At 49.8% G+C, this 274,273-nt stretch overlaps 1 protein-coding gene across 3 annotated transcripts; it reads right to left on the bottom strand.

The window, feature by feature from the left end:
- Window positions 1-119,659: 119,659 nt before the first annotated feature.
- On the bottom strand, window positions 119,660-243,322 carry AJAP1 (adherens junctions associated protein 1). Of its 3 annotated transcripts, none has more exons than XR_007478902.1 (6): window positions 242,437-243,322; window positions 188,346-189,145; window positions 138,963-139,050; window positions 136,476-136,718; window positions 134,574-134,705; window positions 119,660-127,498 (listed from the first exon to the last, which is right to left on the bottom strand). XR_007478902.1 is itself a non-coding variant. In XM_033432768.2 (5 exons), the coding sequence occupies exons 1-5, from the start codon at window positions 242,463-242,465 to the stop codon at window positions 134,633-134,635; spliced, it is 1,233 nt and encodes a 410-aa protein (XP_033288659.2). In that variant the 5' UTR covers window positions 242,466-242,589; the 3' UTR covers window positions 134,573-134,632. The 3 variants fall into 3 exon arrangements, 1 of the variants encoding a protein (XP_033288659.2); XR_007478906.1 differs by lacking the exon at window positions 242,437-243,322 and adding an exon at window positions 191,331-191,572; XM_033432768.2 differs by lacking the exon at window positions 119,660-127,498 and having other exon boundaries at window positions 134,573-134,705; window positions 242,437-242,589.
- Window positions 243,323-274,273: the final 30,951 nt, after the last annotated feature.

Below are 274,273 nucleotides of genomic sequence, written 5' to 3' on the forward strand. Positions count from 1 at the left end.
AAGGGGGTGAGGGGAGGAAAATACTTTTTATCTACCCATCTTAGGTTCTCCAGCTGGGGACCCATAATGAGATGGACCAAAGACAGGTTAACCAAGAGAAAAACAAACATGTGCCTTTGGCATGCGCACATGGGAGCACCCAGCGATAAGTGACCCAAAGGGATGGATAGAACTTGGGCTTAAAACCAACAAAATAAAAGGAGTTTGGGGTTTCTGGGTGGGGGAGTCAAGTTATGGGAGGGTGACTGGAAAAAGCATGGTAAACAAGGGTTGTTTAGTGAGGTGTGTTTTGCAGATGAAGCTGGTGCCTTCTTCATAGATAAGGGTTGTGAAGAGCCCTCCTCTTCCTGGTGTGGGAGAGTGACACATCTCCACAAATGGGAATTTCCTTTATAAAAGAAAATTTCCTTTACAAAAGGGGAATCTGTGACCTGTTTTTAGTGCGTGCTGGTTCTCAGTGGCTTTTAGCTCAAAATAATCCATGTGCCAAGAGGCATATTTGGGAGTGGCAAATTTTGGTACCTCTTAAACACTTGGGGGCTTTGTGGCTGCTTCTGCATTTATTCTGTACCTGTTCCCTGGAGGCTCTGTCCAACTGTACTGTAAACTTCTCAGGGTTAGGGTTAGGATTAGGGTTAGGGTTAGCAAATTTCCTTTACAATAGGGGAATCTATGCCCGCCTGTGTCCCTTCCAACTGGTGCCCCAGCGCCCCTCCACGATTTAGCACGGACAGATGCTCCTGTTACATAAAGAGGGTGCTATTATGGGGTGCTGGTGGAAGAGAAAGTCAGGGACCACTGGGGGCAACAGCTGGTAGGGCACGTCCTGAAAGTAGCAATACTGCCCTGAGACAAGCGAAGGAGGCGTGAGTGTCTGAAATGGAACCACTAGCCCCTTGACACTGTGGAAACAATGATGGGCTCCCAGAAGATGCCTGTTGAAGAGGAGACCCTGAGCTTGGAAGCTCCCCACATCTGAGTCTGAGTCTAGGCTGCATCCCTCCTAGTAGCACTGTCTGTAAGATGGGGATACCTTCGCACCCTCTGCAACAACCAGGCATCGTGGGAACCCCGGAAACGTGAACCGGGGCTGATGGCCAGGATGCAAGAACATCTTCTTTAAAAAAATTGAAGTACAATTTATTTGTAATATTATATTAGTTTCAGGTATAGAGCGTAGTGATTCAGTATTCGTATAGCGTATAATGGCTGTATTCCCTGTGCTATACAATATATCCTTGCTGCTTATCTATTTTATACATAGTAATTTGTATCTCGAGAACATCTGCTTGGGGTCTAACTTCTTATAACTGTCAGCCGTTCATCCTTGAAAGGATAATTGGTTAGGTGAAGAGGATTCTCAGGCACCATCTTCCGAGACTGCGCTCCACTGGATAAAATCATTTACACAGGGGTGTCAGAGTCTTAACAGCCCACCTCTCCACGAAGTGCAGGCAGTTAAGAGAGAGAACTCTTGACTCAAGGCACAGAGAGCTAGTGGTGGGATTCCAGGCATCAGCAGGAGAGTGATTTTTGATAGAAAGACCCTCTACTCACGTGCCCTGGGCTCCTCCAGTCTTCCTGAGGGTGAGGCTGCAGGGGGAAAACTGCGAGGAGGTTAAGGGTGGTTTTCCCAGGTTGTCAAAGGAGGCAAAGGGAGTGGTCAGTGTACTGCGAGTGTCTGGTGAGGGGACTTCTCCTTGGTGGGCAGGCAGGTGTCCCCAGGGCGGAGTCCCTTCGGGCACAGTGTGGGTAGCATCGGTCTGTTTCCCCATAGATGCCTTCCCACTGGCCCTGCTCTCCTCGGGCTTGTCTTCCTGGCCTTGGATATTTAAGGTTGACCATGGCCTGACCTTGGCTAAGCAACCCTGTCCCTGTCATATATTTGCGGAGTGATGCCAGGTAGCAGCTGTCTTGTTACCTGCACGGCTGTGCAGCTCACATTAAAAAGCTGTTTATTATTATGCGTGACCTATGCAGAGGTAATAAAAGTCCATCTCGGAGCATGAGGTGGTGTTCAATGTGAAGAATTTAGTGCAGAGCAGGAGAGAGGAGGGACAGAATTACAAATGTGCTGCTGGCGTGACCTGCGGCCGAATCCCCGGCCTTGCCGAATCCCCGGCCTTGCCGGCAGGGCCTCTGTGTACCAGAATTGCAAAGTTTCACCCACCGAAACTCAATTTGTATTCCATCTCTCACGCCCTTACTTTCTCTTGGGCCTTAATTTTATGAGCGATTGCTTTGAAAAGGAGGGATGATCACCCATTCAGCGAGAGGCCATGCAATTCCTAATTGCCTTTCCAGAGAGTTCCTCCCGGCACACATGGCCTCGCTTCTGTATCTTCATTATCTCCTCCCTCTGGCTGGTGGCGCCTGCTCTTCAACGATGGTCAGCACTCCCTCCCGCCAAGGCAGTCTTAGGCCCAGATCCACCCTCCTCACTGGTAACCAGGGGGCCTGCCTCTCCCCCATCCTCATCCCTCCTCCTCACCAACTTCTTATCTGTCCTCCAATCCCACTGGCTGTCTGAAATGTGGAGCTTTTTAGCTTTATTGGAGTACCATTGATATACAAACAATTGCATGCATCTTGATGTGTTTGGACACATGCAAACACCTGTGATACCATCTCCACAGTCAAGGTACCAAACCTCCAAAAACTTCCTCTTGTTTTTTATTTCCAGTTTGCTGTGTGTGTGTTTTGTTTTGTTTTTTGTAAGAACACTTAATATGAGATCTAAACTTCTAATCTGTTTTGAAGTGCACAATACCTTACTGCTCACTCTAGACATGATGTTAGAAATCTCTAGGACTTTTCATCTCACATAACTAGAACTCGGTACTTGACCATCACCTCCTCCCAGCCCCTGGCAACCACCATTCTACTCTCTGCTCCTATGGGTTTGACTGTTTTACATTCTAACTATAAGTGGGATCACACGGTGTTTTTCTTTCTGTGTCTGGCTTATTTCCTTTAGCATAATGTCCTTCAGGTCCATCCATGTTATCACAAATGGCAGGATTTCCTAATTTTTTAAAAGGCTGAATAATTTTTCATTATATATATCACAAATCCTTTATCCATGCATCTATCAATGGACATTGGGGTTGTTTCCATATCTTGGCTATTATGAATAATGATGCAATGAACATGGGAGGGTAGCTATCTCTTTGAGATCCTGATTTCAATCATTTTAGATATATTCCTAAAGGGGAAATTGCTGGATCCTATGGTAGTTCTATTTTAAAATTTTTGAGGAACCCCCCATGCTGTTTTCCATAGCAGCTGCACCAATTTCCATGCCCACCAACAGCGCACAAGGGCTCCCTTTTCTCTACATCCTCCCCAGCACTTGTTATCTTTTGTTTTTGATAATAGCCATCCTAACAGGTGTGAGGTGATATCTCACTGTGGTCTTGATTTTCATTTCCCTGATGATTAGTGACACTGAGCACATTTTCATGTGCCTGATGGCCATTCGTATGTCTTCTCTGGAGAGATACCTATTCAAGTCCTTTGCCCATTTTCCTTCCATCTTAACAGCACACCTTCCTCTGCCCCAGGGCCTTAGCACCTCCTGTCGCCTCTTTCTGAAAGGTTCTTGCCTAGATCTTCCCCTGACTGACTTCTTATTTTGGGGTTTCATCTCAAACGTCACTCCTGACCACCTACTCTGGAACCATCCCCCCCCCAAGTACTTCCTGTCACATTATCTTCCTTTATTCTTCATGACACTTGTCACAAAGCTGACATCGTCCCTACCATGTATTTGGGAGTGGTCTGTTGCTGCTCCCTGGAAAAGGAGCTCCGAGTGCTCACAGAGCAGCCTGTCTTGCTGTGCTGTCTCCACATGCATGGAAGGGAAGATCTTATTAATATTTGTTGTGATAATAAATGGATCTCTTTTTTTATGGCAACTCTTTTGCTTACCTTTCCCTCTATCTACTTCCCGGCCTCTCTCTGTTCAGAATCACCTTTTAAGATGAATGGTCTAAAGCAGAGCCATCTAACGGGCCTGTCAGTCTCCCGAGGCCCTTACCGAAATCAGTTCTGATTTGCAGGTCTGGGGGAAGAGCCTCTGCACTTCAGAAGAGCCCCAGTGAACTTGAGGCTGCATCTCTGACCCCACCCAGCCCCCAGTGAGACAGCTCATGCCAACGAGCTCCCCGGATGCTGACTCTGCTCTTAATCATAGAACCGCTGGTGTCAATCTTCACCGCCTTTCCTCACCCCCTCTCTGTGCACCCCTGGCCTTCCCAACCCTAACCCCTGCTCCATGTAAACAAAAGGGGTCCAACCAGCACCCACGTGAGGCAGCACAGCAGGCTAAGTGCATGCGAATCCCACCGCCTTGCTACCTCTCCTTCTTCCCCGTTTTTGCGAGGTTGTTACAGGCCCTTTTTTGGAAACCCAGGGCCCCAGGAGACAGCAGCAGCCGCGTCCCATGGGAGCCCAGCCTGGGCACTTCTCTCTCTTCTTCTGCAGTGGCACCTTCAAGGTAACCCTTGGTGAAGGTGTCCAAGAGACAGGCACCCACAGCACCCGCTCCTTCCTGGGTCCCAGCCTGATCTCTGGACGTTTCTGCTCGTGGGCTCACCCTTTCCTTTACCAGCACCATTGGCAGCTCCAACTCCTATTCTAAATCTAAAGAAAAAGAAGAAGGAAGTGGAGAAGGAAGGAAGGTGGGGGTGGAGGAAGTCTTGGGATGCTTCCTTTGACCCCTCTTTCTTGTCCATGCCCAGTGTTTCCAGGATTGTCAACTTCAGAGGCTGGTTATGGGCTGCGAAGCCATATTCTGGGGTCTCCTGTTTGCTAGTATAGCCATAATAAATTGCTCTGGTGGAAGTGGGTTCTACCACTTCTGTTCACTGGATTCCTATCCCTGGACCAGCCTCTGATCTCTGGTCAGAATGTTTTCCTGCATTTTTTTTTTTAAACTTTTATAGGCAACAGCTCTGCTTTTTTTTTTTTTTTTTTGAGGGAAATGTTCTTTATGTAAGTGCAAATCTAATGAATAAGCAAGTAAATCTCTGCCATAAAGCATCTACTGTTTTGATTCAAAACACAAATCAGTTCCTACACTTCTGGGTTTGATGGAAGTGTGGCTGGGAGTCAGATGAAATGCAGCCCACAATTTGGAAAGGAGTCGGTGCTCGTTCTTACCTCCACCCTCCCTCTTTGTCTTATTTCCATAATGATCTGGTCCTAGCTCACCTTTAAATGTCATCGGAAAGAGATTGGCTTGTTCCCTTTCCGTCCCAAGCTGACTGTGCCATTGGGTGGGTCCAAAGAGGCACCGTCTCCTGGCTGAGGTAGAGGGAATTTGCTAGTGGGAGCTCTCCTTCTGTGTACGAGGCAGTGCAGAGGTAATGCATGGACTCAGTCAGTGATTGCATTGGGAGGGAGGCGACGCTCAGGACATTACTCAGATTTATTGTTATTAATACAGGAGAAGCCACATAATCACTGTTCCCTTAATAAAGAGCACGTTTGCTTAACTGGGACAACGGCCAGGGGACTTTGTGCTTCACACCAACTCATTTTAATGGGTCCAAACCCTTCTCTAGGCTTGGCCGGCACCTGTCTCTTGCACTCAAACCTCTGATATGGCTCGAAACCTCAATCATATTGGCCTCTTAGCTCTGCCCGAGTGTCTTAAAGGTTAAATATAATAATATCAACAACAACAAGAAAAACAACTTGCTCTGTTCCAAGTACTTTCATAAATGTGGTCTCAGCAGCCTTGACAGGCTGGTCCAAGCACCCAGCCCATTTCATCTGCGATAAACAGAATCCTGGGGAGAAATTAAGCTCCTAGCTGAGGTCCCACAGATGGAAGCAACAGATGGAGGATTTCCACCAGGTCTGCCTGTTTTGCAGCTGTATGTCCCCCATCCCGACGTGCCATGGTCATTAGGATTCCAGTCAGCATCCTACCCACGGCTTTTCCAGAGCAAGGCGAGTGCATCGCCAAGCAGAGGACCTTTCTTCATTTGGGTATCAACCTCACAAAACGGGGGGTGGGTGGGTGTAATGAATGAGCTGTCAAGTGTTGGGTGTGATTTTTACTTTTTAAGGCAAATGCAAAACAGATCAAAACATCCTTTATCCTACCACTGTTTCCCCAAAGAAATAACCTTAGCCTGAAGGTAGAAATCAATGTTCAAAGCCTTTACCCATTTTTTTTCTTTTTTTTTTCTTTTTTAAAAAGATAAGTGCTGCGTTTAATACAGAACAGAATGCTGTCCAAGAATCCACCGCTGCTAGAAGCCAGGCAGCGGTCAGACGCTGTTGAAGCCTGCTGATAGATTATTAGCCAAAAAGAAGAATTAAGTATGGATCAGAAGCCCCAGGAACAGGCAAGGGATTCAGAGCTGCTGGGGACCCCCACCCTGATATTCTGAAACCAGAGTTCTCTCCACCCCTGACTCATGGAGCTCCCAGTGTCGGGGTCCCTTGGTGACACTGATGAACACTGGAAAAAGTTTTCATTCAATTTAATCATGCACGTGGTAGTAATTGGCCTACTACGTGCGGGGAAATGAGCTAGATGCTAGGCAGGCACTGAAAATGAACAGAACACAGGTTCTCATCCACTTAACCAGTAAGGAAAGCAAATGTAGCTATAACTCTATAACTCGTATAGATCACACCTGACACTCATTAGAGCATGACCTGTGACAACAGGGCAATTGGACTCAGCATCGGGAAAGAACCCGGTTTGGAAGATTGTGGTTTGGAAGGGGCAACATGGAGTGTGTGTGTGTGTGTGTGTGTGTGTGCGTGCGCTGTGCCCTGTGAGCCAGGGGTGGCAGGAAAAGGGGACAGCCCTCTGTTTTGCCTAGAGGGCACTTTTCTGGTTCCCTCTAGCCCAGCACAGCTAATGAAGTCAGAGATGCAGCCCTTCCCTGGCCTTTGCGGTCTCTGCGACAGCCTCAGCTGTTCTTCCAAGTCAGCAATGCGCAGCTGATAACTCAGAGCTGGGGAAGAGCACGGCCTTCCTTCCCTCCTTTCTCCCTCCTGGCCTGGTTCTCGCTGGCTGGATGGCTCTGGATGCAGCATTCTCTGTGTGCCGGCACCTTCCTCTCCCAGCCCCACACAGACCTGCTGAGGGACGCTCCACGAGCACTCCGGGTGCCAGCTCCCTTCCTGTAAAATGAGAGCGAAGGCCCCTTTGTCTCCCAGGCAGTGTCCTAAGATTAAATGGTAGGGACAGGACTAGAGAAAGTTAGACGGCACTTTGCCGTAGGCCATGGGAAATTTGCTGCAAAGAGCAGTGATGAAGCCACTGTAAGGTAAACAATTCCTATCCACAGTTAGGAGGTCAGAGCACTCCACATGTCCTCTCCGCTCACTCTCCACCAAATCTTAGTTGCCCCTGGGCAGGCCACTCCTGACCTTGATGAAGGGACTGGATGGCTCGTTGCAGGGAAACCGATGGGAACCAGTGCCCGCGTGGAACTCACCGTATTCATCTTCTGGAGCTGCCGTAGCGAGTACCATAGTCGGGGTGGCAGAGACAACAGACATCTGTTTTCTCAGAATCCTGGAGGCTGGAGGTTGGAGATCAAGGTGTGGGCACTGCTGTCCCTCCGAGGTCTCTCTCCTTGGCTTGCAGACAGCCGTCTTCAGGAGTAAGGACCACCTTCTGAGCGTGTTGGGCACAGCTTCTCTCCCCTGCTGAGGTGTAAATCCATGCACAGCCTTGATGGCAGACCTGCCCTGGGTGGTGGCTGCCTGCGTTCTATGCCCAGAGCTTGGTGAGGAAGCATGGGGCAGGGAGTCCTCAGCCCCATTCCTCCCCTACAGCCCCACTCCAGGCCAAGTCCACCCAGGGTCAATGTCTCATAGGTCAAGTGCGAGGGGCTGAGAGGAAGTTCAGAGCATGCCCATTAAGGAGCATCTTTTCACCCACTAGGATGGCAAAAATCATCATTAAAGGTTCATTAAATAACATGTGCTGGTCAAACTGAAACATTCCTACATTAAACACAGCTGGCAGTAAAAAGTTAAACAGTTAAACAGTCCTTAAAAAGTTAAACATAGAATTACCACCTGACCCAGAAATCCCATTCCTAGGTATATACTCAAGATTTTTAAACATATTTTTAAAACAGACACTTGTCCACAAGTGTTCACAGCAGCATTGTTCACAACAACAAAGATGTAGACACACCTCAAGTGTCCATCAAGGTGTGAATGAACAGTCAAAATGTGGTGGGTCCATGCGTAAGAAAAGATGAGGTGCTGATACGCGACACACGAAAGCATGGATGGATCTGGACGACGTGAGGCTGATGGAGAGGAGCCAGACACACAGGGCCACATGGTGTGTGATTCTATTTGTATGAAATGTCCAGAATAGACACATTCCAGACAGAAGGTGAGCTGCTGCAGGAGTTGGGGGCACAGAAGACGGGGGTGGGACTGCCAATGGAATGGGGCTTCTTTGGCTGGGATTGAACAAGTTCTGGAACCAGATAGTGGGAATGGTTCCACAACCTTGTGAGTGCAATAAAACCACTGAACTGTGCACTTCAAGTTGATTAAAATGGTGAATACTGTGTTATGTGAATTTTACCCCCAAAAAAGGTTAGCTCTTTGATGGATTATGGACAGAAATTTCAGAAGGAAAAAAGGAAAAGAATCTCTGGGATGCTCTTGCAGCTCTTTCCACACTCTGCTCTGTGCTGGGTGCTCTGCCCTTTGCTGGGTGCTCTGCCCTGAGCTGGGTACTCTGTCCTTTGCTGGGTATTCTGCTTGTGCTGGTGCTTAGCCCTGTGCTGGGTACTCTGTCCTGTGCAGTACTCTGCTCTGTGCTGGGTACTCTGTCCTGTGCAGTACTCTGCTCTGTGCTGGGTACTGTGCTCTGTGTTTGGTATTGAAGAGTCTGTGTTATGGCTCCCTCCCAGCTGGAAGCTTCCTGAGGACAGGATCTACAACACGTGCATTTTTGTTTCCCCTACAGAACCAAGGACACCTGCCTGCAGAGGAAGAGCTCACAGGCTGTCTGTGGAATGATCTTGAGCCCACAAAGGTCCTACTATGCCCCGAACCATGGTACATGAGGTGGATGAGGGTCATCCAAGGACACAACGCCTGGGAGATTTGGGGAGCACACTATCTCATTGTAGAGCTGGTTTTTCTAAAGCAAGATCTTAGCAAACACACAAGACCCAATAAAGAGTGTGCAGCTTGATAGAGTCAGTCAACGGAATCTAGACTCAGGCCCAGCTGGGCTTTGGGGAAGGGGCAGAGAGTCAGCAGAATCCAAATAACTGTCAACTCACCCCCCTTCACCTGTCACCTGCCCCTGTTCTCCTTCCACTTGTAAACTGTGACCACTAGGAGAGGATGGATTCCTTCTGAAACCTGCAGATGCCAACTGCGTCCTCGAGAAAGGCAGGGAAGGTTCGAACAGGGAGGCGGGTTGGGGAGTGCATCGGCACACACAGACCCAGTCCTGAGGTTCTAGAAATTTAATTAGTTTCCTCCCCTTCTATGTGACCTGAGAAGAATCTGGCCATGGTCCACGGGGAACAGCGCCCACTGCATTCCTGTCTGCATCAGGCCTAATTTAATTTTGAAATTACATTTGAAAAAAGTGTGAAAATACCAATTGCGTGGCATAATTTAGAAAGCCCATTATCTGCGGGTTGCTTGCCAATGCAGCGATCTGGCCACAAAGACTTCATATCACAAGCTCCAAACGACAGCACAACCGTTCGTCCCGCCCGTCCTGGTCACGGTGGTTAGTGGAAAGGATGTGCCCACGAACAGATGCTGGGCAGCATCGATCTGGGCCCCCAGAAGACAGAGCCTTTGTTCCCGGGAAGTCAGTTCAACATTAGAAACAAAGGTGTGGGACTTTGTTCGTGGTCCAGGAGACGCCCTGCCAACCATCACTTGTCATGTGCGTGCATCCCCGCAGCCATGGTTCGGAAGAGTAAAGAAATTATTCTGGGATTGGATGAGGTGATGTTCCAGAGTCACTATTTTCTCCTCCTAGAATTTATTGCAAAAGAGTTGTCAGACTTCAGGGAGCTTAAATTTTGCACCATCAACTTTCGGCATAAAATATTAGGAGGAAATGGTTTATATCCTGTCATCAGACTCTTTGAGGGCTGTAATTCTCCTGGTGCCAATTAGCATTGGACAAGTCGACCTGGGAGAGACACCAACTAACCCCATACTCCCCCAGAGTCTCCAATCCAATCCCAAACCTTTCACAATGGCTGATGAAGCCCAATTATACAAACGTTCTTATCTGTACATTGCTGAGCTGTGATTAGAGCGATCCCCCCATCAAGAGAAAAATATAACCATCAACGTGCATCTAAGCAAGTACAAGACCACCCGCAGAATTCTAAGTATTCTCAGAAATCCCATTCAGCCACTAAAATGTGATGTGATGCAAGTTAATTTACCGAACAGAAATATTCCAATAAAGTTGGCTATAAACTGAGCATCTGTATTTAAAAATCATATTTTCCAACTCACCTATGCGATGAAAATCAGAATATATTTCTTCAAGGGAAAAACAACGTCTCCAGTAGGCCTGGCAGACGAGAGTTCCCTCACAGAGACTGCCAGCATCTGCATCCTCCGTTATACCCGCGGCATCTCTCTATTTGCCTCTCTTTACTGGTTCTTTCATCCCTTCCCAGGGATTAATGGATGCCCACCCTGTGCCAGGCACTGTTCCAGGGACACAGCTGTGGGGAATCTAGACAAAACTCCCTGCTTTCCTTCGCTTACATTCTAGTGGGGCAGATGGATATGTTAAAAAAGGTAAGGGTACCAAATATATAGGAGGTTAAATATTGATGTACGCTAAGGAGGAAACCAAAGCAGGAAAGCAGGGAGGTGCCATGGGCCGGAAGGTTGCAAGTTTGCATGCAGGGCCCAGGGACGCCCCACTGCTGGAGGAAACATGGAGGGTGGATATCTCGCTGCAGCCCAGAGAGGTGTGCAGGAAAGAGCTCAGATTCCAACGGGGACTAAGAAGAAAGAGCTAATGGAGTCTTGGAGGCCTGGACACGTGAGTCAATGGTGTGAACTGGCTTTTATTGTGAGCTGGCTAATTTACATTGTAAAGGTCACTCTGTTCCCCGACTCAGGTGGCAGCTGGGGCTGTGGGCAATCCCACGGTTCCTTTTCCTCCAGAGCAGAGGAGCCCCTATTTCCAGCACCCCTGTGTTTTCAGAGCATCTCCTCATCCCCTGTGTGTGAGCATTTACAGTGGGACCTGGGAGAAGCACACCTGCGGACAGCTTCTGTGACAGCACGCATCCTCCATGGACCTCTGTGAACCCTGAGCTTCCGAGCACCCGGGTTTCTCTTTATCCTCCTTTAAGGTTGAGAATATGAAAATCATGGATTTCATGGCCTGCAGAACACTTGTGTTAACAGATAAAACCCAAAACAGTCAAGGAGCTGCGTCAACCACGTAAAGAGATATCACCACGTGGCTTGTTTTTGATGAAAAAAAAAACCCATCGTGAGCTTTCTTGCCTGGCAGGTCTTGCTCTGAGAAAGGGTTCCTGGCAGGCTAGGTTTGACGTCTCACGTCTTTCCCATGGTGGACACCTTCCATCCATGGAAAGAACTTGCAAGTAGAAGACAGAAACATCTTTGTGGTCCTTCCATGGCCACTTATCCTAAAGACCACTTATCCAGGACATATGGGCAGCTCATACTTTTCTTCAGCTGTAAGTGAATATAGAGATGGTGCCACTAAGAGAGTTCTCGTGAGGGCTGAGAGAGCCCAGGACACCCGATCTTGGCAGCACTTCCATGTGGTCGCCACTGCTGTGTGTTCCTGTGGCTGCATGGGGTGCAGTGTGGGCAACCCACAGGGATGATGCCCTCAGAGGTAGAAGGGGGGTTCTGTGGCTGACTCTGTGAGCTATTCGGATTACATCTTAGCATTTGGGAGTGACATCAGCCCCCCAATCCATCTCCCGTCCCCTGGAGGAAGAGCTGAACCCAAGGAGTGTGCTGTGGGCTGTCAGCACCCTGAGGAGAGAAGCCTCAGAAGGAACCAACCCTGCTCTACTAGGATCTCCGACCTTCAGCCTCCGGGACAGGGAGGATACACTTCTGTTGTCTAAGCCACCTTGTCTGCCGTGCTTTGTGACGGTGGCCCCAGCACCTAACCCAGGGCCCTTCCAAAGGGGACACGGAGAGGAGGGAGCCCTAGCTTCCATCCTTCACTGACTGTGCTATAAGCATTTCTTGGTGTCACAAACCCAGGTGATGAAGCCACAACCCCAGAGAAGGGGCATCTGAGAAGTTAGTAGACCGAAGACTGGTCTGAAGGAGAAGAGCATTTCCTCACTGTCCCCAGGCCACTGTCCTGGGAAGCCATTACGTTTGTCTCCCTTACCTCCACCTCTGTACTCAACTCCACCCCCTCCCCTTCTGGAACCTTCCTCTCAGGTCTCCAGAATGCCTCTCTCTAAGTCTCTTTTTGGAAAGAAATAACTCCAACCAGGTCGTTCACACTTGATGAATTTCTCTCTTACTTCTGTTGGTAAAATTAGGTTTTAAAAATAAGAGCCAAAAACCAAAAGATAGAAAGGAAAGAAAAAGAAAGATAGCCAGGTGTACCCAAGGGAAACCTCCCCTAACTGAGGCCTTTTGGTCCCCAAGAGGGCAGAGGCACAAAGGACTCGTGTGGTGGGTCTCCTGCATGATGGACGCCTCTAAGAAAACCCAGGCTGTGGCCTGCGGGTCAGGCTGTTTGTCCACTCAGCCCTGGTGCATAAATGATGAGGTGGAAATCTTGGTGTTTGTTCGAGTCTGTCCATCCAGAACCAGGATGGTCCTTTCCTCTGATCTGTTCCTGCAAAGAAAAGTAACCACCTCAAACATCTGTCTTAAGAAATGAATTACCCGCTTTAGTCAAAGGATCCTGATGCTGATGGAAATTTGATGCCTCTCAGTGGAGACAGGCTCCCAGCTTCGTAGGTCACAGCAGAGCCTCAGGACCCCCCAATTCAACCTGGCAGTGGACTGAACAATTGTTATATAGTTGGGCGTATGTTGAAACCTAAGCCCTAAGGCGATGGTATCAAGTGGTGGGAACTTAAGAGGTGATTAGTGCCCTCGGATAGGAGATCACAGAGAGCTCCCTCACCCCTTCCACCAGGTGGAGACACGCGTCCTACAGGCTCCTTGATCTTGGATTTTAGCCTCCAGAGCTATGAGAAATAAACATCTTGTTTATAAGCCCCCAGTCTCAGGTACTCTGTTACAGACCCCTGAATGGACTGAGACCGGCCTCCTGTTGCTGTAGCTGCAGGCAAGGGGGGTTCACGTGTTCCCTCCAGGGGCAGCGGGGAAGGGGCTTTCAGGCCGGAGTCCTGATGGTGAGGAGACAAACTCACAGAAAGTGTGATCCGGAGATCCACAGGTTTCTTTGGGAGGATCATATTTTTATTTCCTGCAGAGCTGGAAGCCTGTCGCTCAGAAGTGCTCCTGACATTCACTTACTGTAAGTCTCAGTCACTTGTTCACCAGCAAGGAGCGGGTGGGGATGTCAGCCATCAGCTGGGCTTTGGGCATCTGGGATGGCCTGGCATGGCCACCACCATCCTACACTGATTAGAGTCATCTCAGTTCTCAGATCAGTGGAGGCCACCATGCACGTGCGTGTGTGTGTGTGTGTGTGTGTGTGTGTGTGTGCGCCCATGTATGCATTTCTGGCTCCCAGCCCCAGAAGGAGTCATCTTGACTTGCCTCCCGCCTGTGGCTCTGGTCTTGGGGCTCCAGTGTCCCCTATAGAGCTGTTTTACTTTTCTGCATCTCTGCCTCTGCAAAGGAATCGAGAAGCCAAGGGGAACCAGCACACAAGCAGGAGGGCAGGTAAAGCATAGATTTGCCACCTGGGAGACACGTCTGCAGAAGGTGTACACTCAGCATCCTCCCTTCTGCGTCTAGAAACAAACGCTCAGCTCCTGCAGCCTCCCCAGAACTAGGGGAGCCATTCTCAGAGTAATTAAGGCAAGAGTTCTGTCTTTAGTTGAAATAATCCAGCCACCTTGCAACGCTCATCACTGTGAACAGAGCTAGTGAGCTTCCCCATCACCTCCATTTTCATTCAGCTAGAAAACTGCTGCTGGTTCAGCTGTAAGCTTTGGACTCTGTGTGTGTATTTTTTTGTTTGTTTCCCAGAAAATGGAAACCACCACGAGATGCAATTTAACTTGTAATTTTATTTGCCATGGAGGAGCTTGAGCAATGATTGTATTTGCTGTGGAGTTGAAATGCATAAAGAGATAAATGGCTTAATTTGAATCAATATTAATTTAGTGCAATTTACTTCTAACTTTACTTCACAGCAAATGAAATTATTCTGCTCAAGAGTCACTCTAAAACTTTTCTTAGCCCAGAAAACTGACATGACCATTTGCTGGTGGAGGCACCATGCTTCCTGCTCCAACTCGGTCTGTTGAAGGTGCACATGAGGTGTTGAATGATAAGAAATTTCCAGTAAAAACATGCAAGGTGTGAGCTAGGAGCCTGCCTGTGCCCCTCCCCATCCTGCTGTCACATTTCTTCACAACAGAAGGTGGGGTTTGGAAATCAGGGCAGAAAAAGAGAAGACAGTCCGTGGCACACACTGTACCCAGACACCACCCATGGCGGCAGTGTTTTCCCGTCATGGAAATGAGCTCGTATTAGTTTCCTGTGGTCACCATAAATCACCCCAGAATGAGAGACTTAAACAACAGAAATGTATTCTCTCACATACTGGAGGCTGGAAGTCTGAAATCAAGGGGTCAGCAGGGTTGGTTTCTCCTGAGTCCTCTCTCCTTGGCGTGGAGACGGCCACCTTCTCCCTGTGTCCCCACGTGGTCATCCTTCTGTGTCTCTGTCCTAATCTCCTCTTGTAAGGACACCAGTCAGATTGCATTAGGACCCATCCATACAACCTCATTTTTACCTAATCAACCCTTTAAAAAACCCATTTCCTAATACAGCCACATTCTGAGGTCCTGGGTGTTAGGTCTTCAATATATAAATCAGAAGGAACACAACTCAGTTCATAACAGGTGTGGTACTATGGAATTTCCTCTGTTCAGATGATTTACTTCTTGGCCTGACATCCTGCCCAGTGATGACTAGAAGAATTGTAGATCAACTCCTGACATAACCATGGGGAATTTCTGGCAGAATTATTGGCTATTTATTGACTCAAATAATAACCCAAGATACCCATTGCCGTCCATTTTCAATATCATTGCTGAATTCAGGCAAAAATGCGCAGGGGATCGAAAAATTGAAGGAGAAAACCTTAGGGATCATCTAAGCCTGGGCTGGCAAATAGGTTTTATTTTCACACCAAGTGTGTTCCTCCTGCTTGGGAAATCATGAGGATGCATGATTAATCATGACATGATTAGCCATATCTGCCATGGGCACAGGATAAAAATGGTAGCACATCTATCTTATAGCTCCCAACCCTGGCCTAATCCAAATCTTTGACAGAAACTGGTGGCCAGGATGGGGAAATGACAAACAGTCACCCAATAATTTGGATATTATTGAAAATCCAAGTTCTTAACTTGTAATGTAATGTCCCTCCTATTATATTCACTTTCAGTGATTAAAACATCAAAACCAAGGTTGTTCATTAATATTTTCTTGAAATCATGAGTTAAGAAAATTGTTCCAGGATTTTGGAAATTGCCTGGCTGGCCACATAGGAATTCAAGTCTCTGTTGTGCTGGGCAGTAGGCAAGATGACAGGATTACGAAGAGGAATAAGATGTGATGAAGCCCACTCTTTAAAGTGCATGGCAGCCACAGAACATGCTCTCATAGCTTTAAATGTAAACTATTTTTCTGGGGGTTGGTGGGTCAGAGAAACATTCCCAGTGGGATGTTTAGGTTGACTCTGAAAGGATGAGTAGAACTCTTCTGGCCAAAGAAAGGGGGGAGGACTCCAGGGAGTGGGAACAACAAAGCAGTGACTCAGGTGGGAAAGACCAAGCCTTGTCCAGAAACAGGTGCAGCAGCAACACTCCTGGGAGCAGAAAAGGGGAGGTGGATGAAGACCCTTGGCATGCAGAGCTTTGCTGTTTCTGCAGCCATGTTTTCTGCCATGCCTTTTCTAGGCTTCCTCCAAAGCCACTCTGCCCTCTCCCTTGACTAGTGATTTATGGTGTGATCACAAGAGGACTGTGCCCCTTTGCATAGAGGGCCCCCAAGACCCCTCAGCTTCTATGATTCACTAGAAGGACTCACAGAACTCAAAAGAGCCATGATGCTCACAGTTACAGTTTATTACAGAGAAAGGATACAGCCTAAAATCAGCAAGGAGAAGAGGCATGTAGGATGGAGTTGAAGAGAAAGCAGGCACAAGCGTCTGGTTGTCCTACCCCAGTGGAGTAGCACAGACAGAGCTGCAGCAGCCCATCAAGGAAGTGTGACCACATATATGAAAGATCACCAACCGAGGAAGCTCATCACACCTTGGTGTCGGGGGTTTTCCTGGGGGTCTATCCTGTAGGCATGGCATGCACACATGGCTCACCTGAACTGTCCAGTATCCAGGCCCCCAGGGGCCAAGCTGATACTCTCTGACCCAAGGCCACTACCAAGAATCCCACTGTTCACATAAACTCTGTGGCTTGGCCCAAGGCCCCAGGTAGACAGATACTGTTATGGACAGGATGCACCAGGGGCTCAGAGGTACCTCCCAAGAGCCATCAAGGGCAAGGTTGCGCATCTCAAGTCTGCGTATTTAACCCTTCGCTGCCACTGTACCTCTTACACCCTTTCCCTCCCACCTCCCAGCAACTCCTCTGCCACGTTCCTTCACTCACCCACCCTTCAAGGCATCCATTCCCCTGAAGTCACTCCTCCTCTCCCCCATGAAACTAACCCTGCTGTCCCACCCAATCCAACCCCACTACCTTCCAAGTCCAAACTTCTCCCGTAAACCTGAAACTGACCTATTCAAACCAATTCTCTCAAAGCTGTGTGAGATGGGAGCCCAGCCAACTTCCAGTGAATTTCACTTTGAGCATTTTCATTGTTGCTCATCCAAAAGTTTCCCTGTCAGTGTGATTTTCAGAGGAGAAGAATGTGAAACCGCATGTGGGGCATTCTGGAGGGTGCCGGAGCCCCGGCGTGTTCGGTTAACCACCCTCATCCATGGAAAACATCCCACACGCCTCCACCCAGCCTGCAAAGCTCCTCAAACCCACACCCATCAGTCTTTGCAAGTGTATGCTTGGGCCATCCCTGAGCCAGGACCCCAGCCTCTCAGGGGATTTGGAATCGCCCACCTTGTTTCACCGTGGGAATTTCCCTTTCCTCCTTTCTTCACTCAAACTTGTATCCAGTCCCAGCTCAGACATCATTTCTTCCAGAAACACTTTCCTGATTCCTACCAGCTTTCCCTTCTCTTCCTGCTCCCCCCGCCAAGGCTCTGGCCTCAGCCAACCCTGACCTCTGCATTTGACCCAAGATACATGTCCATGTGTAAGTGACCTGGGCCCCCAGGCATGGAAATAAGTCTGTGGTCACCTTGAATATTTACTTTTTCTGGATGAGGATGAAATATTGAAATGCCTGCTTATTAAATGTCTTTGTTAAAATCCGTATGTAGAACTAAACAATGTATTAATCAAAATCATTGCTTTTCACGCTCATAATTCATTAGGTAATCTTTTTTTAACCTTTAAAAATATTTTTATTGAGGTATAATTGCCATATAACATTATATTAGTTTCAGATGTGCAACATAGTGATCTAATATTTGTATACACGGCAAAATTCATCAGGCAGTCTTATTCAGAGGTGACACATGGCATCTTTGGGGTGAAGCCATTCCTTGGGAATGTAACCGCTTCCTGTCTGACCAGTGGAGTGGCGGAGATTTTGGGATTCCAGTTTGCCTGTCGTTGGAAATCACATGTGAAGCCAGAAGTTCATCTGATAACGCGAGGGTGGTTGTTTCCTTCATCCCCTACAGAGGAATATGAATGGTATTATGTGCCAGGAATATTGCACATAATACTAATAACAACAAAAAACCACAATAATAATATCAACAACAACAAACAGTAAGTTGATTCCTCTACCGCTTCCTCTTATACCAACAGTTTAGATTGTTTGTGCACTGGATGCATCCGAGACCAGCATTGATTGAGGTCACTTCTGACTCATTTGTCCTCCTCCTCTAGAAGTTGGGGGTTCAGAATAAAGAAATCAAACAAGTTCCCTGTTGCATGAGGGTCTTTGTGAGGACCTGGACACACAGGGCAGCTGTCTCCTTAATGTGGGACAATTTCCCGTTGGTTTGTCTGCACAGTGTCCCCTCTGCCTCCAGACTGGGGGCGCTGGCTCCCAAGGATTGTCTTACCGCTGCAGATAACACGTGGCATTGGCTGGATAAAGGGTTAATTGATGAATGAATCCTTTCCTGGGATCGATCAGTCAGGGAAATTTGCTCTTTCTGGAACCCAGCATCCAGGTGCTATCAGACAGTGGTGAGGGTATGAAGCCCACAGGCCACACCTGGCCTGTCCCCTGCTGTCTGCCCCAACCAGACCTTGTTCCCCAACAAGGGACCTTGTGTGACTCCACTCCACAGCTCTAAAGTCGTCTGAGAGCAAGCAAACCAAGTGCTTTGAGTTTTCCGGGGCAGAGCTCAGGGGCACAAGGCCCCTCCCCCCCGTCTAATTTTGTACGCTCCCCAAATTAGATCTAATGGAAATGTAGCTGAGCTGCAGCCCCAGGAAGTAGCCCAGGCAAGTGGTGACATGGTTAATAGAAGCCAGAACCCGTATGCCGTCTGTGCTCCTTGGAGGACGGCAGGTTGTTTAATGGCATTTGGAAGATGAATGCTGGAAAAAGCAGCCCAAGGCCATCAGACTTTATCTCAGATAATGTCTCGCCAGTAAACCGCATTCTGAAATGCTTTTCTGGGTTACAATGATGGGGTTACCGAGAAGTAACAGGCGTGCCCCAGTAGACAGTCAGAGCTGTGCTTGGGAAGGGGCCAGGCGAGGAACAGAATGCTGGAACACCTGGATGCTGGACATAGAGGGAGCACGTGTAAGGCTTCCCTTCCATGGCCTTGATCTGTGAGGAGAGGGGTGGGGCGAGGGGCGGGTGGGAGCCAGGTTTAGGGGAGCTGAGAAGAAAGGAAATTGGTCACAACTCAGAAGCAGGAAAAAGCCAAATGCATCACCTGCCTGCTCTGGGTCAGACCCTGGGGATGCTGCCTCCCATGATGCTTTTTCTTATAATTCTCCAAGCATCTCAGAGAGACCAGATTGTCACGGAGCAGTTACACCCTTTGCCAAAGCCGTTCTGCGACGGTGACATCTGGGAAGCAGAGAGACACGCAAACTGCCCTGAGCTGCCTGTCCCCCCACTTCCAGCCACAGGATGTTTCCAAGGCTGCATCTCATCCACAAAAGCTTGTGTATCACTTTCCCGTGGCTGCTGTAATAGATTATCCTAAATTTGGTGGCTTAAAGCAACACACATGTATTCTCTTACAGTTCTAGAGGCCACAAATCCAAAACCTGTTCCACAGAGCCCAAATCAAGGTGTCAGCAGGGCCACGCTCCCTCCGGAGGCTGGGGGGAGCCTGTTCCCAGCCTCTTCCAGCTTCTAGAGCTGCATCCCCTGCCATGTGGCCTCTCCCTCATCTCCAAAGCCAGCAGGGTAGCATCTTGCTTCAGACTGCCCTCCACCTTCTTCTGTAGTCATTTCTGCATCCACCTCCCTGCTATAAAGACCCTTCTGATTACATTTACCCACCCCCAGATAATCCAGAATAATCTCCTCAAGATCCTTAATTGAGTCATATCTGCAAAATTCCTTTTGCCACATGAGGTAACACCGATTTAGGGGATTAGGACGTGGGGACCTTTGGGAGGCATCCCTCAGCCCCACCACAATGAGCGACCCACACTCCTTCACTCCTCGCCATTGATCTCCAACCTGCAGAGGGGGTGGGGTCCTTCTCCTCCCGCCCATCCCTCTCCAGCACCACCCCCCGCCTCTTCTTGGGGGATAAAATGTCCACAGTGAATTGAAGCTTCTCTTGTGACCCCTCCTGGGTCAAAAATTATCAGAGCACAGTCAGTCCTGCTATCGTGCAAGATATGTACCCCTAAAAGCCATGGCCTTGTGCTAACTTGCACACCAAGACCAGGGGGTTGTGGAGGAAACGGGGCTGGGGCATGAGTCAAAACCTGGATGGTGAAACATAGGAGAAGACAATAAACAGGGCAGCACCTGTTACTCATGGCAAATGGCTGGGAAATAAACACTGCAACAAATACGGCTCCTCACCCTGGAAAAACCCTGCGATTTGCTTTGGATGTGGGTGTGGGAAGGGCTGCAGCTCCTGAGCTATGGTGGGGGTAGAAAGATGGCGGTCTGAAATCAAAGGGAAAGTTCTACCGCCAGATTGGTCGGGTGTGGCTCAGAGCGCGTGCGGTCCATGGAGGAAGACATTTGAGGTTCGTGTGTGTGTGCGTTGCAGGCTTCTCCTTCATTCGCTTCCATTCATCACATGGTCTGTTCCTCTGTCTCTTCCAGACAAGATTGCATGTAAGCAAATGCAAAATTCAGGATTGCATGATGCTCAGGTGGGTTCCTATCCTATCAACCTAGTTGGAACAAATGCTCCTCTGCAAAGTAGAACTGACCACAGAGTGGGACATAAGAGGGTGGGAAAGGGCAGGAACTGAATCCACTGGCAATCAGGCAGCTGGAGGGGAGAGGGCTCTGTGTGTGCTGGGGCGTGGGGGATGCTCATGCACACACATGCACAGACATACACGTGTGCACACACGTGCACTCTCCCAGCTGCATCTCTCAAGGTCTCACCACCTTCCTGCTGCTCTTACCATGCTGTTATTTATTCTGTCTGCTTATAAAGTTTCCTCCACTTGTTGACATGCCCTAGAGGGATGAGGCCCTCGACTTTCTTGAATAATATGCATCCCTCCAAAGGACCCAGGTGGTGAAAACTGCAGACAGAATCAGAAATATGGCCAAGAAAGAGGGGGGCACGGCCCAGATGCTGTGGCCAGTGATTAGGATGACCAATGTGTCAGGCACGAAATAGGAGCTCCTTATATCGACCCAGCGTCCAGCATAAGGCCCCTTACATCACCACAGGAAACAGGCAATTTTATGCCAACTCAGAGCAGTGTGTCTTGAGGTAATGGTGGGTATAATTCACGTCATTCGCATGGCCCCATACCTGCTTGCAAAGGGAATTTCAGCCTGAGCTTCTAGGCTCCTGGCTTCTACGTTTTAAAGCCAGACCGTTAAAATATATATATTTAGAAGAATGCTAAAATATTTGACTTGCTCTAAGGGGGGTTAAGTGTCAGTGAAAATGGTCAGATTAATGGTCCCTGGAGATAGAAGTTGTCCTCCTTCTGTCCAATAGAAGTTGCCCTCCTTCTGTCCAGATGAATCAGCCTGAACCCTGTCCCTGGTTCACACCTCCTATTTCTCTCTCTTTCTCTCTCTCTCTCTCTCTCACACACACACACACACACACACACACACACACACACACACACACAGGCCTCTTTCGTGTTCTCACTTTTCATTGCCAATTTCTTTGCTCTGTCATGTTTGCTCACCTGGGCAGATGCCAGTAAACACCCAAGGTGATCCCCCAGAGCAAAAGCAGGATGCCAGTGGAGCCAGGAGACCTTCCCTGGAGAGTGCCTTCTTGGGATTCCCGGAGGAGAACTGTCTCCTGGAATAAAAGTGGGGAGGCTGTCTGCCACAGGAATAACTGCGAAGGAGGACTCAGCAAAGAAATCTGAGAAAGACCACATCCAAGTCTCTGTCTTCAGGTGCTCTAAAATCATACACCTTTTCCTGTATTGTCTCCATTTTCTATGATGCTTCCATGTTACAAACATACAAAAACGAATTTTACAAATATGACCCAAAACCCCACCAAAGAGAAATAATCACTGCTAGACAACTGGTATATGTTGTTTCACTCTATTTACTAAACATATACACACTTGCATTACATTCGCAGGCAAATACACACGCTCACGTTTTCAACTGCGATCATGCCATAAATAATTTTGTTGTCAGCATTTGCCACTTAATATTATGTTATGCACCTTTCCCCATAAACTGGAAACATAGTAAAGTATAGTTTTGCATCTAGCATCTTTTATTTACCAGTATGTTGTAGCCATTTCCCCACTGGTTAGTTTTCAAACCATAATTTAAATGGGGACATCACTGAAATGTTAAACTGTTTCTCTATTGTTGATTACACAGGTGAGTAGCAGATTTTGTTCTCTTGAAGGATGCTGCTGTGAGAACCCATCGCTGTAAGTCTTCCCTCAGATAAGAGTGTGGCTTTAGGATGGATTCTCAGCAGTAGCTTGCCAGAGGAGAGCTTTCTGCTAAATGGTCTTCTCCAAAGAGTTCACTGATTTCCATTCCCACCAGCAGGGCATGGCAGTGATATTTCACCCAGGCTCTTTAGCACTGAATATTATTTTCCTTTTTGTTTGTTTGTTTGTGTTGGCCAGTATGATAAGTGAAGATTTGGTATTCCTTTTTCATTTTCTTTGCTGCAGACTTTCAGGAGTTCACAGTACTCGCCGACAGCCCCCCTGCTATCCTCGGTGTGTTTCACCACTGACTGGCTCCTCTCCCAGTGGCTGGATGAACGCCAGGTGTGCTGGACGCTCTCAGGCAGTGCCTAGCGTTTGCGAGCATCCTGGAACCTGCTGGGTCCCATCCAGCATCTGCACATCTTAATGCCCCTTCGAGGGCTCTTGATTCCATTTTGTGCTCTCCAGCTAAGTCACTGCTGTCTCCTTGGTTCAAGCCCCCTCTGTCCTTCACCTGGACCTTTGCAATACTTCCTTACCCAGGTGCCCACATCCGTCCTGGCTCTCAGAGCAGCTTTCTCCTTCCAGCTTCCCAATCATCTGTCTAAAACACAAATCTGATTGCATTTATGACCTGCTGCAGCTGGTAATATTTCCCATTGCTTTAGGGTTAAGATGAATCTTCATGTGGCCTCATGGTCCTGCACAATCAGATGCCCCTTCCCTTCTCACTCCACTCTCTCCCAAACCCAGCCACCATGCCACCCCTCCTCCCCCACCATGCCCCTCCCCTCCCCACCATGCCCCTCTTAACCAGTTAAGATGAGGTCATCCCAGAGCAGGGAGGGCCTAATCCAATATGACTGATGCCCTTATGAGAAGAGGAAACAGACCCTTAGGGGGAAGTCGGCCATGTGGAAATGGGGCAGAGATTGGAGTGAGGTTCCTACCACCCCAGGAATGCTGAGGACTCCCCACAGCTACTAGAAGCTGGGAGGGGCCCTCAGAGCCTCCAGAAGGAGCCAATTCTGTCAATACCTTAAGTCTGGACTTCTGGCCACCTGAACTGTGAGAGAACACATTCCTCTTGTTTCCAGCCACCCGGTTGGTGGTTATTTGTTACGGTAGCCATAAGACTCTCACAGCGTCGTCCCTTAAAAGGCCACATATGCATATCTGGGGGCAAGAAGGCCATGACTGTGCTGGGGTCCTGAAGGTGCCATGCTGGGGGGGGGTGGCCACCAGAAATGGGGCAGGAGGGCCCCTCTCTGGAGCTCCTACAAGAAGACAGAAACAAAAACCCAGCCGGTCAAGAGTAGAAGGTTGCCCGGGTCACTGGGGGCCCAGGGCCACTTCCTTCCAGAATGCCAGGGTCGGTCCACTGTCTCCAGGACGTTGGAGACAGCCTGCGAGACCAGGGCTGCTTGTTCCCTCTTGAACACTGGAGCTGGCCTGGGTCAGGCTGCAGGCCAGGGAGAAGGACAAAGCTCGTCACCTCCAGAGCCTCCCCCCCAGAGCAGGGACAGGCGGGCACCTTTCTGTCTTCGGGCATTTATATTCACAGGCATTTAAAGGGCCCATTGCAGAAATGCACATTTAACTGCCGCACTCAGTGTGCTTTATTGCCCATGTAGGCCCTTTGTAATATCCTCTGGAAATTCATATTAAAGGAGATTTCAAACCCCAATGACTGACTCACAGCCCTTATGGTCCCTGTCTGCGAGCAGGCTTTATTTAATAACAAAGTGTCTTATTTAAAGTCGGGCCTGTGGATGAGACAGCCCAGGGAAGCGCTAGCATTTGGGGAAGGCAATATTACATGTATTATTGGCCAAAATAAACGCTGTGCCTCTGTCGGGCCAATTTCCCTTTTATGTTCTGGGTGCTTAAAAACCCTTAGAAGACTCTCGTATATTTTCTAGCAAAAGCATGTCGCAGATTTCTTCCTCTTTTGAAAACCTGGAAGTCTATGTAAATCATGTCCTGAAGCAGCCCCTCAAGCTTAAAACGGAAATAATGCACATTTAGGTAGAAAGACGTGTTCTCTTAACTTAGTGCAAGACTGTACTAAGGAGATGGGGGGTGAGCAGGCAGACCGTGCCCAGTGGGAATTGGAGGATTGCCTGGATGTGGGAAAACTCCCGCACATCCAGTGTCAGAAGTATCAAGAGGCAGGGGAGAAAAGCAGTTTCCTCTTACAATATGGAAGGAAGAATAGTGGGGAAGCGAAAAAGAGTTTCTAAACTGTTCCTATGACCCTGCTGTGAAACCCTGGTGCTATGGACAGATCCGTATCTCTCCAAATTCATACGATGAAGCCCTAACCCCTAGTGTGAACTTGGAGATGGGGCCTCTGAGGAAGGAATTAAGGTAAACTGAAGTCATAAGAGTGGGGCCCCAACCCAGTAGGATCAGTGTCCTTATAAGAAGAGACACCAGAGGGCTCTCCCCCCACCCACCTCTGCCCCCTCCCCCCACCATGTGAGGACACAGTGAGAAAGCAGCCCTCTACAAGCCAGAAAGAAAGTTCTCACGGGGAAGGGAATCTACCAGCACCTTGATCTTGGACTTCCAGCCTCCAGAACCATGAGAAATAAACGTCTGTTTTTTAAGCTGCTGGTCTGCGGCATTTTGTTATGGCAACGCGAGATACTGAGACACCAGGTCAGGCCCACAGCTCCCCTTCCTGGTGTCCACTTATGGAACCCTGGCTTTAATCCTGACCCACATGGTACACATGGCTATCCTTGGATCCTGCAGCAAACAGAGGGCCCCAGTAGACAAAGATGGCGGGAAGGGATTTCATGATTCAGGCCTAGCTTAGCATATCCTGGAACCTCTGTTTCTCCTTTCATCTCTATACATTTTCTCCCCTGTTTGATTTAATACAAGAGAAGGCTGACATCCAGTAAATGCCCTTTCGTCCCTCTAAGAGGAGTTTATTTAAGCCCAGAGAGTCAAAAAGTCAACAAGGAAGGAAGCAGAACCAAAAGGGCATGAGGGCTGCCAGGCTCTTTCTACATTTCATGTAATTATGCAGGAAAGCAATGCCCTGGGCTTAGGCCTCAGTAGGTCCTGAATAGTTAATAAAGCCTGTGATTCACCCTCCTTTGGCTACAGTTTAAAAATGCAGAATATGTTCAATGACAGTGACCCCCTTGACCTACTCACCAGGAAAAAATGAAAACAAGGTAAATGTAATAGAAACTCCTGCTAAGGCACAGGTTTTCCTCGTTCTGAGCCCAGATCTTTGAGCTCTTGTGTGCTCAGTACTCTTTGATGAGAGTCTTACAGATGATGGGGGCCTGGGATCCATCTGGACCCTGTAGCATCTCACCCATTGGGACTGAGCCCATGGGGCAGGTGTGGTTTAGTGCTTTACCTGCAGGGAAGACAATGGTTAACATCAGTAATGCCATCTTAATACCAAGGCCAGGACACAGGATTGCCTGAGCACGGGACTCTAGGACATAATAAAAAATATATTTCATGTTTGTCCTTGGTTCCTGACAAGCACTTCAGATACCTTTGGACTCTCCTAAGTAATAGGAGTTTTTGGTTATGCTAATGAGGTGATGCAGGTGGGCCCTTGGATAGTTTCAGGGTAGGGACTGGTCACCAGAAAGACCAACCAAGTGAGTAAAGGATTGGGGCTTTGAATCAGCTAGACTTCCAGGAGGAAAAAGTGTCTGGGGATCAGGTTTAATCATGCAGACGATGATTTAATCAATCTCATCTATGTAATGAAACTTCAGTCAAACCTATGGACACCCAGACTCTGTGAAGCTTCCTAGTTGATGAACACATTGATGCACCAGTTGGGGGACACACCTGGACTCCCTGAGGAGAGCGTCCAGAAGCTCTGAGCTCCATCCCCAGACCTTGCCCTCTGGGCTGCTTTATTATGCTTATTCCTCTGTGTATCCTTTATGATACAACTGCAGCACAGTGCTTTCTTGAGTTCTGCCACTAGTGAATTATTAAGCCTCCTCTGAGGAGGGTTCTCAGAAGCCCGTGAACTCATAGCCAGTCGGTCAGAGGAGCAGGTGGACTGCGGACCCTCCTGGAAGCTGCATTTGAAGTGGGGAAACCCAGCCCTTCATCCGTGGGGTCTGATGCTAAGTTGGGTGGTTGGAGTGGGAACTATATTACAGTCCACCCAGTAGGGGTGGGAAGAGTACAGACTCAGAGAACAAAGGGAGAAAGATAGCTCTGTGGGCATAAAACACAGAAGGGCTTGACTTCTCTGAGGGGCTACTGCCCTTTCCATTCGGGGGTCTTCGGTCTGCAGAGAGGATGGCGTTGCCTCTCTGCCATTTAGGAAATCATCGGCCATTACGTTTCTCCCTTGTCTGAGCCGTGCTGTTAAAGGGCAGGAAAGTCTTCAAACCACTGTCACAAGACAGTCCTGGAAAACCACTTCTGCCGCTGAAGGCTGCTGGCGGGGAGAAGAGAGACGGTCTGCGTGTCCACCAGCCAGTGGTCCTCACGGAGCTGGCCTTGGGGGCTGAGAGCCTGGATGACACTTGTTCCTGGGAATTTGGGAGTACAGACAATAAGTGCTTGCCTAAGGATTTCTTGTTGAATTTTAAAGAACACAATCCACACACACACACACACACACACACAGCACAAGGGCAGGTCGCTGCTTCAAGCTGGGCTCACCCCTCGGTGAAGCCCAAGAGGGGAATGGGAGGGGGTCTTATTCCTGACAGCCACTTACTGACACACAGGATAGTGGTTAAGCCTGTGACGTTGGAACCAGGCAGCTTTGAATCCAAGCTCTGCTCTTTCATTGCCGGTGAACTTGGGCTCGCCTCCAAACCTCAGGTGCCGCCATGTCTATATCACTATAATGAAGTCAGTAACGATATCTCCTAGTAAGTAGTGCTGTTTCCAAGACTGGATAAGATGACACAAGAAACTTCCTAGAACTGGCCTGACATATAGTAAGTGCCCACTAAATGAGTTACTTGCTTCGTTTTTGTATTTAAATTGGGAAACCCAGATGGCCGCACAGCTCTGCAACCTCAGCTTTCAGCTACAGAACTTGTAACTGAAATATCGAACACGCCGGGAGAGAGCAGAGAGCCCTGGGAAATGGGCCGCCAGCTGCCGGCAGGAGACACTGAGAGCATCCATCAATTTTATTCCCTCTCCAAATTCTTGCACAAACACTCCCCATTATGCACCTGCCATTCAAGCTGCAAGGCGATATTTACAGGTCCAATAAAAGCCGACAGAAGTGGAGGCCATGGCCACAGGTACAGACTTAACCAGCTTCCCAGCAGTTCCCCACTCCCTTTCCGGTTATCGGCCTCAAAGCCCAGGCAGCTTTCTCACTTGACTTTTTCCCTCTGGGCACAGACAGCTTCTATGGACAAGCAGCCACTGAGGATTCCTGAAACATGGCCCAGGGTGCCCAGTTCATGAATTCCTTCATTGTCACCGGGGAGGGAACATCTAACTCTTTTCTACACCAATAAATTCCGTGTCTGATTTATCTTCCATCAGGCCAAACTTAATACAAAAACCCTCCATGAATCATAAATCTGTCATCCATCAAGAGAAAGCAGTACCAGGAAATCAAAAAAGTCCTCATTAGCAAAGATGGAATGAGTCCTCACGCCCTCCACTTGGTCAAACAGACCATCTACAGTCAGATCATTGTCCTAAGGGGCACGAAGCGGTCTTGGGTCAGCCTCCTGAATCTAAATTGACTGGCAATGGGCTTGTGATAACCGGGGCACCTGGGGTGGCTCAGAAGCTCAACTATCAACACAGGAAGATGGGTAAGGAGGCGCGTGAGACCTGGCGGGCTAGAGCGAGCCTGGATACACAGCACGGGAGCTTGACAGCCTCTCCACGTGGGTCCTGCAACCTCACAGCTCAAAGAGCGTGGCCCCCTTGCTGTGCTGGGTACCTGTGTTAGAGAAGGCCTGGTCCAGGGGGCACCCCAGTGGAATTTGCACTCCCCTGGGAGTGGACCAGAGAAATCCCAGCAAAACACTTCCCTGGGGACCTGGAAGAAAGATGCCAGCTGTGGTCCAGGCAAGAGGTCCCATCTTTGCGAATTTCCCCCAGAAGTCGTGGACCACTTCTTGGAAGCAGTTTCCATGACAACAGATCTTCACATTGGTCTTGTGGAATTAGACCAAGACATCCAGGCTGATTGTGGGGAAGGGTGAGTGAGGGGTCCCTGGCTTACCTGTGAGACTCATAGTGAACTCAAAATGCAGATTCCAAGTGGAGAGTGCCAGCCCAGTTTTCAGGCCTGGTGGGATTGTCTGCCAGACCTAGGACCCTTTGAAGAGTAGCCCCTGCATGTTGGGCAAATTCAGTCCTGTTCATCTAAAAAGTGAGTTTTGTTCTTTTCTTGGAGTCTCCCTGCTTCCAATACCAGCTCACAAAGGTTTGGGAAGTCCAGTTTTCTCTTTCATATTTCAAAATGCATAATTGTTTATCATGAAATCTCAGCAGCTCCATTTACACTAATAAAAGGAAGTCAGTCACACCTGATACTAGAACCCTGAAGAAGTTATTATTTGTGGTTACAGGTATATGCACACCTGAGGGATCACGGCCCCTGTGAGGGTTTTGTGATCTACCTTTCAAAAATGTAATATAAAATGTGTAAGGTGTACGGTATGAGGCTTTGATACATGTATATACTGTGAAATGTTTACCACATAAGGTTAGCTAGCACCTCCGGCCCCTCACATAATGACCCTTTTATTTTTATTGTTTGGAATGAGAACATTTAAGATCTTCTCTTTCAGCAACTTTCAAGTATATAATACTTGAAAGTATTATTAACTATAATCACTATGCTGCACCTCAGATCCCGAGAACATTTTCATCCTATAACTGGAAATTTGTACCTTTTGACCAACATCTCCTCAATTTCCCCACCCCCTCAGCCCCTGGTAACTACCACTCTACTCTCTGTTTCTATGAATTCGGCTCTTTTATTCCATGTATAAGTGAGATACAGTATTTCTCTTTCTCTGTCTGACTCATTTCACTTAGCATAATGCCCTCCAAGTCCATGCATGTTGCTGCAGATGGCAGAATTTCCTTCTTTTTATGGCTGAATATATTCTACCATATATAGAGACCACATTTTCCTTATCCATTCATCCCTTGATGGACACTTAGGTTGTTCCTTTATCCTGGCTATTGTGAATAGTGCTGCAGTGAACTTGGGGGTGCATGTATCTCTTTGAGATAGTGACTTTGGTTCCTTCATATAAATACCCAGAAATGGGATTGCTGGACCAAATGTCTATTCTTTTTACATGGATTCTTACCCTGGGGGTGCCACCCTGAATGCCCATGGTGATGAGCACAGTTTTTGATGGGGAGGATCTCCATCTTTCACTGGACTATAAAAGGACCTTGTTGTTGAGATTTTTGGTGAATATAGCTGATGGAAGTGATGTGTGAAGCACTTGTTCACAGGTTAAAAATAATAAAGATGAGCAACAGGCGTTTACTGCATAGCACAGGGAATTATATCCAATATCTTTTAATAACCTATAATGGACTATAACCTGCAAAAATACTGAATCACTGTGCTGTACACCTGAAACTAATGCAATGTTGTAAATCAACTATACTTCAATAAAAAACTAAATTAAAAATTAATAATAATAATAAAGAAATAGCTGAATACCACCCAAGGCCCAAGGCGGAAAGGAATATCACAGGTGAGAAATGAGGAAGGAAGTCCAAGGGAACGAGGAGAGAGGGTGAGAGGGTTCCTCTCAGGGGCATTGGGACCAGGGCCAAGCATTTGACATCCTCAGGGAGCAGTGAAGTCCTTGTGCTCTTGGGGACATGAGAGGGGCTCCCGAGTTTGCCCTGGAGCTGGGCAGCCTGCCACCCCTGGGGAGGATGAGGAAGGTGCTGGGCCTGTACAGTAGCTGGAAAAGTATCATCAGCAAACACTGAGACCCCCAGACTGTGGTCACACAGGGCATGGTGTTCACATGAACACTTGGCTCTGTTGCAGGAAAATTAATAAAACTTTCTGTCTGAGCATGCAAAGGGTTTATTTGTGTCACACAAGCAGCAGTAGGGCAGGGGTGGCCATGGCAGGTCATCGAGAGCCTGGCAGGATAAGGGACCTGCTCACAGACATCCCCTCGCCCACCCCTGCTGTCCAGGTCTGGGTGGCCCGACCAGCACCAGCTGATGACAGCCTGGGAATGAGCATTTTTGCCTGGGCCGATTACCAGTCAATCCCAACCAGGCTTCTGCTGGTAAAGAGGACAGAGGGAGATCCCAGCAGCCCCACGAGATCCCAAGGGAAACATCCTTGGGAAGAGGAGTGCCCAGTTCAGGACCAGAGCCCATGGGACCAACAACCACCAAATCGGCACCTCAGGAAGTGGAGGTGACTAAAAGGGGAAAGAGATTCTAGAACAATTTATAATTTCTGGAGGATATAAGAAGTGGGGAGGACCCAAGAAAGTATGCAAAAATAACAACAGGCTGATTAGCCACAGACTAGATGTTACTTCTGGAAAGAGACACTAGTAGACAGAGTGACATCTTAAGGATGAGAAAACTGAGGTTCATAAAGGATTTGCAAGGCTGGTAAGTAGTCATGCGGCCTGATTCCTCCCAGGTTTTGGACTCCAGTTCTGTTTCTCTCTTTTCATTACACTCCAGCTAATATCTCAAATGAAATCCCTGTGGGTTGCCCTCGGCAGAAGGACAAGGGCATCTGATGGTGAAGCTGAATCTGGCCTCTGTACTCTGACACCGAATTAAATCTCTGAGACAGAGTTTTGGGTGAAGTAGAAAAGAATAGCTTTATTGCTTTGCCAGGCAAAGGGGGCCACAGTGGGTTAATGCCCTCAGAACTGTGTGACCTGACCTGGAGGGGGTAGTGAGGAGTTTTCTAGTCATGGTACAAAGAGGGCAAGATCAGCTCGTGGACATTCTTCTGATTAGTTGGTGATGATGTAAGTGGGAGTCAACATCATCAAGCTGCTGGTTCCAACCAGTCTGGGGTTTACGTGCTGTGGGCAGCATGTAGTTAACTTCTTCCACCTGGTGTGGGTTCCAGTATCTACAAAACAGCTCAAAGGTATTGTTACATGTAACCCTTCAGGGGGAACCAGGACCCTGTCCCAAGGCTGCACTATTGTTTCTTGACTGCCCCTCCCTTGTCTCTGCATCCCCTCCCTTTCCTGATTAGCTCCTGTATGAACTGCCCCTTGGAACTCAGCGAAGGTCATGGAGGCTGAATGAAGCCTATTTCCTGCAATCAAGAAATGGGGGACCCAGAAAGGCTTTTGTGCCCAGGAGCCCCGCAGTGTCCTGCTCAGTTCCACTGGGATACCAGTCAATGATGGAGAAGCGCGGCTTGCTTCTCCTGGAGTAGAAGCAGGAGTGGTGTTGCAGGGTTTCTCCTGGAATTCCACACATGGTCCTTCCCAGTCGCTTGGGAGATGTCTGTCAGAAACAGGCAAAGTCTGCCCAGAAAACTCTCCTGGATGCCAGCAGACACAGGAGGGAAGGTCTTGAAGTAAAAGCTGCATGATCCTAGCATGTCTGCATGAAATGTGAGCCCAAGGAGGGGGGCAGGGGAAGGGGCGGAGAGTGAAGTTTGGGCCTGTAGTCTCAGAGCCCAGCATCCATGGACATGGGAGCCCTGCAGAGGCAAGTCCTGTGGAAACAGTTGTTACTGTCAGCTGCTATGAAGACGTGGATTCCTGGCTTGGGAATATCCACCAATATCCACAGCTCTGCAGGAATGACCTGTCGGAGGGGGAACAGATTGTGGCCGGCTGTGGCTGACAAGGTCCCTGGGGTCCTTGCCTTGTCTTTCCCTCCCTCCCCCCACATCCCCAGAACATTTTCTGCAGTCCCTCCTCCCTGGGACAGGCTGTCCCTTTGCTCTGGAGGTGCAAGTTCCCTCTGGCAGGCATCTGCTGGACATCGGGGAGACTTGGGCCCCAGGAGCCCCTTCTGAGCTGGCTTCCCGGTCAGCCTGCCTACTCTCTCCAGGAAAGTCTGCACACTCACCTCATTCTTTAAGCCCCAGCCAAGCCCTGGAGAAGGGCTTAAGGAACACGGTGAAACAAAACTGGCAATGCCCCTGCCCTCTTGGAGCTTACATACACGGGGAGAGAGACCATGAAAAGCTGGTACCAAATGAAGGAGTCGTGTGGCAGGTCAGGGGTGATGGCCACATTGAGGCAGGGGGGAGTAGAAGGAGAAGGTAGGATGCCCGAGCAATGATGCCTTATCTATGTATTAGGTAGTTGTTAAGGATGGAATTGTGTTTCCCCCAAGCCCATATATAAAAGACCTAACCCTCAATGTGACTGTATTTGGAGTCGTAATCCAACAGGACTGGCGTCCTTATCAGAAGAGGAGATTGCATGCACAGGGGGATGACGATGTGAAGGAGAAGACGGCTGTCTTCACACCAAGCAGAGAGGCCTCAAGAGGAACCAGCCCTGCTGACATCTGGATCTCAGACTTCCAACCTCTAAAACTCAGAAAATAAATTTTGTTTATTTTAAGTTGCCCAGTCTATGATGCTTTGTTATGACAGACTGAGCTGCATTGTGGTCATTGAGAAAAGGGCATATAACCCAAGACTGGAGGAAGGGAGGGAGCTGGCCAGGAGGCCATCTGGGGGGCCGAGGGAGCGAGAGCTACCCGGGCAGTAGGGAGGAGGCCAGGTGGCTGCAGAGGGGGAGCGAGGGAACAACAGGGGAGTGGAGGGGGCAGGGCTCAGACAGGTTGAGCCTCGAGAGGCAGCCACAGAGCCACAATCATGCAGCTGTTATGTGTCCTTCCTCCCCAGCATGGGTCCCTGAGCTTCCTGAGGATGGAGACGGGACCTCCATCATCCTGACCTCCCCAGAAACATGCAGAAGCTGAGGACGGCTGAGAGAAGAAGCTGGTGTATGGATGGTGGCCCCTTGCAGAGTGTGATTATGTGGACAGGCTGGCTGGTGACTGCAGCCACCCCGACAGTGAGGACTCAGAACCCCGAGAGCTGGGGGCTGGTAGGTCCCCAGACACACAGGAGCCCTTGATGGATTGAACCTAAGCCACTTGTAGGACCCGTGTCCCCTCTCCCAGTCATCTCCATCAGCCTTGCATGTCATTCTGGTACATGTGGTCACAATGTGGGGTCAGAGGGCGGTGGGAGTCACTGGAAAGGCAGCAGCTCCAGAGACGTCCTTGATCCCCCATGTAACATGGGTCTCCTGCAAGGCCTCAGCTCACATCCTCCAGTCCCTGGAAATGTTCTGATTTTTGTTTAGGTTTTAATGCTGTAAAGCTCACCTTTTTTTGCCAGAATCATTGCAAACACATGGATAATTAAACATATCTAGAACCATAGCTGAGATTCCACATTTACTTCTGCACAATAGGAATTGAGATGCATGGGGCAGAATGGCAGTGGAGGAGGTGAGCATTGAATATCACATTTCTCCCTGCCTGTATTCTGAACCATTTAAGAAGTGATTTAAATGATTAAAACAACTAAAAAGTGATGTTAGGATTGAGGTACTCTACCATATTGGAGAAGGTCAGTTCCACCTGTCTCACGGAAGGGAACTTTAGGAGAGAAGAAATTTCCATTACCCTCTCCCCCCAAAAAAGTACTCACCCAGCATGAAAGGAAAAGTAGCAAAGACTCCTCTCTACTCCCCAACCCCCAACCTCTGAAACTAATGTATCAATAGCTGCTGTGGGTCATTTTATACTGATTCACTTAGATAATAAATGGTGTCTTGGGTTCTAGGGAAGAGCCACGTTCTCTTCCTGCCTTCAGTTGTCACATCTAGGCCTGCTTTCTCAGACGGTGTCACCTGTGGTCCTTACCAAGCCTGCAGACCCTAGGCATCACCCGTGAGCTTTCCAGAAAAGTTTGTGGTGATGGGTCAAGATCTGTTTCCCAAGTCACCGCTGTTTCCTGGGTATGTTGGAACCACCCACAGAGAGGTGACGCATTTAATTTCTCCAGAACTTTCCACAGTGATTCCTGGAGGTTGGTGGCTTGCCCTGTGTCCTGGGGGGATGGAGGATAGTGCCGTGCATAGGCTGGCATTCTGCATGCATCCAGCACACAGACTAATGTGCATCTTTCTCTCTCCCTGTTCTGAGGATCGTAAAAAGGCACAACGTCCTCCCCCATGCAGTCTTGGCTGGTGTCACAGACTTGAGCAGAATCGGGATGGTGGAGTCCTTTGAAAACTGTCTGGAGCAAGGAGCTAAAAGCACAAACTATCATTATTGCTGTCACCACCATGAATCCCTTCACGGTGGATGCCGGGGGTCCTGGACAGAGAACAGAACTCTGGGGTGTGATTAGCTAAACATAGCCTGGGACGTAAAAGTCTGCTGCTTTGAGCTCTGCTTTGCTTTGACAAATGATGAGCTCGGAGCTGCTGCCCAGCTTTTGATTTCATTCCCTTGGTGGCTGAAGGAGCCGGGAGAGAATTACTTTCAGACAAGGATCTCCACTGTTTGCATAGACACACGTCCATGAGGCTGCAAAAGGAAGCTTTATTAAATTTCCTTTGAAATATAATGCTTTGATTTAAGGGAAAGAATGTTCTCTATGCCTTAAAAATGCCTTGCAAGTTAAGACCACAAGAGACAGTCCTTGTCGGACAAGAAGCAGGCAGGACCCACCTGCTTCTTATCCCTGGACCCAGAAGTTCTGCTTCACAAACCCTACAGAGATCAGAAGGGACCTGCTGTCCTAGTGGGCTCAGGCTGCTACAACAAAACTCCACAGACCAGGAGTCTGAAACAACAGAGATTTATATCTCACTGTCTGGAGGCCAGCAGTCTGAGATCAAGGTGTTGGCAGGGCTGGTTCCTTCTGAAGTCCCTCTCCTTGGTTTATAGACAATGGATTTTTCCCAGTGTCTGTACATGGTAGTCCCTTTGTGTAGGTCAGCGTCCAACCTAATCTCCTCTTCTTATAAGGGCACCAGTCATATTTTAACTTAATTACTTCTTTAAATGCCCTGTCTTCAAATACAGCCACATTCTGAGGGACTGGGGGTTAGAACTTCAACATATGAGTTTTGGGGGATACTATCTAGCTCATAACACTTGGCATCCCACTGGGAAGAGCAATAACAGAAAACCCAAACCCCTCAGTGGCCTGAAGCATGGCTACAGTTGGTTGTAATAGTGATGAACAAATCTGACTCCACAGTGGACCTGTTTCTTTTACTTTCCACTTTGTATTCTGTTGCTTTTGCTACAAGTTAAGAATGTTGCCTGTAGGCTGAAATATAGAGGACAGCACATTCTCAAGGCTCTGACTTTTAAAAATTAACACTTTTCCATTCATATAGAGATAAAAATTTGCAGAACAGAGAATAACATTTGTCTTGTTGGATGTTTACAGGAATATGGTGACCTGACCTGTGGATGGCTGCAAGAACAAAGGATTCCGGCACCAAGAAGTTTGCAACAACCAAGCACACCCCCTCTCCTTTTAGTTGAAATGAAGCCTGAATTCTAATTCGAGTAATATGGTTTTTCGGGACAATAGTCCACCATCTTCTTGGTCTGCTGTCTTTCCAAATAAAGTTTCAATTTCTTGCCCCACCACCTCATCCCTTGATTTATTGGTCTGTCATGTGGTGAGCAGTTCGAGCTTGGACATGGTAAAAATCAGTATGAGCTTGGACATGGTAAAAATGTCCCAGCTCCTAGGTTCTGAGGAATCCATCATGTGTCATCCTTGTTGAGGGATGTCCCATCAGGACACTGATGTGCTCACACAAAAGTGGCTTACCCAGGTTAAATCTTTCCAGGCCCTGGTCATCGTGGTCAAGGTCATGTACAGGATGTGGGGCGGGGTGTGTGTGTGTATGTGTGAGGGCATGCACACCTGCAGGGATAGCTTCCAGGGAAATTTCCATAACACCCACCTCCTCAGAACATCACATTCCAACAGCCCACAAGTCCGTTAACCTCCTGGCAGACAAAACACTGATGTGGGAGAAGTTCAGAGAAGAGACACATTAAAACGTAATAACAATAATACTCTTTGATGAATGTTTCCCCATCAAACCTCTGGAGCATAAGTCTGAGAATGTTAAGAAGGCAATTGTCAGAAAAAAAAAACCTGCCACTAATCCTTTTTAAATATAGGATCCATTTAACCAATTAATTTTATTTATAAAAGGACAAGCAAGCGATTTAATTTATGTGGTTTCAGTTTTGATCATTTTTTCTGCTGTTAACAGACAGCACCATTCTTCCTGATAATTAAGACTCTTATAGTCAATAAGACCCCACTATTAAATTTAACTAATATTGATGGTCAAAACAGTGGTTGCCATCTCTCCGCCTACTGCTGGCCTCCTGCTCTCTGTGTGAACAGTTCAAGTGCAGTTTCTCAGCACCTCTGGCCTCATTAAGCACCGTGTCCTTATAAATCACAGGCTCTGGCTTTTGTGAACCTCTGGAGGAGGCAGGAGGCCGAATGCAGAGGGCTTCCGGTCACCGGGGAGAAGTGAGATGTGGATGCAAGACACTTTTAGTTGGACCTGGAACTACTGACAAGCAAAACGAAATAAAATCCTCTGGGCCCTGCTTCTTAATCTTACGGTTTCTAATCTCTCTTCTGGCTTCTAATACCTGACTTCTCAACACATAGGTGGAGGAATAGCTTTTCCTCTGCCCTCTTAGGTTCCGTGGCCAGAGACCCTGTGAATTAAGATTAATAATGGACAGATTAGCGGGAGAAAAGGCATGCACATTTGTTCATTTTCAATTTGACGTGTGCAGGGGCATCGCAGGAAGAAGGGAATGCCCAAGGAAGGGGTGGAATTTGAGAGATTATGTGCCATTTTACTAGAAGATGAAGAGGAGACGAGGGGTATGGCTGGGAGAACAAATGCCTTCTTACACGTGGGGGAGGGCACTTGTGGAAACACCAGTTACTGTTCTGAAAGATAAATGGGTCCGTAGGAGAACAGGTGGGAGGGGCCACAGTCTTGTGTGATTCTGATTCCCCACCCCAGGAAGAGGAGGTGAGAGCTTCTCCTGGGGAGGGGATTGATGGAGATTGTTCTTTTGGGAGACTTCTTTTTGGGGAGAAAAGGGATTTGAGGAAATCGAATGCCTTCAGCTCAAAATAATTCTTGGGCCAAAGTGGCGTATTTTGGGGTGACACATCCTGATCCTCTTGATGGACCACATTCAGTGCTTCCACATCCACAGTGATGGTCTGCGTCTAACTTCCATGCCCACACTTTGGGAGTCTCTTCCTTCCCTACCTCCTTCTCTCTCTCCTTCTTCCCGTTCTTCTTTCTTCCACAGGTATTCACAGTACTTGGAGAACAAGAGATGGGGCAGAGGTAGACCTAACCTCACATGAGGCACACTTTAGTAGGGATGGTAGGGATTCTAATGGGAGATGGATGTGGAAAATAAAGGGCTTTGTGTTAGGTAGGTTTGGGTCCATGCCTGGCTGGGAGATGTTGAGAAGGCATTGGGCACAGAGAGGGTGAGGGATGCTCTTGGGGTTGCTAATGTGGGATTCTGGATATCCGGCTGAAGGACCTGGGTTGGCTCTGTTTGGTACACTATACAAAGTCATGTGGTGATTCTGGTAACCTGGTGGTGTGTGATATAATCAAAGCACTTTAGGGGGGAAGCAGTGTTAATAATTGTGAGAGAGTGCAAGGAAGAATCCTGGTGAGGAAATGACGTTTTTGTGGAAAACTCAAAGGTACTGTGAAAGGAGAGGAGAATGCATTGGGCAGCTACTGGTGAGCAACAAACAAGCACAGACTCTCAGAGATGCACAGCTATGGCTGTGAATATTGGTTCCCTATGCATTTTCAGGGCATGTAGGCTGAGCTCTGATGTGCACCCTGGGCCTTGACTCCTTGCTATACTGACCTGTCCATGCAATGTTCCTGCATTCTGGGGCCTGGACAGAGGGAGAGCAGTGACGTGGAGGAAGCAATGGCAGGGACACAAGAGGACAGGAGGAAATACAAGGCGTCCCAAAGCCAGGCTCAGAGGGAGCACAGGTCACTTCTGCCCATGCTCCACTGGCCAAAGAAAGTCACATGACTGGTCCAAGGACAAGGGGTAACATCCTCGTGTTTACTGGCACCCCTGCTGAGACTGGGCCAGTAACTCTGTCTACAGCAAACCCACCAGCACTTCTCGCTCTTTATTAGTCTGGGATTTTCTGAGATTTACACATTGTTCTTCAGGAAAAGCCATCCCTGGAGACCCTGACTAGCCCTCTCATCTCTCTCTCTGTCTCTCTCTCTCTGTCTCTCTCTCTCCCACATATTTTAAGTTCCTGGTTGGAGGAATTTTGACTAATTGTGTCCATCACTCCAGAAAGTTCTCCAGCCACTTTCCAGTCAATCCTCTGCACCTCACAGGCAACTCCTATTCTGATTTTAATTCCAGTGGAGTAGTTTTGCCTGTTCCAGAACTCCAGGCAGACAGTCATATGCAGGATGTACTCTTTGGCATCCTTCTCGTGCTCAGCGTAATACCTGTGAGACTCATATAGGTTTTTGCGTGGTTTGTTCCTTTCATTGTTGAGAAGTGTTCTTTTGCATGGAGTTATAATTTGTCCAACCTCTTATAGGTGGGCATTTGGATCATTTCCAGTTTGGAGATATTATGAATTGGGTGGCCATGAACATTTGTGTATGTGCCGGTTGAGATTTTTAAACATGTGTTTTCATTTCTCTTGGATAAACTCCTGGAAGGGGAACCATGGAATCATAGGGTGAGATTGTTAGTGTTAGAGGTCATAAGCTTTTTCCAGAATGTTTGTGCCATTTCACTTTCCCACCAATAACACAGCTCTCCTTGCCAACATTTGGGATATCTTTTTTTAATTATTATTTTTTTAATGTTTTTTATGTTCCCTTATGGTTTCAATGTTTCAATGTGGCTTTAACTTGCACCCTTTTTATAACTGATGATGTTGTCTTCCCACATGTGCTGTTGGCCACTTGCACATGTTCTGTTAAGTGTGTATTCAAACCTTTTCTCTTCACTCTTTCCTTTATTATCATTTTTTGGTTGTTTGTCTATTATTTAACTGTGGGACAACTCCCTTTTTTTTTTTTTTTTTTTGCGGTACACAGGCCTCTCACTGTTGTGGCCTCTCCCATTGCAGAGCACAGGCTCTGGACGCTCAGGCCCAGCGGCCAGGCTGTTCTTTCCTTTGGAGACAGGCTGTTCTTTCCTTTGGAGGCTGCTTTTCTGCACAGCTTCTCAGATTTGGCTCTCAGCAGAGCACTTGCTCCCTCCCTTCTCTCTCATAATCTTCAATTCACTTACTCTTTGACCCTGCCCTCCATGGTATAAACCTTCCACCTACACACACCTCATCTTCTCCAGACCCACATGCGGGAGTTGCTGAGGAAACCACATGTGACTCTGACAAACACCACCATTTCTTATTGTAATGGCATCATGACAACAGGGCCTTTGACTGTCAAGACAGCTGGGAGTCGTATGTTTCTTGGGACAACTGAGTCCTCAAGTTCTGTTGGTTAAGTTCGCACTTTGTTTGACTTGCTTCCCTTTTGTGTTAGCACAGTTTCCACTCCTCTCCATAAGGTTATGGGACCTGAATGTCTTCCCCTAGATTGAAGACCTCTTTACAGTCTACATATACAACAAATCTTCATAACCTACCCCGCCCCCCCATCTAATAAAACAGGTTTTCCCTCAGATCAGTGTTGCCAGCTCAGCAGTGGGAAGACTGTCTGAGGGTCTGTGATGTCAGCCTGTCCTCCTCTGAGGGACTGTCCACTCCAGTGAGTGCTCTTTAGAATTGTGGAGAGGCAGTCAAAAATGGGAGTTGTTGGGCTTCCCTGGTGGTGCAGTGGTTGAGAGTCCGCCTGTCGATGCAGCGGACACGGGTTCGTGCCCTGGTCAGGGAGGATCCCACATGCCGCAGAGCGGCTGGGCCCGTGAGCCATGGCTGCTGAGCCTGCGTGTCCGGAGCCTGTGCTCCGCAATGGGAGAGGCCACAACAGTGAGAGGTCCGCGTGCTGCAAAAAAAAAAAAAAAAAAAAGTTGTAAATAAGATTGTTGCTGTGGAAGCAGCCAGCACAAAATCTAGGCAAAAAGTATGTGATCATAAGTGCTTGTTGAATAAAGTGAATGAATGGTATGTCATCTCATGATGTGATGATAGTGGGACCCTGTCAATAGGAAGGGGAAATCCTTGAGAGACGTAGTCACCCTCTCAGTTTGGGGGTTCACAAAGCATCTGGGTTGGCCCTACTGAGGATCTAAGAGTCTCCCCTAGAACCCTGTAGAACCGCTTGACTTCTGGCTCCAAGACTTTTTTCTTAGAGCCTAGCAGTATACATGTTTTTTTTTCACCCACTGTGATTATACTTTGGATCTATAGAGACAACATTTGCATTCTGAGATGAAACCTTCTACAGAGCATCAATCTTTATTACTCTGTGTTGGCAGTTCCACCCAGGACTCATTTGCCTCATTTAAAAAAAACATTTTAAACCAGGCAATGGGGTGCAGAGATGGATAGTCTGATATCTGCGGCTTCCTTCCATGCACATTCATGAAAAAAAAATATTCTAAAATGTTGCAATGCTTAAACTTGTTCTCTAGAAATTCCAAAGTCTGCTGTGGAATGTTTGCTTGGCCCTGTCACTGAATTAGACAACAGAGAGAGACCCTACACCCCTCCCTACCCTCACCCCCTGTTGTGACTGAGATTTCTGAAAAAGCTCAGAAGTGAGTCTCAGAATGGTTGGGGAGTAAAGAGCCTCCTTGACTTTCCAGTCCTCTCAACTATAAAGATTCATAATACTCTCCTGTTAGAGAAGTCCTTGTGGATGCTTGGATCCAGTCTCTGGCATGTTTTTAGGATTAAGAGTGTTACCATTACCAGCATTCCTGGACCCTTGATTACTTCCAGGAAAAACACTCAAGGCCAGCCAGGAAGTGGGTAGAGAAGCGCAGCAATGTGGGAGTGAGGGCTTACTAGCCAGCAATCCAGGGGAGCTGGGAGCTTAATTGTAGTGTTTCCCCATTACCTTGGTATAAATACACCCACCAAGCTACTAATTGGCTAATTCCAAGCTACTGACATGACACCAGCATGGATTTGGGAAGAGCTGCTCACCATCTGTCCTTGCAAACCCATGTGAGCTGGTCCCATCCACCACTGGGAGCACCCTCTTTCTCCAGATGCACTGTTTTGGAAACTCTCTCTCTGCTATTTGTCCCTGAGGTCAGACCTGTCCCTTTATTTAGTATCTCCCATGTGTGTAATGTCATCCCATTGCCTCCAAGAAGATGATAGTGTAAGGAGGGGAGACAGGGAGGCAGAGCTGAGTACATTGCAGTGGGAGAAGACTTCTCAACTGTATCAGTGAGGGTGGGGCTCCTTGGTCCCTCCAAAAAGGGGTGTCTTTCTTAGACATGGCCCCTCTTCAAGCTGATGAGAGAATGTAGGGAAGGGGACAGGAGGGGGTGACTCACTCTGAGCTGCCCCATATTGGCCCTCCCACAATGAAGATGTGTCCAGAAGCAACACAAGAGGACAGTTCATGACGAGGTGCTTCTGATGGTCCAAGGCAGTGTGGGGGAGTTGAGGAGGCTGTTACCAGCCAAGTACCATCAGTGTATGCAACCTCCCATACCATTCCCTTTTGGTTCTCTGGGACAGCTTTTCCCTTTGCCAACTCTTCTCAGATCTATGTATTGACTGCCATTCTAGGTGTTTATGCTCTGGCTCTTTTGACCAATGAGTTGTCATGGATATCATCAGATTTCACAAAGAGGAGGGTTTCCCTGGCTCCAAGAAAATCCCAGAGACCTTGTTTACTCCGTGCCCACCAGGGTACAAGTGGGCAGTCACACTGCTTCACAGATGCATTTATTCTCCCCTCCACTTTCCATTATAAAAGGGATATCACAATAGAGAAAATATGGAAAACACTTTTAAAAGAATTTTTAAAATCCCCCACTCTCTGACCAACCACCTTTAGTATTTGGGGCATATCCTTCAACTCTTTTTCAATGACTTTTCACACAGTTGTGGTCATACACCTCACATAATTTGAGATCTTGCTTTTCACCCAACACCACACGGTTCTCCTTTATTATGTTATTATATAACCTTCATATTCATCAGTATTTATTTTTTCTATTGATTTACTATTGTCATTAGTGACCCACACACATAGGGTTAATTAATTCCATAAGATCTATTGTTAAAATCAATAATCAAATTCCTGCCCATTTTCCACTCCCCAGAAGCTACCACTTTCTACTTTTTAGCAGTTTGTTTTGTTTTGTTTTTTTGTTTTGTTTTGTTTTCCTATGTTCATAAATAATATATCTGTACCTATACCTGTTAATTTTTCAACTTGAGTCATTATTGATTGGCTTGCTGCTAAAGACAAGAAATGTTCAGCCTCTTTCATTCTTCTCACTCCCACACACATCTCCTCCCCACACCTCCATCACACATCTTCCCATTGTGAGGATACCGTGACACCACCAGTCTGGTTAGATCCACATTCAGTGTTTACAACTTCCCATCCATGTAAATGTGAACAATAAGGTGTAAATTCAAACAACTGGACACCAGGAGATGAGTTTTCTCTTCCTGAACAACTGTCCTCAACAGAGTTAATTGTCTTCCATGCTGTCTCTTAGTTTGTTGTTTGTCTGCTTTTCCACATTCTTGTAGAAAATGTCTCTCACTTCCCAGTTCACTCAAATGCATCTGGTGACCTTCATCTTCTTGGAGACAACCTTCTGGTCTTCCAACCTGCTCTGGTCTGGATGTCATCCTGATACACAACTGTCGTCCTGGCATCTCTTTCCCCAACACCCTAGGGACCCACCTCTCTTGTGTCCATCTCCATTTCCTGACACCATGCCTTCCTTTCTCCGGTTGACTCCTTCGTGTTGATGGAGCACCTCCCCGAGCAGATTTCAGAGAAAAAGTACATGAGACCCGGTGTCTCAAAATGTTACATGACACTCAAACTTGACCATATGCCTGAGTATAGACTTGACTATTTCCCCTCAGAATTAAAGGTGTTTCATTATTCCATTTTCTCCTTGTTACCAGTATTGCTCTTAAAAAGTCAGATGTCATTCTGATCCTTGATTTATAAGTAGTTTTTTCTATCCTCTGACTTCTCTCTCTTAGCTTTTAGGATCTCAACTTTGTCCTCATGGTTCTGGAGTCCCACAATGCCATGACTTTATCAATTAGTATGGATAATTTTTTATCCATTGTGCCAGACATCCAAAGGGACCTTTCAATTTAGAAACATCAAATTGATATCTAATCTCATAGCATTGTGGTTGGAAAAGACACTTGATACAATTTCAATTTTCTTAAATTTGCCATGGCTTGATTTGTGACCCAAGACATGATCTATCCTGGAGAATGTTCCATGAGCACTTGAGAATAATGTGTATTCTGTTGTTTTTGGATGGAATGTCCTATAAATATCAATTAAGTCAATCTTGTTTCATGTATCATTTAAAGCTTGTGTTTCCTTATTTATTTTCATTTTGGGTGATCTGTCCATTGGTGAAAGTGGGGTGTTAAAGTCCCCTACTATGAATGTGTTACTGTCAATTTCCCCTTTTATGGCTGTTAATATTTGCCATATGTATTGAGGTGCTCCTATGTTGGGTGCGTAAATATTTACAATTGTTATATCTTCTTCTTGGATTGATCCCTTGATCATTATGTAGTGTCCTTCTTTGTCTCTTCTAATAGTCTTTATTTTAAAGTCTATTTTGTCTGATATGAGAATTGCTACTCCAGCTTTCTTTTGGTTTCCATTTGCATGGAATATCTTTTTCCATCCCCTCACTTTCAGTCTGTATGTGTCTCTAGGTCTGAAGTGGGTCTCTTATAAAAAGCATATATATGGGTCTTGTGTTTGTGTCCATTCAGCCAGTCTGTATCTTTTGGTGGGAGCATTTAATCCATTTACTATTAAGGTAATTATCGATATGTGTGTTCCTATTCCCATTTTCTTAATTGTTTTTGGTTTGTTATTATAGGTCTTTTCCTTCTCTTGTGTTTCTTGCCTAGAGAAGATCCTTTAGCATTTGTTGTAAAACTGGTTTTGTGGTGCTGAACTCTCTCAGATTTTGCTTGTCTGTAAAGGTTTTAATTTCTCCATCAAATCTGAATAAGATCTTTGCTGGGTAGAGTAATCTTGATTGTAGGTGTTTCCCTTTCATCACTTAAAATATGTCCTGCCACTCCCTTCTGGCTTGCAGAGTTTCTGCTGAAAGGTCAACTGTTAACCTTATGGGGATTCCCTTGTGTGTTATTTTTTGTTTTTCCCTTGTTGCTTTTATTATTTATTTATTTTTATTTATTTAGTTATTTTGTGGTACGTGGGCCTCTCACTGTTGTGGCCTCTCCCATTGCAGAGCACAGGCTCTGGATGCGCAGGCTCAGTGGCCATGCCTCACAGGCCCAGCCACTCAGTGGCATGTGGGATCCTCCCAGACCAGGGCACGAACCCATGTCCCCTGCATTGGCAGGTGGACTCTCAAAACACTGCGCCACCAGGGAAGCCCTCCCTTGCTGCTTTTAATATGTTTTCTTTGTATTTAATTTTTGACAGTTTGATTAATATGTATCTTGGCATGTTTCTCCTTGGATTTATCCTGTATGGGACTCTATGTGCTTCCTGGACTTGGTTAACTATTTACTTTCCCATATTAAGGACGTATTCAACTGTAATCTCTTCAAATATTTTCTCAGTCCCTTTCTTTTTCTCTTCTTCTTCTGGAACCCCTATAATTTCAATGTTGGTGCATTTAATGTTGTCCCAGAGGTCTCTGAGACTCTCCTCAGTTCTTTTCATTCTTTTTTCTTTATTCTGCTCTGCAGTAGTTATTTACACTATTTTATCTTCCAGGTCACTTATCTGTTCTTCTGCCTCAGTTATTCTGCTATTGATCCCATCTAGAGTATTTTTAATTTCATTTATTGTGTTGTTCATCATTGCTTGTTTCATCTTTAGTTCTTCTAGGTCCTTGTTAAATGTTTCTTGCATTTTCTCTATTCTATTTCCAAGATTTTGGATCATCTTTACTATCATTATTCTGAATTCTTTTTCAGGTAGACTGCCTATTTCCTCTTCATTTGTTAGGTCTGGTGGGTTTTTATCTTGCTCCTTCATCTACTGTATGTTTTTCTGTCTTCTCATTTTGCTTATCTTACTGTGTTTGGGGTCTCCTTTTTGCAGGCTGCAGGTTCGTAGTTCCCGTTGTTTTTGGTGTCTGTCCCCAGTGGCTAAAGTTGGTTCAGTGGGTTGTGTAGGCTTCCTGGTGGAGGGGACTAGTGCATGTGTTCTGGTGGATGAGGCTGGATCTTGTCTTTTGGGTGGGCAGGTCCACATCTGGTGGTGTGTTTTGGGGTGTCTGTGGACTTATTATGACTTTAGGCAGCCTCTCTGCTAATGGGTGGGGTTGTGTTCCTGTCTTGCTAGTTGTTTGGCATAGGGTGTCCAGCACTGTAGCTTGCTGGTCTTTGAGTGAAGCTGGGTGTTGGTGTTGAGATGGAGATCTCTGGGAGATTTTTGCTGTTTGATATTACATGGAGCTGGGAGGTCTCTTGTGGACCAGTGTCCTGAAGTTGGCTCTCCCACCTCAGAGGCACAGCACTGACTCCTGGCTGCAGCACCAAGAACCTTTCATCCACACGGCTCAGAATAAGAGAAAAAGTAGAAAGAAAGAAAGAAAGAAAGAAAGAAAGAAAGAAAGAAAGAAAGAAAGAAAGAAAGAAAGAAAGAAAGAAAGAAAGAAAGAAAGAAAGAAAGAAAGAGGATAAAAGAAAAGAAGGTAAAATAAAATAAAGTTATTAAAATAAAAAAATAATTATTAAGAAAAATTTTTTTTAAAAAACCGGTTGGATAGAACCCTAGGACAAATGGTGAAAGCAAAGCTATACAGACAAAATCTCACACAGAAGCATACACATACACACTCACAAAAAGAGGAAAAGGGGAAAAAATAATAAATCTTGCTCTCAAAGTCCACCTCCTCAATTTGGGATGATTTGTTGTCTATTCAGGTATTCCACAGATACAGGGTGCATCGAGTTGATTGTGGAGATTTAATCTGCTGCTCATGAGGCTGCTGGGAGAGATTTCCCTTTCTCTTCTTTGTCCGCACAGCTCCCGGGTTTCAGCTTTGGATTTGGCCCTGCCTTTGCGTATAGGTCGCCTGAGGGTGTCTGTTCTTCGCTCAGACAGGACGGTGTTAAAGGAGACACTGATTCGGGGGTTCTGGCTCACTCAGGCTTGGGGGAGGGAGGGGTACGGAGTGCGGGGCAAGCCTGCTGCGGAAGAGGCCGGCATGACGTTGCACCAGCCTGAGGCACACCATGCATTCTCCAGGGGAAATTGTCCCTGGATCCCGGGACCCTGGCAGTGGCGGGCTGCACAGTCTCCCCGGAAGGGAGGTGTGGAGAGTTACCTGTGCTCGCACACAGGCTTCTTGGTGGTAGCAGCAGCAGCCTTATCGTCTCATGCCCGTCTCTGGAGTCCACGCTCTTAGCCACGGCTCGCGCCCGTCTCTGGAGCTCCTTTTAGCAGCACTCTTAATCACCTCTCTTCGTGCACCAGGAAACTTTTGGGAGGTCTGAGGTCTTCTGCCAGCGTTCAGTAGGTGTTCTGTAGGAGTTGTTCCACATGTAGATGTATTTCTGATGTATCTGTGAGGAGGAAGCTGATCTCCATGTCTTACTCTTCCGCCATCTTCCTAGATCTCCTTCTTCTTCTTCTTCTTCTTCTTCTTCTTCCTCTTCCTCTTCCTCTTCCTCTTTCTTCTTCTTCTTCTCCTTCTTCTTCTTCTTCCTCTTCCTCTTCCTCTTTCTTCTTCTTCTTCTTCTTCTTCTTCTTCTTCTTCTTCTTCTTCTTCTTCTTCTTCTATTTTGTTTTCTTTTTTTTAATCACTTTTTCATTTTGCTACTTTCTGTCAGATTTCTTCAACTTTATCTTAGAAACTTTCTTCTGAGTTTTTATTTTTGCCATTATCTTTTTTGTGTCCCCAAACTGCTTTTCATTTTGTTTTCTTTTGTTTCATTTTCTTTTCCACGTGCTCCTTTTCAGTGGTATCCTGTTCCTTTTTCAAAGTTGTAACATCTTGTCTTATAACCCTGAGGATATTATGGGCATGTTTCTTATTTGTTTGGCTTTGGTTTTCACCTTCCTACATAATTGTTTCCTTTTGGGGGTACTGTTTGCTTGTTTGGTACCTGTCTACAAGTCTTTTTCAAATATTTGGTGATCTTTTAAATTTTGCTCATATTTGATAGAGAAGCCCTAAAAAGCTGAGTGGTAAACCCAAGTAATGGTGATAATTGTATCCTGTGGTCTTGCAATGGGGAGATTTTCCTAAGATGTCACTGGGGAGACTCTTGTCTTTAAGGCTGTTCTCTTGGGCTGATCAGATTTCCCAGAGAAGAATCTTCCAGTCTCCTGCCTGGAAAAGAGAGGTTTAACCATCAGGATCCTGGGAATCAACCAGGGCAAAATATCCATTTAATTGTCATATTTTAAACTTGGCCATTCATTGAATCCTCATGTTTTCAGTGGCCCTCTGTTTTAGCATCTCCAAAAAGTAGATCTCTAGTCTCCCGTCAGAAGTCACTCTTCCAGCAAACTGAGTGGGGGAAGGAAGCTCTGGGGGGCGAAGTGGTCCATACACTTCCAAATGGACTGTAAACCATATTCCTGTCTTCAGCACACATCCACATTGCTTCCACAGTTCCAACAGCATCTAGTCCTGCATCCCTTGAGGGTCCTGCAGTGCCCATCAGTCTACCATGCTTTCTTCTATGTTTCTGTTTTTATTTATGTTTCTTTTTTATTTATTTATTAGTCATCCATTTTATACACATCAGTGTATACATGTCAATCCCAATCTCCCAATTCATCACACCACAACCCCCACCCCCTGAAGCTTTCCCCCCTTAGTGTCCGTATGTATTTTCTCTACTTCTCTGTCTCAATTTCTGGTCAGCAAACCAGTTCATTTGTACCATTTTCTAGGTTCCACATATATGCGTTAATATACGATATTTGTTTTTCTCTTTCTGACTTACTTCACTCTATGTGACAGTCTCTAGATTCATCTATGTCTCTACAAATGACCCAATTTCATTCCTTTTTATGGCTGAGTAATATTCCATTGTATATATGTGCCATATCTTCTTTATCCATTCAACTGTCGATGGGCATTTAGGTTGCTTCCATGACCTGACCACCGTAAATAGTGCTGCAATCAACATTGGGGTGCATGTATCTTTTTGAATTATGGTTTTCTCTGTGTATATGCCCAGTAGTGGGATTGCTGGGTCATATGGTAATTCTATTTTTAGTTCTTTAAGGAACCTCCATAATTTTCTCGATAGTGACTGTATCAATTTACATTCCCACCAACAGTGCAAGAGGGTTCCCTTTTCTCCAATTTTTCTCCAGCATTTATGGTTTGTAGATTTTCTGATGATACCCATTCTAACTGGTGTGAAGTGATACCTCATTGTAGTTTTAATTTGCATTTGTCTAATAATTAGTGATGTTGAGTAGCTTTTCATGTGCTTCTTAGCCATCTGTATGTCTTCTTTGGAGAAATGTCTATTTAGGTCTTCTGCCCATTTTTGGATTGGGTAGTTTGTTTTTTAATTGAGCTGCGAGCTGTTTATATATTTTGGAGATTGATCCTTTGTCTGTTGATTCGTTTGCAAATATGTTCTCCCATTCTGAGGGTTGTCTTTTTGTCTTGTTTGTAGTTTCCTTTGCTTTGCAAAAGCTTTGAAGTTTCATTAAATCCCATTTGTTTATTTTTATTTTTATGTTCATTACTCTAGGAGGTGGATCAAAAAAGATCTTGCTGTGATTTATGTCAAAGAGTATTCTTCCTAAGCTTTCCTCTAAGAGTTTTATAGTGTCCAGTCTTACATTTAGATCTCTAATTCATTTTGAGTTTATTTTTGTGTATGGTGTTAGGTAGTGTTCTAGTTTCATTCTTTTACATGTAGCTGTCCAGTTTCCCAGCAACACTTATTGAAGTGGTGGTCTTTTCTCCATTGTATATCTTTGCCTCCTCTGTCATAGATTAGTTGACCATAGGTGCATGGGTTTATCTCTGGGCTTTCTACCCTGTTCCATTGATCTCTATTTCTGTTTTTGTGCCAGTACCATATTGTCTTGATTACTGTAGCTTTGTAGTATAGTCTGTATTCAGGGAGTCTGATCATTCCAGCTCTGTCTTTTTCCCTCAAGACTGCTTTGGCTAGTAGGGGTCTTTTGTGTATCCATACAAATTTTAAGACTTTTTGTTCTAGTTCTGTAAAAAATGCCATTAGTAATTTGATAGGGATTGCAATGAATCTGTAGATTGCTTTGGGTAGTATAGTCATTTTCACAATATTGATTGTTCCAATCCAAGAAGATGATATATCTCTTCATCTGCTGGTATCATCTTTAATTTCTTTCATCAGTGTCTTATAGTTTTCTGTATACTGGTCTTTTTTCTCCCTAGGTAGGTTTATTCTCAGGTACTTTATTCTTTTTGTTACAATTGTAAATGGGAGTGTTTCCTTAATTTCTCTTTCAGATTTTTCATCATTAGCATATAGGAATGCAAGAGATTTCTGTGCATTAATTTTGTAACCTGCTACTTTACCAAATTCATTGATTAGCTCTAGTAGATTTCTGGTGGCATCTTTAGGATTCTGTATGTATATTATCATGTCATCTGCAAAGAGTGACAGTTTTACCTCTTCTTTTCCAATTTGCATTATTTGATTTCTTTTTCTTCCCTGATTGCCGTGGCTAGGACTTCCAAAACTATGTTGAATAATAGTGGTGAGAGTGGACATCCTTGTCTTGTTCCTGATCTTAGAGGAAATGCTTTCAGATTTTCACCATTGAGAAAGATGTTTGCTGTGGGGTTGTCGTATATGACCTTTATTATGTTGAACTAGGTTCCCTCTATATCCACTTTCTGGAGAGTTTTTATCATAAATGGGTGTTGAATTTTGTCAAAAGCTATTTTCTGTATCTATTGAGATGATCATATGTTTTTTTTTCTTCAATTTGTTAATATGGTGTATCACATTGATTGATTTGCATATATTGAAGAATTCTTGCATCTCTGGGGTAAATCCCACTTGATCATGTTGTATGATCCTTTTAATGTGTTGTTTGATTCTGTTTGCTAGTATTTTGTTGAGGATTTCTGCATCTACATCATCAGTGATATTGGTCTGTAATTTTCTTTTTTTATAGTATCTTTGTCTGGTTTTGGTATCAGGGTGATGGTGGCCTCATAGAATGAGTTTGGGAGTTTTCCTTCCTCCAATTTTTTGGAAGAGTTGAGAAGGATTGGTGTTAGCGCTTCTCTAAATGTTTGATAGAATTCACCTGCGAAGTCATTTGGTTCTGGACTTCTGTTTGTTGAAAGATTTTAAATCACAGTTTCAATTTTATTACTTGTGATTGGTCTGTTCATATTTTCTATTTCTTCATGGTTCAGTCTTGGAAGATTATACCTTTCTAAGAATTTGTCCATTTCTTCCAGGTTGTCCATTTTATTGGCATAGAATTGCTTGTAGCAGTCTCTTAGGATGCTTTGTATTTCTGCGGTGACTGTTGTAGCATCTTTGTTTTCAATTCTAATTTTATTGATTTGAGTCCTCTCCCTCTTTTTCTTGATGAGTCTGGCTAATGGTTTATCAATTTTGTTTATCTTCTCAAAGAACCAGCTTTTCATTTTATTGATCTTTGCTATTGCTTTCTTTGTTTTTATTTCATTTATTTCTTCTCTGATTTTTATGATTCCTTTCCATCTGCTAACTTTGGGCTTTGCTTGTTCTTCTTTCTGTTGTTCCTTTACGTGTAAGGTTAGATTGTTTATTTGAAATTTTTCTTATTTCTTGAGGTAGGCTTGTATTGCTATAAACTTCCCTCTTAGAACTGCTTTTGATGCATCCCATAGGTTTTGGATCATCGTGTTTTCATTGCCATTTGTCTCTAGGTATTTTTTGATTTCTTCTTTGATTTCTTCAGTGATCTCTTGGTTATTTATTAATGTATTGTTTAACCTCCACGTGTTTGTGTTTTTTACATTATTTTCCCTGTAATTATATCTAATCTCATAGTGTTGTGGTCAGAAAAGATGCTTGATATGATTTCAATTATTGTAAATTTACTAAGGCTTGATTTATGACCCAAGATGTGATCTATCCTGGAGAATGTTCCGTGTGCACTTGAGAAGTTGTAATTGGCTGTTTTGGGATGGAATGTCCTATAAATATCAATTAAATCTATCTGGTCTATTGTGTCATTTAAAGCTTGTGTTTCCTTATTAATTTTCTGTTTGGATGATCTGTCCATTGGTATAAGTGAGGTGTTAAAGTCCCCCACTATTATTCTGTTACTGTCGATTTCCTCTATAGCTGTTAGCAGTTGCCTTATGCATTGAGGTGCTCCTATGTTGGGTTTATATATATTTATAATTGCTATATCTTCTTCTTAGATTGATCCCTTGATCATTATGTGGTGTCCTTCCTTGTCTCTTATAACATCCTTTATTTTAAGGCCTATTTTATTTGATATGAGTATTGCTACTCCAGCTTTCTTTTGATTTCCATTTGCATGAAATATCTATTTCCATCCCCTCACTTTCAGTCTGTATGTTTCCTGAGGTCTGATGTTGGTCTCTTGTAGACAGCATATATATGGGTCTTGTTTTTTTATCCATTCAGGAAGCCTGAGTCTTTTGGTTGGAGCATTTAATCCATTCATGTTTAAGGTAATTATCGATATGTATGCTCCTATTACCATTTTTTTTTTTTTTGGTGGTACATGGGCCTCTCACAGAGGCTCCGGAAGTGCAGGTTCAGCGGCCATGGCTCACGGGCCCAGCCACTCCGCGCCATGTGGGATCCTCCTGGATCGGAGCACGAACCTGTGTCCTCTGCATTGGCAGGCGGACTCTCAACCACTGCACTACCAGGGAAGCCCTACCATTTTCTTAATTGTTTTGGGTTTGTTTTTGTAGGTCCTTTTCTTCTCTTGTGTTTCCCACTTAGAGAAGTTCCTTTAGCATTTGTTGTAGAGCTGGTTTGGTGGTGCTGAATTCTCTTGGCTTTTGCTTGTCTGTAAAGCTTTTGATTTCTCCATCGGATCTGATTGAGATCCTTGCTGGGTAGAGCAATCTTGGTTGTAGGTTCTTCCCTTTCTTTGCTTTAAGTGTACCATGCCACTCCCTTCTGGCTTGTAGAATTTCTGCTGAGCAAGCAGCTGTTTACCTTATGGAAGTTTCCTTGTATGTTATTTGTCATTTTTCCCTTGCTGCTTTCAATAGTTTTTCTTTGTCTTTAATTTTGCCAATTTGATTACTATGTGTCTCGGCATGTTTCTCCTTGGGTTTACCTGTATGAGACTCTCTGCACTTCCTGAACTTGGGTGGCTATTTCCTTTCCCATGTTAGGGAAGTTTTCAACTATAATCTCTTCAAATATTTTCTCGGGTCCTTTCTCTTTCTCTTCTCCTTCTTGGACTCCTATAATGTGAATGTTGTTGTGTTTAATGTTGTCCCAGATGTCTCTTAGGCTGTCTTCATTTCTTTTCATTATTTTTTCTTTATTCTGTTCCGCAGCTGTGAATTCCACCATTCTGTCTTCCAGGTCACTTATCTCTTCTTCTGCCTCAGTTATTCTGCTATTGATTCCTTCTAGTGTATTTTTCATATCTGTTATTGTATTGTTCATCTCTGTTTATTTGTTCTTAATTCTTTTAGATCTTTGTTAAACATTTCTTGCATCTTCTCGATTTTTTCCTCCATTTTTTTTCCAAGGTCCTGGAGCAACTTCACTATCATTATTCTGAATTCGTTTTCTGAAAGATTGTCTATCTCCATTTCATTTAGTTTCCCCCCCCCCCCCGGGGTTTTTTCTTATTCCTTCATCTGGTACATCACCCTGTGCCTTTTCATCTTGTCTATCTTTCTGTGAATGTGATTTTTGTTCCACAGGCTGCAGATTGTAATTCTTCTTTCTTCTGCTGTCTGCCCTCTGGTGGATGAGGCTATCCAAGAGGCTTGTGGAAGTTTCCTGATGGGAGGGACTGGTGGTTGGTAGAGCTGGGCGTTGCTCTAGTGGGCAGAGCTCAGTAAAACTTTAATCCACTTGTGTGCTGATGGGTGGGGCTGTGTTCCCTCCCTGTTGGTTGTTTGACCTGAGGCAACCCAATACTGGAGCCTACCTGGGCTCTTTGTTGGGACTAATGGCGGACTCTGGGAGGGCTCATGCCAAGAAGTACTTCCCAGAACTTCTGCTGCCAGTGTCCTTGTCCCTTGGTGAGCCACAGCTGTCCCTGCCTCTGTAAGAGACTCTCCAACACTAGCAGGTAGGTCTGGTTCAGTCTCCTATGGGGTTACTGCCCCTTCCCTGTGTCCCGATGTGCACACTATTTCGTGTGTGCCCTCCAAGAGCGGAGTCTCTGTTTCCCCCAGTCCTGCCAAAGTCCTGCAATCAAATCCTGCTAGCCTTCAAAGTCTGATTCTCTAGGAATTCCTCCTCCCATTGCCAGACCCCCAGGTTGGGAAGCCTGATGTGTGGCTCAGAACCTTCACTACAGTTGGTTCACTTTTGTCATGTAAGTGTTCTCTAGTTTGTGAATCGCCCACCCAGCAGTTACGGGATTTGATTTTATCGTGATAGCACCCCTCCTACCATCTCATTGCAGCTTCTTCTTTAGCTTTGCCTGTGGGATATCTTTTTTGGTGAGTTCCAGTGTCTTCCTGCAGATGATTTTTCAGCAATTAGTTGTGATTCTGGTGTTCTCGAAAGAGGGAGTGAGAGCATGTCCTTCTACTCTGCCATCTTGAACCAATCTTTCTTTTCTGTGTTTCTTATACTGCTGATTGGATTCTGCTTTCTTGGATGGCTGAATCTGTTAAGACTTCTTTCTTCCTCTCAGCATCCACAATAATGTATTGTCTCCTTTTCTCTTCTCTTTGTCCTTGTGATCTTGTGCATTATTGAAAATTTCCACTTACCATCCTTTTTAGTAGGATTTAGGCAGGCACTGGAGATTAGTGTGTTTGTGTGCATCCATAACCTGAAATTCTAGATTAAAAACAAAAAGAGTATTATTCCTTTGAGTTATTGAGTTATTTCCAAGTTTTCACTATCATAGATAAACTGGTGAACATTAGTGTCAAAGATGTGTGTGAGTGTGTATTTAGGCTCCTTCATAGATGTGGAACCAATGAGTAAGTCACACAGAACAGTAAGGTGAAGTGGCTGGGGCTATGTGTCTTGAGTTCAAATTCTGTCACTTACTCTCTTTGTAGCCCTGGGCCAATTATTTGAAGGCTTTCTCTTTTTGTTTCTCGACCCAGAAGATGAGGATAAAGATGATACTACACACACCATGTTGAGTATTTGTGAGGGGTACATATTCAAGAGTGTCTATAGCACTTAGATTTCAACCTGACGTCTGGTAAATGTTAACTATTCTTTTGACTAGGCTTTACAAAATCTTTGATAGATTGCCCCCCAAAATCAGTTTATATACCCCCTAGTGATGAGGAAGACTTATCATTTCACTCACTGGTTACTAGGAATGTATGTGGTCACTTCTAATTTGATAGGCAAACATGTACACATTAACACATATACATTATGTCTCATTATTTCATCTGCATTTTGATCTCCAAGGCTGTTGGACACTTTTCTAGTCATTTGTTTGTGTTTGTGAGTTACCTGCTTGTGTCTTTGGCCCATGTATAGTTTAGGGTCCTATGTTTTACCCATTGATTGGTATGACATTGGTGACATTTCTCAAAAAAAACTGAGTTCACTGACAGCCCTGCAGGTTGCACTCTCTGGAAGTTCTTTTCTTTTCTTTTTTTAGTTTTCTTTTCTTTTTTACTGCCAAGAATTAGTTTAATTAATAATTCCAGTTAACCCATTTCAACTTGAATGGTACTTTCATTTTATTTTAGATTACAATATAAGATTGATTGGTAAATTCCATTTGATGCACAAATAGCAAAATATTTATTTAATATAGGAGTGTATATCTTTTTTTGTCATTTCTTATAAATTTTTATTTATTTATATTTAAGTTCACAATAGCCTCCAATGACATTGTTTTTTTCTTTTTAAATTTTTATTGGAGTATAGTGGATTTCTGGAAGTACGTTTCCATCAGACATCTAGGGGGCAGTCCAGAAACCAGCGTGGACAGGAAGAGCTGCATCCACCAGCGGGATTCTACAGACCCACTTTGGGGTTGACCTTTACTATACGGGAACACACTCAGCTTCTTTTCTTGAGCACACCTGATGAGCTTTGGAGGCCTCCAGGGTCTGGGCAGGGCACTTCCTGATTTACATAATCAGGCTCCTGCCAAAATTGTAAACCTCTTTCCATCCTGCTAATCTTGAGCAGATTTTCTCATTGAGATCCCAGGCACTCAACTGCCAAATGGCTTTGAGTGGTTCTTGTAGATGGAAAACTCACAGGGCAGGAGAAGCAGAATCGACATTCTAGGGGAGAGCTGTCTTTTTGACAACTGTTGCCATGAAGTGAAGGCAATGGCCCTTGTCTTCTGCTAGGGGGAATAGGAGGGAAACCATAGACTCAAACAATTAATGCAGGCCTGTTTTTCAAACCACAATGCTGAGGCCCAGGAGGAAGGCTGAAATACCACCGATGATGGATCTTGTCCAAGTGACACGAGATGATGGCTCTACAGAGTCGTTTGCCCAGTTGCAGAGATGCTGGAGGGTCCAGGAAAGACAGTCATTAATTTCACCCTCCCTGTGCCATCTGTGGGGAAGAAAAGCTGATGTGCCTTTTACTCTTTTTTTTTTACCGTGTATTTTCTTAGATGCATGGCATTATTCAGTCTTGTGAAATTATCAAATCAAAGAGATTTTATGGCTGCAGAGGAACTTCAAGGGCATTCAGGACAACATTTCCCAACCATTTTCCTTTGGAAAACAGTGAGGAGATGATCCCATAAAAATAATGTTCTGTAGTCAAATCCACTTGAAAACCCCACATCTCAACCCTCTCCCAGCACTCGTTAGCATATTTAAAGATAAGTACACGCAGTTCAAAGAGCTTTGTATAGTCCAGCGGTTTGCCAAAAGGATGGGATTCCAGAAACCTGCTTCCCTACAGCAGCCGCCACCCGGCTTGGACACCACAGGTCCTCAGAGCAGCCATGGGAGGTTCTGCAGACCTGTCTTCACTGTTCCACAAGGTCAGAAAGAGGAGGGTTGCTGGGCCACCTGATTTTCCAGGACAGGACCTTGGATCTCTGCTGATAACCTGAAGAGTCTTGGTCCAGGTTCTTTCTAATGGGAATTAACCCCTACAGACCTCAGTCTCCTGGGCATCACCCTGCAGTACTTGCCTTCCAGGACTCAAGGAGGAGCAAACAGCTAATGCACGTAGAGGGGGTACACTCGGGGCAAGGGCTTGGCACACAGTAGGTGCTCAAGAATCAGTGGTTACAAAATGAGTCAAAAGCTGCACGGAGCTGATGCCAAGTAACTGCTCTGAAACATAATTATGCAGATTTCTGTCTGACAAAGAGTCTTCCCTGACCAGTTCTTGTCAGGCCCCTCTGCACCCTCCCCCCAAGGAGGCCATGACTTTGGGACTTCCTGTCCTTGCAGGACTCGATTTTAGCAAGAATCCCATCAAGTTGGTTTAGCTAGAGCCCCCACCATCCATATCTGACCACATTCTTCATCCCCCAGGTAGTAATCTGCTCACCCTGGCCTACCTTCAGTGAGAATCCTGTTAGGTGGGTTCAGTGAAGAATTGCCCTTCCCTCTTAGTAAGTTTCCACCACTGACCCCACCACCCACCACTCCCTGACCCCGCTCCTTGGCTATAGTCCCCATTTCCTCCTTGTATTACAAGGAGAGTTCAATCTCAAGAACCCATACCTGGTTCCCACCAGTCCCGATCTCGGCTCTGTAGGTACATTAACTCACTAACTCCTCACAGCCCCATAAGATGCGGGTTATTAATATCCACGGTGTAGATGAGATCACAGAGGCACAAAGGAACTAAGAGATATTCTGCAGCTCCCCAGCTGAACAAGGAGCTGATCGTGATGGGAACTTGGGGTTCTTGGGGCATGTGCGGTAAGGTCTGTGCACCACAGCCACCACCCACCCAGCAGGAAGCTTGGTCCTTCTCCTTGAGAAAAAGTGGCAGCCATGCCAGCTGTAGGAGGGACAGAGCCAACAAAATTATTTAAGAGAATAAATGACCAGTGAGGAGGGAATACGCAACCCTGTAGGGGAGGAAACAAAATATTTCCTTCTGTCCTTTTAGGTTCTCAGCTGTGGTCTGTAACGGAAGGCAGATTAGCGAGAGAAAACTAGACAAATTACGTAATGTAGGTATTGCATGACATGACAGACTTCATGAGGAAATGAAGACCTGCGTAAGTGGTGATGGCTGAGCATCGAGCACAGGTTTGAGGAAGGAGGGAAAGTCATGAAAATCATGACGGAACAAAGGGCTCTGAGCTCAGGGGAGGGAACCAACAGGGGGACCTAGAGAATCATGTACCTTCAGATTCGTCTCAGTGTCTCTTTGTCTTGGAGATGAGGATGCTCCTGTCCTCTGGGCCTGGGTAGGACACCTCTCACAGGAGGGCCTCCTGACCTGTTTCAGGGGGAGGTCAGAGAATCCTTCCTGCCCCTGCCGTTTCTCAAATCTCTTCAGTTTAAATGTTCAATATCTCAAGGTGCCATTGTTTAGGGTAACATGTTTTGGGCTCATCAGTCCACATTTTAAATAAGTGAAATTAAAACAACAAGAAAGGCATGGCTAATCCATTCATCTGTGGAGCAAGCATCTTAGCCTCAAAGCTCCATAAGGCAGAGGCCCTGGGCTTGCCCTGTGCCCCCGAATTCCAGGGTCCTCTTTCTGGCTTCTTGCCTAGGCCCCCTTGGCCTGCGATATTGGAAGGGGGACCTCTCTCTAATCTGCTTTCCTACCGGATGTCTGGAAACAGCCAGCGGAAGGTGTCTGCATGGGGGATGCACTGGCTTTTCCACACTCTTCCCCAGGGCTTTGAGTCAAATTAGGAGACGGTCTCGCTGCCCCACCTCCATCCCCACCCCCATCTCCATGGTGCCTCCTTGATGCTCTTATGCTGACCCCGAGGAAGAGTCTCCCCTGACCCTCCCCACGGTCACTCATCTCGCAAACACCCCTTCAGAGAGAGGGCTGACTACATGCTTCTCGGACGGCCTGGGATCAACATAAAGGAACACAGCTCTGGGGAAGAAGGTCAGCCAGTGACCCCACATCTACACATTGGGAAGTCAGTCTGTGGAGCATCTCAGAACCCCTGGGAGGGATGTGGAAGCAAATCATCCCACCCCCAAAGGAGAGACTGAAATGCCTTCTGTTCCTGGTGAATAAGACAGAACAACACAAACTCATTAGAGTTTCCTGTCCTGCCAGGTACATCTTGGGAGGCCCTTATGACTGAAGGTTCTGACCTTCGCTTGAAGGCGGGGTCTCAGCGCCAAGTCCCTGCAGCTTAAAAGGAGCAAAAGTAGTAATTAGGGGAGATGCTGCCCTGTTTGCCCGCCCCCTCTAGGTCCTCCGTGGCCTGATCAGATGAGCCACACTTCTAAATAAAAACACCTATTTGCGCCTTCGTTAGCGAGACCTTCAAAGGCATCTTTCCAACTCACGTGTTAAGATCTGGCCTCTGAAACTGTCTCTAAATGAAAAGGGCCAGATGTGGCCTCTTTGGTCTTGGGGTTCTGGGGACGATAATTAACGTGGAGATGCTCTGTTCTCTGTCACCCCTGAATTTCCACCCTCAATCCTTGGGCAGCGCAATTCCCACTGGGTCCCCACGTGGAATCTCCGCATCCCTGTCTTTTCGTCCTCTGCTGGCTGATGGGAGAGCTGCTGTTGTACCTACAAGTGATGAATCAGGTTTGAACATGGCTCCTTCACCCTTTGTACTCCAGCTTCTGGGCCATGTGTGGGTCACCTCCTGGGTGTGGTGCCTTCCACCGTCTTCCCCCTTGCCTTGGGGGTTTGTGTCCATCTAAGCTCCTTGAGGGCCCCTCCCCCCTTTCACCGTGCCCAGAAGCACGTCCAGGTCTTCTGTGCAACTCGAAGGCCACGAGCTTGCAATTCTGGACTCTCTTATTTTTTATTTGTTCATTTTTGTTTTTTGTTTTTGTTATTTTATTGGAGTATAGTTGATTTACAATGTTGTGTTAGTTTCAGTTGTACAGCAAAGTGATTCACTTACACATATACACATATTCATTCTTTTTCAGATTCTTTGCTCATATAGGTTATCACAGAATATTGAGTAGAGTTCCCAGTGCTATACAGTAGGTCCCTGTTTGTTATCTATCCTATATATAGTAGTGTGTATATGTTAATCCCAAACTCCTGATTTATTCCCCCGCCCTGAAGTTTCCTCTTTGGTAACCATAATGAGTTTTCAAAATCTGTAAATCTTTCTGTTTTGTAAATAAGTTTATTTGTATCAATTTTTTAAAATTAGATTCCACACATAAGCGATATCACATGGTATCTGTCTTCTTTGTCTGACTTACTTCACTTAGTATGATAAGCTCTAGGTCTGTCCATGTTGCTGCAAATGACATTATTTCATTCTTTTTATGGCTGAGTAATATTCCATTGTGTCTATGTACCACATCTTCTTTATTAGTTTAGCGTGTGTTTACTAGGAGGATAGACCTTGAACATGTTAGCACTGTAAGAGGCCAGCCCCCTGGGCTGAAGAGAAAAAGCCCATCTTCTCACAGACCGGGTCTTCATTCTCTGGTCCAGCCATGATCTCTCATCTTATAGAAGCTCAGAGAACTTGCTCACTTGGGGTTGAAGATTTCTACCGAAAATCCATTGGGATGGAGCCAGACTTAGCCTGGCGAGGGGTGGAAAATTCACAAGGATCGCATGGAAGGGCTTCACTTCTGGAGTTTTAGGAATATGGATGAAGCTCTCGATCAATAGGAAGCCAAGTTCCCAGCTCCAAGTTCCTTCCTCGCCACTAATTTATTTGCTAAGATGCAAGGTGGAGTTTTATTTGCCATGAGTGGAAACATGCAGTGGGATTTGCACTGGGCATCCCTCTGCTCCCCACTTTCCAAGGAAGCTTCCAGAGGCTGGAGGAATGACCCAGGCTGGTCCCCTAGAACAAATGCCCTTAGAACTTGAGCCCCCATCCCACTTGCAGAAGGTTTCTCCATTTGTCTGGTTCTATGAAACTCCAGGTGTGTGATCTTGTCTGGTTCATGGTCAAGAACTGTGTGTCCTCTCGCTATACTTGACAACACCTAAGTGGATTTTCCCCTTTTGGCCTTGGTGAGTGAGCTGACCTTGACCACAGGTAAATCAGCCCTGCCAGCACCTAAGAGAAGGTGGGGCACTAATGTCTGTGGCAGGAGAGGGCTGCCGCCTTCTGATCGTTCCCTCCCGTCCTGCAGTTTGTCACCCAGACTCCCGGTTCTTCCCTTCCTCTCTCATATCCCTTGGGACTTGTTTAAGATTTCAGCTTCACTTAATAACAAACTCCTTTCCACTGCTGCCCGGTAAGACTGCAGCCAGCAAAAGTCTGGTGTCTCCCACTGACACCCCAGCAAGGAGAGAACTGCACCACAGACCACCCAGGAAGAGGAGGGCATAGTCTCTAGACCAGTGGCCCCCAGCCTTTCTGGCACCAAGGACCAGTTTCGGGGAAGACAATTTTTCCACAGATGGGGCTAATGGGGAGGGGTGGTTCAGGTGGTAACGCAAGAGATGGGGAGCGATGGCAGATGAAGCTTCACTCTCTTACCACCACTTACCTCCTGCTGTGCCACCCAGTTCCTAACAGGCCCCCAGGAGCTGGGGACCCCCGCTCTAGACCACCCCTCAATGCAGATCCCACTGCAGGGCACTGCAGGTCAACTACCTTGGACTCAGGCAACCACAGCATTTGCTGGGAAACAGTCTTCGAGGATCTCCTCCCCAGCCCATCACTTTGGGGGGTGAGGGGGGCCTTGATCTTGGTTTTGCCACGCCCAGCACATCCTATCATGTTGGCCGGATTTAACAACTTCCCTTTTCTCTTAAAGGAGGTTGGGTTTTCTACCATCTTCCCAGCCACCACTGTTGAGCTGCCTGCATGGTGGGATGGTGGGAGGTCCGGGGAGGTGGAAGAATCCCAGATCAAGACCCAGCCCTTCTTTTACCCTGTGGTTGGGACAACCCTGCCCACATTCTAGGGATCCTGATGACAGAGGTTATATCGACCTAGAACTCAGTGACAGTATATTAAATGAATGAGTGAATGAACTAAGCTTTCCATCTCCCCTTGGAGGCTGACTCACTCACCACCCACTAGCCAATGAGCCCAGCCTGGCTGTGCTGGGCTCTGGGGACAGTGAGTTAATTTTAGCTCAGTCCTAATTACTAATCAGTCATGTAAGGAGTGTGGGAACAAAGCCATTAGCTCCAGCATTTATAGACATGTGGACGTGGCCCGGGCCACCCAGAAGCACAGCCGAGACCTTGGGACTGGAACAGACATGCCATGACCAGAACGCTCCGTTTAAAAAGGGAGCATCTCTATGTGATTCTGCCAGCATCTCGGCACCGTGGAAGAGTCCAGACTCCATGCAGAGAAAACTCAAGTCTGAGTCCTGCTCTGACACCTCAAGCAAGCCCTGAGCCTTCCCGAGGGTCAGCTCCTCCCCTGGAAACCAGGGATGATGTACCCCTTGGTGTTGTCAGATACGGATGAGCAAGGGGTCTTCTCAGAAGTCTTGGCTCCAAGACCAGCTCCTTTGGCGCTGCTCCCGTCCACTGGCCCAGCAGGTTTTGCATTTGGAGTGGAAGCCCGACGGCTTCAAGCTGGAAGCATGACAGGTGCAGAGCAGATGCCGCGAGATGAAGGCGAGCAGAGCTGCTAGATGTTCAGAGGCAGCTCCAGGTGGTGTGAGATTGACTCTCGTGGGCCACTCGCAGGGTTCCCAGGGCTGGGAATGGTGGGTTTGCCGATGTGTCCCGCAGAGGCCTTGGCTGCAGAGATGCTGGCATAAAGTTGTGAAGGACGCTGCTTCCTCCTGTTTTTGCAGACTCTCAGCAGGTACTTAAGGGTGCACCTCGTAGTGACAGAAGACCTAAACAAAACACATAAAGGAGTTGGTAAATCACCCAACTGGGGGCCTGGTTTGTCCACAGGGCCCGTCTGTGGTCCTCTTTCAAGCCCCGCGTGAGAGCCAACCAACCGTCCAGGCCGCTCAGGGATGGCGGTGGCGAGCCCTGCCCCACGCTCAGGCTGGCTCTCGCTGGAATCTTAAATCTTCTGCAAAATGGAGTCAGCAAAACCATAACCCAGGGACATTTCCAAGAAATCGTTCTCTAGAATTAGCTGCAATATGGCTCTAATAAAGAGAACAGTCTATAAAACTTTATCAGTTCTAATTGATAATTGGAGTTTTCGTGTTGCTGTAAGTAAGGCTAAATGCTTCAGATATTGTATTTAAATTTCTACTTTAAAAATCCAGGCAAACCCAGCCAGACTCTTCCATTAGAGAGACACAGAGAGAGAGTGAGATTTGCATAATATATCCTGAGACCAAACTAAGGACCAAGGCTTTAGCAACACAGAGCTCTTAAAAATCATTCTTACTTCGATTTCTCTTCTTAATCACTTCTGTGCCTTCAGCTGACACATGCTTATTACACTGTTGTCTAAATGTGTGACAGGCAGGGTCTAATCTCCCTGGGGTTAGCTCCAGGTGGCATCCTTGGGTTGAGAAAGGAGAAGGATGCAGGGCGCCATTTTGGGGGAAGCCTGGGTAAGCCTCTGGGCAGGTGGGCACATGGGGACAGCACTGCTGCTCGGAGGCCTGGCACCTTTGCAGATCCAGTGAGAGGACCTTTTGGAGTAAGAGTACACATCTCGGAATCCCTGAGCTGGAAGCTCCCTAAGGAGTCTCCAGCTGACTCCCTCCTTGGGTGGCTGAGATGCAGGCCTGAGGAGGGGTGAGCGAGCAGGAGGGGTGAGGAGAGGCATCGATTTTAAGTCACAAGAGGGGAAGCCAGTGCCTCGGTCAGTGGGTATTACAATGTTGGGAGCTAGACAGGAAGGCATGCAGTCACTAAATCAAACATTGTCATCCGGACTTCCTTGGAAATCTTCTCAGAACTTGGAATTCTCCATTGCAGATTAATTCCTTGGGCTTAGACACTGGCCTCTGCTTGACACTTGTAAACACAGCAGAAGTAATGGCATTGCCAGAGTCCATTGGAGTTGACAAGGCAGGGATATAAAACTTCAGTGACCCCTCCTAAGTACAAGCAAGGGTGTGGGGTGGGACCCAGAAGGGCCCAAACTCCTGAGCAGGAATCGGTTTACCCATCAGCCATTCTCTGGAAAACTAAAAGAGCAAGTGTGGGGATGAGCTCAGGGACTCAACAAGGCCAATGGTTCAGGGTCCTCCAAGAGGCATTGATTTGACACATATACTGGCTCTGGGACAAGGAGATTCACGACCTTGTATGACCTTGAGTGAGCTTGCACGACCATGGACAGGACACTTTGCATCTCAAAAGCACAGATTCCCTTGCCTTCCATGAGAAGGGCTAAACTGAGCTGATGTGACAAAGCCTGGTCATGTGAGGACCACCCAGTAAATGGAGGCGACACCACCACCACTTCTGCATCTCTGTGATTGCACAGGGGTCCTGACCCCGCAGAGCTGAGTGAAGATCATGGGGAGACAGCACAGAGGAAGGACAGGGTGACAGAAGAAGTGTGTGTGGAGTGCAGGTGTGCATGAGTGTGTGTGTGATGGAGTTTGTGTGCATGTGAGTGCATGTGTGTCTGTGTGCATGGGTATGTGTGTGCATACATGTGTGAGCGTGTGTGTGTGTGTGTGTGTGTGTGTGCGTGTGTGCTGGAGCACAGGGAGATACAGGTAACAAATCCTGGGTCTTCGGGGTGGTTGAAGACGGCCCATCTGTGTGTCTGTGGCAGCCACGTTCTTGGGTCTGAGTTTTAAAATCATCTCCCTGACAGTGGAATCATACATCCAGGGCCACGCTGGGCCAGCACAGTGCCCTCTGGGACCCCACCCTTCTGTGCAGCCCTTGCGCAGCCCCTGAATCCACCATGAACAGGCAAAGCCCCCAACGCCAGCCTCCATTCCAGTAGATTGGTGCGCTTCTCAAATTTGCCAAATTGCTAGAAATCAGTCTATAATCACTTATGTTTGTGTTTCCAATTATGGAGGAAGTGGATTTCACCTACTAAACAATTCATCATTTGAAATTCCCCTGGAGAAATATCACTGACTTGAAGGCTCTCACCTTCCAATAGAGACCCAGGGCCAGCGGAGCAGCGGGTATGATGCACTGGGGATGGCGGTCACATCCCTAGAAGGTGGGGTCCCTTCTCTGCTCTGTGGCTGTGGGACTGAGGCCTTCACAGTCTTCATAAGATCACTTGTTCTGTTTTCTTTACCACATTGTGATGAGAATCAAAGGGAAAGCGCTGGGAGAGAGCCTGCAGCCCCAAGGGGATGCACCACATTCCACGGTCTCCTGTGGAATTCCCGAGGCCTGGAAAGCCACATCCTGGCCTGGCTGCTCACCTCCCCCCTCACCCCAGCCCATGACCTTATTGCCACTCCTGAGCCTGTGGACACTGGGGTGGTGATGCCCAGTGTGGTCCTTCAGCAGCTGTGATCCAACCACCAACACTGAAGGATGAGTCTCAGGGTTTGTTCCGGGTCTAACCTGAATCAGACCCCAGAGCTCCCAACAAGCCCCCAGATGGGCTGCTCGAACTTGTGAAACCTATCCTCTCCCAGCTCCAAGGGCTGGAAGTCTGAGATCCAGGGTGGGTCACCTGAGCCTTTGAGGGGGATCTTCCAGGACCCGTCGCCCAGCTCCCCAGGTTCTGCCGGCGTCTTCGGTGTTTCTTGGCTTGTGGACACATCATCCGGCCTCTGCCTTCACATTCATGTGGCATCTCCCTGTCTGAGCATCTGTGTCCAAGTCCCCCTTTTATAAGAACACCAGTCACATTGGATTAGAGCCTCTGACTCCAGTATGACCTCATCTTAATTCAACCAATTACACCTGCAACGACCTTATTTCAGAATAAGGTCACATTCTGCAGTCCTCGGGATTAGAACTCCAATATGTGAATTTGGCGGGGGGGTGGGACACAATTCTACCCACAACATAACCCAAGTCTTCCACTTGTATGTTCATCATAGAGGAGCCCAGGCAGGCTTAGGACCCTTGTGGGACGATGACCCTTTGGGGGCCAATATGGCCCTGATCTTGCTAACTGGTTCCCAAAGGGCCACTGCCTCCCTTCCCAGACATTAGCTCCCCCTCACTCTGTCCCAGGGGCTTTAAGGGAAGGACTAGAAAGCGTGCCCAGAGCTACTGCTCTGTTTGCTGTGCTCCAGGTCAGGCCCCTGGCACCACCACCCCCCCAGGTCCCTGTGCCATTGACCCCATGTCCCCCTGCACGGGGAGAGGCCTCCACCTTCCCCGCCCATCTGCCTGACTTCTGCTCTGCCTCAGCCTCTGGGTCCCCATGGGCTGTGCCATCACACTGCTCACCCCCACTGGGAAGGACCCAAACCCTAGACGGTGGGTGTGAGGGGCCTGGTGCATCCCAGTCTGCTTCTGGAAAGTTCCTCACCAGGGCCTGCCCAGGGTCCTGATGACAGAGCCACCTCCATCCAGACAGGTGCTCAGGGCTTCCCCCATTTATGCCGTTCCCGCTGCCTGATTCCCATCCTGTCCCCTGAAGTTTCAATCCCCGCTTTCACTGGTCTCCTTTAATGTGGTGACAAATTTCGGTGACCTTGCACCAAGAGCTCACTGGGCCCCGGTGCTTCTTCTCTGTCTCCTCGGAAGCCTCGGAGGGCTCAGGACCCAAACTCCACGTCCCGTGTCTCTGAGCTCTGCAGAAGTCTCCTTCCAGAGACTGAACTGGGATCCAGTCCCCGCCAGCCACTGTCGGTGAGCCCCTTAGTGGTCTCAGATGGCAGCCCCTGGGAGAGTGGATCGTGCTAATATGGGAGCTCCTGACATGCTTTTCACTGATTAGAGACGGACAGCCCCGAGGGATTTGCCTGAGCACACGAGGCAGGCCAGGTGGCACTCGAGGTCCTGTTCCCGTCACACTAATGAGGAGGAGAGAGAAGTATTTCAGTGAGGGTTCAACTAATAGGTACCCAGAGCAGTCAGCTCTAAATGAACTGCCTCTCCTTCTCTTATTCTATTTACTGAAAAAAAAGACTTCCCTGGAAAAAATTGAGTTGAAGGGAATTTGTCAAAAGGCCATTACCTGCAGACTTGTCTACCAGGTGCCCCTCTGAGTGTTTGTGCATAATTAATTAGCAGGCACGGCTATCACCGTCCCTCTATAAATGTTAAAAACCCATTTTACCGTGCTGCACATTTTCTGCTGAGCATCACTGTCAGGCAGATTTCAAGGGAGGCAGGTATTTCCATGTGATGCCAAGTTGGAGCTTCCATAGTAACAGGCTCCCTCAGAGAACTCCTCAAATGGGCTTCATCCTCACTTTCAGGTTCCACCGAAAACGTTGTGGGTGAGAGATGTACATGAGCAAACCTCGCCTCTTCAACTCTCCATGCCTGTGTGTCTACACAAAAAGATGTGACAGGGTGATCTGCCCACGAAAAAAAAGAAGGGGTGTTTTGGACTAAGCAAGAAGAGAGAAAAAGGAGGCAAGTGAGCAGGGGCAGGAAGAGAAAGCACCTCTTTCTTTTCTAAAGATGACAGCTCCTCTCTTCCCAGGGAAGCAGTCCTGTGGAGGAGGGCAATGTGTGATGCTACCCTGAGCTGTTTTGAAGGGGGAAATCCATCAGGGTTGTGTTCTCCTGGAAGGAACGAAATATACTGCAGACTGCCATTAGAGAGATGAGGAAATGGCACAAACATTGGACATAGAATGCTCCAAGACCAGGAGAAGGAAACCCAAGGGTGATGGGCTCCCTGAAGCGTGGTAGGGACAGAACCCCCATGACAAGTCATGTGGACGGTCAGGTTCTGAACAAGGGGCCTCTGGGGCCTCTGCAAGATGCAGGTGGCTGAGCTTGGACAGAGAACATTCCTAGGAATGGGGCTGTGAGCCAGGACAAGTTGTAACAGAGGCCATGAGGCTCTGCTCGGGCATCTCCAGAGACCCCCATTCTAGGAGAGGGGGAAAGAGGGAAATAGGCAACAGAAAAAAAGTGAATGGTGGAGGACTTCTCTCCAACCTTGGCTGAAAATAAATGCATTTTAGAGATGGCATTTTTTAATCACACTCATGTTCCATGGAACTGTTGTTGCCTGTTTACACAGAGCAATTCATCAAGCCAAGCTGAACACAGATGTAGTGGTTAGTAAAATTATTCAGATGAAAATTAAGGAAAAAGAATCCCTCCCATTTTGCACAGTTTACAGAAGTATATCTACACACTTGATACCTCCTAAACCTTCAAGCCATCTAGCAAATAGGGACGACCTAAAATGGGGACAACACCCCCACTTTCCATATGATGAAACAGGCTTGGAGAGGCAAAATGATGAGTCGAAACATCACAGGTGGGTCATTGGCAACATCAGTGCTGACTCTCAAGAATAATACAGGATTGTCTCAAAATGCAAAGATCACTGGGAAATCTTGTGAAAGAGGGATTAAAAACTCAGGTGCCAGGGATCCTAGGCTCAAATCCTGTCTCTGTCAGGAGTTAATCATAGGACCCTGGAGACACCACTTCACCTGTGTTTTTGCATCAGGAAAGTGGGGATGAAATGGGGTCTCCCTCCTAGAGTTGTGGATGGTTCAATAAGACAAGCCCACAAGGGTGGAGGACAGAGCTAGTGGTGCATGGGCTAGTGCATGGGTGCATGGGCTGGTGCATGGGTTAGTGCGTGGTGCATGGATATATGGTGTATGGACCAGTGCATGGTGCACAAACTAGTATGTGGTTCATGGGCTAGCACGTGGGCTAGGTGCATGGACCAATGTGTGGTGCATGGAGCAGTGCATGAGTGCACAGGATAGTGTGTGGGTGCATGGGCTAGTGTGTGGGTCTGCGAACTAGTGCCTGGTACATGGGTAGTCATGGTTCATGGGCTAGTGCATGGGTGCGTGCTCCTAGATGGCTGGTGTTGATTTAGTGAGACACCCATAACACACTCAATACTCTGTATAGTTGATGGAAATTCCTCCCCAAATTATTCTCCTATATTTAACTTCCCAACGCACCTACCACCTTCTCCAACAGAATGAGAGATCTTCTATTCATTCCTGTGATGGTCAGTTTGATGGTCAGTTTTTTTGTTTTGTTTTTTTTTTTGCAGTACATGGGCCTCTCACTGTTGTGGCCTCTCCCGTTGCAGAGCACAGGCTCCGGACGCGCAGGCTCAGCGGCCATGGCTCACGGGCCCAGCCGCTCCGTGGCATGTGGGATCTTCCCGGACCGGGGCACGAACCCGTGTTCCCTGCATCGTTAGGCGGACTCTCAACCACTGTGCCACCAGGGAAGCTCGATGGTTAGTTTTAAGCTGGAGTTCCCAGTGATTCAAACCAAAACGAATCTAGCTGCTGCTGTGAAGGCATTTTGTACACGTGGTTGACATCTACAATGAGGTGACTTTCGGTCAGGGAGATTATCCTTGTAATCTGGGTGGGCCTGGTCCAATCAGTTGAAAGCCTTTGTGAACAGAACTGAGCCTTCCCTGAGAACGAAGCAGCTCTGCCTGTGGACAGCAGTGTCAACTCCCACCTGAGAGTCCTCACCTGCGAGTCCCCTCCTGCCCTTCCTGAAGGCCTGCCTACGAATTTCAACTTGCCAGCCCCACCATGGCAGAAGCCAATTCCTTGAAATAAACCTCGTAGTATACATGTATATCCATATATTTCTCTATCTCTATCTCCATATAGATCTTTCTCTATCTTTATATCTATTGATAGACATAGATCTCTATATACATATCCATATATATATATATGGATATAGAGATATACATATATGATGTATGTATATGATAATCAATATAGAAATCATATATAGATAGATAAAGATATAGAGAGAGTAGAGAGATAGATATCTGTATAGATATGGATATAGAGATATGATATATAGATATTAATATGGATATAGGTATAAAAATATGATCTATAGACATGGATAGAGACATATAATATGTCTAGACCTATATAGATATCTATATCTTATGGTACATATACACAAGATAGATCTTATGATATAGATATATATAGATAGATATTATGATATAGCTATAGAGCTATAATACCTGTTTATCTTCCAATGTGATGGTATGGGTGGGGATGGGGGGTTGGGGAGGTGATTAGATCATGAAGGTGAAGCCCTCATGAATGATATAAGTGCTGTTATAAAAGGGACCCCAGAGAATGTTCTCCCGTCTTCCACCACATGAGGATGCAGGAATGGACAGTCATCTGCAGCCTGGAAGAGGGCTCTCGCCAGAACCCGACCACATTGGCACCCCAATACTAGACTTCCAGCTGCCAGAGATGTGAGAACTAAATTTCTGTTGCATATAAACCACCCAGTCTGTGGTATTTTGTTATATATAGTAACCTGAACTGACTAACACAGAAACATAAATATCAATCTATCTACATATCTGTCTATCAATATATCTTTTTTAGAGAGATAAAATATATGTCCATATCCATACGTTTATACACCTCTGTCTGTATCTAGATAAGGATGTGGATATAGGTATCTGCACAGATGTGGATATAGATGTGTAGATAAGAATCTGGATAGAGACAGAGAGGTGTAGCTACAGATATGGATGGAGATGTAGCTCTACCTCCTACTGGTTTCATTTCTCTGGTCTAACCCCAACGGATACATTTCCTAAATAAGCAAACAGGTTTCAGTGAGCTGCTCCAAGTTCAGCAGTTTAGGAGGACCTTCCTTCAGATCTTTATCACTCTTCAGTATCGGGCCCTTGAGATAGCTTTTTTCATGCTGAGGGTGAACTTGTATCTTGGGTGAAAATCTTAGACGTCTCTGAGTCAGCCGGTGACCACGACATGCCCACACAACACTGAGACTCTAGGTCTGTGTTTGCTTCCATCTTCCCTCTCGGATCTGGCGGACCTACAACAGACCCTCCTGAGTCAGAGAGGAGCGGTAAGCCTCTCTCAGATGACTGGCTTTGGTTCCAAAGAGCGAGCCTCTGTGTCAATGTGGTTACATCAGGACCGAGTCCCTGTTTCCTGCAGACACCACAGGAGGCAAGCCCTTGGCGTGTTTATAAACATGCATTAATCGAGGGCATAGGGAGTCCTAATTACCATCAATCTGAAACCCCACAATACGCACGGTTTTCTTCTACGTTATTTTACATCTGAAAAGGCTCGTGTGTTTCTTGGTGGTGCGTGCAGGCAGAAGGGAATAAAAATACAGGGTCGTAACTAGGAATTATAATCTCAGGATGCATTGTGTTGCAAAAGATGTAATAGGGAGCACACAGGTGAGCGTCTCTGGATTCTCGGCGGTGAATGGGGTGTCATCAGGGATGATAATGCCTGTCTGATTAACAATTACAGAATTTACTGCAACACAGGGCCGAACCGCAGATCTCAATCAGCACCTTCTGCGCTGTGTGCTCTTGGTTTGCGATTCCACATCTGGCCTGATGTGGGCTGCGTCTTCCTTATTCTTTCACACTGGACTCTTCAGGGAGATGTTTGGTCCACACCGTGTTCTATGTGGATGGTTTAATGAGTTGCGAATTTGTGCCACCATCATATCACCACCCCCCCACGAGTTGGTTCATGAAAGCTGTTTCTCTAGGAAACAAATGAGCACACAGCCCTGCTGCGAAGGCACAGCCACGCTGAGCGTATTTTCAACGTGTTGGAGTGAGGTTCCAGGGTGGGACCATGGAAAAATAAAGATTGGAAAATAGCGCATCTATTAGGGAAAGCTAACTTGGGGAAGCAGGATTGTGCCCTCCCCTCTTTCCTCTCTGATTGCTGCTGGGGAGAGAATCTGTTGTGCTGTGGTTCATTGGTCATCAAACAGCACTTGAATATAATATGAATGCCAGGGACAGAACATCGTGGAACTCTTTCATTTATAGCAGGTAGCCCCAACACCCGAGCCACCCACGGCCTGCTAGGAACAGGGCCGCACAGCAGGAGGTGAGTGGCGGCGAGCGCGAGCAAAGCTGCATCTGCTACTCCCCACCACTCCCCATCGCTCGCATTACCGCCTGAACCACCCCTCCCCTCTGCGGGAGCGTCTCTGGATTCTCGGCGGTGAATCACTACATCGTCTTCCACGAAACTAGTCCTTGGTGCCAAAAATGTTGGGGACTGCTGGTTTACAGAGATCTTTCACTTACGTTATCTCATTTACCCTCAAATCCATCCCACAGGCTAAGAAGAGGAGGCAGAGGATGAGGAGGAAGTTTGTGTCACTGCTGGCTCTGCAGACTTGGTGGATTGATGAGATGGCTCCTTCGCTGGCCCCAGTTGCACTAACAGCCCTGAGAGATGACCTTGGCTTCCTCCCTTGCCTGTAGTTGGGGAAACTGAGGCCCAGAGAGTTTAAGCAGCCTGCCCAAGACCCACACTCCCAGATAATTAAGACCAGCCTTACAAGCAACCAAGAAGGACACCTTCCAAATGATCAGAGTGTGGAATTATCCTGCAGAGGGGAGATGGATTCATGGGGCTAAAAGCCACAGGAAGAGCAATGAGCAAGTTTATCTAGAAGCCCTGGTGCCCATGACCTGTTTGTTGAGCTGGTGGTTGCTGGGCACACTTGGGACCATGATGTCATAGCAGCATCGGGTGCCCCTGGGGAAGGATTATTTGTATGGCTTCTTCTTCAATCTGGTCTCATTGAGATGGTTTTGTTAACACTGCTTTCCTCATAGGTAAAGCCCTCTGTGAGGATAGATTTTAAAGTTAACTTGAAAATAGAGTTCAGAACAGAGATCCATCCCCTAGTTCACTGTGGTTGGAAGGCTTGAATGGGGGAGATGCATCCTGGGGGCCCCAGTCTTAGCAGACCCACGCGTGGTACCATTTTTCATAAGTGAACGAATGGACAGGTCAAGATTATTCCTAACGCAGGCTTAGAGATGTGCTGCAACCCTACACATTTACACTGCCCCAGAGACTGCTGCTCACTAAGCCCAGGTGACACGCCACCTTGTCAGGTTTACAACAACTCAGTGGGTTAAGTGGTATTGTCCCCTTTTACAGATGAGGAAACTGAGGCTCAGGACATTACATAACTCTCCTCCAGAAGTTTCTAGTTACAAGCATCAGAGCCCGTGTCCCCACCCACCCCAACCTCACTTCCATCCCCCGATCCTGACTCCTGCCTTGTGAGTCACCTCATGAGCTGACTGTCAGCTTCCTTTGGGTGGAAATTGTTTCACATCCTTAGCTTCATAATTCAGAAGCCCTTATTCTGAATAGATTCCCCAGGGGTGGAAGCAGTCTCCATGGAAGCCAAGCTCAGGGGATGCTCTCGAGCTTGGAGAGTTTTTAACATTATGCTGTGTTTGTCACTGGTTAACAGGGTGGTGAGTTTGACCTCCCAGCGCCCTCTGGACAGTTCTTACACAGGATGAGTGCTTCTTCCTCCAGGACCAGAGGGAGAGAAAGTGACATGCAGTCAGTAGAATTACAGTGAGTTGAGCTGGCACCATTCCAGAGCATCCCTGCCCTCATGTCATAATGTTACAACACGGGCATGTCTCCACCCAGGATAACATAAATTTATTGTGGGGGTCTGCCCATTCTCCTCTCTCCATCTAGGTTGTCTGCAGGGACACAGGACCCCAGCCCAAGCAATCAGTCCAGGTCATTCCTCTCCTTGCCCTCTGACAGATTCAGGGAAGGAATATAACAACAGTAGCTAACATTGGCTGGGCTCTTACTATGTGCATATACTACCCTGAGCACTCAGTCTGCACAAACCTACCTAAGCCTCACATCTACCCTATATAGTTTGTACCACCTCTTTTTATAGATGTAGCCCAGAGAGGTTTAGTAACTTGCCCAAAGACACAGAGCAGAGATGTGAACCCAAGAAGTCACTCAGAGCTTGAGTTCTTAACCACCAACATGGACTTAGTGAATGGCCAGGTTCCAGGATCTACCTACAGTAAAGACTCTCATTCTTCTTGTCCATCTCAACGTGAGAGGTTGTGAGGCTGGAGCAGGCTCATCCATCCTGCCACCACAATGGGAGAGCTAGAACTCCCTGGTTGAAGCTGACAGAGGAAAGCAGGGCTAAGAGATGAAAGCTCTGAGAGCTGTGTTTGTGTCTTGATTATAATTATGCCTTAAGCTGAATACATGCCAAGACTTTCAGTTGCATGAGCCAATAAATTCACATTTTTGCTTAAGACAGTTTCTATCAAGTTTTGTCACTTTCAATAGAAAGAATCTTAACTGATTCAATATTTTCTCATTTTTACAACTTAAATAGAATGTGAAAGATAAAGTTGGCTTTTTTTTTTATCATGGAGAACGGACTTGAGGATATGGGGAGGGGGAAGGGTGAGCTGTGACAGGGCGAGAGAGAGTCATGGACATGTACACACTAACAAATGTAAGGTAGATAGCTAGTGGGAAACAGACGCATGGCACAGGGATATCGGCTCGGTGCTTTGTGACTGCCTGGAGGGGTGGGATAGGGAGGGTGGGAGGGAGGGAGATGCAAGAGGGAAGAGATATGGGAACATATGTATATGTATAACTGATTCACTTTGTTATAAAGCAGAAACTAACACACCACTGTAAAACAATTATACCCCAATAAAGATGTTAAAAAAAAAAAAAGATGGAAGCTGAAAACAAAGAAAAACTGAACAAGATGTTCAGCATCTTGGGACTGCCTCTCTAACCACAGTCAGATTATGCTGCCCTGACTGCAGCCTTGGACTTGTGCTATGCCTTTGCCTCTGGTGTTAGCTTTGGGCAACCCCAACTCTCAAATACGCAGGAAGTGGGCAGCCACTCCACATGCTATCTCTCCACATTGAAATCAAATATTTCCATTATCACCACATGATCAGATTTCAGAGAAAATTTTGGGCTCTCCTCTCAGGGTTTCTCAAGGCTGCCATCCAGGTGCCAGCATGGCTGGGTTCCTTTCTGGAGCTCAGGGTCCTCTTCTAAGCTCATGTTCTTCTGACAGAATTCAGTGCCTTGCTGTTGTGGGCCTGAGGCTCAAAGCCAGGGACCACTCTCAGCTCCTAGAAGCCATCTATGGTTCCTTGCCACGTGGCTCACAACAAGGCAGGGTCCTCTGTTAAGGCCAACAGGAGAGCATCTCTGTGGCTTTGGGTCTCTCTGGCTCCTTTTCTCTCTGATTCATAGACTTTTCAAAAGGCTCACCTGATTAGGTCAGGCCCACCCACACTCAAGCAAAGGGAATTATGAGGGGTATGCAGAGCAGGGACCAGGGATCCTGAAGGCCATCTTCAAATTCTGCCTGCCACAATCTGTCCTGTAAAGTCCCTCTGGCTTAAAAAGCTTCCAGTGTGAACAGAGGCTTAAAATCAACTATTTCTTTTGAAAGGAGCAACCCTCTGGAAGCCATATTGTTGGGCAGCCGCTTGCCCTTCCATCTTGCTGCTGATTTAAAGCCTATGCTGGGCTGGCTCAGAGAAGCCTCAGCACCCGCGGAACTCTACAAGATCAGGAGATGTCGTTCTGTGGAGTCAACGTCCAGTTCACTGCCGGCCACACAAGGCAGTTGGCTGTTGAGTTTGAAAAGACTAATAAGCCCCACTCAAACCAACCTGGGCCATTTCCCTGTTCCCTTCTCTGCAGCAGCTTGCAAAGAGAGGGCTCCCAATTTGTGGGCGGAGGAGGGAGAGTGGTGGGAGGATTAAAGACATCTTTCTTCTCCCTTCATTAAAAATGACATCTCTTGTTCATTTTGAAGGGAATGGGAGCTGTCTTGAGGTTCCTATCCTGACGCCTTGTGATTTTTCTCTGTTAAGAACTTGAAAAATATGCAAATGCCCTACATAGAACTAGGCACAGTGTTTTTTGTTTGTTTTGTTTTTTAATGGGTTGGTTCTGATGAAGACTGATTTTGCTCAAACATATTTGGTTTTCTTGAGCTCTGGGTCTGTTATCATTCTTCTGCCTTAAATGGGTTTCTGCCATATTTCAAAACTCTGCTGAGGGAGATCGCAGGTGGAAAAGGCTTATTATGACAAATTACCTTGACACCAGCTCTTCTATAACATTAGCTCTTTACTGGGAGCTCAGCTCAGCCCCAGGTGAGAGGCTCTGGATCTGGAGTGGGAGGAAGGTACCTTGTTTCAGATGCTCACAGGAAGTGTCTCTGACTTGACTAATATGCACTCTGTCCCCTGAGCACAAGTGCATTTTCAGCTTTCAAAGTGGGCTCCAAAGGGAGTTGCGTGACTAGTAACATGCACATGTGTGCATGCAAATAGCAATGCAAACATGCATGCATATGTGGTATGCACGCATGCACTCTTAGTCTAAACCAACAGGATCATCGCTGAAGTTCATGGGCACATCTGGCAGCCAAATGGAAACCCCAGAGTTCAGTTTTTCTAGGAGGGAAATGCATCATCATCCAGCAAACAGGCTTCCTCCTTTCCCCCCTCCCTCCTTCCCTTCTTTCTTGCCATTCTACCTGTATCAAGTAGGATAGGCTAGGTTATGCTGCTGTAACAAGTAGCCCCCAAATCACAGTAGCGTAACATAACCAAAGATTTTTTCGTGCATTAAAGGCCTGTTGCAGGATGGTAGAGGGCCCGTGATAACTGTCACCCTTCAGAGAGGGAAGCTGGGGAGTCTTCATCCCAGCACAGCTCCCATAATCACGAAAGCAGACAGAGGGAATGTGGTGAGTCACACGTGGGTTTGGGAGCATCTCCCCAGAGTTTATACACACTTCTTAGCCTACATGCCTTGGCCAAGCAAGTCCTATGGTCACCCTGAACTTAAAAGGATGAGGGAACAGTGACCCTCCTGTATGCCCAAGAGAAGAACCAGAAATATTTGACAAACAGCATGAGTAAGTGTCACCCCTCATGTGCTGGTCTGCTAGGACTGCTGTAACAAAATGCCACAAGATGGGGACCTTAAAAAACAAAATCTTTGACTCAGTTCTGGAGGCTGGAAGGCTGAGATCAGGATGCATCACCTTGGTCTCTGTCTTCATCATCACCCGGCCTCTTCCCTCTGTGTGTGTCTCTGTATCCAAATTTCTCCTTTTTATAAGGACACGAGTCATATTGGATTAAGGCCCACCCTAACGACCTCATCTTAACTTGGTCATCTGCAAAGACCCTATTTCTAAATAAGGCCACATTCATAGGCACTGGGGGTTAGGACCTCAGCATCTTTTGGGGGGCACATTTCACCACGTAACACCTCCCAGCTCCATAGACTCTCAGTCCGTATGACCATACCTGGAGCCATGTCCCTCTACATCTTGGGAATAGAGACATTTTAAAAAAAAGTCAGTTTTGTCCCCATAGAACAGAGTCTATGAAAACATGTGCAGACAATGACACGTAATGAGAATGTAACTAAATGTTCATCTGTGGTCTGTGATCTAGTCACAAACTTTGATCTCCAGTCCACTGTGGTGGATGGCAGATTTAGGGCTAAGGGTGTGTCCCTCTGGTCAAAGACATTGTCCATGTCTTAGGCACATGTGGGCCAGAGGCCTGGGTCTTCACAATATTGGGACCAGGGACAGATCATTGGAGTTTCCTTTGTTCTTTAAGATTCCAGGGAAGAAACATACCCAGAAGGCATGCAGTGTGTGTGGGGGTGTCTGTCTCATGGGACATAAGCTCCATCCCTTTAGCTGCAGTTACCCTGGGGCCACGCTCTTCAGGCTGGGATATGGAGCAGGTCTGCTGGAGAACTGAAGACCTCCTTAGCCAGTCCCCAGGCATGGCACAGGACAGCCCCCTGTCTCTTCCACCTGTTCACCTACTCATTCCATAAATGTTTCCTGAGCACCCGCGAGGCACCGTTCTGTGTGCTGGGGAAATAACAGTGAACACAGAAAACACAACTTCAGTCCCTGGAGCTGAACAATGACATAGGGGCTCGGATTAGTCAGAGTTCTCCAGAGAAAGCCAATAGGAGAGATATATATATATACACACACACACGTATATATCATTTATATATGAAAATATACATTATATATATATAAGGAGATTTATTGTAGGTGTTGACTCATGTGGTGATGAAGACCATGTACCACAGTCTGCCATCCACAAGCCGGACACCCAGAAAAACCAGGTGATATAATTCAGTTCAAGTCCAAAGGCCTGAGAACTGCCACTGGTATAAGTCCCAGAGGTAAGTGTGTGTGCCACCCACTCTCCCAACCTTCTAATCTTCCTACTAGAGTGATGCAGGTAGCCACCTCCTTCCATTTGCCAAAACAAAGCCTACGTTTTATCCCAAATCCAAGTAAGGTATTATTATGTAACACAAGGACAGAATTTCTAATACGTCAGGCACAATTCTAAATGTTTTTTTCCTCTTCACTCACGCAGTCCTCTCAACATCATCAGGTACAATATTGTCTGTGTCACAAATGGGGCTACTGAGGCCCTGAGGGTTTAAATGACTGGTGCAGTGTCATCCAGCTAGTAGAAGGTAAAGATGGGATTTGAACCCTGGACCCAGAAACTCTGCATTGAACAGTCAGGGCAGATCTGGGCCTAGAGCAAGGCTGTTGGAGAGGATGCTCTGCCTCCTTCTCCACATTGTCTGGGGCTCCTCACAGAAAGCCGGCAGGTGCTACCAAAGACCCAATTCCAGCCTAACCAGTAGAACATGGACTTTGACGTGTGCTTGGGAAATCTCTCAACATATTATGTCCTCCGTCTCCCTTTTCTATAAATGAGGGATTCAAATACCTACTTTGGGGGGCTCTTAAGTCAGGGAAATAAAATAAATCACATAAAGGGCCCAGCATGGCCTGTCATGACAGGTGTTCCTTTATCCCTGGAAACAGCTTCACGGGCATGTGATCTGCTCAGAAACACAAGGCCCCACACTTAGAAGGGCCCTGTGTTTGGTTTAATCCCCTGCTACTTTGAAATTTTTAATAATTTATTAAGTACCCCGTATTTTCCTTCTGCCCTGAGCTTTGTAGGTTGTGAAGCCAGCCCTGCTTCTCCTCACTTCTCTACCAGAACACAGGCTTCTCCAGGGCAAGGACTGGCTGCTGCGTTCCTGCTGTTTTCCAAGTTGTGTGTCAGGTTTGTGTCAAAAAGGCCTGGGGATGGAGGAGGTAGGGCCACGCCCATGCACCCGAAGGTGGCCCGTCTGGCCAGAGGTACCTAAGGAGGGATGTGCTGGCCAATGAAGAAATGACTGCTCAGTTCTGTTTAGAGGACACTGGGCCTTGTTGCCAAAGGGGCTGCTGTTTCTGGGCCAGGCTCAGCTTTGAGAGCTCAGTGTCCAGATCGTGGCTTATCCACAGGACAGCCCTGCAGGTTGGTGTGATGATGCCCAACTTATAGATGAAGAAACCAAGACTCAGCACATAATCCCCAGCTCACGGCCAAGCAGTGGTCAGCTGGATCGGAGCACAAGTCCACGGACTGCGACACCCCTGGAGATGCCAACGGTGAGAGACCACAGTGAGCTGGTGAATAAAGGGTCATGTGCAGGAGCCCCATGTTCATCAAAGGCTGAACAAATCTGCTCTCAGATGTCACATAGCAGATTATCTTCAAGAAAATAAAACAATGGAAAAATTAGGAGAGGAAATGGAAGATTCGGGAATCCTGAATAATAATGAGAGACTCAAAGGAGCAAATTACGCCAGATATTCTTTATCACTAGTTTCCTCCCAATGGGATTTCAAAAAAAAGAAAAGATGATTAGGCACAGTTGGTGCTATATATTTAGACTCATAAAATGTTTGATAGCATCTTGTGGAATTTTTACTGACAGAATTATTTAAATTGGCTGCGATCAGAACGTAGTCACAAAGATTGAAGGCTGGATCACAGCCTGTGAACAGAGGGCCATAATAAGTGGCAAGGAAAGCATATTTGAAGACTATCATTTTGGGGTTTGCAGAAGCTCCATGGTACAATTAACTTCTCCATCAATAATTAAAGTAAGTTTGTGTGGCTATCCTGGAAAGGAGGCCGCAGTGAATGCACTTGGAAACAGATACATTCCAGATAGTAACAACTTCCCCCTCGAACCTCACAACAGTGACATCACAACATCCACCACCACCATGACTGTCATCACTGCAACACTACCAAGTACCAACACAGCCACCACTGTAACAACAGTCTCCACCAACACCACCATAACAACTGCAACCACCACCTCCACCACCACCATTGCAATAACCCTAACAACAGCACCAACCATCAACAGTGCCAACGCTACCCCTTACCAACAACAACCACCACCACAACCACCACCACAATCACCACCAACACCACCATAAGAACAGCTGCAACCATCACCCCCACCTCAGTGACATCACAACCACCACCACCATCATTGCAATACTGTAACACAACCAACTACCAACACCACTAATACCGCCACAGCATTGTCAATAACAACACAACCACCACCACTACAACAACCACAACAACACCATCAACTATCAACACCAACAATACCACTGCATCACCAACACTTACACAACATCAACAATAATCACCATCACCATCAGAACAACTACAACCATCACTACCATTACAACAATGCAACAATGTCAACTCCCACCACCACCCTAGCAACAGTAACATCAACAACAATAAACACAACCACTGTAAGAATAACCATAACCATCACCATGGCAACAACTAAAACCATCACAACCAGTACCAGGACCATAAGAATATTATGCAACAATAATCACAACAACCACCACCAGCACCACCATACCAACAATTACAATGACCACAAAAAATCAACAGCTGCAAATACCACCACATCAAAACAACCACTACAAACACCACCACCACCACACCAACCACCATGACACCAATCATCATAACAACAAGTACTGTCTTAGGGAAGAACAAATCTGACTCCACAGTGGATCTGTTCCTTTTCCTTTAACTTTTGTATTCTGTTGCTTTGTAACAAGTTAAGAATGTTGCCTAGAGTCTGAAATATACAGGACAGCCCCTTCTCAAGGCTCTGACCTTGAAGGGTATAACACTTTTCCTTTCATATAGAGATAAAAGGTTGAAGAACAGAGAATAACATTTGTCTTGTTGGAGGTTTACAGGAACATCATGACCTGACCTGTGCACAGCTGCAAGAACAAAGGATTCTGGCACCAAGAAGTCTGCAACGACCAACACCCTCTCCTCTTTTAGCATAAAAGAAGCCTGAGTTCAAACTCGAGTAAGATGGTTCTTTGGAACACTAGTCCACCATCTTCTCAGTCTGCTGGCTTTCTGAATAAAGTCACCATTCCTTGCCCCAACCATGCGTCTCTTGATTTATTGACCTGTTGTGTGGTGAGCAGTAGGAGCTTGGTTTCGGTAAGAGCACCACCATTACTAACAGCTACAACAACCTCATCAACTACAGCCACCTCCACCATCACCACACCACCAATAACCACCACCACAACAGGGAGCCTGGCTTGAAGATAGGATGGATCTGGACCTGCCCAGATCCAGCAGTGGTTGTGGTTTGTTCTATCTTTGAATCAGGCTCATGGCAGAATAGACTCCAGTCCATGACTGCCAAGCAGTGAAGAAGGGCTGGTCCAGTCTGGTCTCATCTGTCTCCAGGTTTACTTCCATGACTTAAATGAGATCAGGGACTTCATCGGCCTCTTCATCTCTGTAATGCCAGCATCTGGCATGGAGCAGGTCCTCAGACATTTTTTCTGCATTAATGAGCAATGGAAAAATGAAGAGGGATTTTGCAAGTGGAAGCACTCAGACAAGTGCCCTCTTGGAATCGAGGTTGTCCTCCTGGTTGGCGTGCAGTGATGAAACATGCTCTACGGAGGCTGATTTCCAGCTTTCCCCCGAACTTGAGAGCCTCAATAATAGCTCAGTTCTCTAGAACACAGCGTGGTTTACAAAGCACTTCCTGCTGCGCTCAGGGGTCTGGTCCTCACAACAAGTGGAGGAGGTACATGGAGCTGACATTCTTACTGCCTGGTTTTACTCACCAGGAAATGGAAAGGCAGAGAGGGAACCGATTTGCCCAGGTCTCACAGGAAGTTGGGGTCCAGCCTCTATCTCATGATGCAAAATCACATTCTCTCTCCCTCTCCCACATCATCTCTGAAAGCGCACCACGAGATCAAGCCCCAAACAATCTCAACGGTTCCTCCAATATTTTCTAACTCTTCACTTTTTCCCTACTTAAATAATTCATGGGTTTCTTGAGGATTGCATTTGTGGTATGTTTTTATACAATTCACAGAAAACATTGCAACTGCAACGGTTAAGCCACTGTTTCTTTCCATTCCTGCATGCCCCTACCACATCACCTTTCCTGTCTGCGGGCATTGGAGTGGCCTTTGGGATGTGGCTACAGGGCAGTAGAGTTGGGGGTACACTGGGATTAGTGGGCTGTATTTCTGTTTACAAGGCTCTGGAGCTGTGTGCTGTAGGAATAGCTTCTAGAAATTCTCCTGCTGCCCAAGTGCCCACTCACCAAGACTCGTGACCTGAACATGCAGGAGCAGGGGTTATATCTTGAAATAAGAATACCTCTAAAATTACATATTTGGTGGAGGAGAAACATGATTTGGAGAACACACAGCCAAAGTTAGCAGGCAGTGGATTCTTCCAAACATGCGGTGTGGAAATATTTCATTCTCATCCACTTGTGAAAACAGAAGCTCTCAGGAACACACTCAAAAGTGCTGTGTGTACATTTACAGACTCACTGCCTATTGTTTTCTTTCATGGTGGAAATTGCAAAGTAGACTTTACTAGAATTGTGTCTGTAAGGCACAAAACTCTAGCAAAATGACCAGCAGCCATATATGTGCAAAACATTGCAGGTATGTGTGTCAAGTTCTGGATCCAGTATTGATGTAACCAAAGTCTCTCATCTCAACCAAGTCTAGAATTTTTAGCTGAAACAACATGCAATGCCACCAACCCAGTGAAACAGCTGATGAAATAAATGTTTCAATGACAAAACTATACACATTCATTGATGAGTTGACCTATAGAGTATGGGATAATTTGATTATACAGTGGTGTAGCTCAATACAACATAGCAGCAGTAGTTAAATGCATTGATTTTGGATGGATTTTTTAAATTCTTACAGAATTATGGATCACACCCAAAATTCAAATACAAGGGAAAGAAGGAGATTAATGGAAGCCAAAAATGTAAAGCAGAAGAAAATGTACTTTCTTTATCTCTTTTAAGATTTCAAATGTTTTATGATATTTTTCTCATTTAAAAAAAACATCCAAGGAGTTCCCTGGTGGCCTAGTGGTTAAGATTCTGGACTTTCACTGCTGTGGCCTGGGTTCAATCCCTGGTTGGGGAACTGAGATCTCACAAGCTGTGCAGCATGGCCAACAGCAGTGACAAAAAAATGATAAATAAATAAATAATAAGCATCCACTCCAGGATCTAAGTTTGCATATATATTTGCACTTTAAGTACAAGAGGGCCCTAAAATTGTATATCTCTTGCCCCCACACAACTTGGCTTTGCCTCTGCTGGTGAGGACTCTGAAGGCTCCCTGTGTATGAAGTGAACTGATACTTGGTCAGACTCGGCTCTGCTCTCTGCGCAGCTCTTCGTCCATCATTCATTCATAGCCCGGCTCTTACCTCTGGGCTTCCCTTGGGCAGTTGAGAGAGGCAGTGTCCACTTAAGGGACAGAATTTTGGGGAGATGACATTTACTTTCAGGTTCAGTCACAGCACTTGCCAGCAAAGGTTGTATTCTGTTTGCCAAACCATTTCTCCAAGTCCTTTATTTTTAAAATTTAATTTTATTTATTTTTTATACAGCAGGTTCTTATTAGTTATCCATTTTATATATATTAGTGTATACATGTTAGTTATCCATTTTATATATATTAGTGTATACATGTCAACCCCAATCTCCCAATTCATCACACCACCACCACCCACGCCACTTTCTCCGCTTGATGTCCATACTTTTGTTCTCTACATCTGTGTCTCAATTTCTGCCCTGCAAACTGGTACACCTGTACCTTTTTTTTAGGTTCCACATATATGCGTTAATATACGATATTTGTTTTTCTCTTTCTGACTTACTTCACTCTGTATGACAGTCTCTAGATCCATCTACGTCTCTACAAATGATCCAATTTCGTTCCTTTTTATGGCTGAGTATTATCCCACTGAATATATGTACCACTTCTTCTTTATCCATTCATCTGTCGATGGGCATTTAGGTTGCTTCCATGACCTGGCTATTGTAAATACTGCTGCAATGAGCATTGGGGTGCATGTGTCTTTTTGAATTATGGTTTTCTCTGTGTATATGCCCAGTAGTGGGATTTCTGGGTCATATGGTAATTCTATTTTCAGTTTTTTAAGGAACTTTCATACTATTCTCCATAGTGGCTGTATCAATTTACATTCTCACCAACAGTGCAAAAGGTTCTCTTTTCTCCACACCCTCTCCAGCATTTGTTGTTTGTAGATTTTCTGATGATGCCCATTCTAACTGGTGTGAGATGATACCTCACAGTAGTTGTGATTTGCATTTCCCTAATAATTAGTGATGTTAAGCAGATTTTCACGTGCTTCTTGGCCATTTGTATATCTTCTTTGGAGAAATGTCTATTTAAGTCTTCTGCTCATTTTGGGATTGGGTTGTTTGTTTTTTAATATTGAGTTGCATGAGCTGTTTATATATTTTTGAGATTAATCCATTGTCTGTTGGTTTGTTTGCAAATATGTTCTCCCATTCTGAGGGTTGTCTTTTCATCTTCTTTGTAGTTTCCTTTGCTTTGCAAAAGCTTTTATTTGTTTATTTTTTATTTGTTTATTTTTGTTTTTATGTCCATTACTCTAGGAGGTGGATCAAAACATATCTTGCTGTGATTTATGTCAAAGAGTGTTCTTCTTAGGTTTTCCTCTAAGAGTTTTATAGTGCCCAGACTTACATTTAGGTCTCTAAGCCATTTTGAGTTTATTTTTGTGTATGGTGTTAGGTAGTGTTCTAATTTCATTCTTTTACATGTAGCTGTCCAGTTTCCCAGCACAATTTATTAAAGAGACAGTCTTTTCTCCATTGAATATCCTTGCCTCCTTTGTCATAGATTAGTTGACCATAGGTGCATGGGTTTATCTGTGGGATTTCTATCCTGTTCCATTGGTCTCTATTTCTGTTTTTGTGCCAGTACCATATTGTCTTGATTACTGTAGCTTTATAGTATAGTCTGAATTCAGGGAGTCTGATTTCTCCATCCCCGATATTTTCCCTCAAGACTTCTTTGACTATTCAGGGTCTTTTTTGTCTCCATACAGATTTTAAGATTTTTTGTTCTAGTTCTGTAAAATAATGTCATTGGTAATTTTATAGGGATTGCATTGAATCCGTAGATTGCTTTGGGTAGTATAGCTATTTTCACAATATTGATTCTTCCAATCCAAGAACATGGTATATCTCTCCATCTGTTTGTATCATCTTTAATTTCTTTCATCAGTGTCATAGTTTTCTACATACAGGTCTTTTGTATCCCAGGTAGGTTTACTCCTAGGTATTTTATTCTTTTCATTGCAATGGTAAGTGGGAGTGTTTTCTTAATTTCCCTTTCAGATTTTTCATCATTAGTGTATAGGAATGCAAGGGATTACTGTGCATTAATTTTGTACCCTGCAACTTCACCAAATTCATTGATTAGCTCTAGTAGTTTTCTGGTGGCATCTTTAGGATCCTCTATGTATAGTATCATGTCATCTGTAAACAGTGACAGTTTTACTTCTTCTTTTCCAATTTGCATTATTTGATTTCTTTTTCTTCCCTGATTGCCATGGCTAGGACTTCCAAAACTATGTTGAATAATAGTGGTGAGAGTAGACATCCTTGTCTTGTTCCTGATCTTAGAGGAAATGCTTTCAGATTTTCACCATTGAGAATGTTGTTTGCTGTGGGGTTGTCGTATATGACTTTTATTATGTTAAGATAGGTTCCCTCTATGCCCACTTTCTGGAGAGTTTTTACCATAAATGGGTGTTGAATTTTGTCAAAAGCTTTTTCTGCATCTATTGAGATGATCATATGGTTTTTATTCTTCAATTTGTTAATCTGGTGTATCACATTGATTGATTTGCATGTATTGAAGAATCCTTGCATCTGCAATAAATTCCACTTGATCATTGTGTATGATCCTTTTAATGTGTTGTTGGATTCAGTTTGCTAGTATATTGTTGAGGATTTTTGCATCTACATCATCAGTGATATTGGTCTGTAATTTTCTTTTTTTGTAGTATCTTTGTCTGGTTTGGGTATCAGGGCGATGGTGGCCTCATAGAATTAGTTTGGGAGTGTTCCTTCCTCTGCCATTTTTTTGGAAGAGTCTGAGAAGGATGGTGTTAGCTTTTCTCTAAATATTTGATAGAATTCACCTGTGAAGCCATCTGGTCCTGGACTTTTGTTTGTTGAAAGATTTTTAATCACAGTTTCAATTTCATTACTTGTGATTGGTCTGTTCATATTTTCTATTTCATGGTTCAGTCTTGGAAGGTTATACCTTTCTAAGAATTAGTCCATTTCTTCCAGGTTCTCTTTTTATTGGCATCGAGTTGCTTCTAGTAGTCTCTTAGGGTGCTTTGCAATTCTGCGGTGTCTGTTGTAACTTCTACTTTTTCATTTCTAATTTTATTGATTTGAGTCCTCTCCCTCTTTTTCTTGATGAGTCTGGCTAATGGTTTATCAATTTTGTTTATCTTCTCAAAGAACCAGCTTTTAGTTTTATTGATCTTTGCTATTGTTTTCTTTGTTTCTATTTCATTTATTTCTGCTCTGGTCTTCATGATTTGTTTCCTTCTACTAACTTTGGGTTTTGTTTGTCCTTCTTTCTCTAGTTCCTTTAGGTGTAAGGTTAAATTGTTTATTTGAGATTTTTCTTGTTTCTTGTGGTAGGCTTGTATTGCTATAAACTTCCCTCATAGAACTGCTTTTGCTGCATTCCATAGGTTTTGGATCACCGTGTCTTCATTGTCATTTGTCTCTCAGTATTTTTTGATTTCCTCTTTGATTTCTTCATTGATCTCTTGGTTATTTAGTAAAGTATTGTTTAGCTTCCATGTGTTTTTGTTTTTTACATTTTCTTCCCCCCATAATTGATGTCTAATCATAGAGTTGTGATCAGGAAAGATGCTTGATATGATTTCAATTTTCTTAAATTTACTGAGACTTGATTTGTGACCCAAGATGTGATCTATCCTGGAGAATATTCCATGTGCACTTGAGAAGATAGTGTAATCTGCTGTCTTTGGATGGAATATCCTATAAATTTCAATTAAATCTATCTGGTCTATTGTGTCATTTAAAGCTTGTGTTTCCTTATTAATTTTCTGTTTGGATGATCTGTCCATTGGTGTAAGTGAGGTTTTAAAGTCCCACACGATTTTTGTGTTACTGTCGATTTCCTCTTCTACAGCTCTCAGCAGTTGCCTTATGTATCGAGGTACACTTATGTTGGGTGCATATATATTTATAATTGTTATATCTTCTTCTTGGATTGATCCCTTGATCATTATATGGTATCTTTCCTTCTCCTTGTAACATTCTTTATTTTAAAGTCTATTTTATCTGATATGGGTATTGCTACTCTAGTTTTCTTTGATTTCCATTTGCATGGGATATATTTTTCCATTCCATCACTTTCAGCCTGTATGTGTCCCTAGGTCTGAAGTGGGTCTCTTGTAGACAGCATATATATGGGTCTTGTTTTTGATTCCACTCAGTAAGCCTGTGTCTTTTGTTTGGAACATTTAATCCATTCACGTTTAAGGTAATTATAGATATATATGTTCCTATTACCATTTTCTTAATTGTTATGGGTTTCTTTTGTAGGTCCTTTACTTCTTTTGTGTTTCCCACTTAGAGAAGTTCCTTTAGCATTTGTTGTAGAGCTGGTTTGGTGGTGCTGAATTCTCTTAGCTTTTGCTTGTCTGTAAAGCTTTTGATTTCTCAATCAAATCTGAAGGCGATCCTTGCCAGCTAGAGTAATCTTGGTTGTAGGTTCTTCCCTTTCATCACTTTAAATATATCATGCCACTCTCTTCTGGCTTGTAGAGTTTCTGCTGAGAAATCAGCTGTTAACCTTATGGGAGTTCTCTAGTATGTTATTTGTTGTTTTTCCCTTGTTGCTTTCAATAATTTGTCTTTGTCTTTAATTTTTGTCAATTTGATTACTATGTGTCTCGGCATGTTTCTCCTTGGGTTCATCCTTCCTGGGACTCTGTGCTTCCTGGCCTTGGGTGGCTATTTCCTTTCTCATGTTAGGGAATTTTTCGACTATAATCACTTCAAATATTTTCTCGGGTCCTTTCTCTCTCTCTTCTCTTTCTGGGATCCCTGTAGTGTGAATGTTGTTGCATTTAATGTTGGCCCAGAGGTCTCTTAAGCTGTCTTCATTTCTTTTCATTCTTTCTTTCTTTATTCTGCTCTGCAGCAGTGAATTCCACCATTCTGTCTTCCATGTCACTTATCCGTTCTTCTGCCTCAGTTATTCTGCTATTGATTCCTTCTAGTGTATTTACATTTCTTGCATTTTCTCGATCTTTGCCTCCATTTTTTTTTCTGAGGTCCTGGATCATCTTCACTATCATTATTCTGAATTCTTTTTCTGGAAGGTTGCCTATCTCCACTTCATTTAGTTGTTTTTCTAGGGATTTATCTTGTTCCTTCATCTGGTACAAAGTCCTCTGCCTTTTCATTCTGTCTATCGTTCTGTGAATGAGTTCTCCAAGTCTTACAGGTTTCCAGTCTCTTCCAGGCCTGAGTGATCACAGGCAGAGTCCTCTTTTTGCATGAGGCTGAAGCCTGCAGCTCCTCATCCATTTCCAGGCCTCTGTGCTCTGATCATCCCTTTCCTTTCTCCTCAGTGATGACTTCTTTGAGACCATTGGACATGGTAGACTTGGGTAGGGAAGTCCCACCCTCCACCTGTCTGCTGTCAGCTGGAAGGGCTCTACCATCTGGCCAGACAGTAGTAATGGGGAGGGGTGTTCTTGTGAAAGGCAGAGGCCCCACCCTTACATCCAATCATCTGGGGTTCAAAAGCATTTGACTTTCTTAAATCGGCAAGGTCCCGCATTTCTATCCACTTCGTGGCTGGATGCCGGCAGAGGGTCTTCTCTGAGCAGGGCTGCCAGTCTTCTCTCCACTACCTGCCTGTAAGAGCAGTTGGTGCTTGTCTGGGCTCTTCTTCTGCTGGGCTTTGCTAAAATTAACAAGAGGTTGGCCACAGTCTCCAACATTCTGACTCTTCCCAACCCGTCTTTCTCAAGATGTGGGCCACCCTCACTGGTGTTCCTGGTGTTTTGAAACTTCACAGAAGGATGCACTCAGGGGCCCCAGCTTCTAGCTGGCAAGATCTGAGACCTTACTGAGTCAACCTGCACCTTTTCGGTGTAAGTATGACAATTTCAGTCTGCACTGCTCTAGCCAGGGGACCAGGTTAACATGGAAGAAACTTTCCCTCTAGTGTTCTAGTTCAGAAGTAAGCTCCATGGCCAGCAAGGCAGCTCTGCATCTTTACCTTGGAGCATCCACCTGTGGGTCACAGAGGCACCAGCTCTTACTGGAAGTGGGGAGGGACCAGGGGAGGGCAGATCTGATCCATTCTAGTGAAAGAGCTCCTGCAAAGCCACACGGCTGGCTTTTACTTACACCCCTCTGACCTGAACTTATCACAGGATCTTGATATGTGCCAGTACAGGATGGGTAGAAAGTGTAGACTATTTACAGGCAGCCATTCTCCAGCTAAAGTCCTTTCTCTGGGAGATGAGATGATCAACAGAAGGTGACGGGCAGCCAGCAGTCATCCACAGGTAACCCTGGCAAGCCCTCTTCCCTGAGTCTCAGGGAGGAGAGATGTAGACCCACCAGTGTCCTTGTGAAGATTAAATGAGATGATGCACAGAAAACACTTGGCAGGCTCCTGCCACATTAAAATAGCTCACACGTCACCATCGTCATCCTCACCATCAACGCTTTCCAGAACCATCTGTTTGGGGCAGACCCTAATGAAGGCTCTTTGCACCTAAAACCAGAACTATGGCAAAGCTGCTGGACTGATGGCCAGAGGTCATCACGGAGGCCCTGGGCGCAGTGCAGATGCCCAGTCTGGCTGCGTGCTGTGCAGAGCTTTCTTCTTACTACCCTGCTGCCCTGGACTTACCTTTCATGGAGTGAGAGGGCTTTGTTTCCTGTGTATCTGAGATTGTGCAAGGCATGGGTGTATGTGTGTGTGTGTGTGTGTTTAAGTGAGACACGTGGCTACTTCTCTAGTTGAGAACATGAAAGCACCCAAGAAACCCCACTTCTCATCCGTTAAATAAAGTTGCATGTCCGTCTTCTAGCTGGAAGAGCATAAGCGAAGAGCTCATGTCTGAGAAAGGACCTCCTGTGGAAACGTAAAGACCCCTCCACCCCCCAAACCTGAATAGAACCAACCTCCCACACATCACAGATGCACACAGACATCCCCCAGGACCACCCCACACATCCACAGGTCCACACATCTACTTCCTAGTGACAGACACACTCCCCGTGACCCCAGCCACATGCTCACAGGCATGTCATCACCGGCAGAAGTCGCTGCCACCCTCCCCCCACAAGCTTACAGGAACATATTCCTACACACCCTCATTCCCATGACACAGGTGACATGGACCCTGCCCCACGTGTGTACACACCCCCACCTCACACACACCCCCAGGCACTCTGCACACCCTCTTAGGCTCACGGCACATGTACCCCTGCAAACCCCCTTTGCCTTCCGTCAGCAATTGTATCCCAAACAACTTTATCATCAAGAAGAACTGGGGACAATCCCAACCCATCAGTACGTCGCTGCATTGACCTTTATGCCCAGTAGGTGTCAGACAGATATTATCTGCTCCCAACTGGCAGCAGCCCCTTCCGTGCTTCCCTAAAGGGGAGAGAAAGATGAATTAACACAAGTAGAAGGAGCAGAAAGAAGGCAGAGGCAACAGGGCTCCTGGTTCCAGTGTTGGGGAGGAGCCTGCGTTAGCTGGGCTCTATCAGGCTCTGAATTCATGAGTGAATGCATCTGTGGGCAGGCTGCAGGGTGCCGGGTGCTGGAAGGGGTGGGACATGTTTAACCACAATTGGGGGTACCACTGATCTTTGGTGCCCTCGGCCTGCAGCAGCTTGAAGCAGGATTTCAGTTCCCCAGCCAGAGATTGAAGTCAGGCTACGGCAGTGAGAGTGCTGAATCCTAGCCACTAGACCACCAAGGACCAGTGGTCAGTGACAAGGCCCCTGGCCTGTCAGCTTTGTAGAAATGAATTTCCACAGAGAGACGGAAAGTAGTGAAACAAGTAAAGTGTTTATTAGGAGGAAAAAAGTACGTGTGAATAGGCACACATGGGCGGGCTCAGAGAGAGAGTCACACCCTCGTGGTAGTTTGAATCACTTATATGAGGCATTTCTTCCGATTTACTCTGGCCAGTCATCTTGCTTTGCTTGGTTCTGAGTCCATATTTGGTATAACTCAGGGTCCTCCCATGTGTGCGCGCACATCTCTTAGCTAAGATGGATTCTAGCAAAGAGGTCTATGGGAAGGTTGGCATCACCTACTATGGAGTGGTGTCCGCTCCCTTTTAGACCTCCAAGGAGCCCTTCTCTGCATGTGTAGTCAGGAAGGTCTCCTTGACCTCAAGAATGAGAAATATGTGGTCTCTTTATGTTTTATCTGGGCAGGGCTCAGCTCCTCTCTGTCCCTGCCATTACTGTCATTTTAAAGTGTCCACTGAAGGCAGAATCCAGTTATTTACCCTGTTCCTGTTGTTATTTCTACCTGGAAGTTATTTCTATCTGTAAATGTCTAACCTGGAACCCATCTGTCTCCTGCCTCACTGTCTGTGTACATTGCACATGGTGAATGGGCCAGGGGGTTGGGGATGTCCTTGTGCACCCTGTTGAGTGTGTCTGTGTGTGCATGAGGACCATAAGTCTAAATCAATAGTGGGAGAGTGCAGAATCTTCCCTGGGGTCTCCAAGTGTGGCCCCAGGGGTCAGCTTAAGGTGACGGCTAGTCTGCAGGGGGCTGAGGAGGATGGGCTCCTCTCGGCACCTGGTCCTCCAAGGCATCATCGGGGGGCTCTTAGTTTGGTACCCTCGTCCAGTATTGCAGTTGCCACACAGAAAGGACTTGCAGCTGGCCTCTGGTCTGAATAAAAAGAAGTGGGGGCTGAGAAGCAGGGGTACAAATAGTTGTTTACAAAAGGAATTGCTATGTCTTGTTCGGGGTCTGCTACCTGTGGTTTCAGAATCCAGCTTTCCATTTTTCAAAATGATACACCAATTGGGCTTAAAATACCCCAGATGTTCTTCTTTGCCTTAATTATAATCTTTAGGCTTGAACAGAGGCTAACGATGGGTGGGCTGTGTTACTGTTTGAGTTTTTTGTTCTTTCCTCGGCTTTTATAATAAACCAGGGGCCTCTAGCCCACCTGGACCGGAAGTGCTGTGGCCAAGACCCCTTCCTGACCCAAGGACTCAGCATCTCATGCCACTGTCTCTGCTCAGGGTGTCCAAAGATCCTGGATGGCCACAGGGAGCCCTGCAGGTTTCTAATGCGAACCCCTAATTGTAAGAAAGCTGTTTCCTGTGATGTGTCTAGAACAGCACCTGGTTCAGGATAGACACTTGGTAGATGTGGGTTGTTACTTGGTCTTATTATTAATGGAACATAGAAGAGAATTTCTCTGTCACTCTTTCTTTCTGCCTGTCTGTCTGTCTCTGTCTCTCTCCCCATTCCCTCTCTCTCCCAACGATGGGGGCCTTCTCCCTCCTGCCCACCATCACACAGTCATTAGGACTAAAGCTGGCTTCCCTCACAGGGGTTAGCCTGAGCCTCGGATGGGCTGGTGGGGACAGAGGGTGTCTGCAAACCCCCTCAAAGCATGCACACAATTCTGGGCTAGTGTCACCTTCTCTGGGGAGGGGGCCCACGGTTCTTCTCAAATTCACAGCAAGTCCAGAAACCCCAGTGGCAAAGTCTTGCTTCACTGGCCTTCCCTGGGCTAGCGTTCCTTCCATTAATATGTTGAATTCCTATTATCATGCAAATATGTTAACAGAATAACATTTCTCCCCACCAGGAATCATACATTAGAATAAGAAATGAGAAGGCCATCAAGCGGAAGAACCTGGCTGGGAGGCTTCCTCTAGCCTGACCTGTAAGTTCTCATGATACTGAGGAGGTCATGTCCCGTCTCCGGTCTTGGCTTTCTCTATAAAACAGATGGACCCTCACAGACAAGGTGACCTAAGTCCCCTTTTGCGGGAGAGGCTGCAGTTACGTCTTTGTCATCGTTACAACCCTCTTCACTCTCAGAGCAAATCCTTTGCTCTCTCCCTGGGAGGTGCTTGGGGCTCCGACCACAGGCAGCTCTGATTCCAGGTGCTTCTTGGGGTGTCGTGCCGAGTCTGGATTCTGGTGGGGAAACGAGGTGGCAGCCCCTGGAGGGCTGTAGGGTCCAGCGAGGGGACCCCTGGGAGGAGGGGCTTCCCAGAGGAGGTGCTCCCTGGGGGTCCTTCTCCCATCTCTGCACTGTGCTGGGTGACCTCCTGCCTGTAAGGTCCGTTGGCCTGGGTGAAAGGAGGCCCGGGGGGTAAGAGAAAACATCGACCAGTATGAAGGAGAGGCATTGGGACATAACGACCTCACCTGTTCTGGGAATCAACAAGAGACTCTAACTTCCTGCCCAAAAAACAATGGGGCTGACGGCAAGGGAAAATGGGTTTACGCCCCACAACAGACCAACCAACACCTGGCCCTGCTGTATCCTCACCAAATAAGGAATGACCCTGTATAGCAAACCCCAGCCCCTGCAAACCACCCTTCCCTTACACCTCAATAAAATCTCCCACGCCTAGGACTGGGCGCGACTTCTCTGGCCCCTTTCTCTCGGACCAGTGAACCTCGCCCAGGAGCGCTCCCTAATAAAGCTCACTTGAAGCTTTCCTCTGTTTCGCGGTGCCGTTTGTTAAGATCCGACCTTACACTGCCTTCTAGTCCTTCCTTCCTGGTCTCTCCCCACCTCCTCATGCTTCTCCCTTGAAGAGGCTGCCTCTCCAGGCTTCAGAGTAGGTGCTCAGTTCTACTCTCTTGACTCCCTTTTGGGGTCATTGGCATCTACGTGTGTGGCTCCCTCAGGCGTTGTGGGCAGCTGTGCTCAGTGGCCCCACGTGTCTGAAGCTTTCAATGACTACCCCGTATTCTGCTGATCTTACAGCAGAATCATAAAGCATGCCTGCTCAGATTAATGGGTAGTTCTAAACCACATACCCACGTGACCATCACCTACATCAAGACGTAGAATGCTGCCATTGCCCCAGGAAGATATTAATGTTCCTTCCACAGAGAGGGCCCTAGCTTGACTTTCATGATGACTACTCTTTGCTCTCGGTATTGCTGTTGCTATGGTGACGCCACCCAGTTGTGCATGCCTACGCACCATTATGGTACGTCAGCCTTGCCTGTTGTGGAATGTAACGTACACGGAATCATGCTGTGTGTCTAGCTTCCTTCTGCTGACGTTTCGTTTGTGAAATTCATCCACACGTGTCCATGTAGTTCATTCATCTCTTTACTGCTGCTTAAGTATTTCAGTGTCAGTTCATGATTCTAGTCCACCTTGATGGAAGTCTGGCTTGTTTCCAGTTTGAGACTGTTAATCTCGGGCACATGTCCAGGTGGGCTTCTCACCAGGTATACTCCTGGTAATGAATTCAATAGGTCAGAGGCAATATGTGTGTTTAATTTTGGTAGATGATGTGCAGCCGGGTCACTAAGTGGTTGGCACAACGACTCCGTGTTTCTGTTCTGTACACCCTCAACAAACAGTAGATAATGTCCAATTTTGCCAAGCCCATAGGTGCAAAGGGGTATAGTCTAGTGACATTTTTTTTTTCATTTCTCTGAGGATTAATGATACTGAGCACTTTTTCTTGTGTTTCTTGGCCGTTCATAGGTCCTCCTTTGTGAAGTGTCTGTTCAAGATGTTCACCCTTTTTTATGGGAATATCTTTTAAAAACATTTTACTTGTAGGCTTTTTAAATTTTATTTATTTAGTTAGTTATTTTTGGCTGCGTTGGGTCTTCATTGCTGCACACAGGCTTTCTCTAGTTGTGACGAGCGGGGGCTACTCTTTGTTGCAGAGAGCAGGCTTCTCATTGTGATGGCTTCTCTTGTTGTGGAGCACGGGCTCTAGGCGCACGTGCTTGAGTAGTTGTGGCTCGTGGGCTCTAGAGCGCAGACTCAGTCGTTGTGGGGCACGGGCTTAGTTGCTCCGTGGCATGTGGGATCTCCCCGGACCAGGGCTTGAACCCGTGTCCCCTGCATTGACAGGCAGATTCTTAACCACTGTGCCACCAGGGAAGTCCCTACTTGAAGACTTTTTAGAGCCTTGCCTCTCCTCCCCTCAGCAAATCAGTTTCCAAAGCCTCCTAGTTGATGATTTTTCTTGGCTGTTCTCACTTTCTATGCTTTTCTACATTTGTAGCTTCAGCCCAAGGTCTCCTGTACGGCCTCTTACAATTCAGTATCCATACGAGTGCCAGATGTGAGCGTGAAACCCAAATCTCCATGTGCTTGTCCCTGATGGAACCCTCATCAGCCCATCTGCACAGGATACATCCTGACTCTTAGCTGGTGGCTTGAGGGCTTTTACATCCTGGCTCACCCACTTCCTCCCCAGCTCCTTCACACTTTTAAAAAGCAACTTCAGTTTGCGAGTATTTTGTTGAGGATTTTTGCATCTATGTTCATATGCCCCAATGTTCATAGCAGCACTATTCACAATTGCCAAGACATGGAAGCAACCTCAGTGTCCATTGACAGATGAAAGGATAAAGAAGATGTGGTATAAAAATACAATGGACTATTACTCAGCCATAAAAAAAGAACAAAATAATGATATTTGCAGCAACATGGATGGTCTTAGAGATGATCATACTAAGTGAAGTAAGGCAGACAGAGAAAGACAAATATCATATATCACTTATATGTTGAATCTAAAACAATGATACAAATGAACTTATTTACAAAACAGAAATTGACTCACAGACATAGGAAAAAATACTTATGGTTACCAAAGGGGAAAGGGAGGGGGAGGGATTAATTAGGAGTTTAGGATTAAAATATACACACTACTATATATAAAATAGGTAACTAACAAGAACCTACTGTATAGCATAGGGAACTATACTCAATAACTTGTAATAACCTATAATGGAAAAGAATCTGAAGAAGAATATATATATTATGTATGTAATGAATCACTTTGCTGTACACCTGAAACTAATACAACATAGTAAATCAACTATATTTCACTAAAAATTAAAACACACACACACACACACACAAATAAAAGGCAAAATTAAAGAAAAAACAAAACAAAACAAAAAATCAACTTCATTGAGGTGTAATTTACAAAAAACAAAAGCACCTGTTTTAAATGCAGACTTGGATGAGTTTTGACAAATATAAAGACATGTGTAACCATCCCTGAAAAAACACAGACTATCTCTGTTCTGCAAAAATTACCTTAACTTACCTTAAGTCACCTTGCAGTGACCCGACCCGCCCCTGGCCCCTGGCCCCTGGCCCCAGGCAACCTCTGGCCTGCTCTGTGCCTATTCTGGAATTTCATCTTCGTGGAACCATATAGCAAGTGCATTTTATCACTTTGCCTCATTTTGCTCATTGGCTTTATTGTGTGTCAGTACTTGGACCCTGTGTGGTGCTGGACATATTCCTTTGTGTGGTTATTCCACAGCCGATGCTGGGTCTTCTCCAGGCTGGACTATAGTGATTAAAGCTGTTATGAATGTCTGTGATTAAGACTCTGTGTGGACTCAGTTTCACTTCTATCGGATAGATACCCAGGAGTAAATTGCTCGATTTTATGGGAAGTGTATTTTCACTTCCTAAGAAACTGTTCATCAAACTGCTTTCCAAAGTGCCCTGTGCACCCAGCAAAGTCTGAGCACTTTCGTTCTTGCCACACTTGTATTTTCCCTTTGATTTTAGCCATTCCAAAGCTATTGACAAATTTAAATTTATATTTTCTGATGAGTAAGAATGCTGGGGGACTTCCCTGGTGGTGCAGAAGTTGATAGTCCGCCTGCCAATGCAAGGGACACGGGTTCGTGCCCCGGTCCGGGAAGATCCCACATGCCGCGGAGCGGCTGGGCCCGTGGGCCATGGCCGCTGAGCCTGCGCGTCCGGAGCCTGTGAGGCCCGCGTACCGCAAAAAAAAAAAAAAATAGAATGCTGGGAGCCTTTTCATTATGCTTGTTGGTCACACCTTTACCTTCTTTTTAAAATTTTTAAGATTTATTTTAATTAAAAAAAAATTTAGCCTCTACCTTCTTTTGTGAAGTGTCTATTGAAGTATTTTATCCATTTCTTAAACCAATTTGTCTTCTTTTATTGGGTTCTTTACATGTTCTGGATACAAGTTCATTATCAGGAATATGTTTTGTAGATTTTTTTTTGCCAGTCTGTGACTTAACTTCATTTTCTTAATGGTGGTGTTTTTCTTTCTTCTTTTCTTTGAAAAGCAGAAGTTTTCCATGCTAAATGAAGACCTATTTATAATCTTTTTTCCTTTTCCTCTCTCAGTCCTATGAAATCTGTGCTTACCTCAAGATCATGAAGATTTCTCCTATATTTTATTTCAAAAGTTTATACTTTTAGCTTTTACCTTTAAGTCTGTGGTCCATTTCAAGCTAATTTTTGAGTATGATGTGAAATAAGAATCAATGCTAATTTTTTTTTTTTTTTGCATAGCGGTACTCAGCACCATTTTTGAAAAGACTATGATTTCCTCATTAAGTTACCTTGTAACTTTTTTGCTAGTTATTTGAGCATATAAATATGACCCTATCTCTTTAATCTCTATTAGGTTCCATTGACTTCTATGTCTATCTCTATGGCTGTCACACAGTCTCAGTTACGGGGGTTTTATGGTAAGGACTGAAATCAAGATATGGCAAGTCTCCCACTTTGCTGCTGGTTTTGGATCCATGTTTGTGTTGACACCAAATTCATACGGAACTCTGACCCCCAGTGCAAGGATGGCATTTGGAGGTGTGGTCTCTGGGAGGTGACTGGGTTTTGATGAGGCTGTGAGGGTGGGTCCCCCAGGACAGTTGGGGTTAGAGCCCTTCTCCTGAGAGCTTGCTTTCTCCCTCTCTCTCTCCTCCCCTCTTTCACCACGTGGTCTTGGATCTCCCAGCCCTGGGAACTGTGAAAAGTATATTTCTGTTGTTTAAGCCACCCAGTTTATGGCATTTTTGTTATAGCAGCCCCAAAGGACTAAGTCCCTTCTTTGTTTCAAAATCATTTTGCCTGTTCTAGGTCTTTTTGCATTTCCAGATAAAGTTCAGAATCAGTTTGTCAAAAAAAACAAAAACTCTGCTTGGATTTTGATTGGAATTATATCAAATCTATGTGTGAATTTGGGAAGAATTAACATCTTAATGTAAAGTTTTTAGTCTTTGAATAAGATGTTCCTCTTCAATTATGTAGCTCTTTAGTCTCTTTCAGTAAAGTTATAGTTTTTCAGTGTACAGTTTTTGTATGTATACACATATATATATATATTCCCACATATTTACATATTTTATATAGTATATAGTTAGATGTATATAACTATATTGACTACACATAGATCCTCAAATATTTCGCTTTTTCGATGCTATTATAAGTGATACTATTTCTAAGTTTCATTTTCCATTTGTTTGTTGCTATTACAGAAGTGAAATTGATTTTTGTATATTGACTTTTCAGATAACTTGCTAGATTTAGTTACTTGTTCTGGTAACGTTTTTGGAGATTCCTTAGGATTTTTCTACACACATGATCTTATCATCTGCAAATAAAGACAGTTTTATTGCTTCCTGTCCAATTTGTATGCATTTTATTTCTTTTCCTTCTGTTGTTTTACTGTCTATGAGCTCCCCTAAAACAATGAATAGAAATAGTGAGACTAGACATTCTTGCCACGTTCCTGTAAGTGTTCAGGCTTTCACCATTAAGTGTGCTTTTGTTTTGTTTTCTTATAGATTGTTTTGTTTTGTTTCATTTTTTTGATGTCTTTTATCATCTGAGGATGTTTCCTTCTATTTCTACTTTGCTAAGAGTTTTTAACATTATGGGCCTTGAAAATTGTCAAATGCTTTTTCATAATCTATTCAAATCACCATATTTTCCCCCTTTTTTCTGTTAATGTAATGGAATAGCTAATTGATTTTTTGAATAGTGAAGTTACTTCATATTCTGGCGATAAGCACTAGTTGGTGTTATTCTTTTATGTATATCTGAATTTGATTTAGTAAAATTGTATTTGGAATTTTTGCATCTAATTTAATAAGGGATATTCATCTGTAGATTTTTGTTGTTGTTCTGTCTTTCATTCTCAAATCATAAATGAGCTGGGAAGTATTTATTGCTTTACTCTCTGAAGGAGGTTATGTAGGACTAGTATTTCCTCAGGACTGTGTTATTATTCACCAGTATGAAGCCATATGGATCAGTTTTCATTGTGGAATGTCTTTAGATGTGAATTCCATTGCTTTAATACATATACAGCTATCCAAACTTTCTTATTCTTGTATCAGTTTTAGTAACTTGTATCTTTTAAGGAATGTGTGCATTTATCTGAATTGTTGAACTTATTCTCATAAAGTTGTTTCCAATATTTCCCTTTCATTGTCTGGGGGGGATCTATATCACACTTTCATTTTGATATGTTGTCTTATCTGATTTTGATTTGCCTCTTTTTTAGTAGACTAGCTGGTGTTTATGATTTTTATGGCTATTTCAAAGAACCAGTTTTTTATTTAATTAATTCCTTCTCTTGTTGATGATATTTTATTTCATTGATTTCCACTCTTGCCTTTAGTATTTCCTTAGTTTTACTTACTTTTTTTAAAATTTGCTTTTTTCTTTCTAGATTCTTAAAGTGGGAAAACTAAATCACTGATCTGGATCTTACTTTATTGAACTTTATTCTTTTCTCATACAAGCATTCAAAATTATAAATTTCTCTCTAAGCACTATTTTAACTATATCACACAAAGTTTCATTTGTTGTGTTTTCATTATCATTCAGTTCCAAATATTTTCTAATTTCCTTTGTGATTTCTTCCTTGTTTTCATTATGTTCAGCTTAAAATACTTTCTGATGTCTCTTGCAACTTTTGTTGTTTTTAAAGAAGAGTGTTTAATTTCTAAAGGTTTGGATATAATCCAGATACCTTTTTGGTTCTTTCATTTCTAATAAAATATTATGATCAGACACATGCTGTATATGACTTCAATATTTTAAATTTATTAAAACTTGTTTTATGGCCCAGCATATGGCTTAAATTAGTGAAGGTTACACATGCACTTGAAAAGAAAATGTATTCTTCTGTTGATTGGAATAACTTTCTATAAATGCCAAGTAGGTCAAAGTGATTGATAGTGTTGTTCAAGTCTTCTGTAGTGCCCTGATTTTCAATCTAGTTTTCCTATCAGTAGCAAAAAAGGACTATTGAAACTATAATCATGAATATGTCTGTCTTCTTTCAGTTCTGTAAGCTTTTGCTTAGCATGTTTTGAAGTTGTTATTTGTTGTGTACATAGAATTGTTATGTCTTCTGGATGAATAGAAGAAGTATGAAGTATTCTCTTTGTCCCTGGTAATATTTCTTGTCCTAAATCGACTGTGTCAGAAATTAATGTAGCCATCTGACCTTTCTTATGATTATTTTTAGCATGGTATATCCCTCCCCCCATTTATTCTTTTACTTTTAACCTATCAGTTACTTGTTTTTATCAGTGTCTTTTTTTTTTTTTTTTTTTTTTTGTGGTACGCGGACCTCTCACTGTTGTGGTCTCTCCCGTTGTGGAGCACAGGCTCCGGACGTGCAGACTCAGCGGCCATGGCTCACGGGCCCAGCCGCTCCGCGGCATGTGTGATCTTCCCGGACCGGGGCACGAACCCGTGTCCCCTGCATTGGCAGGCAGACTCTCAACCACTGCACCACCAGGGAAGCCCTATCAGCGTCTTTATAGTGTGTTTCTTGTAGACAGTACATACATGGTTTCTTTTGTTTTGTTTTTTTTAATCAGTGATGTGCTGAAGCATGTTCATACTGGCTCATAAGAGCTGACTGTTAACTTTACAGGAATTTTGCAAGCTGGTGGATGTCATGTTGCAGCTTGAACTTGACCATAGTGGTAGTATTTGCACCACATAAATCAGGAACTGATACAAATTAGGGCTTGTATTCCTGCAGGGAGCTGGTGGTTGAGCATTTACCAGCAGCCCACTGATTTTGCTTCTTTCCAGTCTGATGTTATCTTCCCTTAATTTAAATACTTTGACTATTTACATTTATTGTAATTATCAACACAATTATGTCCAAGACTCTCATCTTTCTATTTTTGTCATATTCTCTCTGCTCTCCTTTCCTCTCTTTTCCTGCCTTACTTAGACTATCTTTTAGTATTTCATTGTATCTCCATCCCAGGTTATACCTTTTTTGTTTTAATTTTTTGTGGTTTCTATAGGGATCATCATACACATTTTAACTGATGACCATCTAACTTCTTTTTTTTAATGGTTTTAATTGCTTTTTCTTAAAATAAATTTATTTACTTATTTTTATATTTGGCTGTATTGGGTCTTCATTGCTGCACATGTGCTTTCTCTAGTTGTGGTAAGTAGGGGCTACTCCTTGTTATGGAGCATGGGCTCAAGGCATGCAGGCTTCAGTAGCTGTGGCACGTGGGCTCAGTAGTTGTAGCTCATGGGCTCTAGAGTACAGGCTCAGTAGTTGTGGGGCACAGACTTAGTTGCTCCATGGCATGTGGGATCTTCCCGGACCAGAGCTAGAACCTGTGTCCCCTGCATTGGCAGGCGGATTCTTAACCACTGTGCTACCAGGAAAGTCCCAATGGCTATCTAACTTCAACTAAGTTTATGCCTTTTCATGTCTACTATAGCCACTTTTCAATAATAAAAAATTATTTCTCCTTCTCACCCTTTGGGTTAATATTGTCAGATATTTTACTCCTTTAAACTCCACAGAACACTATAATTTCTTGCTTTAAACAGTAATTTATCTTTTAAAAGTCAAGATGAAAAGGGCCTATTTTAAATTAGCCCACATATTTACCATCATTGGTGTTCTTCTTTGCTTTGGGTAGATCTGAGTTTCCTTTGATACCATTTTCTTTCAGTTTGAACAGCTTGAACATTTCTTAGTACAAGTCTGCTGGCCACAGATTCCCTCAGCTTTTGTTGTCTTTAAAAGTCTTTATTTCCCCTTTTAAAGATGTCTTTTCACTGTCTTCTATATTTCATTGTTTTGATGAGACATGTAAGATAAGTCTTATCTTTGTTCTGCTGTATGGAAGGTGTGTTTTCTTATGCTGAATATTCTTAAGATTTTCTCTATCACTAGTTTTCAAGAATTGGGTGATAATGTGGCTTTTTGTTTTTGTTTTTGCTTTTGTATTGTTTTGTTTTCCTCTTAGAGTCTGTGAGGCTTCTTGGATCTGTGAGCTATAGTTCTATCAAATTGAAGAAATTTCAGCCATTATTACTTCAAATATTTTTTGACCCCATTTCATCCTCTCCTTCTAGGACTCCAAATACACATATGTTACACTGCTTGATTTTGTCCTTCAGATCACTAAAGCTTTGTTTATTTATTTTTTCAGTCTGTTTTCTTTCTATGTTTCAATTGAATAATTTCTACTTCTATATTTCAATTTCACTGATTCTTTCTTCTTAAGCATTTAATCTATAGTTAAACTATTCCAGGGAAGTTTTCATTTCAGATAATTTATTTTTCAATTTAAGATCCAGGGAAGTTTTCATTTCAGATAATTTATTTTTCAGTTTAAGATGCTTTTTAATATCTTTTTTCTCATTATTTTGATATCTCCCATTAAGCCCTTAAGCATAGTTATGATTACTGTTTTAAGAACTTTGAATGTTAATGCCACCATCTCTGATTTCTGGGTCTGTTTCTATTAAATAAGTTTTCTCCTTGTAATTGGTCACTTAGTCTACTTTTTCAGTCTAGTAATTTTTATTTGATGCTAGACATTTTGAATATTACAATATCCAGTGCCTGTGTTCAGTTATCCTTTAGAATACTGTGAATTTTCCAGTTTCAAGGCATGCCAATTTTTCCTCGAGGATCTTTTAAATCCACTCCCTTCTCTCTATTTCTACTACAACATAACTGGGACTGGTCTTCATCAACTAAATAATACCTTTCTAAATGACAGACTGTAGGAGAAGGCTGAGTGATGGTACATATATCAGAAGAACAAGAATACCTCTCAATGATCAACAGGGCTCTTCAATTACAAACTGTCTACTCCATACCCTGTGCCCTGGGCACCTAAAGAGCTTTATTACTCCCCTTCACCATGCTCTCTCTCATCTCTGAATCTTCCCATACACTATTCCCTTTCTTTGGCCCACTCTTCCTTTCCACATCTTACCTCTAACCATACTTTGCCTCCAAATTTCTACTCATCCTTCAGTTCTAAAAAATATTCCTTCTTTCAAAAAAGTTTCCTTCCCTACTTTTCCACAGATGAGCTTTGGTGGCCTGGGTTTCTTTCCCAATACAGCATCTCTCCTATTACATGGTTTTGTAACTGTCTGTATCCTCCACTAGATTCTAGGATGAGGCTCATGAACCCCATGTATTCATGAGCTGCTATAATCACTATCATCAATGTTTAGCACAGGACCTGGCACTTGTGGGATGCTCAATAAATATTGGTTGCATAAGTGAATGTATAGATGAAGAAATAAGGGTTATGTTTACATTGAATGCTCTTGGCCCCATTAATGGAAATAACAGAATCAGAAACTTATAGGAAGTCAGAGTTAGAAAAATCCTGAAGGAACTTAGTCTAATTTTCCATTTGGTGCAGCCATCCCCTTGCCTCTCCCTAGTAAATGGTCAACTAGGCTGTGTTGAACCCATTCAATAATGGGAACTTACTCTTTGTCATGGCAGCCTGTTCCATTTCTGAACCATTTTCCTGTTAGAAATCACACAGAATCTTCTGCATAACTTCTATCCATTGGCCTCTCTCCTCCCTCAGAATCTGTGTAGACAAGTGTCCTACATTCTAGTGATAGCTGTTAAGTATCCAAAGACTTTCTGCAGCTCCCAAGTCTTCTTGATAATGAAAACAATTACCGCTATATCAGCTGATATTTATCAGGTATTTACCTGCTCATTTGAATTTGAAAACAATCCCCGAGATAGTTCATATTATCAGTACCACTTTAGAGATGAGGAAACAGACACTCACAGGTAGATCACACAGAGAGAGATGCAGGAGTCCCAGATGTTTGAGTCTCCTCAGCTCAGGATCTAGACTCATGAGCATTGGAGCCTTCAGAGGGTTCCAGCTCCAACTACCATCTGACTGCAAGCAGGTGAGAGACCTGGAGGGAGGACTGCCCAGCTTGAGCCCAGTCCACGCTCAGCAGAGTTAGAGATAAAAAATAGAATGATGACATTTGTTTTTAGCCACTAACTTTGGGCTGGCTTGTTATACAGCAATAGACAACCAGATCACTGACCTCATCTCTTGCTGGCCAGAGTCAGGGAAGACTCTGTATGCTCAGCAGATGTCACCTGTTGCTCTACCATGGCCTCCAGTGCATCTATTAGAGTGATGGGCACTGTACCTCAGACCCAATGTGGTAGGATTACAGGGCAGGGGTGGACTAAACCCAAGTCAGGGCAGGTGTTACAAGAGAGGAGTTGGAAATAAGAGTGTTCTGGAGGAGGAGGAATTAGAGTTGAGCTGTGCTTGGAGAGTTTGAATTATTTTTCCTGGGAGAAGAACAATCTAGGCTGAGCAAACAACTTAACGCATGGACCCCAAAGAATAAGTCATACTAGGGGAAACAATGCTTTGTTCCCTGGGGTTGAAGCATAGGACAAATGGCAAGGGGACCAAAAAGACTGGGAACATGAGGAGGAGCCCATCCAATGTGATGTCTTTTGAGGGACAAAAGCAGCTTCCTATTGGCAGCATATATCCAGGCTTTGGGCACACCTTCATTTCATTCTCCTGTGGTTTATCTCACCCAAGTGTCAGAAACAAGAGGAATGGCCCTACCACCTTTTCTCGAGAATGAACAAGGGCTTTATGAGATGCTAACAGAAGGACTGCAGCAGTAAAGGATAAAGCCCTGTTTTGGCCATTGTCCCATCATATTTCCAGAAGTTGACGTTATAAGGTCTTCCTTGGGCAGACGCTCCTTCCGTGCTCAGCCCAACATCCCAGACTGTAGGCGGGGTGCCGTGGGGTGCACGCCTGTGCTTCTGGAACACAGCCAGGAAAGAGTAAAGCAGGGGAAGGCGGTCTCTCCCAGGTGCCCAGCAAAGGCCCCTGAGTGTCCAGCGGTTTGATTTGCATGTTTTCTGTGATGTTTGATCTTCTTACACCCATCACTGGCCAGAACTTAATGAAAGGAGAAAAAAGAAATCCCTTTTTGGTGGTGGGTTTCACCTTGGTCAGCCCTCAAAAGGGGCACAGATGACAGTCAATACCTGTAAATCACTGGCCTAACCACAAATAAAGTTGGGCCAGAAAACCTGGGTGCAGCTGAGAAGTGATAACCCACCATCAAGGGAAGGTAAAACATACCCTTAAGAGAATTAGGGGGGCTTCCCTGGTGGCGCAGTTGTTGAGGGTCCGCCTACCGATGCAGGGGACACAGGTTCGTGCCCTGGTCTGGGAAGATCCCACATTCTGCAGTGCGGCTGGGCCTGTGAGCCATGGCCGCTGAGCCTGAGTGTCCGGAGCCTGTGCTCCGCAGCGGGAGAGGCCACAACAGTGAGAGGCCCGCATACCGCAAAAAAAAAAAAAAAGAGAATTAGGCTTTGTCTTCCATTGAATAAAATAAACCTTCCCTTGGGTATCAATTTCTAAAGGTCTCCTTTTTCCTAGGCAAAAAGTGAATTCAAGGGCATCCATCCCCTGAGTGAGCAGATAAAATGAAAACCCAAGCCTTCCCTAGGACTATCACAAACACAGACAGCAAATGAGTTTGGGAGCTCTGTGAAGGCATTTGGGCCAACAGAGATTCTGTGCAGAAAATATCTGAGGTCTGATTTGTGATGGGCGGTGAGAAGAGGTGAGAGGGTGGGCAGACCGACAAGAAGGTGATGCAAATGGATGGTTGAAAGGGCAGCAAGGCTTGACCAGAACAACATGGGAAAGATAGCGAGGGGAGGGTCTGATCCATTACTGCGGAAGCAGGAAGAGCTATGGGGAGAACCGGCTTTCCTATTGATGGGGACTTGATTTCTGGGTGACCCCCTTGCCTTCCTCATCACTAGGCACCCCCACACTCTGCTCAGGTCCCAGTCCTCCTTTGACAGAATACACCCCAAGTCCTTCTTCACTCATTGACAAGTGCCTCTCCTTCCACCCACCCTCCAGGTATCACAGTGGGCAATGGGCTAGACATGGGGCCATGGGGGAGAGCCTGGGAGAATGGCGTCCTCTGGTCCTGGCTAGGATCCTGGTGTCTGCTTTCTCCCGGACTACAGCATAAACTATCCACCCCCGCCCACCCCACCACCTTTGAGAATTGTGCCTGGAGCAGCCTTGTGTGTGGCCATATTCCAGCATGGACATCTGGCTTCCTGGCCCCAGATGGTCATGGAGATGACTCTGTGCTCTGTCCCTCCCACCTGCAGATCCTCCCTCCGGGCCGTGGGTCAGCCTCGGTGGCCTTGTCATGTCTCCTCTCCAACCACTGGCTCTGGTCCCATTTCCCTCCAACGCACTGTCCGTGCCCTTTTATCTCAAACTCTGCTCCATTCACATCAAGCCTCTGCTCAAAAGCTCCAGTGGCTCCTCAACACCTGAGAAAGTGAACCTGCTCCAGCGGGGTACGTCTGCTTCACCTGGGACACTTTCAAAACCAGACCCATTTAGTCTGATTGTGAGTCTCTTGTCCAGCACTGAGATGGTCTGCGTGGGATGTGTCCAGCACTGAGATGGTCTAGAGTGGGACCAGACTGGGAAGGATGCAGTCTGGCTTGGGCTGGTCTCTCTCATATTTCCCAGGCTGTATACACCCCCACACTGACCTTGGGAGACAAGTCCTATTGCCTGTTGATGTTCAGAGGAAAAGCGCCAGGTGTGACACTTCTTGCCCCACCAAGACCCATGGGTGTCTCTGCTCCACACACCCTGCAGCCTGCCTTGAACTGGCTGTTAGTTGGGCAGAACTCCATGTTGCCTCCTGCCCTCTCTCCCAGGCCACCTCCTTCCATGCCTGTTTCCTGTGTCATTGATTCCAGAATGAGATGTTCATTTGTTCTTTGAAAATAACATTCAGAACATTTGAACAAACCCCTTCGGCTCAGATGAACCACAGGAGACAGAATGCGAGCTCAGAGCTGTATTTCATTTACAGGAGCCCCACTTTCCCAGAAAGCACCCAGGGCTTCCCAATTGAAATACAGCTTCCTCCCTAATTTCTTTCCACAAGTCCCCTGCCCACTGCCAGCTTGATTTAAGCATTAATTCCGTCCCAAAGTGAGCAGCATCTGTCAATCGTTCTCATTATTTTTCTGCATAATGTTATCATATATAAGGACTTGGCTGAGGGATGCTCATAGCCCAACCATTACTCACCACAGCACAAGGTCTAGAAGCCCAGCCAGAGTATGTGCTACAGAGTCAGGTGTCTGCTGCATTCTTGGAGTGATTGTGGTGTGTTTTCTTCTCTCCCAGGGAGAACAAAACTCAACCAGATGCCCATGATAATGCTTCCTTATTATTATTTTTTCTCCACGACCCAAAGCAATCTAGTATAATGGAGGGGGGGTCCCTGGCTGTTGTGGGGAGGATGTGAAGTAACTCAGTTCACAGACTGAACAATATCAATGCACGACTTCAACAGCATAAATGTGAAGTGTTCTCAAAACGCTTGGGTACTCTCCTGACTCAGCTACTTTCAGTGATGACAGCCCCAGGAAGCCTGCTGGTATTAATAAGACGCACTGGAGGTGATTTGAGGTCCTAGGAAGGTCTAGCCTATGTCTATAGCTCAGTTAGTGTCATTATCCAAAAAAAAAAAGTGCAATACCTTGTAGTTTTCCAGTTCTAGTTTGTGTAGAATGTTCTCAGCCACTGCACTCTGGGTGATTATCTCTAAAACTACCAGCAGTATGTCTACACACTGCTTCTTCTCAAGATGTGTTATCAAGACAAAGAGAACAAGTGAACTGACCCAGCATCTTAAGCACCAAGGAGAGCTCCGGCGACCTTCTGGGCCAGGGTTTGAGTGGAGCGTCAAGCACCAGCCTAGGACCACTGCAGACCTGCCCTGCACCTCAGCATCTCCTGAACCTTCTCACCTCTGCTTCCTGCTTTGCCATCTTTGACCGCAAGCCTGGAAAATCACAGCCTCGAAGGCAAGAGATTTTGCTGCCTCATTTCTGCCAAGTTCAAAGCTGAATATTTAGGGAATGCAGAGAGAGCTGTGGAGAAGAGAGAACATAAAGTGTTGGGTGCAGACAGATCAGAGGGGAGAGGGGTCCTTTCCAATTCAGGTACTCACATGCCAAAGGTTAGTTCAGGGAGAGATGAAAGGAAGAGCCCACTGGATCACGAGGCAAAGTCGCCCAAAGCTTCTCTTGCCAGGAACGGAGGCTCCCTTCCCCTTACCAATGCAGCAGACATTTACGGGGACACTACAGATGCTGTAGAATGAACCCTCCATCAGGAGGTGTGGGGCTTCCGGGAAGACGTGAACCAGAAATAAGGAATCACAGATGCAAAAGAAGGAAAAAAGAGGCAACTCTCTGTCTTTGCAACTGCCCTCTGTGCAGGGGGTTATGTATTTAGAATTCCCCTTTTTTCTATGTTTTATTACCACATGTAATCCTGACAGCTGCTTCACCTTTATCTGGCAACCCGAAACCAAAGCAAAACACTATTCTGGGGACAGTCACTTTAAAACGAAGTCACTTCTTTCAAAGGCCAGCTGGGCTTCCAGATAGAAAACCAGCTGCCTCAGAATTAAAAGTTGATGCCCCCACCAGACTTCTGTCACCAACGCCCCCAGATTATATGGGGGGAGGGGAAACCTGAAACTTCCTTCTGGATTTACCCCCCCCAGCCTCCAGCTCCTCACTTTTTTTAGGGGCAGATACAGGACAGGGAAAAATGGGGCTGGACTCAATCCTAGTGACCACACCTCACTCTGGTCTCCCAGTGCTCTGGGCTGAATTCTGTCTCCCAAGTTCACACACGATGAAGTCCTAACTAACCTCCAGGATGCCAGGATGATACCTTATTTAGAAATAGGATCACCTAAGCTATGATAAGTTAAAATGAGGTCATCCTGGAGCAGGGTGAGGCCCTAATCCAATAGGACTGGTACCTTATAAAATGGGGAAATTTGGACACAAAATCACACACAAAGAGATGCCATGTGAGGACTGGAGTGATGTTTCCACAAGCCAAGGAACAACCAGAAGCCAGGACAGAGACCTGGAATGTCCTTCTCCAGAGCTTTCTGAAGGAGCATGGCCCTGACAACCCCTTGATTTTAGACTTTCAGCCTCCAGAATGCTGAGACAATAAATTTCTTTTGTTCCAGGCCACTCAGTTTGTGTTACTTTGTTCCAGCAGGAAATAACCCAGGTTAAAAAGTAAAAGCCAAGAGAGATTGGTTCAAGATGGCAGAGTAGAAGGACGTGCTCCCACTCCCTCTTGCAGAGCACCAGAATCACAATTAACTGCTGAACAATCAACAAAAGGAAGACACTGGAACTCACCAAAGAAGACACCCCACATCCAAAGACAAAGGAGAAGCCACAATGAGATGGTAGGAGGGGTGCAATCACAATAAAATCAAATCCCATAACGGCTGGGTGGGTGACTCACAAACTGGAGAACACTTATACCACAGAAGTCTACCCACTGGAGTGAAGGGTCTGAGTCCCACATCAGGCTTCCCAACCTGGGGGTCTGGCAATGGGAGGAGGAATTACTAGAGAATCAGACTTTGAAGGCTAGAGGGATTTGATTGCAGGAATTTGACAGGACTAGGGGAAACAGACTCTCCAATTTTGGAGGACACACATGAAGTAGTATGCACATTGGTACCCAAGGGAAGAAGTGACCACATAGGAGACTGAACCAGACCTACCTGCTAGTGTTGGAGGGTCTCCTGCGGAGGCGGGGGTGGCTGTGTCTCACCATGAGGACAAGGACACTGGCAGCAGAAGTTCTAGGAAGTAGTCCTTGGTGTGAGCCTTCCCAGAGTCCACCACTAAACCCAACAAAGAGACAAGATAGGCTCCAGTATTGGGTCGCCTCAGGCCAAACAACCAACAGGGAGGGAACACAGCCCCACCTATCAGCACACAAGCAGATTAAAGTTTTACTGAGCTCTGCCCACCACAGGAACAGTCAGCTCTACCCACCACCAGTCCCTCCCATCAGGAAACTTGCACAAGCCTCTTAGATAGGCTCATCCACCAGAGGGCAGACAGTAGAAGCAAGAAGAACTACAATCCTGCAGCCTGTGGAACAAAAACCACTTTCACAGAAAGGTAGACAAGATGAAAGACAGAGAGATATGTACCAGATGAAGGAACAAGATAAAAACCCAGAAAAAACACTAAGTGAAATACGGGTAGGCAAACTTCTAGAAAAAGAATTCAGAATAATGATAGTGAAGATGATCCAGGACCTCGGAAAAAGAATACAGGCAAAAATTGAGAAGATGCAAGAAATGTTTAACAAAGATTTAGAAGAATTAAAGAACAAGCAAACAGAGATGAACAATACAATAACTGAAATGAAAAATACACTGGAAGGAATCAATAGGAGAATAACTGAGGCAGAAGAATAGATAAGTGACCTGGAAGACAGAATGGTGGAATTCACTGCCACAGAACAGAATAAAGAAACAAGAATGAAAAGAAATGGAAACAGCCTAAGAGAAAACTGGGCCAACATTAAACGCAACAACATTCGCATTATAGGGGTCCCAGAAGGAGAAGAGAGAAAGAAAGGACCCGAGAAAATATTTGAAGAGATTATAGTCAAAAACTTCCCTAACATGGGAAAGAAAATAGCCACCCAAGTCCAGGAAGCGCAGAGAGTCTCACACAGGATAAACCCAAGGGGAAACAAGCCAAGACACATAGTAATCAAATAAACAAAAATTAAAGAGAAAGAAAAATTATTGAAAGCAACAAGGAAAAACGAAAAATAAAATACAAGGGAACTCCCATAAAGTTAACAGCTGATTTCTCAACAGAAACTCTACAAGCCAGAAGAGAGTAGCATGATATATTTAAAGTGATGAAAGGGAAGAAACTACAACCAAGATTACTCTACCTGGCAAGGATCTCCTTCAGATTTGATTGAGAAATCAAAAGCTTTACAGACAAGTAAAAGCTAAGAGAATTCAGCACCACCAAACCAGCTTTAAAACAAATGCTAAAGGAACTTCTCTAAGTGAAAAACACAAGAGAAGAAAAAGACCTACAAAAACAAACCCAAAACAATGAAGAAAATGGTAATAGGAGCATACATATCGATAATTACCTTAAATATGAATGGATTAAATGCTCCAAACAAAAGACACAGGCTCACTGAATGGATACAAAAGCAAGACCTATATATATGCTGTCTACAAGAGACCCATTTCAGACCTAGGGACACATACAGACTGAAAGAGAGGGGATGAAAAAATATATCCCATGCAAATGGAAATCAAAGAAAGCTGGAGTAGCAATACTCATATCAGATAAAATAGACTTTAAAATAAAGAATGTTACAAGAGACAAGGAACGATACTACATAATGATCAAGGGATCAATCCAAGAAGATATAACAATTATAAATAAATATGTACCCAACATAGGAGCACCTCAATACATAAGGCAACTGCTAACAGCTATAAAAAAGGAAATCAACAGTAACGCAATAACGATGGGGGACTTTAACGCCTCACTTACACCAATGGACAGATCATCCAAACAGAAAATTAATAAGGAAACACAAGCTTTAAATAACACAATAGACCAGATAGATTTAATTGTTATTTATATTATAGTCCATCACAAAACAGCAGATTAGACTTTCTTCCCAAGTGCACACAGAACATTCTCCAGGATAGATCAAACCTTGGGTCACAAATCAAGCCTCAGTAAATTTAAGAAGATTGAAATCATATCAAGCAATTTTTCTGACAATAATGCTATGAGATTAGAAATCAATTATAGGGAAAAAAATGTAGAAAACACAAACACATGGAGGCTAAACAATACGTTACTAAATAACCAAGAGATCACTCAAGAAATCAAAGAGGAAATCAAAAAATACCGAGAGACAAATGACAATGAAAACACGATGATCTAAAACCCATGGGATGCAGCAAAAGCAGTTCTAAGAGGGAAGTTTATAGCAATACCTCAAGAAATAAGAAAAATCTCAAATAAACAATCTAAGGTTACACCTAAAGGAACTAGAGAAAGAACAAACAAAACCCAAAATTAGCAGAAGGAAGGAAATCATAAAGATCAGAGCAGAAATAAATGAAATAGAAACAAGGAAAACAACAGCAAAGATCAATAAAACTAAAAGCTGGTTCTTTGAGAAGATAAAGATAATTGATAAACCTTTAGCCAGACTCATCAAGAAAAAGAGGGAGAGGACTCAAATCAATAAAATTAGAAATGAAAAAGTAGAAGTTACAACAGACACCACAGAATTGCAAAGCACCCTAAGAGACTACTACAGGCAACTCTATGCCAATAAAATGGACAACCTGGAAGAAATGGACAAATTCTTAGAAAGGTATAACCTTCCAAGACTGAACCAGGAAGAAATAGAAAATATGAACAGACCAGTCACAAGTAATGAAATCGAAACTGTGATTAAAAATCTTCCAACACACAAAAGTCCACGACCAGATGGCTTCACAGGTGAATTCTATCAAACATTTAGAGAAGTGCTAACACCCATCCTTCTCAACTCTTCCAAAAAATTTCAGAGGAAGGAACACTCCCAAACTCATTCTATGAGGTCACCATCACCCTGATACCCAAACCAGACAAAGATAGATACCAGAAAAAAAGAAAATTACAGACCAATATCACTGATGATGTAGATGCAGAAATCCTCAACAAAATACTAGCAAACAGAATCCAACAACACATTAAAAGGATCATACACCATGATCAAGTGGGATTTATCCCAGGGATGCAAGGATTCTTCAATATACGTAAATCAATTAATGTGATACACCGCATTAACAAATTGAAGAATAAAAACCATATGATCATCTCAATAGATGCAGCAAAAGCTTTTGACAAAATTCAACACCCATTTATGATAAAAACTCTCCAGAAAGTGGGGGCAGAGGGAACTTACCTCAACATAATAAGGGCCATATATGACAACCCCACAGCAAACATCATTCTCAATGGTGAAAAACTGAAAGCATTTCCTCTAAGATCAGGAACAAGACAAGGATGTCCAATCCCACCACTGTTATTCAACATAGTTTTGGAAGGCCTAGTCATGGCAATAAGAGAAGAAAAAGAAATAAAAGTAATACAAATTGGAAAAGAAGAGGTAAAACTCACACTGTTTGCAGATTACATGGTGTTATACCTAGAGAATCCTAAAGATGCTACCAGAAAACTACTAGTGCTAATCAGTGAATTTGGTAAAGTAGCAGGATACAAAATTAATGCACAGAAATCTCTTTCATTCCTATACACTAATGATGAAAAGTCTGAAAGAGAAATTAAGGAAACACTCCCATTTACAATTGCAACAAAAAGAATAAAGTACCTAGGAATAAACCTTCCTAGGGAGACAAAAGACTGGTATGCAGATAACTGTAAGACACTGATGAAAGAAATTAAAGACAATACAAGCAGATGGAGAGATATACCATGTTCTTGGATTGGAAGAATCAATATTGTGAAAATAACTATACTACCAAAGCAATGTACAGATTCAATGCAATCCCTATAAAATTATCAAAGGCATTTTTTACGGAACTAGAACAAAAAATCTTAAAATTTGTATGGAGACACAAAAGACCCTGAATAATTAAAGCAGCCTTAAGGGAAAAAATCGGAGCTGGAGGAATCAGGCTCCCTGAATTCAGACTATACTACAAAGCCACAGTAATCAAGACAATATGGTATTGGCACAAAAACAGAAATAGAGATCAATGGAACAGGATAGAAAGCCCAGAGATAAACCCATGCACCTATGGTCAACTAATCTATGACAGAGGAGGCAAGGATATACAATGGAGAAAAGACAGTCTATTCAATAAGTGGTGCTGGGAAAACTGGACAGCTACATGTAAAAGAATGAAATTAGAACACTACCTAACACCATACACAAAAATAAACTCAAAATGGATTAGAGACCTAAATGTAAGACTGGACACTATAAAACTCTTAGAGGAAAACCTAGGAAGAACACTCTTTGACATAAATCACAGCAAGATATCTTTTGATCCACCTCCTAGAGTAAAGGAAATAAAAAACAAAAATAAAGAAATGGGACCTGATGAATCTTAAAACCTTTTGCAAAGCAAAGGAAACTACAAAGTAGATGAAAAGACAACTCTCAGAATGGGAGAAAATATTTGCAAACGAATCAATGGAGAAAGGATCAATCTCCAAAATATATAAACAGCTCATTCAGCTGAATATTAAAAAAAAAACAAACAACCCAGTACAAAAATGGGCAGAAGACCTAAATAGACATTTCTCCAAAGAAGACATACAGATGGCCAAGAAGCACATGAAAATCTGCTCAACATCACTAATTATTAGAGAAATGCAAATCAAAACTACCATGAGGTATCCCCTCACACCAGTTAGAATGAGCATCATCAGAAAATCTACCAACAACAAATGCTGGAGAGGGTGTGGAGAAAAGGGAACCCTCTTGCACTTGGTAAATTGATACAGCCACTATGGAGAACAGTATTGAGGTTCCTTAAAAAACTAAAAATAGAATTACCATATGACCCAGCAATCCCACTACTGGGCATACATCCAGAGAAAACCATAATTCAAAAAGACACATGCACCCTAATGTTCATTGCAGCACTATTTACAATAGCCAGGTCATGGAAGCAAACTAAATGCCCATCGACAGAGGAATGGATAAAGAAGATGTGGTACATATATACAATGGAATATTACTCAGCCATAAAAAGGAACGAAATTGGGTCATTTGTAGAGACGTGGATGAATTTAGAGACTGTCATACAGAGTGAAGTATGTCAGAAAGAGAAAAACAAATATCATATATTAACACATATATGTGGAATGTAGAAAAATGGTACAGATGAACCAGTTTGCAGGGCAGAAATTGAGACACAGATGTGCAGAACAAATGTATGGACACCAAGGGGGGAAAGCGGCGGGTGGTGGTGGTGGTGTCATGAATTGGGAAATTGGGATTGACATATATACACTAATATGTATAAAATGGATAAAGAATAAGAACCTGTTGTATAAAAAAATAAAATAAATAAAATTTAAAAATTAAAAAAAAAAAAAAGAAAGAAAGAAAGCAAATGCCGAAAAAGAAAAAAAAAAACGGGGAAAGGGGAGCCTGCACTTTGCTGCCTGGGGTGCCGCCGGTGATGCAACCATTGTCTCCTGACAGAGCTGGTGTTTTAAGGAAGACTGTACGGTCAGTCATGGAAGCCAACCAGTGGCAGACCAGATGTGTTGGAGAAGCAACACCCAGTCTATTAAAAGTTACCCTCTGCAGAAAGAAGGTCAACTTTAACTCCCCTAAAGCAGGGTTTCTCCATGTCGGCATTGTTAACATTTGGGTTGGATCATTCTTTGCCATCCTGTACCTGACAAAGGTGTGGCAGCATCTCTGGCCTCCACATGCCAGATGCCAGTAGCACCTCTCCTCTAATTGTGACAACCAACAATGTCTCCAGGCAGCATCCCTGTAGACCAGGAGACTTGTAGGATCTAGAATCCTGTGGTCTTTTTCAGCCTGGGTGGTTCGTTGAGTTGCTTTTGTGGTGGACAAGTGTTCATCTTTGCTGAATTGACTTCCTCTTGAGGGAAGTGATGTGGGCCCTTAGTTCCCTGTAAACATCTTTCCCTTTCCTCCCTACAGTTAGTGGTGACGGTTGCTGAAGAAACCTTGTGTCACAGGCCATGTCCCTCCAATACTCCGAGAGGGGGAAACATCTTCAGCCTCCCTCCAGCACCAAAAGGTTTCTGCTGGGCTTACACATTTGGACACCCATCATGGTCAGCTCTGCCAAATGTATTCAGCTATACTGAGACCCCATATTTATGTCCTCGCTTCAGTTCAAAGGCAAGGGCTATACACACTAGCAAATGGACTCTAAAATCCCAATTTCCTTCTCTCACTGGTGAGAAAATTGAATTTATTTTGATGGCATCCAGGCTGTTGATTTGTTTATATCAGTTAAATGACCAAAGTGGTATTGTTTTTTCTGCTTGTGAAAGACAGTTATGTATCCCATTCATCAATGTGTCTCAGGGCATTAAGCCCCTCACAGACTGAGAAGAGGGTCTCCCTGGGGAGTCCTTGGTCACCACAGCCATCTGCAGGCTCACAGCCTCAGAAGCCCACGGAGGCTCCCAGGGTGAGAGAGGAGCAAAGGCAAAGGCACCGCTCCGAGAGGAGACGGAGTGGAAGCGCATCTGTCCCCGCTGTGCTGGATGAGGCAACACGTAAATCACCTGTGGGTCCTGCAGTGGGCACAGGGTGTGGGCGGGGGAGGGGTGCCACCTACACTCAGGAGCTAATTAGGGGGGAAGGATGCTCATTCGAACTTGAAAGGAATCCTCTACCCCCTGCTTCCAATCGTTGGCACATCTGCATCCTTGAATGTGTTTTCCTTCTCAGAAAAGATGGCCGAGACCTCGTTTCGCCAACTCTGCAGACCTTCAGCTGGGGTCCTGAGGTGCAGGTCAGCTCTTTTGTGTTGCCTAATCCCTGGGACCCCAGCTCCCTGCCCCCTTCTCTTCTGTCTTCCTGAGGCTGGATGTTGGCCTTGGCAATGGATGTACCTAAAGAGGGGCCAGGAAACTTAGCAGCTGGTGAACTGTGCTGCAGAGATGTTTCTGGAGGTCTGTGAGGCCATGGCTGGAGGTGGGCAGATGGGGTGAGGTACTGGGTTCAGCTCGGCCCCACCCCCTGGGCTAGGGGTCCTGCACAAGCCAGGCGAGCTCCTGGTATCTTGGGACAGCTGATGGTGCATAGGACTTTGGCAGTGTGTTCAAGGGATCCCCAACACTGAGACCACAGCAGGTGTGTGGACAGGCGCTGTCTGAAGAGGAACGCTCTGGGCTGATAGTGTGATTTCCTGAAAAAAGAAGACGGCCTTAATTAAGGTCCCTGCTTTCTCAGACTCAACCAGAGAGCCTGCAGCCCTGGGAGCAGGGAAACCTCTGCCGCTGAGGCAAGGGCATCCTCTTTTAATCCACATCAGTGGAGCAAGGCTCATGCCCACCACCAGAGCAGAGTGCAGCCTGCATCCCCTGAAGGTGAGGACAGGCTTTTCAACCTGGGCGCTGTGGACATCTGGGTCTGACCGTTGCTTTGGGGGCCATCCAGTGTGTTGTAAGATGCTTAGCAACATCCTGGCTTCTACCCACCAGAGTCCAGGAGCAACCCCTCTGCAGCGTGACACCAAAAATGTCTCCAGACATTGCCAGATGTTCCCTGGGGGGGTAAGACTGCCCCTGATGAAGAACTGCTGGGCTGGTGGCAGGGCCTGATCTGAGCCCGTCTTCTGTCTCTGTAAACTACACGTGCTCTGTGTGTCCCCTGGCTCAAGGATGGGGGCCCTTCCTTGGCACAGATAGGCACAAATATAAGCTTTGTGCCTCTTTTCCTCTCGGGGGCAGTTGAAATCTCTGCAGGTGTGAGCTGGACTCAGACCATCCACAAAAGAGCAATGGGGAACCCCCAGCCTGCTTTTGGGGGTAATTGTGGTCTCGGGTACAGTGCTGTGGGACTGTCCCCGTTGGCACAGACTCGGCTACAAGCAGCCCAGGACCCACACCCGGAGACCCGGAAACGTTTTCTTTGTGGTTGAACTGGGAAAGAATTGGTTTGGAAATAATGAATATACAGGGAGGAAATCTTAGAATATGTGAACCATGACATAGACATGAATACCCATATTCTTAGAGTAAGTTTCATATAATACTGTTAAAAAATAAATAAATAAACAAATAGCATTTAGAAAAAGTCATTTTGAGGTCACGGCCTGAACTAATGGTGATTCTTTTGTCTCTTTTTTTCATATTATGTTTTCTTTTTTTAATAGCAACATCAGAGTACTAAATATACAAAGCAAAGTTGATATAGGTGCTGCATTGACAATATTTTCCAAATTACATAGTCTTGAAATACAGAAACAACTTAAAAAAATCTGGAATAAAAGTTCACCTGTATGGAAATCACACCCAGCCCCCCAACCCCCACCCCAATATATCATGTAATTTCTGTTTATTAACATAATTATGGGATGCATTTAAAGAAAAACACAACAATAAACTACAATAATTTGTTTCAGGAAGATGATATATAAATATGTCTATAAGGACAGCTGAGGCATAGATATATATGTATAACACTTAGAGAGAGAGGCTTCTGTTTTTCTGTGGAAAAATAACAAGTGATCCATGTAAAAGTATAAATAAACAGTAAACAGTTTATTGTATCAGAAAATAATTTAGGAAAATCAAAATAAACCCAGTGTTTCTATACATGAGTGGGAGGAGGGGAGGAAAATAAAGTTCTAAAACATTCAACTTAACAGCTGTGAAAATGAGCCAGGGTGGCCATCACCATTGACCTTCTTGTCCTGTGGTTCAGGTTCATGGTTTGTGAGTTTCCTAGTTCCACGGGTGAGCTGGGGAAGAAGAGGGAGAAATGGGTCCATGTTTAAATGTATGTACTTAGACCTGGTGAATTCAAGTGTGGTTCAATTACACGAGGGGTATCGCAAAGAACATGGAGCCTTCTGGTTCTCAGGTCTTTGACCCTCAGATAGATGCCCCATGTGAAGAATCCAGCCAAGAGTTTGGATGTTTCTCTGAGTATTGTGTGTATACCCCCCAAACACCCAGATGTGCCCAGGGATCCATGCTTGATGATGGGTGTGAAAACAAAACATCCAAATGGCTGACTGCATTTTCCACTTAGTCACAGAGGCATTCTCATGATCAGCAAAGACTTGAGTCCATGACAAGTCAAACCGGCAAAGATGTGCTCAAATGCGAATTGGACTAACTTTTTAAAAAACGTACATTGGAGCCAGCTAGGTCAACCGTGCTTACCATGGACAGATCTCTGCGACTTGCTGTCTCTCGCTCAGCCCTTCATGAACAGGTTCCACTGAATTAGACAGTAACTGAAGGGCTTCCGATGTTTCCCTTCTGTTTGGTTATTGATATTTTCTAAATGTTTTCAGTAAATATTTATTCCTTTTGAAAAAAATATAAAAGACTTTGGAAAGATAATCAATGTGTAGTCTCACATTTCCTCCAATGTCCAGTTTAATGTGTTCTGGGTCTAAGTCATGTTCAAGGGTTTAACTTATGTTCAACAGTGCATGTGTAGAGAGACAGAACATCAGTTAATCTCTTGTCGATCCATGTATCAATCACGAGTTAAGTAAACTTAACAAAGTCATTCAAGGTCAGGTGAGGCTTGGCTGTTGTTCTGTTTTCCTTTAAATAATTTTAGCTAAAGGTTAAGTGTGTTCTGGGCTCCATCGCCCACCATCTTTTTTCTCCAAGGGAGGCAAGAGGAAGAAAGGATTACAATGGGTTTGCCCAAAAAAGGCAGAAAAGAAAAAAAAAAAAACCACAACACTCTCTAGTTTTTAAGAAACCAATTATCCAGAACCCCAAACTGATTACAATATTTTCCCGAAATCTCAACGTTTCATTCCCAAACTTTGCAAGTTCCCACATCTCCTCTCCCCACTACTGGAGAACATCTCAGGGAGCAGCAAATGCCATGGACAGTGCTCATCTTCCCACCAAGCAGAACACATATGCATCTCTGAAACCTTTGCTGAACCCCAAGTCATTCCATGTCATCTTGTGCTGGGAATTCATCAAAGGATCAAATTTATGGTCAGTCGACTGAGAACCGATTTTGTTCAAGTCCTTTCACCCTTCTGGCTTCAGAGGAAGCAACCCAAATACACATGAAAAGCAAAAGAACAAAAGTAATGAAACAAAATGTGTTTTCTGTAGGACATGACAGTTCAACTCAAGGCGTGTGTGGCCACAGGTGGGCTCTGTAAAGCGTGCTGACTTTTCAAAACCAGCCACCCATCCCTGTCTTTAAGGCCCTTGACTGGCAGTTGTGCTTGTATGTGGAAATGGCACAATACTTAACAGTGCCTTAGAAATCTCTCCTTTCCAGAACTTTCATGTCAGTTCATGTCTACTTGCTGTAAGTTCATCATGAAAACAATACTCACGTTGCCTTGTAGACCTTAAGTTGTAGGCAGTCACAACAACACTTGATGTTAGAAATCCATAAGCCTAAGGGAGAGATAATACAGAGTGGAGTCCAGCCTAAAATAGCCTTTGGAGGCAGAGGGAGAGAGTTCTTTCTGGTGGTAGCCACTGCCACACGAAACCTTGTCAAGAACAATGCTATTGGTTCACTGCTCTACTGCTATGTGGATTCCAGCAACCTAAAACTTCAGAAAAACCCCTCTCTCCTACTCCAATTAATCCCCCAAAGGCTGGAAATTGGGTTTGGGGTGTCACAATGGCTTTGAAAGTGTCCCTTTTGGCTTGGGACAATGGTGGTCGTTCTTGTAGTTTCCTGCGTGGTGACTTGAAACAATTGTATCGGGGGTCCTCAGAGTGTTCCCCATCCCAGACTTTTAGTGGCAACAAGTCTTTGTGGTACATGATGATGCCCAAAACTAGAACTTAAGATTCATTTCTCCCATGAAAAAAGTTCTCCCCACTTCTCTGGAAGCAATAACTTGCCACAGTCAGTAAGACTGGCGTGAACTGCCAGTTCACCAATCCCAAAGCTACAAACATCAACACTGAAGAATCTACTGCAGAATTTCAAAAGTCCGACAGAACCCCACCAGTGTGGACAGTCCACATACGAATGAAGCTTCTGGGGAGTTATTTGGTGTTGCAAATATTTGGGTGTTGATAAGAATCCAGGTCTCCAGGGGATTTTATTTTTAAGACAGAGACCACCTAGGAAAAAATAATTAACTTTATGAAGAAGGGTTTCCTACAACCTGACCTTCTCTGCGTCCATTCCATGACTCAGCAGATATTTTACTTTGAGATTCAAGATAGGAGCAAGAGTTAATTCAGCCCCAGGGGATGTCTTAGCAACCCTCTGGGCTTATTCTATTAACCCATTCAATTTATGTGCTCCATGGTACATGTGTGTTCTGATTCCTACCTACATGGAAGAGATAACAGGGCCATTTACAGGTTCACTGACCCTTCCCCCACTACTCACCAGCTATTTACACTCCCCCCACCCTAAGTGCTTATAAAGCTTTGTGTCCCTGATGGCAGGGCTGGCCCAGTTTATACCCCCCTCTTAAGCTGAGGCTGTTCCATATAAGACTTAGATTTATGGATTCATTCAAAACTACCCTCTTGATGCTACGCCCAGTAACTCTTGGAGCATTTAACAGGGAAACCATCAAGTGGGAAACGCAATGGGGCTCCTGGAAGGATTGATGTTAGCATTCCAGCTCCAACACAGACACATATTATAACCCAGATGACCATGCTCTTCAGTTGCCTTTACAGTTGGGTGTGGGCCATGCGTTTGCAAGTGTGAAGTGTGGACTTGTCGCTGTCGTGGTGTCTGGGAATGCATGGAGAGAAGGCCCTCGTCCCCAACCCCCCGCTGTCCATGTACTACTGCCTTCAAGAGCCCACACAAGCATCTCACCTGCCTTCTCCTTGCCCTTTCATATTCTTGGTCCCGTTGTGTGCACAGCTTTCTCATCAGTGCAGACTAGCTGTTGAACCTACTCAACTACAGTGAAGCAGAGTGGAAGGGGGTACGTGTGAGCCCACCCCCTACCCTGGGAGGCTGGCTGCTCTGGCGGGGCTGCTCCCCTGACAAAGTGCAAATGTTACAGCTGCCCCTTTGGCATAAAGAGAGACTGGCCCATAGTTAAATTTCTTACTTGCATGCTCACATGATGACCGATTCGAACTCTGGAGTTTAGCTATAGTAGGCTTGCTGGCTGGTATCTTTCTAGAATCATTTGTGGTCCAAAGAAGCTCAATCTTTCTGTTTGTTTAGTGGGTGGGGTGATCTAAAAATATTGCTTCTCTCCCTACACCTCTGTTTAGCCCACTCTTTACATTCAAATGCAAACTCGAAACCCAGAAATGCAAAACTGCCCAACCATGCCTTACAGTTTTTGGAATGAAGGGCTGGAAGCATATTTCAAAATGGCAATCAATCATTTAAGACCTGGATGGAAGCCCCAGTAATAACGCTGAGTGTAACTAACACAGAGATCTTGGCTCAGAGTAGGCGAAAAAGCACAAGTTGGGAAGAATAATCAAAGATTCTCAGATGGTGAGAGTTTGGCTCATTTATGTAGGCTGTGCTATTTACATTGGAAAACAAACAAACTATCAAAAAACAGTACGGCATAGGAAATTGACAAACTGCACCGAAGTAACCACTCCAAAATTACATGAATCATAGCGTGTTTTGGAATAAAAGCAGATGTTGTTTAAGAAGTATGTTACTGAATATGTTCTGTATTGAGGTTGAACTTTGGAAAAGGCAGCTGCCTTCTCTAATGAGGAGGGGTGGCTCTCCCTGGGGCCCCTGGTGTCCAGTGCGCCTCCTCTTTGTCTTTGAATTCCTTTGTCCTCCTTGAGACCTGGTTGACCTAATGGTGACTTGACAACCTAGGGATGGGGAGGGGACCTGGGAGAGAGGGGGACAGCCATCCAGGAGGAGACCCAGTTCATCACCTGGGTGACATACCTCATCCTGATCCCATCTCTCTGTTTCCCCTGCCGTGTCACTCCTTGCTAGAATGACTGAGGGGTGGAAGAGCTTGTCATGACTAGGACATCTTATTCCTTGGCACTGCATTTTTATCCAGGAAATAAGAGTAAGGTGTTCTTGCTCCCTCAATCTCAGACCGACCTTCAGGAAGCAAGTGATGATTTCCCAGTTGGAAATGATGGCCAGATGAAGAAACCCAGACAACTACCATTTCTCTTTCTTTCTTTCCTATCATTCTGCTCTGCTGCCTTCCTATCACTCATCGTTCTATCGAAATTATTGTTTGCTCTGTGTCAATTGTCTTCCTCTATCTGGCACAGAAAGTAAAACCCACAGGGGCAGGACCATGTCCATCTTGCTCCTCACTGATCACCAACATGGCAGAAGATCAACAAGTCTGCTGAATAAGCAGATGGATGGATTTTCAGCTAATTGCAGGAGGCACAAAGAGATGTTTCTCTCCTAAGTGCATATAGGAGTAGTGCCTTCTTAAAGAACCCCCATGCTGCAGCAAGAACGACAGCTGAATCTCAACAGAACTCAGTATCTTTTCCCATCCTAACTTGTGCAATAGCTCCTTGGAAGAGCAAGGGAAAGAGAGCCCAGTGGAATGTCGAGACTCACTTAGGCTGAGATCTCCCTGATGAAAGAGTGTCAAAATGTAGACAAAGAAAAAGTGTGTACGCATGCCGTTTTGAAATGAAAGGTATGAGAAGATCCAGCCTGACCATAAAAGAGCTGCTGGTCCCAGCCCTGAACCTCAGCCCCGGTTCCTCTTATTATCTTCCAAGATAAGCATCTTGAGCTACTGATCATGCTGAACCATCTGGGAGAAGAAGCGAAAGAGATGGAATATCTCTATGGGCAATAGAGTCAAATAGAGACCACACAGGGCAAAAGGGTCTATTTTCTAGTGTGTCCATTTCATGAGCTAACACACGGGAGTGGACATCCACACACAGAATTCCTGAAGACCAAAACCTGTAAGGAAAGTTCTGATTGATGTTGAAATGTGGCTGAGAAAGAGTAACAAACTTGTCCGAAGTAAGAATGTTTGAAGAGGGCAAGGTCCCTGCAGTAATTACTGAATTCCTGGTGGTCAAATTCAGAGAGGTGGCGGGATCTGCTGATGAGTGTAGGCTTCTAAGTTTAAAATGTTCCGTGGAGGACCGAGATGAATGTCTGGGAGTTGAAGGCAGCCCAAGAAGTCCACCCGCACTCAGGACTGGGAAGGACTGGAAACACTTCGGAGAAAACATGGCTTCCTAAGTGGCCTCTCCTTTGACACTGCTGGACTCTGAGTCTGGTAGGAAAAGGTCAGGAGGCTTTCCTGATCTTGCCTGGAGCAACTTCCCCATGGCACTCAGAACTTGTAACTGAAAGGAATTACACTCGTTATTTCAACCAGATAAAAATGGCGTCAAGTACACACAGAAGTGATTAAGCCTAGAAATAGACTTGACCACACAGCAGAGAGCTCCTGAAAGCCAAGCCCTGTTGTTTTAAAAGTTTTAAGAGTCGATAGGTAGGCAAGGGACAGAGGTGATGTGCTGCCCAGGGGCTGATGACTGTGGGGTTTCAGACTCCCTGAGGGGATAAGATGGAGGTGGACACGTCTTTGTGGACCTCACCAAACAATATGGTGAGTACCTTCCTTTGAATACCTTTCTTGAAGAAGAAAAAAACAAAAAGCTAAAGCAAATGTACGAACTGGGGCCCTGGGGCCTAAGAAGTTACAGCTCTGAGGTTGATCACAGAGGGATCGCTGATGGATTCTGAAATCCAAGGAGCCTAGAAGAGGGAACACTGACTGACCCAGGACAACACCCCAGGGCTGAGGAAGGGTGGCTGGGTCAAACTCATCAGACACAGATACATGCAATGCTTGGACACGTGTACACGGGGCCTGATTCAGGAAAAATACCATATTGTATTGTTTCATAGACTTGACTGTGGGTGGAGCTGAGTTTTGTAAGCCTGCTCACTTTCATTTGTTATCTCTTTGTATAGAGATCATGTTTCCAGGTAACCATTAAAAAAATAAAATAAAACATCTCTACACACACTTCCTCAATCATCATGAAATGGTAGCTTTCCCCAAAGTGGATTTGTCTCGACAGATGTTAGACTTCCCGGTGGGGAACTGCAAGTGTGGCTTGTCTGGTGGCCGTATGTGTGTCCCCCAGCCCTGCCCTGGGCGTGAGCCAAGGGGCGTGTGTGTGTGTGTGTGTGTGTGTGTGTGTGTGTGTGTGTGTTGGGGGCGGGAGGGGGTCGTTATTCTCAGGTTCCTTGCAAAGCTCGGTACCACCTGGTGCTCAGGCATCCTGAGGGCAGCCTGAGGTCCGGGGAAAGGGCCGAGCTGCAGTCAGAGGCGACGCAGTAGTCGCTGAGCTGCATCCCTGCAGGAATCCCAGGATCTGCTGTCAGTGGTAGAACAGGCCCCTCAGCCACCACCTTCGTCTCAGAGCATCTGACACAGAGCAGCAGGTCCCTCGGCCCTGAAGGATGCTGACAGCCCTCAGCTGGTGCTCACACCACGCTGTGCTCACCTGAGTCAGGAAGGCCCCAGAGCCGCCCTCCAGTGGGAGAGTGACCCGAGGATAATGATGTGTGAGCTGGATGCCGGGTAGAGAGTGGAGCGCAGGCCGTGCAGTGAGTCTAGAGCCTGGAGGCGATGGATGTCAGGGATGGATGTTTGCTGCGTCCTGTTCAAGCTTTGCGGGGAGATGGGAAGTGACAAAACGAAAACCAAAAATCCTACTTTTGGAGCAGTTATCACCAATACCAATCTTAATGGGTGTGACAAAAATGAGGTTTTCCCTCCACTGGCATCATTTCACTCTCCCATATTTCAAAAGGTACCAAAGCCAACTTTTCAAGCACATTTCAAGGTGTTGCAGAGGGAGCCTGGTGGAAGAATCGGGTCACCGGCCTGACCAATAAGTGGGAGGGCGGTGGGGGGAGTTAGTTCCCTGCCTGCCAACCTGGTCTGTGGCATTGCAAGCCCTACTGCTGAAATCACTCATAGGAGACAGGCCATGTGCACCGAATCTGGGGTCCCCAGAAGGAGGACACGCCCTCTGTCTAACTGGGAAGCATGAAGCCCAGATAGACACCCCCATCCCTTACAGCGCCCCCCACTAACCACACGATGGGGCATCAGGGCGCCTTTGTAAGGTGAGGGCTGGCAGGGAGTATTTTCAGTGAAGTGTGTGGTTGGGATCCTCTGTAAGGAGACTCCTGTCTGGGCCCCTATTTCCACTGGGAGGCTCCACAGTAGAATTCTCGATGGTAGAGCACACAGGTTGACCAAGGGAGCCGACAAGAGACAGCATCTTTGCCACCATGTGCACCAAAATTTAAAGTCACTAGTGGGCTCAAGAAAGAGCAGGCAACCTCTGAGTGCCAACATGTGGGAAAGAAATGCAGAGTACACTGACCCTCCTTGCCAAACGAACGGGGAGCTCACATATTTCTGAGTTCTGCTCTGACATATGCACACACATTACAAGGATCTATTCCTTTAATTTTTGCAACTGGAAAATTTCTTTAATTCGGTCTATGCCTGTATAACACAAAGATGGCCAAGATCCACCAGCCCCCACCAATCTGCCACTCAGGCCCATCTGTAGGTGGCTGGCCACACACGTGTGCACATGGCTATTAGGTAGCTTCTTCAAACAATTCAATGAAAAAAGATCGTATTTATGTGTATACAGATTACGTATATGTATGGATGTATATAAAACCATGGCATTCTTCGTTCTGGCCCAAGATAATAAATCACACATCGCGCCACTCACCAAACGCCTAGCAAACGCAGGACCTGCCATTCAAGGGCCAGTTGGCGTGCATCAAGGCCACCTGGCACGGATGGCAGTGGGACACCAGGTCACCAGGAAGAAGACGCTCGCTCGCGGAACTGCATTTCCGATATATGCATATATATGTGCGTACGTGTGTGTGTATGCACATGTATGCCTGTGTGTGTTTGCGAAGTAGAAAACACCAGTTCGTTCTGTTCATACTAAGCATGTTAAAGAAATCAGATTTTGTGACCGAGAACACATTTTTTCTTTAAAAAGGAACATTGAAGGTCTTCAAAAATTGCTACAGTACAAAAAAGGGGTGTGTGTGTGTGTGTGTGTGTGTGTGTGTGTGTGTGTGTGTCTTTATATATTTATATATGTACATTAACCAGAAAGAGCAGCTCTGTCGGAAGAGATGCCCGCTCCTGTTTTCTGTAAGATTTCTCCTCGCGGTTTGCTTGGCGTCGGCTTTGTCACCAAGTCTCTCGGGTCAGTACATGGCACATAATGGTATTATTGGCACAGGTTCAAAATCGCAGTACAAATCCCAGCTTCCGGTGTGTCCTCCTGCCCTTTCTCTGTCTCCAGCTCTTTCTCTTGGACCATCTTCTTTCTGTTCCCCAAAGAAGCTCTCGGAGAAGGCAGTTCCCCATAGGCGTCGGCATTTTTATAAAAATATATTTGGCCTATAGCGTCCTGCTCTGTGAGTTCCCCACCGGCAAACAGAAGTGGTAGATGTGGGGACACTCCCCTTAGATAGTTTAGTTTTAGGTTTTGTGTTTTTTTGTAATTTGTAATTTTTTTTTTTTTTTTACAGGTTCACCAACGGAATCCTGCATGGAAAGAAAACAAGGAGAGATTAAATGGCAGCGAGCTGAGGGCAGGAGGTGTCTACGCAACTCCTCTGAGCCTCGGTCACCGAGACCCAGGTGCACAGCTCCCTGGCTAATGACACTCAAGTGTCCTGGGGATGCCAAGGCTGTCTCACTGGACGTGGTCACCAGGGGCTGGTACACATGCTAGGAATCCCGGGGGGAACCTCGTGTTAACTACGGTAACTGATGGAGTGGTCCTCCTGCCTATGTGGGAGGGGGTCTGGGCTTCACAAGAGGGTGCTAGGCCCACCCCCAGCATTAACTTACAAGGGGTGTGGCACCCCAGGCCTGCAGGCGACTGAATGCATCCAGCATCCTGCTCGCTCCCTTTCAGCTCCCACCACCACAGGCAGAGGGACCGCCAGCTCCACAGAGGGGCTAATGGGAAGCAATGGAGTCCCTTTCAATCCACTGCTCAGCTGGACGCTCGCTGAGGCTGGGACTCAGGAGAGGCTAATGGATTGCGTCAGAAAAACCACCTCCCGGATCTCCCCAAGAGGTGATCCTGCTGGAGACAGAAAGAACGTGAACCACCATGCTTGCAGGCCAGGTCAGAGGGCTGCAAAGAAGCCAGTGGCTCTTGCCCAGCCTGGGGTGCCACCTCAGAAAATGGGGACGCCAGAGTCATCCTACCTCAGTGACAGACCCCGAAGTCAGCATCCCCCAGGGACTCAGAGAACTACAGCCATCCCAGGCACGGCCAGGTGAGTCGGGACGCCCCACGGCTCGGGCCGGAGGGGCTTTGGCTCAAAGCTGCAGCTCCATTATGAGGATGGGGCCACGCCTCTCTCTGCTGTCACTCAGAGCCCTCACCTGCACCCACACTGCAGGAAACGCGGACCCTCAAATGGTATAAAGAAGAAGGTCATGGCACCCTTCTTGGAAAGAGACTAGGGGGTAGGGTTCTTTCTCCTGAATCAAATAAGCCCCCTGGGTGATCCTCGACAGGACAGAGGGCTGAAGGGCATCCAGGTGGGGGGACACACCTGCAGCCCGCAGGAGAGCATCTGGTCAGCACTGACTCCGTCATCTTCTCCAAGGGCATTGGCATGCCAAAGTCTATTCCACGTGGGGAGGGGGTGGCAGTGCCCATTCCCTCTCCAGGACCCCTCCCAGTCTGGACGAGGAAGGCAGGGCCCCTGCTCATCACCTTGCCTTGCCTTTTACCTCTAAATGACACCTGTTTGGGCAACTCCAGGAGGCCAACATGGGGCATCTACTCATCTCCTGTGGGATGGCCTGCCCTGCTGTAAGCAGGGGTGTCATCGCGTGTGATGAAACGGACATCCCGTCAGATGTGTGCTGGACCACTCTCGGCAGCATTATTCCAGCTGTGCCCTGGCCCCTCCCGCCCCCTCCACTTTCTAGGATTTGGGGGTGGGAGGTGGTTAAAACAGAGAGGAATGTCCCTCTTGTATGTCTGTTTTCTAATCTTTTTTTTTTGCGGTACGCGGGCCTTCCACTGCTGTGGCCTCTCCCGTTGCGGAGCACAGGCTCTGCACGCACAGTCCCAGAGGCCATGGCTCATGGGCCCAGCCGCTCTGCGGCATGTGGGATCTTCCCGGACCGGGCACGAACCCGTGTCCCCTGCATCGGCAGGCGGACTCTCAACCACTGCGCCACCAGGGAAGCCCCTTTCTAATCTTTTGAAAGTTAAAAAAATGTGGAGACAAATCCTATGTGATACCCCCTTATATGTGGTCCCTAGAGTCGTCATGGAGATGAAGAGTGGAATGCTGGGTGTTAGAGGCTGGAGGAGTTAGTGTTTAAGGGGGACAGAAAATCAGTTTGGGAAAATGAAGAGTTCTGGAGATGGATGGTGGTGATGGCTGTGCAAAGCAATTGTGAATGTACTTAATGCCAGAGAATTGTCCTGTTAAAAACAGTTAAAATGATCAATTTTATGTTCTGTATATTTTACTACAATTTTAAAATTTTTAAAAATACATTGAAAAAATATGGGGACACCAAAAGCTGGGCCTAGTGACCATTTGCCCAGTCCTGGGACAGTCTCCGGCTTGAGCTGCTGCCCGCTGTCCCAGCAGCAGGATGACCACCACGCCCCTCTCCACCCTCAGGAGGGTCCAGGGTGGGGCTGTGAGCCACAGGGCCTCCTTCCCTAAGAAGGAAGGTTTCCTTGAGAACTGTAGCCTGGGGCTGCTCTCCTGTCCTTCCTTGTGACCTTAACCAGACAGATCAAGGGAGGTGCCGCTTCTGCTCCCTCCCTGGGGCTAGTGTCTCCTAGGGGTTTTTCCAAACAGATAGTATCTGCCACTTAAAAGTCTTCAGTGCTTCTACAGTGTCTCCTCAGATTCTTCAGGACGAGGTCCCGCCCCCTCTCCCCCCATCCCTCCCTCTCCCTCTCCCTGTCCCCCTTCCAGGTGGCACCCTGGCCTCAAATCGCACATCTCCTACCTGAAGTCCCCCAAGTTTCTGCTGACGGTCACCTCCCTGGGGAGGCCTTTGCGGATACCCTCTCCTTTCCTAAACATGTTCTCTGTTTCATTTCTGTTAAAGCATCGGTTCTATGGCTCCGTAGGCACAGGACGACCTGCACTAGTTTGTATCTGAGCATGTATATGTCACATATCACCCAAGGGTCACAGGGTGCCTGCCAGGTCCACCTAGGTTTGCCCAGGTGCCAGCTTGGAGCCTGGCCTGGGGAGAAGAATCAACACTGGATGGAACTCAGAGAAGAGGCATCTCTGTGAAAGGAGCTTTGTCCTTATACCCTTATCTGCCTGGAATGACCTTCACATGTTGCCTGTCTGGGAGGATGGATGGAGGGGCTCCTGGGCCACATGGGGGCCAAGCCTCTTCCAAACCTTCCAGCATCTGCTTCTATCTGGCATCTCAGGATGAAAAAAAAGGAGAGAGAGAGAGAGAGAGAGAGAGAGAGAGAGGGAGCGATGGCTCCAACTCTGCGCCTTGAGTTGCCATTGGAACAGCAGTGCTGGCTTCCTGCAGAGGTGACTGTCCCCTGCAAGAAGAAGGAGGGGTCTGAGGCTACCTGGCCATCTTCCAGGCCTGCCCTACATTCCAGCTGAAACCGGGCTGCTTACACTCAGCTCGTGGAGGAGGGCTCGGGTTTTTCTGCTCCAAAGGCTCAGAGCAAGAGCCTCTCAGCCTGGCAATAACCCTGGAAGGGGCGGGAGGGGGAGGTGCGTCCTGTTTGGAGAAGGGCACCGGCGAGGTTGTGTACCCGGCGAGGGTGCGCATGCAAGACTCTGGGCCAGAAAGCAAAGCTGTGGCTGCTGAGAGATCGGAGCGATCGGATCCGGGATGAATTCTGACTTGGGAGAAACCAGTGCCCTCTGCTGCCCACAAGGGGATGCTCGGCTCCTGGGCACCCCGGGCTGCGAACCACACAGGGGGTCCTGGGCTTAAAGATCAGCATCAGCTTCTGCAGAACACAGAGAACAGGCAGAAGGCAGCAAGGCCTCCTGGAGCGTGGAGCCTCTAGCTAGTTTCTCCACTTCCCGAAAAAAGCTCCTTCCCCACCGGTTTCCTTGGTGCTGGTTCTCAGCTTGGGGAGAGAATGCTTTCCAGGAGGGTCCGGATGTTGCTTTGAAGAAAATGTTCCTTTGATTTACAGAAGCTGGATATTCTGTTAATGTATTTTTTAGAACACAGTGGGAAGGCTCAGGTGCGTTTCTTGTTTTTTTTTTTTTTATTAGTTATATCTTTGGCGTGTTTTTGAAAATAATAATAACACATGATTTATTTCTCACTTGCTTCGGATGCAAGAGCTTTTATGACTTGTCAGGCTGGGTTCGGAATGAAGTGGCCTTGGCAGACGGAAAGATCTGAACACTGATGAGGTTTCCTGAAGTTTACTCGCTACGTGAAAAATGACAGGAAATTAGCCCAAGAGCCAATGAAAGGTGTGTGTCCAAGGTCCCTTTCCTCGGAGCAGGAAAGGCCACCTCATTTTGTCTTGTCCAGAGCGTTCAATCAGGCTCCACCACGGAGGGGGTTTGAAGCAAGGGTTTGCCGGAATCTCTCGTAGAGGTTGAATCTAGGCAAACAGGCTTAACTTCTGCCTAGGCTGGGTCACCCGTGTGCACAAGCCCCAGCACTGGGCGGGGCTCAGGTCCCAGCTGTACGTGTGGGTTAGCGCGCACACGCAAGACGGTGCGGTAACAAACTGCTGTAGCGTCATTAAAAATGCATTTGGAGAGGCTTAACAGTTATGCAAGAGATAAATATCTCCGCTGGCTCTTAAACCTTAATTGAATGTTTTAGTATTAACTGCTATTTATTTAAGGGACAATAAGAACCCCAGTAAATCTGAACCGTCTTCCTGGCTCTTCACCACTCCATCTTCATGTCCAGGCACTAATTGTAAGCATCAGGGATACTTTGAATCCAAATGCTTTCCTCCCAGTGAGTGATAAACAGTCCGTCCGAGACACAGCGAAGGGATGTGGAAGCATTTATCAAGGACTAACGAGGCTGCTCGCGGGGTCTTCCTGGTCCGTGTCTGCGGGAGGAGATGCTGGAGGCAGCCGTTGCCCCGAGTCTGCAGGCATGGTGTCTGAGCGTGGCCAAGCTCCCAGTAAGTCCCGTCGCCTCTTCTCACCTCCCCAAACTGCCCACCTGAGATCCACGTGAGTGGGTTGAACTCTTCCAACACAGAGGTGCCCCCTCCTGTAGATGGGGGTGGTCCTGAAATAGCTGCTCGGGCGGAGCTGGGAAGTGGGGTCCAGACACCTTCTGGAGAACATGGTCCCCGGGGCCATCTAGGGTGGCACGTGGGGAGAGCCTACCCCACTCCTTCTGTGCCCCATGCTGCTGGAGACAGAAAAAGGCTAATGGGACAGGAAGGTCTTCTGGAGCAAAGACGTGAAGAAAAGCACTTTTCCCCCCAGTTTGATTTTCTTTTAAAGCCGGGGAGGTGGCTCCAATATTCCGATGTGAATGAGGAGGTCCTCGGCCCAGGCGTTTGGAGGCTCGGGGGCTGGCCTCCCACCTGCAATGTCCCTGCCCTGCAGAGTCAGGCTGAGTGTCCCCAGCAGGGATGCCAAGGCAGCTGGAAAGCCCACCCTCATCTCCCACAACCCAAGCCTCTTCCCACTTGGGGTCGGGCCGGGGACAGAATGGGGCAGAGGCATCCATGGGGGGTGGCAGTCAAGGCCCTCTGACCTGTGGTCGGAGCATGGCCCTGGAGCCAGGTGACCTGGGGTCACGTGGCCCTACCACTTACAACCTGCCTGCCCTCAGGCAAGTCACCTCCCCTCGCCGGGCCTCAGTTTCCTCTGTAAGATGCACTGCTGAGAAGACCGAATGAGTCTCTAGACATCAAGAGTGCTCCAGTGAGCTGCCATGTGAATGTCCCATTAGGGAACTGTCCCCACCCCGCCCCAGGTTGGTGCTACCTGGAGTGGAAGGCATGTCCACCTCCAGGGCCGCAGGCCTGCAGCTCTTGGAGGAAGAGAGCAGAGGTCTTTGATGCGCACGGCTGGCATCTCCCAGGTCAATGCCTTATGCGTTTATGCATTTTTGAAATCCCTACAGAGATGCTGGTGCCCACCTGGCCGCCCTGCAGAGGCCTCATCAGGCAGGCAGGAACTCCGCAGCTAACGGGCAGGCTCCCCATCGCTGGCCTGGTCAGAACTCCAAAGGGAGCTCACCCGTGGCCTTAATGAGGAATCATATCCAGGCAAAGTCACACATTTCTGGTGGATGAGCCATGCCCAGGGCATCTGGCCCTTGAATGCTGGGGACAGACCTCCTCTCACCTGCCTCACCTGCACATCTCAGCAAAGGCCTTTGGGTGGGGAGGGTCACTTTCCCTTTTAATCTCATCATATTCCTTCATCCACCAGCTGAACACAGAGCTAAGTGGATCATTTTGGCTTTGGGACAGGAAGTGAGGGCTGCAGATTTGATTTGGAGCAAAGATGCAATTCACTAGGGCTGGGATTAGGAACTGATTGATTCACACCTGCTTCTCAAAGCAGCTGGGCCCCCCGGACCCCAGCTAAGTGTTGCAAGCAGAGGCCTCTGAGGGCCCCATGTGCACCCCAAGAAGACACCACCCTCGCCCCAGGCCCTCCCCTGACTCTGACAATGGCATTTTCCGCTCAGTCCCCGTATCAGAGGATGAGCAAAAGTAAGGAAAAAAAATTTTAAATATCAATAAGCCTAGAAATTGGGTTCCCTACTCCTGGCAGGGATCTGACGTCACACTTAGAAGGAATATCTGGGGGGGAAAAGACGCTCTCTGTGGATAAGCAGATGTCATCCTTTGAAAAACCTATAACATCAGAAGAGAAAACGATAAAAAACCAAAAACCCTGGTCGCCTCTATTGACTGTGCATCCAGAATGTGCAGTCACGGGGTGAGATGCTCTTCCCCCCAGCAGCTCACGTGTTTGGGAGGTTCGGCACAGAAGAAAGCAATTTAACGTGAGCATCAAAGTCAATATCATTGAAAGCAAACCAAATGTTCCTATCCAGCAGAGCGTGGAAAACTCATCCTGTTTTGGTACCTGTCCCTGGCTTCAAATTAGTAGATGTCTCAACTCTTCACTTTCTTTCTTTACCATTGTCTTTCTTATCTCTTATACTTATATTTCAAAATTGTATTTTAATTCCACTCTGTGTTCTCCCACCTCTCCCCGCCATGTAAAGATGTGATGGAGGCGTGACGTCTGCCCACTAGGCTGGGGCCCTGATCTCTTCTCATTGCAGGAAATGAGAGGTATACTTGTAGCTCGTTTCCAGAACCGGTGTTCCCTGCCCTACAGGCCATCCTAGGGGGTGGAACGGCACTGACGGAAATGGGCAGGGTGCCAAGCAGGGGGTTCCTGAGTCTGTTACTCCCTTCCACCAGGACATGGGGCATTTCTAACGAGTGCAGCAGAGAGAATACAATCCCAACCCTCTGGTTTGCATCCAGAACGGTGATGCCCTTGGAATTTCACCTGCCATGTCCAGAAGGGCTCCCAGTTATCCCAGAGGCGAGACGGGGGTGGGAAAGGGGAGGCCAAGGGAAAACCAATCAAGGTCCAATAAAAGAGGTACGTACCATAAAACAGACACATGGCGTCTGCCCTGCCCCCAGGAGGTAAAAAAGCCTTCGGCCAGTCAGCAGGAGATTTCAAACCATTTCTCAGACACAAAGGCCACAGGAATAAGATGCCGATCAGAAGAAGAGGGTCTGCAGTAAGCAGAAAAACGGGCTCACCAGGGATGGTACATAACACCTGACAACCAGGTCGGCTCAGACCTGTGGCAGAAAACTGGCTTCTCGAGTCGAAAAGAATCCCAGGAAGGTGATGCTCAGCCTGGACCCACTGGCCTCCCCTCCCCATGCTGCCCAGGGCTCCCTTCTACCCTGGAAGGCCTCGGAGGACACGCAGCCTGAGGGATCCACACATGGGAGGAATCTGGTGCTGAGACCCACGGTGGTACCATCTCCAGATTTCAGTGTTTGATTTCCAGGACAAGGCAAAGCTCAGGGTCTCTGCCTCTGAGGGCAGAGATTCTACCCACTTTACTGCACATTCTAGAGAGGGCAGGGCCTGATGACTAAAACGCGCACCCCCCCTGCCACCAGGTGTTTCATCCCCTTTGAGACCGAGCTACCATTTTCCAAGGCCAGTGAGACCCAACAGAGCATCGCCTTCAGCCCCAGGGCAAGAACCTGTTCCATCCAGCGCTTCCACACCAGCCAGCTATGCCCACCCTGCACGTGGACAGGGCTCTCCTATGACATAGGGGCAGAGAGAGACACAGAGAAACACCAAGACCCATCCACTCCCTTCCCCCTCTTCCCCCAAAGCCTGAAGCACTGGTTGGCCGGGATTTACATCCAGACAGGCACACACGCATTCAGTGAAATGGTTTGAAAATCCTTTTGCCAATTCTTTGTGAACTCGTCCTTCTGGAAGGCTGGAGTGCAACCCACGAGCTCCCCAAATGCTGTCGAGTAAAAGCAAAGTCATTTAGAAGGATGGTCCTGAGGTTTCTGCTCTCTGAGGTTTCTCCACCCTCCTCTTCTGGGGAGGGAGCATCTCAGATAGACAATACGGCAGAGTCTGGTGTGGAGACACAAGGAGAGGAGAAGCAGAAGGTGTTTAAGGAACACCCACTCGCTCTCCAGGACAGGGCAAAGTGACATTAACTACGGGCACAACAGCTGAAGGTCCCCCCGAGTCTCCTCGACCTGGGTTCTGGGAGAAGCCCCGTAGGGCACCTTGGGCAGTGTCCCCAGCCGCCACTCCTGCCACTGACTGTGGGCCCCTCAAGTCAGCCTGGTGTCCTGCTCATTTCTTCCTAAGATCTCTAAGTTATCGGAGAATTCTTTTTTCTTTTAATTTACAAAATGATTCATGAGTGTGTGCTCCCTTTAAAAAAAAAATAGCTATTGATGTTTTAATCTAATTCCGGATAAGCCTTCAGAAGCTGACTCAAGGGTTTCTTAAATATTCCCAGGGATGGTTTTAGAGGCATGTCTTCTTTGAGGGATTACATATGATTCATAAAAAGGAGTGTTTAACAACCGGGAGTCTGGTTGGTATTTGATATCTTTGCGAGATTTGCTGCTGACATTTTAGCGATGGGGGTTCAGAGATATTGACCGGGGAGGGGACCGATCGTGATTTGTTGACATTTGGGAGGCTTGAGACTGCGAGGCTGGCTTTGAATTCTGCACCATAACGCCCGCTCAGCCTCCGCCATGCGGGATCCAGGGCCGGGTAAGACAAGTCCGTCCACCAAGCGCAGGGGTCTGGAAGTGAACCCTGGCGGCTGGATGTCTTAGCACCATTTTACGTCTACTGTGCCCCTCTGGTCTCATCTCAGCAAACTTAGCTGCCTGCGTTTGCTTGGACCATCACAAAGAGATGGGAAGGCCGCCTGACACATAAACAGCCCCTGCATCCCCAGGAGGGGACAGCGGCCGGGTCTGGCCCAAGCCTGTGCTTACCGGTTCCCGTTAAACGTGGATTTGTACTCCCCGGCTGGGTGCAGTGTCTCGTCGGTGTACACGGGCACAGACGCCCGGACACACTCGTGTGAACACTGGAGGGTTTCGTTATAGGCCGTGAAGATGTCCAGGCTGCTGGGCACCCGGGCGGTCGTGAAGTCCGTCAGGTTCTGGCAGCTCTCCTCCTGATGGTTTGCCTTCCGCTGGTGGCTGTTCCTGCGAGGGTTCCCGCTCTGGGCGCAGCTGGAGGAGAGAGGAGTCAGGGTGGGGGTGGGGGGATGGGCAGACGCCGAGACCCACAAACACCTCCGGCGCTTACGCTGTGGAACCTTTATCTCCAGGCATGAATTATACATCATTTAATATTAAATGGTAATTCCTAGCCTCTTCAGAAAGATCAACCACAATCAAGCGATCAGCTCTTTTTTCAAAAAATAAAAATAAAATCTGAGTTTTAAATGCGGCCGTTATTGCTGGGAGGATTAGAAGGTAAGGGGTTGACCTGTGTTATCGGAGAGCGGAGGCCTGGTTTGGCCAAAGAATGTCAGCTTGGGCAGAGGCGCTGACTCAGTTTCCCCAGGAACACCTGGATGGGATGGAAACTGTGATGGGTGCCCATGGGGAAAGCCACGTGCACGGGTCGGGGTGGCCATCGTTCATTTGGAATGGACCATGCAATTATCTTTGGGGAGAGTTAAAACTGGAGAACCCTTATCCTCAGCCCCTCCTCTGCCCAGGCTCACAAGTCGGAAATGAAACTGGACCATCGGGACCTATGGAGAGAACTGTGCTTTGTGCCCCGGGAAGTACCCACCTTAATTCCCTGTTCTTCTGGACCACAGAGGCTTCCAGACGCTGTGTAGACCAGACACGGGGGTCCCACCCTTGTTGGCCAAGGGATTTGATGGAGAAGGTACGCAGGGACCCCTCCCGACCCCCGGAGGGGCAAGTTCACAAGGATGGAAGGAAGCGCTATCCCCACAGAGGAGGGAAGAGAGGAGGAGACGGGGGGCGCCTCATCAGGACACCAGTTCTCCTCCTTTCCCCCCCTTCACGCTCAGAGCCTTTGCGGAGCGAGGGGGCTCTGCAAGGGGCAGGAGTGTGAGCCCGTCTCCCCATACATTGTGTTAACTTCCTGCCTTGTCTTCCCAATGAGAGGAATCCTGATTGCTGGTGGGGAAGATCCACCCATAAATGGAGGTAAGAAGACGGATGTGGAAGCCAGGGGACACCCCCAAGGTCATGGAACCACTCATCCACCGCCCTGAGTTGTCCTTCCCAAAGGACTCTTTGAGGGTTTGCTGTAAACCCAAAAGTGTGGGCAAACCAAGAGGAAGCCTGCCTGCCTATTACAAAGTCACGAAGTCCGAGGTCTCCTCTGGGGGAGGGGCTTTCCCTCACCAAGATGGCCAGCGGGACTGGACCCGCTAAACATCCCTGTGGTCCAGGGCTCTGGAGCCCCTTCTCTGGACAGCCAGCCTTGCCCAAGATGCCCTGTTGGGAGCTCACAGTTATCCTTGTCATCTGCCCCAGAAAATGCCCCGGGTCCTGGGACTGCCGGCCATCAGGAGCGTCAAGGCCTCGCTGGTCTGTTCTGGGTGATGCCACTCCCCTCCCCACCCTCTCTAATCCTGGAGACTGGCTTTCTCTTGCATTTCCATGCATTTCTGTTACCTGGAGGCTGCAGGTAACAGAAGGATGGGAGGGCAGCTCCCTCCCATCAGCCTGTCTGACTTCCTACCACCGGTCAGCAGGGGGATGATTTGGGCGTATGACTCTACAAGGGCCGTTCAGCTTTGATGTTAACAGGAGCCTCGTTTGCTGGAGGAGTGACTGCAGGCAGACAGGGGCCTGGGAGGCATGCGAGCAGCAGGGTTAGCCAGAAGCTCCCTGATTTTCCCAGGGGTGTAGCAGGTGTGCACACCCAGCCAAGGCCAACCTCAAAGTAGGCCAATTTCCCGGAGGAAATAGGCAAAGACAGGCCGCCTGGAGCAAAGCAGTAACCTAGTTCAGCAGACACAGAACAGCTGTGAGAAGAAGGCAGGAGAAAGAGACCAGGACAGCCCAGGACAAGGAGGGGCAGGCGGGGACCCCACCCAGGCTGCTGGTGGGAAATAAGGATAAACTACGCTGGGAGGGTGACATTCAAAGGGGCACTGGGATCCAAGGGATGGGCTTTGGGAACAGGACACCTGCTGCCTGAGGAACTAAGTCAAGGAGGCCGGGCTCGTGTCCTGCTGCAGAGAAAGCCACCAGAAGGGCAGTGTCAGGGAGCGACACCCTCACCAGCCAGCCAAGCTGCCCGGGCAAAGGTGAGCGGGTTTAGCAGATCAGGAGCTGCATGCTGTTCTCCATCCCAAACAGAGAAACAATTCCCTGGGCTGTGAGCCGAGATCGCGTTTGAAAAGTAAGGACTTCTCTGTGCGTGCTTCCCCGGGGACCCCTACTGATCCCCGTTTCCAGGCCAGAAGGGCCGAGGATCCTTACCAGTTTTTTAAGACAAGAGTTGTAATCAGAGCAGCTATGACCATGATGAGGGAGACGGTGATGGTGATGATCTGATGGACCGCCAAACCTGGAAACAGAGAAAGGGGGAGGGGGGCAATGAAACCAGGGGCATGAGATGAAGGGGCCCAGGAAGGGGGGTGTGGCGACCTGTCCCATCAACCCGGCTCTGAATCCCGGGTCCCATCTTGTGCACACACCCTGGCAGGGGGCCCACGTTGACAGGGCCTGCCACATGCTGTGGGTACCGGGGCTGCTCTCACCTGGAGCCCAGGAAGGGAAGCCCCAGCCTGGCCTCTCTCAGTCCCTGAGCTATGACCCGGCCCCTGGGCAGCTGTGTCCTTTCTTGCACCTGCCGAGCCCTTCACCTGGCACAGGTAAGCACTGTCACCCCTCCTTTCTCTCCTCCCAACCTGGGTAAGTTCTGCTCCTCAAGTCTGGGCACCAGGGCAGCTGGCCTGCAAGTGGGAGCAGGGTTTGGCCAGACCCAGGAGGAGCCAGGATGGCCCAGGATTTACTGGGAAGGTGGGGAAGAGAGACATGTATGTTGACACCCTTATAGACTCAGGCACTTGGATCACTGGGGAGCATCTTCCCCTTTCCAGAATACTTTCCAAGAAGTTCACTGCCAGATGAGCTTCCAGGGAATAAAAGATCCAGGCCCAGCCGCAGATGCTTCCCGAAGTCCCAGAAGAGGATCTGCAGTCTGGCCTCGCGGCTCCGTCTCCACTTGTGTGTGTATATACGTGGTGGGGGGAGGGGACAGGGGAAATGGCAGGACAGGGACAGCAGGACTGGCCACTCCAGAAGCAGCCAGAGCCCTGACCGAGAGCTGTCTGCAAACCCCACACGAGGACCAGGATGGCAGAGGACAGGAATTCTCTCCTCTGCGCCCCCCCCTCCTCTATCATCTTTCATCAACCACAGATGCAGAGGGAGAGAGAAAAGACAGGCCGGTAACACCTCTTGTCCCCTCCCTGGCTAGGTTCCTGACAGTTCATCTGTTACATCCTTTCTGGGACGTGGACACTAGGGCTGAATCTGCTGGTCAGTGAGGGACACTTGAAAGGTCCAGGGCTCTGGCCCCACCATCCTCCCGTCAGCAAGAACCACACCTGAGGAGCTGGGGGCCAAAGGCTGTGAGGGGCTCTGCAGAGACCCCTGCAAGTGGCAGCACCCTGCCCCCTGGGAGTGCTGACTCCCCATGTTCCTTCACCTCCGCCATTTGAGCGTCTGTCTCTCTCCACTCCAGACATCCATGTGCAGAGGCCTACCCATCACACTTGAGAACCCGGCGTGTCCTGGGGTGAGAACACCACGTGTGCATGGTCCAGTGTGGAGGGTTTCAGAGTGTAAGATTCTTCTGGCGGTCTCTCAAGGACACAGTCTCACAAACAGGTGTTACCTCTCCACCGAATATGATCCTCATGGGGGGAGTTGTTAATAAATGATTCAAAGTTGGCATGACCAGAAAACAAGCTTTCTCTTCCTGGCGGCCTCTCTTCCAGGCTATTTCTGTTTGTCCCAAGGAATTCCCTTCCTGAGTCCGCAGGATAGGCACCACTTGGAAAACGAGAAAAATCCATGAATGCCATGGGCCTCCCTTCATTCACTCTTTTATCCATTGATTCAAGAATAATTTACTGAGCACCTAATTCATGCCAGTCAGTGACAGTTTTGACTAACTCAGCCATGGTGTCCACCCTCAGGAACAGATTCTCCGGTGCACATTTTTGTAAGCGGCAATGTTCACTGTTGGTTCTGGCCAATGGCTTCCCATGCACCTGTGCCCAATATGTGGCATGTACTATAAACTTCTGAGCCGGCTTGCCTTCCCTCTAGGACTGCCAAATCAGCTTGCCAGTGGGGCTGAAAGCTAGTTATGCCAATAGGGACCACCCTCAATCTCACCATGAAGTGCCCAGCTGCCTCAGTAATCTCTATGTATTCACCAGCTTCCCTGAGACCCAACTCAGACTTTGTCGGCAGAGGGAGGTTGAAATGGATGTCCAGTTTAACGGACAACCAGGAAAGATGCCTGCTCGGTCTTCCCTCACCCTCCATCTACACAATCCTTCTGGTCCAGTCAAGAGATGGCCATGCTGTCACGAAGAGTATGTGCTCATCCTGTGTCTGTGCTTCCTGTGATGAGAAGGAGGCTGATGATGGTGATGGTGATGGTGATGATGATGGTAGTGATGTTGATGATGGTGGTGATGATTATTATGATGATAATGAAAGTGGTGATGATGATAATGGTGATGGTGCTGTTGCTGATGGTGATATTGATGATGGAGTTGGTGATAGTGGTGATGTTGAGAAAGTGGTGATGATGGTGATGATGGTGGTGGTGATGATGATGGTGATGATGGTTGATGGTGGTGATGATGGTGATGATGATGGTGGTGATGATGGTGATGATGGTGGTGGTGATGATGGTTGATGGTGGTGATGATGGTGATGATGGTGATGATGGTGATGGTGATGATGGTTGATGGTGGTGATGATGGTGATGGTGATGATGGTGATGATGCTTGATGGTGGTGATGATGGTGATGATGATGGTGGTGATGATGGGTTGATGGTGATGGTGATGATGATGATGATGGTGATGGTGATGATGGTGATGATGGTGATGATGGTGATGATGGTGGTGGTGATGATGGTGGTGGTGATGGTTGATGGTGGTGATGATGGTGATGGTGATGATGCTTGATGGTGGTGATGATGGTGATGATAATGGTGGTGATGATGGTTGATGGTGGTGATGATGGTGATGATGGTGGTGGTGATGATGGTTGATGGTGGTGACGATGGTGATGATGGTGGTGGTGATGATGGTTGATGGTGGTGACGATGGTGATGATGATGGCAATGACAATACTGATAGTGATTATAATGATGAAAGTGGTGATGATGTTGCTGATGGTGATGATGATAATGGTGATGGTGCTGTTGCTGATGGTGATAGTGATGATGGAAATGGTGATGGTGATGATGGTGGTAGTGATGATGGTGGTGATACTGATGGTGATAATGAAGGTGATCGTGATCATATTGATGTTGGCAGTGATGATGGTGATCACAAGTATGCTCAACAAGTATTAGCAATTGTCAGGTGTGTGTTATCCCATTTATTCCTGGCAACAACCCTCAGAGGCAGATACAATCATCATAAATTATGGAAGTGAAAATCATCTGGGCAAGCTTGTGTAAATTCCTTGGGTCATATAGAATGTGCTGGTCCCAAAGCCCATACTAAGAGCAGTAGTATTATATGATTTTGAGCTCAGACTTTGTTCATCTCAGTTTGGGCTTTGATCTGGGGTCCTTGCATCTTCCAAGAGAGAGGCTGGCACCTCTACCCTCTATATTCTTGAGGAGAATAATCTTCTAAATTATGGAGGCTGGTGCTTGAGCCTAACCACCCCTTCCATGGATAGATCTCTTAAGGAGTGCTCCAGGCTCATTCCAAAAGCCTCTCAGCCATCTTGGCAGGTCACACCCCCAAACTCCATGGCAAGAACTAAACAATTGTTTCTTGGGCTAAACATGCCATCTTCTAGGTCGGAACAATCAACATCTATGGAGTGTAAACGAGCACACTGAATGGGAATGAGCCGACAGGAGTAGTAGGGATTTGTCCAAATTCAGGCCAAGCCCAGCTAGAGGCACTGAGAGTTCCCTTGGAAGAGCAGGGCACTCTGTGGTCCATGCTCTAATGTCTGCAGGGCCAGAGAAGGCCCCAGGCCATCACCAGACTTTTGACCTCACATCATGTTACCCAGGGAATTCTTCTGTTGAGTTGAGTATTTGCAGTGACCAAAGTCCTTGGAAGGGAAGTGTTCCATGAACAGCTGTATCTTAGATGTTTAATTCTCTCCCACTCCCTCTGTGGGTGAGGATGGGAAAGCATTGATTCTCTCCTTCTGGTGGATGAAAGAAACTGAGGCCCAGAGCGGAAGACAGTTGGCTCAAGGGACCCCCTCACTGACGACCGCAAGAATAGAAGACCAGCCCTTTGCCTGAGGTTCTCATGAATCTTTGAGGCCCTTAAGAAAGAGCCAAATCTTCACCATCTTTATATCCACCCCTACATGCCCGCCCCACCACACACATAATGCCTGACACAGTACCTTACAAGAGTAGCTGTGTGGCATATTATTAAATTGATACCTGAAAAGTAGAGAGTAAAAAACTAGGGGAGCAGGGAGAAAGGTAATGACATAACTCCAATATCTGCCTTGTTCTGGAGGTCCTCCTCCTGCCTTCTGTGTGAAATTTCTCCATAGGACTTGCCAAGTTAAAATTTGGAAAAAAAATGATATGTAGGTTAATAACCAGCTAGGATCATCTGGGCAGAAATACAAGAATAATATAACAGCTATGCTCTCTAGAAAGACTTCTCTACGCCTGTCTTCACACCCATGATCAGTTTAATCCACTGCCTGTCCTGCAGAGCCAGGACACAAGGCAATTCTCTACACTGGAGTCCCAGGGAAAAGTCAAACACCGAACTACAGACGAACAAATCTGTAACCACATTCCTGGTAACAAAACTCCTTACTGCTCCTCACGTACTTTTCTTGCAAAGCAAACAAACAGCCTTGTGCTTCCACTCCTGGCCCATGTGTTTTGATGGGTCACTGGGCCCCAGACATAAGGAATCGATGGCTACAAGAAGACCCCACAGACCCCACAGTCCTGATGGTTGAACAAGGACCGGGTCTTCATGTGGTAAGAACGATATTTGTAGGAAGCAGATTGGAAGATGGAAACCCCGTAGGGATGTCTCATCCTTTTCCTCTCTTTGGGAGGTTGCTCCTAAGAAGATAATAGAACCACTCATGAGAAGTTGGGTAGTGTTTCAAGCATCTGTCCTATCTTTCAGACCTCCCCAAATGCCAGGAGTTGTTTCCCCATCTTTGTAAGTCCCTTAAGTTTGTGTGGATCCTGGGTAGGCAAACCTTGACATGAAGCGCCAGATAGTAAATATTTTAGGCTTTGCGGGTAGTATGGTTTCTGTTGCAACTTCTCAACCCTGCATAAGAGAAGCCGTGGGTCATAGGCACACCAATAAGCATAGCTGTGTGCCAATAACACTTTATTCACAAAAACAAGCAATGGCCAGATTTGGCTCATGGGCTATAGTTTGCAGACCCTGATTTAGGTGAATAGCTGAAGGTGGTGTGGCTGATCAACTGAATAGAAGGATAGAATCTATTTTGAATGGTTGGCTGAAGTCGGGACTCAAACTCCCAACTTTTGGTTCTGTAGAACCTTCCTGCTCTACAATCAAAGGTCTACAGTCTTCTGAGACCTTGACTGGCCACTGTCAAGGTAATTTCAAAGACAGCCAAGCCTCTGTCTTATCAAGTGGGTCCATAACAACCAGCAGTGGGCAGTTTCGCCCTACTGGGTATGTCCATGTGAAGCCAGCTTGAGAATAGATCACTCTGTGTGATACTCGATAACAGGATTCTTGATTTTTTGGAGAGTGAAGATCAGTGAGAATCTTACCAATTGAGCCCCTCCAATGGCCCTCAGAAATAATTCAGTTATGTGTCTATCTCAATTTTTCCATTAGGGTTGAAAAGAAACCTCATTGTGTAAAACACAGTAAGGACCTACTGTAGAGCACAGGGAACTTCTACTCTGTACTCTGTAATGACCTATATGGGAAAAGGATCTAAAAAAGAGTGGATATACATATATGTATAACTGACTCACTTTGCTGTACAGCAGAAACTAACACAACATTGTAAATTAACTATGCTCCAATAAAAATTAATTTAAAAAAATGTTCAGATCATAGAATCCTTGCATTGAGAGAGACCTTACCCCACTGGTCTACGGACAGGGCTTGCCCTGCCACAGATGGGACTGTTCTTAAGAGAGCATCCTCCAAACTTCTCTTCTTCTTGAATAATTTCTCTCAACACTCACACCTTCAACACTCACACCAGTTGTTCCCTCTGGTCAGGTCTTTGGTGCTCATTAAATAACGCAGACAGGAACATCTGTGCCATAAAGTTTACTGATCCTGGGCAAGGCCATCCTCAAATAGCCTTTGTGCCAGCTGTTGGGTGGGCTGTGATTGGGTTGACAAGGTGGTTACTTTAAGGGAACCTGCACTCTAGACCCCTAAGAAAGGGGAAAAAGCAACCCACTTTCTCTTCTCCACCTTCCAAGGTCAATACTGAATTAATCTTCAAACTCTTCGCCATTCAGACATGGTTCCAGAGCACAGAGCAAGCTGTGTGGGGAGTCTTGCTTCCCTGTCCTGACAGGTGTGATTGTTCCTGCTAATTTAGGGGTTCTTTCTGCTCCTGGTAATTGCCACTGTATACTAATGTGCTAGGAATCAGCTGCCATGCAGATAATGAAAAATTATTCCCAGAATAATGGATGACGACAGATGGATTACCAAGCGCTGCATCAATCAATAGGGCTTTTACGGTTATATTTGTGGTGGTTTGTAATAAGATCAGGCCCTGAAGATTGATGGGGAAATTGGTAATCCATCTCTGGTCTGGATGAATTTCTTACTAAATGGAGCCGAATTAACTGTCCACGTGAGGAACCAACCACTGCAGGACCTTCCCTCTAGTCCTGGAGGGGTGGCGTGGGCTCATCTGGTGGTAGGTACCCTTGGATGGAGGGAGGAACAAGAGCCTGGAATTGAGGCAAAGTGATGGCATTTCTGGGTTTATAGTGGCTCATTTACAAAGCAGGGCTCTTGTGCGCCTGCATTATGGAAACAAAGACCCATTGACAAATGCATCCACGAATGTCTGTCTCCAGGGGTTGGACAGGTGACAGTGATGACAGTGACGGGTGACAGCAATGCCAATTCCACTGCAAAGAGACCATTCCTTTTCCACAAACACTGCAAAATGTTGACTGCACAGGACGTCTTTGACAAATGGTCTCTGGGAACATGGTGAAGCTCTCAGCATCCATGGCGGGACAGGCGAGAGGCCGGCCCCATTTTCTTGAGGAAGAGGCACCCCAAGGATGAGGGGCTCTTTCTGAGGCAGTCGGCCACCTGGGGGGTGGGGGGCAGGCTGTTGAGGGAAAATGTACCTTCTAAAACTGGGGCGTTCACAGAAATACAAGGACACCTGCTTGGTGGTGGGGTCACGAAGACACCATTTTCTGAGTGACCCTGAAGAGCCTTCCACGGGGTGAGTGATGGACATGCTTGAAGCCAAGACTCTGCTGAGATGATGTGTCGACCCATTGGAAGTCCCTCCAGCCTAGGGCAGGACGTCAGTGGAGAGAACACAGGCTCACCCAGGAAACAGCTGTGCTGACACCTCAAGGAATCACCCCATAAGGACCTCAGAGCCAGGCTGCCACCATGGTCCTCAGCCAGAGATGTCTGAACATGTCAGAAGGCACAGGGGATGGGGGTGGTCCCACTGGCATCTAGTGGGTAGAGATCAAAGATGCCGGCAGACATCCTACAATGCACAGGATGGCCCCATAAGAAAGAACGATCTGGACCCAAACATCAAAGGTGCTGAGGCTGTCTGCTAACAGGAGAAATGCGTGAACAACAAGAAACGGGTGTCCACTCCTCAAACCCACGTCGCACCATCTGAACCGACTTCCCCGGACACCATCATTGAGGTAGCATGAGGTTGGTGGGTCAGACACATCCGGAGATGACACCCTCTGTGGCTGCGACGTGAGAAATATGGTCCTTTCCCTGTTATGACCCCTCTTCTCCCTCCAGCCCCATCCTCACTAATAGCAGAGATGGGGCTAAGGGCAGAGGTGCAGGACTGACTCATGGGCCGCCGAGCCAATCCATGCAGTGAAGTGACTCTTGTTGGCAGTGATGCCACCCGTGGTTCTCAGTGAATTAGTTCACATGTAGCTCAGCACCACCGCATGAAGTGGGCACAAAAATGCTCCCCGTTTCCACAGGGAGGTTGCACAGTGCAGCCTGGGAGGTCTCCAAGGCCACTCTCAGGTTCCATAATTCCCTAGAAGGACCCACAGCATTGAACAAAGCTGTTATACTCCAGGTACGGTTTATTACAGTTAAAGGCTACAGATTAAAGTCAGCAACGGGAAGAGTCCAGGAGAGACCAGGAGCTTCCAGTCATCCTGCCAGTGGAGGCATGGACAGCACTGATTCCTCCCAGTGACCATGGTGACAACATGCATGGGGTATGGCTGGCCAGTGAAGATCCCCTGAGCCTGGCTGTCCAGATTCTTGGTTGGTGCCTGGTCACGTCCACATGGCTGACTTCCCACATGTGGCTGGCCTTGGTTTCCAGCCCGTCCAGAGGCCAGCCGACACAGTAGCCCAAGGCCCCCACCGTAAATCCCCTTATTAGCATAGACTGTGTGCCCTGTCCAAGGTCCCAGGTAAACAAAGACCCTCTTATCAGGCAGGACATTCCAAGGGTTGAGAGGTGACCTCCCAGGAGGTGGGGTCAAGAAATTTCCTTTGAGGGCTTCCCTGGTGGCGGTGGTTAAGAATCTGCCTGCTAATGCAGGGGACGTGGGTTCGAGCCCTGCTCTGGGAAGATCCCACATACCGTGGAGCAACTAAGCCCGTGCGCCACAACTACTGAGCCTGCGCTCTAGAGCCCACGAGCCGCAACTACTGAGCCCACGTGCTGCATCTACTGAAGGCTATGTGCTCTAGAGCCTGTGCTTGGCAACAAGAGAAGCCACCGCAAGGAGAAGCCCGCGCACCACAACGAAGAGCAGCCTCCCCCCACCGCCGCAAATAGAGAAAGCCTGCGTGCAGCAATGAAGACCCAACACAGCCAAAACTAATAAATTAAAATAAATAAATTAAAAAAAAAAGAAATTTCCTTTGAGCAAGCTTAACCCTTTATGCACACACAGCCGAGACTCAGCAAACACGGGACTCGAACCCAAGCAGGCTTTCTTCGGGCCTGTGCTTTAGCTGCTTCCCTGAATAGCCCACTGGAGCACCGCTGTCCTTTCTCTGCATGCATTGGCCAGTGGCCGTGGAACCATGGTCCTGGGATGATGACATGCACTCTGCTGTCTGCAGCCTCCAAAAGGGACTTGACGTTGGATAACGTCTCCTGACATTAGCCTCAACTAACGCTGTCCCATCCCTGGGTTGGCCACATCTGGGGGCAAGTTCCTCAGTTGAGAACTTCCTTTGCTTTTGGAGACTTGAACTTGAGAACCTAGTGCTGCAGATGAGGAGACGGAGGGAGACTGAGGCCTAACACGGTCACACGGCAGCCAGATCTAGACCCCAGCGGATGCATCCAGCTACCTTCACTCTTCTCAGCACCGTCTTCTCAGCCAAATCCCAGCTCTGTCCCTCCTCAACCCGAAGGGCAAGCTCTGCCCATTCAGACCTGGGATCTTAGGGAGGGTGGGGTGCGGGGCACAGAGAGCTTGGGAGACCCCCCTCACAGGCAGCAGGGTTTGCTCCACGTTATGGGGCTGAACTGTGTCCCCCCACTCCAAATGCAGATGTGGAAGCCCTGAACATGCCCTAGAACTGCCCTAGAACATGACCTTGTTTGGAAATAGGGTCGTTGCAGCTGTAATTCGTTAAGATGCGGTCATGCTGGAGGAGGGTGGCCCCTGATCCAGTATGACTGGTGTCCTTGTCAACAGGGGAAATTTGGACACAGACACACACAGGGAGGAGACCGGAGTGATGCTGCCACAAGCCAGGAGAGAGCCCAGGACGGATGCTTCCCCAGCTCCTTCAGAGGGAGCACGGCCCGGCCAACACTGGCCTCAACTTCCGGCCTCCAGAACAGTGAGAGGATAAACTCTGCTGTTTAAACACCCCCAGTCTGTGAGACAGTATCATGGGGGCCCCAGGAAGCTACTACACCTTCTGAGCTTTGTGACACTCAGGGGGTCACTTAGGGTCGGGAGGCCCAGAGCCTCCCCTGCATTTGTAAAATCTCGATCCACCCCACAGCTGACTCCAGAGCCACAGTCTCCTTTTCTTTTTTTTGCCTCCCTCACCCTACACCCTTCAGCCAGTCCCCCGACTGGGCCATCACACGGGGAGGTGGCCGTGCACTCAGAGGCACAGTCTTAACCGCACACGTCACCAGTCTCAAGACAGCCGACACTGGGACACGTGATTTGGTCCCTCTGTAGTGGATTGAACAGTGTCCCCCCAGAATCCACGTCCGCCCAGAACCTCAGAATAAAACCCTATTTGGAAATCGGGTCTTTACAGATTTAATGAATTACTTAAGGATCTGGAGATGATGTTATCCTAGATCCAGGGCGGGCCCTCAAAGCAATGCCTGGTTATCCCTTATAAGGCATACAGGAGAAGAGGACACAGAGAGAACAGGGAAGAAATCCACGTGAAGATGGAAGCAGAGGCCAGAGGGATGCGGCCATAAGCCGAGGGACTGCAGGCGCCAAGAGCTGGAGCAGACAAGGAGGTATCCTCCCTGGGTCCTCTGGAGGGAGCGCAGCCCTGAAGACACCTTGCCATTGGCTCCTGGGCTCCAGACCTTTGAGAACACATTTGTATAACTTTATACCCCCAGCCTGTGCCCCAGGACACGGACACACTCGCTTTGCCTCAGTTTCCTCATCTGCAAAAAGAGCCCAGGGAAGGTTTATTCGGGGGATACAGGCAGTCATTAACTGCTCTCTCCTTAAGGGCAGGCATCCTCCTTGTGCAACTGTGAGGCTGGTCCTGGACAGCCCTGCTTCTTCTCTCCCCTATGGCAACAAATTCCCTCTGGAGATGGTGTTAAATGCAGATCCTGACTCAGCCGGCCTCCCACCCAAGGGGCTGAGATCCTGCATCTCACCTGCTCCTGGGGCCGCTGATGCCACATTCAGCGTAGCAAGGCCTTGGAGCAGAGGTCAGAAAACTGGGCCACGTCCCGCCCACTGACTGACATTGTAAATAAAGTTTTATTGGCACAAGGCCACGTCCATTCATTTACATGTTGTCTAAGGCTGCCTTTGTGCTACAAAGGCAGAGTTGAGTGGTGTGACCCAAAAGCCTAAAATATTTTCTGTGTAGCCCCTTATGGGAAAGTTTGGGACCCCTGCCCTAGGGGACAGCACCAGAGTGCATGTGGCGTGACTGGAGGGGTGGGTGGGCAGCTAGAGAGAGTGAGGGGTGACTTCTGTTATCCTGCCCACCCTTTTCTCATGTGCCTCTCCTACTGCATGACCACGTGGGTCAGAGGGCAGAGCCATAGGGTCACACCTTTCAGCAAGTGGCAAAGGCTCGGGAGGGTTTCTGAACTGGATTTAATGGCTATGCACGTGGGTCACCCATGGAAGCCAGGCCCCATCCATCTGGCTGCTCGGTTGGTCTCCGATTCAGTGGGCAGCAGCAACCAGGATGCTGAAGGGGGCCCAAGAAATGGGTCCCCAGCCTGGGGCCCTGGCCACCCCGGACATGGGGGGTCAGATCTGCTCATTAACGGCAGGCAGCATTGTTTCCAGCAAAAAGGCCAGTCCCCGAGGGAAATGCAAACCACGCAGATGGGATGGAGTCCTGAACTTCCAGGCAGTGTGCACATCGGGGCGTCTTAAGTGTGTCACCGTCCCCACCTCTCCCGTGTTGTTTGCTGATCCCCCCCAGAACGTGGAGGATCATATAGGTACACACGTGCACACGCACACAGGGCCTGTACACTCACACGCGTGCGCATACCCGCGCGCGCACACACACGCTGAATTCATTGCTCCTCCCATTGAAGAACAGAAGCAGCTGATACTCAGCTTTGAGCTCAGTAGCCAAAATGGAAATGACCCATTTCCTTCACAGAACTCCCAATAGCATTTGAATATTTCAACAAAGGATGGCAGGCTGGGGAGGGGCGACTTGCGGGGAGCAGCCAGTGGTATTGCCTGATGCTAAGGAGAGGTGGCGCGGTGGGGCGGGGGGCAGGGGGCAGTGGAGGGACACACACGGTGCCCCACCAGCCAGCGCTTCCGAGAGCACAGGACCTTCCGCTGTCAGAGCGGCATGGTCCTGGGCCCCCGGCAGCTGGAGCTCTGGGTCCCACGTGTCAGCTGCAAAGTCTGTGACTAGATTACTCGCCATCAGAACCAGCACCCACCATCAGGACGGAGTCTATATTTAGCCCATAGAACGGTGAATGGCTCAAACCTCTAGGCAAAGAGTGAGGTCTGCCCACCTACCCCCCAGAGCCACCCTCACGATGCCACCTGCACCTTCCCATTTTGCAGGCCTGCGCTGCCAGGGCTCCAGACCAGGAGGTGGCGCACAGAAGGTGTGTGGAGGATAGTGGCACACATCCTGGTGATCGTGACCTCGGAGTCTGGGCAGAGGCTCAGGCTGCCTTCCTGCTACAGGAGAGGGCTGGGCCTGCCGGCTCAGAGCGTGGCCCAGAACAGACTCCCTACAAACGTGCCCCAAATAAACAGGAGGACCAGCGCTGCATCCGTACCAGAAAGCCCCAGGGCGCCGGGAAAGGTGGGAGGGATAAATTAGGAGTTTGGGATTAACATACACACACTACTATACATAAAAGAGATAACCGACAAGGACCTACTGTATAGCACAGGGAACTCTACTCAATATTTTGTAATAACCTATAAGGGAAAAGAATCTGAAAAAGATTTTATATATATATATATATATATATATATATATATATATATATATATATATATACACTTTGCTGTACACCTGAAACTAACACAACACTGTAAATCAACTATACTTCAATAAATAAATAAATAAATAAAAGCCCCAGATGTTCAGAGATACCACAGCCTGGTTCCCACTCACCGTCCAGTCCCAGAGGCTTTAGTTCCACTAATCTTTTTATTTAAGGCTCTCTTTTAGAACACATTGCCTGTGCCCCAGACACCTCTCCAAATCAGACAGATGGGGGCCCAGACTGTGGGGTATTTACCTCCCTGTGGTGTGTGACCTTGTCCCCTCTCCATTTTCAGTGGCGTTTCGGCGTGTTGGCCGTGGCCCAGGGCATACATGCCTGTCTGATGGCTCCATCCGAGAGGAGCAGACCTAAGCGTGGCTCTGCAGTCAGCAGGCAGATACCAGGCGACGGACAGGGTGAGTGATTCTCGGATGCCGGCTGAGTACTGGAGGGGGATTCAGCAATCTCAGACAGAAGACCCCTCGCAGGTCGGTGTGTCACAGGTAAGGACAATCATGGGACAGCGACAGGTGTAATAATGAACTCCACCATGTTTGGACCTGGCTGGACTTGCATTCCGACCTCAGCTCTGGAGCTTCGAGCTTCCTACCTTCGGAATTGCTCTGAAGGTTGTGGATGACCCACTAGCCTGGTGCCCCCTGCAGTGCAGGTGCCGCCGCTGCTCCTGGCCCAGGGTCTTGGGTACAGGAAAGAGCGTGTCTGGGGCTTGGCTCTGAGAACATGATTTCAGATGGAAGCTGCCTGCTGATTCCTGCATCCTCCAGGGTCACTCATGAGAACGCCTTCTGTGCTCAGGCCGTCAGGGGCTGGGGGAACGCTGTCATCAAGCAGTGGCACGTGATGTGCCCTTTGATGAGCGAGGCGGGATTGGGCCACGACTCTGTGCTTTGCCTGCAGGACCTCAGACGGCCACCCATCATTTCCCTGGTCCCACGCAGGCCCTGAACGTCCCCCAATGAGACAGGATTGAAGGGTGACACCTCATCTGCAGATGGTCCCTGCTAGATAGGGAAGTGACACATGTACATTCAGGGGCTCTTTATTGAGGACCTACTGTGTGCAGGCACTGGGCTAGACACTAAGCTGCAGCTGGGGACAAAAGCAGGTGTGTCCCCACCCTGTGCACACTGCAGTCAGAGACTGAGGGGGCAGGTGCCACCCAACACGCTCAGAAATAACTGTGCATTGCTCTGTGACAAAGGCTCCAATGACAAGAGGTACCGTGAGGGCCTATTATGAGCCAATCCAGGAAGGCACAGAAAGGGTCCCCAAGAGACTGAGACCCTCAGACTAGTCCCCTGGCTGTGATGTCACCATGGTGGCCCCAAGTGTTCCTCCCTCCCTCCATCTTTGTCACTTGGAGTGCTCCTGTCACCCCCAGCCCCTGATATGGTGACCTGCCCCAGCTCTCCTCTGGGCTGGGCCAGTGATGCAGCAGAGGCTGGACATGGGTTTATGTGCAAGGCTGGACATGGGTTTATTTACTTTTTTTGCGGTACGCGGGCCTCTCACTGTTGCGGCCTCTCCCGTTGCGGAGCACAGGCTCCGGACGCGCAGGCTCAGCAGTCATGGCTCACGGGCCCAGCCGCTCCGCGGCATGTGGGATCCTCCTGGAGCGGGGCATGAACTCGCGTCCCCTGCATCGGCAGGCGGACTCTCAACCACTGCGCCACCAGGGAAGCCCTGGACATGGGTTTATGTGCGAGGCTGGCTCCTTTGCATGTTGTTGTTGTCATGGGAATATGCCCAGGACACCACTGGGGGATGGGACACAGGTGGAGCAGAGCTGACAGCCTCAATCCTGGGATGGAAGCCAGCCCAGGTCAGCAGACAGAGCAACCCCAGCCATGTGCACGAACCCCAGGAATTTCCTGGTCTGGTTGCATTCCCTGAGGTTTGGTGCTGTTTGTTATGTGGCATCTCTAGAGCCATGGCTAGCTGATACACTAGGTGAAGAGGGAAGGGGATGGTTCTTCCTGGGAAAGAGGAGGAACTGCATGGGTGAAGGTCAGAGTGGGACTTCCTGGGAGGCCTTGTGGCAGGAGTGATGCGGGGGATTACAGCTCCCTGAGGGGTGTGGTTGTTTCCAGTCCAGAGCTCAGAGAACCAGTCATCTGGTGCGGCATCTAATGCTCGCAGACTTATTCACTGTGGTCACGTCCCCGACAACTACTTATACATGAGCCTCAGGCTCTCCCTTCATGAACGCCAGGCTCTGACACACAGAATGAAGGGTGAGGACCTGGGAGGATTGGTTTGATTTGCTTGGTAGAGAGAAGGGTGAGGGAGGGGGCCGTGGGCTTCCTTAAGGCAGCCCACCTGAAGGGACCACCCTGCCTCCCCAAAGGCTCTTCTCCGGGTTCAAAAACAATAAGAATTCTGTGCGTGCAGCTTAGGCCCCTCCTAGAGATCTGTGATGCACAGGTTCGAGCATCCTCCGCAAAAGAAGCCGATTTCAGAAAGCTGGTTTAACCCAGCCTTCCCCAGATGCTGAGGAAACTAAGTACCCATGGAGCTCCACAGAACGTGGGCGCAGGAGAGGAGCACGCACCCCGTCGTGTGGTTCTGCTGCTTCTCCAAATCCCGCTCACTTGCTGCTGCACCCTCGGCTGTCAACAAACGTTTGCGGATGGAGACAAGGAACTCAATGTGGGAATCGCTGATCCGGGGGGACGGTCTTTGTTGCCTAATCTTGGCTGGGACAAGCTTCTGCTTTGGAGGTGAAAAAGCCAGAGAAGAGCTGTCCGGGATTCCTGTCCACGACAAACCCGCCCAGAGCATCTGGAGCACAGGGTCCCAGGCTCCGAGCCAGGCAGCCGTACATCAGCCCTGGCTGAGCTGCTTTCCGCTTGCTTCTCCTGGTTTGGGGCCCTGCCTTGGCCACTGCTCTGTTTCTACACTGAGAGTCATCCCATTGATGTAGGGAACAAAACCCCATCTGTGACAGCCTTTCTGCGAGTTCTAAGCCAAACTTTCAGGGTTAGACTGAGCCTGAGGGGCAGGGTGGGAAGGTCTGGCCCAGTCTCCATGGAGCACTGTGCTAAGTTTGCAAACAGAGCCCAGCCCGGAGGCCCAGTTGGCTGTCAGGTCTGCCTTCAAAATCCACTGACAGTGTCATCGGAGCCAGCAGGAGAGAGACGGTTATCCCCAGGTTCCATTAAAACCTCTTTGTAGCCAGAAAGTTTGGGGAAATTCCAATGCAATTTTGATGGGGGCGGTGGGGGGTATTAGAGAACAGGGGAAAGGCATGCACTCCCAGCACCAGCTGCCCACTTTTGAAAGGCTTCTCAGTGGGGAATATCCTTAAATCCAAACAGTCTTTATGCTGCGAACTACCATTCTGTTAAAACAATAAACAAAGAGCCACATTTAAAGGCCCCCATACCACCATCTCCACCCAACAGCCCTGCCTGGCCCTCCCGCTGACCTCAGGTGGTGGTCTGATGCCCCTCGTCCCACCAGGATGGGAGCAGACCATGCCTGTAGTATACTGCAGGGAGGGGCACTAGGAGAGAACCACACCCACCCAAGGCAGGGCCACCTGCCAGTCCTGCTGGGAAGCACCTGGCCCAGGTCGGGCTAGGCCTCCCTCTGCATCTTGCCTCTCTGAGGTTGCTGCAAGGTCAGGACATAAAAGGTCCAGGCAGTGATGGCTTTGGGACCAGTCCCCATGATGCCAGGGGAGCAGGGAGGAAGGCCTGATGGTGGGAGGCCCAGGAGAGGGGAGGAAGAAGGAAACCGATGGGAAAACAGCGGTTCTTTGCTTTGCTCTGGGGTCCCTGCAACATTCCAACTCATGTTCTCAAGACAGGCTTTCAAAGCACAAGCCTGAGACCCCATCAGAGAGAACAAGCAGAAACAGAAAAATGTTCAAGTTCAGTCTGTGAAGTCAGAAGCCAGGAATTTCCTGAGAGTTCAGAGAACAGAAAAGGCATTATCCTCCCACCCCCCCCAGATGACAGCTGTTTGGAGTCAAGGAGGCATCTGTGGGCTACAGACATAACAGAGGCTGAAACCTTCCAAGGAGGATGGCCTTCCAGAAAGATGGTAACCCGGCTTCCAGTCTCATAATTGCAACCTTGCTGCCCGAGGAACAGCCTCTAAGCAGGGGTCTGCAGACTCTTCCTGCAAAGGGCCAGACGTTAAAGTTTAGGCTTCGTGGCCCATATAGTCCGCACTGCAACCATTCACCTCTGCCACTGCAGCTCAGAGGCTGCCACAGACCAACGCAAGCAAACCGGTGGGGCTGTGTCCGAAAAAAAAGTGGACGCTGACATTCACGTTTCAGATAATATCCACATAGTATGAAATAGTATCTTTTTGATTTTTTTCCCAACCATTCAAATGTGTTTTAAAAAAACATTCTTAGCTCCTGTAACGTACAAAAGCAGAAAACAGGTAGGGTTTGGTCCACAGGCTGCAGTTTGGCAACCTCTAGTCTAAAGCTTCAGATGATCTCTATAGCTTTTCGGATACAATGTCCAGCATCTAACACAAGATTACCAGACACAGTAGGGGATAGGACCCAATGCACAAAAATCGGCAGAGAAAAACAAAATAACAGACAGAAAAAGTAGTCCCCTAGAATAGCCAGGTTTTGTAGTTATTAGACATTGCAAATAGCAGTGACTAATCTCTTATTAAAGAAAACAGATTACAAGACGGAGCATTTCAAGAGAGAACTGGGTAAATACTAATATCTTCTATATAAAGAATGCATAGGAATAATTTATATATTTATGTACAAATAATACATATGAATCTTTTGGAAGAAAACAGAATATACTCCTGCTAATTCCTATGTGATTGACCTTGGGCAGTTCTTGCTTCCTTTTGGGGTCCTAGTTTCCCCATCTGTGTAGCGGGGAACTAGGCCTACATTGTGGTCCCTATCCAAATGTTCTTCTGAGCCTTGACATTGTACCTTCTAGGGGGTCGAGAAGGACGAATAAGGAGGCTTTGGGGTCCCCACTTCTGTTCACACTGTACTGCTCCCTCTCAACCTGTGCTCCACACTGGAGATAGTAGATTTCACTAACAAGCGCTTTGAAAATTTTGGGTTGATTAGTGCACAAGGGCCTTTGCAGAAGCAAAGAAGGAAGATTCTGTGAAAGGAGGAGACGCACGATCTTCAAAGGCAGGGATGGGATGATCAGAAAAGGCCATGGAAAAGGACCTGTTGGGTGGTCAGAACGAAGGCCATGTGGCTAAGGAGCCCCCAGGTCATTGTTGGCAGGAAGTCTGTGCAAAGGGCATGAGGAGTCCTGGGCAGAACAGAACCCACTGGCACCCCTGCATCGGGATGTGCCGTCCCCAGCTTTGCAAGGTCTCCCTCTACCCTGAGGACCTAGCCTTTGTCTCATGCCTTGAATTCCACCCTTTAGCTGCTGGTCTTTGACAGGCAAACCCTCCTTGGAAGACTGAACCATTCAGGTGACTGTGATTGGGTGGGGCATGGGGAGTGTGGGAGGTCAAGGTCTTTTCTTAGCAACACAAGGGATTCAGAGAAGCAAGAAAGTCCCGGGTCCTGATGAAGCTGGTGATGTCGAGAAGCTGAGGAAGGATGGGGGCCGACCCTCATGGAGAGCTCCACGCCAGGAATTGCACCAGGCTCCTTCCTACTTAGCCAGTGTAGACTCTACCACATGACAGTCAGTCCTCCTTGTTTAGCACCTGCTATGTGCCAGGTGGACCACTTAGTCTTCCCTGCTCTGCAGGATGGCGAATACAGGGCACACAGAGATTGCATGGGAGCCCTCCCTGGCCAACCCTGGCAGGTCTCAGCACTCTGATTGCCGTCTCTACACTGACCGTGCTGTGGCATCCTCTCTTACCAAGACCCCTCACCTTCTACATGCTTGCCTCTGCTGGGATCTCCCTGGGGAAGTTCTGAGCCCCTCATGCACAAACCAAACCTGTCCCTTCCTTGCCCATCCATCTCGGTGGACGATCTCAGTGTCTTCTGTCCCTCTCCCTCCTGCCTGCCCCTCCTTTGGTCACTGACACACTGTGGCTTTACCTCTCGTGTATCTGATGGAGTCTCCTCCGCCCACTGAGCCCTGCACTTTGCCTGGTGGCTTCCCTGGCTAACTTGCCCTTTCTCCCTGCGGGCACTGATCACCATCCAGCAGGACAGCAGCAAGTGGGGGCAGGAGTAGGTCTGTTCGTATTAGGGGCCAGCGGGTGACCGAGTCCAGAAACTAGGGCCCCTGTCCAGCCCCACAGCCACTGTGTCCAGAGTCACCCATGCACTCAGCTTCTGCCCAGGCCAGGCTGGCGTGTCAGGGCCCAGGGACCGGCCCTTACCACACAGGAAGTGGGAACACATTTTTTAGAGAGCAGGGATGCTTTTCCCTTGGGTTTTGTTTCAACTGCTTTCCATCCTCCTGGGTGAAATACCGTCCTCTGGGCTGCCCACGAGCCTGCTCTGCCTTTCAGAGGGAAAGGCCAAGTCCAGTATAAAGCTGGGGTAGAGACACCCCAGACAGACGGGCGCAGCCGTGAGTGTGAGCCGTGTCCAGACTGGCACACCCTGGCGGTGAGCTGGTCCCCGCCCCCCTGGCTCCTGCCCACACCCCCTGGAGAGAGTGCTGCATCCCAGGCTCGTCACGTGACCTGATTTCTGGAACTGAATGGAATCAGAACACTCGTTCATGGCTGCCCTACGTACTGCGCTGGACAAAGGTGGCAAAGTCCTTCTCTCTCTCTCTATCTCTGTGTCTCTCAGAAGGTCAGACCCCTCCCTCACTTCCTTTTGGTCCAATCAGACTTGATAGCAGGGGTCCTCTCACAGTGACGGAGGACGAGGCTTTTCACAGGAGGTTTGAGGCTCCCTGCGTCCCCTCACCCTTCACCATGGCACGTGCCCCACTTCAGCCACCCCCAGGGACCCGCTACAAAGGATGGGGCAGATGCCTCCGCCCATCAACACGACAGCTGCCACGTGCGCCGTCCACTCCAGGTTTACTGGAAAACCACTTCAGAAGTTACAAGGATGATGAGGTCAGCTGTCGGGTCCCTTTGGTCACCTCCCGTCTCCATCTTTAGCACAAAAGCCTGGAGGGCACTGAGGCCACCGGGCAGCCCTGCCCTGATGGCTTGACGTGCGTCCACGCCTCCAGTGTGTCCCCCTGGTGCACGTGGGTGCACGCACGGGCAGACAGGTGCACACACGCACAACACGCATGAATCAAAGTTAACAGGATTGAAACAACAGAGCCCTTTGGGCTGCACTGTGTGTGGTGGTGGGTGCCTGGAATGTGACACAGGTTGAGAAACGGTGCTACAGGCGGAATGGCGCCCCCCTTAAAAGATAGGGTGAGGTCTGAGCCCCCAGTGCCTTGGAATGAGACCTTATTCGGAAACAGAGTCATGACAGATGTAATCAGCTACGAGGACACGCTGGAGCAGAGTGGCCTCTGATGCAATGTGACGGGTGCCCTTACGACAACAGGCGAGGACGCACAAAGACACACGGAGAGAAAACGGCCACGTGACCACAGAGGCAGCGATCAGAGCATTTCGGCTCTGAGCCGAGAGTCACCTGGGAGTGCAAGAGCCAGGATCCTCCCTTAGGGCGCTCGCAGAGAGCGGCCCTGCCATCACCTCGATCTCGATCTCGATCTCGGCCTCGGGGCTCTGAGAGTCCATCTCTGTTGTTTGAAGCCTCCCTCGCCCCAGCCCGGTCTGTGGTGCTTTGTCACGGCAGTCACAAGAAACTAACACAAACAGTGAAGGCTGGATTCTGGGCTCAGGCAGCCACGTGTCCACAGAAGGGGCTTCTGGAAAGAGGCCCGGGATGGACCTGATACAGACATGCTCGTCTGCTGGCAGCACGGAGCAAGCCCCTGCTACCCTTGGCCTCATATGCAGACCCTCCGTCCCAGCAGCACAGTGACCACAGGGACACAGCCCCTCCCGACATGGCACGGGGTGACCCAAGGCCACCAGCTACCTCATCAACCGAACTCCCAATGCGGGGAGGCAATTTCTCGAGCTGGGGAGCACTTCTGGAAGCCAAGCTGTGACCAACCAAACGAACAGGCAAAGCAAATTCTGGGGTTCATTCCGTTCAACCACTACCACCCAAGCCGGGTGCCCTCTGAGCTGCAAAAGAAGGGAATTCAGTGGAAATAGTTAATACCAAATGTGCCGATTTCCATCTGAAGCCACAGAGCCTATTTTCAGTCACGGTGTGAAATCAGCTTGCTGGCAGACTTGGAGCGGTCAGTGTAGGACAGTTTGGGTCCTTCCGCAGGGGACGGTGATGAGCTACCATTTGTGGGGTCACGGCTGCATGCCAGGAGCTGGGAGGCCATAACACACAGTAGTGTTTCTTCTTACAACAAAGTACTCTTACAGAGCAGGTGTAGTGGGTTGAACAGTGCCACCCAAAGGTATACCTAATTCCTAAATACCTCTGAATGTGACCTTATTTGGAAATAGTCTTTGCGGTTGTAATTGGTTAAGGATCTCTATCATCCTGGGCTTAGGGTGGGCCCTAATCTAATGACAGGCATCCTTAGTAAAGAAAGGAGAGGGAGATTTGGGACAACAGAGGCACAAGGAAGAGGCCATGTGAAGACAGACGCAGAGATTGGAGAGATGCAGCCACAAGCCAGGGACCGCCTGGAACCCCCAGCAACTGGAAGAGGCAGGAAGGCTCCTCCTCTGGAGCCTCCGGAGGGAGCCCAGCCCTGCCCACACCTTGATTTAGGACTTCCGGCCTCCAGAGCTGTGGAATGGTACTTTTCTGTTTATTTTAAGGCCCCGGTTTGTGGTGACCTGTCACAGCAGGCTCTGCTGTCCTCGCTCTGTGAGGAGGGAAGGGAGCTGGTCCCAGTTGCCAGTTGCCTGGTCCACGAGAGAGCCCGTGTTCAGACTCAGCTCAGCGTGATTTCAAAATCCATACTCTCTCCACAGGTCCTCAAGTCCCAGCCGAACACTGAGCAGGCCATTCGCCCAGCAGCAGAGGGGCACGGGGCAAGGATTTTATCTAAGAGAATGAATTTCCCAGGACCCGGAGGCCTCTGCTGCTGGACTCCCCCTAAGACGCACGGATGACCCGCCTACTCTGGACTCGGAACCAAAAGGAAAAGGGAGGGAGGCTCATACTTTTCAGAGGCCGCGTTTCATCCCCCATCCTCCGCGCTCCACCCAGGCGCTCTGGGAGCTCCAAGACATGCATAATTCATTCCTGGGCGTAAATCAATGGTGAGACACACAGCTCACTGGCAGTGGGAGGGTCCCAGCAGAAGGAGGAGGGGCCCCCAGTGGGGACCCCCCTCACACCCCTTTCTCAGGGTTGCACTTTATTATTTCCTAATCAAAACACCAGACCTGTACCTGATGTCAAAGATGCAAGGCAGGGGCTGCAATGCCACAAAAGGCGTGGAGAGAAGCCTAAGTTTCAAAATAGGAGAGAAAACAAAGAAGCCAGAACACCTGCTCCCAGCTCGGAAGGAGGCCGAATCGTCCCTGAGCTGTTTCCGTACACGTGAGCTAAGCGGAGGCCCCGGAACAATTAATTTAGGAAATTGTCATCCTAGACTCCAACCAACTCCAGACCTTGAAGGGTCTCTGACGACCGTTTGTTATCATTACACATTGTTATTTAGCCTGATTGCCTGTGATTATTCTGATTATTTCAATTCCAGCAGCAGAGGGGAAAGGCAGCTGCAGGTTCCACTGGGATTGCCTCCTTTTTGCTTCCAAGGAGACTCTGAAGTGTTCTTTCCCTGATGTGGTGGCAGCAGCTCAAGGTGGGGAGACGGGGTCTGGATCCCCATGCTCCACCCAGGTCCACCTCCCCTGAAGTCCCCGTGACCCACGTGTCCTCTCTGCTTTCCCACCACGTCATGGTGGTACCTCCACCCTCGGGCAAACCACTGCGCTTGGCCTGAGGCTGCGATCTGTCTTTGTGTGGGCACAGTGTGTGCCCACGCATGTGTGTGCCGGTGCACGCGTGCCTGTGTGCACTGCAGGCCTCTGGCTGGGCACACCAGCGTGCATGACGTGTGTGCACACACGTGCCTGTATTTGCATTCAGATCCGCACTCCCCTCTCTGCGCAGCTGGGGCAGGCCTGCGGCCATCTCCAAGGGCCCTCAGCACGACGCTCTCTGATAGAGTTCAATAATTGCTCTGCTGATTGATTCATTGACCTTGGACAAACCACTTAAATTCTCAGCCTACTCATCCGCCAGAGGAGAAAATGTGTGAGAGTCCTTCACAAAAGCCTTCTATAGATATAAGGATTATACTGGGGGCTGGGAATGGGAAGCATGGCTACAGCCAGCAACTGGGAGCCAAGGCTCCTTCTGGGTCTAAACCCACATGCACGTAACTGGCCTGGACAAAGTGACCGAGGTCCTCAAAGAGCCCATTTGGTCCACACACTCTGCTGTTCCTCGAGGACACAGTGGCGTTGACTGGAAGCCGTGTGTCTCTGCACTGTCCTCTCCCCCACTCTCCTCAGCCTGTCCAGACAGATCCCATATAAGACAGTCAATCGCTTCACCTCCCAGCCCGAGCCGCATCCAGCCTCCAGAACGCTCGGGGGACTGTCCAGCACGCTGCAGCCCCACCTTCTCCTGTAATTATACCATCAAGACTGAATCAGCACACGAGCATTATTGAAATCAGGAGGCCAATTATTCCCAAATCAATTTTGAGTAGGTAAGTCAGGAATTGTTCTTGGCGAGACCTTCTATAGATGGGGTTGAGCCAACCTGACCTTCCCTATGCAAATCTGCCCCAGCTGCCCAGAGCACTTAAAGGGTCAGGTCAACACCTGCAAGACAAACTCATTGGGGAGGAGTGGGTGGAGGAAGAGTTAGAGGGAACCATTCAGGCCCACCTATCCCGAGCTCCCTTCAAGGCCTCAGCATTTGCCCGATGGCCTGCTGCTAACGAATGAATGAGCGAATACATAGACACATGTGAGGGTGGGTATGTGGGGAGAGCAGGCACAGATACCTGCGGTTTCCATAACGTTTGTTTTCCCTGTTTTTCCGCCCTTGCTGAGCCCTCTTCCCCTTATTCCCTACAACCTCAGACACCATCTCACGGCCCCATCACGGTCCTCCTCCCCCAGCCCTGCCTCCGCCCCACCACACACAAGTTCCTGGAGAAGCAGTGCTGGGTTTCCGACCTTTTCTTGCACCACCTCTGTTCTATGCCCTGCTGCCCCAGGGACTCTGATGACGTTCTGATAACCCAATAGTAAGAAGCCCAAATGACCCCATGGGTCCCGCAGCAGAGAACACATTCCTTCTTTAACAACAGCCTCTCATACCTGGCCTAAGGCAGATGTCACTGGGGACAGGGACCACACTGCAACCGCCGTGGAGCCACATTTCAGGATCCCCGAGTCACATTCTGGAGGCAACTATGGAACTAGTATGGGGTCTCCGGGCACATGGGACCTGAGGGGCATCTCCCAGAACAGGCCAGCACACCGATCTACCCTTTCAGGTAACTGGAAACTAGAATATGGCCCAGAGGGACAGTCGTCTTTCCCATCATTGCCTCACCTTTTGTTTGTTTTTTCCTACAAGGATGCAGTTACCAAAGGAAACAACTCATGTGGGAATGGCCTCTGAAGTCCAGGGCTTTTAGAAAAGAGTAAAAGTATTGTCCCTGGCTGTGCTTTGACTGGGGATGGGTCACAGTGTGCCCCTTTACGCCTTATGTTGATTCCAACGGCAGGAACTTTTTTTCTTGTCTGCTTCTGTGTGAACATATGCAGGGAGAGGCTTGGGGAGGAACTGCAAAAGGTGATAGGCTTTTAGATTGAGTTATTTATTTTACTTTGCATTTTGAAACAATTTCAAACTTAGAGGAAAGGCTGCGAGGACAGGACAGATACCTATGTGCCTTGTGCCCAGAGGCCCCAGCCAGCTTTGCTGATGGTCCCGGCACGGTCCGGTCCTGGACCACACACCCCGTTTGGTTTTGGCTTGCGTCTAGTCTCCTTCAGTTGGGAACAATTTCTCAGTCTTTCCTAGACTTTTGCGACCTTGGCATTTTGGAAGCTAACAGAAAGATCAGGCATTTTGTAGCATGTGATTTTGATTCGTCCGACGTCTCCTCCTGAGTGGCAGATCTGGCGGGGGGGTGGGTCAGGAGGAATCACAAAGTGAGGCTGTGTGCTCCGTGACTCCTATCTGCCAGAGCAGAAGTTCCACGTGTCCCCTCCCTGGTGGGGCAACGAGGACCACTGGGCCCAGATGGTGTCCGCCAAGCATCTTCATTTCAAAGTTACGTCTCCCGCTTTGTGAAAATAAGCATTTTCTGGGAGACAATTTGAGATGGAAAGTCCCATTGTTCTCCCAACTTTTACCCACCCTTTTTATGGTCCGTCGATGTTTCTTGCCTGTATTAATTATTACTGTGAAGGTGACAATTGTTTAATTCTGTCATTCCTTCTGCCTTTATTAGGTGGCATCCTACCGTCAAGAAGAGGGGTCTCCTCTCTTAATTTCTTTATCCACTCAGTCACCCCTACTTTATTCAACTGGTTATGCCATCATTTCTTATTTTGTACCCAACATTGTTGCAGATTCGGTCAGTGGAAGCCCCTTCAAGCTGGCTTCTCCATCTTTCAGACACATCCCTGTAGCTCTCTGGGCACTTCCTTACTCTCTGGCACAAGGTGTTCCAGGCCTGACTTGTCCCTTCCCTGCCCCAGCCCTGGAATCAGCCATCTCTTCCAGGAGCCCTTGCCCTTCAATAGAGAATTCAGGCCAGGGTCTTGCTGCTCCTGGGGCCTCTTAGCTGGGGAGTCAAGAAACATCTTCATGAACACGGGGGAAACCATGAGTTTGCACCAACCCCTCCACAGTGGGTTGAATAGCGCCCCCCATTCCTATCTACCCAGAACCTCAGAATGCGACCTTATTTGGAATAGTGTCTTTGAAGATGTGATTAAGTTAAGATGAGGTCATACTGGGAAGGGGTGGGGGCCCTACATTCAGTGACTGGTGTCCTTATAAGAAGGGGACATACAGACACACATGAGGAGATAACGCCAAGGGAAGACAGGGGCAGAGATTGGAGGGATGTGGCCACAAGCCAAGGAAGAGCGGGAGCCCCCAGAGCCTGGACAAAGCCAAGGAAGATCATCCCCCAGAACCTCTGGGGGGAGCTCGGCCCTGCTGACACCTTGATCGCAGACTTCTTGCCTCCAGAACTGGGAGAGAATGAACGTCCCCTGTTTTAAGCCCCTGTCCCAGTCTGTGGCACTTTGTTGTAGAATCCCCAGAAAACCAACACACCCTCCAAATGCAACCCACACCTTCAGATCATCCTCACTTTCCCCCTTTCCTTATCTGTGCCTCCTCTTCCCCAGGAGAAACTGGGCTCCCAGCACATGCTTGCCTGTCTACTTAGCTCCATCCCGTGCAGGAGGCCATCTCTCAACCCCGCCAGTCACTGCCCTGCTCTGACATCCCCTTGAGTGGCCTCAGCCACGTGCATTGGCAGAAAGACTTCCCTTTATTTGTGGTTGTGGAGTCTGACGGCAACTCTGCGGTTAGAACCTCCAGAAAGCCCTTCTGTTTCCCATGCTTCCGACGAAGGTCGGGGCCAGAAGCAGGACACCCTTGTCCTCACCCTGTATGAAGCCGTCAGGTTTTGTTTTTTTTTTAATTTTTAAAAAGTTGTGATAAAAGTACACATAACAAAATTTATCTTCACCCTCTTTAAGCGCACAGCTCAGTGGCATTAAGCACATTCGTGCTGTTGTGCAACCATCCATCACCAGAATTTTCTTATCTCCTCAAACTAAAACTCTGTCGCCATTAAACACCGACTCCCCATCTCTCTCCCCCAGCCGCTGGCCCCCACCCTTCTATTCTCTGTCTCTATGAGTTTAATGACTCTAGGGAAGCCGCATAAGTGGAATCGCACACGATTCGTCTTCTTGGGACTGGCTAATTTCACTGAGCGTGGTGTCCGCAGGGTTCATCCGTATTGTAGCAGGCGTCCTTCCTTTTATACGGCTGAATAATATTCCACTGCACAGAGGGACCACTCTGTTTATCTGGTCATCCATCCATGGCCCCTTGAGTTGCTTTTACTTTTCGACTGCTGTGAATCATACTGTTGTGGACATGGGTGGACAAATAGGTCTTTGAGTCGCTGCTTTCAATCCTTTGGGGTCTCTGCCCCATCAGATCCTGTTCACCTTCCAAGCTGAAGGGATCTGTGCTCTGCATGGGGACGCCCACGCTGGTGGAGGGTCTGCATGAGGGGATCCCTACCCCCCAGTAGATATCCAGGTGCCAAGGACGCAGGAAGAGATGCTGGACTCTGGTGGGGAGGCAGAAGGAAATGTACCTTTGACCAAATACACAACTCAGAGTCAGAGATGAGCGCCGCCGTGAGTCTTCGTGCTGTGAGGAACAGAAGTCACGTGTACAGAAGAGGCTGCTGCCTCCCTCCCCATCCTTAGATGGCTTTCTTCTTTTAAAAATATGCTCTGAGGGTCATTTCTGTGCAGTGAGAGAACACGGAAAATACCAACAACTCGTGTGAAATACCAGCCAAGATGACTCAGTAAGAAAAAATAAAATGCAAATTGATCTCTGCCTCTTGGGAACTGATTTAAGAATCTGCTCAAAATCAAATTAACTTTTTGACTTATTTCCCCAGAAAGCTCAGGAGGCAGCAATGAGACCTCAGGTGAACACCCACCCGGGAAACACAGGGGTGTCGGGTGATGGAGTCACCTGCTCTCCAGGGCCTGTCACCTGGCTGTCGTGTGTACGGAGGGGAGGGGCTGTGCTGGGATGGACCGGTTCCCCAAAGCTGGCAGGACCCAAGCCCGTGGCCAAGCAAGATCCATTTGCTTGACGGGCACCTCGGCTGGTCCCCTGTGTCATTCAGCTCCCGGTGTGTACCAGCAGTCTCAGGCTGGTGATGATGGAGAATCTGTCCAGCCACAGGGTTTTCGTGCAGGTCCTGCCCATCTTCGCTTCCCCTGCATCCCTGCACCGGCACCCCGACCTGGCCTCCTGATCTGGCGTCTCTCCTGAACACAGCAGCCAGAGTAAACCATGAGAACAGAGGTTGGATCTTGTCGCTCTAACCCTCCAGGGCTCCTCCTGGTCTCCGGATCCCGGGGAAGTGCTGCCTGTGGTCTGAACGTCCTGCTCTTCCCCTCCGTCCTGCACACTCTGCCCCCCTCCCCACGCACTGGCTCTTCCACCTCTCCGAGGACCCCGTGCTGGTCCCATGCAGCCCCCAGGGCTCGCCCCTTCCACTTCTGCCTGGCGACCCCTAACCACTGCACCCCTCCCCAGCCACACTGACGCCCCATCGGAAGGACATTCTTCTTCTGTAAACCTAGCCTCGGTGTCCGGTGTCCTGCATGCTCACCGTGGTTTGCAATCATGCATTTGGGTGAATTCCTGTATAATCCCCCTTCCCGCCTAAGGAGAGCAGGGCCCCACCTCTCCAGGGCCCGCCACCAGGCTTGTGCATAGTAGGTCCACAAGATCTGATTCTTGGTGAATAAAGTCTGTGCTCCCTGTTGGCTTTGACCTTCTTCTACTCCGGGGCAGATGTCCTGGCTCCAGGCCATCCTAAGTATGACGCTGCAGTGATTCTAGGACCCTGGTGTTGGGTCTAACTGCACCTCTGATAGACGACAAGGAGAGAAACACCACTTTTAGGGGGAAGGAGTAAAATCTGTCCTCAGTACTGGGTGAAACCAGGGCTAGGAGCTCTTGTGTCCTCAGGCGGGCTCCCTGCACATAGCAGGGGTCTAACCAGCTCTTGGGACGCGGGTTCTGGGTTACCCCCAAACACACACGGCACCCCCGACCTCGAGTTCACGGCTTCCTCTTTTGGCCTCTGGGGAGAATTATATTGAGGTGGCTGGCATTTCTTTCCTTCTTCCCAAGCCCAGGAAAATGGGCTTCGGGGGGCCGGGACCCAGCAGCCTGGACCTGACTCCATGCGACGAGCTGACAGCCACGTTGGCAACAGTGTAAAGAGAGAACAAAGCGCCCGCCCCTGCCAGGTCCAGGTCATCATCAATACTTGCAATTTATGGGCTTGGCCAGGGCGCTGGGCAGAGGCCAGGAGCAGGCAGGCCTCCCGCCTTACCCCAACCTGTGGCTCTGCCTTCCAGCCCCTCCCCGCCGGTGCCTGGGCTCCGACCAGAGACCCGGGGGCCCACGTGCTCCATCCACTTCCCGGCGGTAACTACAGGCTGCTAAGGGACAGGCGCCTCTCAAGAAGCAGCTCAGACCATCCCCACTTTGCAACGATGCAAAAACGGGTAATAACCCCATTTTCCCAACACCTGCACCACTTGGGCCTACCTGGCCTATCCCTTCCTTCCCAGGATGCTGGATCAAGCGAGGTTCCCGCCCGACAAGGGCCTGCAAATGAGCCCTCACAGGACAAACCACCCAGGCCTTGTTCCACACCCAGGACCTCTGGGACACCTGTGTCCCCGCAGAGACCTAGGCGGATCCCACCTGAGCTCTGCACCCCAAATTCAGAGGGGCTCCCCCGCCTGCACCCCCAGTGCACACGGCTAGGGGGCAGGGGGCTGAGCGACAGGGGCGCGCTCTTCATTACAAAAATCCTCTAGGAGATCGATTTTTAAAAAATTGACTGGAGGAGGGAAGAATAAATTAGGAGTTTGGGATTGACATGTACACACTATTATATATATAATAGATAACCAACGAGGACCTACCGTATAGCACAGGGACGTCTACTCGATATTCTGTAATAACCCATAAGGAAAAAGAATACATATATATGTATTTGCTATACACTTGAAACTAACACGAGATTGTAAATCAACTATTCTTCAATAGAAAATATTTTAAAACAGGGCAAAAAAATCCTCTGTTCGTTTACTTATTCGATAGATACTGTGGAGCTCGGTGGGTGTTATATAGGGTGGAAAAAGAAAGCGCTTACCAGGGCTCTGCTCGGAAGGGGCTGGGGGCTCACTGGGGAGGGAGGGCCTCGTTCCAGTCTTCTTTTGCAGTAATTTCTGCAGCACAACAGGGAAGGCGACCTGAGCACAGAGGGAAGGAAGAGACTACTTCTGGCCACACGGGATTAGAGAGAGATTTGTGGGAGGGGAGTGTTTGGGGCCAGTGGCTCTGGAACAGGGCAAGTACCGGAAGCAGAGGTAAGGCCCTGGGAAGGAGAAGGGTCCCTGGAGGCCGTGTGCGGAGGTGACCACAGCCTTGAGCCCGGTTAGGGAGCATGGACTTTTCTCGTATAGAGTGAGGAGCCATTGATGATTCCTGAGCAGGGGAGTGGCAACGTCAGATCTGGCCGCTGCGTGCAGACTATGAAATGCATGGAATAAACCCCCTTATAGTTCCTCCCGTGTGCCAGGCGTGTTCTGAGCACTTTCCAAGTATTAACTCCTGTCGTCCTCACAACACTATGAAGCAGGCATTTTTTGTATCCCAGTTTCACAGGTGAGAAAGGTGAGGCACAGAGCAGTCAGGCATTAGAACAAGGACGCAGCGGAGCTGGTTTTCAGACTTGAGGAGGCTTGGCCCTCTTCTCCTAAGTTCTGGTTCCCTAGATTGGCTGGGGGTGGCCAGGGCAGAAGACAGAGAATCAGGGCCTTTAGGAAACAGATCAGGCAGAGCCAGCCACTGACCCAGAGGCACTGGGCGGCCGGCCCCCCAGCACTACACGCCTGCCTTGGAGCACCTCCCGGGCCGTCTGCAGGCAGGGTGTGTGGCGGGCGACAGACTCCTCTAAGGCAGAGCCCCAACCCTGGGTCCCCAGCCAGGACCCTGCGTGCCTTACCCCATCCCTTCTGGGAATCGCCCATCCCCCTCTCCCAGAAGTGACAGTCAGGACGGGAGACAGGCTGTCATCTAGTCTGAAGTGATTTGAGCCCAGACTGCTCCTCTTGGCTTCTCCATCTAGCAGTAAGGACCCCTGGGTCCTGCCGGAGGCCTGGGGGGGAGCCCCACATCCACTGATCAGCTGAGCTCCCTTCACCCGCCCAGTGAAGACAGGCAGCAGCTCAGACAGCACACGTGGACAAGCCGACTTGTGACGGGGACACGGAGGGAGGTGGGGAGGTGCGCTTGAGGGCCCTGGGGACAGAGGACGCCCCTGGACCTTGGAACCTGCGCAGAAGGAGGTGAGAAAGTTGACCCCTTCCCCACCCCACCCCCACCTCTGGCTCCTCCTCAGGGCTGCCTCCTTCCTTCCTCCCAAGAATGCCCACCGAGAGCTCATGCACTGTATGGGGCGTCACCCCTGTGGGTTCCTCTGTCCAGTGGGACGTAAACTGAGATCACATGACAGCAGGGCTGTCGTTCGTTCATTGCCCAAGGACGTCGGGCTGGGTCCCCAGGCAGCTGGGGAAAGGGATGGTGTTTCCCAAAGCTGATGCAGGGGTGTTGCTATGTCGGGGTGCGGGGGCTTTCCTGCCCCTCTCATGCACCCTTAGACCCTTCCCGCCCTTTCCTCAGATGCTCTAACTGCCTTTGCTGGGACCTCCCAGGGCCTGCACCTCCTGGGGAAGCAGCAGAAGCTGCATTTGGGCTGCAGAGTGGGCAGCTGAGAAGGGGCTGCCCAAGAACGTCGGAATAGGTCAGGAGGAGGGGAAAGGCCAGGGCCCCACGAGGGGGGATGGTGGGGAGGAAGGCTTAGCCAGGCTTGGCCAAGGGATGGCTGACTCCATACGTGTGCGTTCTCACAGGCCCAGGGTGCTGGGAACAGCAGGCCTTCGGGGCCAAGCAGTCTGCGACTGTCACAGACTCCTTGATCTCTTTTAGTCTCTAATTCCTAATCTGTGCGACAGACTCCAAAGAGTTGTTGAGAAGATTGAAGGAGATAAAGTCCGGGGTAGTGCAATGCATTACAATAACATCCCTAAAGCCTAGAATCCTGACTCCATCCCTTATAGGCTGTGTGACCTTGGGCAAGTCACTTAACCTCTCTGTGCTTCTGTTTTGCCACGGCCGAATAAGGAGCAGAGGAGTGTCTGTCTCCCAGAACTGCTGTGCCTCTTACAAGATTGAATTCAAGCCAAGCACTTAGAACCTGGCTCTTGGTGGGTATGAGATACATCTAATTATTTAGAGTGAAGGCAGGAGTTGCAAATTGACTCCCTTCCTTCATTTCCTGGGGCTCAACTCATGTGTCGCTTTCTTCTAAGGAGGTGCAGCATCCCAGCTGGCACCTTTCTTCCTCCCCCCCCAGAACAAGTGCCTGGGGTTCAGGAGGTTTGCGGGTCTGTACATGGATTTTCATGGTCATGGTTGAAAGGGCCTTTTGCAAATTGCTCCCGTTTTTCCCTGGGCTGAGCCCAGCCGACACTTGGACCTGATGGGTTATAAATGCAGCTAACTGGAGCACTGGCAAGGCCCGGCTCGTGCGGCCCAGCCCTCGCGTGAACAGCTCTGTTCGGCTCTCCCCCCGTCTCCTTTGATCCACACTTTGTAAGGGCATCTTGCCCTAGAATTATGAGCACAGAAATCAGAGCAAGAATCTTCCGCCTTCTATTTCTGGCTCTGACACAGACGATGGCGTGTGGGCAGATCACAACACCAGAATCTTCTCTGGCATCTGGGAAATAGCACAAGTCACAGTGGCCTTGTCCGGCCCTTGCCCTGCCACCAATGGGGGCTGGGGGAGGCTCATCCCAGACCCCTCTGGGGCAGCTCAGGACGCCCTGGAACTTCCCCACAGGTCATGCCCAGTGGATTTCCTGTGCTTGGCAACAGGATTAGCTCTCCTTGCTCCGTTCTTCCGGAACAATGCGAACAGGCTTCTCGGAACAGGGAAGGCAGCTGCTCAGTTGTACTTGGTTCCCACTGGACTAGTCACGTGCTTCACGAGGACGGGGGCAGAGACTATTCCGACGACTATAAAGGCCCCATAGCACAGAGCCAGGCACTCGATATATTCTGGTTGGTTGAATGAATGATTTATTGAATGAAAGAACGAGCAAATGGGATTCGCCTGGGCATTTTCTCCCTACCGGATGACCCGCTTCTACACCCAAGATCTGGAGACGGTGGTTCTCAGGGCAGCTGGGACCTTGGGCAAGCGCAGACCCACATCTCCCCAGTGGAGGCAGTCGGAAGGGCGCATTTCACGTCCGTAAAAAAATAAATCAAGTGAAAACCCTGAGCCAAGCCCCATGGGGCCCTGCTGCCTCCCAAGGGCCTCCTGAGAACGCAGGGGAGATGATGACGGCACACTGTAACCCGCCCAGAGTTCCAGCATCCGTCACCCACGTGCCGAGGGAGGCCTGGCACAGAGGTCACCCCATTTTACATGTGTGCACACAGAGGCCCAGGGCCCCAGGCCCACCCCAGGTCCTGCAGTGGCCAGGGAGCTATCTCAGTCCTGGGCTGCTTCTACGAAGCTGCTCTATACCTGCTGGCATCGGGCACCGTGGGGCACCCGGGGTGGGGGTGATGCTCTTGTTTATAGAAAGTTCTAGCATCGATGAGGCTGTCTGTGGGCAGAGCGTAATTCAGAGTGGACTCCTCGAGGACCTCCAGCCATGCATGGCACAATGTCCTGGGCTCCAGGACTCAGGTGACAGCCAGTGGACCAGAGCACCGGCGGAAGCAGAACTGCCAGGCAGGGAAGCTTCCCTCCAGCATCTGTGTGCTACTCCTCCCCCCCACCTCCTCCTGGGAGGCTGGGCCTTGCCCAGATCGGCCAGGTGCCACCCTAGCAGGGTCCTAAGATGAGACGGCATAGGGTCCCCTGGACCTGCACAGCCTCTTCGGTATACTCTGACCCCAAGGGTCCTACATCACCATGCAGCCCCCTTCCTCAGCCTCTCTGGGGAAGAGGGGGACACAGCTGTCCCCAAACCTGTGTGTTAAGGGCCCTCTGAGCAGAGGTTCTGGCTGAAGGGCTTGTCCTTGTACCCTGGGAGGCTGTGGAAATGCACCTCATTGGCCCTGAGAGGGAAGGCAAGCTCACATCGCTCCCTCCCAGTGGGGCCTTTCTCCCTAGAGGGCACGTCCCATGGCCATCCCAAGGCTCTGGGGGCTCCCTCTCTGTTACTTTCACAGCTGAGATTAGGAGGGGATGCCTTCGCCTCCAGGGAGGGGTCTTGGAGGATGGGCAGCATGGAGGGGATGCTGCTGGCGATGGACATCCCAGACCCCTTCATGGTGAATGCAGAGAACCCTGGCCCCCTAGCATGGATCGGACCCGAGAAAAAGTGGGGAGCAGGGCACCATCCCAGAGCCTGGCTTCGGCTTCTCTCTAGAAGCTGCCAGCCTAAGATGCTACCGTGTGAGCACCTCTGCCTTTGTCCCAGGGCGGCCGGAAGCCTGTGGAAGCTGGTCCTTCTGGAAATCCATGCAAACAGCACCCGTGCCAGAGTGAGCTTGCCCCGTGGGCCTCCATATGCCACCAGCCAAGCTTTGGGGTCACAGTCCCTTAAACCACCTGCTTCTTCCTCCTTCTCAAGCTGACCTGACAAGATGACTGGCTGACCAGGCCCATGGCCCCTCGGTCTGCCTGCCCTGCCCTGTACTTTTCTTTTCCTTTCCTTCAGCTTTACTGAGGTATCATTGACAAATTTAAATATATTTAAAGTGTACAACAAGATGCTTCGATATCCTGTACTTTTCTTAGCTCTCGGAGGGCACTTAAAATGCCAAGATGAGGCTGCAGCTCTTCCCTGGAGATGACATCTTGAAAGACTCTGAGCAAATGTCAGCTCTTCCAGTTACTTCAAAACACAATAAAATGTTCTCATGGTAAAAGCATCTGCAGTCTCCTTTAAATTTCGGAAGCTGAATCTATGAGTGAGACTAAGAAGAGATACCCAAGGGAGAAGGACATACTTTCTCCTTGGAGGAAAAGGAGGGGTGCAGGCAAAGTTTGATCCAGCCAGGGAGGGGACGTGACCTGCTCAAGGACCAAGCGTCAGAGGGGGGCTGGAGTGTCTGTTCTTCTCTGTGCAACTTTGGATGCCCAGCTCCACCCCGCCCCTGACAGGTGCTCCAGAAATCCCTGTTGCTTCAGGAGGATGGGGCTGCCTCCATCTGGCAGGTGTGGGCTCAGCACCGCAGGACAGAAAGGGCTGGTGATTTCCTCCTGCGGAGGTGCGTCCTCCCTTCTGGCTCTGGCCTGAAAGGTGGGCCTCAGGCTCTGTGGTGCCACCTGCAGCTGCAGAACGGGGAGGCCCCGCATCATTTCTGCTGTCTGGACCAGCGGGAAACATGCACACCTTCCGGGAACTGACATATCCAGCAGGGGAAACAGCGGCTGGTGTTTTTGCTTGTCTTTAAAAATGTGTAAGAATGAGACGAGATCAAGAGGAAGTTAAGTGTTTTCCCATCATCCCGCTTCTTCTCTAGGTGAGCTGCAGATTAATCCCAGCTTCTGGAACAGCTGTGCCAAGCTCACTGCCTAGAATTCTCTTTCAGTGTCGTCTAGGGTTGTTTTCCCCCAAAGCCAAAGTCAACAACAAAAGCAACCTCTACAAGAACCTCTGCCCTAAACACGCTGCAGACATGTCTCTCTTCTTCCCTGTTCCTCCTCTGATAGGACGCTAAATAATCCACGTGTGGTCGAGGAAAACTTCCAGAAACTTCTGTTCTCAGGGATGAAGAGCCCCTTCCCTCCGCAGCTATCTTACCAAACACTCCCTCCTCAAGGATTTGCTCTCATAGGGCTACACAGACAGGAGAGAGGAGCTGTATTCGGTTGACAATGGGGGGCAGAAAGCAGGGGGTACTTTTATGGGTTGAACTTTGTGCCCCCACGAAAGATGCTGAAGGTCTAACCCTGAGAACCTGGGAACGTGACCTTATTTGGAAAAAGGGTCTTTGCAGATGTAATCAAATTAAAGATCTCAAGATGAGATCCTCCTGGATTATCTGGGTGGGCCCTAAACCCAATGACAAGCATTTTGAGTGGACTTGTGTCCCTCACAAAAGCTATGTTGGAGTCCTAACCCGCAGGACCTCAGAATGTTCCCTTATTTGGAAACAGGACTTTTCAGGGGTGATCAAGTTAAAGTAATGCCCAGCCCTCATGCTCCAGCTGGACCACCCAAGTGCCCCAGTGAGCGTAGTGACACCCATGGGGACACAGACCCTGTCGAGGGTTCCTCCCGCTCTGACTGGCTCCCTTGACACAAGAAAATGGAGATCTCGTCAGTGTTGAGGTCAGGAGCCAGGCCATTTACTCATTACTGGAGGTGCTGTTTACACGTGGGAAGCCGAGATGGCTGAGTGTATTAATTAAGGATCCATCTCTAGTGTTGATGCATAATTCATTTCAATGATTTTCTTCCCCAGGACACAAAAGAACAACGGGCTCCAAGCTGGCCAGGTCAAGAGGGACCGGAGACTGGGGGCAGCACCCTTGGGTTCCGCAGGCCCCGTGACCATCAGGGGCTGACGGGGAGATTGACGGGGGTCCTCAGGACAGAGGCGACAGGCCCAGCGAGCCTGGTTCTGATGACAGAGAGACCACAGGACAGTGGGCTGGGGGAGGAGAGGGTCCCGGGCCCAAGGTGGAGAGGAAAACTCCATGAGGAGATATGGCACGAGATGGACGTTTCCAGGAAAGTTGCTTCTGTAGCAGAGCTGGTGCTAAAATCCGTGTTTCAGGGGAGTTGAGTGAGTTCACTGGGATGGGGGACTCAGTCTCACGGCCACGAGGAAGTGATGCCTGGAATGAGCTGCATGTGGGCCCTCCCCTAGTCGGGCCTCCAGATGAGCACCTGGCCCGGGTGTAGGAGGTAACCAGGAGCCTCAGAGCAGTTAGACCTCTGCTCCCAGCTTGACATCTCTGGAGCCCAGAGCCCATGAGACCCCAAGCAGAGGACCCAGTGAAGGACCCACAGAAACTGACAAGTAGGTGGTGTTAAGCCCCTGAACTTGCAGACTTTGTTACACAGCACAGCTGACTATTACAGCCTGGAAACTGGGATGCCTGTAAGTGGGTTTGTACGAGTGAGTGCATAAACAAATGACCATCAGGGTGATGGGTCCAGGTGGGCCGTCAGACATGAGGCCCATCCTTCCATGGCCAGTGGTGCCCTTGCCTTAGCCCATTCAGAGAGAAACATCAAGCCCCTGGAAACTTCCATCTTGGGCCACATCTCCTCATGGAGATTTCCTCTCCACCTTGTGCCCCGGACCCACTCCTCCCCCAGGAAACTCCTGAGGGACCGGACCCCAGGAGGCCTCCTCTCCCCCCACCACCCTCCCAGCTACCAGGTTCTTAACTCAGGAGCAGAGAGGTGCCTGTCCACCTCGGGGGGATGGACAGGGATTTTAAGTGTCTCGATGGTGATCAAGATTCCAAGGATAAACTGCAGATGGGAAGAACTGATATCTGGGGATCTGGCCAGAAGGACGGTGGGCACGAGACTTCAGGATATCCCAGGAATGTAAAGCCTCCCTGCCCGCCTCCACCTGCTCCAGGTGGGGCTCTGCCTTGCATGGCGCCCACCCCATGGAAGCTCATGGCAGTGGCAGAGGGTAGACCAGAGTGTGTTCATTGCCTGGATGCTTCGGTTTTCCTAATAATGGACTGGAGGCACCAGCCCGTCCTCAGCTGCCTGCCGAGAAACCAGAGGAGCTGAGATGCTGCTGGCCTTGCATCTGGCCGCCCTCGACGGCTCACTGGCTCCTGAGCCTCTGGAAACAGTGCCCAGTCTGATATCCATGGATGTGTCAGCCGTCTACTGGCCAGAAGTGCACCCCAGGCTTGCCAAGCAGGCAGCTGACCACTGACCACTGTTTTGAATGCAGCCCCAGCCCTGGGCCTGGGGTCCACACACCCTGAATGTCCACCCAAGTACGGGGACAGAATGTGATTTCCCATAAAGCCTGGGCCTCAGAGGGAAGAGTGAGGGACTCGTTTCTGAGTCTGGGTCTGAGTCTCAGCCAGGAGCAGGGCCAGTCCTGGTGTGGATTAGAGAAGACTGCTAAAAGGTGCACTCCAGATGGCCATTCTGGGGCTGGCAGGGCCTCCAGCCTCGGGCAAGACTCTCACGGAGGAGAAACTGACCCTTACGCCTGGAAGGGGCTGACGTTTTCATGGGCTTCGAGGTGGAAGGCAGCAGAAAGAGCCCGGGATGTTCTGTGAACTTGGTGATGTTTTCCCAAGAACTGGTTTGACTGGGCAGGTGGAGGCTGCAAGGCCCTGGTAGAGGGGATGCAGGAGTTGGTACAGGGTGGCAGCTGGGATGTACTCTTCCACGTCTGCTGACCCACAACCTAACCGGGTGAGGACACCGAGGTTACCTCACCAGGTGAGGGGCCACAGGTGGGGTCCGGGTCATTGCCAATGTCAGTGTGGACAGAAGCTGGCTTGCACATGTGGGGGTAGTTCTCCCGTGGCTGCTGTTGGAACTTAGAGAAACCTGCTCCAAACCTGCTCTTGACCAGGACTCCCACATCCTCCCCACCTCCCTGCACGGGCTCCAGCCCTCTGCCCCGCTTCTGCTCTTCCCACACTCAGCCTCACTCCTGCCACGCGGCCTCCGCACTTGCCCCTGGAAGGCTCGGGCCCACATCTCCTACCCTCCAGACACCTCCCTCCCACCAGCTCACGTGCCCCACCTTCATCCGGGCTGATCTCTGTGTGCACCTGCCCACCGTCTGTCCACGCCTGAGGGGGCAGAGCCTCCTCTTCACGCCCCTCAGGGCCACTTCCCACTCGCGCTGGCGCAGGTTCTCAAGTTAAAAGGGGGGGTGTCCATCATTGGGGAAAGCAGGGCTTCCTAGACCTGCCTTCCCCTCATCACCTCCGCTCTCTCTACCGAAGTCCAACTCATCCGCCCTCTCCACTGAGCACGGACGTTGGCCTCCAGCCACCAAGGCCAGCCCCTCGTCCTTTAAGGACTTTGCCTCCACAGTATCTCTGTTCTCTCCCCACCGTGAGTTTTCATTCTCTGCCGGACCATTCGCGCGGGCAGGCAGTATGCCCGAACGCTCCCTCATCACAAACAGCAAAACAAGACAGCAAAGTCCTGCGTCACCTCTGTGGTCCTCTCCCCTCCGCTCTCCCCCTTCCCTCGCAGCCCGGACTGCGCAAAATCTCCAGCTCCACCCTCCGCCTCTGCTTGTTCACCGCCCGCCCCCATCCGCTCCACCGGGGCATCTTCTCACCAAGCCTCCAGCAGTCCACCCCTGACACAGGACAAGGGTGACGCTCCCTTGGTTCTCACCTCCCTGGCCTCCCAGGAGCTCTGACACTGGACCACATTCTCCTCCCCCTCTCTCTCCTTCTCTCCCTCCTCCCTCCCCCCTCCCCCTTCCTCCTCCCTCTCCCCTCCCCCTTCCTCCTCCCTCTCCCCCTCCCCCTTCCTCCTCCCTCCCCTCCCCCTTCCTCCTCCCTCTCCCCGCCTCCAGGCTTCCACTTACCACCGTCCTGCCCCCCTCCCCCCCCCTCCTCCTCTTCCTCACACTTCCTGGACTCCCCAGGGCCCTGTGTCCATCCCCGTCTCATGCGATCCACACTCCCTCCAGGTGACCCCAACTCTCCGCACCCGGACATCAGAGGGCTTTGAGTCTCCGCCCCAGGCCAGACCTTCCCCAGCTGCAAACTCACAAGCCCAGAAATCTGCAGACGTCCCCACCCGGACAGCACACACAGCAGCTTGACCTCGACACGGCTAAAGCGGCCGACATTCTTTTCCAATCTGTGCCCGCCCACGCTGCCTCGTCTCAGTCAAAGGCACCACTTTCAGTTGAAGACACGAGTTGCTCAGACCCAACACTTGGAGGCCTTCCAGGTTGTTCTCTCTCCTCACTTCCCCGTCCGATTCTTCAGTAAGTCCACCCACCGCCAGCCTCCCCTCTCCACTGGGCTGCCTCCATCACCCGCACTCCTGTCCTTCCCCTACGGTTGCCCTCCAGGAGCTTCTGCGGGACTACGGCACTCTGTTCACCCCATTACACTCAGGATAAAACCCAGAGCCCTTACGGTCGCCCCCAAGCACCTCGCAACCTCGCCCCAGCCACCACTCTGACCTCCCCGACTCCAATTCGTATGACCCGCCCACCAGAGCCCTTCTGTCACTCATCACATCACACGGTTTCCTTTGCCTACACCTTCCATTTCCCCGCCATTCCCTCCTTCTCATCCTTCGGGTCCTTGGGTGGGGAGGCCTGCCTCCCCGGCCACACTCACCCACCCACCTCGTGTGCATCCTCCTCACACACGTTCGTACATGGGGTTTCCTTATTTGTGTTTTTACATGTGTCTGTCTGCTGCCCCTGGAGGGGACAAAGACCGTGTGTGTGCTGTCTTCTGATGTCACTGCAGAGCCTGGAACATAGTAGGTGCTCAGTAAACACTTGAACTGAATGAACAAGTGAGTGAATGATGATCTACAGGGATGAGGCCACTGGGACCTCAAGCATTTTGATCTCTGACTTGTCTGTGAAGCTCAGTTTACACAAAAGGAAACTTGCTCCAAGCCCCAGTGGCTCCCAGGGCCTCTGGGCAGCTCTGGCCTCGTGGGGGAGGGTCAGTGAGGGTTGGGCTAACGCTCTCCCCCCGCAGGCCTGCCTACCTCTCCAGCAATGCCAGGACTGGGGGCAGATGAAAAAATCTGCAATTTTCCCTGCCTCTGCAGGAGAAAATCCCCAGGCACTGCCAACCCCAGCCAGAGCTAATGAAAGCTCCTCCCACTGTAGTGGGTTCAATGGCAGACCCCCCCCCCCCCAAGATAGCCATGTCCTAATCCCTGGAACCTGTCAATATGACCTTATTTAGAAAAAGGACCTTTGCAGATGTAATGACATTAAGGGTCTCAATAGGAGACTATCCTGGATTATCAGGATGGACCCTAAATACAATGACGGGCGTCCTTACAAGGAGAGACACAGACACAGAAGGAATAAGCCATCTGAGGACAAGGCCGAGATTAGAGGGATGCGGCAACAAGCAAAGGACACCGGAGTGCCCAGCAGCTGGAAGAGGCAGGAAGGATGCTCTCCTGGAGCCTGTGGAGGGAGCCCAGCCCTGCCCACACCTTCATTTTGGTCCTCTGGCCTCTGGAACTGGGAGAGAATGACCTTCTGTGGTTTTAAGCCCCCCAGTTTGGGGTGATTTGTTGCTGCAGCCCCAGGACACTCACACACAGAAGAAAGCTTCTGTGTGCGGCACACAGGTGAGGGCGAGGCCCAGGGAGGCCTAGGACTGCAGCCGGGATTCTCGGGGGGCAGGGGCATCTTGGAACGTGGGGACACATTTGGTTGTCACGATGACTGGCATCAGCTGAGTAAGGCTGCGATGTCACCTGCCCTGCAGTGCGGCGGACAGACGTGCTCCCCCAGAGACGGCCCTCTGTCCTGTGTGACTGTGAACGTCCTGCCACACATTCAGGCACATTCTGAATGCTCTGAGCCCGGAGACCCTCCTTCGCCTCCACGTACAGACCCAGAGTATTCTTTACATGATTTTAAGGAGCACCGAAGTTTCCCAGAATGCAACCACCACGCACATCAAAAGGAAGCTGTATTATTTTTGTCCCCAAGGTTGCAGAGAGCTGCTCACCATTTCAGAAAGTCACGTGCCCTCAAGGCCCAGAAGACACCTGTCTCAGCTCGTGTTGGCATCATGTTCCTGGTGATGCCCCAGGGCGGGGGAGGAGGGTGCCTTTGACCACCTCCTTACGCTTCCCAGTGAAGACGTGCACAGACCAGCCTTTATCATAAGTAACCTTCCTCTGTGGTGCCTCTAAATCACACGCAGGGCACCACTCGAGTGTTTAGAACCACTGCTTTCGCAGGCTATATTTTCTATGAAAAGGTAGGCGCGTTGGAAGTGAGTAAAGGGAGCATTTGCAATTGTGTATTCGGAACTCGGGCTGTGCGTCTGGATGGTCAGGGGGCCTGCCCTAGAGCCCCAGCATTCTCCTGCTCTCTGGCACCCTTCTCCCAGCCCAGCTTTCTCCAGCTGCCTCTGTCCTCCGGGGTGGCCCCTCCTGCCCCGTCCCCACAGAGGATGCCGGTGCCCTCCTTCATGCTGATGGGGGATAGAGGAGAGGACCCAGGTGTGCGTCTCTCAGGGGCTCTGCCCTCGGCCCAAGGACACACCCGTGGAGTCCTGGCCAGGGCCCTAGCTGCTGGCCTTTCTGGGCAGCGTGTGAAAGCACACCGTGTTTTCACATCTGACCCTTCCACGCCCCCGGCCTAGGCTTTGCTGGTGGAGACCCCCCCGCTCTGGGAGCTTCCGGAAGGTTCTTTCATCACTGGACCTCACACATGGCCCAGAAAGTGCAAGCAAATAAGACAATCGGCTTCCTCTCGGACTTAGGACCCCTGTCCCCACCTCACTCAGGATGTCCTGAAGCTTCAGGCAACAGGGGTGTGTGGTGGGGAGGGTCCCCCCGGAGTCATGGAAAGGGCCCTGGCCTGGGGGTGAGGAGAGCTGGGTGGGGGTCCACCTGCCCCCCGACTCCCGATGGCTGAGCCTCCCTCAGCATCAGCACCACCCCCTGCCCCCCAGGCCAGTTTTGAGAACGTGGAGAGTGAAGCCAAGCTGAGAGCATGGCAAGTCCTTCCTGGGCTACTTATTGGGGGAGGGTTGTGTTCCAGGAGGGTCTGGAGAGAAGCAGGCTGTCCTCGTGCAAAGGATGCTCCAGCTCATGACCTCCCCTTGGTGTGACGCCCCCCAAAACACACACGGGGCTGCCGATGTGGCTCCTTAGGGGGTTCTGCTGGGTCTCCGGGGTAGGTCTGATCGCTGAAATCCTTCCAGGGCAGAGAAGGGTCACAGAAGAGCTAGAACAATTCTGGCTGGGTGCCTGCACATCCTCATCCTAATACCTTCGGGGAGCATTTGAAGGACACAAAATAAGTAGCACGTTCCCAGCGCTGGCGCCATTCCGACCCCCAAGGTAGCCACAAGAGGAGGTGGACTCCATCATCAGCTCTGCCCCGGCACTGCCGCAAGCTCCGCGCTCCACCGGGGTCGACACGGTCAAGTCTCAGGACGGCCTCGCGAGGTGGAAAGCATTTCCCAGTTGTGCAGGCAGGGAAGCCGGGACTCCCCGAGGCCACGTGCATAGTCGAGGACATGCCACTGGCCCGCAGGCGGGCCTCCAGGGCCTGGGGCAGGTCCCGTCAAGGCAGGGGCTCTCCCCACCAGCCCCAGCTTTGTCCCCCACACAGCTCCCCAGACAGACTCGGCATCCCTGCTGCCAAAGGAAACTTCTGGAAAGGGAAGCCGCATCCTCTATTATCACTGATCCTCACCTCCTAACCACAGACTTCAGGGCAGAGAGTCGCTGAGCCCCATCGAAAGCAAAGACCAGAGGTCTGGTCTTTCTTCCCATCTGACCGTGTGGCACGTCCATCACCCGGCAGGTGGGGCTGAGTCTCCGGAACTGGGCAGGGAGCTCTGGGGAGCCCTGACCTTCACTGGGAACCCTGACCTTCACTGGGAACCCACCTGCTGCAGAGGTGACGGCACTGTTTCTTCCTCAGGTATAATCACTTGGGCCCTTCACGTTAGTCACTGTAACCCAGGACCACTCCTGGGCAGGGGCGGGGGACAGAACGGGTGACGTCTCACCCCAAACAGAGGCTCTGAAACCCCATTGCCAGCAACCACCCTGATGACCCCAGAGCCTGCCTGTGCCCGGGAACTGCTGGGCCCACTGCCTGGCCCCCCGGCTGGCAGGCAGGCTGTTGACGCTGTAAGCGGGGAATGCCAAAGCTCTCCAGGGCTCTCCTTTCACTGATGACAAAACAGGAGGGAAACAGCACCAAGGCCGTTCTTCTGGTGCTCGGCAGAAGGACACGTGCCTCTCACGTTGCTGTATCAGTTCAGAGCTGGACCAGGGACCCCAAGGGTTTTCTCTTCCAGATCCTGTTCTAGAGGTGAGAACACAGTCCCGGGGTCACCCCCCGCCCCGGGCTCCCTCTACCAGGCAGGCCTCTGGGCTTCCAGCAGCGCTGGCCTCCCTGGCCTCTGCCCCTGTTCACCCTCCCCGTCCATCAGGACTCTCCTCGTTCGCCCCTCCTCCCCCATCTGTGTTTCCAGAATAACACCTGAGCTATTATGGCCTACGTGGTGTTTGTGACACTTCCTCTCACGCCCTTAACTGTCATCTGTCTATTGTGCCCTTCCCTGTCTGGCTTTCCCAAAGAGATTTTTAAGCTCCTTGTAAAGAGGGCACAGGGATGGGTTTTCCTGGCCCCTCCCCGCCCCAAGGTGCAGCATTTAAGGTCAACTAAGGAGTGGATGGTTCGCTGTGCAATCGATCAGAAGCCAGAAACTCTGAGACCAGTTCTCTTAACAGAGTCAAATAAAAATTCTAAAAATGATGCTCTGTCTAATATTTAATTTCAACACTTAAAATCATTCCCTGTGAGTGGATGAAACCATATACCACCGTATATCAAAAGCATCTGTGAATGCGGTTCCCGTGGAGGGGAGATGCATCCTGCAGGGGTGTGTCTCCTGCAGCCTCCCAGGCCCTGGATCACGGGCAGCCCCACCGGCACCCTTAGAGGACACTGGTTTCCAGATTGAGGAGGCATCAATTCAGGTCTCTTCCGGCATCTTCCGAGGGCCTGGGGAGGACAACAGCCCAGGGTGGGTGGAGGGTCACCGCTCACAGGTAGAAAGCACAGGAGGACGGCCACCATGGTTTGGGATAAGAATTAAAGAAACTTCCCGATCCCGAAGTGCTCTTAGAAGGGGAATGAGGCCCTGAGGGAAACAAAGAGCTTAAGAAGCACTAAATGCAGTAAGTTGGAGCAGGAAGCATGTGAAGGGAATAAAAGGAAGCCGGTGATGGAGTCGTCTCCAGGAGAATCCGAGGCCGGCTTTAATGAGTCAGCCCATTTATCCACTTGGTGTGAACACAGCTTTGCTCAGCAAAGGCAGGGGAGCGCTCAGGGAGGCTGGACAGGTCCCGGCACCGTCCGCAGACACACACGATCCCGCCTGTGGCCAGGACGGGTCACCCTCCAGAACCAGAGCTGGCAGGACAAGCCATACCACACCCATACGGGAAGTCCCGGTGAAGACCCCGAAGACCAACCTCGCCGTCTGCAGCGTTTAGGATGTTGAGGAAAAGCTCCACAAGCTCACTTGTTCGTTGATGCTCTTGTCCCAATTAAGCCACTCGAAATTGTGAAGTTCGTGAGTCATTGCTTCAAATATCTTTAAATTAAGGACGGATTCATTTCCCTGGCAGCAAACACCCAGCAAGTTAATTAAAAGGGGCTCAGCATTTAAACCGCCACCGCAGCTTTAAACAGAAGGGGAGGAACGTGTCTCTCTCCGTTACGTCTGCTTCTCTCTCCCTTCCCCTCCGATCCCGGCATTTAGAAACTACTCCATCACCATGGGACTTGATCCGAAGGTCTCCCCGCTTCCAGTTCAGGTCATCTGACCAGCAGGGTGAGAGAAGACGACACCAGCCCGTCCCACCAAGAGATCACTGAAGGCCCCCTGGTGACAAGGACAAAGGAACCTGGAAATCATCCTTGGAAACGCGTGAGTGGATTCCAGTGTAAAAATTACCAGACAGAACTGGGAGGACATCTGAGCCATCGCATCCTTGAGCTGCTGGGTGTCACAGATCTGTGACTGATCCAGATGGGGACACATCTCGAATGACAATGGGGACCTGGGCCCTCCTGGGCAGTGCACCTTCCCGGAGTTGTGAACACAGGCAGGTGGGGAAAGCGTCAGATGTGTCTGTGCAGGCAGGAGCCGGGGGCCAGCAGGCAGGGTCGAGGAACGTCAGGTCTGGGAAATCTTTACTGAGCGCTAACTGCAGGCCAAATGCCCAGGAGATCCCGCAGGGGGCAAACGCGGGGACTGAAACCGGCTGGCTTAAACTGCCCACAGCTCCCTTGACGAGGTTTAAGATTAAAGCCCAGGAAATGACTTTCCGTTTTTCCGTTTTTCTCCTGGGAGACACTGTAATTCCAGACTCAGAATACAACCAGCAAGAGAGCTGTCACTGGAGAGCAGCGCTCCACTGTGGTGAGCCCTCTTTTCCGGACCTCAGGCGAAGTGCTGACCGTCTGACGCTCTGCCTCTGCCAGCACCGTGTGAGGCTGCAGCTCAGTGCCTTGGTGAACCTGAGCCAGGTGATTTTCCACCCCAAGCAGTTCCTGGCTAAGCATCAACTGCACCTCCGCTCGGAGCACCAAGGTCAGGGGTGAGAGTGTGGGAACTCATCAAATGACGTCACCACGGAGCAGTAAGCCGGTGACAGCAAATCATCACAAGGACAATAATCATCATTGTCATCACCATCACCAGTACCACCAGCACCATCATCTCCATCATCATAATTACCACCGTCTACACCATCTCCATCAAAACCGTCATCATCACCATCACCAGCATCATCACCATCATCATCACCATCACCAGCATCATCACCATCACCAGCATCATCATCACCATCACCAGCATCATCAACATCATCACCACTTTCATCATCACCACCAGCACCATCATCTCCAACATCACCACCATCACCATCACCACCATTATTTCCATCATCATCATCATCATCTCTATCATCATCACCACCACCATCATCATTATCGTATCAGCAGCAGCAAACATGTCCTGGGGAACTATGATGTGCCAGGCACTGAGCACCTGGTATGTACTATCTCACTGAATCTTTACAACATTATGAGATTTTTAATTCTGTAATTCCCACTGAGGCACAGAGATAAGAAGGAAGCTGCCCAAGTTCACGCAGCTAATACAAATGAAGTTAGGAATTGGCAGGCAGGCTGTGGCACTCTCAACTACCACACTAAAACTAGGAGAGATTTCCCAACCGCTTTACGTGGAGCGTGACTCCTGCTCCACGTCAAGTGGGCCCTTAGGCAATTCCAGCAGCTTTTCCATATAATGTTAGCTCCTGACAGATTTCAGAGTGCCCCAAATCACCAGCCACCTGCCCTTTCTACACCCACCAATGCCTGTGCTATGGACAGACAGGAATGTTTAGACATTCCCCTTCTAAACGTTTCTCTACAGAAGCAAAAATAAAACAACTTCCCAAATCTGATTCCAAAGACACTTCTTTTGACCACAGAATTGACTTATCAAATTCTTCATATCACTTCCTAAAGCCTTCATTCCAGACTTTGGGGCACCCCCCAGCTGTGAGTGGGCAAATCTGGGCCTGTTTGTCCTTGACGCCTGTAACCCTCTCCTCAGAGTCACTCTTGCTGGGTATAAAAACATATGGCGCAGATAGAGGATTCTTAGTTGCCAGGCACCGTGTTTTGTACTTGGGGTTGATTTACTGAGACTTCACAGCAACCATTTAGGAGAGATATTTCTAAACTTTCATAAATGAAGAAAATGTAGCCAACAGAGAAGAGAACTTTCCCAGGGTCAGCCAGCTACATGCAGCAGAGCCCAGATTCACATGCAGATCTGCAGCCTGGAAGCACGTACCGCTCACCGTGGTGCGCAAGGCCCCCCAGACCACAGCTCTGGGATCCCCAAGACCACCCTTGCTGCCTTAAATCCTGTCGGAGAAGGGTGAGTAGTAGTCATACTCCAACGAGTTGGGGGGCCTAGGTCTACATCTGCTAACTAGGGGGATCTGTGGGACCCCTGCCTGGGCTCTCAATGCCCTGGGGCTTGGATCACTTATGTAGGACCAGCTGAGCTTTGATGAGCCCGGTTAGGGGAATCAGCATTTCCTCTCTTTCCTTGCCTTGAACTCGAAGCTGAGGACCACTGGCTGCCCCTACTCAGCATCCAGCATCACTTCCCAGAATGAACATTTCTCTGCATTAGAAACAAACACACATACTTTCCCCCTTTTAAATTTGTTGTGCTAAACAAATTAATCTAGCAGCAGATTATATCATGAAGAACCATAAATCTTTTCCAAGATAAGCATCTGTCAAGCTGGATTAGCAATATCCAATGTACTATGAATTAATTTGGTAAGGCTTCTAATGCTATCCCGGGCATTTAACTTTAGTAATAACAAATGTGATTTGGAAGAAATGGGAACTCGTTTCCTCATCCATGTCTATATAGTAAGTGACGTAGGCAGAGGAGATGACAATAAATGAACGCACCACTGAATTCTATTATGATGATGGCTTGCGAGTTTATCGAGGTAAAAACGAATGCTTTGTAAGCTGCTCTTGGGCGCCTGGCACGGAGAAGATGAATGGCAGGGTCTGTGTGTCTCTAGACCTCAGAAGGGGGCTATGCGGAAGACAGCTAAGGCACAGCCCCGCAGACCCTCTCCCGTGACACCCCCAAGCTCACAGCCTCCGTCCCTCCAGCCCGGCGCCCGGCCCCTGGCGTTGAGGTGGAGCTTGGCTTTGCTTCCACAGATATGTTGCTCTCAAGGGAAGAATCGCGCAGAATAAAAAGCCGCAGTTCTCTTATCCAGGTGAAGGAAGGAAGTAGGTCATGGAACAAAGGCCACCCACTCCCTGGAAACCTGTCCAACTACTGACCATACCCTGCCTGTCGGCCGGGATACAGAATGTGGTGCACACACGAGTGCAAGGGACAGCATGGCAACCTGGCTGCGGAGGGACCCTGACGAGCGGTTCTCTCTGTCCTCCGGGTTCTGTAGAGGATCCGTGTCAGGTCCAAACCCTGAGGAAGTGGAGAAGCAAGCCGGGGGTGGAGGAGGCTGCATGGTGCCCCCACCCCTTTGGGCTCATGTCCTGGGACTTGCATCCTGTTTTGCAAGTCAGCAAATACCGCTGCCAGTCTAGGATGTGCAGGCACGGACACTATCTGTAAACCTGGGAGTCATGGTGGGGCATGGGGCTATGGCTTGTTCACAGAAGCCAAGGATGCTGGCAGTGGGTGGGAACATGGGGGTCCAGGATTCTGGCTGTCCCCTGGCCGGCCTGAAGCTGGGTACATGCAGGGGGCCTACCAGCGAAGGGACAAGCTTTGGCCTGGGAGATTTTCAAGGGCTACTCCTTGCGAAGCAATTGGAGGAGTTACAGGAGGAGAAGGAACAACAAAACGACGTTGCAGCAAGATATTCCAAAGCCAAGAAATGCTAGTTGTCTACACACACCTAGAATAACACGGGCAGGAGAACCAAAGCCATCTGTCAGATCTCCATCCTCCAAACACCTCCTAACCCATCTTCAGGGACAAGACACCCCCCACCTGAGTCAGTGCGAAAAGCCTCAGCTAACACCACAGGAGGCTCCTCCTGCTACACGGCCTCCGGCTCTCCTGCTGTTTAAGGTAATTGCTAATTCTAGGCCAGTCTGACAGTTGCCCCTCCTTAGGGCCATACCCTTGAGGGTTTTTGAAGACACCACATACCCTGTCTCTATCAGCAGATGTGCCCACACCTAACTCCCAGGCTGGCCCAGGAGCTGAAGTTCTGCCATTCAGGAAGATGTTTCCCTGTGTCTGGTGGGGCTCAGACACCCCTACACGGGCAGGGTGGGTACAGTGCCCACTTCAGGGCCACCTCTAGGGAGAGACCCTCTCCCTGCTCCCTTCCAGCAGCTAGAAGAGCCTGGCCCTTCCTTGCAGAGCACAACCCAGATTTGTCAGGACATATACACGTGCAAGTTCACAGACACACAGCGCCCCATCTTCCCGTGAGGGGCTATGGCTTTAGGTTCCCTGCTGGGAAATGAAGAGTCTCACAAAACGGCATCACCCAGGCACAACTCAGCATCCCTCCTAAGCCACCCCCCCCCAAAAAATTCCCCCCAACCCAGCACCAACCAGAAAAGAGGTGGGCGTACCTGAGGTCTCCCCCAGAACCCGCGGGGGCTTGCTGACTTTGCCACTGTCTCTGCTGGGGCTGGTGGAAGGCTCCGTTGTGCTTACCCCAACCGGTTTCCCACTCCTGGGGTCCAGGGGCTCGGTGAGCCCCTGAGTCTGCAGTGTCACGGAGGTGGCCGTGGTGGCGGTGGCGGTGGCAGTGGCCACAGCTGTCTTCTGTGTTTGGAAGATGGAGACCGTGGTGGGGCCATAAACGCCTGGAAATGTATTGGATTCCGGGGCCTCCTCCTCCCCCGTGGGCCCCCAGGCAATGAACTCCGTCTCCGTGGTGGGCCTGCTGCCTTGGAAGTCAAAGCTGTTGAAGGCGGGCCCCTGCAGGTGCCTCTTCCCCCGCCGCAGGAGGGCCTGCTGGTCCGTGGGAGCTCCACTGCCCCCCGCAGAGGAGGAGGGGCCCAGGGAAGGGCTGGATTTGGCAGCAGCTGGGGGCTTGGCCAGCCCCCCTTTGGGCCCCAGAGTGGCCACCTGGTCCCTGGGTCTGTGCGCCCGTCGGGCCCGGGGACTCAGCATCTGCCCGTGACTGTGACCACGCTCCAAGCGGGGCGGCCGGGGGCTCCACACGGGCGCTGGGACCCGGGCGGGCTGTCCGCTCTTAAAACTCCACAAGCGGGGCGGCCGGTGGGGCAGCCGGGGCAGCAGCCGGAAGTCGGGGCCCGGGCCCAGGGACTCACACGCGGGCAGATCCAGGGCGAGCTGAAACATGGCTATAAGGATCCAAGCATGGCTTCCTAGAGAGCAGCCGGGCCAGCGGATGAACATGGAACTGCGTGGGAGAGAGAGAAAAGCATCAGTGGGGGGGCCTCTGCCTGGGGGGCGCTCTCCACCCCCCACCAGGGCGAGGAAATGATCTTCTTGTAATGAGCGCTAATCCCAGCTTCCAAAGGGGAAAGAAACCCTTCGTTAGTTCACTTCAAAGGCCGACTCGAGCGCGGTCTGTTAGCATCTTAGCAGCACAGGCTGAACCACACGCGCTCAGGACCCGGCTTCACCTCCAAGGAGCTTGCCTGCACGTGGCCGGCTGAGGACAAAGCGTCCGCTTACAGGAGGGAAACCGAGTCTCCAAAGCCCACATCTGTCAGCTGAAGAGATGACCTCACGGGCCTTCCATCCCCGCTTTGCTCTGACCCTTAATAAAACGGAGGCGCCAAGAGGGGAGGGAACGGCAGGGCTGGAACGTGGTCCACACCCTGGGTCCAAGGCCCGGGCACTTCCCTCCAGGTCACAGACGTTCGCGGTCCGAGGTGGGTGATGCTAAGCCTGCAGCCTGCGGTCCTGAGGTCTGGAGGGACAGGGGTTTCAGCCTGTGGGGCTTCACGTGGAGCAGGGTCCCAGCATCTACTGCTCCGGGCCAGGTCCCGCGCTCTGCCAACCCCACCCTCTGCCGCCTCGTATCTCAGCTCAATGTGCCGATCTCAAAGCAGGCTCGTGGCCTCAGATGCCGTTACACATACACGGGGAAAGCTGCTGGTCTGTGGCCTCCTCTGGTTCTCGCTCAGGAAAAGACAAGCTGCGGGGAAGCTGAGAGTCCATCAAGGCGCCCACTCTGCCCAAGTGCTCGTTCTGCCGATACTTTTCTCCCGTGTAGGTGCCCTTGGGAACCCTGTCCTCTACCTCCTCAGCACAGGGAGGCTGGGGAGGGCACACCTGCACGGCCTGGCGAGGGCAGCGAGGCTGAGCGCGCCCCGGGCCTGGCAAGGATAGAGCCAGGGGAGGATGCAGTGCACGTGGAGGGTGGGGGGACCCGGGCCCCGCGCCCTGCCACCGGCTTAGGTAACTGAGGACCTGGGACAGGCGCCCTTCAAAGCCAGAGCTCGTCAGCAAGGCCATGTCTAGAAATTGACACGAAGCGAGAGCTCAGGGATGGTCGCAGGTGGGGGTGGGAAAGCATGTGTGTTGCACTGAGTTGTCAGCCCAGAAACACTGTAGAACCAGGCCTGGGGAAGCGGAGTTTGGCAGGTTTTCTTCCAAGGGTGTCACGTGACTTTAAAAGGGACTGAATCAGTCCGTGTCTGTGTGAGTGTGTCCACGTGCCTGGGGCTGACTTTTCCCTCACTGACACTTGGGAACGTGCTGTCCCCCCAGCATGTTGAAAGGAAGAAACTTGTATTAATGAGCGCTAATTGCCGAAAAGGACACATCCTCAAATAATAAGGCCCCAGTTTTTCAATCAGAACGCGAGTGCTTGGCTGCAGAAATTAGGAACTGCTCATTATGCTAATGCGTCCGCGCCAAGAGGCTGCCGGTGTGCGGTCTCTGCACGGCCAGCCCTGCGTGCTGCAGGGTCCGGGCCAGCCTCGCTGCACACGGAGATTCAGGTCAGCGCGAGGTGCCCCCAGGTGCACGCCAAGGGCGGCTCCTCTGTGGCCACAGGTGGCCCAGGGAGGGGGATGCTTTAGAAGCTCAAGTTCTCCCACCTCTCTATGCATTTGCACGCGAGTCCAGCCCTCAGGGAAATGAGATGCTGCTTCCAACAGGTGTGGTGCCTCGGCCTGGAGGGCACCACTGGTCACCATCAGGTACCACAAGGCACTGCTGAGCACCCCCACGCCTCACCAGGTTTCACCATGCCCCCCTAGGCACCCCCATGCCTCACCGTGTCCTCCCAGGCTTCACCAGGTCCCACCAGGTCCCACCAGCTCACCAGGCCTAACCAGATCCCGCCAGACCCCACCAGGTACTACCAGGAACCCCCAGACCTCACCAGGTATTATCAGGTTTCACCAGGTAGGAACAGGTCCCACTAGGCACCACCAGGCCTCACCAGGCCCCCCCGCCCAGTACCACTAGGTCTCAACAGGCACCCCCAGGCCTCACCATGTACCCCCAGGCTTCACAGGGCACCACAGGTCTCCCTATACCCCACCACCTCACCAGGTCCCACCATACCCCACCAGTCACCACTAGGCTCCACCAGGTACTACTAGGAACCCTTAGGCCTCCCCAGGTACCTGCAGACTTCACCAGGCCTCACCAGGCACTCCCAGGTACCACAGTCACATCAGGCCTCACCAGGCCCCACCAGGCATTACTGGACTCCACCAGGTAGTACGAGGCTCTGCCAGGCAGGCTGAGTGAACGGTAGTCAACACACACACCTGCCTGCCGCCACCACCACCTGGAGCGGCATCACCCCAGGAAATTACAACAGGGCCTGTGCCTGCCCGCCCCGCACAACTTCACATGCAGGGTATTTCTGCCATTTTCCACCAATCGTGAGCTGTAATTGGTTACCATGGAAACCCTTCTCTTTCCACGCCCCCCAGCTGTTATGCAGAGAAGCCAACCGGTCGCAACAGCGGGGAGAGCTAGATTTGTTTTTCCTCTTCAAGTCCATTTTCTTTCTTTTTGAACAGGTAGATTTGTTCACAGAGGGAAATACAGAGGCAGGTGAACAGGGCAGGACACAGGCTCCACCCACACCCAGGAGCCAGGAAATGCGGGGCCTGGGCGGGGGAGCAGAGAGAGACCCTCCCATAGGGAGGTCAGGGACCGATTCCAGGGCCTGCAGGGGACCCCTCATTGGTCTCTCTACAGGGGCCAAAGGCCCCAAACCCTCTGCTCTGTCACCAGGCCTGCTGCCTCTGTGCGCAATCTGGACCTTCCTGGACTCCTGTGTGGGATCCCCTGGGGTGAAGACGCATCTTGGTGTGAGAGGATTCAGACACATCTGCGAGGACCGTGTGAGGGGCAGCCAGTGACCTCTGTCCTCATCCCTCCAGCTAGTCCTGAAACCAGGCAGGACCCCAGGAACACTCTGCAGTGTCCCTCTGACACTGCTAAGCACAGGGCTGGGAAGCCCCCAACTCCACACTCATTTCACGGTTAAGAGGTTCTTGGAGGACCACTCACAGATCCTCTCACCCAGGAAGGCATCCACAGTGCCATCAGCCATTTTTCAAGATGGCAGAGGACCCCACACATCTGCAGGGGAGGCCCTCAGAGCCACTAACCATCAGAGCCAGCGGGTAACCCGCCAAGGAGGCCAGGCCATGGCGCAGGCCGAGTGCAGCCGGCTTCCCCAAAACCCTGGGGCATCCACAGACGCCTTACGAAAGTGCCACTGCTTCAGCCCCACGAGGATGGCTACAAGCAAACAGAGGGACAATTCCAAGTGCTGGCGAGGATGTGGGAAGACTGCAAGTCTCGGGCGTTGTTGGTGGGAATGTGAAACGGTGCAGCCATCAGTTTGGAAGTTCCTCAAAGTGGACCCAGAAATTCCACTCTTGGGTGCAGAAACGCATACACGAATGTTCACAGAAGCATTATTCCTAACAGAGGAAACTGGAAACAATCTCCGTGTCCATCAGCTGATGAGTGGGTAAAGAAGGGTGGTCCAGCCCTACAGTGGAACGTTATTTGGAAAGAAGTGCTGATATACATTACCACGTGGATGGACCCTGAAAACGTCGCGAAGAAGCCAGTCACAAAAGGCTACAGGCTGTACGATTCCGTTTACAAAAAATGCCCAGAAGCAGTCGATCCACAGGGACAGAAAGTAGATTGGTGGCTGCCGGGGGCTGGGGGCAGGGGGGTAGGGAGTGACTGCTAATGGTCACAGGGTTTCCTTTAGGGGTGATAAGAGTGTTCCGGAATTAATGGTGGAGACAGTTGCACAACCTTGTGAATACATTAAAAACACTGACCTCTGCACATCAAAGACGTGGATCTTAGCGTATGTAGTTTAGATCTGAAGAAGTGGATGTGTGCCGGGGTAGTGGGTAGACAGACTTGGGGCACACTGCATCGCGTCCTAATTCCGTTCCCTGTCCCTGGCAGGTGGGAGGAAAGAAAGGATGCTGGGGCCACAGCCGGCCTCGGCAATGGACATGCGGTGGAGACTTTAGATTCGTCCACACGATCCTTGCTGGTGTGCCTGGCTGCCGCGTCTACACCCTGTGACAGACGGGTCCTGGAAGGCTCCCCCTCGGCAGCGTCCCAGCCTAGACTTTCAAATGAAGAACAAAGGCTCCCAGCCACCCCCCACCCCACCTGATTGCTCCCAAATTGGGAACTACTGCTCCATCCCACTTTATTTTCTAGTTGGCAGGCTTTTTGCTTCTCTCCCTTTTAAACTTTTATTGAAATCCTTTTCCCCCAAGAACAGCTTAATAAGATTCAGCAAATTGAGATTCAATTTGATACCTTCTGTATATTTTCTTCACTGAAGAAAATCACTGTCAATTAAGGGAGACAAAGACATCCCTTCCACTTAAGGGTGCGCTTTTCTCCGAGCAAGGAGTTTGCAGGGCTGCCTTCTGCAAGCAGCTGGCATCCACTTACCAGAGCACAGGGGCTGGGCCAGAAGTTTATGCAGGAGTCTGCACGGCCCAGAGGCCATCCCGGAATCTCCAGGACAGGGCAGAACCTGAGCGGTATCCGACAGGTGGCCAGCCTGTCCCAGCCCTGCCACTAGCAGTGACAAGCACCCCATGTACAACCCCAGCACTGGATGACTGAGGAAGACCCTCACCCGTGATGTCTCTCTGGGGCTTGCCATCAGCTTGTTCGGGGGACAAGCCACAGTGGGAACAATTCTGTTTGACGTTGGCCTGAGCGTGGGCTTGTTGCTTCTACTCCACAAGCCCCAGGTTCGCAGCCTTACACGAGGCGGTTGGAGCAGGTGGCACTGAGGTCTCCTCATCTTCTAAGAAGAACCGTGCATCTATGATCAATAACGGATAGGGTACAGCCTGAAATGACTCCGAGGACGCAGGTGGGACGACACAGATGTGCTTCCTCCAGCACAGAGCTGGCTCTGGGGGAGTCCGTGTTCCTAGGTGGACATCATCAACCCCTACAGACATGGGCATCCCTTCACCTGGGGCCCCTGCTGAGTCTACCTGCCCCTCCTCAGCATGATCCTGTGTCCAGAAGCCTCTTGATCGCACCCCACTTCTGTTGGTTTGTTTGTTTAAATAAGCTTTTCTTTTTAGAGCAGTTTTAGATTCATAGAAAAATTGCACAAGGGCACCGAGAGGTCCTGTGTACTCTTCTCCCAGATGCCTCGATGTGAACATCCCACATCACCATGGTGAGTTTGTCAAAACCTAGGGAAAGCACGGTTCCGTGATCATGAACCAAATTCCATACTGCATTAGGGTTTCACCAGTTCTCTCTTCCAGCATCGCACATAACATTAGTCATCACGTCTCCTCGGGATCCTCCGGGCTGTGACGGATGCTCGGACTTGCCTTCTTTCGATGACCTTGTCAGTTTTCAGGAGGACAGATCAGGCAGTTTGTAGGCTGTCTCTCTACTGGGATTTGTCTGGTGTTTTTCTCATGGTTAGACTGGGGGGATGGGTTCTTGGGAGGAACTTCAGAGGTGCAGCCCTCCTGTCACATGGTATTGGGGTGCCTGATGTCAACACGACCCACCTCTGCTGATGACCTCAGCCACCTGTGGTGTCCTGTCTGCCAGCCGTCTCGACTGAAAAGTGATGACCCTCCCCTTTCTGCATGCTCATCTTAGGAAGCAGGACCCCAAGCACAGCACACACTCTGGGGGGAAAACCCACTTTGTATTTAACTCCTCAAACCTCACCAGTTTTGCAGTCAAGCCATGGAATGGGACAAATCTAAGGAAGCCACTGTCCCAAGCAAAGAGGATGGTGGGTGACAGGCAGGACTTCCCCTTCCTTTCAGACCTACGTTCCAAGCGCGCTCGGGCTGTGGGCTGGCAGCGAGAAGCTGGGGTGCTCCAGCCGCGGGATCTGCACTCAGGGAGCTGGAGGGAAGAAGCCATGAGATTCGCTCTCAGGATGTTCAGAGGTGCCCCGTCTCCTACAGCCTGACAGGGTGATGCTGCTCTTCGCGAAGCCCAGAGAGCAAGGGGCGGCAGGCTTGGGGTCCGGGATGGATGGAGGAGGCGGCAAGCCTTCTGAGAACAAATCCTGGACCCCCAAAGCTGCAACTAAGGGGAGATGGCGGCCACACTCAGCTCTGACCTTTGGGCAAAGTGAAACTCCCAGTAGGTGAGCCTTTGTTTCACCACCACGTCTTCTCCTGACAGAAGGCACATCCCACCAGGAAGAGACATTCGGTTCTACGTGAGAAGGGAGAGCTTGGTGCCCGGTGGGGGAAAGGTCCTGGTATCCCTGATTCCGTGTTGCCCCAAGGTCTCTGCCCTGGAGAGAGCAGGACACGGCTTTCCAACACCATGAGATATTCATCTCCCCCCACCCTCCGTACAGGACCCTCTGGTGCCCAGGAGCACTTGGGGGGCCTCCTTCCAACCCGTGTCCCCCAGCCCCCCATCACCAACAGGACAGTGCAGCAGGGGCTCTGGCTACATCTCAGGAGCAGAGACCCGCCCTCCCCTCTCACGGACACAGGTGGCTCAGCCTCTATCCCCCAGCACCAGCTCAGGAAGGGAGCAGAGCACGCGCTCTCTTCTGGAAAGCAGTAACTGGTTCAATTTTCCTAGTGAAACAAACGCAGCTGTGAGTCACTCGAACGGTGCTCCCAGCCCGATGTCACCGTGATGTCCTGTAGAAGCGGCTCCACACTTGGCCCCGGGACTCACGGGGATGAAAGCATCGCTCCCTTTCAGGAGAGGCGCTCTGGGCGCCTAGGTTTTGGTCACCCGCGGCCCCAGTGGATGTCGGGCGCACACGTGGTTTCTGACACAGAGAAGGAGCGGTTCAGGAAAGAAACCTCCAACGTGACCAGATGTCTCTGGCTACCCTCCTTCCCGGAACGTGGGGTCAACCCCGGGGGCGGGGGTCCTCTCGACACCCTCCTACTCCTGGGTGCAGTGGGTGAAGCACAGGCACACCGGTCTCCTGACGGACCCCTTTGTCCTGAAGCATCTGTGGGTGGGTGTCTTCATCCCAAACCCTCATTGCCCAGGTGTGGACAACAAGAGACCCACAAATGAAGGGGCCTGGCTGGGGTCACCACGAGTCCAGGACTCAGGGACTTAAGATCTCTGTGCTCAGAAACTAGGTCCCAATACCCCTAGACCTGTGGGGACAGGGACATGCTAGAAAAAGCAGAGCAAGGACAGACCCTCTATAACCTGTAACCACGGTGACTCCACTCCCTGGACAGTCTGCACAGAGGCTCCGCCCACGGGGAGGCGGCTGGGTGGGCGCTGGACCTGAGCAGGTGGGGTCCACGCCCCTCCCAACCTCATCCAGCCGCCAGGGCCCTGCAGGTCCTGGGGAATTACTTCATAAGCTCTTGCAGAAGACAAGAGGCCCTGGCATGTCAGTGACACTGTACAGTCCACACAGGGCATTCACACCATCGATGCTCGCACAGGGGGCATCGTGCCCCCACGGGACGTTCGGCAAGGTCTGGAGACGTTCCTGGTCGTCAGCAGCTGGGGATGGAGGCACTGCTGCTGGCATCTCGTGGGCAGAGCCAGGGAAGCTGCAAAACATCCATGTGCACAGGACAGGCCTCCACAGACTTATCCAGCCCCAAAGGTCCACAGGGCTGAAGCCGAGAAACACGCCTGCACACGGATGGTCTGCTCCTCCTGGGGCCTGGTGAGGTGGGAATGACCATCTCTATCCCCAGGAGGAGAGAGGCTTGGAGATGACTAATCCACACAGCCTCCAGAAGCGGCCTTGTGTGGTGGTGACCTCGGGGGCTCAGAGCTGGCTACTTGACTTCCAACCTGCTAGCCGCGTGAGCTTGGGCAATTGGTGGAACCTATCTGAGCCTCAGTTTCCCCACCTGTAAAATGGGCTGAATGTGGGTACCCACACTACAGTGTGTCACGGGGACTCCATGGTGAGTGCTTTAGGCTCGGCTCCCAGCCGTGGTCCCTCCACTCCCCCCGTGGCTGTGGACAGCACCCAGGGGCCCATCTTCCCTCCCCAGGAGCTCCAGAGTGGAGCGTCTGCAGAACTCGGAGCACGGGGGCTGGTGCTCACAGGCGTCACAGGTGCTTGGAGGAGACTGAAGGATAGCAACGTGCTGGCATTCTGGTTGCCTGGGCAACGCGCCCGCGAGCATTCCGGAGGAGTGAAGTGGTGACAAGCGGTGGGTGGGTAGCCTTGTGGGTGGGAACGCTCTCTCCCCGGGAGTGGGGAGCAGGGCTTCTGCGTGTCTGATGCTACAGCCCCTGCCGACGTGGCCAGGTCCCCACTGCCCTCTTGCAGCCCTGCTGCTGCGGGACAGCAGATAGGCCATCCAGGAACGGCAGCCCCCAGCCACCAAAGTGCCCCCAGCCCAGCTGGTCCTCTGAGAGGCTCAGCTACTGACCCCCCAACGTGGTGTCTGTTCCCTCTCTGGGCAGCACCCAGGATGTGACCAGCAGCTGCCCCAGCGGCTGAGCAGCCTCCTTGGGTCTGCCAGCCCGCCTTGCCAGGTACCCTGGGCCATCCTTCCCATGCTTCCTCTGCAGGTGGGGGCAAAGGTCTGAGACAGACCCCCAGCATGAGCTGGTCCATCCCGGGGTCAAGCCTGTCTTCTGCATCTCTCTGGGCAAAGGCAAACAGACATAAGCTGGGCGAGAAACCATCCCTGCCAGCAAAGCCAACTCAGAACAAAGTCTAGAAGACCCTGGAAAGGCAAAGTCAATTCTGCAAATTCCAGCCAGTGGTTCTCAGCCCAGGCCTCCCATGAGAACCACCTGGTTGGGGGAAAGGATGGTGACAAAACTCTGAGCCTCAGCTCCACCGCAGCAGGCCCACTAATCAGCATCTTTAGGGAGGAGGTCCAGCATCAGTAACGTTTTAGGAAGCTCCCCAGAGGCGTCCAGGGTTGAGAGCTGAGGAACGTCTCCTGTCCCTCACTGGGACCCAGTTTAATCCTATTTTATGTCCATTTTTAACAAGAGATATAGGATGGGTTCCGTGGGGCAGAAGGGATGCTGGAGACCAGCGACCCTTCAGCACACAGGTCCCGGGTACCATGTGCCAGGGCTGTCAGCCCGGGAAGATGCTCACGGGAAAGTTCTTACACAATCACGTGAAGAGATAAGGGCCACGGCACAAATGCATATTTATGGAAACAGAGCTGATCATGGACAGAAAGGGCTGAACAGAGCTGATCATGGACAGAAAGGGCTGAACAGAGCTGATCACGGACAGAAAGGGCTGAACAGAGCTGATCACGGACAGAAAGCGCTGAACAGAGCTGATCATGGACAGAAAGGGCTGAACAGAGCTGATCATGGACAGAAAGGGCTGAACAGAGCTGATCATGGACAGAAAGGGCTGAACAGAGCCAATCATGGACAGAAAGGGCAGAGTGGGTGCCAGAACCATCACCCACATGGACTAAACGCCAGCTCTGCGTGGGGCTCTGGGCTTAGCGCTCGACACGAATTGTCCCATGCTGCTCGCACGGTAACCCTCTGAGAAGAACGGCTGTTACTCTCATCTTGCAGAAGAAAAAAAAGAACAAAAATAGTAGCTGTGTTTTTCTCTGGAAAGAAGTCTCTTAAAAATACAACTGAAAGCAGCTGATGCTGAAGGAGATAAATATTCAGCCCCGGAGGGAAGCTGGTTCTGGGAAGGATGTGTTCCTCCAAGGTTTCAGGTTTTGAGAACTGTCCCACTGCCTCTCTGGCACTGGGAAACATGCATCCCCCGTAGAGAACATTCCGTGTAATCTCAGACACCGCTCCTGCTGAGAGATGGCTCGCTACTGATAGCCTTGTCCCTAAAAAGTGGACTCGAGAATAAATGACGCAGCTTCCAAAGCACCCAATGAAGTTCCTCTTTCTCACGGGAAATGTCTATTTCAGTTTGCGTTGCTCTTGTTACATCGTATTTACGAAGCTCGTTACATGTGCCCGGCACTTTGTGAGCCAACCAAGAAGGGTGGAGAACAGTGGAGGCATCGCTGCTTCTCAGCGTCTCAGAAGCAGGGCTGTCGTGGGATCTGCAGGGATAACGAAAGGATGCCCTGATGGAGGTGGGGAGGGCGGGGCGTAGGGAAGGAAGAGCGAGATGGCTGAGGGAGAGCTCTGGGGTCAGGCGGATTGGAGCCGAAAGCCCAGCTCTCCATCACCCGCTCACCCAGCGTATGGGCTGCTCTGGACACTGTCTCCTGAGGTGCTCATGTGCTCATCTTGTGCGAGCGGGAGGGGCGGGGGGGGGATGACACTGACAAGATGCTGGCAGAGCTCTCGGCAAAGCGCCCAGCTACGTGGCTTAGGAGTCAAGAGGAGGCTGGACTCAGGCCACAGGAGGCAAAGGCAGAGGAGCTGTGTGTCCAGGGAGAAAGAGTGGTGGACCTCCAGAGGAGCCCCAGGGACTAGCTCAGGCTGTGACCCCCTAGTTCTCTCCAGTGGTCTCCAGGCCAAGCCTGCCCATCTCTGACCTCCAGAACCCCCGGGACCATCCCTTAGGGAAAGCTGGGACCACTGCTCAGAAGGGCTCAGTGTGGCTGAAGCATGGTGGGTCCCTGAATATCAGAAGATGAGCGATGAGGAAGACAAAATGGATAGTTTAAGAGTTTGGAGCGGGCGCTATGAAGGAGGTGCAATTACAGAAGAACCTGGAGAGGTCCGGAACCTCGCAGGAGGCTCTGGTGTTGGACCAGGCACATCACACAGAGGAAGGATGACGACTGGCCCCTGCAGCTGATGGGGGCGGGGGGAGGGCAGATGACCTTGAAGGTCCTCCGGAGTCTAGTCTGTGAAGGGCAGACTGCAGGGAGGAGGGAGAAGGAGGGTCCTCCTCACACAGTCAAAAGCAGACCCAGCCCACTTGAGGGGACCCAGGGAGCCCAGTCCTCAGCAGCAGTCTCCACGCCTGGCTGCAACCACATTACTGTCCTCAGTCTTTTGTACCTGAGTGTAAATGAGGCTGAGATGAAACGGGGCCTTTGCAGGGGATGGAGGGACCCATACGGTGGCCTGCACAGGGTACAGGGTCCTGAGAGGGGGCCTGGGGGGCAGGGGATGGTTGCGTCTGTGGATAGGGGAGAAAGAAAATGGCAACTTGGAAACGAGCCGGCACTGCCAGAAATCCATGAAGTCATCTGTGCAAACCCTACAATGTAGGTCATGGTTCTGTCTCCACTACAGCAAGTTCCTGTGTCCCCATCAGGAGGGGACTTGCCAAGAACAGAGGCTCTGCTGCCGATACCCCACCCTTGCCCAACCCCACCGAGAGGGGGAGCGCCTAGACCCAAGTCCCACTGGGCTGCGGGCGAGGCCATAGGAAGCGCCGGGCGTGATGCTGGACAGCCAGGAGCCGAGCGCCAACCACACCCCCCGAGAGAGGCAACCCCACTCCGCCATGTTACCCGCGAGGGGATGTACGTTTCAGAGGTATCGGCGCACCTGCCCCAGGTAACCAGCCAGTGGGCGGTGCCTCGGGGACCTGGCCCACCCTGCGGCCACCTGGCCTCACCTCCCCCAGGGCTTGGGTGCAGGGTGAGGAGGCCAGGCTCCAGCCAACCGCGCGGGAAGACAGAGCCGGGGGACATCCTGCCTGACGGACACCTCTGCTCTAACCACCGCCATCCACAGCTTCCCAGCTTCAGATTGAACACAAACGGTGACGGGGAACTCACTACCTCTACAGAGCACTGAGCGGGTGTAGGGTGGGGGCTTGGGTAGAGAGCCTCCCCGGGTCATTTCCACCTCCCACCCCAGCTGTCCTGCTGGGAATCAGGACTCATCCAACCCCCGAGAGGCACTCCACGTGCAGGCCACACAAGCCTGGACCACACGTGCGTGCACGCACATGGACACACACAGACACACACGGACACCCAGGTGAACGTGCGTCCCCAGCCATCCCTTTTCCAGTTCACCCAATGTCCCCTCCTGTGGCCCAGCTGTGAAACCCGCCATCCCAGGTTTCTCGCCTGAATCTCCAAGTCGAGTGTGCAGAGCTCGGCTGCAAACACAACGTGGCATAAGGCTGATGGGGCAGCCACCACCAGCAAGGGGACATTTGGGGAAATTCTTCCCAGAAGAACCCAGCAGAGCTGAGTGTCAAGCTTGGCAGACGGGCTCTGCCATCACCAGCTGCCTACCACCGCCCCGCAAGCAATGTCTCCCCTTGGGGTCAACCTCCCCCGTCCCCGAGGTCCTGGTATAGGCCGAACTGTGTCCCCCCCAATTCATACATTGAAGTCCTGACCCCAGTATCTCAGAATGTGACTGTATTTGGAGATGTGATCTTTAAAGAGGTAATTAAGGTAAAATGAAGTTATAGGTGTGTGATCTTTAACTTTTTTTTTTTTTTTTTTTTGCGGTTCACGGGCCTCTCTCTGTTGTGGCCTCTCCCGTTGCGGAGCACAGGCTCCGGACGCACAGGCTCAGCGGCCATGGCTCACGGGCCCAGCCGCTCCGCGGCATGTGGGATCTTCCTGGACCAGGGCACGAACCGGCGTCCCCTGAATCGGCAGACGGACTCTCAACCACTGCGCCACCAGGGAAGCCCTAGGTGTGTGATCTTAATTCTACATGACTCCTGTCCTCAGAAGAAGAGATCAGGACACAAACACACACAGAGGGACAACCATATAAAGACATGGGGAGACGACAGCCATCTACACGCCAAGGAGAGAGGCTTCAGGAGAACCAGCCCCGCCCAAACCTCCAGGACTGGGAGAGGATAAAGGTCTGTGGTGGCTGCTGGGGCGACCTGAGCTGACCAGGACAGGGACCTCTCTCTCTTGCTGCTCCCGCCCGGAGGGCTCAGAGCTCAGTGCCTGCGGCGGGTCCTCATTGTCACTCTCTCCTGAGGATCCAGCACCATGGTTCCAGATACTGTCCCCGCAGGGGTCACTCACAAGCACAGCCCCACCTCACAGATCTGGACTCAGCACAGCGCCTGCTAAGCCCCTGCCCACCTCAAAACGGCACACCCATCAGCGCAGCCAGGGGGCACTGCCGTTTACCAGGTAGGACAGTCAGAACTCTGCCCTCAGAGCCCGCCGCCCCTCCCCCCAACCAAACATGTGCTCAGCGGGTCCTGCCCATCCCTCCCTCCCACGCAGGGGTTCTCAGCTTCCGCACATGGACATCTGGGCTGGACCACTGTTTGTGGGAGGAGCTGTCCCGGGCACTGCTGTCCTCCATCCAGAAGATGAAAATGGCACCCCAAAGCTGTGACAAGCATTCTTGACGTGGTCACATGTGCCCTGGGGTCGCAGGTGCCTAACACAGGTAGGCAACTCCCTCTCTCGGTTCCCCGGCGCCCAGTGCATGTGTGGCCAGCCTCATCTGGAGAAAGAAGGGCCCCTCTGTAGCTGGTGGGAGTGGAGGCTCTGGTGCTCCTGAGGGTGTCCTCCAGGCCATCGCCTCCCACCACCTCAAGGAAGCCATCCACGACTACCTCCCACCTTCCTCTCTCCCGAGTTTCCTCTGAAGCTCAGTCCATCTCCCCCAGTGCCTGCCCATGGCAACCGGTGACCACTGCCTGCCCCCCAGCCCCAGCCCGTTAAGTGGGTCTCTGCATCCCGGCAGCATCACAGAGGCTTCTTGGGTTTCTTCAGACACTTTCTCCCCACGAAATGGGAGAGGAACATGACCCCACCGACCTCCCAGAGTCGTGATGAGGGAGGAAAACTGCAGCCTGAGGTGGACGCTTATTGAATTTGATTCTTATTTAATATTAGTTATGCTTTAATACTAATGTTAACTGGGCTTGTTAGTTTTTGTTTTCATCCAATGATTGCACAACCCTTGATTACACAGCTACAGTGATGGGCGCTGGGGATCTGGAAACAAAGAGACAGTATCCCCACCCTCTCTGATCAGTGCACACCTTAGGGCCTGGCTCACAAATGCACGTTCATTCATTCACTCATTGAGGGAGCAAACAAATAAATGAATGGATGAATGAATCAGGAGCTTGCAGTCCACTTGGAAAAACAAGGGTTTTACCTGACAGATAACCCAGAGGCAAGGCAGTCAACCTGTTGGGGCAGATTCAGCTCTGTCTGGATGAACCTGGAGGGCTGCTCAGAGGAGGTGACAGGTCTCTAATGCCGTTCAACGTTTACCAGGGAGGGGAGATGAGGAGAACAGAAGGAATGCCATGGCTTGACCTCTGGGGTCCACTCAGGAAGGCCCAACAGCAGTCAGGAGGGCTGCCAAGGAAAGTGCTGGGGGTTGGCGGCCTCCTAAGACCCGTGTCCTTTCAGGGTGTAGAAAACCCCTCTCAACGGTCACCGAGCACTTCGCCTGGGGCAGGGATGAGGCTGGACTCTTACATTCACAAGCTCAGTCAGTCCCCACGATGACCTGATGATGGAGGGACAGCCGGCCTCCCCAGCCTCAGTTTCCTCATCTGCACATCGGGGGGAGGTGACCTTCCGGGTGCACACGGTTCAGACCCTAGTGGCCCTGGGGCACCACGGCTCTGCTATCTGCCTCATGGGTGTGGAGGGTGAAGAGATGCACTTGGCAAGTGATTCCTGGAGGAGGATTTGGGGAGCCACGTTGAAGCCCTGCGATCCCGGTGAACTCGTGTGGTGGCGGCTCCCAGCCCTGGGGTCCCCGGCGTCTGGCTGCTTTTCTGTTGACCAGGAAACTCCCCTGCTCCCTCGGTTTGTTTTATTCCCAGGCAGCCCTTCCTTGGGACCTGCCCACCAATGCATTGAAAAGTCACCCTGACCGTGAATCACACGGACGCACTTCCCTCCGGTGGCCCATGCCCATCGCCTCCCAGGTGTGGGTCCGGGGTCAGCAGGAGGGAAGGTGATGAGCGAGGACGCGGGGGAGAGGAGAGGGCAGCGACCCGGGCACAGGACAGATGACCCAAGTGCCTGGCAGCCCTCTTCTCAGGAGGGACAAGCGCCAGACATCTCTGGGGTTCACGGTCCAGATGAATCAGGAGACCCGGCACCCCGCCTTCCTCCCTGGATCTCCCTTGGCTGGCCCAAGACTGGTGCCCAGTAACTCCCCAGAGCTCTGCTGTGTGCCCCACCCTCTCAGGGCACGTGGGCAGCCGAGGACCGAGGGGGCAGAGGAATCCGTCCACCCACAGCACCAACCCCTGCTGACCGACCCGCACCGTCCACAGACCCCGGGGGATGAACCCTGCTGCCCAGAGGGGGACCAAGGGAGGTGGCCAGTGGGCCCTGCCCAGCTCCGGCCTGAGAAGGATGGGGGAGGGAGGCATGGATGCTGAGAGCGGCTGGACACTCCCAGCCCTGGGCATGCCCCCTGAGGAGGAACAGAGTTACACAGCCTGGGGACTCTCCCCCTCCACCAGAAATGGTTCAAGGACCTCGAGCGTCCAGAGAACTTGCAAAGTCCCATTTCTCCTTGTGGACTGTGCAGCCTTGGGCAACGGTTTAAGCTCTCAGCATCCCCACCTGTAAAATGGACAGAATGCCTTCGGTGAGGAGTAAATGAAACAAGGTCAATCTGGGACCTGGCCTGGGCACGTGCTCCATAAATGGGGAGGAGCCCGCCTCTCTCAACCAGGACTGTGTCCAGCTCCCACCAGGCCTGGCGGTGCAAATGCAAAGAAACAGTGCCATCCTGCACCCGAGGGCCTCCTTGGGGTGCCCGGGGCAGCTCCGGGTTGCAGATCCCTGAGGAGGAGAGGATTCATCCATGAGGGCAGCCGATGGCCGCTCACTGGGCCCCCATCCTTAAAACAAGAGGTCATACCCGTCATAAAGGGTTGGAAAGCTCTGGACACCTTTGCAGACACAGCTCAGCACCCTGGACCCCGGAGGTGAAGGCAGGGCCGTGGCCAGCCCTGCCCAGGGAACAATGACAGGGGCCGGAGCCTGGAAAACCGCCTGTGGGGTCTTGTCGGGTACAGTCCCTTCTCGGGCTTCCCGGAGGAATTTGGGCACACTTCTGTCCTTGGGCAGTGGGGAGGCACCCCTTTGACTCTATGCTCCTCCAGGGAAGGGCCAGGTCATGTTTGTCTCTGTCAGGCAGCAGGAAATACATCCATGAGTCCGCAGGGGTGCACTGGGTGCCACCAGTGCCCAGAGCTGGGGAGGTTCTGTGTTACAGCCTGGGGCAGCGGTGAAAGCCGGATGCTGCCCTCGGGCCAGGCAGCCGCCCTGAGAGAGGCACCCCTCTTCTCATTCGAAGGAAAGGAAGAACAAAGCTCTTCTCTGACTTGCCTCTGCCGGGGGCTCCCACCCCCTCACAGGGATGCTGCCGGCCAGCCCCGTTTCTCCGTCCCTCCTCCACCTTTCACAGCTGCCCTTCACGGAAGCCCAGCGCTTTGCTGCGTGGAAAGCACATGGTCCTTCACGCTGACGCTGGGCACTCACAGCCCGATCAGGTCTCAAGGCTGAGGACGCTGAAGCTTGAAATCCAGACTCATCCAGGTGCAGCCCCCCCAAAGGAGCAAATCCAAACCCCAGGTCCTGGGGGCTCTGTCCTCATCCTGCATCCTGGTGGCTTCCCGCCGCCACCCCTTTCAGAGGGAATCTGCCAGAGGGTCTTCGGTGATGGAGGGTCTGGTCCTAACCTGCCGTATGCGCAGAATCTGCCGGGAACGCCCTCTACCTTCTGCAAGGAAGGTGGGCCGGGTCTCTGGTCCAGCCTCCACCCGCTCGTGGGGGCTCCGCCAGGCGCCACTCACTCTGCCATCAGCTCGGAAAGTAGGTATTTCAGGTGTAACAAATTGCTTGTTTGGCTGTTAATCGGGCCACCCTTTGGCAAGGGCACACAACTTAACCGCCTCAATCGGTTGAATTCATACTGGGAGCGCTGTTCTGATTTATCGGTAATTGTGTCTGAAACCTCTCTGGGGCAGAAGGATGTCGGTGTGTTTCTCTCTCTCTTTACTCTGCCAGGAGTTGTTCCGGACACCCCGTTCCCTCTACATGGTCTCGGGAACACCCCATAGAGAACAGAGAGTGTCCTAGACCAGGGCCACTGTGCCAGGTCAGCCAGGAGCCCTAGTCACCCCCAGACAGATGGGGTGACAAAGGATGGGGACCTCGTCTCCCACCCCACTTGCCAGGGAGCCTCAGACGCCCGTGGGCCTGAGCCCCGACGAGTCGCTCCTCCTCCGATGGGTGTGTGCTGCCTGCGTGCCCGCTCTGAGCGGGGGTCCTCGGAGCCTGCAGTGCCTCTGTGCCTCGGTCTCCCCATCTGTGGAGGGGAACGATGCTCTCAGGGACGTCCCTGCACTTTGTGAGTTGATATGATCCCAGTACGCAGGTCATCTCCGCAGCGAGGAAAACAACCAGAGAAAACATAGAATCGGAGCTCTTTTTTTCCCCCAGCATTCTATTCTCAAGTTAATCACTTTGTTTTTAAGTGAGAAGCTACACCTTGAGTGTTTTCACTAAATAAGTCTATGTTTGAATGTATTTTTAAATTTCTCACATGTTGCATTTCACCTAAGGACATCTCTCTCTCTCTCCCTGTTTCTCTCTCTGCCTCTTCCTCTCTGTCTCTCTTTGTCTCCCTCCTTCCCTCCCACCCTCCTCTCCTTTTTGGACCCACAGTCCGCCGACGAGCTAACAGACATCAGCCAGACCAGCTCCCCGTTGGACCCTCCCGGGCCTCGGCCAGCACGTGCCTCCGAGACCCGGGCATGCTGAGCTGGCCCAAGGCCTGACCAGACCGTGGAGGGACCAACTCCTCAGAGCCTGAGAGGGATAGGGGTTAGGCAGCCACGCCGCCGCTCAGACCATGCATACGTGGTCACTCTGAGAGCACGCTGACGCTCCCACGGCTTGGCCAACACCCGGGCCACACGCCGTCGACCCCCAACTAGTCTCCGCACGTCCCACATCCGACCCTACGGGTCTCGCAAGGCCGCTCTCGGGACGCCTCTCCAGCCTTGTCCAGCAGAGCCCAGCCCCACCGCCCTCGTCCCGTTCTCACCACCGCTCCTGCATCCTCTGGCCTAGGCGTGAACGCCTCTTCCTCTGAACACCCTCCTGCATCCCCGGGAAAGGCCGGGTCCAGAGAAACCTTCTCAAGGCACAGCCCTCATCAGTACCCACTTAGAGCGCACCCCTTTTCTTGGCCGGGGGCCCCTGAGGCTCTGAGTTTTGTCCTGGTCTGTACCCCAGCCCCCCTAATGCCCAGCACACAAGCATCAGGTGGGTGAATAGATGGATGGATGGATGGATGGACAGCACCCGTGTTGGTCCCTCTGTGGGATGCCTCCCTCCGTTTTCTGTCTGCACTGACCACCCCGGTCCTGGGGGTGAATGACAGCCCCCTTCTCTGAATGAGAGCCACATTCATCGCATAATTCAGTTCAGCATTTCACAGCTGTGGCCCAAGTGGTTATAACCCACACATGAACGTCCTCTTTTCTTAAAGAGGCCTTAGTTATGGGGGACAGAAACTCCCGCTATCATCCCTTCAAACTTTGTCTGCTCTCTGCCCCACCTGGTACCATTTAACCCTTGACCCCCACCGTCCGATGATAAACGCAGATAAAATGTTAGGCCCTTCATTTCCATTCAAAAAGGAAACCAAGACTCAGGTCCACCACATAAACCCCAGGGGTTCCGGCCCCCATCCAGAGGCTGCCCGTCAGGCTGCCCCCACCCAGGGTGACCTCACAGGGGGCACGATGTGTTATGGCTAGACGGGTGCATTGAGGCTGACGGAAGGTGTGCTGGTGTTTCGATACTTTTCCACGTTGGGTTTAAGGGAAACCTATTTCTGAATTTCAGCTGAGACAACAGATAATTTTGGGAGAGACTGCAGAAACGATCCATGGCTTCCCTAATTTCCCCCAGGATCCTGCTGTGTGGCGAGTGAGCGCCCACACGGATGTCATGAGGTTTCTAAGCACTCCATCCTACGTCCTCACTCTGATCGTGGCTCTAAAAGTCAAGTATCTTTTCTATGTTTGTTGAGTGGATTCTACAGAGAGAGAGAGACAGGCAGACAGACCTTCGTCAGTCTTTCAGGAAGAAGATGCCAAGCTAAAGGTTCTGGAGGGAGGGACCAGGAATCCTTGGTCTTGTCACCATCCATGTTCTCGGTTCTGATACACCCTGGGTGGGGGCTTCCTAGCAGGGGATCTGGTTCCCAGATGACAGGCAGCTGCCCTGATCAGCTCAGGGCAGGACGTGGGCAGCAAGGATACCGGTCCAGCTTAGGGACACTATCTCTGTCTACCCTGATCCCGCTGCAGAAGCAGAGACTACCTTCTGCTTGAACACTGAAATCCTAAAAGCAGGGCTGATACAGCCGCCAGTGAGTCACACTGAGGGACCACAGGGATTGGTGGATGCTGGAAGGCCAAGGGGACACACAGACCAAGGGGTTCATCTTGCCCAGAGCCAAAGGCTGTGGCCAGTGGTCCTGACTGCAGCTGGGAAGAGCAGATAAAACATTCCAGGATGGTCTTTCCATGTTCGCATCTAAGTGAATCTCCTTTTTTATCTGCTGGCTTTGAGATGGGCAGAATAGCAGCGAGGGGATAAATTCCTACTGGTGCCTCCTGACCAGAAAGGCTCAATGGGGACCTGGCCCAGCTTACCTGCTCCCTCAGCATCGGCGAGGGATCTAGGAGGATTGGGGTTTATCATTTCATTTACTTACTGAGGCCGATGAACTGTGCGTGGGGCACTCTTTTGGAAATGGGGTTATGCCGGGGGCACAAAGGAATTAAGGGTTCACAGTCTCAGGGAAGAAAGAAACCTTGACCCCAGCCCTGATCAAGGTTCCAGGTGCGGGGAGGGAGATGGTCATCAAGGTAGGAATCTGGTCCGTGAAGCCCAACAGTCCTGGGCTGAAGGCCAGCTCAGCTGCTCGCTTCCTGGGCCAACAACACAGCCTTCATGCAGCTCCCCTCCGTGAGCCTCAGTGTCATCATCTGTAAGTTGCAAAGGACAGAAGGTGCCTGGTAGGGTTTCCGAATGAACAGGGATGATGGATGCAATGTCTCCAGCACACGGCAGGAGCTCAGTGTGACAGGGCTGCTGCATAGGCTGAATGGTGCTCCCCCAAAAGACATGTCCGCCTCCCAGCACGCTGAACCTGAGCACGCGGCCGTATTTGGAAAAGGGGTCCTTGCAGATGTGATAAGTTAAAGACCTGGAGATGAGGTCACCCTGGACTAGCTGGGTGGACCCTAAATACAGTGACAGGTACCCTCGTAAGAGAAAGGCAGCGGGGGATTTGGGGTGAGGAGAAGGCCGTGTGGAGATGGAGGGACATGACCACCAGCCCAGGAATGCGCGGGAGCACTAAGAGCTGGAAGGGGCAGGAAGGCTCTCCCTTAGAGCCTCGGGGGGTAGCACGGCCCTGTGCACACCTTGACTTCAGACCTCTGGCCTCTAGAACTGGGAAAGGATATATTTCTGTGGTTCTGAGCTCCCTAGTCTGTGGTTATAGCAGCCCCAGGACACTCACACAGGTGTGATCACTTGATAAGGGGACACTGAATGGAGGAGACCCTCCCTACCAAGAGTTTTAAGGAGGAAGTAAACATGAGGCTAAATTGTTTCATCACTTCAGCAACTGTCAACCGTCAGCTACCTGACACGTGCTTTTGGGGTAAAGACCCCAGAGGGGCAGAAAAGGTCCTGAGATCCAGGCTACAGTTTGGGTTTCCCTGGGAAAACAGGAGGCAATCCCTAAAGGGAGGGGTTCTATTAAATGTGGTGTGTGTTTCAATGGCTGCCTGGGTCCCTGTGTCTGTCCCCTGACCCTTCCTGCCATCTCCAGCCTGGCAAACAGACCTTCAGCCCTGTAGCCTCAGGTTGACCAGATGGCTGATGGCGGGCCACCCGCAGCACCTGCCCCTGCAGTGGGGGGAATGCTGGGGTTGGGGGGCAAGGGGAGGCCCCACAGTGCACGTTAAGAAGGCACCAGGGTGCGGTCTTCATCCCACCTGTCCGTCCCCTGCCTGGGGAGGGGGCTGCAGCCCCAGAGTTCCTGGTCTCGGGAAGGAGCGCCTGCCAGCAGCATCTTGAAGATGGAGATGCCGCGTCTGAGGACTTGTCAGCATATTAGTTAGGATCGTGGCTGCCACCAAGCTCCCACAAATCGTGAAACACAAATTGTTAGCAGCTTGAAGACCATGTGCAAGTAAACCCCGGCAGCGAGGCATTAAAAGATCCCCTAAATAAGCGTCTTCACGCAAGGCAGTGAGGTGGGAGCTCGTTTATACCCTTTTCTGCTCGACACTTGTTCCATCAAAGGAAGCCTCAAGCAGCCTGTGGAGGGGCTGTGCAGGCAGCACTTAGAATGCAGAGATCTGCTGATGTTTCCTACGGAATTAGACAAATGGAACCACTCTTTCATTTTATGATTGATGGTACAGGAAGAATCACGGTTATGTCCTTGTTTTCCATGATTTATGGGCTGCGAGCATTTCGCAGCTTCTTCTTCTGGACGCAACCACGCTAACGCGGGCCTTCGGAACCCAGGAAGATGGGCTGTCACACAGACGTGGGACGGTGGTGGACAGGCTCTCGGTCACTATCACACCCTGCAGAGGAGGCCGGCTAAGAGGGGACACTCCGGCAGCAGGAGGCTGGCTTGGTCATTCTGCCTTTTCCGCCCTGCCATGATGACTTACAGTGACAGAATGTTGAAGACAATTGCCTGGGACCAGGTCTGAGTCCAGCTCCAAGGCCACCGAGGAGCCCTGCTCTCCCAAGGAAGAACCTGGCTGGCCCTCCAGGGGCAGGTGAGCTCACGAGATTGTCTGATCCCACCTCTGTTCAATCGCTGTACCTGCTTTGCCTTTACTAGCTGCCCTTAGACAAGTGGACATCCCTGTGCCTCAGCCTTCCCATCTGTGAAATGGAGAGATGCCTGACTATCTCCGATGGTTAGGACGCAGCTCTATTTGGAAGCAAGTGATGAGCCCCAGGTGCCTGCAAAACCTTCTCATCCCAGGATTCTACCCAGGAAAGGCAATGTGTCTGGAACGTCTAAGAAGCAGGAGGGAAAGAACTTCCTGAAATCATCAGGACATACAGGGCATTTGTTCACATTGCTGCCTCCCCTCCCCTCCCCTCCCCTCCCCTCCCCTCCCCTCCCCTCCCTGATGCTCCAGCCCCTCCAACCCCACCCTCTGCCTCCCACAGGCAGGCCCCTGAGCTGCCTTTGGTCTTGCTCCCCTGAACTCTGCCTCCTGCCACTCATTAAGCTGATGGCTGGGAAAGCCGTGCTCACAGGGGTGGCGGGCAGCTCCCTCGCCCCAGGCGCGAGGCGGTCTCCTGGCCCACTCCTGCCCTGTGAACTCTTAAACCTGCAAGAAATGCTGAGCCAGGAGCAAATAAACGGAGAACAGTTTCCACTGAGGACAATTACCAGCTCTTTAACAGCTGCCCCCGAATAGCCGGGATGCACTCCCCACCCTGCACACGCGGAAGGCAGCCCATTTTCTGAACCCTGGAGCTTTGCAGAGACAGGAAACTAAATCTGTCCACTGAGCCCGGCCAGCCCAGCCCTTGCACACCCAAGGGCCCCATCGTCCCTGGCGTTATGGGCTGCTCCCCTGGGCTCCCCGCCCACCCTGCATGCCCTCCTTGGGCCCCCAGCCCTGTGCATCGCACTCTCCTGACCCTTCTCAGAGGCACCTGTCCAGGTCCCACCTGGGGCTTTCCCAGGCAGGGATGGCCTTTCCTCCCCCTGTGGCCCCATCTGTACCCACTCCAGAGCTGGCACAAGGCAGGGACCTCAAATGGCAGCGAAATGAATGAGACAAACATTCATTTGAAGTGAGTGACAACTTCATCTCGTCCTGAGTCTCATGGTGATTTTGCAGCTCTGAGGCCAGAAGATGTGCAAAAGCTGCGGGCACCCAGTACAGGAAGCCCCATCCCCCAAATGCACCGAGAAGCCATTTCCCACATCTCTTTGCTCTCCTAAGTTCGTGGAGTCACTTTGCCTTCCGCACACACCAAGGTCACAGAAGATTCGCTGAAACGGAACGGACAGGCTCCGAGGCTCTCAGAGTGGGTCCCTGGCGAGTGGCACCAGCATCACCTGGGAACTGGTAAGAAATGCAAATTCTCAGGCCCCAGGCCAGACCCACGCAATCAGAGACCCTGGACCTAGGAATCTGTGTTGTCACAAGCCCTCCAGGGATGGGGGTTCCGAGCTCTGCGGCCGAGTGGGAATGCCAGCGGCCCTTCACGGAACAAGGGCTGCAGGCAGGCACTGTGCACGGCACTGTAAAGGCCTTAATTTAATCCTCTTGTGCCCCTGAAGGACAGATGCTGTTACTAACCCCCTTCTACAGATAATGGGAATGAGGCACAGAGAGGGTGATTAATGCACCTAAGGCCACACAGCAGGTAAGAGTCCAGATTTGAGCCATCTGACTCTTACAATTAATGCAGAACCGGGTCTCTGGCAGGCGGTGCAGGTGGAGCCCACACACCGCACACTGGGCTTCACAAGGCAGAGGGGACCTGGCTTGACAAGGGGAGCTTGACAACGATGCAACCTTACTCCTTACAAAACCATCATCATCATCACATCCCCGTCCAAAGCCCTGTGAAGGCTCAGCATGGCTCTGGGTGCTGTGCGGGTGGGGATACAGGAAATACACAAGGCACCTTGGGTTTGAAATCATACAAAACCAGGTAGATGCTCTGCAGGCACCCAGGAGCCACCTGGGAGAGGAAGCTGGGAAGGGGCCTCTGACAGCCGGGGCTGGGGCGGTGGGGACAGGAGTTGGCCTCTGAGGGCTGGTGTGGCCTCAAGCCTGGAGAGCAGAGGAAAGGTGGTCCAGGTGCAGGCGCAGGTGAGGGTGGATCTGGCGGGGTCGAGGGAGGGAACTACACGGCGAAGGCGGAAGCAGGACAGGTGGCCAGGCTGGACCGGGGCACGGGCGGAGCATCCCCGAGCAGGGAGAGGCCACTGTAGCAACGACAACCTCAGTAGACAATGGGTCAGCGTTCACAGAGACCCTCATCAACCAGCCTCACATCCCTGCAACACCAGCACCTCCACGACCACGATCGTAAGACAAAAGCTTCCTGCACGTTTAGCATCTCCGAATCCACGGCACCACAGCCCTGATGGGCCATGGTGTTACCCACGGACCCTCAGCCAGACTCCCTAGATCGATCCCAGCCCTGGCCCCTCCTGGCTGTGTGGCCTTAAGAATATACCTTCTCTGTGCCTCAATGACGTAGGTCATCACAGGGGTGCTGAGGACTGACCAGCATGGTGTCCAGCACTCAGCAGGCTGAGAGATGCTGTCACCACGGCTACTGTCACCCTCATCATTTTGCAGGTGGGGAGATCGGGGCAGAGACCCTGACAGACTTGCCCGGAGCCACGAGCTGACAGTGTCCCCCCTCTGGTCTGTCAGATCCCAAGCACACGGCTTCCTGGCCGTGGCCTGCCTCTCCTCTGCAGGGGACACAGCCAGAGGTGCCAATTCAGGATGTGGCATTTCTAGGGAGGCCTCTTCTCCACACCCATGCTGGGGCGCAGCGATTTCTCAGAATGAGGAGCTTCTGCCCCAGGATCGCCTCTGTGCAGCCACGTCCCCTCGGCCCCAGCTGACTTGTCCGGTGAGGAGTGAGCAGAAACGCCTGGAGCAGCCCCGCCTCGGGCCATCCCCAAAGGCCCTGGCGCCTCTTCCTGGAGGCCTGCCAGAGGGGCAGGCATGGCTGCATCCCGCCCTGACTCTGGCAGGCGCTTGGCCTCCTCTCCTTGGCCTGTGGCTGGCAGACGGGGATGCCACCAGCGTGGCCCAGTGGACACCCCTCTCTGTTGCAGTCTGTGGCAATTTTGCACACTGTCCGCGGTGCTGAAAACACGAGCCTCCAAGGGGCTTTACCAAACAGTGCGGGCATTCAGCGGGCTGCCGGTTAACAGTGGGCATTTCATCAAAACGTCTGAAATAACACTTGACGTTTGTCCAGTCTAGACAAAGGGATTTTGTATGAGTTTGGCTGTTTAATCTAAAAACTGCACCTGTCTCTTTGATTTATTTAATTCTTCCCCTCAGGATTTTAAGCCAATAACGGGTGCTGGAAAACACTCCATTTCAAACAGAACTTGCTCAGAAGTTTATCTTCACAATGTTTCCAAATCCACCCGAATTCTAATGTCACAGACCTATTATTTAGCTCATATACTGTATACGTTATAAGACACTAGACTATAATCCTGCAGAGAAAGGCTCCATTTCTACTTCCCTTCAGCCGAAAGTCCATATAAAAACACAGCTAGAAAGATGCTTGTGCTGGAACCCAAGCTCCTAAGTAGCAATGCTACAGTGACTTTGCGTTCTTACTGGGGTAGAAACAACTTTTATTGGTCTAGGTATAAAAACTCCAGTGCACCTGAAAATACAGCTGTAATTCTCCAGCCCCAGGTGGCTGTCTCTGCCTGGCATGTGTACCAGCCTTGAGGATGGCTTTGCAAGGGAGTGAAATGGACAGTGGGGCCTGGATGGTGGCCAGAACCAGGCCCAGCAGGGTGATGCCTCCATGCAGTCCCGTGATGGTCATTCACACACGAGCATCTACTGAGGAGAAGGCCGTGGGCCCAGCAGACCCACAACTGAACTCCTTCCTAGATTTTGCCTTCCAAGGGGGTAGAGTGGGATAAACAGCACACCCCAAATTCATGTCCACCTGGAACCTCAGAATGTGACCTTATTTAGAAATATGGTCTTTGAAGATGTAATTAAGATGAGGTCATGCTGTATTATGGTGGACCAAAATCCAATGACTGGTGTGATGTGTAACTTTAAGTGTCAGCTTGTCTTGGCCAAGGGGTTTTGGCTAAATGTTATTCTGAGTGTGTCTCGGCGTGGGGTGTTTCTGGGTGAGATTACTATTTGGATCAGTAGACTGAGTAAAGCAGATTGCCCTCCCTGCTGTGGGTGGGCCTCATCCAATCAGTTGAAGATCTGAATAAGACAAAAGGGCTGAGTAGGAAGGATCTCTTTCCACCTGACCTCTTTGGGCTGGGACGTCAGGCTTTTCCTGCCTTTGGACTTGAACTAAAACCTTAGTTCTTCTCTGGGTCTCAAGCCTGCTGGCTTTTGGACTGGAACTTACACCATCGGCACTCCTGGGTCTCCAGCTGGCCGAATGCAGATCTTGGGATGTGTCAGGTTCCAGAGTCACGTAAGCCAGTTCCTTATAATAAATCTCTTTTTATGTGTGCGTATATATATGTATATTCTTTCTGTTCTGCTTCTCTGGAGAACACTAATACAACAGGTATCTTTATGAGAAGAAAGTGAAGGCACACAGAGACACAGACAAAAGTAAGCCATGCTAAGACAAAGGCTGAGATTGGAGTGACGCAGCCACAAGCCAAGGAATGTTAAAGATTGTCAGAAACTGGAAGAGGCGAGGAAGGATCCTTCCCTAGGGCCTTCCGAGGGAGCGTGGCCCTGCCGACACCTTGGTCTTTGACCTCTGGCCTCCAGAACTTTGATATAATAAACTCCTATTGTTTAAAACCCCCGCCTTTGGGGTCCTTTGTTATGGCAGCCCCCCAAAACGAATCAGCTGGTGTCACTTATGATCTGAGGTCCCTACCAAAGGGTCCAAGACATGAGGGTCTTTCATTCATTCATTCACTGACCCATCAAATATGTATTGAATGTCTGCTCTTTGAACGTCTCTGTTCTGGAGTCTGGGGACACAGGATACAACTCTCTGACCTCGTGGGGTTTACATTCTAGGGATAGGAGACAGGCAAAACACAAATCGAGTAAATGCTACGGTGGACCAGACAGTGAAGAGGGCTGCTGAGAAATGACTGCGTCAGGAAGTACAGTACAGAACACTCAGGGTGCTGTCCGAAGTCAGGTGGTGTACCTTTAAGACTGGGGGGAGCTGTGGATTCATGGCATAGAGCTGTCCCCCAGGGTCCTAGTCAGCAGCTTGTTCTTGGCCTTCAGGGGTGAAACAGGTATGGGTGTGCACACTTGACCTCAGATACCTGCTGTGTGTCTTTGGGCAAGTTACTGAACCTCTCTGAGAATTAGTTTTCTCAGATGTTAAAAGGGGATGATGATAGGGTTGTTGTGAGTATGAGATGTTTCAAGGTAGGTACACCTTGCCCATGGTCCTATTATGTCCACAAATGTCAGCGATTATTTGGAACCCCTGGCAGAGCAGTTTACCACAGTGGTGGACCATCCTCATGGTCTCTGCCTCCTGGTGTCCATGCCTTATATAATTCACTCCCATGAGTGTGGGTAGGACCTGGGACTCCCCTCTAACCAACAGAAAGCAGGAAAGGCGGAGATGTCGCTTCCGGGATAGCATCACTTAAGATTCTAACATCCCTCTTGCTAAGGGACGCTCCCTCTCACTGGCTTTGAAGAAGCCAGCTGCCACGTTGCAGGCTACCACGTGGAGAGGGCCACAGGGTGAAAGGTCGACAGCCAGCAAGAAATGGAGCCCTCGGTCAGGCAGTCTTCAAGGAGCTGCAACAGCCAGGGGCTGGGCAGTGGGTCCTTCCCCAGCTGAGCCTCAGAAGAGACCACAGCCCCAGCCTACAGCTGACGACAGCCTTGCCCAGAGCCCAGCTAAGCCAGGCCAGGCTCCAGACCCACAGAAAGTGGGAAATCATACATATGAATTGTTTTAAGCCACTGGGTTTGCGGTGCTTTGTTATGCAGTCATGGATAGCCGATACAAACACTGCGCATCTTCAGAAACAAGCCGGGCCCTGCAGTGCACAAAGCTGGACCAGATTCGCTGATGTGAGTGACACACACACTTTCTGTTCCAGGCACCTTTCTAGGTGATTCACAAATACACACTCTTCCTCAGCTGAACCTGCAAAACTCCCATGAACTGGAGGTCACAGGGAAGATTCTTAAGGGAGAATTTGATGTGGCCCCTAGTGCTGAAGAAAGGGTCATCCCTGTACATGTTGCAGGAGGTGCTTCAGTCGGTTCCACTTCGGTGGCCGAAGCCACCACTTACTGGTTCCCTGCACTGATCCACACTCACCAAGCCCCCTACAGGAAGAAAACCCTCTGTTCACGCGAACAACGGAAGTACTACACTCCACACTTATATCTGGCCATGCAGCATGGCTTGAGGGGTCTTAGTTCCCTGACCAGGGATCAAACCCAGGGCTCTGGCACTGGAAGCTTGGAGTCCTAACCACTAGACAGCCAGGGAACTCTCTAATATTTCTTCTTAAAATGAGTGAATTGGCATTCTGATTTGAACCAGTAGTTAGCTCCAAGGACCACCATGAACAGAGGAAAAAAAGTGGTTCATTTTCATCATTTATGGGATGGATATATTTACTATTGGCTCTTAATGACCCGAACATGTACTCACACATGCATTTTTTTTTTCATGTCGTTTTCATTGGGAACATTAGCTGGTTCCTTCTCATGAGGCCAGTCTCTTCCACCCCATGTGAATCTCCGCCAACCGACTTGAAAAGAGTTTCTCCTGCAAACCACAGCTTCACGCCCACTGCAGGCCAGCTTTGGTTTCAGATGTTAGGTTTCAGGGCTTTTTTTCCCTTTTTAATCCTTCTTTCCCTTCTTAATCCCCTCTCTGTCCTCCACTTGGCAAAGCAGAGTGGGTCAGGAGAGGGTGAGGTCCCCACCCCCTCTGGGACCCCACCCTCTCTTCCCATCCCCTCTGGCAATAGAAGAGAAAAGCCACTGACCATCTCCCGTGGAGATCCTCCTCTATTTGAACAGCTCACTTTCTACAAATAAAAGCAATTAATCTCAGCAGCTGGCTCGACAGGGGCTGCACACCAGGCAGCCTCTCTATTAGGGGAAGCAGGGGCGTGAGGTCAGAGTCCTCAGCCTTTGGGAGGCCAACAAGCTAGAACGCGCCTGAGATCACAGCCCACCCCGACTGGCTACTGGGGTCTCCCCTCTGTACCGTCCCTGCCACCTGCCACTCAGCCCGGGCTTACACGCCTCTTCTAGTGGGGAGCTCACTCTCTCCATGAGCGGGTGATTGCATCACTGGACACCTCCTGCAACAATGACGTCATTGTTTACCTTGAACTAATCTCAGCCACCCTGGGACTCCTGCCCACGTTTCCGTCCAGTCACAGGGTCCACACATGCTCCTAAACAGCCCTGCTGACTGGGAAGCTCAGCTCACGCAGCACAGGCCCCCTCCTGACTCTCCCAAGCCTTCCCTCCTCCTAGATGAACACACTGCTCCAACGTGCCCATGTGTTCCGTCCATCTATCACTCACCCGTCCACAACTGGGTCAACCAACCCTGTGCAGACACCCGCCAAGGATGCGCCAGGCCTGTGCTGGGGGCTGGGACCCAGCAGGGGTGAGACTGACAGAGCTCTGCTCTCCTGGAGCATCTGTCCCAGTAGAAGGAACCAGAGGGTCAACGAGGCCACGTTAGGTGGTCCCCAATATCCTACAAACACGGAACTGTGGGATGGGGTCTTGCGGGGTGGGCTTGGACACGGACGGCCAGGGACATATGTCGGGACAGAGGTCTGGGGGTGAGAACAAACAAGCCAAAGCAAACGCTGGGTATTGGGACCCTCCAGATGGTCGCTTCTACTTCTGGAAAGTTCTCTCCATGGTTTTGGGTGGGACAGGCTCAGCCTGGTCATCTCTGTGATGGAACAGGAAGGAGGGTGGTGGGCACGGGTCAGGGTCTCTGCAGTCACCTTCTGATCTGCCCCCCGAGTGTGGGCAAGACCACCAGCAGGGCTGCCTCTTTGCAGGTGGAGCCTGACACCGTCTTCTCCACGAAGGGCCGGGACAGGTGGGCGGGGCTGGGAGGGCATGGCGGTCGGTCCCAAGAAGCCAGGATGAGTCAAGAAAACAAAAGTGAGCTGGTGCTTCTGCAGGTGGAGACTTTCACCACCTCCCTCCCTTCCCCACCAAAATCGAGCCCCAGCCCCAGGGCTGGGCAAAGGCCTGACCTCCTCCTCACACCCAACAGAAAGCAGCCCACAGGGCAGTTTTGCCCAGTGCTCTAACTTCTGGAGCCAACACCACTGCATCTACATCACCCACTCTTAGCAAATTCAATAACGCAATACCCCCACTGGCATCTAGAGGCTAAAATCCTCACGTTGCCCTTTTTGTGGTGCCTGGCCCTTGGCGAGACACTGGAAGACAAGGCCTGTGTGAGGGCTGTGTCATCCCTGAAACCCGATGACAGACGCACAGGGGACCCAACGATCCCCGGTCTCCCTCCCTCAGCCCATCTGTCCCACCCCCAGATCAATGTCCAGGGAGTCTCTGGGCTGCAGTTCCCAAGAAACTGCCTTCCTTCTTCCTTCTGATGTGTGTATTATTTGAAGGCGGACTTCACAGGGTCCCTTTACTGTCTCTGAGAAGGGTTGGTGCAGAAGTTGACCTCAGGGACCCCAGGAGGACAGAAGTGAGGGTCAGTCTCACCAGCCAGCTGGACCGGAAACTTCACATACGACGGTGACGCAACAAGACCCATCTCGGGAGCCAGTAGCCTCTTCTGGAATTCTTTGCCAAAGTTTGAATTTGTCGTAAATAAACTCAATTTTCACTCCCTTCACACAAATCATCTTTTTTTGGAACTGGTTTAAAAAAAAAAAAAGAAGAAAAAAAAAAAAGAAAAACCACGAGCAAGTGCATAGGAGATGAGGGAATTGGAGGAGTGTGACTAATACACAGGCACCAAAATGAAACGAGGCAAACACACGGTGCCCACTGATCTCTGCAGCACGAGAACCAGGCGGCAAAGGGTCCTCTCCTGAAAGAGGCTGAGCGTCCTAAGGCCACAGAGGCGGAGGGGGAGCAGCGAGTGACCGACAGGGCTGCTGTCCCTGGGCAAGGACACAAGCTTCCTCTCCAGTGCAAGTGTCTGAGTCCCTGCAGGAAACGAGGCAGCTTTGATGCTGTTTCTTGCAGCAACTTCACTGGACACCCCAGGACGTCCTGCTGATTCAAGGAGAAACCACTCTCCATCTGTCATTCTGCCCAGAAGGCCTTCAGGGCAACATTTAACTGGCTTTGGCCACACCACTGTCCACAGTGGGATTATGTGGGACCCTCAGACCCCGGTGTAAGGCACGCTGTGTAGTAAAGGATTTAACCATGACCAAAGAGGTCTGCCCTTTGACTACGGCCACTGGGAGGTGGGTCCAGGCCCTGGGAATGTCCTGCCTGATAAGAGTGTCTGTGTTTTCCTGGGGGCTTGGCCACCAAACAGTCTAACAGTCTGATTTGGGGGGTGGGGGGAGGTTGGGCCTCACAGTATCTGCTTGACCTCCCAGGGGACTGGAGACTGAGGTCAGCCACGTGGGCAGTCAACCAGGTGTATGTGACCGAGCCCCAGAGAAAACATGGGACACCAAGACTCAGGTGAGCTTCCCTGGGGGACAACACTCCACGTGCACTGTCACACACTGTCACCGGGAAAGCGAGATGTCCTGACTCACGGGGAAGGGACAGCTGGGAGCCTGTGTTTGGTTCCTTCCTGCACTCCACCCATGCATCTCTTCCCGGGGCTGATTTTAATCTGAATCCTTTCCCTGTAATAAACCTTAACTGTGAGTATAAGAGCTTTTCTGAGTTCTGGGACAGCCTCTAGCAAATTACTGAACCTGAGGTTGGTACTGAGGACCCCCAAATGCTTCAGTTGGTGTTGGAAGTGGGAGTGGTCCTGGGGCCCCCAAACACCAGACCCCATGTAGGAAGTGACAGTGATCCTGGGGATAGCTCCCTCTGACTCTGCATAAGCATGCTCCCATCACTGGCTCCTGAGGGGCTCAGGAGAGGGACGGGGGCTGGAGAGGAGGGCACGGCATGAGCTCTGGGTCCCGCCCCCTCCCTCCCGTCCTGACGCTCTGACATCTGGGCCTCAGGGGGAAGGGAGAGCGTTCTCCAGCCTGCAGGAGATGCTGGAGCCAGCACCCCAGACAACGTCTCCATGGCCACATGGCAACATGATTCACGCCCTGTGCAGAATCTGTGTTTGAAAACGCTGAATGTCAAGAAGGAAGAGCAGAAGTAGGCAACGAGACAGAAATAGGCACATGCAGATGAAAGGAGGCTTTTGTTTGCACAGAACTTTCTGCCAGAGACCCCGAAATATGGAGATGGGAGGCAGAGGAGGGTGTAGCCTGCTTACTCCACCCTGTCCCCTGTGCAGTCAGAACTGGGGCTCTGCAATCTTCTCCTCAAACCTGAGCTCCAGACCAGTGTCCAAGAGCTTCTGCCCACTGTGTGCAAAGCCCCGGCCAGCTGCCCTTCTGGTCAGAAAGTACACCCTTGTGTCTGACTTCAGTCCTTCACTCCACTGCCAGCACCTCTGCTTTCCCTCTGACCTCTGACCTCACAGCAGGGATCAGCAAACTGTTTCTGGAAAAGCCCAGAGAGCAAGTGATTAAGGCTTGTGGGCTGGGTAGGGGTCTCTGGCACAAGCACTCAATCCTGTTCTTTGTAGCACAAAAGCAATTACAGACAATACACAGGTGAGTGGGTGTGGTCATGTGCCAATAAAACTTTATTTATAAAATCAGGCAGCAGTGGGATACGGCCCTCAGACTGTCGTTTGCTGGCCCCTGACCTACATAATAGCTCCTAAAGCCCAAAGGTTCTCACTGAATCCTCTCTCCAGTGTGCTCTCCCTGCCCACTGTCCTGAGCTGCAACCCAAGCTCTCAGCCTGTTTGTAATCTCCAGGACTAGGGCAGCCAGATTTAGCAAATGAAAATACAGGATACCCAGCTGCATTTGCATTTCAGAAGATCAACAGCTCTTTCTTAGTATAAGGATATCTTGTGTAAAACTTGGGACATACTTATACCAAAAACGTGTTTGTTGTTTGTCTGAAACTCAAACATAACTAGGCATCCTGTATTTTATCTGGCTGCCCTATGTGGGGGCAATGCAGTTCAATGCAGTCCATGAAAGCCCCAAATTCTCTGCTCCTGACTCAGGAGTGGAGCCTCTCCTGAACCACTAATTCTGAGAAAGCCTTAGGAGAGGGAAGGAGAGAAAGGATGAAAGAAGGGGATGGGGAGAAGACAGACAGGAGGAGTGGGGCAGGGGGAAGAAAACTGGACATCCAGGGCACCTCGTTACCTAAGTCATTTGTATCAGTCAGCTACACTGCGTAACAAACTGCACCTGTACTACAAACTTAGCAGCTTGAAACACCACAGAACCTCAGTTCTGTGGGTCTGAGTCCAGAGTGGCGTGGCTGGTCCCCTGCTCAGAGTTGCACAGCTCACATCAAGGCACTGACAAGCTGCATCTCATTCTGGAGACCCCGGGGAAGGGTCCACTTCTGAGATCACTCAGGCAGCCAGCAGAATCCAGTCCCCATGGTTACAGGACTGAGGTCCCCGTTTCCTTGATGGGTGGCCCTCTCCATATCCACACCACGTCACACCCTTCTACTGGTTCGAATCTCCCTGCTCCCCTGCTGCATCTCTCCATCTTTCTGTCTCAGTATTTAGGGGCATGTGTGGTCACACTGGAGCCACTTGGATAATCCAGGATAATCTCCCTATTTTAGGATCAACTGATTAGTGACCTTAATTACCTCTGCAAAGTCCCCTTTGTGTTCAGGTGGCATATTCAGGGCAAAGCATCGCATCATGGTCACAGACCAGGACCTGCTTGGGAGCCACAATTCTCTCCCATCGCCCACTGAGACATACACCACTGGGGATCCCGTAATGCACCAGACAGACATGGCCTCTTCCCTGGAAATGGTCTTGGACAGAGCTGGCATTTGCAATGGAAGCACCCCTACCCTGGGTTCCGGTCCCCGGAAATGGCTGCTTTGGGGCTATCTGAGGAGTTTCTGCCAGACATTCTGCTCCCAGACTTTCAGGCTTACCATCATCAGAAGCACAGTGCAGGGTCCCAAACAGAAACAGACTATATCCCAACACCATATGGGCAAAGCTCCTACAGAAACAGTCTTCCATCCCTGTAGAGCCCCCAAGACTGGAACATCTGACTGTGTGTGGCCCTGTGGCTCCTGGAGGTTCGGCTGTTTCATTTTTGTTCAATGTGTGTGTTCAATGTTCATGCTCCAGTGATTTGGGGTCCAGTAGCCTTGGTAACATTTGGAAGACAAAAGGTCCATCCATGGAAGGTCCGAGTGACCCCGACTGCCCCCACCACCCAGTACAGACATGGGCTCCACGACAACCCCCCATCATGGTCCACACCCAGGAGACAGCCAGTACTTAGCTTAAATTACACGTCCTAACAATTCCCAAGCAGCTCAGAGAGCCTCAAGCCACAGAAACCAGGGATGGTGGCTGAGAGGTTCTGAAAGGCTCCACCAAATGGGGAAGGACAGTGCTCTGGAGAGCTCACTTCCGAAAGTATCAACCTTGCTGCAGCACCTGCGTGCAAGTGGGAGGTCTGCACTGCAGGTCCCCACTTAGACCATCACGATGAAAGCAGGCTCTAACCAGCTTCCCTGTGAAACTCTGTGTTCCCATTAATTACATTTTCTGGTTACCCACGGATTCAATTTTGTTCTGTCTGCAGATCTACAAAAGCAGGAAAAATAATGGGCCAATACCTTTTAGATTTAGAAGCATGGCTAACAAGGTTTCCATGTCATCATGCCAACGTCCTTGGATGAACGAGGATATGACGTGAGCACAGACTCGGGAGGGCATTTGGAGAAGGACTGCAGGGCCTGGGAGAGGTCCTTCTCCTCCACCTCCTGGGCTGTGATGGGGAAAGGCGGGCCTGTCCTGAGCCCTCGGCCCCGCACCTGTTCGATGGGAAGACCCAGGTTCCGACGCGCCGACGGGCATGAGTGTTAAGAAAGACGGTGCGTTCATGCTACGTGATACATCGTGACCTCCTGGTAACAGTCGCCTGCTATTGCTATTTTTTATGAAGGCTGTCATCCTCGTATCCATATCATCATCACCATTATGCTTTGGACCTCAGTTTCTTCCACTTTAAAATGAGCGAAAGCACCCAACTTTATTCATGACTGTGAACAAGTGAAATGATGCATGGGATGTGTGATGCAAACTCTAAAATACCAGCAAGTGTTACTATTACCATCACCTCCACTGAGGAGGAATGATGAATAAGGTTCAGGACATTTTCTCAAATGATCTCCATGCCAGGACATCCCTTAAAAGATGTTTTCCTAAAACTTAAATCCCCCTATTGACATGGTGGGCTGTGGTTTGCTTTTCCCCTTCCTCCAAAAGGGAGAGGACAAAAGAACATTCTGGTAAACCATGTTCCAGTTAATTTGGGATTGTTCCTGATTCACACTTTTTCTTCACACGTCGCCCAGCAGGTTCTTAGGACTGGAAACCACAGATGGATGAGGTCGGGTGGTGAGACCTTCACCGGGTCGCTTATCAGGGACCTGAGCACTGGACCAGAGGGGTGGCAGTGTCCCAGGAGCCAAGAGCAGAGTGGACATCGCACTTCTGTGCTAGCAAGAGGCAGCTCTCAAGGAAAGGCAACAGGCTCAAGAAGCAGGCTCATCACCGGGGAAACTCCAAGTTCACAGCCCACGGCTGGGTCACAGAGGTCCCACCTAACTGCGGGATCCAGGCTGGCATCTCACTAAAAGGATAAACGTCGGCTCAGGTGTTTTTCAATAGACCACATGGCTCAGCTCTGAGGTCCAGGAAGAGGGGAAAGCAAAAGCCACCGAGAATAAGATTCATCCCAGGGGCAGCTGCTTTAATCCACTCCCCAAATGGCTCATAATCCCTCTTTGGTGTAGAGCTTATAAAAAGCACTGCTTCTCACCCGAGCCTCTGCCCTTAGGGATGTGTTAGGAGTAAAGATGAAACAGCTGCTCCGTGCCCAGGGCTCCAGCACTGGGACCACAGGCAAAGCGGAAACCTGGCTGCTCTGTGATGGGGTAGGGGTTGGGGTCGGCTCTGTCACTGGGCAGCTGGGCGCTAGGCTGTGTTTTTCACGCAGTGACCATTCTCCCAGCCCCACATGGGGCGACAGCCCCATCCTTCACATGAGGAAACTTGGAGGGACCATGGGAACTGCCCAAGATCACACAAGCGGTGCAGCTGTTTCCAACCCAGGCAGGTGTGGATGAAACTCATGTTTGGGAAGTGCTGACACGTAGGCACACACCTCAAAGAATCGAAAACAGGGTTTGAAACAGACACTTGTACGCTCACGTTCATAGCAGCACTAGTCACAATAGCCAAAGGTGAAACGACCCAAATCACCGCCAGTAAATGAATGGAAAACAAAGTGTCCATCCACACAATGGAATATTATTCAGTCATTAAAAAGGAATGGAGCGCTGACTCAGGCTACGCTTGGATGAGTGAGAGAAGCCGGACACCAAAGGGCACATACTGCACGATCTCATTTATATGAACTGTCCAGAACAGGCAATTCCACAGAGACCGAAAGCAGATGGGTAGTTGCCAGGGGATGAGGGAGGGGAAATGGGGAGTGACAGCTAATGGTACCAAGTTTCCCTTTGGAAGATGAAAATAGTTTGGGACTAGCTAGTGGTGATGGTTGCACAATACTGTGTTTGTACTAAATGCCACCGAAATGTACATTTTAAGACAGTTAATTTTGGTATGTGAATTTCACCTCAATTTAAAAAAAAAAAAAAAAAGGGTGTTGGCTGAGTCTGGAACCCTCCTGGTGGCCGAGTCTGGGTCCCTCCTGTGAAATCCAAAGATTCACTGTGGCCACTGACATAAATTCTACCTGCTTGTGACTCAGTAGGACTCGAATTCCTACACAAGAGGGGGTCTTAGAATGATGGGAGGGGCTGAAGGAGATTATGGAGGGGGCTGGTTCGAAGTCCACCCTTCCCATCACCTCTAGGAGCTGCCATGGACATCAGCCCTGGAGGCACCCCGTCTCCCAGGTGGGGGCTCCCGGCTTCAGGACACGCACAACACGCAGAACAAGAGAAGGATGTGCTGTGCTCTCTCTGGTGTCCCCCTCCCAGGACTGGGGCTAGACAGCTGGCTGCCCGGGAGTCTGGTCAAGTTCCTTTGCTGACTTTGCAAGACCTTAGAAAAACGGCTTAACCTTGCTCTGCCTCAGTTTACCCATCTGTGAAATAAAGCTAATGATGTCTCCTGACCTTGGAGAGCTGTTGAGAGATTCTGTCAATTAAAGTGTTTGAACTGTTTGGTAGCTGATGGATGAAAAGGGCAAAGATTTGTTAATTGGGGATTTTCACGTCCGCTGATGCCTTACACCCACTCCCCTACACAACACACACGTACCACACACACCCCACAGACCCAGATACACAAACACACACACACCTCCACATAGACACCCCTACACAACACACACATACACACCACACAGACCCAGATACAAAAACACACACACACCTACATGTACACACCCCTACACACAGAGACACACAAAGACACACAAAACCTAACATACACCCCACAGTCATAGACAGACACACACCCCCCACAACACACAGACCCCCGCACACGCCTATATACATACCCCCCACATACACACACCCCACACAGATACACACCTCCACCCACACACCTACACACACACACACACACACACACACACACACACACACAACACACCCCAGCTCTCTCCTTAAGCTACTTTAAGAAGAGGGCCTTCATCTTTACTGCTACGCAGGTTTGGACCCACATGTGGGCAAAGGAAGCAGCGACTGCAATGACATTATTTGAGGAGGAACCAATCCCCCAGTCTTCCCTTTCCTACTGGAAATTTCCACCTTGACTCGGCACTGTTGGTTGGTCACCTGGTCCTGCCCACTCCCAGCACCTAGGGGTGGGGGGCCATCCTCACAAAGTCACTGACCCTTAGGTGCCCCCCAGGCCCCTGGCTGTGAAGCACATGCACCACAAGTGCTCCCTGAGCAACAGCAGCCACCCTGCTCCCTCTGTCTGGACACACCCTCCTCCTCCTTCCAGATGGGGGCCAAGTGCCACCTCCTCCAGGAAGTCTTCCCAGGAGCTCCTGCTTCTTCCTCTCGGCTCCTGCAATTCCACCTGCACCTCTGCTCCCGCCCTGATGAAAAGTCCCTGCAGGGCCAGAGAGGGTCCCTTGTCTTCGTGGCCAGCACATCACAGCACCAGGGGCAGGCCACCATGCCTGCTGAATGAAGGCTGCAGGAGAAACTCTTCCTTGGCCCTGTCAGGCCTGGAGCCAGTCTGAGCTGCAGTCCTGGGGCAGCACACCCTCGGGGCGCCACGTAGTGGCTGGTGCAACAAAAACACAGCCCTGATCTCCCCGATGACCCTGGGGACGAGAACCTGGGAAACGGATGCCAGCTGCGTGAGCCTGAGCCTCAGGTTTTCTAGAGCATCAGGCTTCTGTGAAGAGACTCAATTAGCCTGAAAATGCTAAGGGAAGGAGGAAGCTGGGGACAGGGTAGTAACGGGCAGTAAATTAGCCCAGGGCGGGGCTTTCATCAAGGGCGTGCCAGCACCCCCCCGATACCCGCCCGGTGTGATACCGCAGCACTAGGGGCCGGTGCCTAATGGGGCCATTCCACCAACATTTTCTGGGATTTTGAAATGTGGTGTCATAAAAATAAACATGCTTACTCTTGTCTTTGCATAATTGGCTCCCTAAAGAATCCTTGCATTCTGAAAGCCACCGTGTCCCTCGGCAGGAAGCACAGCTTTTTTCAGCATCTGGGTACGGTCCTGCATTCTCTCATTACAAAAAAGAGGGGGGTGGGAGGAGTGAGGGAAACAGACTCCTGGGTGGATCCTTCCCCCTCATCACAATGTGCTCCTTGCTAAGCATGAGAACATGGTCTTCAGCTGGCCTGGAGGCTGAGGCTTTTGTCACAGTCTGGTCCCACGGTTTCTGGAGGTTCCTTGTAAGTATGCAAGATATAACCCTACGTAGTCACTGATTCTCATTTAGAAAAGTCAGTTTTGTAAAATAGTGGCTGCGCACCGATGAAGGCCATCGGCCATCCCCGGGTAATTCCTCGCCTAAGATGGCTTTTTGCATCAGTCTGGGGGATTGGATCCACAGGAGAACATTTACTTTTGATCGTGGGTGCAGCCAGGCCAGGAGGACAGTGATGAGACTTGTCAAAGCAAGCTGTGTTACTCAGGTGCTCGAACGGGACCACAAGGGAGCCCAGCAGAGCTTCACCCAAAAAGGTTCGTTTAAGGAAAGAGGATCAGGTGCGACTCACCCTGCTCCATCTCCAAAATCACGGCTAACTCCCAGGACCATCCTTGACCTGTGTGAGGAGACCTTGGCAACCCACCCCCAGTAGGTGGGCGTGGTCCGGAGGTTCTGCAGCCAACACAGCAAGCCCAAAAGCTCTGGACCCGCACTGTCTCTTTCATCTGAAATGATAGCTATTGTTGGAAGGTAGTCCACGAGGGTGGATTTCCCTAAAATGGCATCATTGCCCCGCTAGAAGAAAGCACAGGATCCCAGATAAGCACGGCTGCCCCCGTCAGGCTGCCTCAGCTATGCCGGCTGAGTGCAGGAGGATGCTTTGCGGTGGGGAAGCTTTTTGCAGGACCACCTGCCAACCCCCGCCCCTCCACCCCCAGGCCACAGGCTGCCTCCGTCCAGCCATGGGAGCCACCCCCAGGCCAGCTAGGAGCCCTTGCTCTAATGAGTCAAAATGTTCCCCTTCACAGTAGCTTTGTACCAAGGCGGAATGGAAAACTTTGTCCTGGTCTTTATCTCGCCAAAATGCAGCACCTTGGGGAGACACAATCGACACTCGGTAAATGTGCATCATATGAAAAATGAACAAATAAACAATGGCTGATGTGTAGTCAGCTGTTCTCTTCAGAGCGAAGGGAAGGAGCAAATCCAAAGCCAGAGGTGGAATCCCGGATACCTGGCTTGTGCGTTTCCACTAAATGAATAACACACCAAGGGCTTCTCTGACCCCCACCCCTGCCAAAGCATTTACATGGATGGCTACAAAGTACATGGGGTGGAGAAAGACATGGAAACAATGTTCACAGCAGTGTTATTTGTATCAGCCACAAAGTCGCAACAAGCCAAATGCCCATCAAGACATGAATGGATAAACGAAGTGCGGTATGTCCAAAAAATGGAATGCTACTCGGAAATAAAGAAGCCCACAACGTAGACAGACCTCAAGAACACTATGCTAAGTGAAGAAACCCAGACAAAAAAAGTCTGGTTTTGTTTAGAGGAAATGCTCAGAACAGGCAAATCTATAGAGCCAAAAGTCAGAGGAGGGGTTGCTTGAGGCTGGGGGTAGGAATGGGATTAACTGTGAAGAGTACAAGGGATCTTACTGGGGGGTGGGGATGGGCATGTTCTAAGATGACTACAATGATGGTTGCACACACAGTAAGTTTACTAGAAGTTGAATTGTATACTTAAAATGGGTGAATGTTATGGTACGTAAATTATACCTCAATAAACGCACGCATGCACGCGGTGGTGGGCAATCCTTTTTATCCAGACTTCTAAGTTATGTTAAACCCAGCTTTCTCAGTGTGGTCATTCATTAATTCCCAGTTTAATTTCACAAGAGCTTTCAAGAGAGGCTCCCTTGGATTTGGTGACATATTTATTTTTAATTAGTAAATAGATTGAATAACTGTATCTGTGGCACAGGTATGTTTTCATCAATGACATTTTATGAATTCTTTGCTGCAAAATCATCTCTCACTTAGACTACAAAACTTTTACCTAAAATTGTGGGTGCCTGAAGGACTTGTAATGTCAGAGTCAGGGCTACATCCACAAAGTGCTGACCTGACATCACAGCATCTGGGTCCTTCTCGGCTTTATGTTTGGTTTAGTTTAAATCTTATTTTGTTTCTCTCAGAAGGGCAGTGTGTGACTTAATCAGGGGAGTGAGAAGGAGATTTTATATAAAACATGGGAGCCATAGGGGACAGTGGGAAGAGCATGCATGGACCCTGGAATCCATGAAACTTGGATTCAAATCTCAGCTCCCCCACTAGCCAGCTGTGTGACCTTGGGCAAATCACTTAACCTCTCTGAGCTTCAGTTTCCTCCTTTGTAAAATGAGAGCAGCAACACCTGCCTTGCAGAGTCGTCATGTGGATCCTGAGGACAGACTGAAGTGGTACAGATTGGCTGGGTCACTTAGTGCAAAGCCAGGTTACGGAAAGGTCTGGAACTACTGTGTTTCTGGAACTACTCCTAGCTGAACATAAAAGGACAGAAAAAGAGAAGTAACAGGTCTGGTTCATGGGATCTCAGAGGCTCACAGTCAAACCTGACATAGAGTTTCCCACTGCATTACCCAACTTCATTCCACAAGCATTAATAAAGCGCATATGTGCGTACACACACACACACACACACACACACACACACACACAGACACACTCCAGTTCTTTTATCATAAAGCCCAAATGAAGTGAAAACAGCAAAGACACGAATGAACGCTATGCCTTCACAAACCTGAGGCTCTTGTCTTACTGATCTGTTCTCGTGTTTCCTTGGAGCACGGTCCTGATGCCACCCTATGTGCCAGGGCAGGAAAGTGGGGCTGTCCCCAAAAAGGCTGCACTACTTTCAGAGCTGACCTGATTTATGGAAGGATCTGGACAGCTCTTCTTATCCAATAATTATGCACCAGGTCATTCATTACTGTCACTGGTAAAGGATCTCATCACATTAGCAACACCGCACGTTCATATGCTGCTGCATTTTGCACGCGGAAAGGTGTGGCAGAACCAAAACAGCAAATTTGGTAATTTTTTTACCCCTTTCCCCATTTCCACATCACCTGTGACTGTCATTAAATCCAACTACATGGTGCCTAAAGAGGGAACACACACACACACACACACACACACACACACACTCAGATGTTAACCTTTGACAGTGAGGTAGAGAATACTAGCTTAATAAAACTTTTTATTTTGAGTTAATTATAGGTTCATAAGTGCTACAAGACATAACACAGAGAAATCCTGTGCACCCTTACTCAGTTCCCCTAGTGGTAACGTCTTAAACACCACAGTACAATGTTATAAGCAAGATACTGACAGGGATGCAGTCAAGACAGAAAGCTTCCCATCACCACAAGGGTCCCTGAGGTTGCCCTGTTATAGCTATTCTCTTCCCTTCTATATCTCACTCTCTCTCTAACTCCTGACAGCTAGGACCGTGTTCTCCATTTCTATAATGTTGCCATTTCAAGAATGCTATGGAATCATCATATAGCATGTAATCCTTGAGGTTGGCTTTTTTTCACTCAGCGTAATTCTCTGGAGGTTCAATGCAAGGTGTTGCATGTACCAATAGTTTCCTCTTTTTTATTGCTGAATACTATTCTGTGGTGTGAAGGTACCATGATGTGTTTAGCCACTGACCTCCCTTAAGGGCACCTGGGGTGTTTCCAATTTGAGACTTTATCTATAAAGAAAGCTGCTATAGGGGCTTCCCTGGCGGCGCAGTGGTTGAGAGTCCGCCTGCCGATGCAGGGGACACGGGTTCATGCCCCAGTCCGGGAAGATCCCACATGCCACGGAGCGGCTGGGCCCGTGAGCCATGGCCGCTGAGCCTGCGCATCTGGAGCCTGTGCTCCGCAACGGGAGAGGCCACAACAGTGAGAGGCCCACGTACTGCAAAAAAAAAAAAAAAAAAAAAAAAGGAAAGCTGCTATAAACATTCACCTACAAGTTTTTGTGTGAACAGAATTCTTCATTTCTCTGGCATAAATGCCCCAAAGTGAAATGTTCAACTGTATGGCAGCTGCATGTTTAATAAGAAACTACCAAAGTGCTTTCTGGAGCGGCTGTAACATTTTACCTTCCCACCAGCAGTGTATGAGGGATCCGGTTTCTCCACATTCTCGCCAGGATTTGGTGTCAATATTTTTAATTTTAACCATTCTGGTAGATGAACAGTAATGTCTCATTATGGTTTCAATTGCATTTGTCTAATGGCCAGTGATACTGAACATCTTTCCACATGCTTTTTTTTTACCGTCTAAATACCCTCTTTGGTGCAACACCCCATCATGGCTTTACTTGTTTCCAAATAGATTGTTCCATTTTTTTTTACTGTGAGTTTTGAAAGGTCTTCATGTAGTTTGGATACTAGTTCTTTGACAAATATGTGGTTTGCAGATATTCTCTCCTCCTCCTTCCCTGAAGCTTGTCTTTTCATCCTCATAAAAGTCTTTCACAGAGAGCCGATTTTAAAATTTCGATGAGGTCGAATTTATCAGTTTTTCCTTTTATGGACTGTGCTTTTGGAGTCAAGTCTAAGAACTATTTGTGTAGCCCCATATCCTTCAGGATTTCTCCTTTTTTTCCCTTAAAGTTTTATAATCACATTTTACATTTAATTGTGTGACCCATTATGGGTTAATTTTGTATAAGGTGAGGTTTTTTTTTTTTTTGGCTATGAATGTCTTTTTGTTCCAGTACCATTTGTTGAAAATGCTATCTTTCCTCCACTAAATTTGCACCTTTGTCAAAAATCAACTGTGCGTATCTGTGGGAGTCTATCACTGGATTCTCTGTTCTGCTTCATTTATCTGTATAGCTACCCCTTCATTGATACTACACAGTCTCGATAATGGTAGCTGTATAATGTCTTACAATCAGATAGATGGACCCCTCTCATTTTATTATTCATTTTCAAAACTGTTTCAGTTATTCTACTTCCTTTATGTTTACATAAAATTTTTAGAATTATCTATATGTGCAAATATTTTGCTGGGATTCTGATAAGAATTGTGTTAAACCTCTATATCAATCTGAGAAGAAGTGACATTCATACCATGTTGAGTCTTCCCATCCATGAACATGGTATGTCTCTCCATTTACTTAGACTTTCTTTGATTTCTTCCATCAGCATTGTGTAGTTCTCAACATACAAGTTGTCAGCATAAGTTTCGTTAGATTTATACTGAGATATTTCATTTTTTGAGCAATTGTAAATGGTATTGCATTTTTTCATTTCAGTGTCCATGTGTTAACTACTAATAGAAATACAATCCATTTTTGTACATTTATCTTGTATCCTGCAACCTTGCTGAATTCACTTATTAATTTCAGGAGGTTTGTTAACAGATCACGTGAGACGTTTATGTAGACAATGATATCCTCTGCAAAGAGGAAAAGTTTCATTTCTTCCTTTCTGTATGTCTTTTATTTCCTTTTCTTCCTGTATCACACTGGCTAGAATTTCCAACATTATGTTGAATAATAGTGGTGAGAGTGGACATCCTTATCTTGTTCCTGGTCTCAGGAGAAAAGTGTCCAGTTTCTCAACATTAAGTGTGAAGTCAGTGGCAGCTTTTTATAGATGTTTTTTATCAAGTTGAGGAAGTGCTCCTCTATTGCTTTTTTCTAGGAGTTCTTATCATAGATAGGTGTAGAATTTATCAAACACATATGATCATACGATTTTTCTTTTTTAGCCTTTTCTTATGATAGATTGCACTGATTGATTTCCAAATACTGAACCATCCTTGCATCCATGGAATGAACCCCACTTTGCCATGGTATACACTTCTTTTTATATATTGCTGAATTTGCATATTTGTTAATATTTTGTTAAGGATTTTCTTGGTCTATTTTCACAAACCATATTGGTCCATAGAACTGAGAATGTTAGTTTTTGGGTTTTTTTGTTTGTTTGTTCTTTAATAGCACTTTCCTGCTGCCAGAACTTCTCCACTGAGATCTTCCCTTCCTCCAACCTAAGCATTCTTTTTTAAGGACCAGGGATTCCATGAAATAGCATGAAAATTCCAGGCAGGGCCCTGGTATACTGTGTCCCATCAATCACTACTGAACTCCTGAGATCCCACTCCTGGAGACACTGGTGATTAGTCCTTCTTCACCCTTCTTTTGCTAGAATCTTCGCAACAGCTGACAAAGCATTATGTCCATTTGAAGAAGCTGCACCATTGGATTTGGTCAAAAGAAGGCATTTGATCTGCAATTCAGTTGCCCCGAAGTTCCCTAAGATTGAATTCAGGGATCTTACAATGAACCTGTGCCCTGCTTAACAATATCTGTGCATTCAAAAAGGTTTAGATGAGATCAAGATGGGAGCTTTCTCAGAGCTCAAAGAGCTTACAATTCAATTTAGACAGAGCTCCCAAATTGTGGAATTGTCCCACAATACAAATTCTTTATTTGTATTGTGAAGGAAAGGATGACCGCTCAGGGCACCTCAGCAAAGTACACTCTCTTCACAAATCAGGCCCCACTGCCAGGAAGCCATGCCCAGTGCTGAGGCCTTGCACTTAGTAAGTGCCCCATCAGTGTTTTCTGAAGGCACAGGGTGGGCTGGTCAATGCAAGGGTGCTCCCTCCAAATCCCTTCAAGAGCCCTGTCACATCCGTGCAGCACTGGTAGGCAGCCCACCAGCCCCGTTGGAATCAGCTTCCTCTCTGCACATCTGTCAGAAGCCAGGTCCTAATGTGGTGTGTTCCAGGCTTCCTCATCCAGACCCTCAGTCTGGTGAACATAGCAAATTCCCTCCTACAGGAGTTTTGTTTAAAACCTGATCTCTTCACCTGGAGTTGGAGCTCCTGATAATAAGTGCTTTGATGCCCACTGGCCCCTAAACTCCCCAAAGACACACCCACTCCACCCACACCACACACATGCACACATACACACACACACCTACTTCTACAAAGTTCCTAAAGGTCTTCATTGAAACCAGGCCTTGGTGATTCACCAACTCTCCTCCTCCCATGGGCCCAAGGTGTCACGGACTCTCAGCATTGGTAACAGATGCTGGGGGGGCGGGGCAGGAGAGAGGATGGAGGCCGCCCCCCTCAGGTCAGGTCCAGTGAATGTGCGCTGCTGGAGCTAGGAGGGGCCACCAAGATGTCTGTCACCCCAGGGTGTGTTCATTCCAGTTGCTGGCTCTGGGGCACATTTCGGAAACATCCCTCCAGGAGGTCAGCTCTCCTTTCTGACAGGTGACACGGCTTCTGAGTTCAGCAAGCCCTTTCACTGGTCTTTCCTCTCCATCAACGGACCCCGGCCTGTGACACCTGTTACAAGCACCCTCTTCAGTTCTTCAAAAGCGTTTCATTACAGTATGGGACCCCGGCTGGTATGAAGGACCTGCTTGCACAGCCCAGCTCCCTCTCCAGACAGAGGGCCCCTGATGGCAGCAGCCACTGCCCTCCCCTCAGCTCACTGTTCTGCCTCTGGCCCTGGCACTGACCCGGCACAGAGCTGTCATCAGCAAACACCCACTGTTGAATTAGGAGGGCTGCTAGCCAGACTGGCCCTCCTCGGAGCTCTTCCTAATGGAGCAATGGTGCCAATCTCACACACTGGCTGGGGAGGTGGTGGTCTCTAAACATTTACTTTTCTCACTTCTGAATTTCCATAGGAAAACGTCCAATATGACAGCTTCCTACCCACGGGTCCACTGAGCCACTAGAAGTGACTAGTTCAGCAGGAGATGTGCTGTGAAAATAAGCCACACTCCTGATTCCCAAGACTTAGAGCAGCGTAAGAACATAAAATGAATCCTCGTTAGTACAGGTTTAGATTGACTACACCTTGAAATGATATTTTGCATATATTGGAAAAATTAAATATGTCATTCAAGTGGATTTCACCTGTTTTTTTTTTTCTTCTTCTTTTAATGTGGCTACTGGAAATTTTCAAAATACCAATGCGGCCTGTATAGTATTTCTACTGAACAGTGCTAATCTCTACTCCGATAAGAGTATTTTTACCCCTACGCTTATTTCCCCCTCCATTATTGGAGTGAGGGGTCTTTGGGGCAGAATCCCACTCATTTCCTGGTCTGCACGGCATCTGCTCAGGGTCAGGCAGCCCTGGGTGCTCAGGAACTGAGGAATAAACTAAATGAGTGACATGAGTGAACGCAGAGATCAGGGCATTTCTCTACGTTTCACAGACAGTTACAGCAGACGTGTTTTCTGGACTATAGTCATCATGCTGTACATGACATCCAGTAAATAAATCAGTCCTTCCCAGAACTGATTTATTTTATTACTGGAATTTGTACCTTTGACCCCTTTACCCACTTCACACACCCCCACCCCCACCCCTACCCCTACGCCTGGCAACCACCAACCTGTCACTGCATGGCATATTTGAAAGTTGTTGAGTAGAACTCAAAAGTTCTTGTTTTTTTTTTATTTTTTAATTTTTTTTTAATTGAAGTATAGTTGATTTACAATGTCTTGCTAGTTTCAGGTGTACAGCAAAGTAATTCAGATATAGATTATAGATATAGATATAGATTTCATTCCTTTTCAGATCTTTTTCCCTTATAAGTTATTACAAAATGCTGAGTATACTTACTTCCCTGTGCTATATAGTAGGTCTTTGTTGATTATCTATTTTATATATAGTAGTGTGTATCTGTTAATCCCAAACTCCTAATTTATCCCTCTCTCCCCCCAAAAAGTTCTTATCTTAAGGAAAAAAATCTGTAACTATGTGTAGCGATGGATGTTAACTAGATTTACTGTGCTGCTCATTTCATATGTGTGCAAGTATGGAATCATTATGTTGTTCACCTGAAACTAATATGTTTATGAAAGTCATACCTCAAATTTCTTTTAAAAGCATGCATATTTTATCCAAATACAGTGCAAATTCCATAGCTCACATTTAAGACAGGAGGAGACATGTCAAGGTGTGTATGTGTCACTAACTTTCCTCAACATACTCCACCTGCCCACCTGGACTCATACTGACCAGAACCTTCTCTTTCAGGTGAACTAGCCCTGCCCCTAGTTAGTCCCTAGTAGGTACGTAAACTGTCCCAGTTCCCCAAGAAAGCCGACGGGAGTGGAGACCTCAGCCCACTCTAAGGACAATCAGTTTGCCTTTTGCCCCTGATCTGCACCCCCGTGTCTCCCAGTCCTCCCTTGGTGATACCTTAGTTCCTCCATCCCACTGCTGGACCTGTGCCACCTGCCTTCAAGTTCTCTTCCCTTCTACACCCACCTTTCCTCACAGAAAGTTACAAAGTAGATGTGCTCACTCCTACTGAACTGGTAATAACTGAAAGCGCTCAGTGGGATAGTTTTTCGTGAACATGTCTACATTCCACTTGTGACTAAATCTCAAGCCAAATGAATGAATCTCTAATGGTGGAATTGTGAGCACCAGTAAGTGAGGTTAAAGAAGTTCTATATTTATTGGGGGCAGGACAGAGTCTCAACCTAAGGCCAGCCCCGGCTGGGCATTCCTTTCCTTAGTCTCAGTTTGTAGTCAGGGATGAGTAACCACAAGGGCAAGACTTGTAAAGCAAGGGCACTGTGCCAGGCAGCAAATTGACTCATTCACAGACAGCTCCTGAGCATCGACTAAGCAGCAGCACTCTTCTCAAGAGGTGATGAAGGATGAGACAGTCCCTGCCCTCACGAGCCCACAGTCCACAGATCCTCCCTACTGCCAACGAGGGAGCCTGAGCACAGGTGCACCACTGCCAGCTGAAGACCCTGAGGTGAGACACAGGCCTAAACACCAACTCCTTGGGGAGGGCAGGCAGGGAGGGCTTACTGGCCACACGGTCCAGGTTGCTGTCCATTCAGGGCTGAAAACGGTGGGAGAGCAGATGCAGCGAGCTCTACACGCCAGCCCTCCTTGGCCGGCCACCCGAGAGAAAGTGCACTGAATGGCAGAAGCCCCAGTGAGTGGACAGAACCAGCACGTCAATGGTGGACTGGGAAGGCTGAAGCACAGATGGACCCCGCACGGCTGCCACCCACCTTTTCTTGGGTGGGAGGGGAGAAGGAAAGAAAGTGACAGCCTCTTGCAAAGTGCACGCATGGGATGGAAATGCAAATACACGCCCTAGCCCCTCCTCCCCCAGCCCCCTTGGTGCTGCAGCAGGACCCTATTCTTTGCCAATACACGACACCCTGGTGGTACCCAGGTCAGTGGGCTGGGGCCGACAGGGCGGGATGGATGCCACCGTTCCCACCGCCCTCCACTCCGGCCTCTCTTTGGGTCACGTTGGAGATATTTGCCAACTATGAAGATCCCCACAGATGAATGGTGGGTTTCTGACCTCTCACCATCCACAGGGCCCTTTCCAAAGAGAGAAGCATCACTCACCACCTAGCCACTTGCACCTGCTGGGGCATCCAATTAACTCAGCTGCTCCAGAGGCTGCTGGGAGGCAATTCGGTGGCTAGCCCCTGCTCCCGCCTCTGCCCACCAGCAGCAGTAGGGGTGAGTCCTGCATGCTCTTCTGTAACCAGGACCCAAGGGCCCCCAGAGCTCGGACATGGGTGGACCTCAGCCTCTGACTTTCTATGAACTGAGAGTTAATCCAAGGTATGTAACCACCACTCCCCACTGGGCGGCCTTCTGACTCACTGGCTCCTTAGAATTCCAGGGGGTCTCGGAGAGAGAGAGTCGGGGGCAGCGGGGTCTGTCTACTCCAGCTGCAGTGAGCCCTCCTCCTGCCTTCCCCTCCTGTCTGACTGGCATCGGGCAGGAGGAACCCTCTCGAGCCAGACTTCAAACATGAAAATCTAGATCAAGGATATATTTGGCTTTCCAAGCTAATCTCTACATCAATTTGGTCTCTACTGAGTTGTAGCCCTTTGAAGAAAACTTGGCAACTACGTATGGAAAGCAGATGACTCTTACATAACCCCAGGCAGGAGCCCAGGGGCTCTGGGAGGCTCAGCGCTGGCCGGCCGGGTCGGGGTTTCGTGTTCACCCACTTCATCGTGACCCAGGGTGCAGCTCTGACCCACCGTGCTCTGGGCACCCTGTGGTTTTCCTACAAAACAGCCGGGGAAATGAAGGACTGAGGAAGCACCACCAGCCCACACCTGCCAAACACCTTGATGGTGCCTGGGTCAGTGGGCTGGAGACCATAAGGGCGGGACGGGATTCCACCGCTCCCACTGCCATCTGAGGGACCCCATCTAGGAGGATGCAGGATGTGGTGGGGAAGCAAACTGCTCCGTCTCCAGGGACCAGGAGACAGGCATCTCAGGGAGCTGCAGAGCTGTCTCTGCTCGCAAGCTACCTTGCCCTGCTTCCCACTTCTGTGCCGTCTTTAATGCACAGAAGAAAAGGAAGCAGATGAGTAAAAGAAATCAACCGAAGGGACAGACTGGAAGGAGGCCACTGCCCCCTCCTCTGCTTGGACAGTGGATCCCCTGGGTGGGGGTGCATGTGAGGGGAGGGGGCTGTACCCGCGTGGCAGGAAGGATGTGAGCTGCCTCCTAAAATGGTGATTTATTCCAGCAATACTGTCCCGGATGAGTATCACGGCCACTGACACTCAAGGGATTCCAGTGGCAATCAATTTGGTACCAGCAGCTGGAAGTGGGCACGAGTCAGGACTGACGAGGAGGGCAACGTCTGTGCACAGAGCCTCTGACTCCATCCTCTAAAGCCTGGATGCACAGCCCCAGCTGCTGGAGGACTTTACAGGTGGGGATGGGGACAGCCAATCCACTGGGACTGTTCACCGAGGCCTGGGGAGCTGTGAAGTGCCCAGTGAAGGAAGAGAGTCACGTTATGTTGCTATAGACCCACCCCCCAGGCACACCCAGGGCCTTCAGAACAGAAGGGGCGACAGAACCTTAGGCTGGAAGAACAGGCAGAGGGACAGCAAGGGACACAGCCCGGGAGGAGCACGGCACCAGCTAGCCCTTGCCCCCCTGAGGACACCTCAAGGCAAGTGTCTTGCACGCTCCAAGCCCCAAAGGTGCGACGTGGAGGGCCGTGGCCTCAGAGGCCACTCACAAGCAGACAGCCAAACTCCAAAATCTGCACTGCTTGCTGAGTAAGCATCCCCTCCAAGCTGCTCCTAGAACGAGCTCTGATGCAGCTGGCCAGGCTCTGGATCCACCTTCAAGAGATACCTTTATCTGAGCTGACAGACGGTATTTTTGGAGCTTTGCTACAACGACCACCAAAAAGGCATAAAAACAGCTCCAAAAGACTCAATCTGTTCCTCCTCCTTGGAAGAAAAGGCTCCACGCACAGCTCATTTCCAACACAGGAGCAAAAATCCAAGCCCGGACTTTGCCTCGCAAGTCAGAGCTGAGAGCCCTCGGGTCCTGCCCAGAACTGCCTTCTGTCACCTGGCCCCAGGTTCCGTGTTTGCCTGACCTAACCAGGCCCGAAACCGGGCAGCAGGACACCCGGCGTTCACCTGGGGAGCCATGGAGGGGCTTGGGAGCAAAGGTGACGGGCTGTGTTCAAGGAAACAGCGCATTACCAGGTCTCAAGCAAGCCACCCCTGGCTTTCAGTGACTGTTACACTGTGCCTGGTGAGACGCAAAAGCACAGACCCTCCAAGCACGGCCCCTTCTCCTGGCCAGGGGATGGCTCGCAGACATGACAGAGCTCTCACCTGTCAGCCTTCCAGAGCGGTGACAGCCCGTCCTCAGAGGCGCATTTGCAGAAAATCTATTGTGCTAACACTGAAGGGAAAAACCAAAAGGTCACACTTCAAAATCACCAACAGAACTATTTCCTAAAGCAAAATCCCAAGTAGATCTCATTCAGGGATGCTTTAGAGGAACTGTTTTAGTGAATTTTGAACGCGCAGAGAGGTTTTTTTCTGTGATATTTACTCTCCTCTTTCTTTATCAGAATGTACTAATCTTTCAATCTAGCAAGTTAGTAATAAAAAAAGATGTCAGTTCAAATAACTTGCCGGCAGTCAATCAGGAAGGTAGTGCCAGACAGCAGCTCAGGAGGCATCTGGGAGCTGAAGGTGCACCCCCCCGTCCTCCACAGAGCAGGGACTCCTTTGATCTTTCCAAAGGCCCTGGGGTCTGGCTGAGACCCGGGAGGCAGATGGCAAGGCACCTGGAAGGGGTCACCCGGGCAGAGCTGCCCTCGCTCTATTTAGTGTGCATCCCAGAACGGCCGAGCCTACACCTTAGCTAGTCTGAGCACAGGACATCGATTCAGGCAGAGCCAATATCCAACGCAATCCGCTTCAGGATTAACCTTTTAAAGCCCAGCCCACTGAACACGACCCGGCCACCAAGACAAGGAATGCCCCTTTCCAGAAAAAACGCCAATGATAACATCTGACAGTTTTCACTAGATGTTTTAAACAGTCTTTACCCCAGGAGTGGGGAATTGCCTCATAAAACAAGGGTAGCTAGGAAACGCTTGGCGGGCTCCGTCCGCTTCCAGTTTCTCAAAATCAGGACGCGCATTTGATTCTCCCTTCAGCTCGCTCCCCCCGAGCTTTTATCGGGTGGCGATGGGGGCGGCTCAGGCACCGGCTCCGGCAAAGACCGGCCCCTTTCTCCCCAACGCAGGAGCGCAGTGCATCCCAGTGGACAAACTCGAGAACGGCACTCTTGCTTTCCCTACCTCCGCCTGCGTCCTCCTAGGTCTCGGATGCAATCCGGGACCCAAACGCACCAGCTCCGCGGAGCGCCCCCCCGGCAGGAGGGCGATGGCTTGGAGGCATTCTGCCCCGCCAAGGGGACAACTGCCCTGCTGGGTCCCCGACCTCTCGAGGCAGGGGCTGAAACCCGAGCACCACTGGCAGGCAGATAAAGTTTGCCGAAAAGGGTCTCCCTGGGTACCCCCACCGGGTGCTCCGAGCTCGAACGCCCTCTTCCAGCCGGCCCTGGAGTTCGGACACAGACAAGCCCCCGGGGCGCTCCCGGGGTGTTTGCCTGCGGGGGGTGGGGTGCCCGTAGGGAGTGCCCGCCCGCCCTCCCCCAGAGCCCCAGCGCCTCCCGCCCCAGCTGCCCGCCAGCTGTGCGCGCCCGTCGGGCCCGGAGGTCACCGGCAAACAGCTGGATCGGCAGCTGGGAGCCCGGCAGGCCCCTGCTCAGTCAGTCACGGGGCCCCGAGGAAGGGGAAAGGCGGGCGGCGTGGCTATCAGGCTTTGGTTTGCTCCAACTCCGCTTGTCAAGCTCTCGCCGGGAGGCCGGAGCCCTGGCTTTCCCCGGCAGCGCCGGCCCCCGCCCTGGGTCCACGGCCCGCCGCGCCCAGCGGCCCGCGCCTCGCCTGGGCCCCGGGGAGGAGGTGAGCCGGGGCGGCCGGCCAGCACACTGCGCTGCTGGCGCCGGGAGGCGCGGGTGCGCCCAGGCCGGCCCCAGAACCCGGGAAACTGGAATGGGGCGCCCCTGCCCCGACCCGGACGCGCGGAGCCCGGGAGAGCCGGCCGCTCCCGGCGGGGCCACGGGGCTCAGAGCTCCGGACCGGAGCCCGACCCCGCTCCAGGGGCACCGGCTGGCCGTTCGCGGGGAGCGGAGAGGGGGTCCCTTTATTCGTAACACCGAGCAAAGAGCCGCTTCAGCCCGGCTCGGTACCCACGCACCCGCGCGCCCACACGCTCCCCGGCGCCGGCCGGGTCGCTCACCTGAGTCCTAAAAGCTGTTGAATCCACATGGTCACGTTTCGGGGAGCAGAGACTCAGATCTCGCTCGCCCCGGCCATCTGCGCGGCGCCCGCGCCCGCTCGCTTCCGTCCCGCGGCGCCGGTCTCCGGCTTTCGGTCCGCCGCCGCCCGCTGCCCGCCGCCCGCCGCCCGCCGGCCGCGGGGCGCAGAGCGAGTCAGAGCGCGGCCGCGCGGGGCTCCATGCCGGCCGGCGCGCCGCCGCCGTTGGGGCGCATGGTTCAGGCGGGGCGGCCCGCGGGGGCGCACATCCTCCGGCCCGGGCGCGGAGCTCGCGGCCCCCTCCGGGGGCGACCCGGCGAAGGCGGCTGCGAGGCGGGGGCGCCCGCTGCCGGCCCGGAAGGGGCGCGCTCCAGCGCCGCGGCCGCGCGGCGAGGGTCGGGGGAGCGGCGGCTTCGCCCTCCGGGGCGGCGAAGAGGGAGGCGGGCGGCGCCGCCGCGCACGGTGCGTGTCTCGCGGCGCGGCTCTCGCACCGGCCCGAGCCCCGCGCCGAGGGAGCGGCGAGGTCCGGGGGTGCGGGCAGAGGCGACGCTGGCGGCCGCAGGTCCCCTCCGCGCGCCACTGGGCCGGGGGGCTCTGCCGGGGACTCCGCTGCCGCTCGGCGCCGCTCAAGTTGGCCGGGGACTCCGTCTGAGCGCTCGCTCCGCAGACGGCCGCGGCGCGGGAGGCCGGCAGGAGGCGGGCGCGGGAGGCGCGCGGGGCGAGGGCGCCGTGGAGCGCGGGGCGTGGGGACGCGCGGCGACGGCGCCGCGCCGAGGAGGCGGGCGGGGATCCCGGGGCCCCGCCGCCCGCGCCCACCGCGCCCGCCGCAGAGCCGCCCGCGCCGCTTGGCCGCCTCCCTCCGCGCGTCTGCCTCCCCGCGCGCTCGCCCCCGCCTCCCCAAGCGGGTCCCAACTCCGCCCGCCCGGCCCGGCTCACGTCACCCTCTTCCCCGCCCCTCAAACTGGAGCCCGAGCTCCCTGCCCGGCCCCGGCTGCCGTTCGCCGCCCCGCCTTGCGGTGGCCCACCTCTCCGCACGGGGCTGTGCCCGGCCCTGGTGACGCCGCAGGCGGGGCCTCGGCCGCCCCTTCCCCAGCCCTGGCCTCGTCCCGGTCCCCACCTTGGGAAAGGCTCGAGAGAGGCCGCTGGCTCGGATTGGACCGCCGGGCGCCGCCGGGTGGTGTTGCCACGGTAACCGGAGGGCATGCGAAGCGGTTCGAGGTTCTGACCCGGTTACCGGTGCGCCCAGTGCACCCGGAGAGCTGGTTTTGGGCAGGGGGCGTTCCCGAGGAAGCACTCGGGGGGCGCTTGGGGCGGGGGCTGGGAGAAAAGTTTCCTACTGGCGGAGCTGCGCGGAAAAGGCCGCGGGAGTGTGAAGGAGGCGGGGAGGGTCCGCTGCTCGGGATTCCTCTCTCCCCGCGGCCTGGGCGCGTGCTTCGCGACCTGGCGTAAGAAGTCTCTGTGTCCCTGGTCAGAGCTTCAGGACCTTCCGACCCCCGCGCAGCCCGGTCGGTCCTGCATCCCGACGCTGCAACAGGCCCCGGGCTGGGCGTCCGGCAGCCCCGGCTCGCCCGACTGCAGCTGCTGCTCGGCCAGGCCCTGGAGGAGGACTCCTGCGAGTTCCAGGGCGCCGCGCCCCAGACTCTTGGCCCCAGGAGTTCCCCTGGGCCTACCTGGTTAGGCTGTACTTGCAAGGCCTTAACTACAGGAGAAGGGGCCCTTGGCGGGGTCCTTGAGAAGTGACTACAGTGAAACTCCTCATTGAAGGCCAGACCTGCTGACTCCGTGGGAAGCCGCGGACAAAGCCGTGCTTTCAACTCTCAGCGCCCTCGAGGGAGGTGCAAAATCAGAGGCCTTAGAAATCAGCTCTTGTGCTGCAAGTGTGGATGTGGGAGTCCCTGGAGGGGAAGCGAGAGGTGTTCTATGCAGGTGCCTCCCCCAGTGAAGCTCTGTAACCGCCCAGCCCACGTGAGAGACCCCCAATAGCAGGAGAGGCCTCCCTGGGGAGGGCGTTGGGTGCGGGGGGAGCGGTTGTGGGACAGAGCCAGGCCCAGCGCCCCTGGACTCACAGGCAGGCCCTTCATCCCTGAGCCTCTAGGTCCTTGAGAGCCGTAGGGGTCTCCTCCACCCAGGCAGGAGGACAGAGGGAGGCGACCTGCTTCCCCGAAGGAGAGGGGCAGGGGACAGGGAGGTGTGGTGGTCAGATCACAAGTCTTGACCCGGCAGCCCAGGAGCCGCTGTTCACTCACCGTGGGGCCCTGGGCACATTATCAACCTCTCCGGTCCTCAGTTTTCATGTCTGTGAAATGGGTTCCATAGTCCCTTCCACACAGAGGTTTTTGTGGGGGTTAAATGAGATTGCCTCACACACGGTTTCACTATTATTGTCCGAAGAAGCAGCAGGCTGAGTCAGCACTTTGCCTACCTGGCCACTCCTGGCTGGTCTTCCCCTGGAGCCCTCTCTCTCCCTGAGGGCTTTCGGGGGCAGATCCCAGAGGGACGTCCTGGAACAAAGGGCCGAGCCCCTGCAGCTGGGAGAGAAGCGGTGCCCTCACTGCTGCCACCTAGCGGGACAAGGGGGGTTGCTGCACCAGGGAGGCCCTTCCAGGAGCCAGAATAACCCCGGAGAAGGCTGAGGGGCCGGCTGGGCCTGGGGGGACCCCGAGCCCCTCGACTCCAGGTACCCCTTCGGCAGCCTTGTGCAAACCCACGGACCTTGTCTCAGAACGATTCTAAGTGCAGAGACGAAAATACACAGGATTTTTAGGAAACCAAGTGTATTGAAACACATTATCAAAATATTAAAACAGATTTTTGATATAGCAATGTACCTTCTTTTTATCACGTAGGGAACGAATCTTCAGACCCAAAACGTGCCACAATTTGGGTGTCCGGACCCCCGGCCGTCATAGTTTGGGCTGCCCACAGCCGTGGTGACACATGAGGCAAAAGGCTGCAGTTTCTGTGTTTAGCGGTCACTGGCGTGTCACAGCACCTCGCTCTGCTGCCTACATTTATAACAAAGAAATGTTGGGTTTCGGATGTGATTTTTTTTTTCACCATCCAAGTGAAAAGACTCCTTGAATTCTGCCCACTTAACCCTGGAGGATTCCCCAGACCTCAGATAGGAACCTCTGGGTTGAGAACACAGTACATAGAAGTGTTTTCGGGAAACAGCTGTGAGGCCAAGCAGTGACAGAGTCAGGAGGGGAAGTCACACAGCAGAGGTGCACCAGGATAGCCCTGGCCGCCTCAACCCCGGGGGGAGGGAGGTTGGCCTCCACCCCACCCACGATGGAAAGTCGGATTTAGGGCAAGGACCCGCTCGTTTCTATTACCCTCGGGCACTGATCACTCCAACTCCTCCAAAGAGAGCGACCGTCTATTATTCGGTCTGTTTTTATTTTTTCTCTTAATGCGAACATTGTCATTTTTTACAGGCTGAAACATAATAAAACCACGACATATTTCACCATTAAGGTAACTGGTTTCTTGTACTTGGACAGCATCTCATATTTCTGACTAGTTCATTTTTCTCCTCTTTTGGGAATTTGGGAAGGAGAGTATAAGTCATCACACACACACACACACACACACACACACACACACACACACACACAGGCCTACCAGCTTCAGCAAGTGCAAAACGGAAGTTGTCAGACGTACCCACTGTGGAAAGATCACCCGGTCCCCTACCAGGAGAAACCTGTGCCCAGGAACCTGGAATCACAGGCTGGCCCCGGCCCGCCAGGAGCCCCTTCGCCTCTGCCCTGCCCTATTTTCCCAACAAAGGAGCTGGCTGACCCCCCAGGAGGCCCTCTTTGAAGCTCTCTTAGGCCATTTACCTAATGGCCTTCACAGACTTGACTATTTTTAAAACCCATCCAAAGCCAAATTGAGCTGCCATTTTCCATTTTTCTCCCAAGGAGGTAAATGTGTCTTAAGCATGACATTTGATTAAGTAGCTAAGTTTGTGATTTTAAATGGAAGGGAAATGCTCATTAAAATTATTATGCATTTCTTTAAAGCATTCATACTATCTTCTCTGCACCCCGGCCTTACTAGTTTCCCCCACCTATTAAAACGTGCAGTGGGGGGGAGGGGGAGGGGCGGGAGGGAGGAACTACAAGGCACTTTTCCTTCTCTGGGGAGGGTAAGTGCCCTGACTTTGGAATCCTGCCCTTACCCCCGCCCACATCTGAGTTGTTCCCAGGTGGGTCTGCACACAGCCATGAACTCCACCTGAGGGCAAGGGCGAGGCTGCGGGGGTCAGAGGCTAGGAGGGAAGCTGAGACTTCCCCTGACAAAATGACTCGCAGGACAATCTTGCAGCACCCCAGGCCTGGCCAGAGGAAATGCCAGGTCTCTACTACCCATCCAAATACACTTGTGTATCTGAAAGAGAAAAAGATGGTCCCTCCCCTTCCTCAGAGCAAGTGATGGGTTCCTACCGCAGGTGGAAAGAGGGCTGCCTAAGAATTTGATCTGGTCTGGGATAGAGAAAAACCCTCATTTCAAGGCTTTTAGCAGTTCTCTGTGATGATAGATTTGCTGATTCGATTGAGATGGACAAGGGTGAAGAGGATGAGCGTTTATTTGCATCACAAAATAATGTGACAATTTGGTCGCAGTCCTTCGGCATTACGGGATCTGGAGGTTTGGGGAACGAAGCTGGAGAGGAGAGGGTCTGCAGGGCGGGCAGACACGGGCCGGAAGGCAATCAGGGCTGGGGTGTCTGGGGGCTGGGGCCGTCCAGTTGAGTCCTTACATGTTCTCACATGACTGAGTCCAGAGTCTGAGGTTTTTGTCCTGTGTGGCGGTTCTGCTCCGGGTCGGTGGTGCTTGTGTTGAGGAGAGTCAGGGAGCGATGAGCAGGATGGTCTCTGCTGCCGGGCAGGTGGAGGTGGGGGGAGACCACAGCAGTCGAAACAACCAGGAGGAAGAACTGGGACATGGTGACTAACTCCAGAAGAGATGTGAAGAAAACGCCCTTCCTCCCTCACGTTCCAGAAGACTCCGGGCCTTGGGTGGTTGGGGGCTGTGGGGGCAAGAAGGGCTGCCTGACTCCACAGAGTTCTCAGGATGGAGCTCTAGATGGATCATCTGGGTATTAAGGAAAAGCGGGGGGTCGGGGATCAGGGACACGAAAGGGTCAGGCCCCTGGTTACACTTGCCGACTTAAAAAAAAGGCACAGTATGTGAGTTGTGAGTTAAGTTTTATTTGGGGCAAAATGAGGAAGCATTTCAGATAACTCTGAGAAACTGCTCCAAAGATGTAGGGGGGAAGGTCAGTATGGATGTGATTTTGGTGACGGGGGAGTCCATGCAATCAAGCACATATTTTTTTTGCAGAAGGTTTCTGCCAGTCATGAGGAGCAGACGTCACCGTGAAGGATTTTGTGCTTTTCTAGATACGAGGAGATAGAAGAATTAGGCTCATAAAATTGGCTCCTGAAAATATCTAACTATCTGAAGCCCTGTTCTGCCAGTTTTTCCCAGAGCACAGAGTGCCTCATTTCTGCTCTTCACCCTGAACTCCTTTCAGGGGATGTTGAAAGTCAGCAGCTGCAATGATTTAATCACTGTAGAGGTAGATGGCAAGTACCAATTTGTAGTTGACACACTTACCAAGAAGGTAAGGGGCCTGGGGGCCATCTCTCGCTGGCCCCAAAGGTCCGACTCCTTCTAGGAGGAGAGGTGAGAGAATGAGGATGTGCTCCTTGTGTTGACCAAGCCCTGGGGGTGTGCAGGAAAATAACAGTGAGTGAGGCTCCCTGGGGAAAAGCTCCCCAAACAGGGGATGTGGTCTCGCCCTTGAGTGGTCGCTGCTACTGGCTGCTCCAGGGACTCTTGGCTCCAAGCAGAAAGGGCAGAGTTGGATGCCACTGATTCTGGGCTATCGGTGTCTCTTCCAAGTCACTTCGTAAACTGCATCCATCAGCTCAGACTAGATGATGTTGCACCAACAGACAGCCCACAGAGCGCTGTGGCTGAACCCAATGAAGGTCGATTTCTCACTCATGCTCAGGACCACCGTCTGCTCCATCAGCCCGTCAGCACGTTATCATCATTCTGGGACCCAGACTGAAGGAGCTGCTCTCACCCGGACACCCTATCACACAGCGCAGGGCAGAGTCACAGCGGAACCTCACTGTGACACTTAAGGCTTCCCCGGGAAGGGGCACGTGATACTTCCATGCACGTTTCACCGGCAAAAGCAACTGGCATGTCCAGGCTGACATCAGTGGGCTGAGGAGACAGAAACCTCACACAGGGAGGGGTGAGTGACACCTCTACAAATGAGTAGGTACCAACAATTCAAGAAGATTTAATATCTTGTTTTCACAGAGGCCCTAAAGTTGACAATGGCAGGATTTGTTCACAGGGAGGCAACATGCTTTCTGGCAAGCATGCTGTGTTTGCATACCCTTTTCTATCCCTGAACTCCAGGTGGATCTTTGACTCTCAAGGCTGGGAGGATTCTGGTCTCAACCTCATCCCCTACCTAAGAGTCAAAGGCACCCGACTAATTTAGAGACAGACGCTTGTCAACAGTGGTGAGGGTGATTGGCTTACCCCTAACTGTACAGGTGGTCAGATAATGAGTCTTCGGGGGCTGTGCTTCTATCTAGAAGAGAGAGCTGTGATTAATCACAAAGGGTCACATCATCATCGCCATCATCATCCACGTACTCATCATCTCTAAGATCCTTCTATGGCCCCCTTTCTCAGCCAGTAATTCCTGGACCCTGTCTTCCCCCCGCAGCAGCTCAAGTGACATCTGGGCTTCTCTCAGCCAATCTGGAGAGTAATTGAGCAGAAAAGCCGCTTCTTCCTCTAGCCACGTCTTGTCCGAGCTATTACCCTCCGCTCGAGGAAGATCTGGAACATGCCAAGGAGGGAGGAAGACGTTGTTTACTGAATGCCCCAGCGCAGAGCAAACGCCTAGCTGGCTCACGCCAGTGTAGCCTGAAGGTCACCCCTGTGTATAGGCATCAGCCATCATGATGGATTTTACATTTGTGATCTCTTTTCAGTGCCACAACCACCCGGAGAGGTTGGTGATATTATCACACCTGGGCTTAATATTGAAAACATCTTAACACTGTGCAGCTTGGGTCCTGGGGTAGAGGTGGGCTGCAGCCACAGGGCCAGGCAGGGGTTCTGGGAGAGGACCGGCAGCAATCTGGGAGGGGCCGAGGCGTTGGGGCCGGGGTGGGGGGGATGCTGTTTCCAGCTGGTAGGAAGGTATTTCAATATTGTAATATCTGGCACGGCTGCCCCCTGCCATGCCGACTGAATACCCGGCCTGATCACATGCATATGCATACGGAGTTCAAAGTGGATTGTCCAGGATCCCCCAGCACGGAAGGATGACTCGATGGTCCAGTCTGGGCCAATGCAACCCGAAGGCTCTCTCTAGTGTAACATACGAAGGACACATCACAGAAACCCATTTCACTGCCCGCTTTCTGAATATGTTAAAAAGCGGAAGCCCTGGTAGGCAACGTGCGTTCAAGACAGCGATACCCAACTTCTACGACTTGCTGCCCTAGATCATCATTTTCTTATACGCAGTAGAGCTGGTCTCTGCATAATCAACGCTGGTCCTTAATTTCACCTTTGAAGCTGTGCTTCTATGAAATGTTCCCTTTTGTTTGTCCTCTAGAGAATGTGGCTGCAGTTACGTGCTGCCAGATGACCCCCGCAATATCTACTGTCCCCATCCTCCTTGCTAACAGAACTTGGGTGGCGGTGGTCGTGGGGGAGGTGATAAATGTGCCTGGCCAAAAGCTGATACATTCCAGCCCCTCTGTTACCCAGGGTGCCTTGTGATATCGTTCTGGCCAATGAGATGTAAGCAGAAATTGCTGGATGGGATGCCTGGCAAAGTTCATTAGAAGGGGGCTGACCTTTTACCATCTGCCTTTTGCCTTCTCTCTTGTCCTTATTTTTTCCTGGAATGCAGATGGGATGCGGGAGGTGGAACAACCATGTTGTGACCACGAGGTGACAGGTATGAGGGTGGAAGCTGCATGCCCAAAATGCCAGAGCAAAGGGATAGAAGGAGTCTAGGCCCCTGGGGGCATGGTGGACAGCCACGTGCACCCTAAATTACCTGCCTACAGACTACCTGTTAGGCAAGGAAAATAAACCTCTCATTAGTTCAAGCTTCTGTTGATCCCAGTTTTCTATAACTTTCGACTAAATGTAACCCTCACTGAGGGCAGGCCAGTGCTTACCTCTAAGACTGGTGAAACCCAGGTGCAGGTCTTCATTGCTTCAAGATTCTAAATTTTCTGGGATAGAATTTTCCCAACTCCTACCAAAGGTTATAATCAAAGAGGATGCCTGAGAGCAATCTGGAATCAAGAGTCTAAATAGAAACATAGCACAGGGTGCTTAAGTCTTCACATCATCCCCTAAACATCTTGATCTATGCCCGTTTCACCAATGTCACATCTTTAGCTGAGTTCTGCCTTGGGGTGGGTGTGGTAAAGCTAAGGAATCCATCATCCGTTTGTTTCTGGAAATTTCACTGAGCGAGGGAGGTACATGTATCCCGGGAGACGGTGACTCCTGGCTCATCTGGGTTTCATATCCGATGCTCCGAGTTCTCCTTTGTTGCAGGAGCCAACAAAAGGTTCCAGAGAAGGCAGCACGGGTCTGCCGTGTCTGGAGCAGGTGTTTAAAAGCTGAATCAGGCCCACGGCTTCCCAGATGAGCTTGAGTTTCGTTTTCCCAAGCTATATAAAGCGACATCAGCAATCCAGGGTATCTTTTGGAGGAGCGATGCTACTAGAACTCTTCCCCCTGCCCCCACCTCCGTAATCAGCAGGGACGTTTGTATGCAACAAAAGGAAGCTAACGGTAGTCAGAAGGACACAGGTTTTGTTTGTTCTTTTTTTAAGAATCAAACAAATAGTTTCAAGTGTTGCCTCCACCCCATCCCAGATCTCAGACTAGTTATGTCACTTCCTTTACCGTGGTTCTCACATCTTTCAAATGGGAGAGGAAAGGGCAAACTTCAGGAGGGTTAAATCATAAAGCCTGGGCAATGCTCCTGCCATGTTAGATGCTCATACATTGTTGCCATTTTTAGGAAGGGGCTGCTGTCAGTGAAATTGCTGTACGTCTGAGGACATGCGTCAGCTATTAATTTATTCTTCATGCAGCAAACATTTATTGTACATGATCCTAGGTGCCAGGTAAACTTTGATAAATGTTAAACACACCTGTACTCTGTCCTCATAGGACTTACAGTTCAGAGTAGAATTCAGACCATAAACAGATATCCAAGACAGAAATGCATAATCGTCCATTGAAACACTTCTGAAGGTCACTGGCTGGCTGTTGTCTGGTACTCGGCACCATCACCTCCCTTCTGAGCTCCCTCCTGCTCTCAGGGGCTAGAAGCCTGCAAACTACATTCCTAGCCCGTCTTCCTGCAGAAGCAAATGTGAATGGCTGTGGAATGACAGTGTCTGCATCTCAGAAGAGAGTAAGAAACTCACACAACAAGAAAGCCAGGGCGACATCCATGCATATTCATGAGAGTAATAAGCTCCTCGACAGGAACAGTAGGACCTGCCGTAGGCAAGGGTGTGCCGTGCGCTGTGAGGGATGTGAAGCGGCCCGTGCCTCTGAGCAGCTTGGTGGGAAAACAGTGGTGCACACACATCCGGGTCACCTTCTCTCCAGGCAGAGCAGCCAGCAGCTTAGTCAACCGTCCCTCCATTCATGTGGTCATTGAGCCAACATGTATTCTGTGACTGCTGAATCAGACAAATGAGTCTCTTCTCTCAGGTTGTTCTCTAGTTCAGTCTAGTGAGTTTCAGAAAACATAGGCTGAACAAAAACTCCCATTGGAACCCAGACTTGGGATTAGGGGCTGATGAGGTTTGGGTTGTCTTCATGCCCAGATTCCTCGGGTCAAGTTCCAAACGCCAAACAGCCAGGTGGGAAAGTTAGTAAACTCTCTGTGACTGGGGCATCACAGACTTATTAAACCTTGCTTGAAAACTGGGAAAGGGGCAGGTAGCCTCATCTGCATAATGCTTAAGAAGGTGATTGCCATCCTGGGGGACATGGGTGTCCAGAGGGGAGGCTCTTGGCAAGCAGAGTGACCAAATGTCCGAGGGACCGTTGTCCAGGAGTGACCGTTCACACTGCCCTGTCTTACTCTCAGAGTGTCCTGGTTTGGACTTTAAATTCTATGCTGACTTAATCAATCAAGTACTCCCACATCCAAAGCTTCCAGGCATTAAAGAGAGACCACCCGGGGGATTGAAACCACCAGGGGTCTTAAGACTGAGAAGTGAAAGTCCATCCAGAAATGTGTACCTGCAGGTTCATAGCAGCTTTATTCAAAATTGCCCAAATGTTCAAAAATAGACAAATGGATAACCAGATATGGACCCTCCACACAACAGAAGATTATTCAGACATAAAAAGGAATGAGGCACTGACACATGCTACAACATGGGTGATCCTTGCAAACATGAAGCTAGTGAAAGAAACCAGACAAAGAGACATGTATGAGTTATTGATGAGAAATGTCCAGAATAGGGAAATCAAGAGACAGGGAGTAGATTACTGTTTGCTCAGGGCTGGGGTGGGGGTGGGGGGATAGGGAATGATAGCTAAAGGGCACAATTTCTGTTTGAGATGATTTAAGGTGATGAAAACGTTCTAAAACTGATTCATTGACGATTGCACATGTCTGCGGATATGCCAAAACCATTGAACTGTACACTTTAAATGGCTGAATTGTGTGGTATGTGAATTATATCCCAATAGAGCTGTTTAAAAAATCATGCATGGGTAAAAATCCATTTGAAGCAAGGTAAACTAGTGGATTTTAATGTCATACAATACAGAAGGTACAGATATAGAATTCCATGTTGCAACTAACCGTTAAGAAACCACCACTTGTGGACATGTGAATTGGTACAGCCACTATGGAGAACAGTATGGAGGTTCCTTAAAAAACTACAAATAGAACTACCATATGACCCAGCAATCCCACTACTGGGCATATACCCTGAGAAAACCATAATTCAAAAAGAGTCATGTAGCACAATGTTCATAGCAGCTCTATTTACAATAGCCAGGACATGGAAGCAACCTAAGTGTCCATCTCGAATGAATGGATAAAGAAGATGTGGCACATATATACAATGGAATATTACTCAGCCATAAAAAGAAATGAAATTTAGTTATTTGTAGTGAGGTGGATGGACCTAGAGTCTATCATACAGTGAAGTAAGTCAGAAAGAGAAAGACACATACCGTATGCTAACACATATATATGGAATCTAAGAAAAAAAAATGTCGTGAAGAACCTAGGGGTAAGACAGGAATAAAGACACAGACCTACTAGAGAATGGACTTGAGGATATGGGGAGGGGGAAGGGTGAGCTGTGACAAAGTGAGAGAGAGGCATGGACATATATACACTACCAAGCGTAAAACAGGTAGCTAATGGGAAGCAGCCGCATAGCACAGGGAGATCAGCTCGGTGCTTTGTGACCACCTAGAGGGGTGGGATAGAGAGGGTGGGAGGGAGGGAGACGCAAGAAGGAAGAGATATGGGAACATATGTATATGTATAACTGATTCACTTTTTTTTTTTTTTTTGGCGGTATGCGGGTCTCTCACTGCTGTGGCCTCTCCCGTTGCAGAGCACAGGCTCCTGATGCGCAGGCCCAGAGGCCATGGCTCACGGGCCCAGCCGCTCCGCGGCATGTGGGATCTTCCTGGACCGGGGCATGACCCTGTGTCCCCTGCATTGGCAGGCTGACTCCCAACCACTGCACCACTAGAGAAGCCCTGATTCACTTTTTTATAAAGTAGAAACTAACACACCATTGTAAAGCAATTTTACTCCAGTACAAATGTTAAAAAAAAAAAAGAATAGACTGGATGTATGCATAAAAAAGAAAGAAACCACCACTTGTCAAATTTTCACATAGTATCAAAAAAGATACCCACAATTATCTGAAAAAGCTATTAAAACGCTCATCTCTTTTCCAACTACACCGATGTCTGAGGCTGGGTTTTCCTTAGATACATCAACCAAAATGACATATTGCAACAGACTGAACAAAGATTCAGATGTGAGGGTCCAGATGTCTTATGCCATATCTTTTTAATTTGGAAATGTTATTTTTAATAAAAATGTTAGTTACATTAATAACAATAATTTTTTAAACGAAGAAGGAGATGCAGACTCTGTGGCTGGCTGAGCCTATAAAATCGGCACCGTGCTGTTATTAAACTTACATAGCCATTCACCCCTTCATTCAAAAATTCATCAGATGCCCACTCTGTGTCTGAGGGCTGATGATGATGATGATAATTATATTAATTCCAGCTAACATTATAAACTAGTTACTCTGTGTCAAGTGCTTGATAAATTTGTTCCATTTCTCCCAACAGCAGCCCTTAAAGTGAGAATATTATTAGCCCAGGCAACTGATCCAGGGGGCAGCCCAGGGGCAGGTCTGCAGAGCGTGTTCTGGAGCCTGGTTCAGCCTTTTGCTGGCAGGCAGGCCTGGATGAGAATCGTAGCCCTTCTGCCCTTGTGGCTAACACACAGGTCCTCCCCATGGGGTGGGGTGAGGTGGGTATGTACACTGCAGCCATGTCGTTCTTAGCGGGGTGTGGAGTCAATGTTCAGGGGATCTTCCCCATCATCATTATGGGGGGACATAAGCCCCAACCTTGTGCTCCCAGATGGGACTTCCAGTGCAGAGACTTAGTTCAGGGGAAAGAGTTAGAAAATCACATCCTGATGGATATTGGTTCCCACCTGCCTGCTTCCTGGTCTGCCAGCCTCATGGTTGTTGCAAGGTATTATGAACCAAACGTCTGTGTTCCCTGAAAATTCATATGTTGAAGTCCTAACCCCCAGTGTGATAGTATTTGGAGGTGGGTCCTTTGGGTTTAGATGAGGTTATGAGGGTGGGGCCCCCATGGTGGGATTAGTGCCGTTATAAAAAGTTGATGAGACCAGAGCTTGCTCTCTCTCTGCCAGGTGAGGACAGTGAGAAGGAAGCTGTCTGCAAGCCAGGAAGAGAGCTCTCACCAGGAGCAGAATCATGGGTTTCCAGCCCCCAGAACTGAGAGAGATAAATGTCTGTTCTTTAAGCTGCCTGGTCTACAGTATTTGTCATAGCAGCCTGAGCTGACCAATACAGGATCATGTGAAGTCTCCCCGCCAGCCCCCAACAGGTGCTAACTGCTCCTCTCATGGTCTCTCATTGGTTCAGAACCCCAACGGATGGTTAGGAATATCCAGGAGCCCTGAAGGACAAAATTTTCTGTTTCTACCAAACTATTGACCACAGAAGCCTCCGCCTGCAGGAGAGCCCTGTTCTGTCCACGTCGAGATTTCCAGTGGCCAGTCGATGAGATATTTCAGAAGGGTTTTCTACAAGGTTGGGGATCCAGATGGGATCTTTGTCTCTTCCTCTGTTTAACCAGACTATTCCCAAAGCCAAGCCCTCCTGCAGCCTCTGGTCACCCTGCTCAGCCACAGTGACCACTTGGTGCTCACTTGGGTGCTTAGAGAGCAAGGTACACACTGCTACTTTTGCTCCCACCAGGGTCAAGAAAGTCGGTGAACCAGTTTGGCCCCAACGGCGCCCCATTATAGGATCTGTCTTGAAGAATCCTGTCTTTTCTAGCCTCATTTCAGAACCTCTGACTCATGAGCATGTGGGACAACCCTAAGGATCCTTTGCTTTGGGGCCTGTGGGGTGCTCCCCACCTTCCCCTGCACAGGACTGGAAAGGGGTGACCATTGGGGGCACCTAAGGTTGAAATGCATAAAGGGAAGCACCACCCTGCCTGTTCTTTGCAGGTCACTCCCTCCGGTGAGCATGCCTGAATGAGTTTCCTCACTGGAGGTCACATATCACTTCCAAAGGCTCCGTCCTTCTCTCTTTGCTGGTGTTTCCCTTGTTTTTCTGCAGCTCGATGGGGATGGTCCTGTGAAGCGAGCAACTTGTGACCTCATTGCTGGCAGCTTCCTGTCCTCCCAGCAAACGGTGGAGGAGGGCAGCATAGGGGCAAGGGCATCCTAAGTGATTGGCCTGGCTCTTCCGCCCAGGGATGATGGTCCACTGCTCCCCTTCCCTTACTCTGGGTATCAGTAACTTCAAGCAGGCAACTGCCGCGTCCAAAATGAGGGATTTCCCTGTATTTGGGGCAGAACAGACATGACCACCTCCTGAGGCCAGCAGTGCAGTTTGGACACGTGGCCTGAGCTGCTAAGAAATGTTTGTCCTGGATCCTAATATGTTTAAGTCGCTGGTGGTCCCAGGGGTTCCTGCTGTGACACTGAAGCATCTTTGCCGGATCTTCAGAAGGCCTGGGGCAGGGACGAGAGAGCCCAAGATGAGAGCCCTATTTCTGCACGCACCACATTCCCTGGCTGACATTCTTCCTGCTGTGGGAAGGCAAGGCTCAGATTTGGAGCATGAAGTCAGAGAACACTAATTAGCTCTCCACCAACTTCAAAATGAAAACCCCGGTACCATACGATGGTGGTGATTTTTGTGACTGTTATTACCGTCACTCCAATCACTGGGTCTCCAGCTTCTTCATCCAGAATTTCGAAGCAAAATGCTTTATAAGGAGATGGCTATTCATTTGTACAACGAGAGACATCCTTTGAAACTGGGGCTTTCAGACTCTTGATGGGAAAATCTCTGATTTCTACTCAGCATGATTAATAGGCTGAGGAGGTCCCCGAGAGTGGATCTGTCTTTCAAGTGGGGTCCAGGCATTGTTGTCAGGGGCAAAAGGTGCCCCCACACTGCAGAAAGCTGTTCCTTGAGTGTCTAAGCTTCTGAGACTCTCTTCAGCCTACTCTGTCCCTCTGACGCCCACCCTCTTCCCAGGAGCCATGGCATCAGTCAGAGGTCAAGGGCAAACCAGATCTGTGTTGCAATAGGGAAGCACGGCTAAGATGCAGGCTCTGACCAGACTCCTTGGGTTCAAACCCTGGCTTTGCATCGGAAATCTCAGCTGTTTGTCTTTGGACAAGTTACTTAACTTTTCTGTGCTTCCGTACAACGAGGGTAAATAATAGTTTCTACCTCTTGGGGGTTCTAAGTATTGTATGAGGCGTCATAGATCCAGTCCTTGGAACAGTGTGTCATGCATAGTAAATACCCAGTAAATTACGGAGAACTGGATGATGGCTATGGTGATGTCACTTCCTGGATTACAATCCAATAATGGCTCTCAAGTCCTCCCATCCAACACAGACCCTTGACACAGCACCCCACAGCACCCGAGGCTCTTCAGGGCCTGGCCCTTCTTTCCCCTCTAGGTACCTTCCTCGGTGCTCGTCACCACGCCACCCACCCGCCCCAGCACCGCCAATGCCCTGTACATCCTGAAGTTCTCTGCACCGTCTCGCTGGCCCTTTGGCTTCTGTGTTGGCCAGTGGACCCCCTTGGAAAGTTCCTCCTCCTTGCTCCCATGTTCCTTGGCCAACTGCCCTGGTCCTTTAGGGCTCAGTACAGTCTCACCTCCTCCAGGAAGTCTTCCCAGCCTCCCAGTTGGATTAGGTGTCCCACCTCTGTGTGTCCACAGCACCTCCTGTGTCCTCTTTGTTGCCACAATCCACGGCCGGTATCCCTTCCCCAGCCTCCTCCTCTGTCTTCTTCCTTCATCCTCATCTCCATCCACATCACCTTCTGTTCCTCCCACTGGACCATCATTTCCTCCAGGGCAGAACTCGAACTGGCCATCTTAGTAACTGGTGCTTGAAAATGCCCAGATACTGCCCTGGGAAGCCCTGCCCAGCTCCGCCAGGAGCACACGAGCCTCAATGTGTAGTTTGGTGTTTGTGAACCAAAGCAACGCCCACACTTCTTAGAAAGCTCTTTCCCTTCCACCAGGCTTTCAGGAGACACAGAAAGACAGCATAGAGGGACCACTCAATGCCTGGCTCTGCCAGGTGCTGAGAAGCTGTGTACTGAGTGGGTGGGTGAATAAGAGGGGTGAGCGGGGTGGGTAAGTGTGAAGGTGGGCAGTGCTGGTCATCCCAGCCAAGGCTGGAGCAGGGCTTCTTAAACCCTCTCTGGCCTGCAGGATGGCCCCTGGGGTCACCTGGCATACTCCCTCCCCTGTGTTATCATAAAACCCTCGGACAAATTAAAGGATGTCATTTCCAGAGAGGTCCCCAATAAGTAGACAACTCCTTTCATCGTTGTTAAATATCATAAGTGATGGATTCATTCTGGAAGCATAGGACACACAGGAATTCTGCTGAATGCCGGGCTCTTGCCTGCACTTTGGGTTTACCTGGCTGAGAACAAGAGTTTAGTTTAACCAAGAGGAGATACTGGATGAGAGCTGCTTGGAAATAGGGTCTCCACGTGGTTCCTCCTTTCTGCTATCGGTTCTGTAGAGACAGGCAAAACTCATAAATTGTCTTTACGTGCCCAAGGAAGATTATGTAATTTGGGGCTCTGGAGACTTTTAAAAACAAATGGATAGCAAAGCAAAATAGCTCAAGATGTCTGACTCGCTCAGAAAGGAAGCAGGCCCACCTTCCAGGAGAGGGGAGACAAAGGATGCAGAGAGATGGGGATCCTGGTGGGAGGACTGGCCGTGGATCCATGGGGAAGGAGATGGAGACAGTTGTTTATCTCCGACTTACACGAGCCCACTCACTGCGGTCCATGCTTCTCGTCAAGCTCAGGGTCTCCCTGGTGACCTGTGAGCAGTGAGGCTGTACCTTCTGGTGCCTGAGAGGAAGCTGATGGGACTGGAGGGGCCGGGCACCCCCAAGCCCTCTGATACAGCCTGAAAACTGCTTAATTTGAGTCTCTCTCTTCTCTCTTCCTGATATGAGGTTGCAAGAGGGGGCCAGGCACCCCCAAACCTGAGCCCTTCCTATGGTCCAGGTACCCGGACCTGGTCTTGGTGTTATTTGTGGCTCACAGACTCCTGGTTTGAATAACATCCCAGGGTGAGGGACAGCCTTGGAGAGGGGGTACCCCTCTGTCTGTGTCATGCTACCAAGGATGAGAGAACCAGCCTCCACAGTGGGTTGGTGACCTCCTGCAGTGCCCCTTCCCTAGGACCCCCTGCCAACATTTCTCAGAAGCAGGGTTGCCGTGTCCAGTCTCCTGGATGTGACCCGCCAGCCCCCGTGGTGGTTATCCCAGGCCGAAGCTCTGCAGCTCCCAGCGCATGGAGCAAGGTCTCAGGCCTCCCTGGGTCCCAAGCCCATTGTCTCTCTGAACCTTCCTAAGACACTCGGTGACAGGCAGACAGCAAGCACTCCACTGCCTCTCACACTAGATTCTCTCCTTCACTTCATGCATAGGGACGGACCCCTGACCACATGCAGGGCACATAGTAGGACCTGGGGGTGCAGCTGTGAACAAGTCCCTGCCCTCAGGAGACGTCTAGTCTGGTGTGGGGTTGGGGGCAGACCATGAACAGACAGTTAGATATACATAATATATGGATAACCTCCCCCATGGTAGGCTGCATAATGGTTCCCTATGATGTCCATGTCCTGATGCCCAGAATCCGCGAGTATGTGACCTCTGCTTGCAGATGGGAGTAGATGAAAGGTCCTGAGATTAGGGATTGTCCTGGATTACCTGAGAGAACCCAGCGTCATCACAGGGTCCTCAGAGGAGGGAGGCGGCAGCGGGTCAGAGTCAGAGATTGGAAGACTCTGCCCCGCTGACCTTGAGGATGGAGGGACGGGCCACCAACCAAGGAATGCCGGCGCTTCTAGAAACTAGAAAAGGCAAGAAAGGATTCTCTCCTAGAGCCTCCAGAAGTCAGGAAGTCCTGCTTCCTTGATTTCGGGACCTATGATGTCTAGAACTGTAAGAGAATAAATTTGTGTTGTTTTACGTCTCCACGTTTATGGACTTTTGCTGGAGCATCAGTAGTAAACTAGTATCCCCCCCCCAATAAAAGTCTATGAATGAAATAAACCAAAGTAATGGGCTCAAGAGCGACTGGAGGAGGAGGGGTGGGCTCGTGCCTTCCTCGGCAGACAGCCAGGCAGACCTCACCGTAGAGGTTCCCCCAGACGGGAGACTGAGCTGGTGAAGAGGGACCAGCCCAGCGCTGCTGATGTCAGAGGGCAGAGTCTCCAGCCAGTGGAGGCAGCAGGAGCGGGGGATGGGCAGATGGGGGCACAGCTGCGGGGCGTGGCTGGGATGCCGGTCTCCACCCCCTGCCCTGGTTCAGGTGCGTTCGTCCATCTTGTTTGGCACCAGACAGCCCCAGAGCCTCTGTCCACAGCCGGGCCACTGGACTTCACAAGCTCTTTCTCTGATGGTCCTGAGCCCCTCCTTGCCTTGGGTCCTTTAGAGAGAGCTGTAGGGGTGTGGCCTGGCCTTGGCGGGTGTCCAGCAAAGTCCCCTGTGTAGTAAAAGTTCGGCCTTTTGCCTAAAGAGTGGTCTGGTCTTTGCCTTAGGCTTCTGAAGGGTGACCTGATCATCCTGTCAGGAGGATCAGGAGGGCCTTTGGTGAGGGTGGGGCTGGCCACGCCGGGAAGACCACCCGTATGACTTGGTGATGGGTGCTTTGGGCCGTGCCGACTCAGCCGACCTGGCGACTGAGATGGACCTTGCGAGCCATCATCAGTTGATCACCAATCAATCAATCGTTGGTCCATTATGCCTATCTAATGGAGCCCTGAGAAAGCTCAGGGGAGCTTGCTTGGCTGGCGATGCTGTGTGTGTGTCGTCCACCCTGATGCTGGGGGAGGGTGCGTCCTTACCCCACAGGGAGACAACAATGAAAGCTTTGTATCTGGAGCCCACCAGGCTCTTCCCTCGGTTGGTTCTGACCCGTATCCCTGCCCGTAATAAACCGTAACCGAGTGAACAGTTTTAGTGGGTTCTGTGAGTCTTTCTAGCAAAGGATCAAACCTAAGGGTGGTTTGGGGATTCGCCTCCACAGCTGTTGGTGTCAGAAGGGAAAGTCGTCTCGGGTGAATATTGGGGTCCTCCGACCTTGGCAGTCTGCCTAACTCTGGGTCCCCCTGCTAAACATTGAAAGTCACACCCCTCCCGGAGGGATGTCCAGCTTCTACCCCAGGCCCCAAGAACTGGGTCCCGGCCCAGGGCTGATGGTCCTAGAAGCCCCAGCACCCCCTACCCCAAGGAGGGCTCCAGTAGTTGCTTTCTCATTCCAGGTCCTCTGCCGCTCATGATTATGGCTTCTGGCTCCGTTTTCTCTCTAAGAAGTGTGCACTAGAAAAACAGCTCCACCGGCTGACCACCTTGAAAATGCAAATCAGTATAATTTCAATCAATATATGCAGCACTGAGCACTAAAAATGCAAATTTCCTGCTGTTCAGAGAGCAAGAAAGAGCGGTGCCTTGTTTGGAAAGAAGGCTCAGATGGCAGGAGGACCTTTCTGGATCCCCTGTGGAAACTTGGATCTTAACTGGGACAGAGGAAGAAGCAGATCTGGGTGATGTTAGAGGCTATGGCTGCACCAGCTGGGTCCTCCAGGTTATAAAGATGGGCTGATGGCCAAAGCCTGTGCCTAGGGGTCCCTTTAAATTAGAGAGAAAATGCTCATCTGCCTTCTTTATTCACTGCCTTCCACTTTCCCATCCTTCCCCTGCTTCTCCTCCGCATGAGAACTTGGTTGTTGGAGGGCTTCCAACTCCCAGGTAGAAGCAGAAGTGGGAGGAGACCTGAGTTAAAGCCCTGGGAGGCCACACCCCAAGGAGTACCTGGCCCAGGTGAGGGGAGACCTGGGGGACTGGCTCCAAGCCAGCCTGCACCCTCGGTGGATCCAAGGGAAGGTTCACCTTCATCGGCTCCGTGATCTATCTCACCAAGCCGCTCCTTCCTCTGGGAAGCATGACCCCCAGGCCCCCAGCATGGTCAACCCCTCCCCAATTCCCTACCTGCACCACAAGTCCTTGATCACCTAGCCCAGTTGCCACGTGTCCACATGCTGACATCGGATCTTCTGTACCTGCGTCTAAGCCGCTTGAGAGCCGCACCACCGGGTTTTTCTCTCATACATGCTTTGCACAAAATGTGTTGAAATGAATGAATGAATTATGCACACCTTCTAGTCTGTCCAGATGCATGGAATAGTGGGTTCTAGATTCCAAGGGTGAGCAGTCTGGTGCACCCTTTCACCCAGATGGGAAGTCCCAACCCAACACACCTGTCAGGTGGCCACCTGGCTGTTCCTTGAGCTCGTGCAGGGAGATGCACAGCCTCTACTGTGCGTGACGATCAGCACAAGTTCAGCGGCTTAAACAACATCTGTAAGTTATCTCACATTTGCTGTGAGTCAGAGGCTGGGTCCTGGGTGTGATCTCACGAGGCTGCCATCACGGTATTGCCGGGGGCTGGGGTCTCATCCGAGCTCTCAGGGTTGTTGGCAGGATTGAGTTCCTTGCAGCTGTAGAACTCATGGTGGCTTCCTTCCTCAAATCCAGCAGGAGACAAGAGTCCCTAACCCAGGAAGGGCCCTGGTCCCTCTTGTAAGGACCTTCCCCTGATTGGATCAGGCCCACCCAGGACAACCTCCCCTTTGATGAGCTCAGGATCAGCTGATTGGGGACCTTAATGGCATCTACAAAAGCCCCACAGTCCATGGGAGAGAAGCAAGTCACCGTTCTGGCTGGGTCCCAGGGTGAACCTCGATCATGGGGCCACCTTGGAATTCTGCCTGTATGTCTCACAAGGCAGCCTTTCCATTACCTGCTGGGACCCTTGGAGTTTCCCTTCCCGTGTTTGGGTCCCACATCACGGTTGGCAACTCTGGAGGCTGTGGCCTGATCCCTCCTCTGCTTCTTCCTCTCCCTGACCCAGGACGCTGTCCAGACACAGTTCAGCCCAACACCTCCCACCCCACCCCACCCCCAGGGCACCACCCAGCCTGCCCAGGCCTCCCACCCCAGCTGCCTTCACGGCTCCTCCCAGCACCCCCAGGGCCTCGTTTCCTGCACACCAAAGAAAAGCCCTCCCATACTTGGCCCCCGCCTCCATCCCCATCCTGGGCACGGCCGGCCAGCACTCTCTTCTCCAGGCTCTGACTTTGGATACTTCTTTGATTATGGAGACTTCTCTTGAGCCTGTATCTTTGTGGTGTTGCTCATATCCAGGGCCCCCTGCCCCCTCCCTTTCTCAGGCAGTGATCTGGTCCCCCAGCCACAAGGCGTTAGCTAAGGGACATCTTCCACCACTGGCCTGTCCCTGTCCCCGTGTTGTCACCTGGCTTGGCTATATGGTGGTCTCCCGTGCATCTGGGACACAACGAGGACAGCCAAGACCCTCACCACCAGGCTGGGCAGGGCTGCCCTGGGCTCTGCCCCGGTGTCTTCTGGAATCATCCGTCTCCGCAGGTGGACACTGTCTGGGGAGGAGGAAACTGAAGCTCAGAGAAGCTGAGGCCGGCCTGGGTCGAGGGCTGCAGGATAGAGTACCGGACCAGTTAAATGTGAAGTTCAGATAAACAAGTAATTTTTTACGAATATATGAGGCATGGGCTGTCTCTACACCAGAGTCTACATGGTTTATCTGCAATTCGTATTTTGCTGGGCGTCCTGCATCACACAGCTGGAAACAAACGAGGGAACAGGAATGGGAGTTGGGACCTGCCCCCAGAGACCGGGCTCCCCCTCGGCTTGAGGAGAGGACATGTCGGCATCTACCACCTGCTTTCCCCTCCCTGCAAGCGGGGCCCACAACCGCAGCCCTGGGCAGCCTGGAGGCACAGCCAAACGCCAGTGGTGAGTTGGGTGAAACAGCAGGTTCCTGCCGTTGGGGGTTATGGGATGACGTTCCTGCAAGTGTTGTCCTGGTGACCACCTGCTGCAGATGAATGTCTGTGTCCCCAAATTCATATGTTAAAGCCCGATTTCCTGGGAATTCCCTGTTGGTTCAGTGGTTAGGACTCTACACTCTCACTGACAAGGGCATGGGTTCAATCCCTGGTGGGGGAACTAAGATCCCACAAGCCTCGTGGCATGGCCGAAAAACGAATTAACTAATTAAAAAGGAAAAAGAATTTTTTTTTAAAAAAAGCCCTATCTCCCAATGTGATGGTATTAGGAGGTGGGGCCTCGGGAGTCTTGAGGGTGGAGCCATCATGATGGGATTAGTGCCCTTCTAAAAGACGGGAGAGTTGCTCTCTCTCCACCTTGTGAAGACAGCGAGATGATGGCTGTCTGCAAGAGAGGAAGCTGGTCCTCGCCAGATAGCACATCTGCTGGTGCCTTGATCTTGGATGTTCAGCCTCCAGAACCATAAGTAACAAATGTCTGGTTCTTAAGCCCCCAGTATGCGGTATTTGCTGCGGCAGCTGGAGCTGACAGACCCACCGCATCCCTGCAGAGACTACACCCCCCTCCCTCCCCCCTCCCCCTCTCCCTCCCCTTTCCCCTCCTTCCCCTCCCTCCCTCCCTCCCTCCTTCCCCACCCTCCCTCCCTCCCTCCCTCCCTCCCTCCCTGAAGCCTCGCCCCCACTGGGCCTGCTTCTCCACTTGAGCTATTTATCAATGCAGGGCAGGCCAGTTCCGTTAAACCCTCAAACGGAACCTTATGGGCATAATCGTTTCCATGATCTGTGTCTGCTGAGAGTGGGGCAACTTTTGCTCCCTGCCATGTCACTGCCCACCTTGAAATGTCATATTGAAATGATTAAGCGGATGAACAGTTTTATTTCCTCCAGCAGCTGACAATTCCACAAATTGGAGAGATTTTAATTTCAAGTGGCACAACAAAAACCTTCCTTGTTGCTTCGAAACTCAGTGAGGAGGCTCTGAGGGGAGCCCTGGGCCTCATTTGCTCAGCGTATGGGGGGCTTTGGACTCGGCGTCGGGGTGCAGGCCTGGCCTGGCCCACCTGGACCGGTTTCTGTTCTGCCGAGAGCCCCTGCCCTGTGGCCAGCGGTCAGTGTCCCCACACCCCACACCCCCATGCCCACAACTTCGCGCTCTGGAACAACTTAGAATCCAGGCTGTTTGGAGACACAGAGCTGATTTTTGGAGTGTTTTCAATGTCCATGTGCTGTTGATGCTGAAAACTTGGCCTCTGTGTCCCGGTGCCAAATCGAATCTCTGAGATAGGGTTTCAGGTGAAGTAGAAAAGAATAGCTTTATTGCTTTGCCAGGCAAAAGGAGACACAATGGGCTCGTGCCTCAAAAACCGTGTGTCTGGGCTTCCCTGGTGGCGCAGTGGTTGAGAGTCCGCCTGCCGATGCAGGGGACACGGGTTTGTGCCCTGGTCTGGGAAGATCCCACATGCCGCAGAGCGGCTGGGCCCGTGAGCCATGGCCGCTGAGCCTGCGCGTCCGGAGCCTGTGCTCCACAATGGGAGAGGCCACAACAGTGAAAGGCCCACGTACTGCAAAAAAAAAAAAAACAACAACTGTGTGTCCTAACCCGAGGGGATTTGGTGAGGAGTTTTATAGCAATGGTCCAAGGGCAGGGTGTGTGCAGGGCCTGCACTCCTTTAATCTGGCTTCAGGTGGTCTCCTCCCTTATCTCTGCATCCTCTCCTTTCCCTGATTAGCAACTGTTTGTGTCTGCTCTTTGAAACTCAGGGAAGGTCATGGGGGCTGGAGTCTATTCCCTACAAACAAGAAACAAGGGACACAGAAAGGCTTACGTGCCCAGGACCCCCCAGGATTCTGCTCAGTGTCAGTGGTGGGAAGGTCTGGCTTTTACACATGCAGCCTGTCCAGCCTTCCCAGCTGACCTGTCCCCCAGCCCAGCCGTGAAGGCACTGGCTCCTCTGTGGAACTTCCTCTGTGGATCACACTCCTGTCCCCACAGAGGAAGCCCCAGCGGGGCCTCTCCCAGCTGCATCCCACAACCCTGCAGGAAATGGCCTTGTGGCTGTATGTGGGCCCCGGCCAGCCTGCACCTTGGGCTGCTGTTCCTCCATGAGTTGGCCTGGTTTGCTCTCCTTGCCAACCACCCCACAGACTCAGCCCCAGCGCACTCCCCTCAGGCTGCTGTACCCCACATGCGTCCTGCCCACCCCCCGGGGTCCTGCTTCCTCCTCCTTGCTGACAAACCAGCTGGAAAAAGAAGAAAAAGGACAAGTTTTGTTTCACTGTCTTTGCCAATTCCCATGGTGTCAATACTCCCAAGGGGTCCGATTTAAGCTACAAACTGCAGAAAAACCCACTCACAAAACTCCCAAATATCCGACGATCAGCTCCCCTGAGCCCCCTCTGTATAAGCACGACGCGTTCTAAGTAGGAGCTGAATTGCTGTGTTTGTGTTTGTTCCGTCTCCACCTCCAGAGGGCAGGGCCCACGTCCCCTCCATCCTCCTTGGCACCCACAGTGCCAGCTTCTCCACCCTCCTTGGTGACACGTGCTGGGCCTGCCCTCCCCAGACCCCACCCCAGCCTGGCCTGGCTCCCGTCCTGCCCAGACCAGCCACCTCTTGGCCAGATCAAGGCCCCCGCAGACCCCACACAGACCCCAGCGTGCCCTCTGCTGCTCCCTTGATAATTCTCTCTTGTGCTTCGCCTACATGAGTGGCCACGGCTCTGGCCTTAATCATTTCTACCCACCAGGTAGCTTGGTGTCAGGACATAAGAGGGTAGTAAACCTTTGTGGAATGAAAGGACCACAAACATGACTCTGGGGCAGCAGGAGACCCCCAGAGGAAAACCCCAAAGCCACCGGTCACCTCCTCCCCGGGGTCAAGTTCGTCCTTACATTCCTGCCCCAGACCTGCTTGGACAGACCCCCAAACACTGACAGTGTGTTTAGCTATGCTGGCCACATAGTAGGTGCTCAATAAAAGCAAAATCTGTGGCTGAATGAAGGGCAGGCTCCCACAGGAGTGTTCAGTTGGCCCGGGAACCAGGGAGGGGAGGGAGTGGCAGGCTCCTCTGCATCTGTCATTCTTCCTGTCACACAAGCGCCTGGAATTAAAGCCTTGCCATTAATTGCAATGGATCCGTCTAGAATGTCTTCCTGTTTGTAATTTGGACAAATTGCCCTGCATCCTCTCTCGATGCACGTGGTGTGCAAAGTGGCTCGGGAAGGACTGATTTCTTTTCTGTTGTAAGAGAGACTGACACCCTGTGGGAGGTTGCTCCAGGCAGGTGCTGGACGTGGCCTTCTCCCAGGGCCAGCGGAGGTGCTCCAGACACAGTCCACCTCCAGACAGGGCTCCTGTGCTCTGTGAACAGTCTGCTGTCTTGCTTGTGTGGGAGGAGCCAGGAGGGAGTGACACCTGGAGGTTACCTTCCTCACCTTCCCTGGTTGTGCTGGGGAGTAGGGGGTGCAGGGGGGTGAGACGAATGAGCAGAGCTTGGCTGTGTGCAGAGGTTGAAGCTGCCCAGTCTTGGGGTGACCTCCAAGTGAGCTAATGGGGTTGAGCAGGTGGAGTCAGATGCTCACCTGGACACAGTTGCAGGAGTCAAACACACCTGCGTTCAAACCTCTACCCTGAGCCAAGCAGCTGTGTGATTCTGGTAGAGACAGAGAAAGACTCTGGGTTTCAATCTGCACATCTGTAAAAACTAGGGAGATGGGGGATGTTACCTGCCCAAAGGTGGGTGATATTTGTACAGCATCCCTCCCTGGGGAGCCATGTACCCCCCATCACTCTGGGTCCTGATGAGAGCATCTGTCCAGCTGCATCCCTGCCACGTGGAGGAGATAAGTCTGGAGCAGGGCCTCTGGAATCTCTCCAGGCTGTGAGTGCAGACCAGGGAGGGCGAGAGCCCGGGTAGATGCCACCAAGTATTCCCTTCATTCGTGGGGCCTCATCCCCTTTTGTTTGGTAGGTGCAAACAGCTAGGTTTCCCCACCTCCTTTTCTGGAGATGAGGTGCGTGTCGGTGAGCAGAGCAGAGAGACAGACCCCGCCTATCTGGCCCAGCTCATCACACCTCCAAAAGGAGCCCCCTCCCCAGGCTTTCCCGTTTTGCGGGGTTGGGATAGAGAAGGGCCCTGGCAGAGTCAGTGTTCCTGCTGCTGGAAATTCTAATGCGGAAGATTTGGCCTGAGTTCTGGGGTGTGTGTCAGGGAAAGACAGCAAGTGCTGAAGACTGTGTTTGTCATGGAAGCAGTGGGGCAGGAGGGGCTGACAGTAGGTATAGGGTCAGCTCCCCTGTTCAGAGGGGCTGGAGGAGAGGGTTTCAGCTCCTGGGGCTCAGGGAGGCCAGACACTCCTGGGCAGGGATGGTTGGCTGTCCCCCAGGAGGGGGACTGTCTTGGTCCATTCGGGCAGCAATAACAGAGCACCACAGACTGGGGGGATTAGAAACAACAGACATTTATTTCTTACAGTTTTGGAGCCTGGATGTCCGAGATCAAGGCAACTGATGTCTGGTGAGACCAGCTTCCTGGTTCATAGACGGCCATCTCCATGCTCTGTCTCCATGTGGCAGAAGGGACAAGGAAGCTCTATGGGGTCCCTTTTATAGGGGCACTAATCTCATTCATGGGGCCTCCACCCTCATGACCTAATTATCTCCCAAAGGCTCCACCTCCTAATACGATCATATTGTGGGTTAGGATTTCAACATATGGATTTTGGGTGGACAATATTCAGTCCATAAGAGTGACCTTTGTCTCAGTCTGCACATGTTGACGAGACACCCATCAATTTGGCATTTGTGCCAGATTTTTCATTTTCAAACCAAGTAATATGATGAATGTTCATGTCCAGAGCCATGTGGTCCAGCAGATGCCAGCTTTTGGCCCCCAGTTTCCATGAGGCTCTCATCTCCTAGTGCATGAGAGGCAGGCAGCAAGAGGTTTTAGTTTCACATGGGGTTCAAGCTGAAAGACCACTGATGATGACAGTCCAGCCTTGCTCTCAATCTTTTCCAGACCCAGGACGTCTCACCTGCCTCCAAGTGGGGACCACCATTGGGCACTGCTCATGCATGAGTGACAGTGAGCACGCCCTCCATCTGGCATCCCTCCAGCAAGGGGAGAAGTGTCTCATGTTGCTGCCCCACGCCGACCAACCTGGTGAACAGCCAGTTGTGCTGTGGCCAGCGCCACCACCTGAAAGACTTCAAAGCCCCCAACGGGCAGTCAGTGGGGCTGGTAGGACCTTATGTGCAGACGTGTGTGAAGCCCGGTGAAGACTAGAGGCCAGCAGTCCTGCTTAGAACAGACAGACAGGAGCAGCCATGGGCTCAGCTACAAACAAGCCTTCCTTTATCATCAGGACAAATACACCACCAAGTATTTATTTTATTTGATATTGCTTTTAAAATTTTATAATGAACTTTTTGGTCATCAACGAGCTGAAATAATGAAAGTACACATTTAATGAAAAAACAAGTCCTGAACTTCCATTGGTCGTTAAAATTCTGCTGAAGCCACAGCTGGCACAGAATGCCCTTCCATGTGGCCCCTCTGCCTGTGGGTAGCAGGAAGGATGCTGACCACACAGCGGCCCCTACTTCCAACTTCAGCGGTCATATTAAGAAGATTTTGCTCGAAGACAGGGACATACCATGTGTGGCTGCAGAAGGCTTCTTGCACGTGGCTCCATAAGGCCTTATTTTTTATTTAGATCAAACGCTGATTTTTTATTTAGATTAAATGCTGTTCTTCCTGTGAATGAAAAATATTGCTGACATATCAGTAAACAAAGGGTGTTGCAACCATCAAGCCATCACATTACAGCTGCCCAAACAGTGAGCCCTGAGGGAACTCAGGATGGAGGCAGGATGCCACCCCCCCCAACCCCCACCCCCGGCAGTTAGCTGCTGCATCCACCCCCCTACCATGGTGCACGCTGAGGGGATTCAGGATGAGAAAGCATCGGATGCTGGCCCCAGAGAGCTGAGGTGCATATCAAAGGAATGATTTCAGTGAGCCCAGACTTTGCATCTTCCCATACATAGAAAATCTCTAAATGCATTAATTGGGATGTCTGGTTTTCTTTAATTAACAGTCATCTTTTGATGTTCTGACTACCTGGTCTGACTACCTGGTGCAAAACTCCTATATATCCTGGCTCTGCCCTCCCCTCCTTCCCTCTTCAGAACAATTTTCTCAGTGTTATCTGAGATGCTGTCTGGGACCGAAGTCCTCAGAAAGTCCACCGAATAAAACATAACTCTCAACTTTTAGACTGTGCATTTGGTTTTCAGTCAACATTCACAAACTCAGGCTGCTCAGTTCAGATTTTAAGTTTTTTCGGGCACGAAGGAATGATCAAGAAGTTAGCTATGGATGTGTTAGGGCCACTGGCAGAAGAAAGATTTGCAAACTGGAAAGGAAGCCCATTTGAAATCATGACATCTGGTACTTCCAGTACAGAACCCGTGAATTCCAAGACTGGCTCGATATTTCCTAATCCAATCGATGAACTAAAAATACAGCTTTTAGAATTCCATTCTGTTGGAAGCAAAATGCCTGAGACTATGGTGAGCGCTATTGCAAATTAGGTTGAAAATTCCACATTGAAGGTAAAACTGGTCGGTTTTATTGTGGCTGTGAATAAAAAAATGCTGCCTGCCTTATCAGCAAACAAAGGATGCTGCAGCCGTCAAGCCACCACTTTACAGCTGCCCCCAAGGTGAGCCCTGAGGGAACTCAGGATGGGAAAGCACAGGGTTCTGGCCCTAGATAGCTAAGGTGAAAATCAAAGGAATGGTTTCAATGAGCTCAGACCCTTATATCTTCCCATACAAAGAAAAGTGCTAAATTCATTAGCTTGAGATGTCTGGTTTTCTTTATTTAACATCTTTTGATGCTCCTACTACCTGGTCTTTGCTGCAAAAACCCCTATACATCCTGGTTTCTCCCTTACCTCTTAGGAGCCGTCCCTCAGAGCTATCTGAGAGGCTGCATCCCGGGCTTAAGTCCTCAGGTTTGTCTGCCAAATGAAACCTAATTCTCAACTTTTAGGTTGTGCTTTTTTTTTTTTTTTTTTAGTTGACATGGTGATGACATGTGCACATATTTGATACGAGTTTCAGGGTAAAAGCCGTATTCTTATTAAAGTAAGAAACATATGAAGCAGAAACGGAGGAATGTGTTGAGGGGCACAGGTAATTCAAACTTGTGTCTGAAAGGCTGAGACAATCTAACAGTCAAATGATAGAAGTGATAGTTGTCAAAAATTTACAACTGTGTATCTGTATACACTTAGAGTAACTGAACTATAACGTTTTAAGACAAGCAAACATTGAATTTTAAAAAGCCCTTCAATGGGTTCTCTCTTGCTGCTCACCTGGAATAAGATTCTAGAAATGCTTGAGCCTTTAAAGAGCTTCTTTGTACATCAATTTCCAATGTCCTATAATGGCATCAAACCCTCTTGTAGACAAATCCTCTGTATTTCGGTTGCATCCAATAATCCAATGACTAGAGTAAAAACAACAACAAAAACTTCAGCTTTTGAGGCTTTTGGAAAATTATAATTATTGAAAACAAAGCGTCCAAAAAGGAAGACATTGCCTTTATCCCCACATAAGCGAGGGAGGGAGGGAACCAATGAAACCACGTGAGTCCCGACAGCCTAGGATTTAATTTAGAAATTACATAATTGTGCTTTGGAATATCTCAACTAGTAGAAAGCATCTTTTAATGAAACCCTATTTTTTTTTCCTATTTTTAATTAAATAAACTTATATTCCATACCGGAATGGAACGAAATTAAAAGATGTACAACTTTACAGCATCTAAATTGGGAGAAACATTCAAAAAGAATCCTATATAGAAATGACTTCAAAACAGACAACTTATTTGATGAGTTTTATCTTGTAAGACTGTTTGTCAAAGAAATGTTCTCAGCCTCTGTAAATGCACTTGGGTGAAATACTTACACATTTCAGCGTGGAAGAACAAAACCTGTGAACATACCCTCTGCAGAGCAAAATTGTTTTGAGCTTACCAGGTCCCCCTGCACCTGTGGAAAGATAATTGTCTCAATTAAATATGTTATGGTCTAACAAAGAGGAGTCAGTTTAAGGCGTCAACAATTTCAAATGTATTAGCAGAAGAAAAAAAAGAATGCGACTTAGATGAAACGCCCAAGCAATTTTATGGAACATTTTTAAATGGTAAGAGTCTATTGTAAAATACTTGTTCTTCAAAAAATTCCAATGGATCTATCCGTATATTAAAACCCACTTATCAAAAAATACTTCAAAAGTATATCATTTTAATTGTGTTTAAGGCCCCCTTTCACTCTGAAGCATGTCCCACCTTGGATGACAGGTGGAATGATCGGCCAGCATATACCAGTCGAGTTTCTTCAGCACAAAATCTAGACTATTTTTCAACACCTAGACTATTTCAAAATCGTCTAGAACATCTAGACGTTTAGGTCAAGCTATAAGTTACAGCACAGTGAAATGCAAAGCTCTTAGGTGTGCAACAAGCTCTGTCACACGCGCGCATCTGCGTGACCAACACTCAGCCACGGTGTGGAATGTCTCCCTCACTCCAGAAAGTTCTCTGTGCCCCGTGCTGTTAATAGGCAACACGTTTCTCGTTGACTGAACTCAGAAGGGTCTGGGTCCTGGCCCTGGCTGAGCCACAGACCTGGGAAGTGGCTCAAACTGTCCGAATATTGGCTGTCCATCTATGGAACGGAGCCTGGGGTTGCTGAGAGATGCCGTGAGCTGATAAGGCAGAGTGTGGGCATATAGTTGGTGCTAAGTCAACAAGAGCACAGCCAGGGGTTAGTGAGGAGAAGAGGTTTCCACGTGTGTAGGATTCCATCACCATGGATGGTCTGAAAGGACACAGTTCCACAGTCAGTTCTGTCAAGGTGTCCTCCCCTGCCCTATTTGTCTACCAGCTGTCCTACCTGATGCCAGGTGTTCTACCTGTATTCCTGGTATCCTGCCTATGTACCAGACATCCTATTTCTCCACCAGATTCCCTACTTGTGTACCAGGTACCCTACTTGTCTGCCAGGTGTCCTAGTATCTACCAGGTATCCTACCTGATGCCAGGTGTCCTAACTCTATGGCCGCTATCCTATCTATGTACCAGACATCTTATCTCTCTGCCAGATGCTCTACTTGTGTACCAGGTATTCCACCTGTCTGCCAGTTGTCCTACTATTTACCAGTTGTCCTACCTATCTACCAGGTGTCCTATCTCTCTACTGGGTGTCTTACTTGTGTGCTAGGTATCCTACCTGTCTGCCAGGTGTCCTACCCATCTGCTAGGTTTCCAAACTGTCTACTCCTATCTGCCCACAGTCCCTGTAACCTCCCTTCTTCATACAAAGATTTGTGACCATCCCCCCTGCCTGGGGTTCTTTCTTCTCCCTGAAGCTCTTCTCCCCGACACTCCAAGAGGGATCCATGTCCCCACCCCTCAGACATGTGTCCCCCACCCCTGGCCCCTTCTCATGGCCCTTAGCATATGCAACTCTAGTCACCCCGTAGGGAGAAGTCTGATGCCACTCAGCTTAGTACGTGACACAAACCCAGAGGTGACAAAAGTGAGCCTTAGTGAGATGAATGGATCTGCTCTCGGTCACACAGCTCAAGTGATGAGAGTCGGCTGCTCTCCTTCCCTGTAAGTGGTTAATAACACTGCAAAGTTTAAGAGCATCTGGGAAGGGCTGTTTCATAAACTGAATGTCAAACAGTCCTACACGGTAAAGCCTGATTATGCCCATTTTATAGATGACAAAACTAAGCCTCGGGAAATCTAGGCCACCCACAGCACCCAGAGAGAAGGTGCCAGACACGGCGTTGAGGCTGGCTCTTCTGGTGCTGCCACCTGGCTCTGTCCTGCCTGGCCCGTCGGCCATGTGGGTGTGCACATCCTACCTGGGCTTCAAAACCACCTGGGAGGACTTCCCTGGTGGTGCAGTGTTTAAGAATCCTCCT

The sequence above is a fragment of the Orcinus orca genome, chromosome 1, assembly GCF_937001465.1.
Source record: "Orcinus orca chromosome 1, mOrcOrc1.1, whole genome shotgun sequence".
Classification (NCBI taxonomy): domain Eukaryota; kingdom Metazoa; phylum Chordata; class Mammalia; order Artiodactyla; family Delphinidae; genus Orcinus; species Orcinus orca.

Excerpts from the sequence above, each read along its gene's own strand:
- AJAP1 (XM_033432768.2), bottom strand. The coding sequence starts at position 242,465 with ATGTGGATTCAACAGCTTTTAGGACTCAG. Across the intron at positions 139,051-188,345 it reads GGTTCTGGGGGAGACCTCAG|GTTTGGCGGTCCATCAGATC; the intron begins GTACGCCCACCT and ends CTCTGTTTCCAG. Across the intron at positions 136,719-138,962 it reads ACTCTTGTCTTAAAAAACTG|CTGCGCCCAGAGCGGGAACC; the intron begins GTAAGGATCCTC and ends TCTCTCCTCCAG.